Genomic DNA, 222,555 nt, shown 5'->3' with positions numbered 1-222,555 from the left:
GACAGGAAGGATTCGAAACCTGCAGGACCAGAGATTCTCAGAGGACTGGGATAAATATGTGAACTATCTGAAAAGCAATTGTAATCAACAGTTGTAGGATTACAAGAAGTTTTGCAAGGAGGAATCTATGAAATATCGCAAGGGAGATTATGAAGAGAGTTCTTAGTTAAGAAAATTAAAAGTAATAGTGAAATTAAGAAATGTAAATTAAGTGGAAAAGATCGGGAAATTTTCAGATGTGATTGATGGAAGTCAAAAATTGTATAAGATATGAAAATGCGTTAAATGATTGCTGAAAATTATATGTTAAAAATTATATATATATATATATATATATGCAGGTTTTGGTGTCTTCGGGTGTCTTCCCGTGTAAGAGTTGGGGTGTACACCCGAAGACACCAAAACCTGCATTCCTGTACCCGTGAAAATCTACGAAAGCAAATATATATATATATATATATATATATATATATATATATATATATATATATATGCTTTCGTAGATTTTCACGGGTACAGGAATGTAGGTTTTGGTGTCTTCGGGTGTCTTCCCGTGTAAGAGTTGGGGTGTCTAGGCGACGTTTCGACGAGGTCTCACTCGTCATCTTCAGGCTGGTGCTTTCGGCTTCTTGTTACTAGAACAAATATATATATTTGCTTTCGTAGATTTTCACGGGTACAGGAATGCAGGTTTTGGTGTCTTCGGGTGTCTTCCCGTGTAAGAGTTGGGGTGTCTAGGCGACGTTTCGACGAGGTCTCACTCGTCAAGATATCCCTCAAGTAATTAATGAACAAAAGAAGAAAAGGCACACTAACCTGGGAACTTCCTCTCTGCCCAGAACGTCAGAGGCTATACACCACACCCCCTCAACAGTATAGGAACTCAAACACTGAGATCCTGCTCTGTTCTAGTAACAAGAAGCCGAAAGCACCAGCCTGAAGATGACGAGTGAGACCTCGTCGAAACGTCGCCTAGACACCCCAACTCTTACACGGGAAGACACCCGAAGACACCAAAACCTGCATATATATATATATATATATATGCAGGTTTTGGTGTCTTCGGGTATCTTCCCGTGTAAGAGTTGGGGTGTCTAGGCGACGTTTCGACGAGGTCTCACTCGTCATCTTCAGGCTGGTGCTTTCGGCTTCTTGTTACTGGAACAGAGCAGGATCTCAGTGTTTGAGTTCCTATAAATACTGTTGAGGGGGTGTGGTGTATAGCCTCCAACGTTCTGGGCAGAGAGGAAGTTCCCAGGTTATTGTGCCTTTTCTTCTTTTGTTCATTAATTACTTGAGGGATATCTTGAGTGATTTCTTGAGTGATATTCTGAGTACCACTTAGGAGGGTCATTAGGTGTGGATTAGTTGCTAAAGCTTTCGTGTCTTGACCTCTTGAGCTAGTGAAGAGTTTTTCTGAGAAGATGGCTGTACTGCACTTAGTTGTGCTCTGGCTTGGCTTCGTGTATAGGGGCGAGCTGTGGTTTTGTGCCCTGTGCCAGCCAGATCTGTGTAGGGATTGCAGGGGGGTGCAGCATCCGGAGGTGCCACTTTGGTTTGGCTACTGGATGGTGTCTGTAATTTATCTGTGGAGAGGGTCTGGGTTTGGGTCTGGTGTGGTTGATTGGAGATGGCGTTCTGTGTGCCTCTGGTTCTGGTGTCGGTTTTTGTGGGGAGGGCTAATTTCCAGATGTCTGGCAGGCGGGACGTGTCGTCACGCTTGTTCATGTTGTGAGGGTGTTTCTCTATCTCGATGGCTTCCATGATTATTCTCTTGTGGTGATGTTCCATGTTAAAGAGCAATTTGGAATCTGCAAAATTAATTTCGTGTCCTGTTTCTTTCATGTGTTGGTAAAGAGAGGAAGTTTTTTCTTCTTTTTTGACGGCATTCTTGTGTTCTGCGATACGTGCATTTATTCGTCTGTTTGTTTGTCCAATGTACGTGGCTGGGCAGACTTTGCAGGGTATTTCATAGACCCCTTGGTTTTCTAACTGGATTTTATCTTTTGGGTTTCTGAGGATATTGGCTATTTTTTGGTTGGTGCAAAAGGCTGTTTTGATATTGTGTTTATGGAGGATTTTGCTAATTTTATCTGTAGTGCCCTTGATATAAGGAAGGAGGGCCATGCCATTGTTTTCTTCTGTGTCTTGGTTTTTGGGGGGTGTTTCTTTTTGGATTAGCTTCGTAACCCTGTTTTGCTGGTATCCGTTGGCGATTAACACATTTGAGAGATTCTGTAACTCAGTTGTCAAGTGGTCTTTGTCAGCCAGGCGTTTGGTTCTGGAGATGAGAGTCTTGGCTACGGAGTTTATTTGTGCAGGGTGGTGGTGTGATTGTGCATGTAAGTAGCGGTTGGTGTGTGTTTTTTTCCGGTAGATAGTGTGTCCTAGGGAGCCATCAGGTTTTTTGTAGATTAGGACGTCAAGGAAGGGAAGTTGGTTGTTGGCTTCTATTTCCATAGTGAATTGTATTTTGGGGTGTAGGCTGTTGAGATGTGTGAGGAAGCTATCTAGTTTTTCCTTCCCGTGTGGCCAAATTACAAAGGTGTCGTCAACATATCTGAGCCAAAGTTTGGGTTTGTGTTCTGACTTGTCTAAAGCATTGGTTTCAAAGTGTTCCATGTACAGATTTGCGATGACCGGTGAGAGGGGTGATCCCATAGGTGCTCCTTCTATCTGTTTGTATCTTTGTCCATTGTGGATGAAGTACGTGTTGGTTAGGCAGTGGTTGGTCAGGTCCAGGATGTATTCGGGGGGATTGTATTTGTTTTGAATGGCTGTCAAGGCTTCATTAATGGGCACTTGTGTGAAGAGAGATACAACATCGAAGCTCACAAGTAGGTCATCGGGATGTAGGTTTTGCTTCTTTATTGTTTCTATGAACTGGAAGGAGTTTGTAACGTGTGAAGCGATAGATTCTGCATAGGGCTGAAGTTGCTTAGCGAGAAATTTAGCGAGATTTTGTAGAGGTGAGCCTATGGAGCTGACTATTGGTCTGAGTGGTGTTCCTTCTTTGTGTATCTTGGGGAGACCGTAGAGTTTGGGGCATCTGGATGATTTTTCTCTGGGGATGATTCTTAGCTGGATTTCTTCACTGATAGGAGAGGCTTTTATTTTGGATTTGGTGGTTTTTTCCAGATAGGTGGTGGGATCTGTTTTTATAGGTTGGTAGGTGGGGTCTTGGAGTAGATTTGATAGTTTTGCTTGGTAGTCCGATGTGTTCATCACAACAGTGGCATTACCTTTGTCTGCTGGGAGAATGATTATGTTGTTGTCTTTCCTCAGGTTGGTGAGTGCTTTCTGTTCTTCTTTGTGTAAATTGCTTCTGGGTGGTTTGCTGGAGCAGAGGATGTTGGTGACTTCGAGTCTGATTTTATTGGCTTCATCTGGGTTGATTTTGGTTAGGCTAGCTTCGACTCCGCATATGATGTTTTCCGTGGGGATGCGTCTCGGGGCGACTGCGAAGTTGAAACCTTTGGAGAGTACTTTGGTTTCAGTTGAGGTGAGGATCCTGTCTGATATGTTATGTACTGTTTGTTTCATGGGTTGTTGTGGAGGGTGGCTGGGCTTCTGGCGTTTCTCTAGTTTGTGGAGTTTGTTGGTGTGTGTGTCTGTCTTATGTGAGGACTCTGTTTCAGCTCTCCAAACGGCTAGTTGTTTGCATTTGTCCCAGAGTGCAGGGTGGATTTTGTTACAGAGTTTGAGGTCGCCTAGACACCCCAACTCTTACACGGGAAGATACCCGAAGACACCAAAACCTGCATTCCTGTACCCGTGAAAATCTACGAAAGCAAATATATATATATATATATATATATATATATATATATATATATGGAGTGGATAGAGGCAGTTGGTTTTGTTACGCAAATTTTATATATGTTGGAAGCCTCGCAGAGGGGCTGGGGCAACAAAGTCTGATGGGCGGGGTATAAATGATAAAAATTATTATTACTGTTATTGGAAGAGGACGTCCCTATTTTCATCAGAAAAGCGCTGGAGGCTTTGCGCTCCAGGGAAACATGAGCATCAACATCTGCTGCCACTAAGGATCTTGCTGCCTGTGTAATGATTACTAAATGCATGGGGGGACACCTTTTGATGTCCCCAAAGGTAAAGCCCTTAAAACATTACCTCCAACTTTTCTCCAGTGAAAATAGGGGCATTTTATTCCATCATCATCATTTTACTGGGTTCCCCCAGCCACTTTGTGCAGCATCCAACATATATAAACACATAATAAAACATTAAACATTAAAAGAACAACACCTTCCCTATACAGGATTGCCTTCAGATGGCTTGGGGGGGTGTCATATAACTCCATACCCCCCAGCATTTCTCTGATGAAAATAGGGACGTCCTATTCCATTTTTTTTTGTTTTTGTTTTAATACCCTGCCCACCAGACTATGTTGCCCCTGCCACTCTGGGCAGCTTCCAACATACATAAGAAACACAATAAAAGGAAGAGCTGTTTTGACAGCAGAGCAGGGTCCCTTAGAAAAGTTGGTGGAGGTTTTTAAACAGGTTGGGTGGCCATCTGTCATGGATTCTTTGGCTGAGATTCCTGCATTGTAGGGACGTTGGGCTAGATGACCCTCAGGGTCCCTTCCAACTCGACAATTCTATGATTAAACATTAAAAAACTTCCCTATACAGGGCTGCTTTCAGATGTCTTCTAAAGGTTGTATTGCAGACCCTGCACGTGTCCCTATTTTCCAGGGGTGGTCCCAGATTTTCAGAAGCTGTCCCAGTTTCTGATTTGATCCTGGAATGCCCCGCTTTTCCTAAAGATGTCCCTATTATCGGAGAAATGTTGGAGAGTATGGTAAGACATCCCTATTTTCATTGGAGAAATGTTGGGATGTCCCTATTCTCATTGGAAAGATGTTGGAGGATATGGTATAGTTGTATAGATAAGGATCAGTGACCCTCTAGCTGGTCACTAGGGTCCTACAGCCCTCCCACCTCCTTCCCAATGCTAGGGTGGTGTTGACTAAGCTTCGTGGAGGAAGAGAGAGGACTCTAGGATCCCAGGACCCTGACAGAGTCTTTGTGTCTCCTTCCCAAAGCCCAGGGCCTTGCTTACCCAGCTTGGGAAAGGAAGCATGAGGGATGTTGTTGAGGGCCACCACAAATGGCCTCAAGGGCCGCATGTGGCCCTTGGGATGGACCACCTTGCTCTAACCACTGTACCAGACTGGCACCTCACTACATCCAGTATGTTAAATTAGCAGGAATTGCTTGAGTTAATATGATGGGAGGTAAGACAACATACTTATGATTCCTAGATGCCAAGTCACAAAGAGATGATGGTATCATCAACTCAAGGTCGTCTTGACCACTTCAGGCATTTGCTGTCTTAAGACGGTGCTTTACAAAACTCTGATTCCATGAAGTTGTTTCTACATCATTCTTCCCTGCAGGGGAATCTCATATCTGCCGCAAACCCCTGAGCATTGCACCAGGTTCTGGGTATGGTTGTAGGCAATAGGTCACACGGGACACCAGCCAAACCAGTGGTGGGCTGATAATACGCCCTCAAACACTCACCCTGCGGCTTCATGTGGCGGAAGAAGACCAGTAGTGATGGGAAGTAGTCCTTTCAGGAGATTTGTTTACTATTACAGGTTTTCAGCTTGCAAGAATCCGTGGTTTCCCACACCAGTTTGAAAAACACTACCTTGTTTGAAATTACACACATTCTGCCTTTCCTGGTAAAACTTTTGTGCAATCCTTCCTTCCTGACTTCAACACCCGTTACTTCATTTGCTTCTGATTTACTAGCAGCTGCCCTTCTGGGAGCACAGGTAAAAGGCCAAGGACCCCTGGACGGTTAAGTCCAGTCAAAGGCGACTATGGGGTTGCGGCGCTCCTCTAGCTTTCAGGCCAAGAGAGCTGGCGTTTGTCCACAGACAGCTTTCTGGGTCATGTGGCCAGCATGACCAAACTGCTACTGGCACAACGGGACACCGTGATGGAAGCCAGAGCGCACAGAAACGCTGTTGACCTTACAGTCATAGTGGTACCTATTGATCTACTTGCACTGGTATGCTTTCAGACTGCTAGGTTGACAGGAGCTGGGACAGAACAATGGGAGCTCACCACTTCACAGGGATTCGAACTGGCGACCTTCCAGTCAGCAAGCCCAAGAGGCTCGGTGGTTTAGACCACAGCGCCACCCGCTCCCTTGGAAGGACAGGTACTTAGGACAGGTCCCTATAATGCAACCTTTCACTGAACAACCGCTGTAAGTTTTACACCTTGCAACGCTGCCTTCAGAATGAAACTGATGGTGTGTTTGTGTATATGGCCAGCAGGAAGCTTGGTATCTAGGGGGTGGCACCCCCTATCGCACTCATGAGAGGCTCTTCATACATTCGGTAACAACTTATGCCGAAGTTTTAGAACTCATAGCTGAATATGTTCTTATGAACTCCTATGTGATTCCAGAAGAGGTATTGTTGGGATAAACTCAGCTCAACTGATTCCAGTTTTAAGTATTCTCGTTCGTTCCCACTTCCAGTGGATTCTGCCTAGCAAAGCCTTGTCACTGCTGAGTAAAGTCTCTTATTCTTAAGTTCATGTTGAATTTTCCCCATTGCTAATAATTCTGCATAAAGAAGAAACAGTAAAACTCTCTTACGTGCATGTGTGTGCTCTCACACACCAGCCTTTAAATTTCCACTGAAAAGCAAAGCAATTCACACCAAGCAACCTTGTTGCAGCATCACTTTTAATCCCTTTCCCTGCTGTTGGGGTCTCTGGGGGTCGCCTTTGCAGTTAACTACTAAATCGCCATGTCGTTATATTTTCTTAATAAAAACCAACTGTTGAAAAGTTATTGTCTCATCGCTTGCTCTCTCAAGCAATGAGCACTCTCACGTCACAATGCATAATTACGCTGCGCTCCTGTGTATATTCGTAGCAGTGCTAGTTTCTGAGCCAGCTGCACCAGACAGACAACAGCCTGCCCTCTGGCAAAAAAGTGGGAAACCCTCAGTATGTTTGAGCTATATTCTTCCCAGTCAAGCCTATGGAGGTGAGGGCCTAAGGGAGTTCCTAGTTGATGTGCATCAGCAGGACTCCCCCTACTGGTGATTAACCCTTCCCAGACTTCAAGCGAACAGGCTGAATCCAGATAGTTGGTTAGGACCAATGCCTAAGCCCATACCGCTCATCACCTGTAACCAATAAAGTTGTGGCCATATTTAGCCCATTAACCTTAAATATCTGTGTCATGTGTCTTTATTTCCACTGGGGGGAGGCGGGAACTCACCAGGCAAGGGCATATTCCCTGACGTAACTGGTGTGTGTGTGTGTAGGGGCATTTGTCTCGTGTAAGCATGATAACGGCAATCTGAAGGACTTTAGTTAGAAATTCCCTACTGTCTCTTCTCTTGTTTCCAACTCTATCCTGTTTTCAAACTCTTCCTTTGCTTATCAGTGATATGTGTCGTCTTCTGAAGGTTGGGTTAGAGGCCATGGGGGGGGGGGAATCCCAATATCCTCCACTCACTATAAGGACTATTCAGGATCTAGTCCCTGCCCACTCATTCACAATTGCAAAAGACTGGCAAATAGTTCAGTAAGAGATTTTATAAGCAACATTGTACCTGGGTGAAGGGTACGTGATAAACTTGACCGTTCCCTGTGGCTGTCTGTGCTACAAGGGCTAATTCAGAACTCCTGCAAATGCACTGCAGAACATGAGACAAAGAATGTGGAGGTATTGCAAGAATGGGTAAAAGTAATGCTTTGTATTCACAGTGGTGGAGTACCATCACCTCTCTCTTTTTGCTGCCTATTACACTTTTATCAAAATATGAGTCCTGGCACCTCATTTTAACCCCTGAAAAAGAGCACCAAGTAAAAGGATGCTTTTTCCTTTTAATTTTCAACTCAGCATCAAGTCTGAAAGTCATCTTCTTCCACACACAATTTTCCCCTTTGTTTTCATCTTTGGGGCTCTCAAGTTTTTTGTTTTTTTTATAAATAATTTTTATTAACCGGCCAATCAAATCAAATTAAATCACATCACATAAGTTCCGAATTACAAAGCCGAATTTTAAATTTTGTTGGGGGGACCCATATTTCAAGATCCGAAGGGGGATTCTGATCATCTTGCTACTGCATTAATGTCCAAATCAGACCAAATCAGTTCAAACAGAGTTCATAATTCTATCCAGTCTTATCTTGCTGTTTCCACATCACATCTTGTTCATATATTTTCTCTTTTTTCTTTATGATCTCTTCTGATAGTCTCCTTAAGCCGATAAACACCAATATTAATCCTGTGTGAATTTTTCCATTCTTCCAATCCTCAAATCGAGATGGTTTTCATATATCATCACCTTCATAGATAACATTGCTCTTTCCATCATTATCTCGCAAAACTGTCGCTCTTGAGTCCCTCTGAGGAGTTTCACCCACAGTATAAAAGCAGCTCTATTTCTCTATTTCTCCTCCCAGACTCAAAACCTCCGACAGAACTTCCCAATATGGCGACGGCAATTTTAACTGCGTCATTCCAGAGCTCTTGTACATTCAACGCTCTTCTTAAAACATGCTTTGGTTCGAAAGTTTATCTCCACACAGTCTTAAATCCACAGCTTAAGTCCTTAAAACGACATTTATGACTCGTGAGGGGAGGGGATTCTTATTTAATCACATAAGGAAAGAAAGGAAAGTTTCCCCCCTCCCCCATCAGTCATTTGCCATACCACATCTTGGCGTATCTTCTCATGATTTATTCTTGTCTTGTTTTATCAGAGATCTCTTCTGTTAGCAGTCTTTTACTCCCCCTTCTTCGTTGAAATATGTGCAATTAGCTACATCCAAATTGTTTCTTTTGAAGTTCTTGCAGCTAGTGGCGCGGATCAGGGACGGCGTCCAGGAGTGCTGGAATCCCACAGGAGGGCTTTGTGCCTAGTGCTCCCACCCCCACAAATTCGGGGGTGGTGTAGGGCACAGCAGGCAAGGGCAGTCCCCCCCCCCATCCTGGGGGGGGGGTAAGGAGGCTAATTACCCCCATCATAGCCTCCAAATTACCTCGTGTGGGTCGGAGAGATGTTATTGTCAGCCATCTTCCGATGCGCCCCCTAGTGGCCCCTGGGGCTCTCAAGTTTTCAGTCGGAAGTTTTTGTCTTAAGAGGGAGGGATAGGGCCAAGGGATAAATGTAGAGGCTGTAAAAGTGGCAGCTATTTGCTATATAAGGGACGCGGGTAGCGCTGTGGGTTAAACCACAGAGCCTAGGACTTGCCGAATCCCCACAACAGGGTGTGCTCCTGTTTCTCAGTCCCTGCTCTTGCCAACCTAGCAGTTCGAAAGCACATCAAAGTGCAAGTAGATAAATAGGTACCACTCTAGCAGGAAGGTAAACGGGGTTTCCGTGTGCTGCTCTTGTTTGCCAGAAGCGGCTTAGTCATGCTAGTCACATGACCCGGAAGCTGTACGCCGGCTCTCTTGGCCAATAAAGCGAGATGAGCGCTGCAACCCCAGAGTCGGCCACGACTGGACCTAATGGTCAGGGGTCCCTTTACCTTTACTATTTGATATATACAATTATTTTGCATGCTTAAGATATTATTCTACCCTGCCTCAGCTGAGGAATTTTTGAGGTAGCTTGATAGATAGAAGCAAAATGTAAGACAATAATAAATATCCACACAAATCTGAAAAGCAGTGCTGAACAGCAAACAAAGGTCCAAATTCAACTACCTGGTTCTGTTATTGGACTCTTGCTAGCACAACAGGGGCTTCCTCCTTCCACCCCCACAGCTCCCCCAAATTCCAGGACAGCATGCAGGGGAAGGAAAGGGGGGGCGTTGTTCCATTGGGCACTGAGTGCTGTGTTGAATTCCACCCCCTCCCCACCAAAAAAAAAAAAATCTGCTAAGACTCAGAGATAAGTCTCATTGGACTCAAAGGGTCTAACTTCCATCTAAGTGTGTATAAGATTGAAATCTAAAAAGCAGAAGGCAGTGAAACACTGAATAAAAATGCCTGGGAAAATAAAATGTACCTGACACATGACCCTCATAATCAAAGTTCCTGGGTGTAAGGACTGTGTTCTATAACCGTGGTGCCACCACAGAAAATCTGTGCATATTAACAATGAATAAGAGAGCAAGAGAGATGAGGAACAGGACTGCCTAATAATGTGATATTTCCTGACACTGACATCGTGGCTAAGTGGAAGTCTTTGTGGTAATTGCAAAAATTGGGCTATATTTGATATTTGTGTGGTGGGAGAGTGGGTGTTTTGCATCAATGCAAAGCTGCTGTCCTTGCTGCAAAGATTTTCCTGTTGTTCCAGAGTGTATGCACAGACAAGAATGTGGGCAATGGAGGCAGACAGACTGCGTAACAAATGATAACATGGATTAAAGAGTAAGCAATCATCCAGTGATCTTCTGGCAGACTGGGGGGGGGGGGGCTTTCCAGTTACTGATCACTACATTTTTCTACAATAGATTTGTAAGTTATACAAAGCTGATATTTTTTTGAGGGTGGCATTCAACTACATTTTACCCAGAGTAGACCCATTAACATTAATGGTCATGGCTAAATTAGGCCCATTAATTTAAATAGTGCTCCTCTGAGTAAAAAATTATTGGCATGCCACCCTTAAGAGTCAAACTGGATGTGACATGGGAAATTCATAATCAGGAACTCCTGTACTATTTATAAAGTAAAATGCAGCCATTAGGTAGGTTTGGCAAAGCAAAGGTTTGAATGTGGAGGATTCTAGTTCAATCCCCGGTTTCTCCAAGGCTAGGAAAATCTCTACTCTAGTCGGTGAAGACAAAAATGAACTACTTGGATCTGTGAGCTGACATAGCAAATGGCATGTTCCTATGATTATATAATATTTAATGTAATCAGTCATTTATTTCACACCTTTGTTATTGGCTTTCTTAATTACACTTGAGCAGTGCTTCCTTTTAGCATCGCATACGATTTCGCTCTTCTGATTGTCGAGTGTTAATATTGCTATGCAATTTCCACCATAAATTACTGGTGATCATCAGTTTATAACTGTCTAACCATGTTTATTACTGGGGACATTTCCAAAGACATTTCCAAATCCTGGAGATTGGTGTTTGACTTCTTCTCGTGGTCTGCAGAGAAAGAAACCATGAGCAATGGGTCACGCTTTATGGTAAGCCAGAATTCTGAGTGGTGATACAATAGACATTTTTACATCTCTGAAGAGCTGTCACATGGATGATGGAGCAAGCTTGTTTTCTGCTGCTCCAGAGAGTGGGACCTGAACCAATGGATTCAGATAAGAGACACAGACTAAACATTAGGAAGAACTTTCTGATGGTAAGAGCTGTTGATAGTGGAATGGACTACATTGGAAGGTAGTGGACTCTCCTTCTGTTAAGTTGTGGGTGAACACATCAGACGACACAGCGATTCTTCAGACAGCTCTTGTTTATTCACAGGCCAGAACAGAACCGGGCTGGAGGGTCCAGCCAACCTGCGTATATAGAGCTCAACTGCAAAGCAACAGTAACAACTTTCTGTAACTATCCAATCACTGAACGTCACTTTCAATTCCTTATTTGCATATGTGGACCTGAGTGAAAACTATCTACAGTACCCTCCTGCTGGTCCAGGGTGAGAACTTCAGTACATAACACCTTCATCGGAGGCTTTTAAACAGAAGCTCGATGTTCATCTGCAAGGGATTCTTTGGCCGTGATTCCTGGATTTCAGGGGGCTGGACTAGATGACCCTAGGTGCCCCAACTCTAGAATTCTATGATTCTATATTATTCTATGAATTGTAGTTTCTTTCCTCCTGCTTGCGTTTAGGATTGAGCTATAAGCCATACATTCCAGCCAAGGCACATCAAAACTCTGTGGTAGTAAGTCTGGGTTGGTTTTTTGCTTTTCACTTGAAAGGCATCGTGTTATGAACAGTGCATACATTGTTCATTCTGGATGAGATAATGGAATTCCTTCACTTTGGAAACTTAACCAAAGTCCAAGGATGAACAGCTTTCGGTAGTACAGTAATCCTTTCTTTGTTTTGCTTTGCTTATAGTGATTAGGTTTGCTTCCAGGTGACCTGTTTATAGAGCATTGATCCTGATTTGTTTCTGGGGGTATCAAGCAAATGTTAGACCACACTTACCAGTGCATTTTCTCATCACTTTCCTTATGGGGAAAAAGGCTAATTTTGGAGGGGAGGCTAATGGCGCAACCTGAATTTCCTGGGACGTGACCGAATAGCAATGGTCTGGAAGCACTTGAGGTTAATTTGGTGCAGGAGAGGTAAACAGCTGGACGCCCGTAGCTGATGGCTTCCTCCCAGAAAGGTGTTGCATTTGTGCAAGAATCAAACACTTGCATGGAGGGATGTTTAATTCAGCTCCATCTCAAATTCAGCAGCTGTTTGTCATCACCCGTTTTGTGCTGGGTGTGGCATGCAATGCATTGCACGTCTCTCCCGATGTTGAAAAATCCAGTTCTGTTTAAGAAACAACAATGGACAGAGGTGAGAACTTAAAAGGGGCTGCTTGTTCGAGTGTACAGTGCCTTCTGGGATGAGAATGGGTTGTGTTCCAGATGGCCATAAAATAAGTTACCAGTAGCTGAAACAGTACCCAAATGAGAGACATCCAGCCACTTATTTGACAGATTATGCTGCATAAGGCCAGTACATTATTGTTTTTTATACATCATCATCATCATTTTGTTGCTGCTGCTTTGTTCTGTGTCCAATATTTTATTTTGTTAGTTTAGCTTAATTGTTGTTGTAATGTGCCATGTATGAAAACCACCATGAGGGGGTTCCTGCCATTGCCACTCCTAGTTTGTTTTCAACCAGAGCCAGGGCTTTTTCGGCTGTGGCTCCGATCTGGTGGAAGGCTCTGTCACAAGAGACTAGGGCCCTGCGGGACTTGACATCTTTCTGCAGGGCCTTCAAGACAGAGCTGTTCCATCAGGCCTTTGGCCAAGGCACAGCCTGACCCCCTCCTTTGGTAATTCTTCACAGAACTCTAGTCCAATGGTTGCCATCAATTTGATTTGAACTGATTTTTTTTAAAAATGATATTTATTAAGGTTTCAAAGAGATTTGAACTGATTTTATAATGAATTGATTTTAGAATGCTGTATTATTTTACTGTTGTTAGCTGCTCTGAGCCTGGCTTCAGCTGGGGAGGGTGGGATATAAATAAATTTTATTAATTATTATATATTTGTAGAGACTTGCAGCAGTCTCAGAAAGCTCCATCTGCAATTAGATAATAGCAATGACTGTTCCTGTTACCACCCGCCTGATTCCTGTTTTCTCACAATACTATAGTATGCCAAGGGGTGGCCAATGTGCTCCCTCCAGATGCTGTGGCGGACCAGAGCAGACATCATCCCTTTTTGATTCTGAAACCATTGAGCATTGATGATGACCATTACAACCTGTCTGGCAGAATAGTCCAACCACAGGCAACACCACTAGCTTATGGGGAATATTTCAATGACTTTACTGTCCAATCACAATGTCCTCTCCTGCAGAGATTGTGGGTGGGTGGGCAGCACACTAGACATTGGCAGGGATGTTTTCTTAGTGTGTGGGGGGGGGGCAGAAATCTTGCCTGGATCTCAGCTGCACTGCAAGTGCACAGAAAGGCGACCATCTAGTGCCTTTTATTCTATTCCATCATTGTAAGGTTTTATTGGTCCCAAATATTGTGGGTTGTGTAATTTCCATGTTTTGGAGTTCTTAGGCTATCGCTTTCCAAAAGCAAAAGCACTCAAAACTCGGCACATGATCAGAGGTGTGGAAGTTTTTCTTGATTTATTTTTATATTTTATAATTTGTATCCATAATTTGCATCCATGCATGAGCGGAATAGTGGCAGACAATATGCTCACACACACACACACCCATCAGCCACTCCCCATCCTAATGCAGAATAAAATAATGATTCTTCTGGTAGTCATTCAAGTTTCCTTCCAGGTAGAGAATTCCCCCAGCTGGAAGCTGGAAAATTTAGTTGCTTCCTGGTGTTCTGATCTTTCTTGATGTACTTACAAGGCAGCTTGTATGGGAGAGCACATCCGGCGGTCGAAAACAGCACCACCAAGTGTCGCTTTTGGAAAATGCACCAATGATTTCAATAAAACCATCAATAAAAGGAAATACTGTATGTAAACAGCCCTTGAAAAACAGGATACTGTATTGTAAAACAAATGCGAAAGTTACAAAATAATCCTTTTTTTTCTGACTGACCTGCCCAAAAAAGGAAATCTAGCTTCACCAAAAGAGGAAAAAGGAATCTGGGTATGTGTCACGGCAAAAAATCAGACATATTTCAAGTTTGGGTGAAATTATTTTCCATCCCTACTTTCATATGATATAAACTTTAAATGTTCAGTGACTTAGAATATTTGTCCCCCCCCGAATATTATGGTTTTTCTCAAGGCAAAGTCAAGAAAGACTTCAGAAATAGCCTGCCCTTTATTGCTTCTGATATGCCATACCCTCCAACATTTCTCTGATGAAAGAAGGGAACATCCCATTCCATAAGGGTAATTTTACTATTTACACCCCACACATCTTACTGGGTTGCTTCAGCCACTCTGGGCAGCTTCCAACACATATAAATAACATAATAAAACATTAAACCTAAAAAAACCCCACACAACCCTTACCTATACAGGATTGCCTTCAGACGGCTCAGGGGTCGGATAACTCCATACCCTCCAACATTTCTCCAATGAAAATAGGGACATCCTAAGGAAAAGCGGGACATTCCGGGATCAAATCAGAAACCAGGATGGCTTCTCTAAATCAGGGATGTCCCTGGACAACAGGAAACAAACAATGTTCGAGGACAAATTTACAAGTTTTTTTGTTATTGCATTCCCTCATCGCATCTCTCTTCCTTTGAGTTTGAGGGCCTCTTCTTCCTGTTTGCGTGCACCCAGAGCTTTGTGTCAGTACTCCTGCTGCTGTTTGTCTCCATTTTGGATCGAGCGGTATCCTTGCCTCATGTAAACGGGGATTTATTGTCCACAGGTGGTTCATTTGAGTAGAATTGCTTGTCATAGTGTCACAGAGGGGACAGCCACACTATACATTTGAAGCACCATAGCATTCATGGCTTCCTGCAAAGAATCCCGGAAACTGTGGTTTGTTATGGGTGTTGAGTTCTAATCCCCTCACAGAGCCACAATTCTCAGAGTGGTTTAGCAATAAATCCTTCTTCGCAGGAAATTCTTGGAATGGTAGCTCTGTGAAGCAAAAGGGGGGGGGGTCCTCCTGAGAACTCTCAGCAAGCTTAAAAAGCTACAGTTCCCATGATTTTGTTGAAGTGGCATCACAGTGCAGAAGTGGTCTATTGGCCTTGGTTCTCTTCTGCTTTCTAAATTTCATTTTCACTCCAAACGTTTCTGCTACAGGCCTATGTGCTTAAGTGGGACCATATGCTTTTAGGCACTGGATTTTCGATCACAATGCTCTAACCCAGGTACAGGCAACCTCAGCCCTCCAGATGCTTTGGGACTACAATTCCCATCATCCCTGACCACTGGTCCTGTTAGCTCGGAATCATGGGAGTTGTAGTCCCAAAACATCTGGAGGGTCGAGGTTGTCTATGCCTGCTCGAACCAAGACAAAGCATCCATTGTTGATGTTAATTTTTCAATCTGGTTCCCAACAAAATCAAGACCAATCATTCTGAGCATAGCTGGATGGAAGATACCTTGGAATCTCAATTAAAGAATGGAAATGTAATACTTGGTTGTAACCAGATTTTATGCACCATCTCATGTTCTGTCCTTTGTATTTGGAGCCTAGGGCTGGCGGCAGAATTGTCATCTATTCTACTGCTGTATCTGGACCTATCGCCTCAGAAAGTGGTAATTGAACTTCCAACAGATAGCTAAATTCGCACTGCCAGCTAAGAAGTTCTGTTCTACTAATACTAAGAATTATAATGTACTAAACATTTTAATCCAATGTTTCATTACCACCTGGAGAATGGTACACATGGTCGCTAATGGTCATTCTGTGATTTAATTAATGTGAAATTCTGTAAATTATACATTCTATATGTTGTAAAGGCCTTTAGTTATGCACTGGTTAGTTTTGTCTGGAAATGCTGACATGATTATTCAAGACATTTCAGAAGTGCTGTTTTATGTTTTAGCATCGTGTAGATATTTATTTATTTATTTTTCTTTAGAACTTTAAAAGCTGCAGTATAGATAGCTATAAATGAAAGAAACAACAAAATGGAGTGGGGAAAGAAATTAAGTTTGCAATCTGGTAAAAAGCCAACATGATGTGTCTGGGTCTTTCTTTCTGTGATATGTCAGCAAGCAGATCTAGAAAACCAAGCTTTTATTCCAGGCTGCTTTGACAGCTTACTATTTAATAATGGAAGTTCGTCTGTTGGTCCAAGTGGGCACTGTTTGCCTTTGAAATGAGTTTGCCAGAGTTCTCATTAAATGCTCAATTTTGTTTGTATATTTCCTATTCTTATAGATTGGATCACCATTTTAAGGGCAAGCACACAACGATTTTGTTTATTCACATCCACTTTGCCCTTTTAAGTTGTGGTGACTTGTTTGGACAGCATTCCTAAGCCTTGCAAAGCAATTCTCGGAATCCATATTGTGTCACCAGAAATATTTATTAGACATTTTCAAAACCTTTCCTGGAAACAGCAATTGACAATTGGTTCAAGGAGCACATAAATCTTGAAGGTTCATGTCACGCAGAGTTGGGGGTGGGGAGAATTCTGTACATGGCAAAAAAACCCACAAACATTTAACTATAGAGGAATCCTTAACAAAGTACCAAACCTAATTTCACTTGCAAATAAATATAATAATAATAATAATAATAATAATAATAATAATAATAATAATAATAATAATAATAATATATTATTATTATTTATACCCCGCCCATCTGGCGGTTCCCAACAGAATATTAAAAACACCAAACATTAAAAACTTCCCATACAGGGCTGCCTTCAGATGTCTTCTAAAAGTCAGATAGTTGCTTATTTCCTTGACATCTGATGGGAGGGCCTTCCACAGGGCGGGTGCCACTACTGAGATGCCCTCTGCCTCGGTTCCCTGTAACCTCACTTCTCTCAGGGAGGGAACTGCCAGAAGACCCTCAGAGTTGGACCTCAGTGTCTGGGCTGAACAATGGGGGTGGAGACACTCCTTCAGGTATACTGGGCCGAGGCCATTTAGGGTTTTAAAGGTTAGCACCAACACGTTGAAATGCACTCGGAAATGTACTGGAGCCCATGGTCTTGACGGCCACTCCCAGTACATGTGACTAGCTGCCACATTCTGGATTAGTTGTAGTTTCTGAGTCACCTTCACAGGTAGCCCCACATAGAGTGCATTGCATTAGTCCAAGCAGGAGATAACCAGAGCATGCACCACTCTGGAGAGACAGGGTCTCAGCCTGCGTACCAGATGGAGTGGGTAGACAAAGTGAAGCAAGGTCTTTTTTAAAAAAAACCCAAGGCTTTGAATTTTCTAGTGCAAAGTGTGATTTTGTATCCAGTAGAAAATTCAGGGCTTCTAACCAGTAGAAAATTCAGGGCTTTCTGTAGTCAGGGGTGGAAATCTCAGGCTTTGGGGGCAGAATGTGTCTCTCTAAGCCACTCTCTAAGCTGGCTGGCAGTGATTATACAAGGTTTGAGATGTTCCAAGACATTTACAATCCTACCAGAAGATACCAAGAATTGAATCTGGGACTTTCTATAAGAAAAGCAGGTGCACTACCAATGAGCTGGTAATTTTTTTCAGCCAGCACACATGACAATTAATCCTGAGTATTGATCATGGGAGTTGTAGGCCAAAAACATCTGTAGGGCCAAGCCTGAGGAAGCATGGCCCAGACCTTGGCCTACTACCATAAAAAAGTAATCCCTAAAAGCACCTTGGGAAATAACTGACAAAGATCAGACCAGAGACAAACACCAGCTGGCTCCCTATCTCCGCGGAAATCCGACATCATTAGATATGAACAGACTCAATCCTCACTCACAAATCAAGCAAAAGCAGCTCTTTCCTTGAAAGACACACCCAACCCATCCCAGAGCCTTAAAATTGTCTCCTGGAATGTTAACGGCTGGGCGACAAAGCAAATGGATCCTGAAGCAATGAATTTCATCTCTTCTTTCGACATTGTGTGCCTCCAAGAGACCTGGTCCCAACAAAGTATCGCTCTCCCTAACTATTGCTCCTTTAGCTCCTGTGCTCGAAAACTAACCAACAGGGGTCGCCCCCAAGTTGGCCTCGCCTGTCTTATTTCAACCAGCCTATCTCTCACTACTTGCGAGGAAATTAAATCTTCCCCTTACTTTCTCACTATAAAGATCCATCTCCCAAAGACCAAAAGCCCATGGTTGATAACTACAGTATATCTGCCCCCAGCAATTAACGATTTCGACCGCAATGAAAGGTGGTCTGAACTTTCGTCTTGGCTCCATGATCTTCAAACAACTAACCCAGGACTTCCTCAAATCCTCTTAGGCGACTTTAATGCAAGAATAGGTCCCAATGACGATGATATAGTATCCCCCGCAGCACTCCTGGACAACCCCCTGCAGCCCCCTTGGGGAAACAGATGCTCTCTTGATCCTATAACAAATGCATCGGGGAGACTGATGGCCCAATTGGCCATGGAAAACGATCTCTGCATCGCGAATGGTAACATTACTCCCCTGTCCTCGCAGCAATTAACGTGTATCACTTCCCGGGGAAGTAGTGTTGTCGACTACATTTTACTGACGCCGGAGCTATTTTCAATTTCTACAAAAATGGAAGTGGCTGAATATTTTGGTGGTGACCACCTTCCATTGACTCTATTGTTAAACCTAATAGAGCCATTTTCAGTCCCCTCAAACTATAGAACCATGGTACAAAGCCACCCTGTATACAAAACAAAGAAATGGACAAGCCTCAGCTCCTCTCTTGCCCTGGACATACAAAAATCAATTGATATGTCTGCAGCTCTCTCTGATCCAATCCTGCCTGCTGATCAATACCGGAAATTACTTGATGCTTTCTCAGCAACTTACATAACCACCACCTCGCCTACTCACCAACGCCTTTTCTCTGAATCGCCTTGGTTTGACAAGGAATGCAAAGCCCTAAGAAGGCGAATTAGGAAAATGGTCAGAATCATCAAATTTTCCAACGACCCCCAAACCCGTGCAAAGCTCATAGAGATTAAAAGGACATACAGAAATATGATCCATTGCAAGAAGCAGCAGCACATCTTTAAAGCTTGGTCCACTCTTCGTTCGGCTGTAGAGAGGCATGACTCCCGCTCCTTCTGGCGCTTAGTTAGACCTTCGGCACCATTCAATCCAGCTACCCAGATTTCCCCTGATGAATGGATTGCCTATTATTTAACCAGTTTCGCTTCTCCAAATCATCTTACAGATCTCCTTCAGTCCCCGTCGGACCTCGGTTTCTGTTCTCTTAGTTCCACTTCCTCAATAAACTTTACCTCAACTCGCATTTACAACATCATAATGTCAATGCGAAGAAATAAAGCCCCCGGCCCAGACATGGTCCCGTTGGACCTCTTCCTGACTGATCCTCTTTGGTGGAGCGAACATCTGACTCCTGTATTCACCGCTATCTCCTCTGCCCTAGACATCCCCGACTCCTGGAGAGAAGCTATAATAGTTCCGATCTTCAAAGGTGGTCAGCCAAACATCCCAAGGAACTATCGCCCCATCAGTTTATTATCCATCCCGGGGAAAATATTTGCCGCTGTTTTACTGGAGGAACTTCTCTCATGGGTCCAGGAGAGGAACATTCTACCGCTAGAACAGATCGGTTTCCGAAAGTCAGCGTCAACCATGGACCACTGTCTAACTCTCTATCACCTTGCCAGTAAATACACTGCTCCAAGGCAAGGCCACCTATTTGCCGCTTTCATGGATCTGGAGGCCGCCTTTGATTCCATTCCTAGGCAGAGATTATGGTCCAAACTTGCCCACCTGGGAATTGATCCGCACCTCCTCTCCCTAATTATTTCCCTTTATTCAAACACCACAGCTCGCGTCCGAAGTGGTCCCAACGGCTCCCTCACTACTCCATTTCCAACGGCCAAGGGCGTCCGACAAGGTTGTCTCTTGGCCCCTTTACTATTTAATCTTTATCTTCATGATGCAATTTTCACTCTGAAGCTAGCATCTAAGTATCCTCCTCATTTAGCAGGCCACCCCGTTGCCTCCCTTTTCTATGCTGATGATGCCGTCATCTTATCCAGAACAGCTGCGGACCTAGCAAATGCAGTTAATGCATTTATCGCCTATTGTAAGGCGGAAGCTCTCAATATTAATTATAAAAAATCGAAAGTCCTCCACTTCACTCGTTCCCGCAAACTCAAGTTGGAGCCGCTTAAGATCACAGGTGGCTATTTAGAAAAGGTAAAAGCCTTTAAATATCTAGGCCTAATATTCACTTATAATCTCTCCTGGTCCACCCATCTACAATCTGCCTTTCTCACTGCAACCACGACCTCTAACGCCATTGTCCGATTTTACCACCAGAAGGGCGGCAAACACCTTCCAGCAGCAATTCAAATATTTAATGCCAAAGTTGTCCCTAAATTATTATATGGATGCGACGTATGGACCACAGCAATATCAGGTAACCTGGATCGCCCACTTCATATGTTTCTGAGATCTCTTTCCGGCATCCCGAGATGTGTCTCAGGTGCAGCCTTACGACTCAAGTTCGCCCAGCCCTCAATTGTTAAACGAGCATGGAGTCGAGCCACTTCCTACAGCCTCCACCTATTAGCATCGGATGCCCGAATTAGAGGTGGTTTTTCCAATCTGATCCCAAGAGATATTCATAACTCCCCTTGGAAAACTACAATTAACCTCAAATTCCGCTCTCTTCTCAATCTGAATTGTAAAACTGTTTTTAACTTAGAGTGTATCAGCCCGGCGGCCCTACCTCTAATTAAAAAGAAACTACAGCAACTTGACTTCTCTAACACAGCCTCCTATGCAAGAGGACCGTGTTCAGGCCTAGCCCTAGCTATTCCACCCCCTGAAGGGATCCCTCTATACTGCTTCACAATTCCTTCGGAGGCTAAGCGAAGGGCCTTTACCTGTGCCCGTCTCAACTGCTTTCCTACAGCAGTTCTCTCGGGTCGTTATTCCAGAGTTCCCATCGCAAATAGAACATGCACCTGTAATGACACGTCCCTAGAGACTATGGAACATGTAATGCTCTTCTGTCCCAACTGGACAGATGAAAGATCTCGGTTTTTAACTCCCCTCGTGAATAAGTTCCATCTCCCAATCCAGCCTTGGATAGTGTCCCTCTTTTTGCAGGATTCTGATTGTTGGATTACCGAGATGACAGCTAACTTCCTGCTTAGTGTGATGAAGAGGAAAGTGGCACTAACTTCTTCCTTAACACCACAGCTGCAGGCGACACACCGCACAATCGAACGAAATTCCAAGTAGCCTTATTGTACAAGGACAATCGAGTTAGGACAAATCTGAGGAGCCGAAGGACCCTTTAACGGTCCTCCTCCAGCCTCAGCAGTTCCCCCCCCCCTTTCTCTAAGTAATCGCCCAGGACGATATCTACCTTTACCTCCCCACCCCCATTTTATGCTGTTATTTTAATGTATATCATGCTATGGCCACATGGCTAATGCAATATATAAATAAATATCTAAAAAATATCTTAGTTGTATGCTATTGGAACATTTTTGGAGTTTGGTGCTATTTACATCCATTTCCCTGCTGTTTTTGACCTTTATATTGATTTTATGCTATTTTTGGTGGGGTTGCTTTTTTCTAATTTGTGCTGATTTTGTATGCTGGCAATATTGTTAGTCCACTGATACAAGTTTTAAGCTTATTATTGTTTGTATTTTTTTATGGTTTTCAGTGCTTTGTAAACCACTGAGAAGACTGATTGATAGGCACTATAAAATGTGATAAATGTGTCAAAATGTATTTATTTTAATATAACTTGAACATAGTAATAAAATTATTACATAGTAATAAAATTAACAAAGGTGAAAGGAACTGGCTAGCAGCTAGCAGCAGATGTCAAGAGTTAACTCTAGCCTTCACTGAAGTCAATAAGCAAATCTCCCACTTGATATCATTACTGTTTAGATTTCACCTTAGGAAAGGCAGGTGTCTGCTGGGAATTGTAAAGAAGAATGCAATCAATGTTGTTTATCCACAAAATACTGTGTAAGTGCAGGTTTCAGAAAGCAGCCAAGTATATGCTTACATTCCACTGAAATCAAGCTGAGACTTCTCCCTACCATTTGGCTGCTCTACATGTAGAGCAGGACTTCTATTATTTAAGGAAACACAGAAAATAGGCCATCTGATTCACTACTGTATTTTTTAAAAATTGACAATTCAGTGAAAGTGATCAACATTTTCCCAGACCTGCAAAGCTGTAACACTCTTTAACTTAAAAGATCAGTGATAGTCTGATTTAGAACTCTCTTATAATCCTGAGTATTTTATTATCATAAAGGTATCTGCTTTCAGTATTAGTGGAGAACATGGAATGCCTGTGCCATCTTACAATATACAAAGCTGTATGGCCTTAATGTATATAGCATGGTCCATTTTGACCATTTATTTGTTCACATAGGATGCTGCATATGCCTGCTGTTGCTGGATTCAATCCCTGAATAGTTAGTGGCAGAAACATTTCCTAGCAAGCTTTTTAGACTAAACAGGAAACAGCTGCCATCAACAGGTGTTCCTTATAATCTCTGCAGAGTGTTGCTGTTGCTGTTTTAAAAAAGAATAAGCAAAGATACTCTTCCCATTCAGAACCAATCACCACCCAGCTCAGTTATTTTGCACAGAAGAGCAAATCAACTTAATTAATTTCTCTCAATTCTTAGCAAATCCATAGCTGTAAAAGAATGCCCAGCTCTTCTAGGTAATGTAGCCTCTAAGGTCCTGATCCACAGAGTGGCTGGGGAAACCCAGCAAGATGGGAGGGACAATAATAGTAGTAATAATAATAATAATAATAATAATAATAATAATAATAATAATAATAATAAACATTATTTCGGACAAAAATGAATTGAATTAGGCTTGTAGACTGTAAACGTTCATATAGCAGGCATGTCATGCTGCAATTGGTAGGAGCCTTTCCTACTCAGATGAATTGAACACACACACATGTTGTTAAAAACAAAATAAAAATCTGTTTATTTGCCTCTACTGTGCTGGATCCATACCAGAACCGGGAAGCTGCTTTATCCTATTTTCTTATTCAGCAACACTGTCTGGAATATACCATTAATTCTCAGAGGAAGGGAAGGCAGTGGTATGCAAACAACAGAGCAAACCAAAATTATAGCTTTAAGAATAAAAACCAATCAGACTCCTAGAAAAAAAACAATCCCCAAATTAGTCTACTTTATCGTAACTGCAACATCTGTGTGTGCATGTTTAAATTATATTTATTGGGGAATGTGCACTGAAAACAAGATTTAGTTTGAATCCCACTTAAGTGCTGCAGAAAGCTGACCTACATGGGGAAATGCACAAATGATTATGCCATTGCTGTTTTTTGTACACTTTGACAGAAAATTTGCAAGTATAGTAGGCCTTTCTGGGTCGATGCCAAATTTCATACATACAAACAGGTGTTTTCATGCAAATAGCCTTAACATTTTGAGTTTTCAAAAAGGAGTTGTTAATAACATCATATTTTGGGGGTCTCTTACATTTCTTTGAATGAAAATGGTGCCCATAATGTTAAATAACCCACAAAACGTTTGGCAGATTGGTGCAGGATTAAAGAGTTGCAATGAGTGGAAAACAGGTTTGAAGTTTTGTTTTCGTTTCCTGCTCATTTGACAGTGCCTGATAAATTCCTTCTACATCCCTCCCAAAAACACTGTGACTGGAGTAACAAAGGAGAGTTAAAGTTGAGGTTATTCCGTGGTTGGAATCCAGAACTGTCAATCACAAAATGCAACCTGTCTTCTTGCTTCTGTCACCTGACATTGTACTTATAAGAGAGAGCATCGGGATGTTTCAGTTTTCTCAGGCATAACAAGCTGTGTGCACACTCCTTTTTGTTCTGTGCCCAGTGCGCTCCTACTACTGATTGGGCAAGTAGTGTACACATGACATTAGTTGTCCACCTATCCTGTTGTTTCTAATGAATTACTGCTCTTTGATGCATTTCCCCCCAAAAACTTGCTTCGAACCAAATTGAAACAGCTGGCTTTTAAGCCAGTCATGCGTGTATAGAAACATTCCTGAAGCTTCAAAAAGAGCCCTGTTTGGCGTGTGGGCTGCTTTGGAGAACACTGATTTGGGTTGGGAGATGTAGAGGGAAGGCTTGTTTGAAGCCTCAGTATCAGCCAAGGTCATTTCAGATCTGCTGAGTAACGGCGCAAAGACTGCAATTAAAATGTGCACTTAGACTATTCTATGGCCTCCTGAAGGGTCTAGCAGAGTGTTTGTTGAAAGCCTGCCTACAACCCTTCAGAAATAATGAGAACTGTGCAACCAGACTCTGCAAAAAGAGTTTGGCTAAGGCCTACGTAAGGTTACACTTTTGTTTAAATTTGCTGATTTAATGATTCCTACGAGAGAGGTGCACAAAGCAGAGCAATTCTGGTTTTGTTTATCTGGACTATGCATTTCCCAGAGTCAGGAGCCTGGGATCCTGGGGGCAGAGCCTCCCCCCCCCTCCCCAATATTTTGGGGTAGGGGCCGCACCCCCCACCTAATGTCCCAAAAGCACAGAGGTGAAGCACAAAGCCAAGAGTGGCTTGGCTTCAATAGTCGGCTCCTTCTCTTCCTGCTTTTGCTGCAGAGAGGAAGGAGGATCAAAGCAGCATTACTAAATGTGTTTGTTGGTTATACAATAGAAAGACCAAGTTTTATTGTTGAGAGCTCAGGCTGAAAACACATGTGAGTTAGCCTGACTTTCCCATAAACTCGTGCCTCCAATTCAAGACGCCGAATGTTCCTATGAGTTCCAAATGAATGAATTCCCCACCACCACCTCAAAATGCATTAACTGGTATACACCTGCAACTTAAAATAACACTTCATTCATCTCATGAAGTCAGTTCTAGCCCAAGAAAGCTTAAAAAGGTAAAGGGACCCCTGACCATTAGGTCCAGTCATGACCGACTCTGGGGTTGCGGCGCTTATCTCGCTTTATTGGCTGAGGGAGCCGGTGTACAGCTTCCAGGTCATGTGGCCAGCATGACTAAGTCACTTCTGGCGAACCAGAGCAGCACACGGAAATAGGTACCGATGGAGCGGTACCTATTTATCTACTTGCACTTTGACATGCTTTCGAACTGCTAGGTTGGCAGGAACAGGGACTGAGCAACGGGAGCTCACCCCGTGACAGGGATTTGAACTGCCGACCTTCTGATCGGCAAGTCCTAGGCTCTGTGGTTTAACCCACAGCACCACCCGCGTCCTTCAAGAAAGCTTATGTCATAACAAATTTAAGGTGCCAGAAGACTTTTTCTTGCTTTTAACTGGTACAAGTTACTACTGCATCTTACCTGCAGGGGTCATGCCATGACCAGGGTTGCCTTGTTATTCATACATTTGAAAGTTTAAATGCAGCTGTTCACAGGATCAAACAAGGTCTAGTAATAGCGTCACTGGGGGATAGGAGGAGAACCACCCTTCAAAAAACTAAATGAAGACAGCTGGGCCTGCTATTTGTGTGACTGAACTGCATTCTTCCAGGCATTTCCAGAAATGTGCATTTGACACTGTACACTCCTGATTTTTGTAATGCCAAGCACTGCACGAATTAAAACCTCTTGACTCATCTAGTATTTTTTAATTAGAGTGAGTATTTGCATCTTGGGGACTGCAGTTTGTTAAGGGTGCTGAACTCACACAGCCATAATTCCCAGCACTGTTATCTAACTACAGTTCCCAGGACTTTTCGTAGTTACATCCTCAATATACATTTAAACCTCCCCCAAATAATAAGGGGGGAGTGTACAGTGGTACCTCGGGTTACAAACGCTTCAGGTTACAGACGCTTCAGGTTACAGACTCTACTATCCCAGAAATAGTACCTCAGGTTAAGAACTTTGCTTCAGGATGAGAACAGAAATCGCATGACAATAGCGCAGCAGCAGGAGGAGGCCCCATTAGCTAAAGTGGTACCTCAGGTTAAGAACAGTTTCAGGTTAAGAACAGACCTCCGGAACGAATTAAGTTCTTAACCAGAGGTACCACTGTAGTTTGTTTAGAGCAGGGGTAGTCAACCTTTTTATATCTACTGCCTACTAATGCATCTTTCTCGATGGTAGAATTTCCTTACCGCCCACCAGTGCTCGATGGAAGGATGATTCAGCTTGTGCCATAGAACCCTCTGCCGCCCACCTAAAATCCTGAAATGCCCACTACTGGGTGGTAGGGACCAGGTTGACAACCCCTGGTTTAGAGTGAGCAGAATTTTACCCATGTGAGGTGTAAACAACAGTTCCCAAGGTTTTTTTGGGGGGGGGAAGGACCCATGAACGTTAAACGTATGGTCTTGATATTACCTTGTATCATCATCATCATCACTTTTAATTTGTATATTGTCTTTCTATTTCACAGTCCCCCAAGCTGAAGAAGCAAAGAATGCACACCTTATGACAATCCCATGCAATGCAAAAATGTGATAATAAAACATAAATTTAAAATAAGCTATTTATACCAAATTACGTAATATTCAACTATCCGTTAGAATAGTAAAGAATATCAGTATATAAAAAATTAAACAGAAATCCACTCTTAACAATTATAATAATTTCTAAACTATAATCAATAACGGCAAGTCACAGTGCATAAAATAATACATGTATCAATACCTTTGTTGTTGCTGTTTTAAAAAATACCTTCATCCCGAGTTCCCAAAAACATTTCTATGCCTTTTAGGGCACGGTAGTCTGCAGCCTTTGATGACCTTCAAAAGCTTTGTCATTTCATCTCTGGTTTTAACAGATTGTCAATGCTTACCACACCTGAGGGAATTCTTTATTTGTCTGTAAACATCCCTTTGTCCCAGAGGATATCCCTGCTGTTTAGCGTGCTTGAAATTAGAGGCAAGCCTGGAGTTTATATCGCCACGATAGCATTCAGCTTACAAAGACATAGAACTTTTACTGCTCTGCTGGGTTTTATATTACTTTGGACCAGTACTAGTGTTAACGTTTGATCACCACAAGGCCTCTTCCCTAAAGTGCAAATACACAGCGCTAATGGATTTAACTCCAGAAAAGTTCCGTGGATAGCACAGAGTGTTTTTGTTTGTTTGTTTGTTTCTGTATACTGCCTTCAAAGGATATCTGTCCTAAAAGGCAGGGTAGAAATCTTCAAACAAAGAAACAAAGAAACAAATAGGAATAAGAGAACATGCCAAAATAGGTCACAAACCTGAACTGCAATGACACATCAGTTCAAAAACACCATGTAACAATTTCCTGCATTTTAGATGAAATATAGATACTGTTACACCCTCCCCACTTCTCTGAGCAGCAAGAAGTTCGAGGGTTGCAACACTTGTTTTCTTTTGAAAGGAAGTCACTGGAGGTTTATTGGCATGTATGGAAAATTCGCATTTATTTACAACTATCCAGGCTGAGTATGGGCTGAGGTTATACCTTGAGCAATCAAATGGATAGCTGAAATCCACTGCTCCCCCAAAAGTTTTCCAAGGTTGACAGACAGCCCAGCAGTACGGCTGTTTTCAGGGCCCAAATTCAGCTCCTTGTGTATCCTTCAGTACCCTGATGACCTGATTTGTTTGCAGAGCAATGAGACAAAGTTGGCTACTTAGGAACATTGATTCCAAATTGTTTGCGGGGAGGTTAGATGACATTGTGTCCAAGCAAGTGTTATCCCACACTTTCCACTGCATTTCCCCATCATGTTCCATATCACAAACAGTCTGATTGGAGGACATAAGATGGCTAGAAGAAGAAAAAGTAGATTGTTTAGTGCAGGTGATTCCCTGCTTCCACCCCAGAGCTCATCCTTCCTCTGTTGCTAATCCATGACCTCAGGCAGGGAAGTAGGAGGAACTTCCTGCACTGGCCATTTATTCTTTCCTTCCTGTCATTCACCTTGCATTTCCAGTCAAATCTTTCCTCTCGGCTTCCTGGCCTTTGTATCCTGCACTTCTAATACGATACGATACAATACAATACAATAATCTTTATTGTCATTGTCCCATACAGAACAACGAAATTGAAAAATCTACATCAGACATTCAAAAACCAACACACCTGCTATCCCAACTATCCCAGCCTGGTTAACCCCTAAAAACTCTGATTCCCCCATAATTGAATGCAGTATACTCACATAGAGACTACCTTACACTGCGTATACAACCAAAATCGCATTTGGATAGAAACTGTTTCTCAGGCGGCTAGTCCTAGTCCTTATAAGAAGCTGAAAGAGATCATTTCTGGGATGCGCACTATCCTGCACTATCTCTGCAGCTTTCTTATGACACCTGGAAGCGTAGATTTGATCCAAGGTGGGAAGGGTGCACCCAATTATTCTCTCCGCAGTCTTTACAACCCTGGACAGCATTGTTTTTCCCCTGACCACGCAGCTCCCAAACCACACACACACTGACCATAAGTTAATACACTCTCAACAGTACAATGGTAAAATGCCATCAACAGGTCCTTTGAGAGATTATTTTTCCGGAGGATTCTCAGAAAATACAGGGTTGGACTAAGGCATGTAATCTGGATCATGCTCAGTGTGGCAAACTTTTAGTTTAGTGAGATATATATATATATATATATATTTGCTTTCGTAGATTTTCACGGGTACAGGAATGTAGGTTTTGGTGTCTTCGGGTGTCTTCCCGTGTAAGAGTTGGGGTGTCTAGGCGACGTTTCGACGAGGTCTCACTCGTCATCTTCAGGCTGGTGCTTTCGGCTTCTTGTTACTAGAACAGAGCTCTCTAGTAACAAGAAGCCGAAAGCACCAGCCTGAAGATGACGAGTGAGACCTCGTCGAAACGTCGCCTAGACACCCCAACTCTTACACGGGAAGACACCCGAAGACACCAAAACCTACATATATATATATATATATATGCTTTCGTAGATTTGGCTTTGGCTCAGATATGTAAACTTTGGCTCAGATATGTTGACGACACCTTTGTAATTTGGCCACACGGGAAGGAAAAACTAGATAGCTTCCTCACACATCTCAACAGCCTACACCCCAAAATACAATTCACTATGGAAATAGAAGCCAACAACCAACTTCCCTTCCTTGACGTCCTAATCTACAAAAAACCTGATGGCTCCCTAGGACACACTATCTACCAGAAAAAAACACACACCAACCGCTACTTACATGCACAATCACACCACCACCCTGCACAAATAAACTCCGTAGCCAAGACTCTCATCTCCAGAACCAAACGCCTGGCTGACAAAGACCACTTGACAACTGAGTTACAGAATCTCTCAAATGTGTTAATCGCCAACGGATACCAGCAAAACAGGGTTACGAAGCTAATCCAAAAAGAAACACCCCCCAAAAACCAAGACACAGAAGAAAACAATGGCATGGCCCTCCTTCCTTATATCAAGGGCACTACAGATAAAATTAGCAAAATCCTCCATAAACACAATATCAAAACAGCCTTTTGCACCAACCAAAAAATAGCCAATATCCTCAGAAACCCAAAAGATAAAATCCAGTTAGAAAACCAAGGGGTCTATGAAATACCCTGCAAAGTCTGCCCAGCCACGTACATTGGACAAACAAACAGACGAATAAATGCACGTATCGCAGAACACAAGAATGCCGTCAAAAAAGAAGAAAAAACTTCCTCTCTTTACCAACACATGAAAGAAACAGGACACGAAATTAATTTTGCAGATTCCAAATTGCTCTTTAACATGGAACATCACCACAAGAGAATAATCATGGAAGCCATCGAGATAGAGAAACACCCTCACAACATGAACAAGCGTGACGACACGTCCCGCCTGCCAGACATCTGGAAATTAGCCCTCCCCACAAAAACCGACACCAGAACCAGAGGCACACAGAACGCCATCTCCAATCAACCACACCAGACCCAAACCCAGACCCTCTCCACAGATAAATTACAGACACCATCCAGTAGCCAAACCATAGTGGCACCTCCGGATGCTGCACCCCCCTGCAATCCCTACACAGATCTGGCTGGCACAGGGCACAAAACCACAGCTCGCCCCTATACACGAAGCCAAGCCAGAGCACAACTAAGTGCAGTACAGCCATCTTCTCAGAAAAACTCTTTACAAGGTCAAGAGGTCAAGACACGAAAGCTTTAGCAACTAATCCACACCTAATGACCCTCCTAAGTGGTACTCAGAATATCACTCAAGTAATCACTCAAGATATCCCTCAAGTAATTAATGAACAAAAGAAGAAAAGGCACATTAACCTAGGAACTTCCTCTCTGCCCAGAACGTTGGAGGCTACACACCACACCCCCTCAACAGTATTTATAGGAACTCAAACACTGAGATCCTGCTCTGTTCTAGTAACAAGAAGCCGAAAGCACCAGCCTGAAGATGACGAGTGAGACCTCGTCGAAACGTCGCCTAGACACCCCAACTCTTACACGGGAAGACACCCGAAGACACCAAAACCTACATATATATATATATATATATAAGCTGTGTCAGTGGAGGCTAGGGATAGATGAAGGTGTCCATTTCAGTTCTAGTTAGTTGCATCTTTGCTGCTTACTGGGAAGTAGAGCAGGAGAGGTGATATGGCATTGAGGTTGACGTGGTGCTACTGCACTAGCAGCAGTGTGGGTTGGCTCTGCTGATGCAACTGCACTGCACTAACCTTACCGCCATCTCACTTCTCTACTGCCCATATAATATCAAGCGAGATGGGAGCTGGTGGCGCTGTGGTCTAAACCACTGAGCCTCTTGGGCTTGCCGATCACAAGGTCAGCAGTTCGAATTCCTGCAACGGGATGAGCTCCCGTTGCTCTGTCCCAGCTCCTGCCAACCTAGCAGTTTGAAAGCACACCAGTGCAAGTAGATAAATAGGTACAGCTGTGGCGGGAAGATAAATGACGTTTCCGTGCGCTCTGGCACTCGTCATGGTGTTCCATTGCACCCGAAGTGGTTTAGTCATACTGGCCACATGACCTGGAAATCTGTCTGTGGACAAACGCTGGCTCCCTTGGCCTGAAAAGGGAGATGAGCGTAGCACCCCATATTTAAGTTTGACTGGACTTAACCATCCAGGGGTCCATCACCTTTACCAGCTAGATGCCTCCAGGAAAGGCTGAAGATAGGGAGGCTGTTATTGGTCCTGTAATCTCCGTTTCAGAGGTTTGTGGCCTCTGAATGTGTAAAATTTAGTTATCATGGTAAAAGCCATTAATACAAAGCTCTCCTCCCTGAATGCACCTAATCTTCCTTTAAAGCCGTCTAAACTAGTGTCCATCACTATGTCTTATAGCAGCAAATTATTCTTGAGCTGTGATAACCCTTTTTGATGCTCTTGATGGAATCATTTTGCAGGGCATCAATTTCTAGTTTTATGATAAGTTATACTGTTGTCTCACAACAAGCCAAGATATGGCGATCTATAATTGCATAACCAAGATTTTCCTAGTGTGCATTTGTTCTTGGAAACAAAAATCATATTCCAATTTGATTTCAATCACACACACACCCGAATGCCACCAGCATCAAATTTTCCCTGGCTCTGTCGCCTTATATAAGCCTATGCTTACTGCTAGAAAATCGCTTCTCGGCCTTTTGGCTAAGATCAAGTGTAGAAAATGCCTGGCAAAGCTGATATCAGCCTTTTTAATATCTAGCAGTGCATGAGTCCCCACGGAGAAGGATAGTTCAGAGCTTTGGCCAAGTCTGATTATCTGAAACTACAGAACACAGCCTGGAATTACTTTAGATCCCGCAGGCTTTCAGATTTATTTTTTTAAAAAAATTGTCTTTCAAGGAGCATAAAGGTTTGCAACTAATTAAAGTGCCTCTTGCAATCTCCTAGGAAGTTCATTGGCTGTCATTCTACCTACTTAACTCCTAATAACAAACCTCTTACAAGAGATGAGCTCCACATTGTTTTAAAAAACCTCCAGCTCTTATAAACCAACCAAACATGCTCTTTTGTTTCTTATTTTACTGACCTAGTAGAGCTAACCAACCCCAAATGCCCTAACATCTGCTGTAAGCATAGCAACGGCATAAAACGCAAACACAAAAAGGATAATGTTGGCGTGATTTAATGCAAAGCCTTGCTCCATGCAGCTCAGACACAAAAATGAAGTATTACATAGTTAGGTGTTTTTATTTTTTATTTTGTTTGCGTAGGCAAAACAGATGTCACATGGCACTAATCAGCTGCACTTCTTTCCTGTACTTGTCATGTGGTCTCATTGATCAAAGAGATGAGCTAGATATACATATTCCCCCCCCACACACACCCTGACCTACTAAATTTTCTCTGCCAAACAGAAGATGGTGGCCTGATTTGTGCATCACATTAAACCATAGTTTAAAACAAACTATGGTTTAATGTACTGGTGCAGCGCAGCTCAAAAGCTCCCATGGCTTTCCTCTTTTGCTTTTGCTGTCGTGCCACAGATAATACAAACCAGAGTCTGGCTTGTTATGTTGTCCAAACCAAGGCTTGTAGTTGTTTCCCCCACTCAAACCATGAGCAGAAACCAAGTTTTGTTCTTGCTTTGCCATTTTGGATGGAGAAAACAAACCACGAGCCCGGTCTGAGACAACATGGCAAGCTAAGCTTTGACTTGCTTCATCTGCAGCATGGCAGTAGTGAGGGAGGAGTGTGCTAGGAATTTTGAGGAGGGTGCACCGGCATGCTGCTCATTCACATTAAACCATAGTTTGATTTAAGAGAGCACATGTTTTGTGAAACATATCTCAGGTTCAATTTCCTGCCAACTTCAGGTATGGTTGGGAAACCTGGCTAAAACCCTGGTGAGTCTCTGGTGAGAGGGAGAAACCAATGGTCTGAGTTAAACACCACACTTATTTTTCTTCTGAAAGGGGGATGCATGAATGTTGCTAACCAGTAGCATGCACTGGAAGTCTAATACAGATGCAAGAAGTTGGAAAAATTATTAGAAGCTCTGATACAGACCCAACATTAGAACTACAAAAGGATGAGTAACTGAATCCATGTTCTTATTTTTGTCTTAGTTAACCGAGTTCAACTTGAAAGTCAATAAAGGTAAAGGGACCCCTGACCACTAGGTCCAGTTGTGACCGACTCTGGGGTTGCGGAGCTCATCTTGTTTTATTGGCCGAGCGAGCCGGCGTACAGCTTCTGGGTCATGTGGCCAGCATGACTAAGCTGCTTCTGGCGAACCAGAGCAGCGCACGGAAACGCCGTTCACCTTCCCACCGGAGCAGTACCTATTTATCTACTTGCACTTTGACGTGCTTTTGAACTGCTAGGTTGGCAGGAGCAGGGACCGAGCAACAGGAGCTCACCCCGTCGCAGGGATTCGAACCACCGACCTTCTGCTCGACAAGTCCTAGGCTCTGTGGTTTAACCCACAGCACCACCTGCGTCCCCTTGAAAGTCAATAGTCCTATGCTAAAATCAAAATCAAAATCAGACTTTAAAATCTGAACCATCAATTCACATTAAGGTAAATTTATTTTGACCATGTTAGGATAAACAGAAAGTCTCTCATTAGGTTGTGCCTTGACATAATATGATGAAGCGTGACAAGCCCCACAGCGGATAGAAAAGCCCATTGGGTCTAAAGCGCTGAGATAAATATCTGTTGGGAACTGTTTTCTTGTTTACATATTTCTCTGATTTAGTTTCTGCTGCTGCAGGGGAACTAGCCTTGATGTTGTTTTCCAGAACATTTTAAAGTAGGAAATCCAAAATGCTACCATTCTAGTAGACAGTGCTCTTTTTCTAGAAAAAAAAAGAGGTGAACATCACCATGAACATCACCCTTGTTCTCTTGGAAGGGCAATGGCGCCCAGCTGAAAGGTGCCGGAAAAGAGTTCTGGCTGGAGGGGGAAAGTCCTGCACATGAGCATGCTGACACATACGGACAACCACCTCTGTGGGCAATGAATGTGTGAGGGGTGGAGTGTTGGGCTCATGCTCACTAGCTAATGAAGAGAAAACTCCCCACTCCCATGTGTGCCCTTTGTTGTCCCCAAATCTGTTCCAGTGCATTTAGGAGGCCTGTGTGGGGAAGAGACGGGTGTTCTGCTGTGCAAGGAGACTGGTGGAACACGTTGACTGCAACCCAAAATTATGACCAAACCTAGGCAGCTGAAGGAAAGCAGTGGTCAAACTGCAGTAAAATTTAAAGCACCTTTAGCATTGAAGACTTGCCCTTGAAAACGAAAGCTCTGGGTAAGTGGGAATGCTGAGTTAGAAGAGTTACAAATGCATCCCCACCAATAGTTAAATCATAAGCACACACAGGAGGCTATTTTGCTGCACACTGCCGACTGGTCTAAGCATAAATTTGTCTGGATGAAAGGGAAAAGTCTTCAGAAGAACCTGGAAGATTTGGATCGATGGAAGGGATTTGACTGAGAAGTGTCTGCTTTATCTCTGCGTGAACTTCCAAGTCCCTTTAGGCAATGAGGACTTGCATCAAATCAGCATGCGCTAAAGAGTATCCGTGCATTCAGCAGCTGCGCCATCTGTGTCAGTAGGGTTTGCATTATGCTGTTCCGTATTATCACGGACAATGTGCAACAGGAGCCAGGCCAAGATTTCAGCTCGCAACAGAATTCACAGCTAGGGGATGGCTTCTCAACCCATCCATCTGGAATGCTTTAAAGGGCACTTAGAACTAAAATAACTCCATTGTGTATATTCATTTATTTGTCCATTCATACAAAGCAACACTGGCAAAAGATACAACTTTGATTTTATTTTATTTTATAATCTGGGCAGTTGATTTTAACCCACTATTTGCTTTGATAATAATTAAAATGAATATAATTTGTCAAATAGCTATCTTTTTAAAAGGATATTCAGTGAAAATATTTCTGACACAACACATCCAGAAGGCATTACACATTGCTCCTGGCAGGTGTAAGTTGCCCACAACTTCCATAATGACTCACTTCAATACACAAGCCTGGGAGCACTTCTTCTTGGTATTGGTTGCTAGCATCACATTCTCCCCAATGTTTTTGGAGAGGTGAGCCACTGCCATAGCTGCCTCACCAATAAGCTTGTCCAGCTCAGCATCAATGGAAAGGTTATGGTGGTGCCCAGGTAAACAAAAATGTCAACCACCTCAAGCATGTGGTCACCAATCCTGATGCACAGAGTGTCCTGAACCAATATGTTGACCTTTGTCTGGCTGGTGGTGAGGCTGAACTCCATGTAGGCTTGGGCAAAATGGCTGGCGAGTCTCTGTAGAGGTTTCTCAGAGTGTGCTGTCAAGGTTGCGTTGTCCTCAAACAACGTCTTGTGGATAAGAACCCAACAGACTTTTGTCTTGGCATGGAGACATGCTAGGTTGAACAGACCCCCCGTTGTTCCTTAAATGAAAGCACCCACAATCTTCAGTCAAACTGGAAGCATTTGAGAACAACAGGGAGAAGAACATGCCAAAGAGAGTTGGGGCAAGAACACACCCGTTCCATTGTTCTTTATAGGGGAGGTGTCCCAGAATGAACCGTCAGGGACTGGGCAGAGGAGGAAAGGTGGAGACTGCCTCCCCATCCTGAACCTTCCAGGGAGGAGGAAGAGAAAGACAGCATAGATTTACAACAGGGGCTTGCGGGAGGTCACAGCTCAGAGGCAGATGAGAGGAAAAGTTGGGGAATAGTGGGAGAGGGGGAGCAGGCAGAATCAGAGCAGCAGCTGGCTGACACATTGTCATTAGAAAGCATTCCAGACCCACTATCTCCCAGATCCTGGCGAGCCTTAAAAGGGGGAGAGCAAAGAGCTCAAAGACAGAGGGTACGTAGCAGAAGTGATGAATGAGGAAGTGGGAGGGCTGGAGGGTGGGGTGGAGATTCACTCAGGACAACGCCATTATCCAAGAGGCTGGGTTCTATAGCCTCTCTCTGTAAATATTGAAATAGGTGTCTTTATATTTTGCTGGGCAACCAGCTGGGAACAGCCGACAGCATCCTGACACAGTGCCACATATGTTCTCGTGGAAGGACACGACCATCTTGCGGAGCTTAGGGAGACATCCTATCTTGTTGAGTAGTGTGCAGAATCATTTTTAGCTGACAAGGTCAAAGGCCTCCATCAGGTCTATGAAGGCGATGAGCAAAGGGTGCCTCTGCTCTCAGCATTTCTCCTGCAGCTGGTGCAGTGGGAAAATCATGTTGACTGTTGACCTCTGAGCTCTGAGCTCTGTAGCCACATTGTGACTCACGATAGGCCCTGTCAGTGAGTGTCTGTGATCTGTTGGTCCAAAGACTGTCTTCACGCCTTTGTACATTTTGCTAGTGCTGCCCATGTCGGGAGCGAGTTGAATGCTCTGCTCCAGCTTTAGCCGATAGTTATTGGCACACTATCTGGAAATTTGCTGGGCATCTCTCCTTGCCTTTCTCAGTGCAGCAAGTGACTTCTCACACGGCACACACTTGCAGTTCACAAGAGCCTCATGCTTTGCAGCAGTAGAAGTCTCTGTGTCTTTAACACCAGCCACAAACTGGTCAGGGACCTGCTGCTCTCCTTTGCCAAAAGAGGACAGAGCTGTAATGTTGGCCGTCTCTGGGATTTCGTTCCGCCTTACTTCTACGTTGTCTCTAGGGCAGTTCAGTTCTGCTTGTTTTTTGTAGCTGAATATAAGGTCACTGACCACAGCTCAATTCATTTCCAGTATATGTGCATTGAAATAACAGAATCATAGTAGAAATCATAGAATTGTAGAGCTTAAATTGACATTTCCAGCTCAGTTTTAACCTTGGCGATGGAACACCCTTGGGGTATTTTGCAAGGTTTTAGAAGACACACCATTCAATCATGAAAATGAGTTCTTGGAAGTAAATCCCTCCGAGTCTAGTTCAACCCCCGTAATTTTTACAGCCTAATTCTTTGTGGAGGATTGACTACTGATTCCAGTGGGTTAAGTGTCTCTTAACCTTGTGCAGAATTTGACTGTTAATTTGTTTGTAGCCCTTGTACGTCGGGGGGGATGCTTTTATAACAAACCCCCCCCTGTAGTGGTGGGTGGTGCTGCCTGCTTAGTCTGTGGGCAACAGCTTTTTGGGGGAGCATTTTCTCTCCCTGCATGGTACAATTTTGTTCACTCCCTTGGGTTTCTTTTTACAATATGAAAGCTTACACAGTTTGCTCTTCTGCTTCTAGGCCTTCTGGGGACTGCTGCTGAGCATAGCATTTAGCAAGAAATGTAAAATGAAATGAAATAAGTGGCTACTGCGATAAAGGCAGACGTTGTACTTAGGGGGGTTCTGCAATTGCTTTTAGAGGCAGCCTCTCTTTGACACTTTCTTTGCACTTGGTATCCTGCAATCTTCTAGCCCCAAAGTCACACACACACACTCCATCATTATCTGTTATTCACCATTATCTATTATTCATAATCCCTATTTCATTATGATTCCCAGGGACCAATTTACAAACAGAACATACGTCTCTCCCATGTGCTGTCCAGGAGAACTGGCACAATTTTTTTTGAAAACTTCTGCTACTGTGGTGAGCTTGATCAGGGTTGCCAATACCTGGGGGCTCCCTTGCCACCCACAGCTTTCATGAGTGGAAGATGCCAGTGAATATGCCTAATACTGCCTTTCGGCCACTGGGCCAGGACTGTGGCAACAGCAATTCTACCCAACTGCTACACCTTTGATCCTTTGCCAGTGTGATTAATTAGACAGAGTGCTGGACTTTTTTTTTAAAAAAAAACAGACTTAGCCAAGAGTCTTCACTTCAAAAAGCTTGTTGGAAAAAGGAAAATCTTCAAGAAGGGCTAAAAGGACAATAGATATGTACCAGCCCACTCATGAGATAAGGTGAGGCAACCGTCCCAAACAGCAGAAGTCACAGAGGCTGCATATCCCAATGTAGATATTTATTCCCCCCTTTGATGTAGAGCTTCACTCACCTCTTTTTTCTCTGGTGGAGAAGAGGGCACCATTTTATGGTTTGCCTCAGGTGCCAAAATGCCTTGGGCTGGCCCTGCCATGAGGGCGTTCCACCACACTAATGTACCCTCCAATATTTCTCCGATAAAAATAGGGACATCTTACTCCATACCCTCCAACATTTCTCTGATGAAAACAGAGGTGTGACTCAGTGCCATGAACACCTCCCTCATTCTCTAAGTATGGCAAAAGCCCTGAGGATGTCCGATTCCATACCCTCCAATATTTCTCCGATAAAAATAGGGACATCTTACTCCATACCCTCCAATATTTCTCTGATGAAAATAGGGCCGTCCTAAGGAAAAGCAGGACATTCTGGGGTAAAATCAGAAACTGAGACAGTTTCTGTAAATTCAGAACTGTCCCTGGAAAATAGGGACACTTGAAGGTTCTACACTATCTTGCCGATCACAATAATCAAATGGGGTATGTAAGGTGTGAGACCATCTAAAGCACTCAACAACAACAACAACAACAACAACAACATTAAATTGTACATGAAACAAGGTCTCGGTGCTTTTAAATGAAAAAAAGTATCTTTGTACATAAGATCTGAGCTTCCCATTTAGGATTAACATTCCCGTTCCTCTTCAACTTTGCTGATAAGCTTTTTACAAAAGACACATAATCACTCTGTAGGCCTGCAGACATTCAGAAACAAGTTAACTTGCTTCCAGTTGAATGGATCCAAACATCAGCATGGTTGTAATGTAGAAAAATTAATATGTTAATAGCTTCATGCTGATTAGTGTGCTGGAGGCACAGAACTAATGTGCTAGCTCAAGCTGCCTCATCTGAGCTTTTATGTCATAACGGTTCAATATCTGATATCCGTCCAAGAAAGCCCTCATATCTTACAGTGTTGTATGGATATCCTCCAGTATCCAGCTGCTTTATAATTAATCTTTTTAAAAGGCCAAAATAGCTGAAAGTAAAACAAATTGAGGGGGAGCAAGAGTTGGAGAAAAAACAACCTATGTTTTTCTCCAACTCTTGCTCCCCCTCAAGTCATCTTTAGTGTATTTACTGGGTGGGGGTGGGGTGGGCAATTAATCTCCCCTAATTTAAAAAGTGGGACATTTTACCTTTCTTGTAATCAGGGATAGGGAATCTGAGGATAACAGCATGGCCAGTTAACTTCCTGAGAACTTCACATCGTGACAAGTGCACACACAGAAGTTTTTAAAGAACTTTTGAACGTTTTATGGCAAAACGGATTAAAAATGTATTTCCTAATAACTAGCCCCAGGCCGAATCCTGTCATGATTGTTCATCTTTTTCACACTCGTAAGGGTCCAGCAGAATACCCTCCAACATTTCTCCGATGAAAATAGGGACATCCTAAGGGGACGACAGAGGACGAGATGGTTGGGCAGTGTTCTTGAAGCTACGAACATGAGTTTGACCAAGCTGTGGGAGGCAGTGGGAGACAGGAGTGCCTGGCGTGCTCTGGTCCATGGGGTCACGAAGAGTCAGACATGACTAAACGTCTAAACAACAACAAAGGAAAAGCAGGAGATTCTGGGATCAAATCAGAAACTGGGATGGCTTCTCAAAATCCGAGACTGTCCCTGAAAATTAGGGAGACTTGGAGCATCTGTAGTAGGCACCAGGCTACAAATTGGTTAGAGGGGTTTTTTTTTTGGGGGGGGGATAGTTTTCAGTTTGATGAGCTGAGTTAGCATGGTTCAAAGCTGGCAAGGGATCGAGTTTGGTAAATAAGATCAGGAAGGCCAGCAATAGTAACATAATCTAAGGATGACAAGCACGGTGGATGGCTTACACACCAGTCAGGAAGCCAGAAAAAACTTTTTTGTCTCCCACTGCGCCACCCGCATCCCAGGTTCCACAAGAATTATGCTGTGTTGGGACATGTCCTGGAACACGTGAGTACTGACTGTGGTCCTTGAATAATTCTGCCTCATGCCACTTTCTTTCACGGCCAGTTCATAGCCTTACTGTGCACCCTGGGCTGCAGATTGCATTAACCCATGGGTAGGCAAACTAAGGCCTAGGGGCTGGATCCGGCCCAATTGCCTTCTAAATCCAGCTTGCGGACGGTCCAAGAACCAGCGTGTTTTTACATGAGTAGAATGTGTCCTTTTATTTAAAATGCATCACTGGGTTATTTGTGGGGCCTGCCTGGTGTTTTTACATGAGTAGAATGTGTCCTTTTTACATGAGTAGAATGTGTTCATCTCCCCCCTAAATATAGTCTGGCGCCCCACAGGGTCTGAGGGACAGTGGACTGGCTCCCTGCTGAAAAAGTTTGCTGAGCCCTGTGGATTAACCAAGCCCAACTAAGCAAGAAACCCCACAGATAAGTATAGGAGAATGGATTTGTCAATTTCGTAATTCTTCCCACTCTTTTTTCCAGGATGGGATCAACATGATTTCGCCCTCATTTATCTTCACATACTTAAATTTTATCACCACACTTCATAAGATTATTCAAAAAGATCTGTGTACTAAAACATTTTCTTTTGAGAAACATAATCAAACACTACTACATTATTTCTTATTGCAATTTAAAGCAACTTTAGCAGTTTTGTGTTTTATGCTTTTTGTACTTTCTACAAGACATACGATTTTGAAAACTGAAGCTAGCCACTTTTGGCACCTGTTTGTACGTGCAAGTTGCTAGTTTTCCCTAGGGCACAAAACAATCTGTCACTGGCACTGCCTTTACAATGTCCACATGAGATAGAGATGATGACTTGGTCAAAACCATTTTATGGCCAAGCAGGGATTTGAATCCAGCTATGCTTAGAATGAGAGGAAGCCAAATACTTTTAGCCACCGCGCAACAAAATATCCCGAGAGATCAATGATGGGGTGGAGGCAGAGATGGTGCCTGGAGAAAAGAGCGATACATTTTAGCACCTACTTTTGACTCACCTTTCTAAAAGGCCAGTGTGTCATTTCTAAAAAGTGGAGTACGACCTCAAAGGACAGGAATGTGCACAAGGCACTCATAATTACTTTCTAGAAACATGACCTAAATCACTCACCAAACTCTATATACTATGTATTTTAACAGCTTGTGTCAAGGGCTGATTTTTGGCTACCCGATTGGTAGGTTTAATCTGGCCAATGGGGAGCTGTCTAAACAGACCAAGGGACCTATATATCCCTATGCACGTGACCCAGAGCTTCCTCTTTGGGCTCGTGCATTCGGAACACCTGCCCACCCCTCCCTATATTTAGGGCATTTGTGACTGACCTTGCTATGCCATCATGTGTCGTCTATCGTTGGGACAGGGGCACGGCAGGAATTTTCCCCACTTGGCTGATTGGCTGTTGCCATTTGGGTTCCGCATGCTGCGTAGCAAATCGTCACAACTTGTAAGGTTGCGGATAGGCACTGTTTCAGGTGATAGGGATGAGAGAATGGTCTCGCCATCCCTATGTGAAGGGTATTCCATTAAAGGAATCCAGGGACTCAACTTGGTTTTGTTCAACCCCCAAGAGGGGGTTGTGCCCGTGCCTGAGTCCACGGGAGCATCTGGGGAGTGGACATAGTCCATTCCTGGGCTTTCTACCTAACTCAGGTGTTCACTCTTTTTTTAAAAAAAATAATTTTTATTAACTGGCCAATCACATCAAATTAAATCACATCATATAAATTCCAAATTACAAAGCCAAATTTTTAAATTTTGTTGGGGGAACCCATACTTCAAGATCCAAAGGGGGATTCAGATCATCTTCTTATTACTGCGTTAATGTCCAAATCAATCCCAATCAGTCCAAACAAAGTTCATAATTCTATCCAGTCTTATCTTGGTGTTTCCACATCATATCTTATTCATATAATTTCTCTTTTTCCTTTACGATCTCTTCTGTTGGTCTCCTTAAGCCAATAGCAAGTATAATAATCCTGTGTGGATTTCCCGTTCCTCCACTAAGTCCAGATGGTTTCCATATATCTCCATCGTAGATAACATCGCTCTTTCCATCGTAAATTTTGGCATTTGTCGCTCTTAAGTCCCACCGAGGAGTTGATCCACGATATGTAAACAACTCTATTTCTCTCTTTCTCCTCCCAGACCCAAGAGCTCCAACAATGCCTCTCAGGTGTTCACTCTTGGCTGACCTATGATAGAGCTCTGGGTCAACGCTACCTGCAAGGGTGCAGGTAGCTAATCGAACCAGAGCCTATGCAACCACTCACTTTCTGTAATCAATAAAGTTGTGGCCTAAATTCTGCCAAAAACCAAATGTGAGTCAAGTGTGACTTTATTTAGGGGGGAGGACTCTGGGTCTGAACACGCAAATGCGAAACCCTGACACAGATTAAGGTGGTCTGCAAAAGATTTTCTGTTCCACTCCCAAGACAGATGGTTATGCACACTGGGCTGGATTGTCCTGGCTATCTGAGATATAGATAAGGGAGGATTCTGACTCAGAGAGCAATGCAACCTCCACATCCTTATATCATTGGCGGGGTTTGGATAAGGCACAGTTGTCCCCCTGCGCAACTCCCTTGGCAGGCTGCTTGCTGGCAGTATTGTCACCAGCAGAGGGCAGCAAAAAGTCCCCAAACAGGAAATTCCGAGAGGGGGGTCTGAAGATTTGCAACTTACAGACTTTGCTTCTGAAAGCCGCTCCATTTAAGTTTTTGAAGTGTGCCCTTAAAATGTGCAGGTGGGGTAAAAAGAACTGATCTGCAAAAACTTCAAACAGGTACATTTGCTGGGGCGAACCAGTTTCCTCTTTTGTCTAATATATGAAACGGCCTCGATCTGCGTATCAGAATTCATCTGCACGCCAACATCTGGCAATGTTTAATAAAACAACAGCAGCAACAACATACTTTTATAGCACAAATTCACAGCAGGCATCTTTCTGAATATTGACTTCCCAGAATAAATATTGCCTTTTTGGGGTGGGGGTGAGGGGGGAAAGGATTCAACGTTTTATCTTTGTGTATTGTTTTTGCATCCTGCAAAAACCTTTATTGATCTGAAAGCTGTTACAACAGCCTCTGGAAAGACTAGGAAGCCAGCAAGATGTTTTAGAGTAAAACATGAGTAAGTGGATAAGTAATGTCACAATTTAGTCAAAAGTGAGGATGTTTGAATCACAGTGATTTCAACAGAATACATTTAAGAACATGCCTGATTTCCACACAGCCCCCTCTCCAAGACACTCTAAATGTTCCCTCTGTGTTTATCGCCTAGAAGTAAAGCAATTCAGTGGCAAAGGCTAGTTCCGTCCAAGCTATTACAGGGCAATGTGTGGTCACAGCTGACCCGCATTTTCTTGGCTGGTCTCCATGGTAACTTATTGTTGAAATCACATAGCATCTGTTATGCCCCCCTGCAAGTGGCAACCTGCGAAGTAGAGCAGGGAGGAGGACACGGGCAGAAATGCTAACTTTTTCTTCTTTAATTGAAAAGTTTCATCTTTACAAAACGGGGCTAGAAATAGATTTGTGCAACTTAAAAGGTATTAACAACATGTATCTTACAGCTCTAAGTACTGCTCACTGAAGTAAACTAACAATGGACTTTAAAAGTGTATGGGTTGTATCCAGAGCACAGCCCACTGAAAATAATAGACATGGTCTAATACTCTCGAGTATTACTAACTATCCATTTATATACTGCTTCACTGGCAAAGCGGCTTCTAAGCAGAGACTAATTTGCTCCATAAAACCCCTATTATTTCCTGGCTTGGTATCCAATTCACAAGCTCATAAATCCATTCCCAACATTTCCTAATGACAGCTTCTCAGCCAGATGTTAGATTTCCCATTGTATAAGCAACATGTTTATACAGTTTCTGCAACAAAACACTTATTTTTACTGATTCCAACTATCTCCAGATTTCCTTTAACAAATCTTTCTTACTTGCCAATTGTTTCCATTTAAACAATAATAGCACACCCTCTACATTGATCAGGATTGTAACCACAGCATATGGGAGAGGATTTTAATCCTTTCCCCCTGCACAGCCGTGTCCCTTAAGTTGTTTGCCATGGACTGGGAAAAGCCACCTGGTGGGAGAAGGGATTTTTTTCATTTTGTATTAAAAAAAACCCCTTCTCAGGTCCTAATTCCAGTTGTTCTCCAACACGGATGTTATTTTTTAAACTAGACGTGTTAAATGTATGTATTTAACATACATCAGTTTCCTAGACACTCCTCTCCATGGAAACTCTTTGGAATTCAAAGTAATCTCACTTTTCCACCCTGTTTTAGGTACAATTTAGTTAGGCTTGTGAGGGGCATTTAATACAGTGTTGCACGTCATCCCAATCTCTGAATGGTGTGAGATTCCAGGGGTTCAAGGCAGTTACCCAGGGTTCGTGTTTCCTTTGGAAAATGAGGCACAACGGAGACTGTAGTGTCTTTATAAGATATGGTTTATCTACAGATATATACAACCTGAGCCTACGATGGAGGGGTTCACAATATCAACACTGCAAAAGGGTCTTCTCTGTTGCCACAACAAAAATCACCCATGGTTCTCACTCTCTGCCTTTCCAGCCTGAAGTTTTTTGCATCCAGTTTCTAGCTCAGATAACTCATCTCTCAGCTCTGACATTTTGTCTTTCTAACTAACAGACAGTTGGGAAAGGGAGGCCCACCTGTTTTCTATCTCCTTTGTTTCACTTAATGGCTCATACTTAGGCTATTCCAGCAATTGAATCCGAGCTGCATCCAGGAATTAGAAGGGGGCCCAGACATCCTGCCTACTTCCTCCCCCCCTGCCCCACACAAACTGCTCTGGCACCCAAAAACTCGTAACAATACTTTCACTCTGGTTTATTCTATATTTAGGGACAGGGGTTATTTGCTTTTGTGCATTTTATTTTGTTTTGTTTTGTTTATCATCGGTTTTCCAGGATGGAGAAAACTATACATTAAATTCAGAAACAATGGCAAAGGCTTCAGCAAATCAAGCAAAATATATGCAAATTTGCAGTGAGCAACTAACAACTCTATGGTCAGAATGGGAAAAAATTCAGCGGGATTGACTGTTTGGATGAGCCAAGCTCTCCAGAAATAGCTTTCTTTGCATATTAATCACACTGTACACAAGTCTCCTGTTTCTCATCTGAAAAACAAATCTGGACGGGAGATTTTAAAATTAAGAGGGGGAGGGAAAACAAAAACTCCCAAACAAAGGCGTAGGCCAGAATACAAAGAAAAGCATGACGATGCTTTAGATGTCTCTAAAGCAGCCCATTGCCACATAGCAAACTACTTTTGAAATCGCTCTGTTGGAGAGACTCTGGATCAAATCTAATAATCTGCAGGAAATCCAAATCACCCATGAACCCTGCAGACCACAGTGGATTTTCCCCAGTACCAGCATCCAGCCACTTTCAAACTCACTCCCTTCCCCTCAGCCAGTATTCCCCCTCTAGGCTGCATGGGATGCAATTTCCATGACTGGGGACTCAGCTACATTAGTCAAAAAACAGCGTTTAGAATGCGTTATAAACATGCAACACCAGATGGTGCTGGAGAGTAAAAAAAGAGTTCTACGCGATTTTCCATAGTGCTTTTTTCTTTTTTTGTTATAAATATTTAATTTCTTACTTATTTATAGTGTTTCCCCCCCTTTGTGTAGATCCACTCTGGCGATGACCATCCCTGGGAGCTTTTCCTTTCACATCAGAATCATGCTCACTTCAGGCTGACATATAGCTGCAAGGTGGAATAAGGTCAGTTCCGTTCCCAGTGCTGATCAGCTGTGGGGAGGAAGTGGTTTGCAACAGGATCTGCTGCCAATCATGTACCTTCACCCCACTTCCCCAGTGATTGCAGAAGCCAAAGAGTATACTGATGGGCAGTGCGAGAGGCATACACTGGGACCACTGAGATTTCCCTGCCTAGGTGAGTCTCCACAGCTTCTCTGTGTTGTGCAGCAGAGAAGCAGGTCCACACATACATAATGCTGCTTGCCCCAGAACTGGAAGCCCATAGATGCAAAAGCCAGTACCTAAGACACAGGTGCATGAAGCTTGTGTGCATTTTTAATGCTAAGTATCGGCAGTGCAGTGGGGACGTGGGTGGCACTGTGGGTTAAACCACAAAGCCTAGGACTTGCCGATCAGAAGGTCGGCGGTTCGAATCCCCGCAACGGGGTGAGCTCCCGTTACTCGGTCCCTGCTCCTGCCAACCTAGCAGTTCGAAAGCACGTCAAAGTGCAAGTAGATAAATAGGTACCACTCTGGCGGGAAGGTAAACAGTGTTTCTGTGCGCTGCTCTGGTTCACCAGAAGCGGCTTAGTCATGCTGGCCATATGACCCGGAAGCTGTACGCCGGCTTCCTCGGCCAATAAAGCGAAATGAGCGCCGCAACCCCAGAGTCAGAAATGATTGGACCTAATGGTCAGGGGTCCCTTTACCTTTACCGGCAGTGCACTTCACCCTGGCTTTTGGCACCTGAGGTGTGTGTTTCTAGGACCCACTTTATTTTTATGATTGTTGCTTTAAATTGTTTTTAATATTGTGTTTTAATGCTGTCCCCCACCCTGGGAATCTTAGGGCAAAGAGCGAGGAATTAACAAACAAATGAATAATGACTCTGCTGGTGACTTGAAGTAGCAGAGCACATTCACCTTTCTTCCAGATACAGAACTATGTTTGTTTTCACAGGCGCAGGAAAGTCATCCAATAAAATACATTTTGCATCTCTCATTCTCTGTGACAACAACTAACAGCACTAAAATCCAAGCATTAATCGCCAATAAATGGTTATTGATCACGTTGCCATTTAGTAGAGACACACTTGTCATTTCCTTTGTATGGTGTAGGCTGCAATTGAATGTGCATTTCTGGTTCTGTTTAGAAATAAAAGTGCCTCAAATTAAAAGCTAATATCCTTGGGCAATTGATCTTTTCTCCAATTTTCTCTTTCTTATTTTAAAAATTGCTTTGGCCTTTCTTCTATTACTTTTTGACATTTATATTGTGGCAGCTACTGGCTCACCCTCTTCCCAAGAATGCTGTTTCTCGATAGAAAGATAGATGTGTACAGAATTTCTAAATAATTCCAATTTCAATGTCAGCCAAGGATGTAAGGAGTATGACACCTTCACCAGAAGCACCAACTGATGCTGAAAATCAAGGGTGTAATGCTGCTATAACTGAAAGGTGCTTTTTACACATACAGGAGTTGCAGTATGGGTCAAACCTAGCCAAAGACCATCGGTCACAACATTTTTAAGATGACAAGTGCCTCAAGCACTTTTTCTGCTTTAGGTTAAATAGGTATGGCAGGCAACTGAAACAAATAATACAAATTTAAAGAGTACCTGCTTTCTTGGGTCATATCCTATATTAGTCATACTCTTGAGTACGACTCACTGAAATAAACCTAAGTAACTTGTCCATTTATTTTTCATGGGTCTGCTTTGAGTATGTTGTAGCTGGATTATCACTCTTAAAATTTAAATAAAATTATATGGGCTTGTAGTCTGTTTCGTCCTTACCCATACTTGGGTGGAATCTACACACATATTTAAAAAACGCTGTGAAAATGCTTTTTCAGAAAAAGTTTTGAAAAATACGTTGAATTTGGCATAGCTCACTTTCGCCATCTATTGTCACATTTGTATATTGCACTGTACAACACATCTAAAACGTTTTATTTGCAGCTGTGTAGCTGAGTCCTTGGTTCAATAATTTAGCTTTTGTGCCTATTATCATTTAAAGCTAGAAAAGTACTAAACATAGAACAGCACTGAGGTTGGCAGCATGCGGGTAAATAAAATGTACTCCTAGGTATTGAAGGTTGGTGGTTTGAGCCCACCCAGGGACAGCTGCGGGCAGGATTCCTGCACCGCAGGGGGCTGGACTAGATGACCCTTGGGACCCCTCCCAACTCTACAGTTCTATGATTTGTCGCGACCTTACGGTATGCAGCCAGGAGCATGGGGTAAATAGCGCCAGGAGCGCGGCGAAGCAACGCCCGCCCCGCACCTAGTCCCCCATCCTCTCCCCCAAGGCCGGGAAGGGAGAGAGAGCATGTAGGAATGATCGCTGGGTTGTGGAGCACACTCCCCCCCCCCACAGATAAAGCCACAGCTGTCTGCACATCTTGCCCTCTATCTAACCTTTTGCTCCCTTAGTGGTCTGCCGTGCCCTGTCTGTGACCTTTGTCTCCTTCGTCATACATTGTGCAAGAGGAAAAATGACACGGTGGAAACAAGTGCCAGGTAGCTTTGTACAACCCCATGAGCTTGGGATTGGAAGATGTGTGAAGGTCACAGTCCAAAATGTATCTGACCGGAAGCTTATATTAGGGCCAATATGAATATAAGCCGCACCCAATCTGGACACTATAATCCAACAATGACATTGCATACACAGATTAAGTGGTAGGAGCATGTGACTACTGACTAGCTGAAGCTAGTCTGGTCTGTTCAGTGCCTAGGAGGGGTGACCACCTGGGAAAACATGCCTTGCCAGCCAAAATGGAAGAAAGGAAGCATATAAATGTGAGAAAAGAAACAAAAGAAGCAAACCTCATTCCAGACCATACTATCACAACAGATATGATAGCTGGCAGAGGGAAGAGAAGACGAATTTGTCCAGCAATAAAAATATTGTAGCTAAATGTTTTGGGGGACCAGGAATTCCTCAAAACACAATGTGATGCCTGGGGTAAGAACACTAATATTCTCTGAGTGAACATTTATATCTCTATTCATATAATACATTTAAATAGCAAGACCCACAGAGTGCTGTACGTATATGCTTACCAAGCCTCCAAACTGATCACCAAATTGCAATCTGGCACCTTCAACTGTTGTGCTTAGCTTCATCCTCAAAACACAAATCCTGAAACCAGATGCAATTACAGTAAACTGAGCTGCAGTTTTAATGTTGACCTGTAATGCTTTCCTGCGGGACTTGCAAAACAACATTGCCAGAGAAAAACAGCTGTTATGCTTTATTTTTTTTGCAAAAGGGATGTTATGTATTCCTGAAAACATTCCTCATTACTTAAACATTGAGCAATTAGCCTATTCTACTCTAAGGGTCTTTCTGCACTTGCCATTTATGGTAGAATAGTTGCTGGGTCCCCCACTCTACCCCACCCCAGTTTTACGGCATGTTACCATACAATGTCAACATCAGTCAGCTAGCATGCCAGAATAATATATACTCAAAAACATCAAACTTTTGTGCAAGATCCAGACTGGATCCTCAGTATTTTCATTTGTGTGGCATGTGAACAAGCATCATCCCATTTTGTTTGCGGAAGGGTTGAGGGTTGGTGTGTGTGTGTGTGTGTGTGTGTGTGGTTTGGGAGAACTCAGTATCATGACACTTCCCTCTGATGAGTGTGAGCTGTTGGAGACAGAGATGATGACATTGGGTCAAAGTACTGCCCATGACATCAATCATTAGCTGCAGACAAAGTCTCATCACAGTAGCCAGGTTTGCCATAGCTTAGACAGTCATGTAGTTCCTCTTCTAACCTCCCACAAGATCAGTATTCTAGAATAGGCATTAAACACCACCACCAGGGAATACTGGGGTGACTATAGAGTCAAGGAATTTTTCTCTGTTTCGGCATAACCCACCATTACTGTGGAAAGGAAAACTCACTCTAGTGACATGTGATAATAGGTAAAAGGTAAAGGTAAAGGACCCCTGGACAGTAGAGTCAAAGGCGACTATGGGGTTGTGGCACTCCTCTAGTTTTCAGGCCGAGGGAGCCGGCGTTTGTTCACAGACAGCTTTCTGGGTCATGTGGCCAGCATGACTAAACCACTACAGGTGCACGGAGGAATGTGACGAATGCCAGAGTGCATGGAAATGCAGTTTACCTTCCCACTGCAGCAATACCTATTTATCTACTTGGACTTTTTGGCGTGCTTTCGAACTGCTAAGCTGGCAGGAGCTGGGACTGAGCAACAGGAGCTCACCCTGTTGTGGGGATTCGAACCGCCAACCTTCTGATTGGCATGTCCAAGAGGCTCAGTGGTTTAGACCCAAGCACCACCCACGTCCGACATGCGGTAATAGCAACATGTGCGCAGCCAACATTAAAAATGCTGGATAAGACACAACTATACCACTACAAATGGTAAGCATGGCCCTAAACATATAAGCAATGTTATATTGAAAACATTTGAAAATGACACACTGAGATATTCAAAACTTCGGCCATTATGAAAATGTATATATCTCAAGTGAAAGCAGCTCACTTATTTGGGAAAGAGCCCCAGTGAACTCAGTGGAATTTCCTACCAAGTAAGCAACATTCACTGGGGCTGAGTTGCTTATTTATGTATGCTGGTGCTCTTGCAAAATGGTCACTGGAAGAATTGGTCATGAGCACAGAATGCTGTTGGGAGCATACGATACTTCCATGTGAATGGTGTGTAAGGCGTAGTTCAGCTCTAAGCCCACAAGCCTCATGTGAGATAGAGTACAAAACAATTTGGGACATGAGAGGTGACCAGATAACAATCTTATAAAGATTAGAAGATGGTATCCCAGAAAGCATATTTAAATTTCTCTGCCTGCAGGGGCCAATATTTTACATTCCAATTCTATACATGAGAAGTGCCCACACTGCTGAACAATGTGACTGCCTTCACCATTTAGAGAAGCCTTGCACCAAACTTTTTTGCTGAAATTGTACTTTCACACTAGACTTTATAAGGTAGGACCACCATTCTTCATTTACTTGTATTCCACACAAGCTTTCCACTACAAGGACATTTTGACCCAAACTCTTGCATAAGCAACAAGAAAGGAAGATATATATACAGCAGCGTAGCTAGCTGCTCAGGTGCTTGGTGTGGGGGCGTGTCCTGCAGCAGGGGGCGGGGCGATCTGCCCATGGAGGCGGAGCAAGCCTCTCCGACGCTTGGAGCCTCTCTGACGCCTCCCCCTCAGCTGCAGGGTGGCTGAGGGAGAGGCAGTAGGCAGACGCAAGTCCCACACTGCCGTTTCAGGCAGGGCCTTCTCGGTAGTGGCACCCTCCCTGTGGAACGCCCTCCCACCAGATGTCAAAGAGAACAACAACTACCAGACTTTTAGAAGACATCTGAAGGCAGCCCTATTTAGGGAAGCTTTTAATGTTTGATGTATTACAGTATTTTAATATTTTTTTTGGAAGCCGCCCAGAGTGGCTGGGGAAGCCCAGCCAGATGGACGGGGTATAAATAGTAAATTATTATTATTATTATTATTATTATTATTATTATTATTATTATTATTATTATTGAACCAGCAGGCGCCTAAGCCACCATGTCACTCCTAAAAAGTTTTGTGAGCCCATTTTTTTTTTAAAAAAACTCCTTTTGTCACATACCCCGTTATGACACCCAGGACAGACTGCACCCCCTTCCTCTGCCACTGTATATATGGAGCTGCACCTCAAGAACTGGCAGAATACTCCAGTCTGGGAGATATAAAAGAGAATGTGTAATGGTTACCTTTTTCTATCTCTTAATCATCAGAGATGCAGGTTCTTCTGGCAAATAACCACATATGGTTAGAAGAAAAGAAAGTCCTACTACCTTGTCATCCCTAAGTGCCTCCTGACCTGATCCTGCATTAATGTATTCACATGCACACACAAAATAGGACAGGGGAGTCTCAGAGGATAGGCTTAAAAGAAGAAGAAGAAAGAACACTACCAGTCTGTGTTTCTAAGAATGGATTGTCTTTTGCTGTCCAGACCCCAGAGGACATTCTCAGTCACTACTTCACCAGGGATTAACAATGGACAAGTTTGCAATGCATGCAAGCAGCCTTTATATAAACTTAAGAATGTCCCTGACTAAGATCTCTCTTTTTCCATAGAGTGCTTTGCTTTGTTTTTGGTAAAAGTTTTTGTTATTGTTGTTTCATTCTATAATGTATATAAAGCAGAGAGAACAATTAGAGTAGCAGACAAAAATTAGAATGCTGCACATGATTTAAAATAACAAAGTCCAAGTAAAGATTATGTAAACTTTATCAAATCATCAAGCATAGCTCCATAGTTGCCAGGCTTGTGGCAAAGAGTTGTCTTGAAAATAATCTCAAATTATGTATTTGTTACTCCATTACAGCTATATTTCATAGCGAGTAGTACCCAACATTCAATGGTCTGTTTTCCACTGAGTTGCAATTACTGTTTGTGCTGCCAAGATCATATATAACCAATTCTTTTGATAACATAGTTACATTGGCATCATCAAAAATTTTCAGCAACGTTAATTTTGGGCACCAAACAACAGCTTCTTTAGTAATATTCATCCTTTCTGTCAAAATTAAATCCCCAAAACCTTGCGGAAACTAACATTCCCACCATAAATGATATTTACCAAGTTTAGTGCTCGGTTTTGTTGCACTATGGCCCTATGAGCGCAAGAAAACGTTGTTGATGTGCCTGTGCCCCAAAATCCTTGTTCTGGTCAGTGGCAGAGAAAAGCATAGGGGTAGGTCATTTAGGTTTGTGGGATCTCCTTTGCTTCCCACCAGAACCCTGAGGTCCACTAACTTGAACCAGGTGCAAAGGAAGAAAAACAAAGGAATCGTCGAACAGGGTACCTCTGGGAACCTATGCAAACCTAGGGACTTGTTTTCATTGCATGAATTCCTATTTTGTCACAGGAACCTTTTCCTCATCATTCCTGAGTCATAAAAAGCCCTATTCCACTCATGTGCAAGTTGTACAAGCAAGCAAGGATAGGCTCACGAAGCTTTGCCCTGTCCAACTCCTGCTTAGCTCAGAGATCTAACTCAGGAGATCCACCAAAGGATCCTCATCTTCTGCTCACCTCTAATCTACATCTTACTTCCTCTCAAGCCTCCACTCACCCAGGCTTTCCCCCCCCTCTTCCTCCTACATTTCCTTTTCCTAGCTGGCTGTTCCTCCTCAGTGGATTACTGGTGCAAAAGAGAGCCAGCCTTCTAGAGATGCTACAAGATAAAAAGAAATCCGCTTTCTGTAAGTCATCGCAGGCGGGTATTTACACTGAGTAGGAGACCGGGCCACAGCTGTACTAGTTCTGCCATTGTTAAGTGCTGTGACAAGGGAGGGAATCAATTTACAATCAGGATTACACAGTTAAGCTGCAGTCTTTGATTTCTTCTGCTCCTAGAAATAAACTGACTAATCTGCGGCGTTTGCCTTTCTTCCCTGATCCCAGCTGCTCAGAACCACCCTACACATTTATTCACCTCGACTAGAAGCCAACAGCACTTTTGCAAGCTCCCCTTACCTACATTAATTTGGGATCACTGCATTTTGTTTATGGATGCCTGTTACGGGGAGTCTGGAGGCGTCAACTGTGTTCCCCAAAGGGCTTATTTAACAGACACCACACACCTCTAATAATAGGTACCACCTCTCTGCATAACCAACCTCAGTGGGCTGTCAAGAGAATAAAATGATGGTAGTTGTTAGAACCATGTATGCCGCACTCCCTTGAGGAACAGATGGGATATAAATAGAGTAAAGCAGTGGCGTAGCGTGGGTTGTCAGCACCCGGGGCAAGGCAAGTAATTTGCGCCCCCTAACCCGTGGATTTGCGCCCCCTAACCCTAACCCCCAGATGTTGCGCCCGGTGCGGCCGCCCCCCCCCTGCACCCCCCACGCTACGCCACTGGCTCCATGTGCCCTGGGGGGTCTCTTTTCTATGGTTCTATTAGGCCGCTCAGTTGAGAAGTGTAGGCCGAAGGAGCTAATCATCCTTGCAGAGTTGGAAAGGGACCACAGGGCTCATTTAGTCCAACCCCATCTTTTGCCCAACAGGGGACTCAAACCCAGGACCAAGGTTAAGAGTTGTATTCTCCAGCCTGAGCACCCCAAGGAGCAAGAGTGATGGGGCTGTAGGGAGAAGGGGCAAGTGCCCCACAGGAAGTGGCCCAGGAAACATGATAGATGGCTGGTTTGCAATCCAGGGGCAAAGGGAGGGGTGGACACTGCAGCCTCCAGACCTCTCCCCCTCCCCCAAGGAGAGGAAGGTAATGAGACCCTTTATAAAATACTTTGTTTATCCTTGACACTTTTGAAACTCCCACACACATAGAGATATTATTATTATTATTATTATTATTATTATTATTATTATTATTATTATTATTTATTATTATTATTTATACCCCACCCATCTGGCAGTTTATTCAGTATGATGATGCAATGTAGGGAATAGGTTTTTTCCCTTTAAAATACGTTGTTTGTCAGTTAAAAATGATTCTTCACAAACAAACCTTTATTTTGGAAACATAACAAGAACTGACCACTCTCTTTTATACTGTCACTTTAAAAACAAACAAGCAAAAAAACCAACCCCTGTCTCTCCCTGCCTACTTTCAAATTGGCAAAACCAAAGGGGGATTATGAAAGTTGTGCTTGCAGAAAGGTTACAACGTTTTTAGAAGGGGGAAGGGGCAGAATGGGTGGGAGGCTGGGAGCAAAAGGCCGTTCAAGCTACAGCTTTGCAGCTACAGATTGTGGTGATCCCTCGTTTTAGGCGGCTTTATAGATCCTAGAGGTGGAGAGTTGGAAGGGACCCTAAGGGTCATCTAGTCCGACCCCCTGCAATGCAGGAATCTCAGCTAAAGCATTCTTTAAAAAGGGGCTAGACATGTTGGCAGAGGACCAGAGGCAGGGGGCCTCTGGGAGACCAGTTGCTGCCCCCCGGGGGCGTGTCCCGCTTACGGCCTCAGTCGTGGGGAGCTGCTGCCTGGCAGAAGGGCGGAAGGTTTGCTTCCAAGTTGAGGCGCGGAGAGAGCTCCCACCTCCGGCCTATTCCTCCCGCGCCCGGGCGCGCGCCTCCCATGCCGCTGACCCTCCCCGCCAGCCGGGGCTTGCCACCTGCTCCCGCGGCCCTTCCCCCTTTGCAGACAGGTTTCTCGTGCCTTCCTTGTCAAAACAACCCTGCCAGGTAGGCCACCACCGCCGGCCCAGGTTGATCGTGCCAGGGCCCACAGGGCTGGGCTGGTGGGACCGAGCGGGGGCGTTGCGCAGCCCGTCTGGCTAAGCCCGTGGAGATCACCTGCCTTCTCCCCTCGCCCCGCTCCCAGTTTCTGGCGCGGCGCTTCCCCTTTGCACCGGCGCTGCTGCTGAGTCACAAGGGAGCCCCAGAATAGCTCGGGCTGCGACTTGACACCCGGGCACGCAGCGCAGGGCGCGGCGAGGCCCGGCGGCGCGTCGGGGTGCAGAGGCTGCCCGTGCCGGCCAGGCGTCGGTGGCGGCGTCGGCGCTGCTGCAGCGGCTGCTCCTCCTGCAAGCAGTGAGTGGAGCGCAGCCGCAGCGGCGGCGGGGCGCGTGCGCGCGCTAGGGCGCAAGGCTGGCGGTGGCTGCAGGGAGCCCGGCGGAGGAAGGAACTTGTCCCTTCCCTCTGGACTCGCGCCCCCCCAGATGTTGCACCCGGTGCGGCCGGCACCCTTGGCACCCCCCACACTACGCCACTGGAGTAAAGGCACCTGAATCTTGCCCGCACCAAGCCAAAGTCTTTGGCACCCACTTTCTAAAATGAAACCGTGCATCTGATAGATCTGGGCCACACACCCAGGACCCATTAGAGCAGAGAGTTCTTAAGCATGCTGTGTCAGAACTAAATCCCACTGAAAGAGGACTGGAACCTTATTCTCAACCTGAAAAATGGGACCCCGCTTCGGCGCCTGCCTTTCTCCTTTATCCCACCCTCTCTCTCCTCTTCTTTCACTCCCTGCCCCCTTATTCCTTTTAAATGAACCTCAACCTTAAAAATAAGAACATGAAGATGATGGTGCTAGGGCAACCCACCTGACGCAGGACATGGGCTGTGTACACACCATACATTTAAAGCATATTTCCCTGACCCTCAAGAATCCTGGGAACTTGTAGTTTACCCCTCACACAGCAGCAGTTCCAAGCACCCTTAACAGCTACAGCTCCCAGGATTCTCTGGGTGTAAAGAAGTGATTTCTGGTGTGTAAGCAACCAGGGCTCACTTGTGGCTAAAACAACTTGGCATTGGGAGTCCAGTGGGCTACACAGCTTTGCTGGGAACTACCTGCCTTTTTAAGGTGCCAGACAGAGATTTTGAGAGGAGAGATATTTGACCAGTCACTAGCTGGTTCTTGGCAGTACAGTGGTACCTCTGGTTACGTACTTAATTCATTCTGGAGGTCCGTTCTTAACCTGAAACTGTGCTTAACCTAAAGCACCACTTTAGCTAATGGTGCCTCCTGCTGCCACTGCACAATTTCTGTTCTCATCCTGAAGCAAAGTTCTTAACCTGAGGTACTATTTCTTGGTTAGCGGAGTCTGTAACCTGAAGTGTATGTAACCTGAAGTGTATGTAACCCAAGGTACCACTGTATCTTCTCACCATTTGGATGTTTTTGTCGATTTTATTTGCATACGTTGAACACCATCTTAATTTTTTGAAAATAAAAACGCATATTAAAGATACATAAATGAAGCAAGCTTTTAAATCAAGAGGTTACAGCAACATAACAGCAGCCCCAAAGCCCATCTAATCCGTCAAAGCGCAACATTTCCTCCAAAGAATCTGGAGAAACGTAGCTAACTTATCATAGAGCTAGAATTCCCATTCCCTTTAAACTACAGTTCCGCAGGATGCTTTGGGAGAAACAATGTGTTTTCTATAGATCTCAAGTACACGCAGCCCGGCAGCGCGCAAAGCAGCCCCTGACCTCAGCAGCTCTCTCCCCATACCTCCGGCCGCGCAGGTAGGACAAACCGCCGCCCCCCGCCCGCACCTGCGCAAAGTCCCGCTCGCATACTTTCTAGAGCTCCCCTGAGCTCCCCAAAGATTCCCGCGCGGAGTCAGAGCGCGGCCCCTGTTGCGCCAGCGAGCTCGCCTCCAACCAGCATCCCTTCGCCAGAAAGAGGCGGACGGGCAGCGCCGAGAAGACCCCGCCTCCCGTCGCTTCCCCGCCCAAAAAATCAGGGCTGAGGGAAGCGCGCGGGCGGACTTGAGGGGGCGGAGGGCGCCGGTAGAGCTGGAAGTTGTGGCTAGCGGGAAGCGAAGGAAGGGAAAACGGCTCGCCAAGCGCCAAAATCCCTTACCTCAGCGAGCCCGAGCGCGGAGGGAAGCCCGGACTCACCGAAGCAGCAGCAGGTGAGCGAGAAGCGGCGCGCGTCCTCTCCGAGCGGCCGCTCCGTCCGGGCGCTGTGGGCGAGAGCCCTGGAGGCGCGCTTCCCGCGGAGCTCCGCCGCGGAGCGGGTGGGACACGACTCACCCCCGGGCGGGACGCGCCGCGCCACAGTTCCTTCTCGACCGTCGGCTTGGTTTCTTTCGAGTGAGGGGTGAGACGTGGGAAGCTTTCGCGTGTCTCCCTTAAAGGGGGTCCCGGGTGGGAAAGGCTGCCGGGGTTTCCTCGCGTGCTGATTGCGATTCCCTTGGCGCGTCGCGCAGACGGGAGGTGCCAATAAAATATGAGGGGGGGGGGCACAGGTAAGACCCGCTCCACATAAATGATTACAAGACGGGGCATACCATATGAGTGGCAATGCGCATCAACGGGGGGCGGGGGGGAGCCTCCATATATATATATATATATATATATATATATATATATATATATACACACACAACATATATATATGTTGCTTTTTAATATATATATATATATATAAAATAGTTGCTGCCCCGGCTACTTTCCCACTTCATGTCTGCATCATAGGAGCCAACGTCTAGGGACTTGAGGGGTCTTACACTCCCCCAATATATATATATGGAGACAAGGATAATAATTCCAATAACTAACACACACACACACACATATATAAGCAGACATGTAGTGGGAAAGCGGCCGGGGCAGCAACTCTTTATATAAATATAATTTTCATTTTATATACATTACAACAATTATTTTGCCAACTTTAAACATTTTCAATTTTCTACTCCCATCCCCCACTTTTTGCAGTTCCTTACATTTTCATCCTTTCCTGCATACTCCAAATTACCTAAACTTATTCTTTTATTCGTCTGTTCTGATATATATGTTTTTAAAGCTGCAGGTTTTTACAGTTATCCTGCCAATGTCTTGAACTGTTTACAGTTTGTAAATACTCAACAAACCCATTCCTTTCTAAAAAGTTTATTGTCTTGATTTCTTATTATTCTGGTAAGTCTCGCCATTTCTTCATACTCCATTAGATTCTGCATCGAGTCTTCTTTTGTTGGGACCTCTTCATCCCTCCACTTTTGGGCAGATAACATTCTTGCAGCTGTAGTTGCATACATAAATAAGTTTCTATACTGTTTCGGTAGTTCTAATCATATAATTCCCAAGAGAAAAACTTCTGGGGTTTTTTTACGAATGTTATCTTAAACATCTTTTTCAATTCATTATATATCATTTCCCAGTAGGCTTTAACGTTATTGCAACACCACCACATGTGAAAAAGGTGCCTTCTTTTTCTTTAAGTTTCCAACACTTATTTGACTTTGATTTATACATTTTTGCCAATCTACTGGGTGTTAAATACCATCTATATTGCATTTTCATATAATTTTCTCTTAAACTATAACATGCTGTAAATTTTATATCCGTATTTTATAATCATTCCCATGCTCCCATTTTCTATATTATGACCAACATCTATTGCCCAGTGTAGCATTGAAGATTTCATTTGTTCATCCTTTGTCTCCCATTCCAATAACATCTTGTACATTTTAGACATCACTTTAACATTACAATTTAACAGGTCTCTAATTGTGATAGTTGTTACCCAAACCCCTGATTCATATCCTTTTAAAATATTTCATTCAAATGATGATATTGTCACCATGTTGTTAACATTCCTGGTAGTTCCTTAAACACTTTTAATTTAAATTCTCCACCCTGCTCTCTTAATAAATTTCTATGTCGACCAACTTTCCGTAATATTTTTCCTTTTCTGTGGCTTCTAAGGTGAAAGCCAAAGTGGTATTTTAGTTTCCAATACATTTTTATATTTGTCCCATATTCTATACAATTTTTTCTTAATTATACGGTTTGTAAAACCTTTATGTACTTTCACCTTTTCATACCACAAATAAGTGTGCCAATCAAAAATATTATTGTGACCTTCTAAATCTAAAATATGCGGATTCTTCAATAGCAACCATTCCTTCAACCAATACAGACAAGATGCTTCATAATATAATCTCATATCCAGCAGGGAGAAACCTCTATCTTTCGTGTTTGTCAGTATTTTATATTTTATTCTCAATTTTTCCCTTGCCAGATATATTCAGAAATATCTTTTTGCCATTTGTTGAAGCAATCTTGGTAATACATTCTTGGTAATACATTCATCTTTATGGTTAACACTCTGCCCAGCAACGAAAGTTTCATTCTACCCCATATTTGCAAATTTCTTTTAATGTCCTCCCAGGTTTTCAAATAGTTATCTTTATATAGATATATTCTTCGCTGTTAACCATACACCTAAATACTTAACCTTCTTGTCAGTCTTTAGACCTGATATATTTTGTAATGTATTTTTACTCTCATCGTTCATGGTGTGTTTTTTTACCAGGAGCTTGGTTTTATCTTTGTTAATGTTAAGACCTGCACTTTCTCCAATTTTTAAAAATCTCTTCTGATACTTTTGGAATTGACGCTGTTGGTTCTTCTACACAGATAGCAGCAACTCAGGATGCGGAGAGGGTGTGTGTGTGTGTGTGTGTGTGTTCACGCAAAAGGCATTCATACTCTGGAGCTGCTGATGAGAGCTAAAGTCCCTTGAAATGCTTCAGAGCATCCTGCTGGTCTTGGGGAGGATTAGGCGACAGAGTCTCTCTGAAGCAAATGCTCAAATCAAAGAAGGAAGGGAGGGGAGGGGGGAGCAACAGGGACACTTCCCTCATAATTACAAATGAACCCGTTAGGTATCCAGTCCACTCATTAGCGTTGCTTAGGGTTGCAAAGTTTATTTCTGCAAGCTCGAGCTTCCGGATTGCTGCTGTTCTCAGGTGGTCTCGAATCCCAGCCAGCAAATACACCATTCTAGTTGATTCTGGGTTGCCTTGTGCAACGAAGTCATTCTTTGTTGCCTTGTTGCGTGACAAACCTGCTGCCCCCCCCCCCGAAAATTCAGACTTGGTGCTGTAAGGAAAGTGAGAGAGAAATGCAGCTGAAAATACAGGATTGCGCTTGGCATTGGCGCCAGGTGATCTGACCTCCCCACAAATGAATCAACATGAATGCTCAAAATGAAGAGGTTCTCTGGACCTGTTGGTACCTGGTGCTACTAGCTTGATTTTAGTTCACAAGAGTGTAGAGTAACTGTGTATTCTAAGAGCAGAAGGTGTGAGTGAGGTCTAAGAGGTGGGGGGGAAAAGACTTTTTTGGGGGAGAGACTTCTTTTTAAAGCTTTTTTTTAATGGATATTGGATTAAAACTGTGGGGTGTGGGGACTTTTTCCTGTTTCTCATCAGTTTAATAACCAGGAACCCACAAAAATAACACAATTTCTAAGCAGAAACAACTTTGGGAACTGGCAATTTTGAACAAAGAAGTGGCATGCGGGCAGGCAGAAGAATTTAGCCTGCAACCCTGAATTCACGTCCCTGGGAATAATCCTGTTGAATTATTTCTGAGTGGGAATGGTTAGGCTGTTTCTCCCACCCCAAAGCTGCTGTTTGCAGAAATGAGTGGCTATCAGGGATTTGTTAAACACAATCACGTAGTTAGGTCTTTAGCTCGCTTGGGAATCTCAAGGAACAGATTTGCTATAAATTCAGACTTGCTCCATTTATATGCACATGTGTGTAAGGAGCTTAAGGCTAAACATTTCTTTTAAGAAAGACAATTAACTTGGTGAAGAGCCCCCGATATAAAGGAAAATGTTACGCCAGAGGTCACCCTAAATCATAAATATTTTTTCTTTCATCATTTTTGTTCATTTGACCTTAATTTGTGTACTTCACTTTGCTATTTGCAATTCTGTGCTGTTCTTAACTTGACAGATGTCACCCCTCTTTGACCTGGAACATTTAGATGTTCAGATTTAACCTGCTTTCCTGTTGTTAAAGTTTGCAGTATACAGGGCATAGCTAGGATTTGGGATCTTACGACACCTAGAAATTCTGTTCAGATCTTGTTAATCATTCCCTTTTTAAATTGGACAGGTGCAACCAAAACAACCATCCTTCCCAGGCACACTTTCAAAATTGTTACTCTCTTGCAGGTTTAGCAAGCCCCTTTACTAAATTTAGCAACCCCTTTTTTCATGCATTCATGGAAATGTCCAGATAACCATTTTGAAATTAAAATACTTAACTTGCACCTTAAAATTTGCATTTTATTTACTGCTAGATAACTCAGTATAAATAAATATGTTTAACTGAAATCGGATAGAATATGATTGATAGGTGAAATTTGCTGAAATGTGTGTGTGGAGATAGCATATCATGATGCAAACTGAAGTTTGACATAGATTTTAAGCTGCTTCTGTGTCTCTCTATTGCTTTTGTGGCATCCACACAATGTCCTTATCCAAGTGGTAGGCTGCACTTTCTCCCGGATAAATTTGGGGTTTCTTGAGCTACAGATAATCCAATAAGGGAGGAAAATCCAACATAAAATGTCATGTTACCACCTGACTATGGATGCAGTGGAACACATTGTATCGCTGGGTCATTTATTTCTTTTTACATGGGTGGTGACCTATCGCTGGGTTCCTTCTATCAACCTGCCTCCCCAACTTCTATTTTGTTTCCATCGATCTATAGGAGGAATATGCAGCCTGCCTTTTCCCACTGGTTATTGCTGAAGGCAAGTTCTGGTGTTTTTCTTTTTAAAACAGCTCTCTTGCGTGAAACAGCTGTGATAAAAAAATAAAATAAAACTTGCCATTGCAGGTATAGGAGGCAGAAATTGAAAAAGGGGGAAGAAAAAAGGAAGTGGCAGCTTTTCATGTGAGTGGCTTCAAATCCTTACCTGGCTAGGAGTGGTGCACATTTTTTTTTAATACTGCCATTTTGTGCAGTGAAATAAAAATAAGATGTGCATACATGCCCACAATGGACCTAAGGTTTCCTGGCTTGGAATGTCACACATGCACATTTTTTATTTTATTTTTTACTGCAAACCAGGTATATAAAAAACCTTGGATTTCAGAAATGCATCTTTTATAAAACAAAACCCACAAATACCTGCATGCATGTCCGCATGAAGTTTTGGGTTTGGGGAACTTATGGTGGATGGGGACCTCCTAATTGAGGAGAGGGGACAACAACAGACATAGAGACCTATTTATGCAATAAGACTCTAGTGTAGACACAGGTCGTAGGTCAGGCTTCCTCCAACTTGGCCCTCCAGATGTTTTGAGACTACAGTTCCCATCATCCCTCACCACTGGTCCTGCTAGCTAGGGATCATGGGAGTTGTAGGCCAAAAAACATCTGGAGGGCCGAGTTGGAGGAAGCTTTTTCTAGTATTGTTCCAGATGCAACTCTACTTAAGATACAGATGTTACATATTTCACTGATGACACACCATTTAATTTTAGTAGTGTGTTCAGTATTCATTACATAGAAGCAGAGCCCCTCCTTTCTTAAATGACCAGAAGACATTATTTTTAAAAGCAATGTTCAGTTTTAGTTTTGCATAATTCTATACTAGTCCATTTTGATTGTGGAAACCTTGCATTGTTTGTCAGGTTAGAGCAGAGGCAGAGAACCATACGGTGTAAGCCAGCTAACGGTTTCACATACTACTGTGCAGCAACCATGGATGCTCTGTGCACCCCACTATTGTGCCGGTGTTTCCTAATTGACGGGGGGTGGGGGAGAAATCATGGCATTTCCTAAATGTAGATAGCAGCTATGCACTACTAAATACACTGCAAAGCACTAGGAAAATAGTAACACCATCTAAGCAAACTTCTCAGAAAGTGCAGTTTGTAAGACTGCTCTCCTAAGCTGCCTTCAGCATAACCTGCTTTAATGTTCCATTTCCATTTTATTGTAATATGTTGTGTACATGAAATGAAAAATGTGCTATTAGAGAGGAACAGGAGACAAAACCTTGCCTTAGAAGCACTCATTTATAAAATGTCAAACATTTTACTCCATTCTCTTCAGTAATCTGTTCTTAAGTAGTACAAAAAAGAGAACTCTCTGAACTCTCTCATCTCAGTGTTATTTAAGAACAAGATGATTTATTTAGAACAAGAGTGGGAGTTGTTAATTATATGTTTGTGAAGTTATTGCTTTACAAATTGCTTTTGTTTCCACTCTCTGTGTTGACTACTAAGCAATTACAATTTAATCAAAGAACTTAAGGGATTGGACTTGAAGCAAGTATGTTCTACTTCAGTCTCATTGATATTTGTGTGATTTGAAAAGCTAGCTGTGACGAACTTTTCCTATTGATCGCAATGGAAACTAAGTGTTACTAACTCACTCCAGCCCTGACCTAGCTGCCAGCCTGCCCTGCTCCTGCATTGTCCGGGTAATTGGCAAGAATGCCAGCATTTGGAAAGTGGTACTGCCCCGCAGGTTGGCCATTCATGAGTTGGAGTCTAATGACATGTAGAGAGCCATAGCTTCTCCATTTGTATTTAGAGGCATAGCAAAAACTCATTGTAGTACAGTCGTACCTTGGATCCCGAACGCCTTGGTACTCAGACATTTTGGCTCCCGAATGCAACAAACCCGGAAGTGGTTGTTCCGGTTTGCGAACATACTTTTGGAACCCAAACATCCGACAGGGCTTCTGCAGCTTCTGATTGGCTGCAGGAAGAAGCCGTGATTTGGTTTTCAAACATTTTGGAAGTCGAACAGACTTCCAGAACAGATTCTTTTCGACTTCCAAGATACAACTGTACTGTGTTTGTGTGTGACTATGCCCTAATAAAAGGGACATGGCTGGCACTGTGGGTTAAACCACAGAGCCTAGGGCTTGCCGATCAGAAGGTCAACGGTTCGAATCCCCGCAACGGGGTGAGCTCCCGTTGCTCGGTCCCTGTTCCTTCCAACCTAGCAGTTTGAAATCACAAGTGCAAGTAGATAAATAGGTACCGCTCTGGCGGGAAGCTAAACGGCGTTTCCGTTCACTGCTCTGGTTCACCAGAAGTGGCTTAGTCATGCTGGCCACATGATCCGGAAGCTGTCTGCGGACAAACGCCGGCTCTCTTGGCCAATAAAGCGAGATGAGCGCCGCAACCCCAGAGTCGGTCACGACTGGACCTAATGGTCAGGGGTTCCTTTTATGCCCTGATAAACCACAGCTGTAGAATCCTAGTAACTCTCAAACACCCAGGAAAAGGTCAAAGAGTAATAACATGGGGAAATTATGTAATGACTGTACATTATGTAATGCCTTTCTTTAAAATTATTGCCTTGATTGCAACACTTACATATTTTCCTCTCTTTGTGTACAGGATGCCAGAAGTAGCATGAGAGAAGCTTCATAGTAGAGCGTTATGAAAATATATTATGGAGCTGGGATGAAGAAAAGGCATAACCACAGCTCTGCCATTCTGAAAAAAGTATTATCTTTGGGCTATCATGGACACCTTGAAATGATTCATATCTTCTATTTTGCACAGATAATAGGTTGGGGCAGAGAGGAACAGTGTAGTGTGTCTCTAAGTGAGCAACGCAACATCTACATTAGATTGACAGATTAAATAAAGCCCCCAAACTTGGTAATGGAAAGATGGCGGCCTTCAGAAGCTGGTAGATCTGGAAATAAGGTTCTTCAATATTATCTCACTTACTATGATGTCAGAAATTAATGCCAGCTTGACAGTCAACCTCAGCACATCTACAGATGAGCCAAGAACTGGCCTCTCTAGAACAGGTCACACCATTGTGGCAGTTTTTCTTGGGTTCATATTGCTTTTTGGCTTCTTGAATAACTTGATCGTCCTCATTCTCTTCTGCAAGTTCAAAACCCTGCGCAACCCTGTGAACATGCTGCTGCTGAACATCAGTGCCAGCGATATGTTGGTGTGCATCTCGGGTACCACATTCAGTTTCGTATCCAACATCTATGGCAAGTGGATTGGAGGGGAGCATGGCTGCCGGTGGTACGGCTTTGTCAATTCCTGTTTCGGTAAGAGTTTGGAAGCTTACGTTTCACTGCTTTGGTAACCCATTCAAAGCTGTCAACGTTTCCCTTTTTTAAAGGGAAATTCCCTTATTCTGAATAGGATTCCTCGCAAGAAAAGGGAAAAGTTGGCAGCTAGGAACCCATTTCTACAAGAAGATTATTCGTAAATAAATCCTGGGTGGTATTCAACCAAGTATTACTCAGAACAGACCCATTGAAATGAATGGACCCAATTCAGTCATGTTCATTAATTTCAGTAGTAAAACTTAGATGAATGCAAACCATTATTCTCTCCTAGGCTGGTTAGATGTTTGTAGCTCAATCCACATTTTTATTCTAAGCTCTGAATCACACATCTTTATTGGGCATAATTGTCCTGATCATAATCTTAGGGTTGAATTATGTGTTCCATAGCACAGGTGGTTTGGGGAAAGATTATTCCCATTCTGGGGTTTCAGATAGTTTTGCTTTTTTTGGTGCTGCTGGAGTTGCAAGGAAGGTTTCATGGACACGTGAAGATTTAAGCACTTGCATTCTGCTTACTGCTTGTCATTGGCAAATAAAACACACACAATTTTGTTTCGTCCTGAAATATGTCGGCTTGGTGACTGTTGAACCAATGAAGCAGGTGTCTGGTTGCAAGTAGCCAATGGCAGGATGGTTTTTCTCTCGCTGATTATCACACGCTTATTGAATCCCCACTTCAGGGTGAGCTCCCGTTGCTTGGTCCTTGCTCCTGCCAACCTAGCAGTTCGAAAGCACGTCAAAGTGCAAGTAGATAAATAGATACTGCTCCGGCGGGAAGGTAAACGGCGTTTCCGTGTGCTGCTCTGTTTCTCCAGAGGCAGCTTAGTCATGCTGGCCACATGACCTGGAAGCTGTCTGCGGACAAACACTGGCTCCCTCGGCCAATAAAGCGAGATGAGCGCCGCAACCCCAGAGTCGGCCACGACTGGACCTAATGGTCAGGGGTCGCTTTACCTTTACCTTTTATCATGTGGTGAAGCAATGGTTTCTCCACAGCTTTAGCAGCCACATAAGGAAGATCCACATAAGGAAGAATATGACTGTGTGGTAGTAATAAGATTGCATGGGCTACAAGAGTGCATTGGCTACCCCCAACATCTGCACATGATGCACATAGATTTTTGCTACACACATGCAGATATTCTGTGAAAGGGCTCTGTCTGCATACTGATACATGTCCCATGGAGGACCTTTGTGTGCATATATCAGTAGACACATGGAATCCATCAGTAGTGGGGGACTGGCAGTTTTGCTTGTTGGCGCACGCAGGGTGGTCTACCCTGCATAGTCCCCTCATGCATTATTCCAACAGCAATCTCCCCAACAGCAACAGCTTTATTGCTAAGATCAATCTATAATAGCAGCATAACTGACTGCTTTTGTACAGGTACAGCAACAGCTATGGTTAGAACAGCAAGATAATAGATCCTTATTATAGTCTCCCTTCCCTGCTGTTCAGGAAGTAGCAAGGAGCCTCTTCGTAAGAAATTATGGGTTCCCCTCTGACTTATGAACTGATTTTGTCCTGCTAGTCGCAGCTGCTTCCATAATCTTCCATTAAGTTAACAGTCCTTCTTACACCAAAAGGGAAGACTTCTATGGAGACAGACGCTTGCTTCATTGGTTAGGAGGCAGGTTTCCCAGTCCACCTTCTGGCCCAATGCCCTTGCACAATAAAGCAGTTAATAAAACAAAAAAGATTCACCTCATCTGACTTTGGTTGGAAGCAGAATCCACCGGGTCAGACATGTCCTGTAAAATGTGTGAACAGGGTGATTAAGTTCTTTTACACAAGTTACTGAAGAGTATGTATCGCATTCCCACCCGCTTTGCACATATAACTCATGAATGAACAAAGAAAATGAAGAATGTTGAATTGCCTCTCTTCCATTCTTGGTATCCCTCCTCTTTCAACAATGGTGGTAACCTGGTAGCCCCCTCAGATGTTGCTGGACCGTAGCTCCCACTAGCCCTTGTCAGCATGGCTAATGACCAGGGATGATGAGGACTGCAATCCAGCTACACTGGGAAGGCCATCCTGTCTTAATGTGTAATCTAAAGTCGACCTCTTGGAGCACATGCCCATTAGACTTTCTTTAATCCACTGCCATCAAACAATAACCTCTTGCAATTTGGTCTGTACTAATTTGTACTTGCTATCTAGAAATGTAGGCATTTTATGCCTGGTTCCTCTTTTCTGCCCACTTCCACTGATGCTAGGAAAGACACTCAACACACCTGTCTTTGTAGATCAAAGCATGACACACTTGTCAATTCAGCTTCAAGAGGAAGAATGTAATTTGAGAAAATTCTCAGCCACGTAATTCCAAATTACCTGGCATTCTTCTGCCTGATATTCTTCATCTTGAACAAACTATATCATACCTGTCAGATGAATGAAAGTGTGGTTCATACTGAATGTTATAGGGTGTTTGTTTTCTTTGTGGGCATAAATTATTGTGAGAGAAGAGAGAGATCTGTGAAAGAAGCAGTTGCTACTAGTGAGGTTTAACTCCTCCCCTGCTACCTTGAGCTGTGATATGATGCCCATTTACCTAGGAGGATCAAACCCTATTGAAATGAATGAGGCTTACTTTTCAGCAAACAGAAATAGGACTGCTGTTGCATAGTATATAGATAGGTTCTATTCCTATGGCTTCCATACTTGCCCTCTCTCTGCATGCTGCTTTTAACATTCCTGTCACATAAGTACAGGGGTGAAGGACAATAGCACAGTGGCAGGTCATGTTATTTGCATGCAGAAGTGTTCAGGTATATTCTACAGTCTCGGATATTTCTAGGTAGGGTTAGGAAACACTCCTGTCTGAAACCCTGCATTGCTGCTTTTACATGTGCAAATGACAGAGGCTTATCAGCGGGTCCACACCTCTTAACTACCCCCAGCACACACTTGGGTCTGGCTGTTTCCCAGTTCTAATTAAATCCTATTAAGCCCAAGCATTTAGCACTCACAGATCTATAACAGTCTCTTCACTTGGAAGCAAAGTTCCTCGGCTTTCAGTGGGGCTTTCCTCTCTCTTAGTAAAGGTGCTTGGGATTGCAACCCCAGTTGTAAAGCTGCATGGGGATTCATACCCAGCTGCTTTGTATGTCACTCCCACCTCTTTTGCACTTATGTAACAAAACAAAAGACCAAATGAATGGGAGCCCTTTTTCCTGTCCTCCTGCTAGGTTGCTTGATCACACTCTCCTGCTCTCTGTGTGGCCTACAAGCAGTACTTTTTCTTTCGTGGAAAAGAAAAGAAAAGAAAAGGAAAGGAGATGCCAGTATTCTTATACAGTGGTACCTTGGAAGTCGAACGGAATCCGTTCCGGAAGTCCGTTCGACTTCCAAAACATTCAGGAAGCCACGGAAGCCGCGTTGGACATTCGGGTTCCAAAGAACATTCGCAAACCGGAACGCTGACTTCTGGGTTCGCGGTGTCCGGGAGCCAAAACGTTCGACTCGCAAGGTGTTTGGGATCCAAGGTACGACTGTATTTATATTAAGTGTCATGCGTTCTAGAACAAAATGGCTGCTATGGGCAGCAAAGAAGAAGAAGAAGAAGAAGAAGAAGAAGAAGAAGAAGAAGAAGAAGAAGAAGAAGAAGGCGGCGCTGGTATTCTGTATTGGGTTACACAAATCTTATGTAGCCTGAGAAGGTGTGGCTGCTGTAACAGTTATTTGAAGCTGTGGATGGTCCCTTTAATCAGGGGCATCATGTTCCACTTTGCTGCTTGAGGTGGGACAGGAAGTGCTACCCTGCCACTGCTCTGCTGCCGCACTGCCTCCACAACTCTGCCCTCACCCCTGCACAGTGGCGGTATTAAGTGGCGACAACAGCAGGTTCTGGAGAGATCCACAAAGCCTTGTACTGTATTCATTAATGTCAAAAAGAAATAAGACAATATGGAATTATTGTTTCTCAGCCTTCAATATTGACCTGAATTATAAAACCGAAATAGTTTTCTTGTTTTTATTTATTCATTTATTATCCAGATAACATTGGGAAGTGTCACTGTTGCCTGAAATATATAATTTGTGTCCCTGTGAAATGCATAGTCCTAAGTAGCCTTGAGTCAGCATTCATGATAGCATTTCTGGACAGCTGAACCTTTAAAATTTTTTTATCTTAGTTTTAGTGTGTTTGGCCTTATATAAATGAAAAATCCTTAAAATGGTACAGAAGAACACAGCATCCCGTGATAAATAAAAGGGGGCATAACTAGAGAGAAGTTGCTTGGCTATTTTTAGAGGAGGTTTTAATAAACGGAAAACAGATCCAAACCTAGGCAGTGTTGGTTCTGTGCAGAATAATTGAAAAGAATCTACTTGGATGTTTGCATTTACTGTATATTCTGCAGAATCTCCTTTGGATAAGACATCTGTTACAATTAATGTTCTAAAGCAAATCTCAACTTTTAACAAGTAGCAGACCTTCTGTAGTTATTAAGGCAATTTGTAAGAACATGAAGACCATAATTACCAATTGAATGATCGCAAAATTAATTCTAGATAAATAAGTTTCAAGGACAAACACACTCTTTAGCTGTAACCAGGGCTTTGACCTTCAGTTGGATAGTTTTAATTTTAGAGTCTTTGGATCTGGCCTATTTAACCAGGCATTGTGATTAATAACACTTTCATAACTGGAGTTGATGAAGAGCCTTGTTCCTATCCCTTTCAGCTCCAGATATACGTTCCTTTAAATAGTAGGTAACCTTGATTTTGGTGGAATCAATCTGCCCTTTTAGTGTGTTATCACCTTAAAGTCTAAATTTGCCTTAGTTTTAAAATAAAAATCCAAGTACTTTATCAGAGTCCTATCAAGAATGCAGAAGTAATTCAGGAATTTAAAAAAAGGACAAAACGGGAGGGACTAACCAGAATAAATGAAAAACACAATAAGCGTTTAGAACTGATGGTATATTTTTATGAGAGACATATGCTGGTTTTATAGTCATGTCCCCTTTCTTGCTATTGGGTGTGTGTGTGAATTTTGCCCCCTTTACCCTATAAAAATGTTTGTGCTCAAGCGTTTAATGGGGAAAGTCAGGAAAGGAATCTGTGACCTTCTAAATATAAGGCACGTCCATGTTTATTACCGTATTTTTCCGTGTATAAGACTAGGTTTTTTAACCAAAAAAATAGGTTTAGAATTGGAGCTCCTCTTATACATGGGTAGCGCTGAGGGTTTTTTTTTCTTCTTAATTTGGAGTCCCCCAAAATAAGGGGCGTCTTATACATGGGGGTGTCTTAGAGATGGGAAAGTATGGTAAGTTCTGGCCCTCCTGCAAAGCTGTGGTCTTTTCTGTAATAGCCAAAATCTCTATGGAGGCACATGGGTGCTAACTCGCCCCCCCCCCCAACAATGTGGCACCAGGTAAAAACATTTTTATTCTCCAGGACATAGGGATAACTAATCATATTGTTACTCAATTTGGGCTTCAGGGTGCATGTTTTGTAATTGTTGTGTTGATATTGTCCAAGCATGTTAGGGATGGTAGGGAAATGTCACTTGAGGTTATTGATGTCATGGACTCCTGACTGGATAGTAGCTGGTGTCACTGATGACAAATAATCGCCTTACACACAAACAACCCAGTGGCAGTGCAGGAATTACTTCCATGGACAGTCTTAACCTCTCGTGTGAACTGGATATTGCATGTAACACCACTCTGACAAGCCACTGAAATTCCCTTCAAAATCTCTCTATATAATAAAAATGAAAGAATGTCATCATGCAACTCCCTTGAAAGGGGGGGCTAATCCCTGGATTTCCATGAAGTCAGGGTGAGGCAGGGAAGCAAAAGTGAAGTCAAGTTGTACAACGGCAGTGGCCAGGGCACAGGAGCAAGAAAGGAGAAACACTGAGGGGGGAAAGTGGTTTGATTAAAACGACAGCAGAGGTTTGAGTAAAGTACAGTCATACTTCATGTTACGTTTGCTTCATGTTACGTTCTTTCAGGATACGTCCTGCGGTGACCCGGAAGTACTGGAAAGGGTTACTTCCGGGTTTTGCCGCTCGCGCATGCGCAGACGCACAAAGTGCCGTCACGCACATGCGCAGAAGCAGCAGTTCGCAACCTGCCTATGGACAGACGCACCACTGCGGGTTGCACTCTTTTCATGTTGCGAATGTGCCTCCGGAATGGATCTGGTTTGCAACCAGAGGTACCACTGTAGAGATGAAGAGACGTTGAAGTTTTGTTTTCAAAAGAGTTTTAACAAGTTTTAACTTTCTCCCCCGCTTTACTCAAACTTCTGCCATCATTTTAAAATGGCTACTTCCCCCCTTTCTATGTTTACGTAGACTTATTTTGATCTTTTAAAGACCTTCAGCTCACAATTAAGCTATTAGTATGCTACCATGTGCATTGTGAGATACATTACACTTAGTTGAAATCAAAGGTTAGCGATTAGTAGCATTTAAGAAGCTTTCATTTCCCAGGTAATTTAAGTCACTTGTTGGCAAAGTGACTGTTCTTGTCCTTCTCCTGTCACTTACATGTGTCCAGTTATCAGCGTAACCTAAAAGATCTTTTATGCCTGGCAAGTTTTCTCATTAAAAAGGGGGTGGGGGAAGGGGGAAAAACACTTATTTAAGATGGGTGAAGTTGATAGCTGGTGGGAGTTTGCTCACACATGTTTATACTTCAGTGACTTATTAATGAAATAAAACGTAAAAGCCTTACCCTCCACAGGGAAGTTTTATGGGGAAAGCATAACTTTTTAAAATTTAAAACTATAGCTTCAAATGTAATGCTTGAACTCCCAATATTTAACAAAGCAGGTTATAAACAATGACAGGGCTTTGTCCTCAAGCATATTTAGAAACCCTTAAGGCCTCTAGTTTGTTGTTATCTATTATCATATACCCAGGAGGTAAAATGAGTTCAAATGTTTACTCCAGGATTCTAAATTGGAATACTTGGAATGTGTTGCTAATGAACTTGTGCATGGAAAAGGAGCAGAAAATGATTGGTGCTCTTTAGACAATACACATTTCAAAAAGGAACTTCCTACTCTTTATGTCCTGGTCTAGCTACACCACTTAACCATAGCTGTCAAGTGTCCCTTATTTGGCGGGAAACTCCCTTATCACAGCGCCGTGTCCCGCTGCTGTCCCTTATTGATGATGTCCCTTAAATTTCCCGGGTTTCAAAGGAAGCAGCTTCTCTCCCTCCCTGCCAGCCAGGGAGGAGGGAGGCTCCAACTGTGTTGCTTGGCTGCCTGGCCCACCCCCCTCCGGCCTCCTCTCACCAGCCTCGGCCCCCGGGAGCCCCTCCCCGCCGGGACTGAGGAGCCTTGAGAGGAGAGCGAGGGCAACAATAGAGAAAGCAGTTCAGAGAGAGGAGGTGGAGGTGGAGGGGTGGGCAGTTGTTCCAAGGGCTAACCATTGAGGGGGAAAGTGGAGGAAGGACCGCAAGTGCTTCTCCCATAGATTTGTACTGGTACTAGCATAGATGGTCTGATTTGCAGGTTTACTTCGGTCACGATTCCCCCCCCCCTCCTGCCCCGCCTGATGGAACCGAGAGCTACAGATGGAGCATGAGAGAAAAGATACAGAACTGCAGCAGCATCTTCGTAGCTTGGACTTTGTTTTGTGCGAAAAGTGGTTGCTGCTTGTAGTTATTTAATTGCAGTGTTTCATCAGCTGGTGTCTTGAGCAGCAACCTCTGGAAACGAAGGGCTAAAAACCGGCGGTGCTCTCCAAAATTATCAGGTCCTTTTTAACTTCGTATTTCAGCTGGTTGACTAAAATCCCTTATTTTCGAGGCTGCTGGTCCCTTATTTTCAAATCTGTAAGTTGACAGCTATGCACTTAACTCTGCCATAGGTGTGTCCCTGGTTCTAATCTTTCACATTTAAATATTTTTCTAAGAACCGATTTGCAGGCCATTCAACCAGTGGTGACAGTACAGTAGAAACTTGTTTTGCTAATGGTAGAATCGTGTCCAGCTGAGTTGTTTCAAGTGGAACTGAGGCTGCCCATGGTCTTAAAACTGTGGGAATGGTGCATCCAAAATACTATTCAAAGGTTAATGCTGTAGCCTAGAATCTTGTGGTGTCATATATATACTGAGGCAGTATATGTGTGCGTGCGTGAGTTTTAATTGTGAGAACAGCAAGTGCTTAGTGTTATGCTGCTACCTGCCTCAGAGCGAGTCTGTAAATATCAGTCCAGTCTCAGATGCAAATTCATGGAAATATGTTTCAGTAACGTAAGTGTCACCTGCCTCTCTTATACATTCAGTCTGACGAGAGCAAGTACAGCAATGAAAAGTCATATGTCATTGTGGCGATCACACAGGGTCCCCGGACGTTTGACGATCTATTGATCCCTGTGCCACCACTGTGATTGCTTTCCCGCTGCCACCAACCCGTTTCTCTCGGGTACACCCAGAGTCCAGACAGTTGTTAACATTAAATCAAATAAGCAAGTTTATTTTATAAGCCTTAACAAGTTTATGGTTTCAGATAATTTTTCTTGTCAGTTTCTTATCCTTAGTTTCTATACCGGCCTATACCTTCCTAATAACTCCTAACTGATTATCCCAACTGTCTATCTGACGACTCCTATCAGTTTCTCTCACTCTCTCACAACACAACTCGATCAACCCACAGACTTATCCTCCCTCTTCCTTCTCCAACTCCCAACTGACCTCCAGACAACTCCAACTCTAACTCTAACTCCTCCCCTTGGGTTCCCACTGGCCAATCACTTCACACCCATTTAACCCTTTCCTTAGGACCCAGCATGATGTCACCTAGGAGGGCAAATGCCACAGTCATCTTAAATTTTAAAAGCAAGCGTAGCGTGGTTTTTGTAGGAGAAAAGAGAACTATTAAAAAAGGGTCAAACGACCCGGGGCAACCTCCACACAACTTTGCAAAGTATAATTACCACGTTTGTGTGAGGGGGAGTCCATGGAGTTGGAGGTGTCAGTTGGCTGTGATGATTTTACTTGCTAATTTGCTAATGTAGCATCACTCCCATCTGCTCGGATATGGATTCCTCATGCTGTTTAGGAAACAGCAGTGCAGTGTAGACAAAGCCCTGAGCTGTCAGGGCTGGAAGTTAAACCGAAGCAAAAAAAGGAATTGAAATCATAAGTCACATACTCTGTAGTGTACTCCAAGGCTGGAGGTGGTGAACCACTTTCGACTAGAGGACCAGATCCCCACGTGGAGAGCCCTTCTGTGGCCCACTTTAGTAGGTGTGCAGCTGTGGGCCCCTGTCAAGCACATCATATGAATGAATAAATATTTGCGCCAGCCATCGGCCATAGCAATAAAACAACAATACGATATACAAAGAATAGAAATAAAAAGTGAATTACCGGTATATAAAATTATAAAAGTGAATTATATAAAATTATAAAAGTGAATGATATAAAATACATTTTAGGGTTTTGAATCAATAGTCAAATAGTAAATCTTATTCTAATTGCCCCAACTTGTAACCTTTGCTTGCTGTCACCTGCTCATCTTGATCTGCCAAGAGAAAGGACACTGTGGCAGTGGCTGGATGACCTGGAATGGACATTAAGAGGGGTGATGACCTTATTCCTCAAGTCTGTATAAAGAGTGCACATCATATGTCATCAGGCATTGCCCATCAAAGGAAGATTCTTGCTTTGCAATTGTTGGGTTATAACTCCTGTCTTCCTTGGCCATTGCCTATGTTGACTGGAGCTGATGGGAGCTGGACTTAACGACACCCAGAGGGTCACAGTTTCTCCATCCTCATAGAGTCTGCATTTAGTTACTGCACTGGTGGTGGTGGTGGTAGTAGTAGTAGTAGTAGTAGTAGTAGTAATAATAATAATAATAATAATAATAATAATAATAATAATAGACTAGCCTCTCTTCTATGTGTATTGTTGCACCTGGCATTGTTCTGAGGACTGCTGGGATGCAGAAACATTTAGTGGTGGTTCTTCCATTTTTTAAAATATAAAATCCAGCTGTTATCCGGATCTGACTATTTCCATCTTGGAAATAGTCACTATTGAATTGAAGCCACATTCTTTTTTTCTCTGTAAGCACAATCCTCTAAATTTCTTGGCATACTTAGTGAAATACTTTTCCTTTGATAAGCATTTTTTTTCTTTTTCTCTTCCCCTAAGTGGACGTGTCTTGGCTGTTTACATTGGTATTTTCCTAAACATCAAAGGGGACAAATCTTATGTAGAGGTGGCAATGCCTTTGTAATTGGGGCATCATTAAACGATTTCAGGTCAATAAACAACAGCATTTATTGATTTGCAGACAACACTACAATTACGCACTTGTATAATCCATAGCAAACCCTGCTAGTTTCCAAATGCTTCTTGTCTGCCTGTTATAAAAAAAACAGCAACTTCTCATTATATACCAGAGGACAACCCCAACTCACCCATGTACACATCAGCTGTGTGTAAATGTCAATGTTGCTGTCATTGTATATGCATTTCAGTGCAAACAAGCAAACAAACTTTGTTTCAATTTAGTGGATTAAAAATTAGCTTCTGGTAAATTTGTAGCCTGCTTTGGCCATTGTACTTATTCTTATGGTGGGAGCCCCAAGTCCATATCTTTCAATCTATCCCTGTGTCCAGGACACAGACAAAGCATGAACTTGGCAGCCCACATGATAACATCTGTTGCTGGAACACACCACAAAGGGGAAACTGTTTGAATTCTCTGCCATGTAAAAATAAAAGGAGCATTCCTATACATACTTGTCAAAGAAGGGGAAACAGGGCAGAACATGTACCTTAACAGTAGTTCACAGCTTTCTTAATTCTACATTCAAATATTTGATCCTTCACTGCAATCTGTAGGGGACAGCCTTGCAAATGATAGATCACTTGGAGCTTCTGATTGTGGACAGCACCCTTCAGAGCCCAGCTCTCCCTCTCTCAAACTGGAAACGTTGCAGGTCCCATTGCTACATCTGTTGCTCCTCCCAAGCATCTTTTGTGCCCCATTTTGGCAACTGAACAGCTTGCTGCTACCCCTTTGTTGGATCTGTCCCAGAAACCTCCCATTGCTGACCCCAGTCTTCCATTATAAGATAAAGGGGGGTGAGGCCATCTTGCCAAACACTTTCTGAGTTTACTTGTAGACATATCTGCTCTATATGCCAAACTTCAGAAGGTTAAAGTGTCTAGATGCTAGCCTAAGTCAGAATGTTTTTGGGCCAAGGCCTGGTTTGGATAATAATAATAATAATACAGTTAATAATAATAGTAGTAGCAATAATAATAATAATAATAATAATAATAATAATAATAATAATAATAATTTATTTGTGCCCCGCCCACCTGGTTGGGTTTCCCCAGCCACTCTGGGCGGCTTCCAACAAAGACCAAAAAGACACTAAGATTAACCACTATGGCAGTCCCTTTTTCTTTGCAGAAACCCTATCTTACAGATATCAAATCACAGGCTTGGAGAGGAACCCAACGATGGCATCTAGACAAGCCCCCCTCCTTTCATGACTCATGGAAGTGAAACCCAGTAATAAGATACAAGATATAAGATAAGATCATATGCTCACACAATACTTTTCTGCCATTAAGAAAGTAGACTTCTAACCCCAATAATATAGACTAGAACTCAAGCTGTTCCACTCATACCTGTAGGAGGAAACCATCTGGGTTGGGCGGATTGTATGATTACTTCCCACACTAGCACAAGCCATCACCCAGGAAAGGAAGATATAGGCATAGGATCCACATCTTCTGTAGTCTGTATCCTCCTGAGAATATCAGTCACACTGAAATGGTTGACTCAGGGCCATGGTCATCAGAGGATAGCATAGTCATCTGCTTACTTAGGCCCGCATTCTTAATGCTCCCAGAAGCTTCCTGGCACCACCGCATGATTGCCAGCTGCCCGCTTCTGTCATTTTTCTTCCTAACCCCCAGGGGATGAGTGAGCAAATGATGACCATGAAAAGCTGAGTGCAGCTTCCATTGGTTCTTTCTCACTTGCCTGCCAGCACTCTCACTGGCAGTCCAGCTGGCAGGGATATTGTCCTGTGTCCTGATGAAAACTTGGGAAATTGCTTTAAAGCAGTCATCATGACTTTACAAAAAATCTATTCAGATACAGTTGTCTTTACCAAAGGGAATGTATTTCCATTGAGACAGAGGCAGGAGTTTTGAATATTTTCTTTGAATAATTATGAGATTGCCAAAAGCTTTAAAAGCAGATCTATACTATACTATACTATACTATACTATACTATACTATACTATACTATACTTTATTTACTGTACTGTACTGTACTATTTGGTTCCAGCATCTGTATGTCCTTTGGTGATGAGGAAGTGACCATAAAGATCAATGGAGACCAGGAAGTCAAGTTCCCTAATCAGCTTGGGGTGAATTTTGCAAAATTATTCTCAGTGGAGGGAGACATCGCTGTAATAAATGTCAAGTTTGAAGTTCAGTCATGCCTTTTTTGTGTGTCTATAGAAGGGAAAACGGAAAATAAAATGTGTTACTTGACCTTGTTTGCCTTGCCAGCTTCTTCCTATTGAGGGGAAATTATTGGTTTGTTTTTGTTCTTATTATGTATTTTTGTGTTTTCTATATTGTAATTTTATGCTACGAACTGCCCTGAAAGGCGGTATACAAATTTAACTAATAATAATAATAATAATAATAATTCCCCTTGACATTCTAATCATGCAGAAAATGGTATTTCGCTTTCTGCCCTTTAAGTCTTTACGTCATATGAAATAACACAAAGTGATTCTCTTAATTATTTTTGTCCCCACTTCTTTCTCGTTGCAGGCATTGTGTCTTTGATCTCGTTGGCCATTCTGTCTTATGAACGTTACAGCACCCTCACCAGTAAACGTGGCTCTGACTACCAAAAGGCTCTGTTAGGAGTTGGGGGCTCCTGGCTCTATTCTCTGGTCTGGACTGTGCCCCCTCTCATTGGCTGGAGCAGCTACGGGCTCGAGCGGGCAGGCACCAGCTGTTCCGTCCGATGGACCTCTGAAACACCAGAGTCAGTGTCGTACATCATCTGCCTCTTCATATTCTGCTTAGTCATCCCCGTAATAGTGATGATATACTGCTACGCCCGCCTCTTTTATGATGTCAAACAGGTAAGTGCGTCACAGGCGTTATATGATATCTCTGAGGAAGGTTGCGTTTCGGATACGTGCCCTCTAATATACATACGTCAAAAAATGAATGGAAGGCTTTCAAAGATGGTAGATTTCTCTCATTTCATATTCGAAGGCCCTAATCCTCTGCACACTTACTTGAGAGTAAGTCCCCTATACTTAGTGGCATCTCTGTTTATTACAGTTCTATCCTATCCTCCTTTGAGAGCAATTGTCTCCTATCTAGGAAGCTTTCAGGGCCATAGCTACTTTCCCTCAGTAGCAGAGCTGCATGTCTTCATAAATTGTTTTCTAGGAACATAGGGCAAAAAGATTAATGCATTCTAGGGTTTGGGCAAGATGGCCCTCGTTGTCCCTTCCAACTCTACAATTCTGTGATTCTATGAAGCTGTTTTACATCAGGTGAGCCTCTTGGTCCATCCACCTCAGTACTGTCTACGTTGACTGACAGTTACTATGGGATAGACACATAATATTCCCAGCCTTCCCTGGAGATTCCAGGGATTGCCTCCATCTGAATCCAAAGCAGATCCTTTATCTCCTGCTCCTTCAGGGTAAACATTTTGTTGGTTTCTTTAAAATATTTATATCCCGGGCTTGAAGGTAAACTCATGCAGTTTGGTTCTGAGTGCAGATGAAGAAAAGACTTGGCTCCAGGAGAACACCTAGGCTGTTCCTCTGACCAGACAGGGTAACAATAGCATCTTCTATGACAGGTAAACTCACCAAGTCCAGACCATCAAACCTTTCCATCAATGAATAGGGGTTATCTGTCTTGGACACTGATGAACTGACTGAAAATGGTTTAGGTGGAATAATGAATTGAACTGGTAATTATCCATTGCTCTCCATTAATAAGATGGTTTTACCTAATTTGTAAATGGATGAACCAACTTCAGCATCATTAAGGGTTGTCTGCAGGATTGATTAGCTTTAATGAACCAGGCGCCTTTTGATTGTCCTCACGGATCTGACGAGTTGACAGTATTTGTGATTAATTTGTTATTTAGGATTGCACTGCTAATTACTACAGTGTCTACTGAGAAGTAACTCCTTCACTTCAATGGAACCAAACGGGGTTAGGATTGCAGCCTAATTTATTCTACCTTGATTAATGAGATTTATGATGTTCTTGAACTCCAACTCCCATCAACTCCAGCCGACAAACCCAGTAGGGAGGGATGATGGATGCTGTAGTCAAGCAACGTCTGGAGGGGCACCATGGCAGCTACTCCTGCATTTTATAATTTCTGCAAAAACATATACAGCAGTTAAACTTTGCTTATGCTCTGCTCTTTCCCAGGCTCCATCACATGTTAGGTGTTGGCTGGATATTGTGATGTTGCTTTAGAATTAGAACTTGGAGAACTCTCACGCAAAGGACAAAATTTGGAAGGGTTATGCATGTATTGATTGTCTGGAGAAGTCTTCAGTTTTTACTTATTCTTCAGTATGGTAGACATCTCCTGGCTTTCAGTGATGTTTTTCTCATTTGAAGCCCCGAGAGTCCAATTTTAGTCAGGTTCTAAGTACTTGAGTAAGCAGGGTTGGCCTTTGCATGAGATTTTTGAAATTAGGGCTATGAGTAATGCTAGATGATATATTTGATTTCAGGAGCTAACTCCTGGAGGATTCCTGTCAGAGCAAAAGCTATTACCTGAATACCTTCAAGAATTAAATATTTGCCCAGTAGGAACCTACAGTATTCACAAAGCGCTCTAACATTTCAAAGACAAGATTGTAGGACATTAGGATCTACTATAATCAGACTGATTATTCTGGATTGTTTATTGCTAAGTCATATGGTGTTTATTTCAAGGGAAATCATAAACTTTGTAAAACTGCCTTTAAAAAGGGCAAAACTAGAATTAAAACATGTGTATAGCCTTTATAACGGATGTGTGTATTTTGTACACAACTATTTGCACCATGTTCCATATGGCGATAGCCAAAATAACAGATTTCAGTGGAGCTACTCAGTACATCTTAATTTGAAATCACTCACAGTATCTTGTGAGAATGTGGCACAGAATTCTTAACAACGGAGTTTAATTGTTAATTAAGGCTGTACTCCCAACCTCATTTACCGGGGAGTAAGCCCTGTTGAATTCAACAGGATTAGGATTTACTTATGAGTAGGCTTGGTTAGAATTGTGGAGTTAGCCATTTCAAAATTCCATATTCATTAAAAAAAACCTTTTACTTTTGTTAGAAGTCTCTCGTGTATACTGTGCACTTAAAAAAATATCTGGATGTGTACAACAATAAGGAAATCCATTTCTTATTGTATACTGTATTTGGCTGAATGCAAAGAGAGGTTGTCTTCTCTAGGGGTTGTTTCTTACTAAAGGAAAGGGGACTTTCTGTCTGGTGCCACTCTTCACAGTAGAATGCACAAATAACACATTAATGTTCCATGTACTAGGAAATGACATCTCCTCTGGCTTTATACTTCTGTCTGTGTACTATATGCCATTGACCCAAGCCATAAACTCCTGCTGATGCTTCCAGTATGATACTTCCTTGTATCTGTTAGCCACAATTTATGTAAAGAGCTAAAGGGGCAGAACAATAATTCCACAGGAAAATTACCCACAGAACAGTAAGCAAAGAAATTTGTTCGAACTTTCTAATGTTTGAGTGGCAGCAATATTGGAACTTGCGCTTAAATGCAGATGAGGATTCCTCACCTCAAAGCCCTTGATCCCTTAACTTCTCAATGTTTCATGTCATCTTAGGAACCCTTACCTGTTACCACACACAAATTGCTTGTTAATATAAAGACATTTCCTTTAAATGGAAATATTCTCTTTTGGATATACAGGTGAAACTCGGAAAAATAGAATATCGTGGAAAAGTTCATTTATTTCAGTAATTCAACTTAAAAGGTGAAACTAATATATGAGATAGACTCATGACATGCAAAGCGAGATATGTCAAGCCTTTATTTGTTATAATTGTGATGATCATGGCATACAGCTGATGAAAACCCCAAATTAACAATATCAGAAAATTAGAATATTAAATGAAATCAGCAAACCAAGGATTGTAAATGGACCAATATTGGACTTCTGAGAAGTAGAAGCATGCATATGTACTCAGTCCTTGGTTTGGGCCCCTTTTGCATCAATTACTGCCTCAGTGCGGTGTGGCATGGATGCTATCAGCCTGTGGCACTGCTGAGGTGTTATGGAAAACCAGGAAGCTTCAATAGCAGCCTTCAGCTCTTCTGCATTGCTCAGTCTCATGTCTCTCATCTGTCTCTTGGCAATGCCCCATGGATTCTCTATGGGGTTCAGGTCAGGTGAGTTTGCTGGCCAATCAAGCACAGTAATCCCATGGGCATTGAACCAGGTTTTGGTACTTTTGGCAGTGTGGGCAGGTGCCAAAGTCCTGCTGGAAAATGAAGTCAGCATCCCCATAAAACTCGTCTGCGGAAGGAAGCATGAAGTGCTCCAAAATCTCCTGGTAGACAGTCGTGTTGACCCTGGACTTAATGGTGTTGGTCCATTGTGCTCCATTGAGTCCAGGGTCAACACAACCGTCTACCAGGAGATTTTGGGGCACTTCATGCTTCCTTCCGCAGATGAGCTTTATGAGGATGCTGACTTCATTTTCCAGTTTCACCTTTTAAGTTGAATTACTGAAATAAATGAACTTTTCCACGATATTCTAATTTTCCGAGTTTCACCTGTAGTCTAACAGCTGCTGTACGGAGAGATGGGGGGGAAAGCTGGTGGTTGTCTCATGCTGGCTATGTTTTTACCTGGAATATTTCATCTCTGCTTTCTAAAGCTATTGTGATAGTACCTGCTGCTTCAGGTCTCAGAGGCTATCTGAGCTGAATCCTGATGGCTTCCTTGTGTTCCTCACTTTTATCTCCCTTAGAGACCTGTTGCAGTTGTTTCACCTGTCAAAAAGAATCTAGGGATGTCTTGCTGGAGGCACATGCTTAGGCGCATCAGAGAAAGCCTCTCTTTTCCTTAGAGGGAGTAGCTGAATACAGACACAGAAGGAAGCACCGTAGGATTGCATCTGTTTAAAGGAGCTTGTATAATCTTACTTGGCAACCAGTTGTTGCTGGGATGGGAGACCCGGAAGGAACTTCATTGTTTCTTGAGCTTTGGTTGGATGAATGCGTTGTGACAGGATCCCCAACCCTGGGACATCCTGATAGTTTATGTCTCTCTGGGGATAAATGCATCTATTTTGGTTTGTGGGTAAATGGATTTTTTTTTATTTTGCTTCAGGGCAAATGCAGAATTCTGGGTGGGCCCAGAGGGAATTGTGCCTCTGTAATGAACTCTTCTTGCAAGCTTTATTTGTAAGGGGGCCCAGCTATGTTGCTTGTAGCTTGCCCGCTTTCGCTGTGAGCACTCAAACACTGAATTCAGGCCAAGTTTGAAGACTTGTTTACTCTGTGCCTCTCACTCTATAGTGCCCAATAGTGCCTCAGACACAACAAGAACCTTACATATATAACAGACTTGGGTGCCAAGTTAGAATGGCTGTGTCGCTAAAATAAGACTGCTCAGAAACAAGAGGGAGCATACTTGCAGTAAACCGTAGGGTTTACAGTGTTGTCAGAACCCTAGGATTTACAGAAGTATTACAATAGTTGGGGGAGACTTCACGAGGCAACCCGCCCCCCCCATCCAATGATGATAGGAATTTTTTAATGTCTGGTGTTTTATTGTATTTTAATATTTTGTTGGAAGCCGCCCAGAGTGGCTAGGGAAACCCAGCAAGATGGGTGGGGTATAAATAAATCATCATCATCATCATCATCATCATCATCATTACTCAGTGGCCATGGAATGCTGAGTTTCTTTGAGTGAGGAAGGCACAAATAATCAAGAGACAGAGGGAAAGTGGGACTAGAATATCCTGAAAGGGGAAATGGCTAGATAGATCATTGAACAAGAGTACATTCTGCAACGTTTTGTCGCAGTCCCCACTTGTTCATGCTTTCCTTAACAAGGCTCAGGCCAATTCTGAAAGTCACGCACCGACAAAAGTTCTTGTAAGTAAGCTGATTCTGTGATGTTCCAAAATGCTTTGTCGTCTGATGGATGCTGGTAAGCACGACCCCAGAAGGCCCAACGTGAGGAGAGTAGGTGTGATGTGAAAGTGCTTGCCTTGCGATAATTACGAGTCAACAGTGTGAGCCCATTCAGGGTGACTGGTCTGGGTCTCTCCCCTCATCAGTAGCTGCTTTCACCTTCTCAGAATCCACAGATGGTGGAACGGATAGTCAGAAACAGTTGCTTTATACATCTCAGGTTCAATCCCCAACATCTCCCAGTAGGTCTGGGAGAGACTCCCTGTCTGATACCCTGGAGAGTTGCTGCAGTCAGTGTAGAGCAGGCATGTCCAAACTTGGCCCTCCAGATGTTTTGGGATTACAGTTCCCATCATCCCTGACCACTTGTCCTGTTAGCTAGGGATGGTGGGAGTTGTAGTCCCAAAACATCTAGAGGGCAAAGTTTGGCCATGCCTGGTATAGACAGTACAGAAACAGATGGAACAGTGAGTCAGCCTAGGTGTTAGGCAGCTTTTTAAGGTAAATATTAATATATGGTTTGGGGAGTGGGCATTCAGGCAGCAGTTTCCTGTTTGCAGTATGAAATGTTAACATCCATTGTACTGGGCAAATGAACATACCGTATTTTTTGCTCTATAAGACTCACTTTTTCCCTCCTAAAAAGTAAGGGGAAATGTGTGTGCGTCTTATGGAGCGAATGCAGGCTGCGCAGCTATCCCAGAAGCCAGAACAGCAAGAGGGATTGCTACTTTCACTGCGCAGCGATCCCTCTTGCTGTTCTGGCTTCTGAGATTCAGAATATTATTATTTTTTTGTTTTCCTCCTCCAAAAACTAGGTGCGTCTTGTGGTCTGGTGCGTCTTATAGGGTGAAAAATACGGTACTTGCTTGAGTTGGTACCAGTTTTTTTTTTTATAAAAAAGAAAAATAGGTACCAGTATGCAGTCCCTCTACTTAGACATTGCATCTTATTTATTAAAGACATTTCAAAGAGTAACCTCTATAATTCAGGTCAGGGATAGTCAATTTCTGTACATCAGGGTTGTTGTTCAGGCACTGATCTGTGAGCTCTGCGCACACTTGTCAGGCTCTAGAATGTTGCTACCAATTGACAATATCGACTTAGAAGTTACATAACACTAATTAGGAGCTGTATGAGATAGTAGTACAATATGATTCACACGTGATGATTGATTGGTTCTTCAGCAGCTGTTTTCAAGGACATTTACGTACAGAACTCCTAGAGAGGGACCATATTAACAACTTTTAAAGAATATTTTATTTTCCTTTCAAATTAAACTGAGCAATTAACACACACACATAACCATTTAGTAGTGCCCTGGGGATCTATTTGGCAGCCAAGTCTGACCATCCATTGCTCAGATTCTAAAGCGTTCCAAGGCGAAGAGCAGCTGATTCAAAGGAATTCCATGCCAAAGTGTGCTCCAAAACAGAAAATGATGCTGCAGTCCTACGCACAGTTGCTTAGGAGTAATCCCCATTTAATTCAATGGGATTAGCTTCCAAGTAGGCATGCTTAAGATTTGCCCTGTAAGCTTATTAATTAAAAGCAATCTGGAGTACCAGGTATTTTGCGGATGCCATGTGACATCCAATTTTATTTTAACTTTGGATTTGTTTCAGGGGTGAGGCAGTGGAGGTGCTTAAAACCAGGGTCTGGGAGCAGTTAACGGCCAATAAATTGCAAGAAAAGCCCGCCTGAGGCACCTGTCTTGTTCTGCATAATGATAAGTGTGGTCCTGCTTGAAAGAACAAGGGTCTGACTGTTATGTATTCAGTGGTCTGTGTTTGCCTGAGCTTGAGTCTGGACTAAGGATTCTGAGCCCCTGTGTTCTGATTCGATTCATGATATCCAATCACAGAACATTTCCGGATTTGGGCCTCTGCCATTGGCCCTTAAACTCTGAGTCATGATTCGCAGCTTGGAAGTTTAGACAGCCAATCATGTTGGGAGTGGCCCAGGCCTTCAGAAATGTATATAAGCAGTTGCTTTGCCCCTGTTGTTTAGTTCTGTTTGTTCAATAAAGGTTCTTGCTGTTATCACTGTGTCTTGCCTCGTGGGAACCCACCTACTGACCATTTAAATTGACTTGCTATACTTTGGATATTTTGGACGGCTTACTAATAAGGCACTATGTAATTTTTACCAGGTTGGAAAAATACGGAAGACTTCTGCCCGTAAAAGAGAATTCCACGTCCTCTTCATGGTGATCACGACCATCATCTGTTACCTGATTTGCTGGATGCCCTATGGAGTTATAGCTCTCCTTGCGACATTCGGTAGACCAGGCTTGGTGTCCCCAGTAGCAAGCGTCATACCATCTATTCTGGCAAAGAGCAGCACCGTCTGCAATCCAATCATCTACATACTTATGAACAAACAGGTGAGCATTACAGTTAAGGCAAGCTGTCTTATGTAAACGGAAAACGACTTCTGTGCTCCCAAAGTAATATTCCTTTGTTTGAGGACTACTTAGACTAAGAGTTATTAGCATCTGAAGCAGAAAATCCAAAATGGAGGACTTTCCCCCCAAGGTAAGGTAAATAATTTCCACCTTTGCTGGTGCTCAACAATTTGCTGTTTTATTCGGTGGCTGCCTCGCTCTGCCTAATGGGATCGACTTTTGAGTAGTTATGCATAGGATTGCACAGTTAATAGATTAAAACTCACAGGACAACCAAGATTACTTTAGTTGGGCGATAAGCTCAATAGTTATTTTGACTAGTAATTAATAGCAGTTTGGGGGTAGAGTTTTGGGGGTGGAATGAGGGCGTGGGCTGGCCCCCTTGTGCTAAAATTATGGTTTTAACAGGGGTGGGGTTTTAACTTGGGTGAGTATTGTTTTATTTTGGAGGTGATGTTCTTTGTTTTTAAATATTATATCTTAATATGTATTTTGTATTTGTGATCTGGGATACTGTTTAGGGGCTTTTGTTGGGGAATGTATTTACAGTGGAACTTCGGTTTTCGAGCATCTCGGAAGCCGAACAATTTGGAACCTGAACACCGAAAACCCAGAAGTAATTGTTTCCATTTTCGAACATGCCTTGGAAGTCAAATGGCTTCCAAGGTGTGTTTTTCATTTTTTCCCATTGACTTTGCAGCCAGCCCATTGATCCTCGGTTTTCGAATGTTTCGAGAGTCGAACGATCTTCTGGAATGGATTACGTTCGAAAGCCAAGGTTCCACTGTATTAGTTTGTATACGTTAGTATTGTTAACTGTTTTAGTTGTTTTCATAATCAATTTTGTACTTTCAACATTGTAACTTTTATGTTGTGAACCACCCTAAGACCTAATAACGATTCATTGCCTTTAGAATAGGCAACCTGATGAATTTCTTTAAAGTGAGATAGAGAACATTTGTTTTGTTTTGTTATTGCTTTCCTAGATTAATTGGCACAAAAGTGTTAGGGATGGAATCTTACGGTGGGACTCTACCTTGATAAGCACGTGTCATGGGCGAGAATGGCAATCTCAGTATCATCCTGTGTGTCCTGGCAATTCTGGGGGAAATTGTAGTAGCAACCTGCTCAAGTGCACTGTTTCCCTCACTGAGCAAGGGACAATTTCTTGGCCCTTGAGAAGAAGGGTTGTGATGAGGTGATGTAGCTACGAGAAGCAACTCACCAGGTGTGGTGGTGGTGCTATGTTAGCTTCCCTGAAGGTGGGGTTCTGTTCCTCACTGGTAGGGAGATGGGCGAGGTGGTGGGAGTTCTGTGCAGTGCAAACCTCCCCTTTTCCTGCTCCAGAGCTACTGATGGAGTTTCTAAGATAACTCCCACAGGCCAACGCTGCGGCTTCTCCCACTAATATATTAAGATATCGCAACACTGTCAGAGTTGTGCGTCAGGCTTGTAATGTATGCTGTGCTCATCTCTCTGAATCACCTCTTTTCACACCACAGGAGTTTCCACAATAGGAAATTCGTCTTTGTCATCATAAGTGCTTGTACTGACTTTCGGAAACTTGGAAAAATGCCTCTTCGCAGACCCATGCTTGTTGTTTTCCCTGAACATCATGGAAGTCTCTTGTGTCATTCTCCCTGCCCAAGAGCAAAAGCATTGAATTCACCATTTGCAGATTAGGGATACATTGTGATGTTAAATAATATACCTTCAGAAAATTAGGTACATGTCAGCATGTCACATGCTTAAATAGGCAAGATCTAACTTGCCAGTGGAAAAGTGTCATCCTTGAATGGTGCCCTCTTGTGACTCTTTGTAGAAATATTCTTTGGTTCTCGTGGGAATGCCTCTTAAAAGCATTTTCTTGTTTGGCTCTAGGATCTTTGAGGAAACTTAGGATTCGTCCAAGTGAGTTTCTTTCTAGATCTATTTCCGTATTTGTGGTGAGACTGGGCTCACCCAGCAATGTTACAGTACAACAGACCATGTCCTCAGCTCCAGCCCACTGCTGAGACCTTGAAGCCACACCTGTGAACTGTTGCCTCAGTACAATGGCTCACAGGAGTGGGCTGTTAGCTATTTCTATCACACTGTTCCTACAGAATTCAGTTAAGTTATATTTAAATCTATATACTGGAAAGATCTAATGAACATCATTTTGCAGGGTACTGTTTTGTTCATTACGTTATGTATTTTTGTGTTTTTATGCTATGAATCCTCATATGAAGGGCATTATACAAATTGAATAAATAATAAGAATTTTAAAAATAGCTACCTCACTTCTGGTTCTAAAACGTTAGGATTTCAACACAGCATGTTAGGATTTTACAAACATTAGAGCATATTTTTACTCAAGACATCTTACTGCTAATGTAAAAAGGATATAAAATAACAATAGCAACCTGTAGTCTTATTCAAGATGGCAAGATGTAGAGAAATTATCCAATCATCATAATTCTTTTTAAAAATACGAACAGTTCGCTGAAAAGATGTGGCAGTTCTGAGGAGAACGGTGGTAGAAACCTGCTGAAAGGTACTATATTCTCCTCATTTCCTCTCTCCCTTTCATTTGGTTTGCAAGTATATTTTGAAAATGGGATGTAGACTTCCAGGAGCTGTTGGTAAGAATAATTCTTCTGTCAGAGTCAAGGAAAAGAATGCTTCACTACCTCATATATTATTTAAAGCAGTAGCCACTGGGATCTCATCTCTTTTTCATTATTATGTAATATTTACATATCTTTGGAGTCTGCACAATAAGTTCACACTAACGAGCCGAGACAACCTTCCACCAAGAGGAATACAATAAAAAGACTAGTAAGAGCTAGAGGGGGAAAGGAAGAGTGAGAGATACAACGAAAAAGGTTGCATAATTCATCCTTTCATCCTTTTTATGCTGAGGTCTGTCTGTTTTTGCTATTTATTTTGCATTTTTGTGGCTCTTTTTTGTTTTGTTTTTGTGACTGCATGGAACCCAGTTCAGCTACTGATTGATTGTGTGACTGCAGTACATTGTTTATTGCTTTCATTTTATGGATCAGTGGTCTCGCTAGATAGTAAAATTCATGTTAAATTGCTGTTTAAGGGCTTGTTTTTGAAAGTCTGGAACGAATTAATCCGTTTTGCATTACTTTCTATGGGAAAGTGCGCCTTGGTTTTGGAACGCTTTGGTTTTGGAACGGACTTCCAGAACGGATTAAGTTTGAGAACCAAGGTACCACTTTATATATAAGGGTGCAATATGTATTTCTGTACAACTACAGAGGAAAAATACATTTTCTCCACTCCATTCAGGCAGCTAACTGCAAGGTGTAGGGCTCTCATGCTGGACTATGCTCTCTGAAACCATTTGGATCCATTAAGTGGCGGGAAAGACCATTTGAATTTGTTCCCGCTCCCTGTGGAGGAGAAGGGTCACGAAGAAGTCTAGTTGCACCAGGAAGTGATCTGACCACAGCACTTCTTTTGTTCTACTGGAACTTTGTCTCAGGTCACCCATGTCTGCAGAGGTAAACACCAAATCTAAGGCATGTCTACGACTATGATGAGTAGGGCCAGATTTAAGAAACAATGAAAATACAATTTGAAAATCCACACGGCACAGCACAGCACGTTACAATTGCTATAACCAGACAAAAAAGAATGATAATAATTTAAGTTGTGCGTCAAGATCCTCAGCACTTTTCAAGTGATCTATGGGGGGGGGGGGAAACATTTGGCAACCACTGCCCTGGATTGAAAGGATGATTGATTCATAATGAGCTATAATAGAAGTTTCAATTAATCTGACCGTGACAATTTTTATAAAACTACCAAGGCTGTAAAATGTGATGGCTTTAATAGTCTGTGGAATTAATTTTTTAAAAGTTTGGCATTTCATATTTAAATGCTGCTATTCTCAATTGATGCCTGTCATTGTAATTTAAAATTATATTCTGTATTTTTGTTATTTTTCGTTTTGTATATAGTGTGACAGCCTGTGGCTAAGTCACTATTTAATAACCCAATTAGCTGCTTCCCACAGCCTACAGGCTTTATGACTCTTTTCTAGCACACTTATAATTTTATTCCTTTTCCATCTCCAAGACGTGTAAAACTGATTCTGAAAGCACAGTAATTGACATTAAAACACACAGATGTGTGTAATAGTTATGCAAGAACACACACAGGATGGCTGTACTTGTTACATCCTTCCTACACAAACTGTTCTTTCAACATTATCATTCAAGGAGATTTACATTCTAACCCTTCAAGATGAATCCCAAGGTAATGGCAGGACTAAAAGTGCGTGAAGTCTTAAAAAACTTTTAGGAGTCTTTGCCTGTTTATCTTCCAAATTTGTGCTGACGTGAGAACAGACTACCTTTCCCCCATGCAAACATTACCTCTGAAGCAGCTTACTATCATTCCCAAAACAACAATAAATAGTCCTGCCTACTCCCTCCTCACCCACAACTCAGGGAAATCCATCATCAAAAGAAAGGAACAAGGAAAACATTGTTTTGTGTATACTAACTCATATTTAGTATATTCAGAATTAGAAATAACTGCTATAATTTAAATAGGAATACCACACTCTGATCATAGTGAAGAAAACTGTGGCCAGGTGATGTATCCCTGCTCAGTGTGCTATACTGATGCTACAAATAAATATATTATAATAATAAATGTTCATGGGGAACAGTTCTCAAGGTCCCTGCCCTCCTCTAGTTCTCTCCCACCCTCTCTCTTACACACGGAATCGTAGAATTAGAGTGTTGGAATGAACCTTACTTTCCCTTATAGAAACAGTATTCTAAACTTGTTTATCAAACGCTGACATTAATAAATGCATTTCCAATTGAAGCTGGATGTTGAAATGATGACTTGAAGATTGGCCCGTGGGCATATGTCATTCTGTATCCATCAATCATAATTCGCTTGGCTAAATAATTCTGACATAGTATTGTTGGATAAGGAGCTAGGTGAAGTGTTCCCTTTCAAGCTGTATGTTAGAAGTCCTTGGGTCTGCCAACAATTACTTAGGGACATTTTTCAAGGAAACTTTGCCTTAGTTAGGAGGACCGTCCGCCCTGGGGTAAGCTGCTTTTTCTTAGAGCACAGAAGTTAAGTTTAAAGTGAGCTTGTCACAATGTTTGATCTGATTGATCATATTTCTATGGCACTTTTGATTCAAACGAATCTCAAAGCAGCTTACAAACAATAAATAATACAAAACGATAAAACGTAACAGAGCGTCACAAATGCAGCATAATGTCTGTTGCATGCGTAATGAAAACATTCGGAATCCACTTTATTATCAAATTAACTGCTGGTATAATGGCTATAAATGTATCTGGAGATTTGCAAGCCACCCTGAGTGTTCCTACGCATCAAAGGTCAATATATAAATTATGGAAACAAACACAATTATTTATTTTATAGCTCACTTCTGAAGCTACCCTTGATTATATAGAAAAATGTTTGGATGTCACAAGAAGGCCCTGGCACTCATGTCTAGCCCCAGTCTGGGAGCAGACCCAGTTTTAACCATCGGGCAGCTGCCTAGGGTGGCAGAATTTTAGGGGCAGCAAAATTAGAAGGCCAGTAGAATTTGAAAGGCGGCAAATGATAACCGTGTTGGTGGAAGGAAGAGCCAGCAGCTGCCATTCCCAGTAGTCTTCATTCTTGGGAATGTGGAACCACTGCATCCACATTATCCTTAGGGGGAAACACCTTTCAAGCGAGTTTTGTTGGGGGAATAGAGGGAGGGCACAGTGCTCTCCTCAGAGAGGCCTTTTGAGGTCCCAAATATCAGAGAGACTGCCTTCTTCCCATCAGACTAGCTCAAGTGCTCAGATTGGGGCCCTTTTGGTAGTGTCTCTACCCTCAGAGGCATGGGGGAGGGTGGCGGTCCAGGAAAGGGCATTCCATGGCAACCCCTGAGCTGTGGAACTCCATCTCCACAGAGGTGTATCTGGCTTCTGAAGGAAGGTGCTGAAGAGGCACCTATTTGGGTATATACTGTTAGGACCCGCCTTATTTTTTATGGGTACAAGTTGTTCTGTTATTGTTAACGTTGTGTTTTTATGATGGGACCTTCGGGTGAAGGGCAGGCAACAAATCAATAAAGTGTTGGCTGAATTGTTGGAAGCAGAAGTGTGGAAACATTTGGCTTAGATGCAGTCCAGAAACACCCTTCATAGCTTCTCTCTTAAAAGCAGTGAATGGAGAACCTGTGAACTTCCAGATGTTCTTGGACTTCAACTCCTGTTTTTGCCAGCCAGCATTAATGGTGGGTCAGGGATGGTGGGTGGGATTGTCCCAAGAGCATCTTGAGGGCTACAGGGTTCCCACCACTATCTCAATCACATGGCGTTGACTTAAAATTGTACATTCATGAATTACTGCTTCTGACATTCATACATAGACGGAATTATAAGTTCACAAACAGAAATGATAAATCAGCAGTTGACTAATAGCGATTTGTTGGGCATCAGATTTGTTGATGAAACCCACATGCAAGTGTGCAGTCTGCAAAGCTGGACTATTAGGACCTTGTACAATCACAAAGTTGACTATGGATTCAGCTTAGGTATTCTAATTGGGTTCAGCCTAGGTATTCTTAATGTTTGATGACAAACGAATGGATTGAAGACCTTTTGCAGAGCCATTCAGATCTCAGAAAAAGTGACTGGGGCTACAGGTTGTACGACTGGCATTTAAAAAGCTTGTGCCCCTTCAAATTAACCTTTGTACTACAGCTCCTACTGCAAAGAGTACTGTAGAACAACCAGTCAGTTGCATGTACTCAGAAATAAAATGTAGACATTTACATTTAGCGCAACATGAAAAGTAGAAGCTATGGCCTTTATCTTTTTAAAGACCATGTAAAAATTATTGGGGGGTGGGGTGGGGAATGGCTTTCCTTGTAATTTTAAGCATGTGTGTGTTATCCATTCTGAATAGCTTAGTGGAATGATCATGTCCATGTATTATTTAAGGCCATGGAAGTAGAGATTATAAGATGTTAAGAGCTGTGAAGGCAGAGTGAGTGAGAAGATGCTCATCCAATAAGCCTAGATCATTTAGGTCTCTACTGAGGGAAATGGTGTTCTTTTACCCATTTGGACTTTACTTCTACTCCAGACAGGTCTTTTTGAGGAGCACAAGATCTGGTACACTTTATCCATGCCTTTTGAGCACACCAGGTAGCTGTAAAGTCTTGTGATGCCAACAGTCTTAGGAAACCTTTAAGGCTAGCTTGTGGAAGCCTTCTTAAACACAGAGCTTCCCTTGCGAGGTCTGTGCATTAGTAGTTTTTTAAAAATTCAGTATGCCTTAGCAGTTACAGATCTTTTTGCTCACACTTCTCCCCCCCCCCCCCCGTTCTGTAACTTGTGGCAGGAGGGAATCAAATTAGGTCTCAGGGATAGGTCACTTCTCACAAGGCTATTCATCAAAAGTAGCTTGGAGACTAAGCTTATTTTTGGAATGTATATGTATTTATTGTACTTAATATCCCACCTTGTTCTCCAAGGAGCTCAAGGTGGCGTACATGGTTCCCCCCCTCATTTAATCCCCACGACAACCCTGTGAGGTAGGATAGCCTAAGAAGCAATAACTGGGCAAAGGTCACCCAGTGAGTTTCATGGGGATTTGAACCCTGGTCTCCCAGTTCCTAGTCCAACACTCTAAGCATTACACCACACTGCCTTTATATACTTTATATACCAGGTGCTACATGTGCAGTTAAGGGGACGCGGGTGGTGCTGTGGGTTAAACCACAGAGCCTAGGACTTGCCAATCAGATGGTCGGCGGTTCGAATCCCCGCGACAGGGTGAGCTCCAGTTGCTCGGTCCCTGCTCCTGCCAACCAGCAGTTCAAAAGCACAAAGTGCAAGTAGATAAATAGGTACCACTCCAGCGGGAAGGTAAACAGAGTTTCCGTGCGCTGCTCTGGTTTGCCAGAAGCGGCTTAGTCATGCTAGCCACATGACCCAGAAGCTGTCTGCGGACAAACGCTGGCTCCCTCGGCCAATAAAGCGAGATGAGCGCCGCAACCCCAGAGTCGGTCACGACTGGACCTTTACCTACATGTGCAGTTAGTTCCTTAATGGCATCATTTGTTTTGTAACATACACATTTTAATCCCCTCATGTTAAATAATGAGAGACTGATGCATCCGATCAAATAAAAAAACAAACAAACTTTATTTACAAGAAAAATCTGTACACTGTGCATACATAAAAATATATAAAACCAAAATAGAAAATACAAAAGTGTTAAAATGTATACAAACACTGTTTTTAAAAATGCGACTCCTGGAAAATCTCAAGCTTTCGTTTCTTGAAGAGTGCACATTCACTTAAAAAATTATCATACAAAATAATTCTCAAGGCTATTTAAAAAGTACACAGTCTTCTATTTGAGTAGCTCGGCGACTACAGCTTTAGAAAATGAGATGATATGTGTGAATATAAGGCATGTACACAGCTGGCCATGTAACAACAGAGGTTCGAATTATGTTGCCATGTTACAGAGTGGAAACCTGCGATATAAAAATGCATTTTATTTTTATTTAATTTACTCAGTTCATACACCACCTTTCATCAAAAAGCTCTCGGGGTGGTTATTTAAATAAACTTTCAATAGACATGAGGTACTTATATAAACAGTTAATCCAGATGTTCTCTTTGCACAGAAAGCTGCAGTTTTATGGAGGCAAATGTCTCTATATGAGATTTTAAAATTTGTTGAAATGTGCCTGTAATTTCACGCCATTTTCAGTATTTTATCTTCAAATTGCAAAGTATAAGGAAGGGAGGGAAAGAGGTTGGTTACTTTTTAAAAATAAATAAATAAATACAATCATCACCATCATTTATTTTTATATTCCATCCTTCCTTCCATAGGTGCACTTGATCTTTACTCCAATTTTGCATGCCATGTAAGCAGCTGAACTTTCAAAAAAATTAAGAAGAAAACGTGGAAAGCCCAGTCATAACCTTGTCTGTCTTCAATTTCAGCACATGTAAAACTACCCTAGTATGGTTTGTGTGAGAGAAAGAAAGAAAGAAAGAAGGGGAACTTGTTAAGAAAATTATGCATCGCAATCTGTCCAAGACAAGGCACTCTGAAATTAATGAAGTCAGAGTTCAATTTAGGGATAGAAAAGTCTTGTTGAACAAAATCAAAAGAACAACTCCTAGCTAGACTTTTTTTTCAAGTACTAAGAATTATTTAGCGCAATATTTTCAAAAACCTCCATTTATATTTAATGATCCACTTTAGAAAGGGTGATTTTTAACAAGTGTGGAGCATTTTGCAGCTTTCATTACTAACACTTCAAATATTTTTGCATGATGAGCGTAACACCCATAAATGTTTTCTCTGACTTAGGGATGAGAGCTCACACCGCCACAGGGCCTACTCGGCGGCAGTAGGGTGTCACAATTTAAGTATTTTGTCTGGCGTGGGGGGTGGGCAGAGCTGTTGTGGCCATACCCTAACCAAGCCTACTCAGAAGTAAGTCCTAGTGAATTCAATAGGGCTTACTCCAAGATAAGTGGGGTTAGGATTGCTATTTACGCAATTCAGTGGAAACTAGGCACTTCCCATATCCCAACTAGCCATGCGATTGCCACAAGGCTAATTGACAGAACTATCCTATATCTACTTGAAAGTAAGCCTCGCTGAGTTTAATGGGGCTTAATTCCCAGGTGCCATGTGAGGGTTGCAGTCTTATATGCACCTGTAGGGAGCAAGATCCATTTGAACACAGTGGAACTTACCTTTGAGCAAAAGAATATGTGCAGGGGGGAAATTGGCCTGCAAAACAATCTGGATTCTGTGCAGAGAAAAGCTGGATACTGTGACTTGTGTGTCAGCTAATTAAACAAGGGTGCATGATTTTCTTAATTTCCATATTTTTAATCTGATTCTGCAGGGAAGAAAACTGGGTACTTGAAGCCTTGCCCTAGGCTTCTATAATATATATTTTTAAGCACTGCCGCTGACTTCTCTGAGTTTGGGATGGTGGGATATTTTTGCCAGCCACACAGGCTACAAAGCACCTCTTTAAAAAAATAAATAAATGGTAAAAGTCACTGGAAGCTGGATTTTGTGCCCAGTGCCACATTCAGTGCTTTTGAACTCAACACGAGTAACTCTGGTAGCAAGCGGAGGGGAAAAACTGAGAAGGTGAAGCAAGTACCTGGCCATGCCTCCAAGTCACACATGGAAGAAACAACAAGAGATGAACGTTTTGTTTTTGCTAGCAAAACAAAGATTGGCTCAACAGTTCATAGATCGATTTCCCTGTAACAAACATGAGAACACCTCAAAGTGACCCTCTGGAGGCGTTATGCATAAAAAATTAAGAGAGCACCACGTTAGAAAGTTCACAGTGGAAAGTGTAGATCATGACAGATAATAATAACAGAAAACAAGTATGCTTTACCCAAGGTGTTGAGTGCAACTTTTCAACTGTACAGCCATCAGTGCAGAGAAAGTGTGAAGCTTTCAACATATTTATGCCAATCAAAACTAACTTCTCCCAGCAACCCTTGCTTTTTGTTTTTTTAAACTGGTAAAAAGAAGAATAAGCAAAGGCTTAAACAGACTTCATACTTTTTTAAAGTGAGATTTCTCACTGACTTCAAGTAGGAGTTGCAGACATTTACTGAACATTTATAATTCTGATATAGATTAAAAATGCACTGTTATATATATATCTATATATATATATAATAAGGTGGCCTAAAAACATACAAAATTCTATTTAACATCTAATACACATTCATTTACTGTCTTAAACTGAACAGTCTGAACTTTCAATCAGCTATCACTTCCTAATGCTTGCTTTCTTTCTTTCACTTGCAACTTTTAAAAAATAAAATCAGAAGTTCCCCTCCTGTTTCTTCCTCTTCCCCTCTCATCTCCCTTCAACATTGAAGTAAAATGCATTAATCTTCATCTGTGGAATTTTGCAAAGTGAACACTTATCAGAAGATGAACCGATAATAATATTTTTAAAGTTTCCAATTCAAACCCTGCTGAAGTCAGTGGAATAAACAACTACAGTTTCGATTGCGGAGGTGGTTGAGTTAGGAGAACTTAAATGGCGAGAGCGAAAACCAGACTTTGTTGGAAGGTTGACTCAGGATCTGTGGTGGCATCCCTGGGTTTGTACTAGACCTCAGTTTGGAGACAAGCAGCGCTTCTAAGTTACATTTAAGAAGGTACCACATGGCCACCACTAATTTAAGGTTCTTGAAGGAATGTGCAAGCAGTTGAAGCCTTAGATAAAACTTGATTAAAATGGCACTATTCAGAAAAGTATCCAGTATAGGGGTGCCAACTTGAATATAATACTGGGGCCCCTAGGCAAGCCCCACCCCACATAATGGATCACATTACATGGCACACCCACATCATATGAATGGCAATGCCCATCAACTTTGGGTGGGGCCCAGCCCCCTCCGATGTGGCGAAGAGACCTCGGCCCCTAGGAATTGACTCCTATGATCCAGTATTTGGTGTGTGTTGCTGTGTTAGCAATAATGAGATTAGCTTCCACTGAAACAAATAGGATGTTAAGCTAAGCCATGGTTAAAATTATGCTGAACCCAACACAATTATTTGTTTAAATTGAATTATGCCTCAGGCAGGTGGTCATTGTTAAGAATACAGCAGAAACATATGCATACAAGCACGGATGCAAACTCTCTTCTCTCTCAACCCAGCTGCGTAAAATTTTTTTTTAAGAGCCTAAGCAATGAGATATGTGCACTATATTTTCCTTTACTGGGATACTTCTGATTGAGCAAACACAACAGGGATGGGGAACGTGTATCTCTAGATGTTGTTGGACGGTAGCTCCCATCAGCCCCACCCAACATGGCCAACAGGAAGGAAGGAAGGAAGCTGCACTACCAACACCTGGGGGGCTATCCTTGCACGATGACAAGGTGAAAGATTATAGAACGTCTCTGTTGGTGCTCAGCAGACTTTTGCAAGAGAGAGTTTGCATTTGACAGGAGTCTTACGTAGGCCTGAAGGGAGCGACCTGATCCATCCTCCTTTTAATTAAATTATGGAACTCATCACTTTTTTTTTAATGGGGGGGGGATAAGATGTGGAAGATGAACACCACCTTCAGAAACAAGATTAGACAGGCAGATAAGTGACACACAGGCAGGTTGACACAGCAGCCCAATGGATGCTCTGTGTTTGGAGATATTGTCAATGTCAAGAGGCTGGGGACAAGCGACAGAGGAAGCCCACTGCCTTTATGCCTTTCTTGCAAACCTCCCCAGAGGCATCTAATTGACCACTGCTGGAACCAGAGTGCAAGATGAGACGGGCCTTCAAGCTTGATCCAGCTAAATTGTCTTTACATTCTTAAGACCTAGAAGTAGAATCAGGATCTTGCTTTCTATTGCTAGAAACTTGTGGGTGGGGGTGAAAGGGAATGTTGCAAATGCAGAAGCATTGCTTGAATATTTCTGGGCCAGAATTTTGACTCTCTGCTCTTAACAGCAAGAACCTACAGGGTTTGGCATCTCACTGCATCTTTGGCTCACAAGGTAACCTGATGAATTCCCTCTTCTCTTCTTACTACTTTCTGACAACCCCAAAGCTCCTCTCTTCTGTTCACTCGCTTCCCCCTGACTTGGCTTGCTAATAAATACTGCAGTGGTAGTGAACATTCAGAAGACTACAAGCCCTGCTGCCCTCTGCCCCAACCTTTCTTCCTGACACTTTTCCCTGAATAGCGCTGCAACTGGGCTCTGGGGCAGCGAAAGAAAACTAAAATGGAAAAGGCTGCTGAAGATCCCTAGTCTAACATCCTGTCAGGGACTGGGCAGAGAAGGAAGAACGGTGGAGACCGCCTTCCCATCCTGAACCTTCCAGGGAGGAGGAAGAGGAAGATAGTATAAATTTTCAACGGGGGGTTTGTGGGAGGTCACAGCTCAGAGGCAGATGAGGGGAAAAGCTGAGAAATAATGGGAGACCTGGATGACATGTCACTAGAAAGCATTCCAGACCCACCATCTCCCAGAACCCAGCGAGTCTTAAAAGTAGGAGAGCAAAGAGCTCGAAGACAGAGGGCACTTAGTGACACCTGTAGAGAAGATGATGATGATGATGAATGAGGAAGTGGAAGAGATTGGGGTGTGTGAAGATTCACTTGGGACAACACCATTATCCAAGAGGCTGGGTTCTATAGCCTCTCTCTGTAAAGTTTGGAATAAAAAAGGACTGTAAGACATTTTTCCTTGTCTTTATACTTTCCTGGGCAACCACTGCCGGGAGCCAGTGACAGCATCCTGACACATCCACACAGGTGGTAGAGGAAACAAAGCATTAGAAAGCAACTGCTTTCTAAAGATAAGCTGTGTTGTTTGCTTGTGGGTTGTGATTGTCACACAACAACCTACTCCCTTGATGGCTCATCTGCAGGTAAGACTTTTCATCCTGACTACAGTAGCTGTCATGAGGGGGTTTGGAGGGAGTTGTTATGGCATGATGAATGAGAATCAGCCTGCAGGCCTGCGTACATGAATGTGTGGCAATTCAGCCCCACATAAAAGGTCAAAAAATATATTTGTTCTAATATGGACACTGGTGCCAGCACGTTGGCACGGAAACAATTTTCAATATGCTATTTTCTGAAACAGCCAGGTGGTGGTCTTCTACTCAACCTTTCCTGTGCATGCTACCAATTTATGTATTTGACCAAATATGTCTTAACACATGTTAAAAGAGTCCAGCACCAGTGTTTTAAGGTTAGGGTTCCAAGCTCAGCCACCAGAACAGTTTAAATAAAACGAAAACATGGCCCATTGTATTCAGTAAACATCTGGCACTTTTTATAAGAGGGAAGAGAGGAAAATCTTAAAAGATGCTGTGAAAAATATAGCCGAAGTTTGCTTTTATTTGATTGTAAGGACTTCTTCACTAGGTTAGGCTTCGTGTTTAATCTGCCTTGTCTAAAGGACTGCAATTGGGCACATGTGGTATAACTGCTTGATGATTTCTGGCATATATCCTCACAGTATGTTACCTTCACCATAGTTTGCATCTCTCAAAAAGCAAGCCTTTTTTTAAAACAAAAACAAAAACCCCAAAACCTATTTTCAAAGCAATAATAAATACTCAGGCCTCAGAAGCAAGGACTTCCCCCAAGCCTGCTACTTAATTACAGTTTATAGACTCAAGACTAGATTGGTCTAAGATCCGGGTTTTTTTCAAGTATTTCTTTGTTGTTTATTAGTACGACAGCAGCACCTTATTGCACTTTGTTCTAGAAATATCCTTTCTTAGTGTTGTATAGGAATCACTTCCATCCAGGGCATTTCACTGACCTGAACCCTGGCAAAATCACTTTTCCTTTCCGGTACAGATCTTCCTGGAAGCCTCTGTTCATCCTCTGCACCAGCAGTTTCTCATAAAGCAGCGGGTGGTAAGCCCCCAAGGTACAAGCCGCATCATAGTAGAGTTCATGGTAGTGGCAGAGATCGGTCTGCCGGACTGAAGGAATGTATTCGTATACATGGACTTCGCTGCACATGGACATCATGATGAGAATCCCTGAAAACAGAGAAAACATTTAGGGTATTTGAAAATGCCAGGATAAGTTTCCAAACTTAGGTTTCTTTTTAATTATTGCGCATGCAAAAATCAAGTTCAGTTCTGTTTGCTAAATTGCTGATCATCTCTGGCATGCGGTGGTGCTGAATCAATATATTTTCTTTGGACAAAGGGCTGTTGAGTGGGTTCTGCCTGCCACCTGGTGACCAAGAACATGAAATGCACCACTAGTTGCAAGAAAACAGGAGTTGATCCATTGCCATTGACCTCAGCCAAATTCCTCTTCCCTTTCTCATAGCTCCTCTGTTCTTGTGAGTTTTTCCTGCTGCCCTCGTGAATTAATTCCAGCCTTCATTTTTCTCTCCTCCTTCTGTTAAAAATAAATAAATAAATGGTGAAGGGGTAGAAGCGCTGTTGTTTCTCCTTTCAAGCTGCCTCTATTCCTTGTTTTCTTCCCCTTTATTTTGCTACTGCTTTCCCTCCCTCCTGTTGTAGAGTTGGAAGGAGCCTCGAGAGTCATCAAGCGGAATCTCAGCTTGTGAATTAGGGAATACATTTGGGTGCTACTGTGCCACGTGTTTTGATAGCCTTTCGTAGGGCTTCTGCCTCAATGGACAAAGATGTTCCCGGCCGGCCCTACTTACTCTTTGGTTGGGCAAGCCCTGAGCTCCCACCACCCACCAGTTTCTGCTAAACTTCACAAGTCCTCCAGGGAGCCAGATAAGCCCCCTCCCCTATGGCCTTTAACCCCCAGTCTTCTCTTAAGACCCGCATGTGAGGGGGACTCCAAGCTAAAGAAGTGGAAAGCAGCAGCCGTGGCCTTTCCTGAGGTTCAGGACTCGCCTCTCTTGCCTGCAACAGCACTGTGGTCCTCTGGCATTGCACAACCAAGCCTGTCAGTGACTTGTATGACATCCTGTCTGCTGCAGGGCCAATTTGCCCAAGATGAGGAGCAGCTCTCAGAGGGTGATTTGCAGGTTAGAGCCAACGTGGCAAAATGCTAACCAATGCTATCGTGTCTGGCTGTATTATGTTTAACTTGGCCTTCCTTCCTACTGAAGTCAAGGAGGCTCCATTCTGCCCAGTGGGGTCAGCATTAGGCCTGGGCAATATATTGATATACCGTATTGGCCTGGATATAAGCCGCACCTTTTTTCCGAATTCCGACCGTGAAAAGTTAAAGTGCAGCTTATATTCATGACCTTACAAAAAGAATCCCGTATGCAGCCAGGAGTGTGGGGTAAACAGCGCCAGGAGCGCAGCACAGTGATGCCCGCCCCACACGTAGCCCCCCATCCTCTCCCCCAAGGCCAAGAAGGGGGAAAGCGAGGAAGGGAGTGGCATATTCAGGTATTGTCTTTTTTCTTTCTCCTCCAATACTTTTAAATGTGCGGCTTATATTCAGGTGTGGCTTATATTTGAGCCAATAAAGTACATTGCCCAGGACCAATTTGAGGGCCATTGTGCTCTGGCCCTCAAACTGAGGGAGGAACGAGCTGTGAGGCGCCGGAGCTGATGCAGCACGTTCTTCAAGGGCTCCAAAGTTAAAAAGTTTGGGAAAGGTTGGATTGCAATGTAAACAGCAGAATCTGAATCTTCACTTAACTTTTTTAATGCACGAATCTTTAGCCTAATTTGTAACCTGAAAATTGCAGTTTAGCAAAATGAAACTGGTTGGGTTTTTTTGTTTTTTGTTTTCCAGTTCTACAAATGCTTTCTGATGCTTTTCCACTGCCAACCTGCTTCAGCGGCTGACGGAGAAACCACCTGCCAGTCAAAGGTCACAGTCATCCAACTGAACCAGAAAGCAGGCGGTGGAACCACTAGGCAAGCACTTCCCCAAATGGACGAGAAAATGGACCGCCTTCTGAGCCCAGAGTCAAGCCCAGAGCATGTTTCAGACAGCCCGCCACAGATGTCCAAGGAAAATTCATTCTTGTGAACGAGTGCAAGCTGTTGCCTAATCCATCTATATCATATATGTTACAGTTTTATTGCCAGCTTGCTTTGTTTTCCCCTAAGGAATCCGCTGTGCATTAAGCAGGAACAAAACTTGTTGCTATTAACTGTTTCTAACTCTGAATCAAGTAGGAATTATGTGATTATAGCACCAAAAAGAAAGAAAGAAAGAAAGAAAGAAAGAAAGACTGGTGCTCTAGATATGCAAGGGAATAATGTATTATTGCTGCTTGAAGTTAACGGTAGATGCCTCAATGCCCATTCTGTTGAGGTTAGCTCCCTCCACCTCAGCTTCACAAAAATCTCATTCTAGATCTTTGTAACCTGATAAGCACTGACCGCTAGAATAGTTTTCAAATGTGTACTAAGTCACAGTATTAACTGGTTTTTTAAAGAGTAGTAAATATGCGCTAGCTCACACATCTGCTGGTTCATACCGAGGCTGGTAATAAGCTTTAAATATTCCGATTCACTTTCACAACACAAAATGTAGATCTCCCTTCTCAAGGAAGCACAGTGATTTAGTATCAGTCAGATTTGGAGGGGGCAGGGATATAAATAATATCATCATTGTTATTAAATGATGATGGGACAACAACTTCATTTTAGCAAATATATGCGCACCAAGAGATAGCTCAAGTCAGTTGAGCATGAGACTCTTAATCACAGAGTTGTGGGTTCGAGCCCCATGTTGGACAAGAGATTCCTGCATAGGGTCGGACTAGACGATCCCCACAGTCCCGTCGAAATCTACATGTGAAGAGGGCACATGTAACTTACATATTTATGGTTTTAACTTTTGAAAAAAACATATTGCCCCCAGGTTAGAAATCTACAGCTGTAACAGGAAACTTCATTTTCATTACTGTTTGAGTTATCCCTACCCAGTATGTGCTTGCTACTGCTTTTGTAAAGCACACTCCCATGCCTAAGATGTCAACACAGACAACACTATCCTCAACCCTTGCTCACCATTAGGTACCTGATGTGAATCTGTTTCCCACTTTCCCCTGCCTAATAGTATTTCCCTGCCCTATGTATTTCTTAAAGGGGAAATAATGAAGGCACAAATGCAGACAATTCCAACAAGAAAGAAAAGTGGGAGGTGTCTAAAGAAACAGGTGCAGCTGCCTAAGGAGCTTACAGATGAGGTGAGATTTAAGGAGGGCATGTATTAAGAAACGAAAGAAAGTGAAATCATGAAGGAAGAGTATAGACATGTAGCCAACAGTTGCAGGGGGAATGTCCAAGGTGGGGCAAAGCCCAGAAAGAAGTTCAGGCTTGGGAAAAAAGTTAAAAATATAAAGATTTCTTCAGCTGTGTTCGAAGCAAGAGGAGGAACATGCAAGTACAGTGGTACCTCTGGTTAAGAACTTAATTTGTTCCGGAGTTCCGTTCTTAACCTGAAACTGTTCTTAACCTGAGGTACCACTTTAGCTAATGGGGCCTCCCACTGCCGCACGATTTCTGTTCTCATCCTGAAGCAAAATTCTTAACCCGAGGTACTACTGCTGGGTTAGCGGAGTCTGTAACCTGAAGCGTTTGTAGTGTCCAACCTGGCAATAGCAGAACGAAAGACGCAAGAAGGAAGCTGCAGCCCCAAATAGGAAAAGAGGTTGTAAGGGAACACCTAGTTACTTAAATCTCCAGGGCCCATTGAGCTACACCCAAGGAGCTTGTGAATGTAATCTCAGAGCCTTCGTCTATAATCTTTGAGAATTCTTTGAGAACAGGTGAGGTCCCTGCAGACTGGAGGAGGACAAATGTAGTCCCCATCTTCAAAAAGGGCAAAGGAAGAAGCTTCAATAAACTCCTGAGTGGTCAGTTGGGCATGTTTTATAGAATCATAAAACTGTAGAGTTGGAAATGACCACAAAGCTAATCTAGTCCAACCCCTTGCAATGCAGAAATCTTTTGCCCAATGTGGGGCTTATACCTGTGACCCTGAGATTTAAGAGTTTCATGGTCTACTGAACTATCCCAGCGGTTTAGCCTGGAAAAGAGGAGACTGAGAGGCGATTATGATAACCATCTTCAAATATCTTTGGGCTGTCACATGGAAGACAGAGTGAGCTTGTTTTCTCATGCTTAGGAAAAGAAGGACCCGAAGTTCAAGTTACAAGAAAGGAGATTCTGACTCAACACCAGGAAAAACTTTCTAACTGCAAGAACTGTTCAACAGTGGAATGGACTCCCTTGAAAGCTGGTGGACTCTCCTTCCATTGTAGACTCTCATACATAGCAATGACAATCCATGCACCATGACACAGAATTATCTTCTACATCAATGTAGGATTTGTCAGCCAAAAACAGTGCAATGTTCAGCTACCTATGTCACAAGCTCTTATCGCACAGCTATGTATTTAGGAAATTTTAAACAATGGTTTGAAATTAGCTCAATAGCAGAAGATCAAACTCTTGGGATTTTGGGGTTTGTGTTGAAGTTCTTTTATCAGAATTAAATAAATGTTTAAGTTCGTTGTATGAATAGTAAATATAAATGGATATTAACGATTCTAAAAAAAAGGAAGAAATTTAATTTGTCCTTGGCAATTTTAATCACTCAAGAGCTTTTCAACTTCCAGCATGTATCTTTGTGCAATGCAATTACACTATGTAATTAGCAAGATAATTAAAAAGTCATTTCCAGAAGATTGGAAGTACACAAGAATGTAATTTCATTTACCTTATTGTACCAACTGTTTAGTATGAAAGAAATAATATATTTTGAAAACTGATTGGGATTCAGCTCAGCTTCTAGTTTAGCAAAAACTCGATTTTGAGAACATTTTGAATGCTGCATATTCCAGAAACTAAGCACTAACAATTCCTGCAACTTTCATTCAAAACTATGTAGTAGCCATAAAACTTCAAGATACATATGTACAAATGATCACAACAATATCTACAAAACCGTAAGTGTTTTGATTCCCACGTGGCAAAACTGACCAGAGAAGTTCCACAACGTGGAATCCTTTCACATTCTCTTCATTGGAGAAAAACTAATCTTTATGCACACCCACTGACATGAATCACAGCTGCTTTTTCCATTGAAATTAAAAAAAAAAACCTGTAGACCTACATCTGTAAACGTTGGCAATATAATCACAAAAATTACCAATCGTTTCAAAATATCTACTGGTTCCCAGTCCAAGACTAGCATGTTTTATTTATAAGTTAAAAAAAGAAGTAAAAATAAGACCACACTAATTTGCCATTTTGCAGCAGATCTTTTGTGCAAAAATGATGTTCTAAACATGCTATCACAGACTTGTAGAGTTGAAATGGACCCCAAGGGTAGTCTAGTTCAGTCCAGTCCCCTGCAATGCAGGAATCCCAACTAAATCATCCATGACAGATGGCCATCCAACCTCTGCTTTAAAACTTCCAAGGAAGAAGAGTGCACTACTTCTTGTAGTCTGTTCCACTGTTGAACAGCTCCTACTGTTGGCAAGTTCTTCCTGAGGTTTAGTTGTAACCTTGTAACTTGGATCCATTGGTTCCAGTAGTTTACACCCGGGTTTTCTTTTCCCCCTTGTTTTGAAGATGGGGACAACATTTGCCTGCCTCCAGTCTTCAGGGACCTCACCTGTTCTCCAAGAATTCTCAGAGATTATAGAAAGAGGCTCTGAGCTTACATTAGCAAGCGCCTTCAGCACCCTTGGGTGCAGCTCATCAAGCCCCGAAGATTCAAATTCATTTAAAGTGGCTTGGTGTTCCCTAACCACCTCTTTTGCTATGTTAGGCTGCAGCTCACTCCTTGAATTGTTCTGTTATCACCAGGTTGGGCACTGCTTTCCTTTTGGGTGAAGACAGAGGCAAAGTACGTGTTGAGCAATTCTGCCTTCTCCCTGTCACCCAATAGCATTACTCTGTCTTCTCCATACTGTCCCCTTATCTGAGCCAGGGGTTCTTCATGCACACAGTGAAACATCCTTGGAGCACATAGCTCATTTCCTAATTCCTAGAAGAGAAAGTAGCCCTGAAAGTTTTCAGATCTTGATATTTTCTAAGCTTATTTGAGAAGAGCGTTTTTGTGGGTGCGTATGTGTGTGTGTGCACGCACACACACTAATAAAAGTTTGTTAGCATCATCTGTATCTTGGTTCCCACCACTGATTCAAACACTATTCCATCTAAGTCCATTATGTGCGCAAACGTTTACATTATGCCACCTGACTACAGCTATGTTTTAGGCATGGCTTGTGATTCTCAAGCCTACACCTGCTTCTGGTGCTTAAATCTATTTTCATATCTATGTGGGGTTTTCTCTCTGTGTGCTTGTGTGTGTACACACAGCAGTCTTACATAGCTATTTCATAATAGTAGTGCTTGTTCCATCATGTCAGTTCTTGCACAAACAGGGAGCAGATATAGTGCTACCAAGAAGCTCTGTTGTATTTCTGTTATGTCATGTTACCTCTGGAACCCTTTAACAGGAATTCAATAAAATATTTTGTGGTTAGTTCACACATATTTTGCTTTCCTAAAGCCAAATTGCTTCCCAATCCTTCTTAGTCGTAACACTTCTAGCAGGTGTTGGGGCAAGCATTATGTTAATTTCTGAGCACTGAGATTGGGTCTGATAAGCTACTAGCAGGTTATAAATCAAGCAGAGATGTTAATATGTCATGCTTGGCGGAAATACCTGCCTGGCAGATGTTTGTGCAGATGTGAGAAGGATCCTGAGTGGCCTTTGGAGAAATGTCATTGCAGTACAGATGCAGATTCTCCTATTTTCAAACTGAGCTCATCTTTACTTTAAAATGCATGCTGCAGTGATAACTTATGGCAAAGCTAGAAAACTGAAAGAGTGAAAGCATTGAAACATTCGTTAGTTAGAGGACTACCAACAGATGGATTGACTAGCAGAAGAAGAAGAAGAAGAAGAAGAAGAAGAAGAAGAAGGAGAAGAGTTTGGATTTGATATCCCGCCTTTCACTCCCTTTAAGGAGTCTCAAAGTGGCTAACATTCTCCTTTCCCTCCCCCCCCCCCACAACAAACACTCTGTGAGGTGAGTGGGGCTGAGAGACTTCAAAGAAGTGTGACTGGCCCAAGGTCACCCAGCAGGTGTATGTGGAGGAGCGGAGAGGCGAACCCAGTTACCCAGATAACGAGACTACCGCTCTTAACCACTACACCACACTGGCTCTCACTAGCACACAATCAAGTGACATGAAAGCCAGCTCACACATGTATGTTCACCACTTACTTGATCGTAATATCAAGTCAATGTGAGGGTATTTGTGTGATAATGAATTGCACATATAAAGTAGCTTTCTTTACCAATTAGCCGTCACAGAGAGAACATCTCTCTCTCTTGTATCGGCTGCCAAAACCAATACTTCTAAAAGTTATGAGAGATCAAAAGGTGAACACGCAAACAGAATTTAGTCCTAAATTTCAAACAGAGGAAAAAGCAGCTGCCAAAGCTTATTTTGAGTTTGCACTTCCATTAGCAACCATTTAACATAAGGCTCAAACACAGATGGGATGGGAAGGATGGGAAAACATCGACCTATTTCAAACACATTTCACACACACACAAAAACCACTTCGTTTTTGTGAACTACCTTTGAAAGCTTTATGCTACAGGGTAGCATACAAATGCCAGAAATAAAAATACAATAAGATGTACACTTGAGCAAATCTGGACCAATGACCACGGGAGTAAAATGGAGAAGGGAACAGGGTATGGACTGTGTTGCTGCAAAATGAGTCGTCCTCATCAGTGCTTAAAAAAATTAGATGGGGAAGCGTAAGCGTTTTGGAGTGTTTCACACAGTAAGACTTTGCGAATGAGCTCCATGTCTTTATGAAAGCGCCTCTGTGCGGTATGTAACTTGGGCATCTGGTGATACATTAGTCCTCCTCTGGCTCTACACACTTCAAACACTCTGGACGTGTGGACAAACAAGTAAAGAGTACACAGAGGCATATGGTTCTTCATTCCTACTTGTCACCTCCTAGCCATCTGAAAAGCTTCTCCTCAAAACCTACCCCTGTTTTATAATAAGAGATGTGGCCAGCTCCCACAATCCCAATGTTTCTGGCATTGGCAGCTATGACCTGCTTTCACTTTTCCAGGATGTGGGTATTAGCATTTCTGGTCCTGACTAGAGATAAGCACAGTGTCCATTTAGCGTCACATGCCTTGCAATTCAAACTGAGTTTTGCTATCTAGACGACGGATGTGAATGGGCCTGAGCTATCCAGTGAATTAGGACATGGGCTGAACTTTTATTTTTATTTCATCCACAAGAAACAAAGAGCCTTTTAGCTCATTTGAAAATAGGTCAGTTTTAACATCCTTCCGTGTGTGTGTGTGTGTGTGTGTGTGTTATTGAAAATAAAGGTCTGTCACATTATGACAAGTCCTCATTCATTCATTTATGCCGAAATTTGCCACCAAGAATATTCGTTCATAAATGTAAGGTTTTAGTATTGCAAATAACCCAGCAGGATCTTCTCTAATTTACAACCCTTGGCATTCACAACATCAGTTATTCCAGTCCGCCAGCATTAGCTTGAGTCAGCAATCTTCTGTGAGATTTGGTGATGTATAGTCACACTGAAAAATTCATCCCTGAAACATTTATGCTGACTGATAGCATCAGATGCTGATGCATGACTCTGCCCTTGACACTCATCTCTCAAATAAACAGTTATACAATTTCCACTTTCAAGCGCATTACATGGTTACCTGGTTATTGATGTGGTGTATGTTTCATATTCAGTGGTGACACAAGCATCAAATGTTTGCTTTCAGTTTTTACCTTTATTTTTCATTAAGTGTGATTCCTGCGTCTATCTCCTTTTTATACTCAACTCTCCATCCAGCTAGGGATCTGCATCAGGGGCAGATACAACTGTTGTACGCTCGCTTCTCCTATCCGAAACAGCTGCCGCAGTTAAGATATTCCAAATATTACCACTCAACTGTGTCGGATGAGTCACTGGGGGAGCAGCTAGGTTTAGTTCCTCTGTGCTTAACAGCGTTATCTGATTGGAGCTACTTGTGCACTGCTCTACCGTGTAGATTTGGATCAGGGCCAGAGAGTTGTAAAAAGAATCTGCAGTTCAGAGCCAAGAGCTAGGAAAAGCAGGTGTGTAAAAGCCATTATGTGTCCTTATCATAGGTTTGCTTTTTGTTCCTCTGAATATGGCTTGTATATTCAAAGTGTCCTGTTGGGCTTTTGTTGCACCTATCACTGTGGTGTCCCTGATGTCGGATGAGGTCACAAGTCACAATTTCACCTTGCTGTGCCAACACATTCCATTCATACCCCCAATTAAACGCAACTGAACCCGAGCAAGTCCTAGCCATACATGCACGATTTAGGATAATGCACAGTTCCTTCTGATCAGTGTTTCACATTCTGAACACACGAGACATTTTCAAGGCATCGGTACAGTACAGGTCATAAAATGAAGACTGTTTTGTAACTCCAGCTCCACAAAGAACCTGCTGCTGGAATATTGGTTATAGTAGTAGACTTTGACCTGGTTAATCCATTCTGTGTCTACTGCTTATATAAATTTTGGAGTATACTTTAGTAATAAATGGTTTTAGACAAAGCTTTGTTTCTCCCAAGTCCTGCAGATACACAATCCTGGAAAGTTCATAAGACATGTGCATTTAATAGTATATATGGTACTTATTTGTTAAACAGCATGCCTTCTTCCATCCATCTCCAAATTAAATTTCATTACCACCACAGTCAAGTGGCACATGCTAAACTTCAGCATATACTCTACAGACGCAGCTAATGAAGAAATCTACCAATAAACACACCTACCAATGAAACCTGAAGAAGGAGGGTTGGGTTGTATCTTTTCCTTGGTGTTCTCCTGAATGATATCCCAGAGCTGCCATATAAATTTGGGGTGGAGAATGTAAAATGGCTGTTTAGGATTCCTCCTGCGATGCAGTGCATAGGGAGTAAACAAGTTGTAGTCTGGCTGCTTAAACCACTGGTGGGAGAAAACAAAAAACAAACAAAAAACCAGACATTTTCTAGGGAGTGCTAAACACATACCAACCTGCATCTAAAGCATCACATTTGTCAGCTCCCTGTGGATATAAAAACACACCTTCAAGGCATAGAAGAAAGTGGATATGGATTTCTGCAGCTCTTACTAGCATGTGTTAGGGAGCCCTGATGTCGCAGACAGTTTAGATAGAGCAGCGGAACTGATACAGTTTTCAATGCCTGCTAATCAATCCCAACAAATATCTGGGCGTGCTCTACAATTGACTTTTAGATGACAAAGAACTGGGCTTTGCCACTAACGTAGGTGCAGCCAATCTGCATTCCTCCAGATGTTGCTGAACTCTGATTCCCATCAGCCCTTGTTAGCATATCCAGGAGCTGGGGATGATGGGAGTTGCAGTTCAAGAACACCCACAAGGCCCTAAGTTACCAGCCTCTTCTCTGGGAAGAATTCGAGCTCAGCAGACAAAACTCCAAATCTTATGTGAAGCTTTCCCATGGTAAACAAGCTGGGAGAACCATCAGGCAGCTCTCGGAATGAGAACGTTCTGTTATAAGGTGAAACCTAGCCAATGTGTGTCCCTGCTATGCGACGGCAGGTGAAAGGGAGTTAACTCTCTAGGGTGGTTTTACACCAGTCGTGGGCAGGACTGTACCATGCTTAGTCCATGCGCTGGGTACAGGTCTTTCTGCTGGATGTCACAAGAGCTATGCTGGGCACATTGGATTGTGCAAATTAATTGAAACAAAGCATGTTTTCTATCTTACTCGTAATCCTGTACTCAAAACAAACATGAAAAGTCAGTTGATCATTATGGTGTCAGAAGCCTGCAGCCAACAGAAGGAATGATGCGCTTGCCACAATATATTGAGGTTCTATGAAAGAGAGTTATTCCAGAGCTGGAAAAGAGGTATCCTGATGGTACTGGGATATTGCAGGAGGACATAGCCCCCTGTCACACATCGAAAGTGGTGAAGAAATTCATGCCAGAACTGCAAATACAGGTACATGATTGGCCAGGGAATTCCCTGGATGTAAATCCCATTGAGAATTTGTGGGCCATATGCAAACGTCGCCTCCGTGCTGCAGACTGTTTGACTATGGAGAAGCTCATTCAGGCGCTGATTCAAGTGTGGTACAGGGATCCGAAAATCCACAGTGACTGTTCGAAACTAGTAGACTCCATGTCAAACCGTGTTCAAATGCTGCTTAAAAATAACAGAGGTCATATTGGTTACTATGCGAGTTTTGTACATGTAGATGTGAGTTTTGTACAATAAACTACACTGTTTGTTTCAATTAATTTGCACAAGGGTGCAGTAGGCTTGCAGGCAGTGGGATGATACGTACAGGAATTGTGCTGCAGCATTTTACTCCCAGCTAGGACAGGACCCCCCTTTTGCTTTCCATAAATCTATGTGCAGGCCCCACACCCCACCTGCTCAAGAAGGAAAACAAAAGCCCAAGTGCAACACAGTTACTCCAGATTTCCTTGCATGTTTACAACTCCCGCAAGTTGTTTGCATTATTTAAACTCCTGCAAACTTAAATTTTCATAAGGTATGCCGGTGGCAGCACTTGAGCTACAGAAATGAATTTTGGCAGAGAGAAGAGAAGGAAAATAATCACAGGTGGCCAGGCACTTAGATCAGGATGACTGAGTTAACAAGCACCAGGTGATGTGGGGACAGGGAGGTGGGAGGACTTGAAGGTGCTACAAGGAAGGAAGGTTGTGCAAGGCCATAGTAACAGGAAAAACTTGCAGACACTGGTCACGTAGCTCAAGTGGTAGATCATGTTTTGCATGCCAAAGGCCACCAACACCTCCAGTTAGGCCAAGGAATGTCTCCTGCCTGAAACCGGACAGATGCGACCGGTCAGTGCAGGATCTGCTGAGCTAGATAGACCAGTGATCTGACTCGGTATAATAATAATGATTTTATTAATTATATCCTGCCCATCTGGCTGGGTTTCCCTAGCCACCCTGGGCAGCTATAAGGCAGTTTCCTGTATTCTGTGCAGTAAGACGGTTCCCTCAAGAGATGACATACAGTGGTGCCCCGCAAGACGAATGCCTCGCAAGACGAAAAACTCACTAGACGAAAGGGTTTTGCGGTTTTTGAGCTGCTTCGCAAGACGAATTTCCCTATGGGCTTGCTTCGCAAGACGAAAATGTTTTGCAAGTTTGTTTCCTTTTTCTTAACACCGTTAATACAGGTGCGACTTGACTTCGAGGAGCAACTCATAGAACGCGGTGTGGTAGCCTTTTTTGAGGTTTTTGGTGATTTTTGAAGCTTTTCCAAAACTTTTCCGACACCGTGCTTCGCAAGATGAAAAATTCACTAGACGAAAAAACTCGCGGAACGAATTAATTTCGTCTTGCGAGGCACCACTGTATTCATAATAAAGCTGGCAAATTTTTTAATTCCACAATAAATTTTAAACACACACACTCTCTCTGTGTGGGTGTGGGTGGGTGTGTTACTCTCTGCTCCCCTATAAACGGCAGAAATTATAGCAATACATTCTGCTGCTCCCATTTATATCAACCGGCATATTATATCCAAAAAGCTGTGGAGAAGAATAAAATGGGCAGCAGGAGAGTTGGATGGAAATGGTGAGAGAGGGATTGACAGGCAGGGAGCGTCTGTTGTGAAGAGACAGTTAAGGGAGCCGATTAAAAAGGAGCAGGAATTATCTGCTAGTCAAGATTGCAGGTGGAAAAAGAAGGCAGATAGGTTGAGCCCGTTTATTAGGTTATTTCCCATTCTTTACTGCTTGTTCCATAGTTAAGCTCCTAAAACGACAACACAAGCTCGTTCAAATACTTAATGTGCTCTGATTAGGGTGGATTTCATGGAAACGTATCTCTCATCTAGACATGGGGTAGGAATTTGGTTTGCTTCAGTTCGGAAGCAAAACCATTTTTAGATTTATTGTGCTGGCCCAAGTCAGTGAGAGCAGCGCTAAACAGTAGCACAGAAGTCTCTCCTCTGTAGTACTTCCTAGTTTTAGGCTTCCTGCGATGGGAAATCTGTGACCTGGGAACACTCTCACAGTTTGGAAAAGGGCATTGTTGAACCTAGTTGCTTTTAAATGAGGAGGTTGCAGCGGGTGCTGAACTCATCCTGGCTGCTGACTTACCACAGTCAGATCTGCAGAATAGGGTGCAGGATCCCAAGCGACTAGGGTAACATCTTTATATAAGGGGTTGTCAGTGAACTGGTGCTTAGGATTGGTAAGAATCTGCAAAATACAAAACACACACAAACAGACGTATTTTAAACATTTCCAAATGATTATGAAACATCCTCATAAGATCAAGTGATGGCATTACCTCTCAACATACTACCCCCCATTAAAAAAAACCCTCAGCCTTTTTTGAGGGAGGGGGAGTTTGGGGTATAACTTGGGGAAAGTTCTGATGACTGGACAGAGGAGCCTAGAGGGCCACAATCAGCCCTGGGTCTAAAATTCTCCATCCCTGCAGTGTAGGGTTGCCATATTTTGAAGAGCAAAAAAAGAGGATGCGACGACGGCACTCATTTTAAATACCCCTACGATATGTAGGCTATCGAAGCTGAGATATATTGCTGAGGGGGCCAGGAGAAGAGGAAAGCAATTTCAGTCCAGGTGGTTTTTGTTAAATTTGCCCAAATGTCTCTGCCTATATTTTCGTGATGACATAGAGTGGTAGGCATGGAACATGTGTTCTGCTGTGCACATCATGCACCCACCCCACGTAAAAGAATTATTGGATTGACGGACTGTGAGACACAGGTTGTTATTATCCTCAATTCAAAGATAAGGAAACGAAAAATCAAAATACAGTACTTGTCCTTACAAATAAACCTTCATTTTGAAAAGTAAACATACAATGTGTCCACCACAAGAGGGCACTGCATATCTATCTATAACACACACACACACACACACACACACACACACACACACACACACACACACACAGTGCTACCTCAGTTTTCGAGCATCTCGGAAGCTGAACATTTCGGTTTTTGAACGCTGAAAAACCGGATGTAATTGCCCCGGAAGTTGAACGGCGTCCGCTGAGGTTTTTTTCAATTTTCTCCATTGACTTTGCAGTAAGCCCTTTGCGCCTCGCTTGTCGAACATTTCGGAAGTCGAACGGTCTTCCGGAACAGATTACGTTCGACAACCGAGGTAAACAAGGTGTGTGTGTGTGTGTGTGTATGTGTGTGTTCCCTTCAGTATAGTCATGCAACTTTGCCAAACACTGCATCTATATTGTTTCCACCTCCCACGCCTTGCTTATTTGTTGTTGTTTTGCGCTATCAACCACCTCAGTTGAATATGTTATCACCATAACTGTGCAACATTACCGCAGTTCTTTTGTAGATTGTAGACTGTTTCAGCTTATATTAATGTTGCATTTTTAGGTAGCTGTGACCTGCCCTGGGAAGGGCGAGTAAGAAGCCTAATAAATTAAAACCACAAATCCAAACACACCAGCAACCACCTGAATAAAAAGCTTGTGGGCCACTGGTACCCCATGGACCACAGTTTGGGAACCCCCTGGAGGCAGGGAAGAGGGACAGAAGATATAGGAGCTATAGCACCTAATCCATCACCTCTCTCCTCCCCTTGGTATGTAATCTTTAGGAAGCACTGCTGGACACGTTAACAGTTCCCAGCAATGATGAAAGCTGTTATTTAAAATCAAAGCAGAATTCCCCAGGATTTCTGGTTTAGTTCTAGGAGGATTTGCGACATACGGGAAACAATACAAGTATGCAGATGCTCAAGTGCCTTACTTGGGAATTAATGATGCGCATGGTTGTTTTATTTCCGACATCTTTCTCATATCCGTTTGTTGGAGCAGAGTTGAATCGCAAGACGGCATCATGGGAGTCTATAAAGTCAGAGGAAAGGACATTCAGGTGAGTAACCGACATGTCATCGTGTAGTACAATCATTTGCATGTTTACTTAGAAGTAAGCATCGACCCCTTCCTGCTGGGCTCCAAGAACCACTGTAGTCAGCACACTTGAAGGGAGCAAGTGAGGGAATAAAATGAGTAGCATCAGTGACAAGAAACCCAGGCTCTTCGCAAGCAAGCTGTGAGCAACTTCTGCTGAGAAGTGATTTCCTGTGTGGTATCTTGGCACTTGGACAAGGAATGAATGTGTGAAGAACGCAGTAGATGAAGGAGTCAAAATATGCTTGGTTGTTGTTGTTTTTTTGAGAGAGAGAGGTTTGCTGTTATTTACACTGGGATGAAATCCCCTCTCCCCTAAGCCACTTTCCATAAAATATTCTCATGAAAACTGAGGGGTAGGGGCAAGTTTCTGCTGCTTTTGTGGTGGTGATTTTTTAAAAGAATGGATTTGAAAGTTTAAGTGCAGTGCTGGCCACAACAAGCAGGTTGGCACAGCACAAGAAGCCTACAGCAAGGATTTCTCTAATTTTTTCTGGAGAATCCTGAGCCTGTACAGAAGGCAGAGGATTTCCATCTTTGGACCAATTTTTACTGGGGTTCTGTTTTACCCTAGATTTGCTGTTTTCCAAATGTCCATTCCAATCTTGCTGGACGCCCAGGGGTCGTTTCATCTCCCCACACTTTTTGTGTGTTTTGTTTGACCCTGTTGGAAAGATCCTTAGACACACCACTCTGGATTGGGAGCTATGGGGAAACGCTGTGGTGTTCTGGAATCAAATTAGATGGGAGTTAAAATAAGGAAGGGGTCTAGAAATCAGTATGTTTGAAATCGCTTTATTACTAATTGCTTAATTAGTACTTGCTTTGTCAATCACTCCACATTCTTTTTTCTTATTTGAATTGCCTGGTACTTTCTTCTATTTTGAATTGCTGTGTTTTGCAAATTGCTTTGAGCACATCAATTGCTTCCCATTCATTACATATCAATAAAGTGTTTAATTTCTTTCATTCACAGTCTGAGTCTGTGGTCCTTCTCACTGGCTATGCTTCTCCCTCGCCCACCTACTGAGTTGCAGAAGTGCAAGCTGGAACCCTAGATGAAGAGCAGCTTCTGGCTGCATTCATTGGTGCTGATTTCTTAAGAGATTTTTTTTTTTTTTTTACAAGTGCAATCTCTGGGTGGAATTCTATGTAAGTCCCACTGAAACAAAATGGACCTAGTGCTGACTAGACATGCAAAGTCTTGCACTCTAAATAATAGTATCTGAAGATAAGCGATGAATGCAAACAGAATATTGCTCTGCTACAACAATGGGGGGGGGGGGACTCTTGACTGCAGGCCATTTTAGACAAACTCACCTGCCCTACACCTGATGTCAGGTGTGGGCCAGGTAAAAGAGGTTTTGGCAGACACCGACCATCAAGTTTATGGTTGGGTCTTCAAAAGCCCTGTGCATAGTGATTCACAAGACCCAACCATCAGCTGATTGCTGTCATTTTGCAGGCTGTGACTTTGCCTGCTGTTTGCTTTCAAACCTTGTGGGCAAAAACATGTCACCTAATGTTACTGCAACATCATGTGATTGGTGGGTGCTGCAGTCCCACTCAACTGTCAAACTTGGCCCTAGGATGTGGGAGATAACAATGTATTCTGTTGGTCAGGCCCACTTCCTTGCCCTTCGTCTACTGTGACACATAACAGTGCCATGCTTGCAAGGACAATAAATGGTAATATCTACTTCCAATTTGGTCTCCAGCAGCGTTCGATACCGGCCACTTGTGCGGGTGGCGCTGTGGGTTAAACCACAGAGCCTAGGACTTGCCGATCAGAAGGTCGGTGGTTCGAATCCCCACAACGGGGTGAGCTCCTGTTGCTCGGTCCCAGCTCCTGCCCACCTAGCAGTTCAAAAGCACACCAAACTGCAAGTAGATAAATAGGTACCGCTCCGGCAGGAAGGTAACCGGTGTTTCCGTGCGCTGCTCTGGTTTGCCAGAAGCGGCTTAGTCATGCTGGCCACATGACCCGGAAGCTGTACGCCAGCTCCCTCGGCCAATAAAGTGAGATGAGCATCGCAACCCCAGAGTCGGTCACAACTGGATCTAATGGTCAGGGGTCCCTTTACCTTTACCGGCCACTTGCAACCAAGTGAAGATGCCTAGGTGCCACGATGGCACCTGACGTCTCCGCCATCTGGAAGTGCATGCTTGGGGATCCGTGGATCTTGCCTGTTTTCACACACTAGCAACACATCCTGTAGAATTCTATCTGATCAGAACAAATTTCGGGAACCAAAAAGTTATATTGAAAAATACGACTTTTCAGCCGTCTGGTCCTAAAATGGCAACTAGGCATTCTGTTTAGGCGACTGTAACCCTGGTTTAAGGAGCCATTTGGTACATAGCTTATATATCTGAATTTCTAATGCTGGTCACTTTTCTTCCTTTAGCACATTTGCAATTTGATAACTTCTACTTTAGAAGCAATGTTGTTAGAAAATTCTAAGCTCTGAATAACCACAACAAATCCAAAGTTTCCTGCAGACCAAGTGCTAGCAGATGCTACACCTACAGTTTAAAAAACCCACAACCCTGTATAAAATGGCATTACTCTTAACTTTAGTATTACATTCCGTTTCAGATTTATGATACGGACATTTGAGAAACAGTCCTGGAAAACCACCTCAGGTTACAAGAACACCATGTCCTAGAATTGTATCGTAAAAAAACCACGATGCTATTCTGCTTAAAACAGCTCACTATAAAAGCATCTGGACTCTCAGAAAAGGTATTCAAGTCTGCTGCCTATATCCCTTTTTGTAAAAACCACATTTTCAACGCTCAGAAGTAAAACCTAAATATCACATTTCTAGCACAAAAACTGAAGGGGGAGCCCAAAGTCTACTGGTACAAGACTTGTCATGTCTTGGTTTGCTCTGCCCTGCTAGTTAACCAGGCTGTGTTTCTTTGAAGACCTCAAGGACCCATCATCAGTTGACCCCTGCCCACTTTCAGCCCATATATTTTTTTAAAAAAATACTGCTTCAGGTTACAATCCTTGGCTCCCGGACCTATGATCACGCTTCCTGAGAGTGTCGCACTGCAGAACAGTCACTATCAACCAGAGAAGGAAGTATTAAAGCAGGACTTAATTCTTACCAAGTGGCATTGCCTGACTTTTATCTTCTTTCCACTGATAAGAGTCTGGCCACTACTACAGGAATAGTTTGCATTCTGTTTTTCGACCTCCAAGTGCAGGGTGGGGGAATCCATTTTCAGATTTTTGGGTTTTTTTTAATGACATTCAGGTTTCTAGGTAGTGTGAAAATACAGAGGTACCTCCGGTTGTGGACAGGATCCGTTCCGGAGCTCCGGTCAGATCCCGAGGTTTTCGCAACCAGAGGTGCCTGTTCTGCACATGCGCATGGCGTAGTAGAGCGCTTCTGCGCATGCGGCGAAACCCGGAAAAATACTTCTGGGTTTGCCGCGTGCGTATCCCAAAGGATACATAACCAGAGGTGCTCGTAAGTAGAGGTACCACTGCACTCCCAATAATTCCAGATCATCCTGGTGTTTCCCACTGCCAGCAGTCTAGATGCCCTAGATACTCTGGGGGTTTACACCTACGACCCTTCCTGCACAATGCACAACAACTTCATAGTTAACTGACAGGTTTCAATCAAAGGTGAGGCACTTTTGCAGCCTGAGGGCCCCATTTCCTTCTGGAAAATCTTCCAAGGGCCAGATGACGGGTGGGTGGAGCCAAAGCTGAAAGTGGGTGGAGCAACAAATGCAAATGCTAACTTTGTACAGTAAGGTAAAGTTAAAGGGACCCCTGATTATTAGGTCCAGTCGTGACCGACTCTGGGGTTGCAGAGCTCATCTCGCTTTATTGGCCGAGGGAGCCGGCGTACAGCTTCCAGGTCATGTGGCCAGAATGACTAAGCAGCTTCTGGCTAACCAGAGCAGTGCACGGAAACACCGGTTACCTTCCTGCCGGAGCGGTACCTATTTATCTACTTGCAGTTTGGTGTGCTTTCGAACTGCTAGGTTGGCAGGAGCAGGGACCGAGCAACGGGAGCTCACCCCGCCACGGGGATTCGAACCGCGGACCTTCTGATCGGCAAGTGCTGTGTTCTGTGGTTTAACCCACACATACTCTGTACAGTAGGCTAGCTCAAATCCCCCTCTGCATTCTCCATTTAGACCAGCAGGAGGCTTTATCAGAGTTCAATGCCAGGGAAAGAACACCCTCAGGTGTGAAGCAGAGTGTCTTATTTCAGACTGAGTGAAACAGATGATTCAATAAATAAGGACATAAGAAGAATTAAAGGAAGCTTGTGTGCAGATGGGACGAGAAGAGCTGGTCTCCCCCCACCCCACCCCTTTTTGCTGCTCTCTATCCCCAATGGCTAGGGAAGGGGAAAGAGGTGGCAGTGACAGCAGCTCACTCCCCAAAGTAGGAAGTCCTCAGGAATCATCACCAGGGTCAGGAAAGGAAGGGAAAGAGTGGCAAGTCTATGAAAGAAATAGAAGAGTGGCAAGAGGGAGCTGGGGTGGAAGAAACAGGTGCTGTGTGCCTTGTGATTCCCTCAGAGGAATTACAGCCAAACACTATAACCCGAAACTGCTGAGGTGAATGTGCAAGAAAAATGTGCTTTGAACTCTTGAAATATACCACGTAAATGCTACATCACATTATTATTATTATTACTACTACTACTACTACTACTACTACTACTACTACTACTACTTCTACTGCTGTGATCATCAACAACCTGGAGGCACATAAACGAAGCAATAAGAGAGGGTACTGAGTGACACATTAAGTCTCTGGAATTTTTAAAATGCATCTTGACGTGGGGGTGGGGAGGTTGACAATAACCACGGATATTTCTTTTGTCGAAAGAACGAGGCTCTTCTAGAACAGAACAAGAAAGCAGAACAAAAGTCATGCTGCCATGAGGTGAACATGACAGCACGCATTCTCATAATGCCTTATAAATTGTTGGCAGAGTCATGACGGCTTCACATTTACACCCGTTTAGCTTATGGCAAATGCGGAAGGGCAGTCGTTGTGGAGTATCTCACTGCAATAGGCTCTCCCTCCCTCCAGAATCCCCCTAGCAACAGATCCAGGCTCCTACATGAAGAGAAGGGAAGTCCATTGTTAATATACGCATCTGTGTTAAGAGAACGGGGCTGGGGCAGAATGTCTCTGATCCGTGGGATTCTGTGCAGTAAGACACAAGAACGAGCCCAGGATAAACACTTTGTATCACGCTCTTTTATTCTGGGTTAAATCAATCAATCAAGACTAGGCATCATCCTGGGGCGCCATACCTCTCAATCATTAGCATGGCTACGTATGACTCACTGTTCCATATGCAAGCTTGCAATGAAAAGGTGGGAAGGGGGAATCTGTCATTTACTCTGGTTGTGCATGCAAATAAGCGTTTAAAATGTAACAAGGTTGCCTCCAGATTGTCAATATTTTGCAGGAGGGATTCAGCTGGAAAATTTAATTTGTGCAATTAAAGTGCTCCGGCACTCCAAAAAACAACAACACATTTTTTAAACAAACAACAACAGTAAACTGGCTTTTTGCTGTTGGGAACACGACGGGGAGAATTATTAAAAAGAGTGGAATAAATGACCAATTGATGGGAATACTCATAACCTCTTTGCATGCAAATCTGAATAAATTATCAAGAAAGAGCAGGCGTTGCTTAACCTTTGAAAAAGCTTTGTGCAAGCAAATGATGAATACTCGACAAGAAGGTCACCTAGAGGAACATTATTTTCTTAGTAAGCAAAACTAGGTCAACTAGGGAGAGGGAGAGGTGACTTAGAAGTACTGTGGGTGGGCAACTGGAGAGTTCCACAACTACAATGTACGGGCACACTGAGTGACCACTAAAACTGGGTATATGGGAGACAAAAATGTTACTTCTTATGGCGTCAAAAGGTCACTGATTCGGAGGCATCTCGGCCTTTTCGCAAGGTAAAGGTCAACATGCCTTCCAAAAACCCTTAAAACAAACAAACAAAACAGCTTCTTCGATACTGCACTCGCAGTTTGGTAGAAACACAAACTAGAAAAGGGAAATATTTTGCTTCATTATTTGTGAGGCAAAGGCAGGGGAGAGAACCCATGGAGTTCTCACACCTCGTAGGTTTTCAAACTAGTGGGATTATCTTTTGAAACTGGAAGCTACCCTGACTGGAAGCTACCAGGACAGCTTTGGCACATGTTCTGAGCAGGAAGCCTATTAAAGTAGTTGGATAATGAGAGTAGTTCTATTTCATCATTTAATGGGTAACCTATCTGGATATGAAAATATGAATGGCTCTAGAGGATTAACCCAGAGTTCATTTTAAAGAATCTGTGGGAAGAACATTGTTTTGGTGTTCAGGAACTGAAGTGACAAAACATTTCTTCCCTTTTCCTCCTTAGCCTTTACTAGGGATTAGGGAGGATTCTAGCTCACTCCACAATTTGGAGCAAACCTCCACAGTCGACATCTAACAGATCACCCTCAGGACAGAACACAGGTGTGTTGATTAGGGGTGCATTCAGATATTGCGTTTATTACGTGAGTTTTCCTGACTATTATGCTAGCTCTCCTGTTACATTTTCTAACCTTCATTTCACACAGCAGTGTCTGTTGCATAGGGACATGAATGGCGCAGTGGTCTAAACCACTGAGCCTCTGAAAGCTTGCTGATTGCAAGGTTGGCGGTTCGAATCCGCGCAACAGGGTAAGCTCCCGTTGTTTGGCCCTGCCAACCTAGCAGTTCTAAAGAATTCAACTGGACTTAACCATCCAGGGGTCCTTTACCTTCTTTATGGAACTGCGGCTTTTTGACCAATATACTGCAGCGTCACACTCGATTTAAATCACACCAGTGAGCTTGGCTTCATCTTTATTTGATGACCCCTGGGATTTAGTATGATGGGTGTGTGAGAGAAAAAACTTATCTCTATCCACACTCTCAGCATAACTTTTTATATCTCTATCAGTCCACCCTTACCACTTCTAAACTAAAAAGTCTCAAATATTGTAAAGGTTTCATATGGGGAAAGGTTCTACCAATGAGATGGAAAGGGACATTTCTAGATAAAAAATAAACTAAAAATCTGTGGAAATTTTTCCATTTCTTAAAGTAACGATGAATAGATGCTAACTGCAAATAAATCATTAGGCAAGTTTGGCAGTTTTGATTTTGTCTATTGAATACAAGTAAAATAAAAGTGCTAAATTAGATTATTCTGCAGGGCATCAGAACATTTCCTTATGCAAATTACTCTTTACATACGCAAAATTTCTAAAAACCAACATCACTAGTTGCTCAAACCCTTGATCAATTGGGTTGCCCTTCTCTGTACTTTTCCTAGCTCTACAATATGCTTTTGAGGTGTGGCAACCAGAACCGTATGAAGCTTTCCAAGTGCGGCCATGCCACAGATTTATCTAACAGCATTATGATGGGGCAGATTAAGTTTGGCAGTTTTGATTTTGTCTATTGAATACAAGTAAAATAAAAGTGCTAAATTAGATTATTCTGCAGGGCATCAGAACATTTCCTTATGCAAATTACTCTTTACATACGCAAAATTTCTAAAAACCAACATCACTAGTTGCTCAAACCCTTGATCAATTGGGTTGCCCTTCTCTGTACTTTTCCTAGCTCTACAATATGCTTTTGAGGTGTGGCAACCAGAACCGTATGAAGCTTTCCAAGTGCGGCCATGCCACAGATTTATCTAACAGCATTATGATGGGGCAGATTAATTTTTAATGCCTTTCCCAATCTCTAACATGAAAATTTACTCTTTTCACAGATGCCACACACATCAACACAGACATTTTCAGTGAGTTATCCATTGCAACCCAAAAGTCTCGTTCCTGGACAGTCAACACCAGTTCAGATCCCATGTGCATAAATTAAAAAACACACCAGCTAAAAGCAACTAAAGTTTCTGCCTGCAAGCACTAGGTGGCCCTAATTCTATCTAGGTATATATATAGTATGATCAGCACAGCAGATTTATAATTTCTTGCATTATTTTACACTTGCTCACAATGAACCCTGTTTGTCGTTTTATTTTAATGCCTGCTCCCTCCTAATACTGTGCAAACTTGGCCACCTCACTGCTCAACCCTAACTCCATGTCATTTTGGAACAAGTTAAAGAGCACATCCTTGGGAAAGTCCCATTTCTTATACCCCTCCAGTGCGAGAATTGCCCATTTAGTCCTACTCTCTGCTTCCTCTTCCAGTTACTGATCCATAAGAGAACATGTCTTCTTATCCCACGACTGCTAAGCTCACTCAGGAGCCTTTGGTGAAGGATTTTATTAACATCTTCTTGAAACGCCAAGCACACAATCTAGTTAATTTACAGAATACCCTGCCATAAGATGCTCTGATGGTCACTAGCTCAGGTGATTTGAAAAGGTTGGTGGTCAAATTAATGGGGGGTTAAGTCCATCATAGGGATGCAGGTGATGCTGTGGGTTAAACCACAGAGCCTAGGGCTTGCCGATCAGAAGGTCGGCGGTTTGAATCCCCACGACTGGGTAAGCTCCCGTTGCTCGGTCCCTGCTCCTGCCAACCTAGCAGTTCAAAAGCATGTCAAAGTGCAAGTAGATAAATAGTACCACTCTGACGGGAAGGTAAATGGCGTTTCTGTGCGCTGCTCTGGTTCGCCAGAAGCAGATTAGTCATGCTGGCCACATGACCCAGAAGCTGTACGCCGGCTCCCTCGGCTAATAAAGCGAGATGAGCACTGCAACCCCAGAGTCAGCCACGACTGGACCTAATGGTCAGGGTTCCCTTTACCTTTAAGTCCATCATTGGCTACAAATCATGCTGGCTATATGTGGCTCCCAGCTTCAAAGACAGTATGCCTCTGCACACCAGTTTCTGGGGAATGAGTGTAAGAGGGCTATTGGGCTCCTGGCCTACTTGTGAGGTTCCTAAGAGACATCTATTGGCCAACAAGGGGAACAAGCTGATAGGCCTTGATCTGACCTATCAGGGTTCTCTTTCTTTCTATGTTATTATGGACAGTCCTGGTCCACATGTACATGGTTTTGCACATTTTGTCAAGATCCTTCCACTCACCTATTTCATCCCCTAGAGAAGAGTTCAGTATGGAACCAGCGGACATGACGACAGCACAGCTACCAAACCCACGTGGGTACAGCTTGCTCAGAGAAACTTTGGGGACCCGCCTTTCCCATCCCAGGATAGAAAAGGGAGCTTCTTTGCCATCGATGGTCCTGACGTCCACACGTGCCTTGAGCTCACAGAGGAGCTGCTCTGAAGTCAACTTGAGGTTTCGCTTCCCTTTGAAGTGCACCCTATGCTTATTAGTATCCAGGTAACCTTTCCTTGCTTTCTGTAGGCGAGGGAGAAGCATCTTAGAGGAGACGTTCCCTTTCCAAAGCCTGTAGAGGAAAGATTTCGACATTGTGGAATATACTCCATCCCATTCATTAGACTCTTCAAACATCTGGCCTCTCCTGTGTCTTGCATGTCTTTTCTTTTTCTTCTTTTGAGGGAGCCAATTATCCTGCAAGGCATTGCTCTTCTGATCCGCCCCCTCTGCTGAGACTAATCTCCCTATTCTCTGAATACTGCTCTGTGACCGACGCTGACCAGCAGCAAATAAATAATCACCAGCCCTTTGATAGAAAGCACTTTTTGATTTTCTTCCTAATTGGGGAGGGAAAAATTCCTCTTCACTTTCAAAGCCATCGTCTAGGTCAGCCCATTTTTTAATGCTCCCAGTCCCCGATTTGAGTGAACCCGAGACGTCTTTGCCGAGAAGCAGCTCGTTCTCATCAGCTGTATCAGAGAAGGACGGGTCGTGCATGGCTCCCATGATAGCTCTCTGCTTGCCTTGAATGGGCAAAAGCCTTTTAGTCTCAGTGTAGGAGAAGGAGCTTGGAACTGCTTCAGCCGTGTTGCTATCTGTGAAATAGATGAAGATAACCAGGAACAGGAGACCCCACGCGAATATTCCAAACAGCATGAGTTGTTTCCATTGCTTCAAGTTAGGTTTCATGGCAACTCTGTGCCTATTCTGCCGTATGCTAAAGGCCCAGTGAAGGAGCATCAAACCTGGAATAAGAAGATTCAGTATTAGCAAAGAACGTCTCTCAACGTAGGACAGAAACAAACAACTCAAAGGTCAATGATAATGTGTCGAAAACTATGCAACGTAGGAACACTTACTGGTAGGTAAATTGTTTTCCTCAACAACAGATATCACACCTAGGATATTTATGGCATAATGTCAATTTTTCAGGGCAACACAGCATAATGTTCCTCTTTAAGCACATTTTGCATGCTGCTCTGCAAACCACAGCCAGATCAACTCAAGCTGAACTAAAATTTATATTGGCAAGTGACAATCAGCTTCAAACTTTCAAACAAGTGTACACACACATACACACACACACACACACACACACACACACACACACACACACATTTATGGAACTGAAGGACCCGTGCAAATCTTTACTATTCCACATGAGACATGTGTCCACAGTGCTCTGCAAGTTTAAGACATTCTATCACAGTGGGTTTTTGACTCATTTGTAGAAGTTATACAAATAGCAGAATTCAAGGGCTACAACAGGTCTGTAGAAAATCTAATTTAGTCTCATCAAGACAGAATACTGTGTATCTCAGAACAGTTAACATATTTAGCACAGTCACCATGCAGGTTCTTTTCTGAATTTCAGATTGAAGGCAAGAGCAGGTTAATAGGTACAGCTATGAATAAAAAAATTCCCTGGTTCAAATTTTAGTCCAGAATTTCAGTCACCAAGGTAGCTTCATGCAAGCCATTGTCTCAATTTGCAATTTAGGGATAAAACGATCCTACGTCTCAGGGATGTTGAAAGTGTTATGCCAAAGAAGCACATAACTTAAAGAAAAGAATATAAATGTCAACTATTATTAGGAGTTGGGTTTTTTATGACAATTCTGGTATCCTAAATAAGTGGCAGTGTGGCAGTCATGCTTCCTTAAGACTCCCAAGAATTGACTGCGTGATTCTCAGCCTGCATTAAAACAAAGGATATTCTCTAGTGAAAATACTGTGCTGCTGAAGCTTTCATCCTCCTTTGATCCTATTCAAGTGGCTGACTGCAGCCCCTGTGTCACAACTCCCATTGTTTTGCAACAGAAGGCACTTTTAATGTCTCTAAACTAGGCCTCCTATTTATTACAGGAGGGGAGCTGAGTGGAAGAAGAGTCTTTATCCTTTTCAAACTTTCCTCTCTTTCAGGACTTTGTATTGTCAAGGTTCTCCATTGCTAAGAAAAAGCATATAAAGACACACAGCTATGAGGTCAGGACGGTTCAAGTTGATGTTCTACGTTAGGCACTGTTATGTTAAATAGGCCCTTTTCTTCCCTCAAGAGAAAGGGAGGAAGGATATTGCAGCTTTTCAATTGGAAGTTCGTCTCAGGGTTAGCAGGGGTTGTGAATTCTGTGGCCAGACATTCCCATGGTGTTGGGAATTCAAACTTGATGGGAAAACTCTGCAACCTAGGTGGAAAAAGTTCTTGTGGTATGAGGAATTAAAGAACCTTTCCAGCATAAAGCAAAGGAAGATTCTCTTCAAAGCGCAGACACACAGACACACTGCATTGCAGCTGTTATGTGGCTTTTAATACTTCCTCATCATATAATTAGAACCCTTTCTTTGAACTAGAGACTGCCAGGAGTTACTCTCTGCCACTGCTTTTTGAGAACGCAACTGATCTTAGAAGCAAAATAAAATTTACATGATACAATTACACCTGGACATCCCTGCATAAGTTAAGAGAGGAAGAGGTGTATTTCACCTGTGAGTTCAGGCAGAGATGAGAGATTGTTAAAAAGGTGTTATTCTGTGACATTGAGGCACATGCCTGGGCACACATTTTGGCGCTGTACCATGCAGAAGGCAATTGCCTCCAGTGCAAAATAGAGGATTTAAGTAAATTTTCTGCCTTCCTTATGAGCGCATATTCATGCAACAGCTGATCTGTGTTTGCCCATCTCATGTAGGTGTGCAGATCATCTAAAAGCAACTGATTTGAGAAAGCTGATAAAAAATAGAAAACTGAAAGAACAGAAGGGAAAGCAGACAGAAATTATGAAACAAGCTAGAAATCAACACGATATACGCTTCAGGTTTGCACAAACTGAGTGTTACAAAAGGTCACCTCTCCGTTTCGGTGCCATATAAAGGAATAATTCGCAGCCAATATTCATGCGCAAGCAGCATATTTCACTCTGAGTTTTCTAATACATTGCTAGCACTATGCAGTTCGATACTGCCATTTGTATTGAACCCCATGGTACTGCTTTGTTTTTGTTTTTGTTATTATTTGACATAGCATTAATTTTTCTTTCGAAATAACTTTTAGCAAATGGTTATAAAAAAGCATCCAGTTATGAACCAGGATCTGGTTTATAAAAGCACAATCCAAAAAGTACCAGTCATTTCCCCTCAAACCTAACATAGCAGAAACCTCAAAGCAAACCCAAAACAAATCCCTCAAGCCAGTGGAGGGTGCTCCATTGGGGTGAATGGGGTGCTCCCCCAACAATCTCAGCCAGCCCGCACCTAGCTGCTTTCATGCTTAAAACTAGCCCATGGGGTGATTCTGCCCGTCAGCTTCCTCCTCTCCAGTCTCAGGGGGAATGGGTACAAAACTATGATTTCTAAAATCCCTGTTCACATGTAAGTGTTCATCACTTGCAGTCTGCATCATCCGGTAATGATCTACATGTATCAGAAACCACAGAGAGGTTTCATATCATCGCAGACTCCCCCCCCCCCAAGTAGGGCCAGTTCACAGCCTGTGAGTCAGTGTGAGTAATTGGAGGATGAGAGAGGGACACAGCAATTCTAACCCGTCTGGGAGCAGAGTGGTGAGTCCACTGTTACATCTGAAGCCCTGCCAGTTATAACAGGTGGCACAGAAGGTGGGCTTTATTTTATCAGGCCCTTTGGGGGGAATCCCTGGGGCTATGGATCTAGCAGATCCAAAGCCAGCAGAAACCCACCACACCCCACTTCACGGATTTCCACAGGTGGGATCTCCCCACATGGCTTGGCAAAGCCTCAACAGCGGAGAAGGAGCCTTCCCACCAGGTTGACAGTGATTCTGTCAATTACTAATCCCCTATAGCACTCTGAACAGGAGGTTAGGACTGCAAGTGCTCAACATGCATCTGTGATTCAGCCCTTCTTCAGGGAGCAACACCATGTGAGCGTGAGAGTTCTGCTAGCTGAGGAGATGAGCTAAATTTTCAAATAAAAAACTATGAGACCAATCCACCAGAAAGTTATGCTGCAACGAATAGGAGTGATGCAAATGTATCATTGTGGTACAAGAGGTTCAAGTGAATTCCTTTCCAAGTAAGCCGTTCTCTAGCAAGAACTGTTCCATCAACATGAAATCTTGAAAGTGCGCGAGTTATTATTATCAGCATGGAATCCTGGCTCCTGAAATCCAAATGCTGAATTTTGCGACCAACAATCATCACTAGGATTCCACTGAAAGTTGCATTGATCAAATGTCTCTGGATATTTGCCAAATTTTGGAGTCCGAAGCAGACCACCAACCAACCACAAAACAAACAATCTCCTGTTTTAAAAACCAAAAGACACAATACAATCATATTAGGATACAATAGCTATAAGAATCAGCCATGGATGTAAATTATGGTATATATACGCCATTGGGGCTTCTTCCTCCTGATACTGGCATTAAAGCCATCTGTGTGCCTTTAAAACACTTGGCCATCTGCCCTAAAGCTGCCATAGGTAATTATGCCTGCAGGAGAGGAACTATCGTCTAATCCTTTACCCCAACTTCTGTACCCCAACTTCTGTATAGAAAAGAAAATCCTCTATCACACAACCCACCAGGTATTTGTCCACATGTATTTGAAATGTTAACAGTAGTGTTATTAAGCACTCCGTGGTTGAAAGGCAACACAAGTGAATTGGCACAGCGAGACTATTAATTTGGGAGTACAAGCAAGAAACTGTTAAGCCATTTTCTGATCTCCTATGGAACTGATTTCTCTCAGCCTACTTCATTCAATTTAGAGGAGCAGATGAATTGAAAAACTGCCGCTCAAAGCAGCACGTTCCTCTGCTCTGACATCATGTGTAACTGTGCATGACTGCAGGAGTATTCTATGGTATATTACAACCAGAAATGGCTGCTGGGAGAAGGAGTTATTGGTAATGAATGAACCATTCAACATCAGAAACGGCCTATAGCAGCGTTTTTACGAACTGCATTAATCACACCTGCACAAATGAGTGTGCATAGCTTGGGATGGATTTTGTGTTTGACTCCAGACACCGTATTTAAAGAAACATAATAAACAGCAAAAATGAGGAGTTTTAAAACATTTTGACAGGATAAATAAATCTGTGGTCTCAGAAAGTTATGTGCACCTCTGTGACTGGGTGCAAGACGTGGCCATTAGAAATAAGATATTATAGCCCCTTACAAAGTTTCACACTCCATATGCAATAACTCATTTTATATCTGCTCTCAGCATGATTAGAATAAAGGTTTCTTTTCTTTGCTATACAAATATTTGCTCTTGCTACATTACTCTGCATCAACAGAGGTAACCGCAGCTGAGAGCAACAAACGAAATTGCTTTCCAAGACAAAATTTCTAAGGTTTCCAGGCACGAGAGCGCTGGAAATCATCATTCCAAAAGTTACATACCAGCAGTTACAAAGTTTTAGTCATTAATTCTAACAAATTCTGCTAAGTCTTCTAAATGGAAGATAAAAAATTTTGCTTACAGAGTACTACTGTGGTGCAGTGATGGAGAGTTGGGTTAGGATATGGAACACACATCTGCCATATATACAGCACTCATTGGGCAAGTTATTGTCAACCTCTACTTCCCATCTGTAAAATGGGAATACAGTGGTACCTCGCAAGACGAATGCCTCTCAAGACGAAAGAGTTTTTGGTTTTTTGAGTTGCTTCGCAAGACGAATTTCCCAATGGGCTTGCTTCGCAAGACGAAAACGTCTTGCGAGTTTGTTTCCTTTTTCTTAAAACCGTTAATACCCAGGGTGCATTGCTTGAAGAGGTGCTTTGCAAGACGAAAAACTCGCAAGACGAAAAAACTCGCAGAACGAATTAATTTCGTCTTGCGAGGCACCACTGTAGGAATATAAGAAGCTGCAGTATAGCAAGTCAGGCCATTGCTCTATCCAGTTCGCTACTGTCTACAACAGAGCTTTCCAAACTGTGTGCCGCGACACATTGGTGTGTCGGCTTCAGTGTGTAGTTGTGTCGCGCAAACACTCCCCACGCTCCTCCTGGGGCTGGAAAAAAGAAGTTAGTTCAGGCACAGGCAAACTCCAGCCCTCCAGATGTTTGGGACTACAATTCCCATCATCTCTAGCTAACAGGACCAGTGGTCAGGGATGATGGGAATTGTAGTCCCAAACATCTGGAGGGCCAGAGTTTGCCTATGTCTGGGTTAGTATGTCCGGTTTGCTAGTAAAACTGAATTACTGTGTCACTAAATGATGCATGTCTAAAACGTGTGTCACCAACATGAAAAGTTTGGAAAGCTGTGGTCTACACTGACCAGTGGAAACAGCTCTCCAGGGTTCATTAACAGCCCTATGTGAAGATGGCAGGGATTGAACTTGCATATATTCCAGGGGCCCCTTTTTAAGTGGGACATTCTGGATTGACAGAAGGCACCCCAGCTTCTGATCCCCATTTCAGACGTCCCATGTTGGATCCCATGCTCTGGCTGTGCCAAACCACCAGACCAAAAGACGTGTGTTTTTGGGTTCCATGCTGTGGCGCAAGTTTGTTCGCTCACAACAGAGCATGGGTCAAAAAAACGGAAGTGAAACTTACCTTGACCTGTCCATCTTCTTCCTTAACCTATTAATATTAACCTGTTAATGTTGATTCAACTCTGTATGCCCTGAATTCACAGTATTTTAAACAGTCAAGTACTGCTGTTTCTTAAGTCTGCACTAACAAAGGTTGGTTGAAAACTTAATTTTGAACACAGGGCAACCCTGGGATTTCTCCCCCTCTGCCCTCCCAAAAAACCCCAGGGAACTGCTCATAGCTTCTGTGCATGTACAGAGTGTCCTCACTTCCCCACTAAGGCTCAAGGAACAAAGATTCAGGGTCGTGTGGCCAAAGACACCTCATTTTTTCCCCTTATAGAAATCTAAGCATCATTCCTAGCACACATACTAGGTAGTTAGCCCCGCTGAACACAGTGGGACGTGCAGTCAAAGAAACATACAGAGGACTGCACTGTTAGTGCTGGTGTTCTCTAGAATAAAACTGCTAAGTACACATAAATTGTACCAAATATTTTAAATATCAGCCCAGTTCCTTTTCTCTTTGTACCTTTTAGTCCTTCTCCTGTTCAACAGGTTGCTGGTGGCTCATAATGCAATATAAGATTAATCAGATACTTGCTTTGGAGTTAATTCTGGAAAATATTATTTCAAAGTTTAATATTCTCTTCTAATCCTCTTTGCCTTACTCGCATTAGTGTGCCTTCAGACAAATATTGTAATAAAAGCTTTAGTATCTCAATTGCAATAATACAGGATTTAGAATAGTCGCTAATATCTAATAGTGATGCTTATGTCACACAGTCTGTTGTGTTAATGTTTCAGACCTTGCACTCTTGTGAACTTTCAGATGACTAAGTAAATAATAATATATCACTGAAAACAGATGCTTACTACTGTAGCTTTGATTTTATATATATTGTGCTTTTGGTGGGGCTGCTGCAACTGCATAGCTCCACAAAGAGAAACCATATCGGACCCTAGTCATTCAAAAGAACACACACACAAAAACACACACCACAAGACAATCAGGAGGTCATGAGCCCATTGCTGTTGGTCCTAGACACTGCACATGCAATTGCGCGACAGCCACCAGACATATAATCAGCAACTCTGATTTGAATTCTTATTTAAACTTTTACTGCCACCTCTGATCTATGAAGAAGTTTGCCAAAACTAAAGATAAATATCAGTTTCATTGCTTGGTGATGCATAAAGTTTTATGAAAAAACCTGAAATTCTTAGACTTTTAACACTGTTTTCTTTTGTATAACTTAATAAACAAAAAACAACATATAATAAGGCTAAATTGCTGATGACAAGCCAACGAACACCAGCTGGGATATTTTATTTGGCCTTCTCAAGGAAAATAAAGTAGTATTAATGCATACATTTTCTCTTTTCTGGCACAGTTTCACACATGGCTGAGAGATTTTAGTACTTTAAGCCAGCATCTGATCAAGAAGGCTTTCTTCTGCATGTGATGCAGTTGTATATGTAGCCTAACACAAGCCACTGGGATTTAGTCGTGGCTCCTACCTGGTTAGAATTCTTTGCAAACATGCGGCATGTCTATAAATCATGAGCATAGAAATGGCGCAAAGAAGAGGCCCACTTAAATCATAACAATTCCTCCCTCATTTTCACAATGTTTTTAGTCAAGAGTTGTTCTAGCAGACATTTCTCTGGAAACATACCTTTTTTCAGTCTTTTTCTTTCAGAACCCTGTGCAAAAGAGGCAATTTTCTTTGCAGGACCTTTAGTCTTCATTATGCACACCTACACATGGTTCTACAAGGAGCAAAAGAGGATGCTGAACAAAGGCTAGGGAAAGCAAACGATTAAGGCTACTTTAAGCAAAAGATCCGTAGTGGGGTTGGTGGGAAAGGGAAATAATCTACAAACTTTAACTTGAATTGCATACTTTCAAAAACGAAGCTGGATGGTAACTTTATCTCTGCCTTCCATATCCCCCAAACACAAGTCCCGATTATGAACTTAGCCTTGTATTTTATTACTGTTCTATCCAAACAGAACAGTTTAAAACTTACTTCTCTTGCTTTGTCCTCCCAGTAATTCTATACAAGGTAGACTTAAAACAGAAATACAGCAACACCCAAAACTAAGCAAGTGAGCTTCAACATGGCCATAAAGGAATTTGAATCTCCCATTACTATTGCTAACATACTGCATGCTGCTCTTATGTCAGAGTCTTCCTATACCATGCAGAGGCCTTGAGAACAGCAGCTTTATATATAATATATATATAATGGGTTTGTGATGGTAAAACTTGTTAACAATGTTGCTTGCAAAAATACACGACAAAACAACTTCACTTCTGGTAGCATTTTCTTCGCCGCCACCAATTTGTTTACTATTATAGTATAAAAAGTCTGTCTCCAATGCAATCAATGCAACATTTAACAGTCTTCAAATTTCTAATGCTTCATCTTCAGGTTTTTTATGTTAAAAAGCACCTTCAATTCAAATAAGTAATTTTGGCTTGAGCTCTCCATGCCTGAGTCTAAGAATTTCTTGGGATGGGATACAAATCCTGACATGTAAGGGTTCAGAAAGACAGCAATTCAGTTACTAGAAATGATGATATTAGGGCTGGTGCCTAGGTCAGTGTTTCCCAACCTTTTTTGGGCAAAGGCACACTTGTTTCATGAAAAAAATCTCGAGGCACACCACCATTACAGCCCCGTGACGTCAGCGCGCAGCATCACGCCGGGAGGGACATGAATTGCTAGCAAATTACATAATCACCTCCTTGAGGGCTGGCTCATCTTCTCCGAAGGCAGAACCCCATTAATTAACAGCACAGACTCACACCATAGCCAAGACGAGGGGGGAAAACCTCAGTCATGCACAGTCATGCACATGTGGGGGCTAAATGAGGATGAAGACCGGGCAGAGAGCAGGGTTCAAATCACCCCACCTGGCCAGGACAATCCCTGGGTGCTCCCTTGGGCCACTCGCCTGACCCACCTCGCAGGGCTGTTGTTGCGAGGATAACACGGGGAGAACCACGCGCGCCCCCAGGAGCTCCTTGGAGGAGAAAGCGGGCGATGAATGCAATGCACGAAATATATGAGAGGCGACCAGGTTTTGCAGGTGAGGGGCCCCCGCCAGCCTCCGCTTCCAACACCCGGCGCAACGACGCCAAAGTTTCCCCCCGGGCTCGGCTCGGGGAGCAGCGCTGCTCCCCCCCCGGCTCCCCTTCGCCCTCCCGGCTCTCTCTGCCGCCCACTGGGGACCCCTCTCACCTGCCAAGTCCGGAGCGCCGGTGGAAGTTGCATGCATGCATGCAGGGCACCGCGTTGCCATTGCATTGCACTGCACTCCATGCAACGCCTGCACGCATGCATTGCCTTGCACGCCCGCCAAGGGGTCTCCCCGCGGTCCGATGCGTCCCCTCCGGCGCGGATGCAGCATTGCAAAAATAAAAAAACCCCGACGCAGCCCTACCTGGGGGGCAGCCTCCGCCTCCGCCGCTCCGCCTCCGCGGGGATCCCCGGGCTCCATCCTGCCGCCCGATCTCCGCGGGGGCGCAGGCAGGCTGCGCAGGGTCTGCGCGGAAGAGCCCCTGCCCGCCCGGCCGCCGCCGCCGCGCTCATTCCATGAGAGGAGAAGAGCGCTTCAAACAAAACGCCCGGCCCGCCAGGCCACGCTGGGAAACGTAGTTTGCACACCCCGCGCGGGCGCGGAGCCCAAGGGCGAGGGGACTACGGATCCCGGCAGCCCCCGCGCCGGGGACGGAGGGGGAGAGGCCGGGTGCAGGGATGGAGGGACGGGTGGGGGAGCGAGTGAGTAAGTGGCAGCCGCCAAGCCTTGGCCGAGAGCCAGGAAGGGCCTCCCCGGAGGAGGAGGAGGAGGAGGGAGGCGCAGAGCGGGAGGGAGGGAGGGAACCCCAGGGGTCATCTAGTGATGGCGCCCCAATCGAAAATTTGACTTTTAAAAAAAAAATCTTTCAAATTTTTTAATTTTTCCCACGGCACACCAGGCAACATCTCGCGGCACACTAGTGTGCCGTGGAACAGTGGTTGGGAAACACTGGCCTAGGTGATTACTTTCTTCCCCCGCCCCCTTTCCTAAAATGAAGGGATGCCAGTTAAACCTCAAGGAGCTAAGCTGCAAAAGGTAGCTCTGTCTGCAGGTGGGGCTGTGTTATTGTACGTCACCTCCAGGCCACCAACCTAGTGGTGTTTGTAAGAGGATCTCAGTACAGTGGTACCTCGGGTTACATACGCTTCAGGTTACAGACTCCGCTAACCCAGAAACAGTGCTTCAGGTTAAGAACTTTGCTTCAGGATAAGAACAAAAATCGGGCTCCAGTGGCGGGCGGCAGCAGGAGGCCCCATTAGCTAAAGTGGTGCTTCAGGTTAAGAACAGTTTCAGGTTAAGAACGGACCTCTGGAATGAATTAAGTACTTAACCCGAGGTACCACCGTATAACCACTTTAAGGCTCAGCTCTGACGTATAAGCTGAGATACGGTCCACGTAGGCCATCCTTGCACTGCATCTCTCCACTCAGTATGCTACGACAAACCAGGGTTTTTAAAAAATTATCTATAGTTTCCTTGCATTGGAAACTATAGATAATAACTGGAAACTATGGTTACCAAGTTTGGAACAAGCCAGAATCCTAACCTAACTTTAAACAGTGATTTAAGATACTGGTTTTTTCAGACTTCTGGGCATGCTAGGGAGAAAAGATTATTTAGCCCAGATATGTATGCCTGATCCAGGCCCATGGCTGACATACCTTTCCTCTTCAAAAAATAAGGGGGGGAGTAGCACAAGCATAGTATTATTTAAGAGGAGGGCAGGCAGAAATATGGGGAAGAAAAATGAAAGAAAAAAGTGACGCAGGGATAAGAACATTCAGGAAGGAGCATAATGGGGAAGAGGTGATGTTACAATAAGCACATAGACTTTGCTGGTTGGCATTTGAAGAGACTACAGCTAATTTCATATAACATTTCATACTGAAAGGAGCTTCATCATCTCTATTGTGTTTGGAGTGCTGATGCTACTGCTTATTTTATATAGCAATTCAACTGGAAAGGTGCTTTACCATCTACTCTGCATTTGCCCTCTCAACAAGCTTTTGAGGTGGATCGTCATTATTCCCAATTTATAACAGTTGATATCTTAAGTCGAGAACAAGAGGAATTACCTAATGACACATAACAGGGGAGGCAAGGAGCCCGCCTTTACAAGCAAATGAACATCCCAGCCTCCGTCGCTAGACTAGTTTATACTATTCCAAAGAATTAAACTTAACAAAACACCTATCAGACACGGGGTTGAGCAATGGGGCAGCTGTCACAGGGGAGCCCGGAGATGTTCCAGGAAACCAGAGCTCCAGGATGCAGACACACTTCATATTTAAAGTATTACTCCTCAAAATATTCCATCAACAGTGTCTCTGAAAAATTTTACACATCACTTGGGAAGACAGGTGAACTAATGCCAGTGTACCAGAAGAAGCAAAGACGACCAGTGTTGAAGCAATGTTTCTTCAACATCAGCTTTGTTGAACTGGTCATGCACAGATGCCTGATTATCGCCTTCCAAAGCAACTACTCTATTCCGAACTTAAAAATGGAAAGCGTAATGCTGATGGTCAACAAAAGAGGTTTAAAGACTCTCTCAAGGCAAATCTAAAAAAATGTAGTATAAATGCTGACAAGTGGGAAACAGTGGCCTGCGAGCGCTCCAATTGGGGAACAGCCTTTACCAAAGGTGTCATGGGCTTTGAAGACACTTGAACTCAGGAAGAAAGGGAGAAACGTGCTAAGAGGAAGGCACGCTTGGCAAACTCTCACCGTGGTCAGCTCCCGTCCGGAAACCAATGTCCCCACTGTCGAAGGATGTGCGGATCCAGAATTGGCCCCCACTGTCACTTACGGACTCACTGTTAAAACCGTGTTTATGGAAAACAATCTTATTTGGCTACAAGTGATCACCAATGAAGCAGCATCAGAAAATGGTTAAGAGTCTTTCTAACTTCACTGTGAGAAGGAAAACATGCAGTATTCTGTTCCTGCTGATATTAAATCGTTATGCAGTTTTCCCTCAGCTACTTAAATAAAAATGGACTGGGTTACCAATTGTGATTCAAATAATTTTTATTAGGTAAAATACATTTCAGCCAGATATTTAAGCACCAAGTTAGAATCCATAGCTACTTGGCCACAGATGAAACTTACTTCCAAGCTAACATTTTTATGACTCGAAGAATGATTAAAACTACTGAACGGGAAAAAGGGAGAGAGATTGATTTAAAACTATTATAAGCGTCGTTTTTCATTTCTCTCTTTCGTATTGTGGTACAGTATTCGAAAAGTGTTGGCTATAAAGAGCTGAGGTCCTGATTAAGCACCAAGAAAATGTTCGTAACAGAATCTTTTAAAAAGTAACAATTCTGCTTTCTGGTTTAATGTTTACAAGTCAATTCAAAGATTTATTAACTGTGCTATCAGTGACATAGATTTTTTAGAAGTTCCCGATTACATAAGAAGGGCTAACTGTTATGAATTTATGCAGTATTTAAACACCACATTATTACAATTCACAACGGAAAATGTTTTTCCATGTTGTCTACTTTTAAGCTCCTTAAAAAAAAATGTCTCAAGCAACATACTTTTATGTTTGGAGGGGATGGATCATACATAAGCAAAAACTTTTCAGAAGACTTTCTGAAGTTTATTGCTTGAGACAGATGTGCATGTCGAACCATTAAGTGCTCGTGTCATAGACTCCTGAGCTCATACTTTGAAATTTCTGAAATGAGCAATGATTGATTACTGTTAAAAAAGGGGGGTAATGCACAGGAAATACTCGAGCTCCAGCCTGCAGATACAGTAAATGTCACTGTTCCCATACTGATATGGAATTACATGAAGTATAATGACATATTTTCAAACAAAACATGCCTAAGGGTATGCTTTTCTGAGAACAGCATTTTTCATCAGCATGCAATACAGTTTCCATTCCAGAATTCTCAGGCATCAGCACGGCAGATACACCCACCAGACAGTCGCTGCTTTAATCTCCCATGCTCAATTCCTGACGCTACAGTACTATCAGTGCAAATGAGTATCCTAGATCCCCTGGTCTGATTCTATTCAGTTTAATTTCCGGGTGGGTTGGGGATTAATTGGCAGCTGGCTGCACTAACCTTTGCACATGATGCTCAAAGTAAACAAAATCAGATGAGGCTGAATGTATAGTACGTTTTGTACAAGCTCACAGATTTGAAACCCTTTTGTCAATCGAATGTATCCACCTACACAGTAAATTGACTCCTCCAGACATTCCATAGCATGAGGGGTTGAACCACAGGGAGTAACAACACAGACCTGTATGTGTCTACTCAACAATGGTCCTTACTCCCAAATTAATGGGCACAGGACTGCAGCCTAGACAGTCTGCAATTAGCACTGAGCTTCCCAGCTCCAATATGCCAAGCCACTGTGCAAGCAACAGAAATCGTGGATACAGAACACTATTGATTGGAACAGTAGAAACCTCTGAGGGTTAGATCAGGCCCCCAAACTGAGAGTTAGCCATCCATATTTAATAGAAATAGAAGAGCAAATTGCACACTTACATGCACCAAAAAACAACCTTTTGTTTGCTAGGCTTGGTGTGGATCAAAGCACTTAGAGGATGATGAAATACCCCAGCTTTTACAGAAAGGGGAGACACTAATCATGTTGCAATTCTCTTCCTGCCCCCCAGTTCTTTTAGGCATGATACGTTATTATTTGTTTGGTGGCTACCCTGTGATTCTAGATGACCACAAGGGCCATCGAGTCCAACCCCCTGCCAAGCAGGAAACACCATCAGAGCACTCCTGACATATGGTTGTCAAGCCTCTGCTTAAAGACCTGCAAAGAAGGAGACTCCACCACACTCCTTGGCAGCAAATTCCACTGTCGAACAGCTCTTACTGTCAGGAAGTTCTTCCTAATGTTTAGGTGGAATCTTCTTTCTTGTAGTTTGGATCCATTGCTCCGTGTCCGCTTCTCTGGAGCAGAAAACAAACTTTCTCCCTCCTCTATGTGACATCCTTTTATATATTTGAACATGGCTATCATATCACCCCTTAACCTCCTCTTCTCCAGGCTAAACATGCCCAGCTCCCTTAGCTGTTCCTCATAAGGCATCGTTTCCAGGCCTTTGACCATTTTGGTTGCCCTCCTCTGGACATGTTCCAGTTTGTCAGTGTCCTTCTTGAATTGTGGTGCCCAGAACTGGACACAGTACTCCAGGTGAGGTCTGACCAGAGCAGAATACAGTGGCACTATTACTTCCCTTGATTTGGATGCTATACTCCTATTGATGCAGCCCAGAATTGCATTGGCTTTTTAAGCTGCCGCTAAAAAAGTCATCCCCAACCCCACATTAATTCTGGAACAGACTCAGAGGAGTTTTCCCATCACTACCCAAGTGAGAACTGCTGAAATTCAAGCTCCTGCAAATAACAGAAAAAGGTGTTCACAGTAGTAGTGCACCCGCTTTTAATTCATAAGGTCGCATTTCCAAGTAGGGCTAGGAAGAACCTGTGTCTGAAACACTTCACATGCTCAAAAGTACACTCTCCTTTAATTTCTACTTCATGCACTCCAGGACTAAATTATGCCATCCAAATAGTTTCTAGCGTTAATGCACTTTCTTAAACTCTGGCTTCAAATTGCATTATCTTTTTATTTCTTTTTTTAAAAAAGGATGTTGCGGGGGGGGGGGGGGAGTCACAGCAGTTGTCAAGGTCTTTAAGCCAATCAGTCATGAAGTGTTATTTGTTTGCGTGTTTTGAAGGTATTTCAAATGTCTCGCTTACTTTACACTCGCTGTATTATTTTCTTCCTCTTGTCTCTCAGCCAGAGAGATTAAAAAAGAAAAGAAAAGTGAACAAGTCTTTTGATTAGAAAAGTATTGCATTTCAAAGAGAAGGGGGTGGAGGAAGACATGATTACAAGCTCTATTTGGCAGACAAGAATCAGAAACCGAGTGTCAATGTCTGCTTTGAAGGAACCAGCCAGCGTAGGTGACAAATGTGCAATTGTGGAGCACCAAGGGGAGTGTACTAAAGAGGCATCGTGCATGATCTATCCCAGGAGTAGTAGTGCTAAATTTATTACATTTCAGAGCACAATTCAAAGTGTTGGTGCTGACCTTTAAAGCCCTAAAACAGCCTCGGCTCTGTATACCTAAAGGAGTGTCTCCACGCCCATTGTTCAGCCCAGATACGGATGTCCAGCTCTGAGGGCCTTCTGGCAGTTCCCTCCCTGAGAGAAGTGAGGTTACAGGGAACCAAGCAGAGGGCCTTCTCGGTAGTGGCTCCTGCCATGTGGAACGCCCTCCCATCAGATGTCAAGGAAATAAACAACTGTCTGACTTTTTGAAGACATCTGAAGGTAGCCCTGTTTAGGGAAGTTTTTAATGTTTGACGTTTTATTGTGCTTTTAATATTCTGTTGGGAGTCACCCAGAATGGATGGGGAAACCCAGCCAGATGGGCAGGGTATAAATAATAAATAATTATTATTATAACTAGGCAAGAGGACCTACTCGGCAGTGGCGCCTTCCCTGTGGAGCGCCCTCCCATCAGATGTCAAGGAGATAATGAACGACACAACTTTTAGAAGACATCTGAAGGCAGCACTGTATTGGGAAGTTTTTAATGTTTGATATTTTATTACGTTTTTATATGTCTTGGAAGCCGCCCAGAGTGGCTGGGGCAACTCAGTTAGATGGGCGGGGTATAAATAAAATAGTAATAATAATAATAATAATAATAATAATAATAATAATAATAATAATAATAAATTACATCAAATACTTGTTGCTGTTAGGAAAAACCTCTTTAACTATTTTTGTTTTTATAACGAATACTGCAGGGGGTAACTAGCTTAGTGCCCACCAACTGCGGACTCCCAACTCACATCATTGCTAGTCAGTATGGTGAACAGGGATAAATGGAGTTTTGGCTTATCAAAAGCAAGTGACAGGAATTAGATAGGACCAGAACAGCTGACAGAAGCCCCAGATTATTAACATTGGCCTGGCTCCAAAGGGTAGTTATTGCAGAGAACGCGCATTTTAACTACCTGGCGTGATACAGGAAGTGGAATCTCCCCACATTTCTCTATTTTGAGAAATTATTTACCTGTCTACCTTGTTTGTAGCTCAGAAAGTTGATGAAGGAAGTAGGCCGTTTCCCACTTTTTCTGAAGGCAAAGCATTATCGTCTTCTTCTCCTTTTTAATTCTGGCAACGTAATCCTATGCATGTCTATTCAGAAGTAAGCTTCATTGAGTTCATGCCAGATAAGTGAATATAGAATTGCAGTCTCAGTCTCTTAACTCCAGAAATACTACCTACTTAGAGCTGCTTCGTACCATATATTGTAAGAATATAGCTGTGTTTTCGATATCCCCTTTCCAACATTTGCAACATCTTTAGTCTGTTGCATTTTGAACAGTCCCCTCCTACTTTACTCCAGTAGCTTTCAAAGTGGTACAGAAATGGGTTCTGTGGAAGCTTATCAAGGATTCCTCAATGAGATCACAATGGTTTCCTTGAAAGGCAGCTGGCCCACTGACTTCAATTACAGAGGGGACACAGGTGGTGCTGTGGTCTAAACCGCAGAGCCTATTGAGCTTGCCAATCGTAAGGTCCGCAGTTTGAATCCGCCTGGCGGGGTGAGCTCCCATTCCTTTGTCCCAGCTCCTGCCAAGCTAGCAGTTTGAAAGCATACCAGCGCGAGTAGATAAATAGGTACCACTGCGGCAGAAAGGTAAACAGCGTTTCCCTCACAGTGTTCCGTTGCACCAGAAGTGATTTAGCCATGCTGGCCACATGACCCAGAAAGATGCCTGTGGACAAACACCAGCTCCCTTGGCCTGAAAAGTGAGATGAGCACCGCACCCCATAGTTACCTTTGACTGGACTTAACTGTCCAGGGGTCCTTTACCTTTTTACCTTCAATTATGACGTGATGGCTACATCTAAAGCACTTTATATGCGGGATACAGAGCACTGGCAAGGCACTACTGAGCTGCCCAGAATCTTATTATAAACCGAATGTATGTTCTAGACCAATCCCAAGAACTCACAGTTATGTGGAAGACAAGTTCACATGCAGAGTGTGTCCTGGAATATAGAGAGTCTGAAAAGGCAAGTCCATCTGCTAACATTCCCAAGATTATTGCTGCAAGACTTTCTTCAGGTTTCCTCCGCTGTCACAGTGATGGTGAGTGGCAATAAGCCATCAGACCTTCTTATGATGTCATGATAAACTCATGATAAACTTTCCAGGTAAACTCACTTGGTACCTACTGGGAGAGTCATCCTACCCATCCACCCAGACTTCAAGTTGGAGCTTTATCTCTCATGTTGTCACAACGTTGTCACTGCTGCTTTAGTTTTTTATATGTCTATTTCCCCCCTCTGCATATTATTATTATTATTATTAGTAGTAGTAGTAGTAAAAAGGTAAAGGTAAAGGTACCCCTGCCCGTACGGGCCAGTCTTGCCAGACTCTAGGGTTGTGTGCCCATCTCACTCAAGAGGCCGGGGGCCAGCGCTGTCCAAAGACACTTCCGGGTCACGTGGCCAGCGTGACATCGCTGCTCTGGCGAACCAGAGCCGCACACGGAAACACCGTTTACCTTCCCGCTTGTAAGCGGTCCCTATTTATCTACTTGCACCCGGGGGTGCTTTCGAACTGCTAGGTTGGCAGGCGCTGGGACCGAATGACAGGAGCGCACCCCGCCGCAGGGATTCGAACCGCCGACCTTTCGATCGGCAAGCCCTAGGTGCTGAGGCTTTTACCCACAGCGCCACCTGCGTCCCAGTAGTAGTAGTAGTAGTAGTAGTAAATAAGCCATCCAATAAAAAAATATATCTGAAGGATAGGATAGAAACTCCTAAAACAAGTAAATAAAATTATCCAAACAAATAAAAAATAAATTATTTAAAAATCCTCTGTAGTAGAAAAATCATAAATGATTTCTGGTGGGGTGGGGTGGGGGAAGAAACGTTACTAAAAGCCCAACGCATACATATTTTCAGCAGAGCAAACGTCACATAATGCCAACTTACAGGCATCACCTTTTCCTATAATAGAGTTTGAGGGTTTGTTCACTTATCGAATCTGAGACATACTAGATTGGGCATTCTGAAGATAAATGAGTCCTCCTCCCTGCCCCCCCCCATGAGGTGTTCTACTGTTCTTGGATATATTCCTAATTTCCTTTGGCTTGTTGTAATTTCAAAATGGCTTGGCTTGGAAAATTAAAACTTACTTTCATGTTATCTTGGCAAAAGCTAGTGCCTCTGACTAATTTGAGGGTGCTCGTTAATTGAAATTGAATTACGTGCGGAATATCAGTCCCAACACATTGCCAACACCACTTGTTGACATTTTTGCACAGTGGAAAACTAGCGCCAGTGTGGTAAAAGCTGCTTGTACAACTTAACAGTTCCATGAGTATTTAGGATTGTAGTTCTCAGGCCATTTAGACTGAGCTCTTACGCCTCCTTTCTCCCCTCAGTAATACTTTACAGACATATTACAAGCTCAGTAACTTCACTTCCGCCAAATACTCACAATTCGAAAATCTGCAACACCCCCATGCTTAAGAGGCAGGAGAAAAACTCCGCTCTGGAGAAGTGGGATCTTACAATGATCGGAGCCAAATGAATAAACTTGAGCCATCAGCTTGTAATATTAAAAAATTCTGGGAAGCACTAGTTAGTCTTGAAATAATGAAGTAGCCCCTGGAGTTTTAGTGGACTTTAGTTTTCCATTCCTCCCTCCCAGGTTAAAAAAACAACCCCATAACCAGCAGTTTAGCAATACTGTACTTTTTTTGTAATCAGGTGTCTCTCTTCTCCATAAATAGGGGTTTTACAAAAAGAACCTCTGCAGGCGCCCCCCCCCCCCGGGAGCTTAGAATTTGCTTGTAGTAAAGTTATCTGAGTTTGAGAAAGCCAAAGTAACACAATTTGTGTCGTGCGGTGGAATCTTGGCCAGCTGCCACACCTTTCCTGCAGACCACATTTTTCTTGCCCAATACCTCCTTTCCTACAATTTCCCTGCTGCTCTGCCCCTTTTTGGTTTTCCCATTCTAGTTCCAAATGTGTCTATCTGCTACCAGCTGCCAAACTAAACCCACGTTACTCAAGGCAGGCTGAATAAGTGGCGTTCTTGACACTAACCCCTTGCTCTTAAAGAATCGTAAAACAACCACTAAACAAAGAAACCTTGCGCCTGCCCCCATGCAAGAATGAAGCAAAATCAAATGGCCAAATTTAAAAAATTGTGAAGAGTCTGGGACAGAAGAAGTCTGTCCCAAATCAGAAACCCTTTCACAGAATCACAGAATCGTAGGGTTGGAAGGAACCCCAAGGGAAATCTATTCCAAATCCCTGCAATGCAGGAATCTCAACACACGGTCCCCCGTCCAATCTGAAACCATGCCGGACCAAGTTTCTAATAGTTTAAGACTCCTCAACACCAACACCACCAATTTTAAACTGAAGACACGCTTCATTCTTGAGAGAATGTTCCATTCCATCGTGAAGCAATCAACTCATGAAGGCTTGATCTTTTTAGAGTATGAAGGAACAAAGAGTTACCTCAGCAGAGTTCATCCCTGCAATTCCGTGTTTCTATCCTTATTGGCGAGAAAAGCAAACCCACAGCTGCAGCTTGTGCAAAGATTAAAGGCCCAGCCTCCTCTTGTGGTCTAGTGGCATGGCACTAAGGAGAACCTCTGTTCAGGGTTCCATCCATCCCATCCAATAAAGTATGTTCCACTCCTCTCCTCCTCCCAATCTGCTTTCAGTTTGCCACTCTATATTCCTTAGGCATTGGAACAATCTCAGGCCTCAATGGGTTAAGTTGTGGGTGAACATATCAGATGACACAGAGATTCTTCAAACAGCTCTTGTTTATTCACAGGCCAGAACAGAACTGATCTGAACTGAAGGGTTCAGCCAGCCAGCTGATATAGAGCTCCAGAACAACATAACTGTAACAACTTTCTGTAACTATCCAATCACTGAACGTCACTTTCGATCCCTTATTTGCATATGTGGGCCTGAACTATCTACAGTATCCCCCGCTGGCCCAGGGTGAGAACTTCAGTACATTACACCTTGCTTTTCTATTTTTTATTTTTTGGTTCTGCAAACCTTGATTTCTCCTTGATCATGCTGATATTCTTACTCCTTTTTCTCATTGCTATGTTTTGGCTATAATCCCCTTGGCTCTCTGTATCTGTGTTTGCTACTATTATTCCCCCCCCCCCCTTTTAAAAAAAATCTTTATTTATTCAGTACTCAAACTTCCATTCCATATCGACAATGGTAACAACAACAGACAGAGAAAACATAATACAGATAAGCTCCCTCAAAACACTGGAAATACATAATTAACACTCAAAGGTATTCCAGACAAGCCAGAAATTTATTCCATCTTAACATAAAAGTATTGTGTCTACAATTATATTCCTTAAACCTTACATAATGCATATTTATTATTTTTTTGCCATTACCCAAGTTTTCTATCAGAAAGAACTAGTTAGGCGTGCGTGTCCCAAAAATGTTGCACTGAGTTAGTGCTCCTGTTCAGGCTTCCCTGTGCCTTCTGGTTTTCATCCCCAAACCCTTCTCAACAGATCCGTATCATTCTGTAGCCACGCTCACCAGCTGATTAGGGTTTCCCCCATCCTTATGGAATTTTTCTAAATGCTTTTTTGTGGGTAGGAGACAGCGACTTCTGCAAACTTTGAAGCTTCCACACGTCTGCTGATACCTCCCCTTTTGTGCATAGATGGTACTCCTCTCACCACATCAGACTAGGTAGTCAAAAAATGAGTTCACTATGGTTTTAGGATGTTAAAACATAAATTCTTTGATATTTGAAATGGCTATACTGAAATTACTGAGTGAGAGTAGCAATTATTGTTAACACAATGGGAGGAATTCAAGGTCATGCTATTATGATTGTTCTGTCAGGTGAAAGCGTTTCTGCTTGCTTGATGTAACAATCTCCCCGTCTCCAACGTGTGCACTGCTCTGCGGGTTTTCCTGATCCTCCAGAGCGGATTTGGGGAACACACAGGTGGGCAGGAGGGGAAGCCCTGTTGTGCTAGTGGGAATCATTGAGCTGGCTCCAACTAAGCCAGTGGGTTAGCTGAACCCAACCCACAGATTCATTTAGATACTGAAGTTCCCAGTAAAAGCTCAAGACAGCTGTTAGTGCCATGCCATACGTGTACAATTCTATATGTAAGTAGTAAGATGTGACTTATGTCCAGTTCACATTGGCAGTACCGTTCAACAAGACAGACACTTGGAATTCCTTCTGTGCTTCCTTGAGGCAAGGCAAAGCAATTTGCCTCAGGCGGCAGACCTGACCCTCCCCACCACCACTGCACCATTACCAGCTTTGCACTTGCCACTGCTGCCACAGTGGCCTTGCCCTCACCCTTGCCAATGCATCAAGGCGACAGTGCGGGTGTAGCCACAGGCAAAGTTGCAGAAGTGGGGCCGGCAGAAGCGTGGGTGTTGACAGTGCGGTCAGGGAGGGGGCCCAGATCTTCCAGGAGGAGTTAACTGGGGTTTGTGCCTACAGTGGCAGAACATCCCGGGCCACCCCTGATATTAGCTCATGGGTGCATAAATTGTAGCTCTCCAAATGTTGCTAGACTTGTTGTTGTTTAATCGTGTCCGACTCTTCGTGACCCCATGGACCAGAGCACGCCAGGCACTCCAGTCTTCCACTGCCTCCCACAGTTTGGTCAAACTCATGCTGGTAGCTTCGAGAACACTGTCCAACAATCTCGTGCTCTGTCGTCCCCTTCTCCTTGTGCCCTCCATCTTTCCCAACATCAGGGTCTTTTCCAGGGAGTCTTCTCTTCTCATGAGGTGGCCAAAGTACTGGAGCCTCAGCTTCACGACCTGTCCTTCCAGTGAGCACTCAGGGCTGATTTCCTTAAGAATGGATAGGTTTGATCTTCTTGCAGTCCATGGGACTCTCAAGAGTCTCCTCCAGCACCATAATTCAAAAGCACCACTTCTTCGGTGATCAGCCTTCTTTATGGTCCAGCTCTCACTTCCATTGCTAGACTAGAATTCCCATAATCCCTGACCACTGGAGCTGATGGGAGATTGAAGTCCAACTACATCTGGCCACCTGTTCTCTTCCTCCATGCGACTTCTTTGATCTATGTTGGTCATCAGTTATGGAATCATAGAATCATATGGTTGGAAAGGACCCTGAGGACCATTTGTTCATCCCCCTGTAATGCAGGAATCTCACCTAAAGCATCCATGACAGATGGCCATCCAACTTCTGCTCAAAAACCTCCAATGAAGGAGAGTCTACAGTCTCCCAAGGGAGTCCATTCCATTGTCGAACAGCTCTTACTGTCAGAAAGTTCTTCCTGATATTTAGTCGGAATCTCCTTTCTTGTAACTTGAACCCACTGGTTCACGTTCTACCCTCCAGAGCAGGAAAAAAACAAGCTTTCTCTATCTTCCATGTGACAGCCTGTTAGATCTTTAAAGATGGCTATCATATCTCCTCTCAGTCTCTTCTTCTCCAGGCTAAACGTACTCCACTCCCTCAACCATTCCTCATAAGGCTTGGTTCCCAGACCTTTGATTATCTTGGTCATCCTCCTCTGCACAAGTCTCAGCTTGTCAAAATCCTTCTTAAACTGTGGTGTCCAGAACTGGACACAGTACTCCAGGTGTGATCTGACCAAGGCAGAATAGAGCAGGACTACTACTTCCGCAAAGGTCAGGACTTAAGCCTTATTGCATGCTGCTGTAACTTAAGAGGGGAGAAATGGCTTGTGACAAAATGGCAAGTAAAATTCTTAACCTTCTATGTGATAGAAAAAGATGGTGTTTAGGACCAGCCCAAGGCAGGGTCCAAGTGTGTCAAAATTTCAAGTAGCAACCTCCAAGCTCAATAGCTACACGAAAAAATGAAAGCAAAGAAACGTACCATTGCCCAATTGTTAACAGAGACTCTCCATTCAAGGTAGAGGATCTTACACCAGAATTCCAAGCCAAGTCCCAATGAAATTAATCGTTATTGACTGCATGGCAACAGTGCTTGGATGCGACCATCAAAAAGGGATTACCACATACTCTGATTCTATTAATTCTAGCCTATTCCCCACCTCCACCAGGGAGCATACGATATGAAGGGGAATTACTTTATTGAAAATATGTAGTTTCTCTTTTTATTTGTGGTTATTGTGGGTGATTAACATTGTGAGTGATTTAGAATTTGCATGCAGTATCAGCTGATAGAAAATCCAAGGCTCCATTTTAACTTGGATTTACGCCTCGGTTTCTGCAAATATGTATCTATAGCGAAAAAATGGCTCGACCACAAAGGAGCCTGTTCTTTTCAAATGCATGCATGCATGACTGCCACACTGATGGAAGTTACAAGAGTGCATCAAAAGGAGAATAAGCTTCCAAGTGTCTGCAATTACTCGCTGCATCTTCAAAAATCAATACGCTATTATAGCTGACCACACTCAAGAAATCCTTACATTTAAATAACATTAAAGTTATGCCTCAAACCTACAAAACCCATAAAATTCAGATTATTTACTCAAGAGAATAGTCTGTACAAAGCCTTTTCCTCATCTCTTGGCTTAGCTAATCATGCATTTGTCAGAGATGTTTTATTTGCAGGGCTTAAATACTGTGTATGTATTTCTGCATTTAAAGTACGCCACTACAGTGTGTCTGGGAATAGAACAATTTGCTTATCTCGGAGTTCAGCCCTCCATGTCAATAGCTCAGAATCAAATTTCCTTATGTTCTTACCTATCCCATAGCTCCTGGGAGAACAATGTTTCTATAGCCCTCTAAGAGGCACTATCCAGAATTAAAGCAATTTTCAATTATCCAGTTATCCCATCATTTGGTTGCTTCTGTAACAAGGGCATAGGAATTCATTGCAGATAGTCACTAGGGGGTTCTCCCACTCTGAAGGATGCCTGGAAGCCAGGACTTCTTCATTTTGTCCTAGCCACTTTGCTATAGCTTACACTGGTGTAGCAAGCTGCATTCCTATGCATTCCCAAGCAGCAATGATAAAAGCACAAGAACAGTGTTGGGAAAAGAGGCAATACAGCAACAGAGATGGCTACTCCCATGCGCCATGCAGAGACTGTAACCCAGGCATGTAACCCGGGGGAGGAAGAGGAGTGCAGGGGTAGCGCACTGCTGGGGGCAGTGCGATCCTGGTGGGGTGACGTCGCAGCTGCCCCCTCGCCCGCGCTGGGCACCACGCCCCCAGGACCTGTGCCACACCCCTGCGGGTGGCGTGTCACACCCCGGGACACGCACCAGCCCCGCTGCCACCTGCTCTCCGCCCCCTGGTGCCAGAGCATGAAGCTCTGCCACTGGGTGAACCCTAAGCACCTCTTCCAGCACAGTTGCAAATTCTTAGTAATTTAATGGTTAGAAAGGGTTAGAAAGTCCACACCTGATGCAATAACACTAGGAAACAAAATTTTTGTTGCATTGACATCTGCAGTTGTTCTAACCTAATTTTGCCGTGCTGATTTCATACCTGAAGTTGGTTTTGTTCTAGTTTTTTTGCAATTCATGTTTTTCACTTTTCACCATAATCTTTGTTTTTCACAATGCAAGAATTCAGTATTTTATTAAACACATAGCCAAAGTAGTACAATAAATGTTAAGTGACTTATATAGCATTGAAAATGACATGTTCAGTTGGAGGTATGCAAAAAAATGTATACACAATATACTGGGGAACAAAATTTTATTCATTTTCTGTTGCATGGCATCTTTCAACTGTTCTTATATGTTCTTTCAATGCTGATTTCAAATCTAAAATCAATTTTCGTTTATGTGCTATAGTTATCTTTCAATTTATTGACTTTTGCTGATACAGTATGTCATATTTACACTGGGGCTAAGTGGACACTGACACGTTGATCTACCCTAACCACATGGTAATTATTGTTTTGCAAACTTAATTTTTCTTTATTTTTATAGTTTTGTAACCTAAATATTCAGAGTTTTCAGATCGAACTATGGCTGCTCTAGGCAGGGGTTCAAATTCTCAGATATACCCAAGACACAGGTACCAAAAGAGCAACTCTTCTGCCAATGAATTAGACATGGTTGAAGGGGAAATGGTCAATCTGGTCCATAAAAAGTCCAGCAGTTCCATAGCTCAGTTCTGCAGCTATAATGAAATCTGTATGAAGAAAACATGGGCAAGAAGCCCTCCAGAGAAACTCCCTCCTGCATAGCTAAACATTCCAAGCAAGCCATGCAAATAACACTGCATGCACAACGCCTATGTTGGTATTTATGCATTTGCCACTGAGAGGGGAAAGGGCCACAAGGAAGAAGCTACAACAGTAAGTGCATAAGCAGGAAGTAGCTCCAAGACCTAACGAACGGAAAAGAGCAGAAAAATGAGAAGGGCGAACTTGAATCTCACACCAAAGAAATGGACAGGCAACCACAAACTAAAGCCCTTCTGTGGAGACAGTGCCTGGTGAGCAACAATAATTACAGATAGAAAGGGGGTGAGTCAGCAAGAGTAGAAACCACAACTCCCATTCCCCTCAGTTAATCATTTTTAACCACACAGCCACAGAAAGAAGAGCTCATGATTTTGGGGGGGGGGGGCTTGATAGTCTCCCATGACTATCATGCCCCTGACCACAAAGCCTGCTACTCAAGGAGGTCTACGGAGAGCTGTAGATCAGTGGAACAGAACAGACTCAGTAGGCAGGGGGCTGACTTGGCCACAGAACATGGGAAGAAAGAGCTGATGGGGGACACACATACACAGCTGGGACCTCACACAGCTGTCTGCCTTAATTGGGCCCCAAGGTACACGTCATCCAATCCAGCCACACATTCCACATTGGTTGAAGACCAGCAGATACCAGCCCTTTCCCCACAAGAGCTTGTTATCCATTTCCTCTCCGTCCACTTCACGCAACCGGCTGACAATACACCATAACCACTGGGGATGGAGAAGGGTCAGGAGGGCAGTGAGATGGAAGAGCATTCCTTGCTGCTGGACCAGCCACTGTACTGTAGGCAAGCCACAACCCTCAGTTCATTGAGCCCTCCTCCCATTGTGTACCATCCTGAAGACGGCGGAGGTAACAATCAGAATGGTTTAGGGACCCTATTTGCCAGCTAACTCCTGATGAGTCATTCCTTTAGTGGGGCAGCTACTGTGCTCTGGATCTTATTGCCCCGATGCAGGTACCCACACCATATTGTTTTATATGCCTGATGAAAACCATTGCATTTCAGCAAACCTATTGAGAAGCATGACTTAGTTATCTGCGTCTAGGAAAGAGGGGACTGAGAGGAGATATGACTGCCATCTTCAAATATCTAATGGAGTGGAAACAAACTTGTTTTCTCCTGCTCTGGAGGGTAGGACCTGAACCACCTGACATCCTTATAAAGCACTGGAAGAAGCACTTTGATTCCAGGCTGCTTCCTCCAGTCCCCTTGACTGCACAAGTGCAGCCAGTCCCCAATGATTGGCTTGGCTTTGGCTGTGCAGCGGCCTCTTCAAGCACCAACGACCAACCATTCATTGGTGCCTGCAGAGAGCTCTTTGCTGCGCTTTGAAAACCTGACAATCAGCTGATTCAGAGTGTCTTCAAAGTTTCCATAGGGGCAGCCAAACCAACCAACCAGCAGTCCCAGCAAACCCCATTTGTCCCAGGTGTGACTTTACCTGCCACACACTTGATGTCATATATGACGTCAGGTGCAGGCCAGGTGGGTGTGGTTTGGCCACAATGGCTTGCAGAGCCGCCCTCATCTTTAATAATGATTTGTGTGTGTGTATTTGTTTCCAATTCATTTGTGGATTTTACTCACGTCTTCTTTATGATTTTGTTTGTACACTTCTTGGAGATTCTCTTTTTGATCAAATGGTTTATAAGCGCTCTAAATAAATAAAATAAATGTGAAGACAAGACACAGAAGAAACAGTCATGGCTTTTTTATTAAACTGTATCACAACATGGAGAGTTAGGGCAGCAGGGTTCCTGTACCTGCGACAGTTGCACAACAGACAGCTCATTCCATCATCATCTTGGGTCCATGCTGCATTTGCTAAATTACTGTGTACCATGCACTCTAGAAAGGTACCAGAGCAACCTCCCAGAGGAGCAACTGGCCTTCCACTGGGCACTGGACTAGAAGAGAGGAACATCCTTTCCTCTGCTTATGTTGGATGCTTGCCTGGTTGCCTGTGGAGAGACGTGAGAAACATGTACATGATAATGCATAATGGGTAACAGCTGTAACCAAATGACCAGGGGTTCATTAGGGGCCCATGAGTGAGGTCTCAAGAAAGGGAGACACCTGCAGACTAGCTCTGACTTCCACTGATGTCTGCATTTGCAGACTCGTTTGCTGGGGGAGGACAAAGTAGTCATTAAGATAATACTCACACATCCTGTACACACTGGAGCACTCTCCATGTTGTTTGTTCGTTCTGCTGCAGATGCCCAAGCTTTCATCCTGCAAGAAAGGATACCTTATGAATGGTCTACAAGAGGAATGGGTAGGATGGAACATGTGGTGTTTCCCCAGCTCAAAATGGCTGCACTCCCCACTGCTTTCACCAATGGCAGCAGTAGGCTTATAGCTAACAGAAGCAGCCCTTAGTGCATACTTACTCTTTGCACTTTGTGCTGGATACACTGCTCCAATGTCAGGGATGATGGGAGTTGGAGGCCAACATCATCTTGGGGAGGGGGCACAGGTTCCCCATCTCTGCAGCAGGCTATATGTCAATGATAGGGTTGGTATCCTAGGAGCTTGGCACTAGAATTGAAATGAATGCTTGGAAATCACAAACACAGAACCAGGGTTTTTTTATAATATGGTTTTGACAGGTAGGTGTTACAAGACCTGCTCTGGACACAAGACCCAGCAGAATCAATATACTCTATACTGCCTACCTAGCAATGAAAGCAATGAGCATAAGAGAACAGGAACAAAGAATTACTTTAGCACCTAAGTATTAAGAAAAAATATTATTACTGTCATGGTGGTGTTTGAAATGTTAGCATTGTTTGTATTCTCACATCTATATTGCAATATCCTGCAGAAGTGGCAAAAAAACCCACATTTACCATACTGCAAAGGTTTAAGTGGTTTGTACCATGCTAAAGGAACGATTGCTATCCTAGGAGCCTGTCAGCCAATTAAAGGTCTGCCAGAATTCCCTGTATATTCCCACCATCAGAGAATTAATGAGTGGCTACTGGACACAGGGACTGGTAGTACCCAAACTGTGAGTTTGCCTGTTAACACTGTACTATTTTTAGGTGCCAGGTAAAGTCTGTCCTATTTGGCCTGTGCTTTTAACAATACTTAGCACACAATTCATTTTGTTTCACGGCGGTCTTTTAAAATGGCGTTTTATTTCTTGTATTCACGTTAACGTTTAATTAGTGGGGGGTTTTGTATATATAGTTTATTTATATGCTGACAAACATACAGAAAACAGCACAGAGACATACAATATATTACACACAAAATACAAATAATAAATAAAAATAAAAATAGAAAAAGAACAAATAAGAAAAAAGAATGTATCTCAAAAAATAAAGATATGTATTAACCTAAATTTGACTCCATTTTCTTTGTTGACTTCCTTCATCCTCTACGCGGGTCTAATATCAACCATAGTAATCTTCTTTTTTAACTTACTTTCCATTTTGATTGCCTTTATTCTAACTGTACATCAGTTTAAAGGTAAAGGGACCCCTGACCATTAGGTCCAGTCGTGGCCAACTCTGGGGTTGCGAAGCTTTATTGGCCGAGGGAGCTGGCATACAGCTTCCGGGTCATGTGGCCAGCATGACTAAGCCGCTTCTGGCAAACCAGAGCAGCGCACGGAAACGCCGTTCACCTTCCTGTCGGAGCGGTACCTATTTATCTACTTGCACTTTGACGTGCTTTTGAATTGCTAGGTTGGCAGGAGCAGGGACCGAGCAACGGGAGCTCACCCCGTCGCGGGGATTCGAACTGCTGACCTTCTGATCGGCAAGTTCTAGGCTCTGTGGTTTAACCCACAGCGCCACCCGCGTCCCACATACAGAAGTTAATTAAAACAAGTCCAAGAAGTAATATGCAGGCATTGCTTCTTCAGATAATCACTATATTTTCCCCAGTCTTTCTGAAGTTTTTGTTTGCTGTGGCCCCTGATTGTGTCTGTCAGCCTGGCTAGTTCAATGTAACTGAATAATTTATCTTGCCATTCTTGTTTAGATGGAATTGTTTCTTTTTTTCCATTTTTTTTGCAATCAGGATACTAGCTGCCGCCACAGCATACAAGAATAGATTCTTGTCTTCTCTGGGTATATCTGTATCAGTTATTCCCAGCAAGAAGTATTCTGTTTCCCCCCCAAAATTATATCTAAAGATTTTCTTCATTTCTTCAAAAACAAAGTCCCAGAAGCCCTTAACTTTTTCACATTGCCACCTCATGTGTATAAGCATGCCTTCTGATCGGTTGCACCTCCAACATAAGTTGGATTTAGTTTTATACATTTTACAGATTTTTGTAGGTGTCAAATATCACCTAAATAACATCTTTATCATATTTTCTTTTATAGCTTCACATGCTGTGAACTTCCAGTTTCCCCTCCAAAGTTTTTCCCATTGTGTTATCTGAATGTTTTTACCCAAGTCTATGGCCCATTTTATCATTACTTCTTTAATTTGTTTGTCTTTAACCCCCCACTCTAACAATAATCTGTACATTTTAGAAATTACTTTTACTTTGCTTTGTAATAAATTTTTGTCCAATGGTGAGACTTCTATTGCAAATCCTTTATTTCTTTTGTCTTCATTAAATTTACTGGTGATATTGATACTGATTACTGGTAGCTGGTGATATTGAATCCACCCTGTTAGGTGGGGTTCCTTTAATTTTAGTTTATTATTATTCTCTTCTAGCAAATCCCTATATCTGGCCCAATTTGTTCCCATGTTTTTCTTCTTAATCATTAATGATTCTATGGGTGACAGCCACCAGGGTACTTTGGGTTCTAAAAGTTCTTTGTATTTCTCCCAAGTTTTGTATAATGATTTTCTTATGACCTGATTAAGGAAACCTCTATGCACCTTCACTTTCTCATACCCTAGGTAAGCGTGCCTTCCAAAACGATTATCAAACCCCTCCAAATCCAATAGGTCACCATTTTCTAATGTTTGCCATTCTCTCAACCACAAGAATCACGCTGCATCATAGTATTGTTTTAAGTCAGGTAATGACAAACCTGTGTTTTTGCTATCTTTTAGTAATTTATATTTAATTTTTGATGTTTTATATTTCCAAATAAATTTGGTTAGATTTCCCCCCTGCTGTTTAAAGCATCCTACCCCACCAATTATTGGTATCATTTGAAATAAGAATATCATCCTGGGCAGGATGCTCATTTTAACCATAGATATTCTACCTAGTAATGATAATTTTAATTAAATTAGAAGATGTGCTACCAGAACCAATGAAAATTATACTAAATGGTATATTGAAAGAAGGGAAAATACCAAAGTCCTGGGAAGAAGCGTATATCATGCTGATACCCAAACAAGGAACGGATAGAACATCAGTAAAAAACTACAGACCTATATCTCTATTAAACAATGATTATAAAATATTTGCGAGCATTTTGGCTGATAGGTTAAAAAAAAGTACTAAATGAAGTAATAAACAGAGATCAATCAGAATATCAGAATTTGGAAAGGTCGCAGGATTCAAATTAAATAAAAGTAAGACCAACATGCTAGCAAAAAACATATCAACACAGGAAAGAGATTATTTACAGGAAACATCAGGTCTGGCAATAGTGAACAAAACAAAGTACCTGGGTATCTGATTAACAAATAGGAATAGTAATCTCTTTAAGGATAATTACATCAAGGTTTGAAGGTTTGGAAAGATATGGAGATCTGGAACTTTTAATTAGTTTTTGCCATTTGATGGCTTTAAAATTGAATCTGTAAATCTTCTCGGAAGCCACTCTTAGCAGAAAGGTGGGATACAGATGTTTTTGGGGCAGATAAAACTGTAACAGTGCAGCTCAGTTTCTAAGAGTAAATAAACTCTCCCGTGTCTTATTGCACTTTGGGCCTGGATTCTTTGCGAGGGGACAAGACCCCTAACCATGAAATTCACCTTGAAGGTTTACTGTAAAAACTCTTGTTCGTGGCATGGGAAGAGCATCTTTGTCTATGACATCCTGAGAAACTATATATATACATACATACATACATAGAGAGAGAGAGAGAGAGAGAGAGAGAGATTCAGGGGGGTTGGGGGGTATGGGATGTTAGGGGAGGGTAGTACCCTTGGTGGGGGACACGCCATGGTGTAATTTGTCCACCTTTAGTCCTCATCCTCCACTCAGCTCTCATCTGTGGCTCCTAGAAGCTGTCAGCATGACACAGTAGCTACACGTCGGGAATGGCTCCAACTGGCCGGCTGAACCAGGTGAGGGTAGCCGATGGGTCTCAACCCTTGGTGAGTTAGGAACCCTTGGTGAGTTAGGAACTTCCCCCGCTCATGAAGACATGATTGAGCAGATGAGACCAATAGTGGGTCCAATGGTCAAGAAGGTAGTTTTATGGACATGCTGTAGTGAGGAGCAGATGGGGGCTAGTCTATCCAGAAGGTAACCCATCTAGGAAGCAAATCTCTGATCCATTCTTTCTCTGGGAAAAGAAAAAGCTGAGGAGTGAACCCTACACAAATCTGGATTAGAGTCCCTAAAGTGGTTGGATAGAACCTTGTACGCCTCCTTCCAGCAAAATGCATTGCTCTGCTTTTCTTTGGACCACATCAGTGAGGCTTGGGGGGGGGGGCTCTCGTCACCTGGACAGCCCACCACACAATATCCACAGAAATGCCTGTACTCTGGAACTCCCTGCTTATTGATGTTAGGCAGGCAACCTCACTTCACCATTTAAGATGCTTGCTGGAAACCTTTCTCTTTCAGCTGGCCTATCCAGACACAACAATCTGCCGCTTTAAAATTTTGTTCAACATTTCCCCCGTTTATTGTTTTTAAATGCTTTTAAGTTTTTTCAAATGTATCCATATGTTTTTTGTTTTTGTTTTTTTCGTTACATCACTTTTTATTGCAAATATGTACACTGGGCACCTTTGGGAGGAACGCAGAATGCAAGTTAAACAAACAAACAATAAAAACTAAGTATCAAAAACTAAAATAAAAAATAAAACACCCAGCTTTACAATGGGACAAAGATCCATATATTCAAGAACTCTTGAGTTTATCGGCATCTTTGTGCACAAACAGACATATTACACAAACCCAAACCTACAGCACACATCACAATATACTGATATATCACGAGGAAGTAAGAATGGAGCTCTGTAGAGGCATTGGCTGGCTTCACAGTTTTTCCTGCAATATGATTTTTGCATAGCACACATACACAAACACACCATGATTTGCAATATATTGCCCGGTCAAAAATTATGAAATTGGTATCACGATATGGACTTCAAACCTTTTTTGGACGATATATCGATGTATCGCCCAGCTCTAGAAGTAATATGTGGCAGTGTGAAGGTGCAGACTGAGTGACAACATTGGGCGTGGGGTCCAAATATCACCCTCTCCCCCATTTTTAAAATTTTTTTTTGAGAGGGTGATTTAGTTTTGTACACCCTCAAAATTTTGCTGATTACAGCCTGTTTATTTTGTTCCATACAGCTTGACACATGTCACTACCAACTAGGGGTGCTTTTATCTGCAGAGTACCATATTGGGTATTTTTTCTTACCATGAATGTAAAATCTGAAGCCCCACTGATTTCAGCAGAACTTACTCCCACGTAAATGTGCATAGGACTGCTGCAATAGTCATAGCTGAGTGCGGCAAAGGGAGAGAGAGAAAGAATAAAGACATCTGACTTTTTAGCAAACATGATTTCAAATAAACGTATCTGAGCCTGAAGATAGGAACCTCACTTGATTATTTTGAGAAACCCACTATAGTTATAAATAACTCAAGTTCCAGGAAACCATGCTGTAGCTCCTAAATATGTAATATAGTGTATAATTAACTACAAAATATTTGTTTAAATAACAGAGCTTCAAAAATTACATCCAGTGGCATTTATCTTTATTTTCTTTTAAGCAGTGCAAAAGAAACTCCCTCTCCCACACACTTTAATTGTATGTACCAAAACTGAAACAATTAAGGATGAGAAAGGTTTAAAGTTTATGGTGCATTATGTACAAGCTTGCTCCTAAACAAATAAATGCTCATTTTAGGGGCTGAATATAATTATTGTAGCTCAATAGCATATATAGACTGCCATGCTGATCTTTGATAATTAAACCAGACAAAGATCAAATGATACCTAACAAGCCATTTACAAAACAAATTAACCAAGTTGTGGAACACTATTTTAACATTTTGTGGAAAGACAAGCAGAAGGTACCACATTGTGTGTTTTAATTCCTTCTCAGCAATCCCTTCTCTGCCATTCTTCTCATGCATGTTAAAAATGTGCAGTGAATTTTACACTGACTTACAAAAGCAAAACCTGTTGAAAGTACCAACAGTGGTTTTTATTTTCTTTACCGTTTTTTTCAACAAAGCAATTGGAAAGTGATTGTAACTATCTATGTCAACGCTCACTGGATCAAAGACCTTTGACGGAGGCGTTAGCATATATATTTTTTGAGCAAAGAATCTATTGACATCACCATTCATGGTCAAGTCCCTTCCCCTCACTGTTTCTTGCAGATTCGATGATGTCTTTGGGAAAGTGTTCGACACATGCATAGCATAACGTTAACCACAGATACATGCTTGAGGTGAACTACTGCAAAAGAACAGATTTTCCCTGGCATTGCTCCCAATTTGTGACATGAAAGAAGTCCCTGTTCTTCAAAATCTGTGTAGCAGGGAACAGTTTTAGCAGGTGTGCTTCATCTCTGTGACACAGTCACACCTTCCAAATTACACCCTGCCATTCAGTTAGTAAACAACACCTTTTGGAAACTGGAATCCACAACTCTACTTATCTGTCAGGTGCTAGCCTTGAAACCTAGTCTTCCAAGAGCTTTGATATCTGCCTACCTTTCCTTATGGATGCATACCTATGTCAGTATCCTACAGGGACAAGTTTTTAAAGTAATAGGAAGCCTCTCTCCCTGCGACCAAGAGGAAGCATAGGAAAGGAATGCCTAGTAATTAGCTGCACCACCTAGCAAACACAGAACTACACCTTAGCCTCATAAAGGATGAGGTCTGTGTGTTCCGAGTTCATTTATCTCACTGCCGAATCATGAGGGAGGCTTCTGGGTAATGCTAAAGTCCAAAAATTGCCAATAAGGATGTAATATTTGGGGAAATGTTTTCTAAGGAAGATAAGGAGGGCTGCCAAGCACTTGTCAGAAAGTGCCTCTAATTTGAAAAAAAGTGTTTTGGATATCTTTTAACATAGCAGTAATAAACACAGAACTGCTTTCTGACGTTTCTGAAATACATTGTTGACAAACATACCCAAGGCTCAAGAACTACCAGACCAAGAGACAACCAGTACCACTCAGCACAGAAAAGCAGCCATGCAGGTATTTGAAAATGGTGCAATCTTTGCCTTAAATCTGAGGTATAGTATTCAGAAATACGGGGATTAGCAGAGTTCTTGTCCCCTGCAGCAATTTTAGCACCATCTATAATGTGGCCGGGGACGCGGGTGGCGCTGCGGGTAAAACCTCAGCGCCTAGGACTTGCCGATCGTCAGGTCGGCGGTTCGAATCCCCGCGGCGGGGTGCACTCCCGTTGCTCGGTCCCAGCGCCTGCCAACCTGGCAGTTCGAAAGCACCCCCAGGCGCAAGTAGATAAATAGGGACCGCTTACTAGCCGGAAGGTAAACGGCGTTTCCGTGTGCTGCGCTGGCTCGCCAGATGCAGCTTGTCATGCTGGCCACGTGACCCGGAAGTGTCTTCGGACAGCGCTGGCCCCCGGCCTCTTAAGCGAGATGGGCGCGCAACCCCAGAGTCGGACACGACTGGCCCGTACGGGCAGGGGTACCTTTACCTTTACTATAATATGTTCAACTATATCAATGCATGGAAAATGCTGTTCTATAAGATAACTTTCATTAGCAAGTGCACAATGACCCAGTTCCCACCTAACACCAAGTCAAGCTATGACTTAGCGTGAATGAGCAAACATGCAGATGCTCAGAGTGAAAATCACAGACACTGCACTCCTCGCCTGGTCCTGCTGTCACTACATTTAATACACCTAAGGTCCTAAGCCATGGTTTGGCTTTTCATTATGCATGAACCGAGGCTCATGGTTTGCCTCACTTCAGACCAGTGGCGTAGCGTGGGTTGTCAGCACCCGGGGCAAGGCAAGTAATTTGCGCCCCCTAACCCGTGGATTTGCGCCCCCTAACTCTAACCCCCAGATGTTGCGCCCGGTGCGGCCGGCCCCCCTTGCACCCCCCACGCTACGCCACTGCTTCAGACAAATCAGAAGCTGCAATCAAGGTTTATTTTTGGTTTACCATTTGCAGTTGCTCTGAAGCAAGACAAAACCATGAGCCTGGGTTCAGACATAATGCTAAGCCAAACCATGGCTAAGGCCTGGGTATCAGGGAAGGCAGATTTTCTCTGAGAATCCACACATTCTCTTGTTTGCTCTAAGCCATTGTTAGGCTTAGTGTTATGTGTGAACTGGACCAGTGTGTACTCTTAATGAAAAGCAAAGCTCAGATCTTATTCCACACCTGCAGAAACAAGTCAACAAAGAAGGCTAAACCAATATCCACATGCTGTCCCAGCACTGCTTCAGTTCAGACCCAGAGGCAGTGAAACGGTTTGAAGTCTAAACCACCATATCATGAAACCCTGTTAAATTACCGAAACTCGTTGCTAAAATAAAATATAAAACCTTGGTTCTTCAAATGATTTCAGGTACACTTTACCACCATGAGAAGGGACAACAGCATTACTACAGAAAGGGTGTGTGGCACAGACTCCTTAATAGAACTATAACGATTAAGTAAAGGTAAAGGTTAAGGGACTCCTGACCATTAGGTCCAGTCGCGGACGACTCTGGGGTTGCGGCGCTCATCTCGCTTTATTGGCCGAGGGAGCCGGCGTACAGCTTCCAGGTCAGGTGGCCAGCATGACTAAGCCGCTTCTGGCAAACCAGAGCAGCGCACGGAAACACCGTTTACCTTCCCGCCAGAGCAGTACCTATTTATCTACTTGGACTCTGATGTGTTCAAACTGCTAGGTTGGCAGGAGCTGGGACCGAGGAACGGGAGCTCACCCTGTTGCAGGGATTCGAACCGCCGACCTTCTGATTGGCAAGTCCTAGGCTCTGTGGTTTAACCCACAGTGCCACCCGCGTCCCTACAACGATTAAGTAGTATCCACCTAAAGAAAATGGGTTTAGGTTTCTTTACTTAAATCAAAACCTCCCATGTTCCTTTTTACTATTGATGCTGTCCATGCCAATTCCATTGAACAAGTTTCCCGTTCTCCCTTCTGCCAAGTTCAGCAAGTAAGTTCTCGTCATCCCTTTCCAACCAGAGGTCAGTTCCACTGGTCAGTGGAATCAATCAAGCTGTTCACAAAGACCTGTTGTTTCTGCATATACAGTGGTGCCTCGCAAGACGAAATTAATTCGTTCCACAAGTTTTTTCTTCTTGCGAGTTTTTCGTCTTGCGAAGCACGGTTTCCCATAGGAATGCATTGAAAATCAATTAATGCGTTCCTATGGAAACCGCTTACCAGGCTGGCGGTGCGGAGAAGGGCTTTTCTCCCCACCGCAAGCCTTCAGGACAGGTACGGGAACAGAGGGGAAGGGGCGCAGCGCTTCTCCTCTGTTCCCGGGGCTTGCGGTGGGAGGAGGGTTTTTCCTCCCCACCGCCAACATTCAGAACAGCATTCTGAATGTTGGCGGTGGGAGGAAAACCCTCCTCCCACCGCAAGTCTTCAGGACAGCCATCCGAAGGCTGGCGTGGGGAGAAGGGCTTTCCGCCCCACCGCCAGCCTTCGGAGGAGCCTTCCGAAGGCTGGCGCGGGGAGAAGGGCTTTCCGCCCCACCGCCAGCCTTCGGAGGAGCCTTCCGAAGGCTGGCGCGGGGAGAAGGGCTTTCCGCCCCACCGCCAGCCTTCGGAGGAGGTCCGAGGACAGTGGGGAAGAAGCGCTGCGCTTCCCCGCTGTCCCGGAGATTTCCCTATGGGCTTTCGTCTTGCGAAGGAAGCCTATAGGGAAATTCGTTTTGCGAAGCGCCTCCAAAACGGAAAACCCTTTCGTCTAGCGGGTTTTCCGTCTTGCGAGGCGTTCGTCTTGCGGGGCACCACTGTACCTCTCACCCCAGGAAAAGATTGCCACAGACGTTATTTGCTCTAAAATATGTTTAGTAGTTTAGTGTAACATCACACCTCCACGTAGATCCTTGTGACCCATCTACAAACATGGATGTTCTCTGAAACCACAGTTCATGCATTAGAACAAATGATATAAACACTGAGTGTCTCATACTGTAACTAAGAGTTCTAGTTTCACTCATGTACAGTGGTACCTCGGGTTAAGTACTTAATTCGTTCCGGAGGTCCGTTCTTAACCTGAAACTGTTCTTAACCTGAAGCACCACTTTAGATAATGGGGCCTCCTGCTGCCGCCGCGCCACCGGAGCACGATTTCTGTTCTCATCCTGAAGCAAAGTTCTTAACCCGAGGTACTATTTCTGGGTTAGCGGAGTCTGTAACCTGAAGCGTACGTGACCTGAAGCATATGCAACCCGAGGTACCACTGTACACTCAATGCTTGCTTACTCTTGTAAGCATGTGAATGGACATGAATCTGTGATTCACACATGCCAGCCATCACAATGTTACAGTCAACAAGTCAACATGCACTGAAAATCTTTGCAAAGAAGAAAAACCTTGTATATTGGGTTCGTGTGCCAGTGTACTTAGTACATGTTAACTAAAAATTAAGTATTGATCCCTCAGAATGAGGAGGCAGAGGGCAGCTCCTTGTTGAAGTCATCCACACTTGAAAGGTTATATAAAGTTTAGGTTCAAAACACTGCTCCTACAGGAGTATGCCTTGCACTATATGCATATACAAATGCATCGTGTACACTTCCAGAAGCAACATGCATCCATGCAAATGCATAAAGATGCCATTACAGTGGTGCCTCGCAAGACGAAATTAATTCGTTCCGCGAGTTTTTTCGTCTAGCGAATTTTTCGTCTTGCGAAGCACGGTGTCGGAAAAGTTTTGGAAAAGCTTCAAAAATCGCCAAAAAACTCAAAAAAGGCTACCACACCGCGTTCTATGAGTTGCTCCTCGAAGGCAAGTCGCAACTGTATTAATGGTGTTAAGAAAAAGGAAACAATCTTGCGAAGCAAGCCCATAGGGAAATTCGTCCTGCGAAGCAGCTCAAAAACCACAAAACCCTTTCGTCTAGCGAGTTTTTCGTCTTGCGAGGCATTCGTCTTGCGGGGCACCACTGTATTACTGGTAAACAACATTCACAAAATGGAAGTACATATATGATGCCAATCGTTTTGATGTGCAACCTGACCTTGATAGTATCTCAACAATGCTATAGGCTCCAATACTATATTTATTGTATTCATGATACTGATAAGGAATCTCACAGGTCTTCTACCTCAAATTCACATAAATTCTGAAACATAAGATTCGACAGTTCACACATCTTATAAATTTGCTTTCCATATAGAGTGGTACCTCGGGTTAAGTACTTAATTTGTTCCGGAGGTCCGTTCTTAACCTGAAACTGTTCTTAACTTGAAGCACCACTTTAGCTAATGGGGCCTCCTGCTGCTGCAGCGCTGCCGGAGCACGATTTCTGTTCTCATCCTGAAGCAAAGTTCTTAACCCGAGGTACTATTTCTGGGTTAGCAGAGTCTGTAACCTGAAGCTTATGTAACCTGAAGCGTATGTAACCCGAGGTACCACTGTACGTGGAACTACTGGGAGAAATGCAAATATCATAAACTCTGTATGATCAAAAGATTCATAGGGCTTTCTCCTACAAAGACCTCCTATCTCGAAGCTCTGACCCAAATTTTTATACCAAAATTATACAGTTGCTCCCACCAACCATCTTTAATATAGACCAGGACTACCTACTGTACATCTTTAGAACATAGTGTAACATTTAAGACTTGGAACACCCAGTTTCAAATCCATACTGAGCCATCCAGTGGGTGACTTGGACCTGTTGTTTCTCAGCCTAGCCTACCTCCCAGGGTTGCTGTGAGAATAAAAGGAAGGGAGGACCATTTACATTGCGCCTTGAGCTCCCGAGAGGAAAGGTAGGATAGAAATGTAGATGCACCCAAGTGCATTTACAGCTCATATCTCGTCTGTGCATCCAAATACTGTGCAGAATGACTTCCATTCCTAACTTCCATTGCAATATGACTATGCTACACAATGAAATCTTACTATTCATGCATGCATCACAGTTTCCCTTAGTTGTGCGGTTTATGAGCTCTGAGGGGAAAACCTCTTGCAAAGTAGTCCACACATTCACAGCATGTGATTTTTCTACAGGTTCTTTAACTCAGCCCCAATCATGGCAAATCTTCTCTGAAGATTCAAAGCACTTCTGCTGAGTACTAGCTATTTCCATGTCCAATTTCAACTTTAAACTCCCAGGCATTTTAGTGAAGTGATTGGCATTTTCTTGAAAAAGAAAAAGAGTTCAGTTCTAAAATTAGAATACACTTTCCCCCATCACTTGAAATGATTCCTCAAAAATTATCTGAGCTATTTTCTTCAACTATTAAAAAGCAACAGTGCAATGGTTCTTCTTGGAAGAAATCCTGGTTTAATTTTAATTTTAACACAGAGATACCCCCCAAAGAGTTGACTGAGCCTTAAAACCCGAGTAGTTTCACTTGCACTGAAACCCATTAATTTCAGGGAAGCTTATTTCCATATAATGTATTCTCAACAGAACTACTCTCATCAATAGAAACTGCTTCAAAGTCAAAGTGTTTAGGATTGAAGTGCAAATGCTTGAAATCAGAAACTATGGCTGGAAGTAAATATCACTGAATTCAATGGGGCTTACTTTTGAGTAAACATGTCTAGATGGACATTCAATGTACGTACATACAGAGATAGTTAAGCTGCACACTCATTCAGTAATTCACATGCAATATTCAACCAGTGCACAGTCTATGTACATATCAGCCAAACTGCAAATGAACAAACATTTGTACATGTGTAGAGACAGTATGTCCCTGTGTTCAGTGAAACATGTGAACAGTCATGTAACCTGCGACCTCAGTGCAATCATAAGCATGTAAGTAACAAGGCTCGCAATCTAAATCGTTTCTGCCCTTGTAATTCGACTATACCATTCTAAAACACATAAACACTTTATGGAAACACAAAACATCTGATTGAAGGAAAAGCTGGTATTAGAACATATTGTTGTTGTTATTATTATTATAACAACAACAACAACTGTAAATCATATTGTTAAATGCAAATATTTCCCACCATGGTGATTGCAATAAATATTTCCAGTTGCACAGAAAAACAAACAAAAGACGCACAACAAAATGTTTGTGTGACCATATACTTCTGTCTTAAAATTCAGTACAGTTGCTAAACTACCCAAAGGTCAGCCAGAGAAAACAATGAGAGCTAATAGAAAAGTCCTGGAAAGCCATTAAAAAAAAGAAAAAAGACCTCATTTAAATTCTTGGAAAGCACTGCTTCTCTAAACATATCTATTCAACTCTTTGAACAGCCAAGTCTCACTAAATAAATAAATAAATAAATAACCACACTGCCTACTGTAAGCCGCAGAAGTCTGTCTGGGGAAAAAAAGAGACTGGGCTCCACTAAACATTAGCAAAAATAAATAAATAAAATAGTTTAGGAACTGGTCTCAACGAAGACGACGACAACAACAACAACACACACACACCCTCCTCAAATTGCATTTATACGAGAGGGATTAGGAGTCGAACCAATCTCGGCTCCCTCCTGTTCTCATGTTCAAGATCACTGAAGCTCTGGGAGATTTGCAGGACAATTTAGCCCGTTCCTTGAATGAGGCTTGCGTTTCCCTGCACACAAAAGCGCCGGGTTATTAAAAGAGAGAGAGAGAGAGAGAGAGAGAGAGAGAGAGAGAGAGAGAAAGAAACGGCCGCACTTCTCTTCGGAGAGCCAGAGGGCAAAATACTTCTGATCTCCCACGCACTTTGCAAGCTGCCACAATCTCGGTGTGAGAGAAAAGAGTGTGTGTGCTCGCTGCGCCGGGGGCCACTTCGCTCGCTCCGGTGCTGCTGTTGCCAAGCCCAGGCGGCGATGTTCCATTGAGGGGGGAATAAAGGCAGCATCTCCCTCATTAGCGGGGGGGGGGGGTAAAAAAAGAACGCCTTTCCCTTTGGCGAAGAATTCTCGCGTGCACATATAGAGATACACACACACACACACACACACACACACGGAAGGGAGGGGTGTGCAGAAAGAAAACCCAGCAACGTACCACATTCTAGGAATTCCTCAAAGACCCAGCAGCAACCGAAGCTTCGCTTTAGACAGCAGATCTCTCCTCCTTCGCTGCTCCTCGAGGGAAACTGGCGGGGGGGGGGGGGAGTCGGGTCCCTTTAATGCACGCGCCAACCAGCTTCTCTCCCCCCCCCCCATACACACGCAGGCAGCCCCCTCCCCCAGCTCCTCCTGCTGCCTGCCAGCCGCCCAACTGTCAACTCCTCCTATCTCCCACGCCCTCCCCACTTCAATGGCACTGCATTATTAGTCCGTCCCCCCCCCCAAAAAAAAACAACAGCTCCCTTGTCTGGGCGACTCCCGCTTTTGACCCCGGCTCTCCCCCCCCCCGCCGCCTTCTCCCCTCCTTGCACATGGCCGTGAAGGTTGCACGCTGTGTGGCTCCACCGCGCGCGCGCGCGCTCCTGCCTGCCTCTCCTTCCCTGGGCAAAGAGCAGCGCCTCTCTCTCCCTCGACTCCTTTGGAAAATATTGTGTTGGTTGTTGCTGTTTGTTGTGACTGGGTCGACTTCACTTCGCCGCCTCCCGGGACGGCGGGTGTTTGTGTGTATGTGGGCGGCAGGGTGAGAAAAGCGCGCGCTTCCCTCGCCGCTCCTTACCGTGAGTGGGGAGCGCAGAAGAAGGCTGGGTGGTTGGCCGCTGCCGCCGGGTCAGTTCATTACCATTGCCTCCCCTACCTCGGGAGAAGGAGGCGACGGCGGCAGTGGGTCAAGTTAAAGACCCGGGAAGCTCAGCCGCTGCTGCCGGCTGGCCGCTGCAAGCCTCGGTCGCCGCCGGCGCCGAGCGGTGGTGGACATACTGAACCAAACCCGGCGCCGTTGCCGCGTCTTGCTGCTGCTGCTGCTGCTGCCGGTGTCTCTGTGTGGCTGCTGAGGGGTGGGAACTGCCGCAGCTGCTGCTGCTGCTTCCGCCGGCTCCTAGTCCCGGGCTGTGGGCGGGAGGGAAGCGGTGAGGGACGGGAGAGGAGGGGAGGGGTGGGTGGTGGCGCGCGCGGCCCCTGCTCATTGTTCGAGGGAAAGGGCGGCCGAGGAGACTTGGACGCACGCGGGCAACCCCTTTGCGCACAGGGAGAGAGAGCGAGCGCGCGCCCGGGTGGGGCTGCTCGCTCGAAACCGGGGGATGCTGCCGGTGGTCTCTTGGGGGGGGGGTGTGGGGTGTGTGCGCGCGCGCGCACTCGCTGCTACTGCTCGCTCTGTCTCTCCCTCTCCCGCGCCGCACCCATATGGTCTCCCGCGCCCAAGGCTAGCGAGCAGCTTCTCCCTCAAAAGTCTTCTGCAAGTTGGGGCTGAGGGGGACGGACCCCAATATGCCCAAGTGGGACGGGAGAGACCAAACTGACGCGCGCAGCTGCGGCTGGGGCAGCCGCCTTTCCTTACGGGAACGTCGCTTGGGCTCCTTGTGAGATGCCTCCCCCCCCCCCACTCCTCAATATTTTTTTGCCGCCAGAGGCACAGCGGCAAATGGTTGCCCACCCTCCGCAAGCCATGGCCGACTAAGTCATTTTGGAGCCATAGGCAAAGAACCCTTCAAGTGCCTCTCCCTGGAGTTTCTCTCTGTGTGTGTAAAGGTAAAGGGGCCCCTGACCATTAGGTCCAGTCCTGACCGACTCTGGGGTTGCGGTGCTCATCTCGCTTTATTGGCTGAGGGAGCCGGCGTACAGCTTCCGGGTCATGTGGCCAGCATGACTAAGCCGCTTCTGGCGAACCAGAGCAGCGCACGGAAACGCCGTTTACCTTCCTGACAGAGCGGTACCTATTTATCTACTTGCACTTAGACGTGCTTTTGAACTGCTAGGTTGGCAGGAGCAGGGACTGAGCAACGGGAGCTCACCCTGTCGTGGGGATTCGAACCGCCGACCTTCTGATCGGCAGTTCTAGACTCTGTGGTTTAACCCACAGCGCCACCCGCATCCCTTGTGTGTGTGTACACACACATATATATCCAGTGCTTTTTTCTGGGGGGGGGGGGACACAGGGGTATGCATACCCCTAAACATTTTGTGAATCTTTGTACTTTTGTCCAATTACTGTATTTCCTTTTCCCAATTTGAACTATAAAATGGTGGTTTTCTTGAGTCAAAATGAGAGTACCCCTAAACATTTTTTAAAGAAAAAAAGCACTGTATATATACATATACATATACATATACATATACATATACATATACAGTGGTACCTCAGGTTACATACGCGTCAGGTTACATACGCTGCAGGCTACAGACTCCGCTAACCCAGAAATAGTATCTCAGGTTAAGAACTTTGCTTCAGGATGAGAACAGAAATCGTGGTCCAGCGACGCAGCAGCAGCAGGAGGCCCCATTAGCTAAAGTGGTGCTTCAGGTTAAGAACAGTTTCAGGTTAAGAACGGACCTCCGGAATGAATTAAGTACTTAACCCAAGGTACCACTGTACACACACACACACAGAGAGAAGAGAGTTAAACTGAATAGCTAATGATTTCCTGGGTTTCAGGACACCACAAATTAGACACCTGAGGCAGCTTTATAGCAGGACTGGCCCTGTCCAGACGTTTTGAATGCTAATGGCTAATAAAAGAACATTTTCAGGGGTTTTTTAATGGGGGGAGGCTTAATACAGTGGTACCTCGGGTTACATACGCTTCAGGTTACAGACTCCGCTAACCCAGAAATAGTGCTTCAGGTTAAGAACTTTGCTTCAGGATAAGAACAGAAATTGTGCTCCGGCGGCACGGCAGCAGCAGGAGGCGCCATTAACAAAAGTGGTGCTTCAGGTTAAGAACAGTTTCAGGTTAAGAATGCACCTCCGGAATGAATTAAGTACTTAACCCGAGGTACCACTGTAATAGCAAAAGGGTCGTGAAGATGTTGCAAAGGGGCCGTTGGTTACAGGTTTTGATTTTTTTTTTTTAATTACTGGGTTTTCCATGGAAAGAGGGAATCCAGATTAATTGGAAGAGGGAGAATGCAGGCTGGCATGTTGATGGCAATGGCATTGCGTGGGCGCTGTGAAAAACGTGCCCATGTGAGCAGCAGCATTGATCCCACAATAAACACCTACCAGGAAGCACTCATAATCGGCAAGGAAAAGGGGGAGAAGAATGTCATTATTTCTGTGCCTAGTTACAGCCTCTGTCTGTTGATCTGAAAGTCTAAATCTGGACCCTAATAAAGCCTTAAGAATTGCACAGGTGCCTGAAGGCATTTGGTACACATATCTTTATAGTTATCCACATATTATTATCGTCCCCTACAAATTATGATATTTTTGCAAGCACCTTTAACTAGTACTTTTTCTCTTTTACTTTTTCCAGCCATGACTTAACCTTGCCTGTGTGTTTACAATTAGATGCCAGTGCTCTTTCACTGAACTTCTATTAAAAAGTGTACCATATATAGACTTAGTACTTTAAAAATGATATGTATTCCTTTCATGTCCGTGATTGTATTTTTGTTTTCTTTTGTGTTTACTCTTTTTCTTTTGTCAAAGTTGTATACTTGTTGAACATCATCATCAACAACTGTACTGGCAGCATAGTTTCTCTCCTTGTGTGTAGCTGAGTAGACTCTGTTCAGACTTTCATATCAATCCACTCTGGATTATTGACAAATTCAGAACACCTGAGCAAGGCTCATGGAAAGTGTAGACATTTGAAAACATGCTAGGGTTGTGGTTTGGGATGTGACTTCATACTGACTGACATGTTTTCACAACTGTTTTTTCTTCCTACTTTACATTGCCACAGTACATGTTGGCAAACACCAGTGTGTTTGCAGCAAAGAACATGCAACTTCAGCATAGAATGTGCATGGATCTTAAGACATACCTTGGATCTGTGTGCCCAAATAGTGTGTTCTGAGGATGTTGTGATATAAATATAAGTCAAATGTGGATCCCTGCATCATTCAGATTGGAATTAAATGGTAATCTGAAGGTTCAGTATGCACCCATTCTGCAACTTCCAGAGATTGTGTAGCTGTATTAGTTTGTTGCGGAAATAATTGCAAGAGTCCTCTGCGCCTTAACGTCTGACAGGTGTTGGTCATGTCATGAAAACTGGACTTCTTATTTGGATGCTTCTTAATTCAGGTGCCCAAAGCCCAACCCCTCCTAAAGTCTGAAATTCAGCTCAGCAGAAGGAATGATTATGTGAAGAAGTAAGAAGCAGGCAAGTTATTTCCATTCTGCTTTCCTGTTTATCCTCCCAGAAGGGATGTCACAGGGTGTGAGGAATATACTGTCTGGAGCTAAGAAAATTCTTACCTCTTTTTAAACCAGGATCTTCCCATACACATTAGCCATCTTACTATATGTTCAGGAGCTGAACCAGGGCACAAAAAGAAAGAAAGAAAGAAAGAAAGAAAGAAAGAAAGAAAGAGCCCTTATTTACTAAGCCCTTGCTTTGAAATTATCAAAGGTGACAGAGACAGCACTTGCTGTCTGCAGTACTTCACTTGGAATAACTGTACTGTATGATCAAATCATCAACATGCATGCCTAAAATCACTGTTAGACACTTGCATGATCACCACACATAAGCATTTGCTTTTTATTTTGCCTATTGGTCTTCCTTTCTGCACGGCCAGTTGGTTCTTTCCAATGGGTTCTCTGCAATGAATAGGAGATAGGTAAAGGTAAAGGGCCCCCTTACCATTAGGTCCAGTTGTGGATGACTCTGGGGTTGCAGCGCTCATCTCACTTCACTGGCCAAGGAAGCTGGCGTCATGTGGCCAGCATGACTAAGCCGTTTCTGGCGAACCAGAGCAGCGCACGGAAACGCCATTTACCTTCCTGCTGGAGTGGTACCTATTTATCTACTTGCACTTTGACATGCTTTTGAACTGCTAGGTTGGCAGGAGCAGGGACCGAGCAACGGGAGCTTACCCTGTCGTGGGGATTCGAACTGCTGACCTTCTGATCGGCAAGCCCTAGGCTCTGTGGTTTAGACCACAGCGCCACCTGAGTCCCAATGAATAGGAGAGGTTGGGTCCAAATGCAGACTGATCTCTGTATTAGAATTTGTGTGTTTGCACTATTGCTTCCTGAACCCTTTGAGTGCAGACTTAGTAGACTTCAGCAGCAACATCTTCAAAATGTGACAAACTGAAGTACTTGTATGGCTACAGGTGTTATGTGTCTATACATTTCTCTGTGCAAGTATTTATATAGACGAATGAGTATGTTGCCAGGTGGATATTGCAGTCACTGCATTCTAGTCCATATCTTTATTTGTGCAATTTATTTTTTCCCTTTCACTCCCGACTTCTCCACTTCCTCTTTTGTGTGTTTGTAACACAGAAAGATCTTTCACCTTCAGGCTCTCGAGAGCGCTGCATCTCAGAAGTACTAAAGAAAGGACTGCACTGCAAGCCAGACTATTAGAAATGAGACCAACTCTAAACAGGTTGCTTTGTTGGTATGATTACTTTTTCTTCTTCTCTTTTCGCTACATCTCTAAACGGGAAAGTTATCAGGAAGCAATTGCTGTTAACGTAGAAGATACGTCCTCAGAAAGCCTCTGGTAAGATAATTCTCCGCATTAGCATCCTGTGAATATTTGCTAAATCTAACAAGACATTGACTGGAGGATGGGAAAAGAAGCTTTTCTACACATATATTTAACTCCCCAGTTCCCAGTGCTAAAAATGCAATATGCAGTAAGGCTCTGTTGCCCTTGATCTGGAGAAATCAGCAGTGATTATAAACACCAAAGCAGCTACGTCTGAAAAAAAAAAAAAAAAAGGAAAGGAAAGAAAAAAGGCAGCGAGTTGCTTTTGCGATCTTCACATAATTGCAGCAGGTCAAGAAAACTGCCCTTCGTTTACCCCATTCTCGTTTATCCCAGAGCTCAGTGTGTTTTTAGCAGTGCTTCCCAGACATATAATTGTACTAGTCTATCCAATGTCTATACTAGTCTTGTACGAAATTCATCAAGTGGAGCAGAAATCAAACCACTGGGCCAAAGTCAGATTGGAGGATTTGCTGTACTGTAATTATAGGGGAGCACCTGTGTGGAGGGCATGTTTATTCTGCTTGATATTCTGGAGACAGTTAAAATTCTACTCAGCTGAGATATCTTTCTGCTGCTTTTACCAAATGCCACTTAGTGCATGTCACCAGAAGAAAACTCTTTATTTGCCCAGGAAATATCCAGATGCAAATTAACAACATTGTGTGGGAGTCCATTCTATTATTATGGCATAGGAAGCATTTGTATTCGGTTTAGGATTCCAGACTGTCACCATTTTCAGGTGAGATTCAACCACATACTGACAAATTCAGGTTGCAGAACTAAACTGGTTTTGTGCTGTTGTCCAACCAAATTGTGTGTACCCCCACAAAAAACCCCACCCACTTCAGACTTTTTGTGAGAAGTGACAGGAAAATGAACTAGAAATTGTGGGATACTGTTTGATGCAACATCATCTAACTTCCCCAAAATGCATGATAGCCAACATTTATCTAACCTCCCTACATTCAACAAATAAATCAGGATGAATGCTTAATAAACAGGTCAACTGGAAGTGACCTTAACCATGCATAACAGACTGTTTATATATGAAAAGAAATCTAATTATATGACATTTCATTGAAATGTGAAGAAAGATGGCACTCTGATCCTACACATTTTTTGTTTGCACGTATTTTTAACAACATAGCATATTGTTATGAGTTTGAGGCGAGTCTGGACTCCCCTTCTAAGTCCTGGAGCCCCCTTATAATTCCAGGGTGCCAGACACTGAATTTAGAATGTTAAAAAAAGCAGGGGGCAGGCTGGTAATAGCCCACTAAAGATGAGTTTTCAGAAAGACAAAGGGAGTTTTAGAGTTGGATGGAGAGTTGTTGTTTTCAGAATTGCAGTTGGCATGTGAGAAATAGTTGTGGTAGGTTAAATGCAGCAGCCATGCGCCTAAAAGACCAGGTCTGCAGCCTGGGAGTCATTTTGGATTCACAGCTGTCCATGGAGGTGCAGGTCAATTCTGCGTCCAGGGCAGCTGTTTACCAGCTCCATCTGGTATGCAGGCTGAGACCCTATCTGCCTGCGGACTGCCTCGCCAGAGTGGGGCATACCCTGGTTAGCTCCTGCTTGGACTACTGCAGTGCGCTCTACGTGGGGCTACCTTTGAAGGTGACTCAGAAACTACAACTAATCCAGAATGCAGCAGCTAGACTGGTGACTGGGAGTGGCCGCCGGGACCATATAACACCGGTCCTAAAGGATCTTCACTGGCTCGCAGTACAATTTCCGAGCACAATTAAAAGTGTTGGTGCTGGCCTTTAAAGCCCTAAATGGCCATGGCCCAGTATACCTGAAGGAGCATCTCCACCCCCATCACTCTGAGGGTCTTCTGCTGGTTCCTACACTGTGAGAAGCAAAGTTACAGGGAACCAGGCAGGGGCCTTCTTGGTAGTGGTGCCCTCCCTGTGGAACACCCTCCCTTCAGATGTCAAGGAGATAAAGAATTACACAACTTTTAGAAAACATCTGAAGGTAGCCCTGTATCGGGAGGTTTTTAATGTTTGATGCTTTTATTGTGTTTTTAAATTTGCTGTAAGCCGCCCAGAGTGGCTGGGGAAACCCAGCCAGATGGGTGGGGTATAAACAATAAAATATTATTATTATTATTATTATTACTACTACTACTACTACTACTACTAGCAAGCTGGAGCAGAAGGCCAGAGGGTCATGGTTGATTTCTGCTGGCATCCAAGACTGAGGCCATGGGAAAAGCAAGAATCTCATGAGGTGTATTATTGTGAACCCCTCCAGCATAGGCTCAGGTTGTATAAATGTGTAAATAAACCATATATCATAAAGACACCACCGTCTCTACTGTGCCTCATTTCCAAAAGGAAACATTAACCTGGAACCCCTGGAATCTTGCTGTGCTCAGGGATTGGGGTGGAAGCTACACCTACAGAACTGCTAAGCGTTTAGAAGCTGGCAAAGCGAAATTTTAGAACAGGGATGCAATTACTGGATTACAACTTCAGGACATGTTTTGTGCTTTTAGGAAACTAATTCATTTTACAAGCTTTATGGGGTGGATAATGAAATGCCCAACAAATGGTAGAAGCATGTATATGGGCAACAGCCATACTTAATTTCCATTCCCTTCTTGCTTTTCTACATTTCTAGGTCTTGAGTTTTTGTCCTTGTCTACTGCCCCATCTGCACCCTTCCCTCAAACCTCTACCTGCTTGAAATGTGCTCTAGAAATGGGAAGTCTTAAGCATAATAAGCCAATGGTGTTGGTTGTTGTGGCGTTTGCCCTCCTAGGTGTGTGACATCATACTGGGTTCATAAGGAAAGGGTTAACTAATTGTAAAATGACTAACCAATGGGAACCCAAGGGGAGGAGTTAGAGTTAGAGTTAGGGTGGTTGAGAAGTCAATCTGGTGTTGGAGAAGAGACAGAGAGGATAAGTCTGTGGGTTGGGCTAGTCTGATGTGAGAGAGTGAGAGAATCTGTTAAGAGGAGTCAAACAGTTGAGATAATCAGTCAGAAGGTATTAGGAAGGTTTAGGCTGGTAAAGAAACTAAAGTTAAGATACTGACAGGAATATTATCTGAGAAACCATAAACTTGTTAATGTTTATAAAATAAACTTGTTTATTTGGTTCAATTTTAACAACTGTCTGGATTCAGTGTGTACCCGAGAGTAACGGGTTGGTGGCAGCGGGGAACAAGCACAGTGGTGGCACAGGGATCAATAGACCGTTAAGCGTCCGGAGACCCTGTGTGATCACCACAGGGTTTTTTTGTATTTGCTACCAGACATAGAAACATGTGTCCCTTTCACCCCCAAATCCTTCACTGCCACTCAGTTGTGTTTTCAGAGAGAGCTGGACCGGTTACTGTTGCTCAAATCAGATTGCCCACTTATTTCTTTTTTGCAATTTGCTTCAAGCCATTTGAATTTAGCGTCACATGAGTGCCAAACAGATATTATAGGTGATGCTGGCAATACATGACTGGATCTTCCAGCTTCCTTTTTTAACTCCAGAGCTGTCTGGGACTGCTAATTTGATCAAGCAACAATTTAACCTTTTCCCTTACTATTTATTACTGTTGCCCAATGGTCGTTTGTTTTCCCCTGTCCCCAAAACCTATTAGCTTCTCGGAGGTAAAGAGACAGTAGTAATGTGTATTGTACTCGACCTTTCCCCACAGTAGGGCTCACAGCAGCTATGGGGGGCGATTTGAATAGGAAAATGGCATGATGGAAATATGTTCACCCCTCCCTCCCCCCACACATCAACACCGCTTCCTGATTAAATCTGTAGCCTCAGACAGCTGCTTTGAAGTGAAAAAGAAAAAGATGTTGTGAGATCCAATCCCATGGCTGCACTTGGCACACATTAAAAGAGACCTGATTTGACGCAACTCCAGAAAAAATGCATTATGAGATCTGCAGTTGGGAGGTATTCAAGAGAAAGCTGGCCATTTAAAAGTGGTCTCTTTGAATTTGAGAGGTATTTTAAGCTTGCAGATCTTCAGTTTAATTAATTATTTTCAATGTCCACTGAGAGGAACCAATTAACTTTTGGAAACAAAAGAAACTGCAATGTGTATCTGTATAAAATCAGTAAGTGTGGGAGGAAATTAAATATAAGGAAAATAAAATAAATGCACATTTGGCACAGCCAAGGTTTTAAATGTGTTTAATTCGGCATGAGAGATTGACCGGAGCTCAAGGTCAAGTTTGGGTTTGGGATGCCTCGGTGTTGTGGCCCTCCAGATGTTGTGGGACTCCAACTCCCATCAGCCCCAGGAGTCAAGGATGATGGAAGTTGTAGCCCAACAACATCTGGAGGGCCACAGCTTCCACATTCCTTGTTAGGGTTTGCACTAGGAAATCTATGCTGAGTCTTGAACGCAACTACTAATACTTACCCTCAGCACCCCATCTGTGCTATTGGGAGAACAATACTGGCCTGTCTTAAAGATTATTTTGAGGCTCAACACTTTGAGATCTTAGGAAAATCACTGTATGTGGGTCCCATTATATTAAAACCCGTCTATTCAGGAGTAAGGGATGCGGGTGGCGCTGTGGGTTAAACCACAGAGCCTAGGGCTTGCCGATCAGAAGGTCGGTGGTTTGAATCCCCATGACGGGGTGAGCTCCCATTGCTCGGTTCCTGCTCCTGCCAACCTTGCAGTTTGAAAGCACATCAAACTGCAAGTAGATAAATTGGTACCGCTCCGGTGGGAAGGTAAACGGCGTTTCCGTGCGCTGCTCTGGTTCGCCAGAAGCGGCTTAGTCATGCTGGCCACATGACCCGGAAGCTGTACGCCGGCTCCCTCAGTCAATAAAGCGAGATGAGTGCCGCAACCCCAGAGTCAGCCACGACCTAATGGACTGGACCTAATGGTCAGAGGTCCCTTTACCTTTATTCAGGAGTATCCTTGCTAAAGCCATAGAAGCTTCTTGAGACCAAATGGATTTTAACTCTTTAACATTTACCAAACTGACCTGGAATACCTAACCTTGCTGCAGGAGATACATTGGAAATAAGTATAGAAATCCTTAACATGAAGGGTGCCACTCCAGAAGTGACTCAGAGAATGGTCTTGAGCGGCGCATAAAGGTCAACTGCTGATGCTGAATTGGTCCCACGCTGAATTGTGAATCAGCAACATGAGCAGAGGTGCCAATTTGAATAAAATATTGAGGGGGGAACCCCCCGGTAAACTCAGCCCCAAATAATTAATCACATGATGCGGTGCACATACCCTATTTGAAAGCCAGTGCCTATCTACTTTGTGGGAGGCCCTCAAATATTTTATAGAGGAGGCTGAAGACCCCTCGGCCCCTTGAAGTTGGCTCCTATGAACATGAGACATGGGGCGTTGCCAAATTGGTCTATAGCCAGTTAGTATAAAGAGGTATGTTTGACTTCCCCACGCAGCCTTCTTCCCTGTATGTAATCCCACCTGTGTATGCTGATTCCTGGATGATGCAAGACTGCAATTGGAACACAGCCCTACTTAAATTGCAGCTTGACTCCTGAGTGTTTCATGTGGGGCTTCCATATATTGCAACATCTTACGTCAGAGAGGGGAAACATTTCAGTCTGAGGGCCACATTCCCTTACAGGCAACCTTCTGGGGCCCACATGGCAATGGTGGGCATGGCCAGAGACAAAAGTAGGCAGGGCAACAGATGTAAATTTTCACTTTCTACTGTAGGATAGTTTCTACACCCTCACCCTTTATATTCTCCATCTAGGCTATATTCTCTGCAGAGGCTGCCGTATGGTTTGCAGAATCTGCTGCGATGAATAGAAGATATTTCCAGACAATGGTTATTAGCACTTCTGTTCTACATTTGCCTGCTAGTAAACTTTATAAATAGTATTCTCTTCACATTTATGTATTTATTTCCAATATTCACAGATCGCTTTTCACCAGAGTTGGCCACAAAATGTTTTACACAACGATCAGTAGACCAACAAAAGAACACGGGGTTTAAAACAAATGAAATCCTCAGGTAAAAAGTTATTAACAGGTATAATACATTAAAAGCCTTATGGAATAGAAAAAGTCTTTGTCAAGCAGCAGCAGTTCAGCTGGGATGGGGCCTGACTGACCACACATCAAAGTGTGTTGTATGGCTCCTGCTGTCATAAATGCAACCTGAAGCAAAGAAGAAAGGCACAGAGACTAAGGGAATGGTACCAGTTTTCAAAAATATTTATTGATTTCAATTATTGAAGAGCTCTCAGCCGTACAACACAAGGTTATCATCTCTGTACCCATCACTGTGCCTTTACGGCCTAGGAAAATGGGCACAGCTATCTTGGAACATGCAGTTTAAACTCCCAAGGAATGTTACATTTCCTGTAACCTGATGTTTTGCTTAAAACAAGGTCCTGTTCATAGCTATCAGCCACTGGAACTTGCTGAACTCTGGCCACATTGCAGATCCGCCTCCCCAAAGATTCGTTCATCCTTCTCTCATCCGTATGAGTTATAATGGATTACACTAAAAATAGTTACATTAGCCAGAACAACAGTATACAGGAGTATATTCACAAAACCCTCAGACTCATTTTGCAAAATAATATCTGATTTAATATGGTGTGCTACACTGCCATAATCGCTCTGTGCTGACTGGTCCTTTCCCCCCAAATCCATTACAGTTATCCAGAAACATTTGTGGTTGGCGCCTGGCTATCATATTGTGAATTGCCAAGCCCCTTGTGTTAGCCACTAGAAATATATACCAGAAGCTTGATAAAGTGTCATGGGGGAAATTTATCTTTGTGCAGTAGGCTCGTTCCTTCACACACAACACTCAATCCTTCCAGACAAGCAGGGTTCGGGGACACATTTCAGCCAGGCAAAAATAGTCACAGTACAAAGCAAAGCTTGTGAGTGGTGTGGCCTGGGCAGAGTGAGTATGGCCTGAGGAACAGAAAGAGAAGCCTGCGAGATTCTCCACCCATTCTAAATGTTAGGGCTCCGGGATGGATTGGGGCAGGCGCACCAACTCCTAGGGGCCAAGGCAGTTCCTCCAAGCCCCCTCAATATCCAGAGGGCGTTTGGCTTTGCCGCCTGGTGTTGCACATGCGATGTCAGGTCGTTGTATGACGTTGCGCATGGGCAACACCTCAGTCCCCTTAAGAAGATGGCACCTGAAGATCGGTCATTGCAAAGATAGACACTACTTTTGATAGCATTAGGGACGCAGGTGGCTCTGTGGATTAAATCACAGAGCCTAGGACTTGCCAATCAGAAGGTCAGTGGTTCGAATCCCCGCAATGGGGTGAGCTCCCGTTGCTCGGTCCCTGCTCCTGCCAATCTAGCAGTTTGAAAGGACATTAAAGTGCAAGTAGATAAATAGGTACCGCTCCGGCGGGAAGGTAAACGGTGTTTCCGTGCGCTGCTCTGGTTCGCCAGAAGTGGCTTAGTCATGCTGGCCACATGACCTGGATGCTGTACGCCGGCTCCCTCGGCCAGTAAAGCGAGATGAGCGCTGCAACCTCAGAGTCGGTCACGACTGGACCTAATGGCCAGGGGTCCCTTTACCTTTACCTTGATAGCATTACCCTCTGGCATAAAAGGAGTGAATTGCCGGTTTATGCTACTGGTCGTGTCACTATTGCACTGACTCAATAAAAGATGGAGTGGGCGGTTTGTCCCGTTTTGTTCCCTGCCATGATTTGTTTTCTTGTTTCTTGTTTCTTTTTCAAGCAGCCTGCCAACCAACGGCACGTGTTCCAAAGCACGGGAGTGAACGCTAGTCTATGCTGCCCACCTTCAATGTGATATCCTGTCACCATCATCACTTCGCCTGAGGTGTGGATGGGTTTTCATGTTTCCGTGGGGACAATCTTTCTTCGCGTTGACACTTTTGAAAATCACGTGAGACGTGTTGCTTGAGGGTGGGAACACTGCTATGTAGAGACACAGTCTTGCCTGAGAGATTCAAATTCCATTTTCCAGAAGGCAGCCTGCTGCTGAGTTATTAGCATCATTTATTATTTTCATTGTGTTTATTGATAATTTATTTATATCTACCCCACCTTTTCCCCTGACAGGGACTCAAGGAGGCTTACAGATAAAAATAAGAACAGCTAAAAACCTAGAAGAAGAAGAAGAAGAAGAAGAAGAAGAAGAAGAAGAAGAAGAAGACGACGACAATGAAACATTGATAGAATTAAAACAATATACCATATGTACTTTTTTTTTTAAAAAAAAAACCCTATTAAAACCATGCAAATAATTTCCATAAAAGCAGCACAACGCCAGTACTTTCATTAAAAGCAGTCAGTTCCCGAAAGCTTATTGGAATAAGAAAGTCCTCACCTGGTGGCAGAAGGACAAGGGGAGAGCCCGTCTAACTTCTCCAGGGAGTGATTTCCAAAATCTGGGAACTGCCACTGAGAAGGCACATAGACACTGACGCTGATTTTAAGTGAGTGTAGAGTCCCACCCGCTTCCTCCCATTTCTTTTCCACTAGCATAGTCACCTTTCCACAATAATCAGTCCTGTGCCTTTCACTGCAACCCAATGTACAGAAATTTCACCGTGTGAGGCATGCTAAGTTAGGGTCCATGCATGGTGTTAGCTGTACAGTAAAACCTGAATGTCATGTGATTGCACAACCCGATGTTCCTGTTGCCGGCAGACAAATAACCAGCAACAAATAGATAGACTCCTGAACTTGTTGCTTCAGTCAAGGTGCTGGATGGCTGATAGCAACTGGCTTGATCACAGGAATCAGATTTATCATGATGAGTCTCTGCCTCTGGAGTTCCAGGCTCCCAAAGAGCTGACTGGTGCTGTCATAGAAACATAGAATTGTAGAGTTGGAAGGGACCCAAGCAGTCATCTAGTCCAACCCCTTGCGAAGCTGGAATCTCAACTAAAGCATCCATGACAGAGAGAGATCCAACCTCTGCTTGAAAGTCTTCAGTGAAGGAGAGTCCACAATCTCCCAAGGAAATCCGTTCCACAAAAGCCATTTGTTCAGGGAATGGAAGCACAAATGGCTGTGCTTCCATTAGGTGCTGAACGTGAGTTTCAGCCAAGTAAGCAACTTTTCTGCACCTAGGTCACATCAAGGAAGTGATTCAGTTAAATGTGTTGTAAACTTCGTACAGGGAAATCCCGTTAGCAAAAGACAGGACTCCACAGCGCCATCTGGTGTCACAGTGTTATAACGTAAATAAAACGCTTTATCTTTACGAATGTAGCTGAGTCCCCAGACTAATAACAGGGTCTTCTTCCTGCTACCACCCAAATGCTGTCAATAGGTAATATAATATACTTTAAGTACATGTAATAGTGATATAATAAATGCATTATGTAGTTTTGGTATGTAGTTTTAATTGATAATAAAGTCTTCATTGATAATCATGAGTTCTAATTCACTAGATAGGCAAACCATAGTGAATCAGCATTCATGGTTATTAATAGCAATATCTATCCAATTAACTTTACTGAACTATTAAGGAACAACTTATGACCTCAGAAAATTGCAATCATCATAGCATCTATAAACATTATTTGCAAGTCCTAAAATTAAGAGCAGAAATTATCAAGCACTCATCTAACTCTAACCAAATGGCCTTTGTTACAACAGTATTCAATCATCTAAGGCTCAAACAAATAACCTTCTTGAATTGCCTTTCCCGTTTCTTTCATTTTTGGGAACCTATCATCTAAAGAGATTTGCCATGCAACCTACCTTTCTGCTGAGAGCATAAGGCAGGCATAGGCAAACCTGGCCCTCCAGCTGTTTTGGGACTACAACTCCCATGATCCCTAGCTAACAGGACCAGTGGTCAGGGATGATGGGAATTGTAGTCCCAAAACATCTGGAGGGCCGAGTTTGCCTATGCTTGGCATAAGACATTGTAGTATGCCTTATGGCTGCAGATAGAAGTTAAAAAGCACAGGGGACAACATTGCGCCTTGTGATACACCATAGTGCAAGGAACCAAAACACAGTCTTCTAATGCTACTCTATGGACACAAGATGGTAGGTATATAACAGAAGAACTGTAAAATAGTGCCCCAAATACCTATCTCACAGAGGCAGTCCAGGTAGATAAAGGCCTTTTGTATGCAGCTACTACCAGTCTTGACTTGGGACCTAGCCTTGTGCAGATAGGCTGGTGCTGGTGTCCATCTTGACTATGTCAATCACACACACCCTCTCGCCACAGAAGTTTGTCACTGTCGATATCTGTTCATTGCTGCATGCATGATCCCAACCCACAATGGGAATAACACATAAAGTTTGTGGCTATAGATGGAGAGGCTCATTGCTTCATTTTCCGGCCTCTAGATCTGGGCTATCGGCCATGTTAATTTAGAGTAACTGTTTAAGATGACAATATTGTACTGTTAATTAACTCCAGCAATTGGAGGTTTTGCAATATATATATATATATATATATATATATATATATATATATATATATATATATATATATATGCTTTCGTAGATTTTCACGGGTACAGGAATGCAGGTTTTGGTGTCTTCGGGTGTCTTCCCGTGTAAGAGTTGGGGTGTCTAGGCGACGTTTCGACGAGGTCTCACTCGTCATCTTCAGGCTGGTGCTTTCGGCTTCTTGTTACTGGAACAGAGCAGGATCTCAGTGTTTGAGTTCCTATAAATACTGTTGAGGGGGTGTGGTGTATAGCCTCCAACGTTCTGGGCAGAGAGGAAGTTCCCAGGTTAGTGTGTCTTTTCTTCTTTTGTTCATTAATTACTTGAGGGATATCTTGAGTGATTTCTTGAGTGATATTCTGAGTACCACTTAGGAGGGTCATTAGGTGTGGATTAGTTGCTAAAGCTTTCGTGTCTTGACCTCTTGACCTTGTGAAGAGTTTTTTCTGAGAAGATGGCTGTACTGCACTTAGTTGTGCTCTGGCTTGGCTTCGTGTATAGGGGCGAGCTGTGGTTTTGTGCCCTGTGCCAGCCAGATCTGTGTAGGGATTGCAGGGGGGTGCAGCATCCGGAGGTGCCACTATGGTTTGGCTACTGGATGGTGTCTGTAATTTATCTGTGGAGAGGGTCTGGGTTTGGGTCTGGTGTGGTTGATTGGAGATGGCGTTCTGTGTGCCTCTGGTTCTGGTGTCGGTTTTTGTGGGGAGGGCTATTTTCCAGATGTCTGGCAGGCGGGACGTATCGTCACGCTTGTTCATGTTGTGAGGGTGTTTCTCTATCTCGATGGCTTCCATGATTATTCTCTTGTGGTGGTGTTCCATGTTAAAGAGCAATTTGGAATCTGAAAAATTAATTTCGTGTCCTGTTTCTTTCATGTGTTGGTAAAGAGAGGAAGTTTTTTCTTCTTTTTTGACGGCATTCTTGTGTTCTGCGATACGTGCATTTATTCGTCTGTTTGTTTGTCCAATGTACGTGGCTGGGCAGACTTTGCAGGGTATTTCATAGACCCCTTGGTTTTCTAACTGGATTTTATCTTTGGGGTTTCTGAGGATATTGGCTATTTTTTGGTTGGTGCAAAAGGCTGTTTTGATATTGTGTTTATGGAGGATTTTGCTAATTTTATCTGTAGTGCCCTTGATATAAGGAAGGAGGGCCATGCCATTGTTTTCTTCTGTGTCTTGCTTTTTGGGGGGTGTTTCTTTTTGGATTAGCTTCGTAACCCTGTTTTGCTGGTATCCGTTGGCGATTAACACATTTGAAAGATTCTGTAACTCAGTTGTCAAGTGGTCTTTGTCAGCCAGGCGTTTGGTTCTGGAGATGAGAGTCTTGGCTACGGAGTTTATTTGTGCAGGGTGGTGGTGTGATTGTGCATGTAAGTAGCGGTTGGTGTGTGTTTTTTTCCGGTAGATAGTGTGTCCTAGGGAGCCATCAGGTTTTTTGTAGATAGGGGGGGAGTTGTTATTATTATTATTATTATTATTATTATTATTATTATTATTATTATTATTATTATTATTTATTACGCATACGTAGTTTTGAATAAATAACATGAAACAAAGCAATGTGAAATTCAAATGAAAAAAGAGACTATGTTCTTAAAAAAGGGGGGATTTAATAATAGACTCCTAAATGTAATAAAGCAAAATGTGAATCAAAAATATGACCGTAAAGAAAAAGAAAGAGTTCAATTGTTGCAAGAAACCACCGTACATAAATGAAACAAAGATCACAAATCCCCTCTTAAGTACTTTATCCACTTAACATATTTACTGCATTTTGCTGACAAAGGGAAGAAATTTGTGTAGGATCAGTACGATTCAAAACACCAAATTACACCCCACCCACCCTGGATTGTGCATTATGAAATAAGCTTTCAAAAAGGAGCTTACGTTTCCTCAAAAAGTTATAGAAGATTTTGGCACGTCTTGTAAAAGAAAGCAGCAGCCTGATTTTCCATATGTATCTCAGACAAATGCAACCTGAAAGCAAGTTCTCTTAATAACAAAAAAGGATCAATAATTGCCAAGTCACTACGGTAAAGAGAGAGAGATCTAAGGCAGGCCTGTGGGGAGGAGGTTGTTGGGAAAAACAAAGATTTTAATCAGAGGAGAGGATCAGCAAAGATCAGAAGAGTTGCTGGAAAATAGATATTACAAAGGGGACAAGAATTTACATGCAAATATTGAAGTTTCAGAGAGACACCATGTCTTTTGTAGCTATAAAAATCTAATTTATGTTGCCTTTCTTTTTGATATCTACACCATGTTGCTGCTACTTTGGGCTCCTCCAGACAACCTGTTTATCCAGCATTCATCCTGCTCTGCTTGCACACGGTGGTTAAACTATTCCCTGTCTTTATAGAGCATTTGTTCTGATTTGTTTCCTGAGTGGGTATTTAACAAGGAGCATTCATCCTGCATCTATCCTCATTTGCTTTCAGGGTGCTTACATGCCTTCCCATTAACGATTCATTCATCCCACACTTTCTAGCGGATTTTCTGCCACCTTTCTAACTGCAAAAAGCCCACTTTTTAAAAGAGCACTTTTATGCACTTTAACATTCCGGTAAGCCCTTTATCGGGGTGAGCTCCCGTTGCTCGGTCCCTGCTCCTGCCAACCTAGCAGTTCGAAAGCACATAAAAGTGCAAGTAGACCACTCCGGCGGGAAAGTAAACGGCGTTTCCGTGCACTGCTCTGGTTCACCAGAAGCGGCTTAAGTCATGCTGGCCACATGACCCGGAAGCTGTACGCCGGCTCCCTCGGCCAATAAAGCGAGATGAGTGCCGCAACCCCAGAGTCAGCCACGACTGGACCTAATGGTCAGGGGTCCCTTTACCTTTACCTTTTAAGCCCTTTAATGCCTCCCACAAAATAGTGATGACAACAATCACTACTATTACTATTATATGGTCACTGTCGCCAGGGGCGACAGGGGTGGGGGTGGGCTGCCCCAGGTGTCACCACTGAGGGGGGGGTGACAAAATGCTGGGCGGCACTCACAGTGGGGCCTGCAATGTGCCCGAGCCACGTGTCTGTCCTGGGAGTGATGTGGTGACTTGGGTGCCCGCAGGCTCCGCGCTACCCCCAACAGTCCACCCGCTGCCTCCCCCTTAGCTGTAGGGAGGGAGGAGGCAGGCAGACTCCTCGGGGGCCCCACAGAGCGTCCTGCCCCGGCTGGCACCACCGCATAGGCGGCTGGCCCTGCCCCTGGGTGCAGGGCACGCGTGCTGCCCCATGTGCCCGATTGGCTTGCTCCACCACTGACTGTCGCAACCCTACATTTAAGTAAATTTGGGTCCTCGCCTGAGGTGTTCCCCTCCTCAAGTCATGCTCCACATTGTCAGATTTTATTTTGCAAAATGAATCTGAAGGTTTTGTGAATATTCTCATGAATACGGTTTGTCTTACTAATATTACTATTCTGTGGAGTAGCGAAATCTGTTTTACAAGGTAAAATTAACAGATGGATGCAAGCTGATGGCAGAGACACACAAGGCACTCCAATTAACTGGAGTAAATATGATTGGGAAACTTGGAACATAATGGATTGGATCCAGACTTGCTCATGCTTAGACTCATTGAAATCAAAGGGCTTTAAGTTTGTCCACTGATATACTTGTCACTTGCAGACTCCATTTAATCAGCATCACACCACATGTTAAGATAATTACTGTGTGCAGCAATAATCACTTCAATTTCTGGACAAAGTAGGTGCAGATAAAACTGTTGGTGCTTCACAGGAATGCTGGACCTGTAATTGTATCTGGAAGTACATTTGCTTACAAAGGATTAATATCCTGTTCTTAGGGAAAGGGTGTAAATCAATTTCCCTTTTTAATATCCTGATATGTGGGAAAGTTTTATCTCTGAAGGAAGCATTTCCTCTGCCCTTTAAACTTGTCGTGATGAAATATGCTTGCTAGCAGGAAGATAGTGCAAGATCCATATGTCCTAGTAAGTTGAAAGCATGAAGAGCACACCAAGACCACAATATCTGAACAAAAGGAAATTGAGCAGCAATTGTTTAGACATAATTTTGTGGGGTGGGGAGTCATAATCTGGCTACATCAGTGGTGTTGCAACGAGGGGGTGGGCAGTACGACCCGGGTGCCATGTCTGGGGGTGTGTGACAAGAAGGCACCCCGTGGGGTCTTGTGGTGATGCGAGTAGCCATCGCACCACCAAATGTGTAGGATCCTCTGTTCGCAGCTGCAGCCACGAGCAGAGAATCCCAGCACCGTACGTACAGTGCTGGAGCATCGCCGCTGGCAAACTGCTATGTACGGCGCATGTGCTGTGTCGCTACATACGGCACATGCGCTGTACATAGCGATGCCGCACATGCACCACACATAGCAGTTTGCCACCCTGGGTGTCACAAAGCCTTCGTTCACCCTGGGCTACATTACAGTCTAATTTGTGGTGATACAGAGACAAATATTATACAGTCATACCCCGGAAGTCAAACAGAATCCGTTCTGAAAGTCCGTTCTACTTCCCAAACGTTCTACTTCAAAAGCGCGGCTTCCGATTGGCCCCCCGTCAGACATTTGGCTTCCCAAAGAATGTTCGAAAACCGAAACACTCACTAATAATAATAATAATAATAATAATAATAATAATAATAATAATAAATTTTATTTATACCCCGCCCTCCCCAGCCAAGGCTGGGCTCAGGGCAGCTAACAACCAATAGTAAAAACGAGTTGAATGAATACAACTTAAAAACAAGATTAAAATACAACATTAAAACAATTAAAACACAGCCTCATCACAGGAGGAGAAAGGAAAAGACAAAAGAAAGAGGGGGAGGGAATCAAATTGACTCCAAGCCAAAGGCCAGGCTTCGATTATTCGGGAGCCGGAACGTTCGACTCCCAAGGTGTTTGGGAGCCGACGTATGGCTGTAATACAAGGTGTGTGGGGAGAGGTGTATACCATAGTTATGCAACTTTTTTTAAAAAAAATGATATTTATTACTTTTTCAACATTTTCAACACAACACTACAAACAAACAAAAAAAGAGAAAAAACAATACAAATACAATACAAAAACGCTACATGAACTAACAAAACAAAACAAAAACCAACAAAAATAATTTAAAAACACCTCAAACATTTTCAATATCTTATATTTCACTCACTTATTTCCAGCGACCTCCTCACACCTCCCTTTTTGTATTCCACTTCTATTAATTGTTTCAGCAATTCCTTTCCATCTTACTCTGTTTTCTATCCTATAATTATCTTAACACATTCTTACCTTATTTTTCCTTTAATTTTCTATTAATCTATTTATACTTAATTCCTTATAACATTTCTACTAAAGCCATATAACTTCATTCCAACATTTTTCTAACGTTCCTTAATTTTACAATATTTCTATAAATAGTCTTTAGACTTTTTCCAATCTTCTTCCACCGACTCTTCTCCCTGGTCTCGGATCTTGCGAGTCATTTCCGCCAATTCCATATAGTCCATCAACTTCGTCTGCCATTGTCCAACACTTCAGTGTTTTCAAGAAGCAGCCCTTCTCTCAACCAGCAAAAAGCAGATAGTTCACAACGAAATTTAAAGGTCTGGCAGGGCAGGTCCACCTCCTTCTTTGGCATCCATCAATATCTTAAGTTTTACTCGAGGCTTCCTGCCCTGCCAAACAACTCTAAAAACATCCCTCTGCCACCTCCTGAAACAATCCATCCCATCCAAAGCTTGCAATGTTTGAAACAAAAGCAACATCCCCAGCAACACAGCAGCCCTCATCCCCACCACAGTAACTCGGCCCAACAGTAACAACTTCTGATTTGTCCATATTTCCAAATCCCCCTTCTCTTCAATCCAACATCCTTCACAGTTATCCTTAAACAGATTCACATTTTTGGCGGTCATACTAACCCCCAAATACCTCTCTTTCTCAACCGATGTTAGTCCTGTCACCTCCTGAAACTCTGTCAAGCTTTCCTTTTCCAGTTCAGATAGGGCTCTGGTCCTCAAATTCATCTGTTCTTCTTTAAGTTCAATCATAACGAATGTCAGCTTATGTTCATCAGTTTGTATGGATGGGACTCTCCTCTCCAGTTGAAATGCTTTAAATTCAGCAGCAAGGGTTTTTTCCCTGACTTCATTTTTTTTTTTTTATAAAAATTTTTATTGCGTTTCTTTCCATAGGTTAACAGCTTTGTTTACATAGCAACATGCAAGAAACATTTTTTATATATGAAGAAAAGTAAAGAAAAAGAAAAAAAAGTTAAGAAACTTTCATAACGTCCTTCAACAGTTCACTTTTGGACCTCCTCGCATCCTCTCGGCATTGCATTCATTATTCTAGCCAGTTCAGCAATTTGTTATCTTGTTTCCCATCTTATTATACCTTTAAATTTATTATGTTACCAATTTCAAAAATTTGTAATTTAGTTTTAACACTCTTAATAAACATAATATTTTGTTTCTAATTTGTCTCGTTTTTTTTCCCATCAATACTTACTTTATCATTTACTTAAGTAAATTGCAGAAGCATAACGTTTCTTAATCGTGCGCAATCTTAACATTCAAACAACTTATAATATTTTTGCAAATAGTCCTTAAATTTTTTCCAGTCCTCCTCCATTGTTTCTTCGCTCAGATCTCGAATTCTGCCAGTCATTTCTGCCAACTCCATGTAGTCCATCAGCTGCGTCTGCCAGTCCTCCAGTGTGGGTAAATCTGGTGTCTTCCAGAACTTTGCGATAAGAATCCTAGCTGCTGTGGTTGCATACATAAACAAGGTTCTATCCTTCTTTGGCACCTTCCGGTCCACCATGCCCAGAAGAAAGGCCTCTGGTTTCTTAGAAAAGGTATATCTGAATACCTTTTTCAGCTCATTATGTATCATTTCCCAAAAGGCCTTTACTTTCGGGCAGGTCCACCAGAGGTGAAAGAATGTCCCTTCTGCCTCCTTACATTTCCAACACTTATTATCAGAAAGATGATATATTTTAGCCAACTTGACTGGGGTCATGTACCACCGGTATACCATTTTCATAATGTTCTCTTTCAAGGCACTGCATGCCGTGAATTTCATACCGGTGTTCCATAACCTTTCCCAGTCCTCAGACATAATGTTGTGTCCTACATCCTGTGCCCATTTTATCATAGCAGATTTAACGGTTTTTTCCCTGACTTCATCTGCAGTTTGCTGTATCAGAGTAGATTCCTGTGTCCTGGGTAGTTTCTGAGTTGGTATTCACCTTTTGTCCCAAGTTATTTAAACTTTCTACGATTAAGTCAATTTCAATATTTGCAGCATCCATTTTCACATTTATCACATCTGTTTTCTTGTGAAGTTGTTCCAGTGAATCATTTATTTTCAATAATGCAGCCACTAAGGCCTCTTCTGTTGACATCCCGTCTGTTTTTTCCTTTCCGTTTGCCATAACACTTAAGAGATTCAAGGTCAATTCCAAAGTCTCACACTTTTTTATCTTGCAGCTGGAAAATTCCCCTAGCCCAGCTCCTGTAAAGTAACCAATTTCAAAAGCTTCCACTAAGGGAAAACAGTTTCTATTTGTATCGGTCAGTATGTCCTCTTTTAAACACAGTTTCAATAATCCAAAGTTAGTTTCAATTTTCAGTTACTTTCCTCCTTTTTTTGAAAACAACCGGAGACAGTAGAAACAATGTATTCTCTTGTTCAGCTACCTGTCAATGAACGCTCTAAACGCGGTCAATGGACGTTCCAAAAAACATCAATCCTGCTAGCAGCCCGTTTCCAGGGTCAGAGCGGCGGTATTTTAACTCTCATAACTCTCTCCTACAGCCATATTCAGTCCACCACTTCCCCCCCTCTTCTCCTGTCTCCAAAAAAAGGGGGGGTTAGTTCTTTACCGATGGAAATTTAGTTTTTTACAAAAGGCTTTCCAAGACTTTAGCTTGCAGCCTCCTTGCTTCAGTTTATCTACAAAAGGGGGAGGCGGACTTCCTGTATTGAACCTCCCCGTTTTGATGCCAGATTAGACGTCTAAAAATCCAATTCTTCCCAATTCAGTAATTACTTTAGAGTCAAATTGTCCACAGGAAAAAGACAGTGCTCTCCGACAACAGCTATGCGGCTTCGCTCCGTGGAAGAAGCAGACGATTTGAAGCACCGCGCCACTCACCCCACATCGCTCCGGATCCCCGAAACCAGGTTTCCCTGTGAGTAGGGGAGGCGCAAAAGGTGCCCGCCGAATCCCACACTCACAGGCTTCTCCCGCCTGTGATTTTTACGGGTCTCCGCCTTCGCCGTGGCGGTACAGACCCAAATTCCCACGGGGCAAATTCCTCCCGATCAGAGGAATTCAGCCATTGCCGGAGGCACCAACCTGGAAGCTCCCATAGTTATGCAACTTTTTCGGCCCTTGGGCACATCTGCAAACCAGCGAAAGCATTGTGAGCACCACACGCTCATGCACCAAAACCAGCCACACAACAACCTATTATGTTGGTTACAACAGAAGGCTTCTTTCAAGTCTAATTTCCGCAGGGGAGGGGGTACCTATGTGGGCACCAGGGAAGGCCTGTGTGGGCACATATGTGCCCATGGTTGCCAGCTGGAGACCCCTGCTTCAAGGCACCTATAAAGTGCTCAGCCCACTAAAATGCAATTAATTTGTGGTAACTGTGTTCATACAAAACATACACAGGATGGCAACAGGATAGATCTCCCAGAACGGTACTCCCTGTGGACCACTTGGAAATAGTTGAAGATCTTGGAGGACCACTTGATAGTTTCTCTGTTGTAGCAATTTCAAACGACTGTGCCAGAGGCTGTATGGTTTTTAATTGTATTTTTAGAGACAAGCCGTAGACTACCTGAATGAAGCTCATGGACCACAACCACAGCCTGAGAGCTTAGTATAATCAACTGAGGTGGAAACTCCGTAGTAGGGATGGGAAAAGAAGCTGCTTTCATGAAGATGGAGGAGCAATTGATTCTAAACAGAATCCAGCAATTCTAACCTAATCAAGATTTGTCCACATTGCACTGACTATTCTATAAATATCCACTTATACTGGATTATTATTATTGCTTTATAAGCGAAGCCTAATTATATGCAATTTCATATGCAATTTTGAAAACAACAACAAAATTATATGCCTGATATGCATAAGAGCTTCATTCCCTATGTGGAATCATGTTTCAGCAGCATAGTATTATACCGTATTTCAATGAGTCACTATTTTCAACCAGTTATATGCATTGTTTCTTTTCTATTCTTTTCTTTTGAATTTTATGTATGCATTTTTCAGATTATGTTTTACATACATTCACCATTTTGCCATAGTCTTATCCATAGTCTTATTCCCAACCTATCCTTCACTGACATCCTATATCACATTCTTTATTTTGCTACATCTCCTTTATTTTACCATCCTTTTTCATCCCTTCCCATCACTTGCCTTGTCTACTGCTGATCATAGGCTCATCTTACTTGCCAGTTTACCTTAATGTCATCTTTCTTTAAATATTCTTCAAAGGCATTCCCACTTGCTTCTTTTTAAAAAAAAATCAATATTCCTTATTTTGGCCGTCAAACTCGCTAACTCTATTAATTTATGCGTTGTTTCTATGTATCTGACTGCTTTAGGAAACCTGTATATTCATATACTGTTTTGCTTATAGTCTATGCAGTAATTGCTCTTATTTTTAGTGACTCTGGGAAAAAAACTTTCTTCCCATGAGATCAAAGAGCAAAATAGGAATTTGGTGGTGGTGGTGGGGAATCCATGTGCATAGTAAATCCAGCACTGAGATTTTAATAAATTAATATCCCTACTCCTTAACTCTCGATTTTTATTTGTTAATTTCAATTCCCGCCCCCAACATTAGCATCATTTGAGTTACTCCAGATTAGTGGCTGAAACACAAATTTGCTTTCAAGTACGGGTTATTAAGTTCTTAAAGCTCTACTTTCTATTCCAGACTCAGGAATATCTTTCATGCATACACAGAATCTTATTTTTAAAATATCAGTCACTGGCCATAGCAATATAACAAAACACACTGTACTGAGGATAGAGCTAAATGCTTAACTATACAAAGTACGTTCTAGGGGTTTACGTCTATCAAGATTGGGGCTCCTTTCTCCAAACATCTGTGCATAAGCAACACACATCAATTCCCAATATAGGATTGCCCAACAGTGCAAATCTATCCAAGTCTATTTGGAAGTAAGTCACATTGAGTTCGTCATTGTGAAGCAACTGTCATGCAGAATTCGAGCCTCAAAACTGGCTGAATACCCTTCTGAGCGATGAATATTGGTCAAAACATTTTACATAAAATATTTTACAAACATTAATTTTGCCCTGCGCTTTACATGAAATTGTGTATAATAGAACTCATTACGGATGAGCTATGGTCTCAATTTCTCTTGTTGAAAAGGTTAACTGATAAAAAAAAATATCACATTTTCCAAATGCATGCCAAAAGAAGGCCAAAAGAAAGCTTCTGTAAAATAATCAAGCGAGAGAAAGTGACATGATTTTGTATAACATTTTCTACCACATTAAACAGTATGCATCAGTCAGAAAAGGAAACGTGCCGTGGCTATACAGGCCAATAATTCAAGAATGTTGATATTTTCATACATGTGCTAACATGTGTCATATATTCCTCCCTAACCATTTCTGAAAGGCTGTCATCTACCTAGATATTGTTAGGCTGGCTGTCACATTTCTGCCTGCCTGCACACAACATTGCTGTTTTAAGGGGGGGGGTTGTTGTTTGTTTTTATTGAGGGAGGGAAGATATGTCTGAGAGGAGAGGGGGCAGTAAAACCATTCCTCAAGAAACTCTCTAGATTTGGAAAATCTAAGCAACTACTAGCCAGGTGCCAGCTTCCCCCACTTGGCCAACATTCTTGAGTACAGTGGTACCTCAGGTTAAGTACTTAATTCATTCCGGAGGTCCGTTCTTAACCTGAACCTGTTCTTAACCTGAAGCACCACTTTAGCTAATGGGGCCTCCTGTTGCCACCGAGCCGCCGGAGCACAATTTCTTTTCTCATCCTGAAGCAAAGTTCTTAACCTGAAGCACTATTTCTGGCTTAGTGGAGTCTGTAACCTGAAGCGTATGTAACCTGAAGCTTATGTAACCCGAGGTACCACTGTATTCAACCTTAGATTGGTGATGACTCATTCATACAAGACCATAGAGAACTCCCATAGCACCTGATATCATGCTGCCCAAAAAATTAACTCACACATTCACCTGCCAGTCATGAAATCAACTGGCCTTGCTTGTCTGTAAAAATCTTAATTCGTATTCCTGTTCATTGATATTGAGCCCTCTCAACACCAACACACACACACACACACACACACACACACACACACACACACACACAGTGAATAGTTCTGAGAACCCATTAAAAACACCAATTTTCTAAAAGAAAACCACTACATTTTGAGGCGGTAACCATAATGTTTAGAAATGTGAAAACCTCTCATTTATGTTCCTGAAATTAACTCCCCCCTGTGAATATTCATTGAATAGCAACAATTGTTACAAGTGGGGGGAGCTGAGAAGCGGAGTCCCTCAGAATTAAACATTCTGTGGAGATTGAATTTTTCCCATTGCAATCTGTAAATGAACTATTGGCTATGCCATATATCAACTGTCAGAAGGTGGGTAGAATTCAGGTCCATGCTAGTCTCTTACTCTTTGAAGCACCTATTTCTATAAGGAAATAATTTTATATCCAAGACTGTCAACCCTTTGCCATCTCTTACAAACCTTCCTCTAGTTCCTGTTACTTTTCTGCTCCCAAGAGATGCAGTTGACTGGCCAGGAATTCAAACTCTTGTGCTGGGCCAAGTTAATTAATTAAATCCTGCAGTTGCTTTTTCCTGCATGGATAGCTAATATAAGAGATGTGAGGAGTCATATTGGGACTATGGCATAAGTGGCTGTGTGACTGTACCCCTTGATAATATGCATACTTGCTTCTTTTCCCCATTATGTTTCTTATTTAATCATTTAGAATACCTGGAAGTCATGTGTGGCTCTGAAATCACAATCTGGTGCACAGAAGGACAACATATAGCTGAAGATTACACTGATCAGGAACTTGTAGCTCTGTTGTTGTGTAAATTACATTTTGTGTAAAATTCCTTGTCAGATTAAAGAAAAGTGACGTCTTCACAGAACAGAAAGAACGTGATACTGAACGCTACTAGTAAATCAGGAATCATTCTGTCATTCTGCTTTCTAAAAATCATAATTCTATTCATAATTATTTATATAATTCCATTCCTGTGCTTAATAGTTTACAGAATAATTGTGTTTGCTTCAAATGGTAAAAAATCAACACGGAGAAGGAAGCAGAGGAAGATAAGGGTAATCAAGGAATGCCCATATTTACTCAAAAAGTCTTTTACGGTGTTTCATTTCCAGTTGTCCATTGTTTGTGTTTAAGTCAAGTGTTGATATTTGTTTTGTGTCCAGCTTTTACCAGTCAATAAAGTGTTGACTTATCCCTCATGTTTTCACATGTACGGTATATATATCCCAACAAGAATACCATGGGAGTTGTACGGGTTGCATGTAACCAATACAGCTTTAACTTTGCCATTTACCATGTACAACTCCCATGTACAACCATGTACAACCAACCCGTACAACTCCCATGGTATTCTTGTTGGGATATATATCTTCGCCCCATGTGCCTGAAACCTGCATTTTCCTTAAAAAACTATGTCAGCTTTCTCTGAGCAAAAGAGAGATAATAAATGCCACTTCAAAGTTATTTCATTAAAAACATTAATATTCATTGACTACTTAGGCCTGAAAGACAAATAAACGTCTATTGTTTGTCCCTTCTTGTGTTGTTTAAATATCACTCCAAGATAATTTATCATTGATCATTTGTTTACCACAAAGCAACACCTCTGCACAGTGTTGATTAATGTAAAATCTGACACCTCCAAATAACTGTTAATTAATCTATTTCCACTGGCTGAATTTGACTCTAGAACTAACTTGTAAACTGGAACCTTTACAGGACTGGTTATTTCATGCAACTTTTATTTAGTAAACACCCAGAAGGAAGGAGATCAGCAGGTGATGAAATTAGCTCTGGATTTTGGCAGTACAAACCTAAATATCAATTTGTTGTTACAACACACATGCAGCAGGAAATACCCCATGGTGGTTCCAGGCTAGGCAGACCTTGGAGTAATTGCTTGTTTTTAAAATATCCCACAACAGACTATGAAACCCTTTTAGCTGTGTGTATGAGATAAACAAGAGATTGCCAACATGGTGCCCTCCAGCTGGTTCTGGACTACAATTCCCAACAACCCCAGCCAGCATGGCTAATAATGATAGGAGCTGTGGTCCAGAAACATCTGGAGGGCATAAGGTATTTATGATGCACAGAAACTAATTGACAGGAGCGAGCCAGCAGTAAATCACACCAAGCAAGTTAGAGTTAACTCTTTATTAGCAAAAAACAGGATCTGCACAGGAGTGTGAAGTCCAATGAGCTCAGCAACTCTTCTTCGGTAGGTCTTGCCCCCATGAAGCAGTTGCTGAGACTCTGCACAGCTGCCTAAGTCCTCTCCTCTCCAGCTATTTCCCCAAGCAATCTGAGACTGTGCCTGCATGAAACTAACTTCTCTGTCCTCTTCATGCCTCTCCTGGTTCTGAGAGACCAGTGGGTCTCTGCTTGTCGCAGCAGGAGGGGAAGACACCCTTGCCTCTTCAGCAGCCAGACTCATCCCTGCCTCTTGGCCTCCCTCCTCTCCTGCTTCAGCTTCTGTGTCACAAAGCCCTATTATCTCTTCAGCTTCCAAGACCTTCTTGAAGTCTTTTCCCTCTTCTCCCTCTGACCACTCATTGTCATCTCACCAGCAATCCCCTGGCTCTGAAGAGCCTTCTTCCCCTGGGGTAGGCTCTTCCCACCATTCCTCCACGTCCAACGAGTCTGTGACACTCATTATGGCCAAAATCAGCAAAATCTGTGGTCTTAAGTATGCAGGAAATAAATTTAGAAATGCAAGATCTGCTCTCCTTTGTAAAAGCGAAACACATGACTGGAAGCAGAATTTGAACTTCGGCTCATTAGGAGATTGTTGTTATTCTGTTTGAGCTCTTCCAGTCAACCTATTTATTGAGTATTCATCCTGATTTGTTGCCCAGCATGCACAGAGGTTGTAAGATGCTGCTGTTTATTCTGAATTGTCTGCATGGAAGGTGATATGACTTTGCCCTATGTTGCTCTTAACCTACACATCCCAGTGTGTTTTCCTGTAACTTCTATTTCCACAAAAGTTGTGTGTGAGGTGGTGGGGCTTGGAAGCAGGTTTCTTGCACAAGAACACATGAGCACTGAATCCATTTTATTGTGCAATCTGAATTTGCTAGTGTACGACTGACTCATACCCGCAAAACAATGACAATCTGGAAGCAGCCTCCAAGAGCATATCCGGCTCAGCAGAAAATGGCTTCCCTTTTAGCACACGGAGAATTGCACAATGCTCTGTTTGCTGCCTGTACTGTAAGCAACATATTATTATTAACAACAGCAACAACAATTAAAATATGATTCCCCTCGTATATGTTTCACAACTCAGTTTTCTACAGTGATTCTATAAATCTGGCTCGCTGTACAATGTAAAAGCAAAGTCAAGTTAATTTCACACTCCATGTACCTCTGCTTGATTAGGGTAATTAGATCTTTGGCTAGTAATAAGACTCTGCATGTGGCCGCAAACTAGAAATCCCTGGGTTGCCACCACTGATTGCAGAGGAAATGAATTCACACTTTCTGAGCAACATGGAAGGGCGGAATGAATATATATATAAATTATGGACATCACCATACATTTTGAACCCTACAAGCAGCATCTAGGAAATCAAAATAAATCAGGGCCGCTTCAGAAAAGGAGTATGATCCTTATAAAAACAAATTTATATTTTAACATAAGATGGTGTCCCCCTCCCATTCCATGTAGTTTGACACTTGCAACAGGGTTGCTACTTAAACTAAGCTAGTTTAGGCTAGTTTAAAGGCTGCAGGCAGGCTGTGTGGCACACTCAGCTCCATCCTCCAGCATCTTACTGCTGCTCTCCTCCCACAGGGTTTGCCCTCTGAGACGGCTGCCTCATTCTGTCAAATGGTAGGGCTGGACTTGCTGTTTCACTCTGCTGAAGCTAATGCAGTACATTTCTACTGAAACTCAGACAGGACATCTGTGCATGGCAAGGACAGGTACAGCCTCAGGATCTGAGCCAATGCCCTTTTATTGGGAAAGCAATCAGCAATTAAACACACTAAACCCTGGGCAGAAACATTTATTGCCTTTCAGAGTTTACAGGATATTTTGGAGCCTTCAGCAGTGCATGTGGAGATCTCTCTCTCTCTCTCTCTCTCTCTCTCTCTCTCTCTCTCTCTCTCTCTCTCTCTCACACACACACACACACACACACAATCACATATGTTAAAAAGTTGTTAAAGTCCAAGCTGCACTATATTATTTTCCCTTGAGCTTACACTTGTGACTTTAAGACTGCCCAGGCCTGCTTAGTTTTGGCAAGTTGGTAGCCTTGCAAGCCTTCAGTCCATACCCAGTGGCTATTGAAGTGTAGATGGGTTCCCACGTGGCAAGACACAGTAATAACAGCAAGAACCTTTATTGAACTAACAGAACTGGATAACAGGGGCAAAGCAACTGCTTATATACATTTCTGAAGGCCTGGGGGCCACTCCTACTCCCAACGTGATTGGCTGTCTAAACTTCCAAGCTGCGAATCATGACTCAGAGTTTAAGGGCCAATGGCAGAGGCCCAAATCCTGAAATGTTCTGTGATTGGATATCATGTATTGAATCAGAACACAGGGGCTCAGAATCCTTAGTCCAGACTCAAGCTCAGGCAAACACAGACCACTGAATACATAACAGCTATGGAGCATTTTTGGTGAATCACTTATGCCGTACTAGTTCCTGTACTGCCAGGGTCGGTAGTTGGAGATGGAAGCTGCATTGCAGACATTTCAATCCAAGCTACAGATTCCGGAGACCAGAATCTTCATGACCCTGAGTCAGGTGATCCAGGAGAACTAATCCTGTGCCTCGGTCTCTTATATAATGCCAAGACCTGTGACATTAGTCAACATTGACAACGTTGCTAAAATATCTCATTGGCTTCTGTTTTCCAGCCTGAATCCATACTTCCTGCCTGTTGTTTCTTTCTTTGCCAATGGCCTTCCTGGTTTCCTGCTTTGTTGTATCCAGTCTGGACCACAGTTGTTATCTCTGCCCTGTTTATGTTGCTTGTGTTCACCTGCAGCCTAGCCAGACTCCCTTGGCACCAAATGAATGACATCTTGCCATTTGTAACTCGTGGCACTAGTTGTGAGGGACCCTGCAAGCCACATCTTTTAAAATGTTTCAATCAGGCCTGTCTACTGAACATGTATAGATAAAGATTGGATAACTAGAAATGAATGGATTTTATCTACTGCAGTATGGGGTAGGGGTGGGAGTGGACGGAATCCGCTGGACTATTGTGAATACTTTACATAAATGGCCTTGTGAAAGGTTGCCTAATATGCACCTGCCTGGTATTCTAAATAACTGAGTCAATGAGGAGAAGTGAGAAAACTGTCAATTTCACAACACTGAGCTCCCTAAGAGCGATTAATGTTATAATTAATGCTAGTTGACATTTTACCCTCCTTCACGCATCCGTGTGTGGCTTTCTCTTTCGTTCTCCTTTGGCATTTGAATCAGATAAAAAGACAAGTCAACTGCTGCTGAATGATATTGCTGCCATCTTTTGTTAAGAGAACTCTCAGCCCAGGAGGTGGGTTAAGGACTGTAATAGGAGTCGCTCTGGTCTTGCTTTCAGTAGTAAATGGCACTGTGGGGCTGTAACCTAACCTCCCTCCTATCGAGTCACTGCTGCATACTGGGAGAGGGAGGGACGAGGCGGTGACAGCGAGGTCAGCATGGTGCAAACATGATGGCAGAGGTACTGGATTGTCTCTGCCAGTGCATGTGCACTGCATCAATCTTGCCACTGCCTCTCACCCTTCGAACCCTTCCTCCTGGTATGCGGCAGCAACTCAGCCAGAGGGAGGGTGGCTAAGTGGTGCAGCTCTACTGCACCATCTGCTTCTGCTAGCTTTATTACCATTCATGCTTTTCTGGCCACAGCCAGTGGACAAAAGTTATGCAAAATACTGAAGAACTGTCACCACTGTCATCACCATCAAGCACCTAAAATTACTAGGTGCTTCAAAAGACAATCTCTGACTGCCGACTCACAATCAAAGCTGTAGAGCCTTGAGGGGTGGCTTGAAATGAGGGAAGGAAAAATTTATAGGGATGCTTGCTATTGTGGCAGGAAAGAAACAGGGAACTGACTATGAGCATTTCTCTGGTGTGGTGGTTGAGACCATTTATCCCTTTGCAAATACGGTGGTACCTCAGGTTACATGCGCTTCAGGTTACATACAGACTCCGCTAACCCAGAAATAGTACCTCGTTAAGAACTTTGCTTCAGGATGAGAACAGAAATCATGTTCTAGCGGCGAGGCAGCTGCGGGAGGCCCCATTAGCTAAAGTGGTGCTTCGGGTTAAGAATGGACCTCCGGAACAAATTAAGTACTTAACCCGAGGTACCACTGTATGATATTCCAGTTCCCCATATTTATAAGTATTTGCATGTACCAATTATTTTATAGCTGGTGCCTTGAGACAGTGAAGGAGGAAGAATCACAGCAAACATTCAGATTTATTTTAAAAAAAACTTTTAATGGCCTGCCCCCAATCAGGTAGCTCATTTTGTGTGTCTTGGAAGGGAAGAAAATCCTGAGCCATTTAATTTATTATGATTGGACCTTTTAGTATTGTTCTACTAGTATAGTACCAAGGAGGGAAAGGTGAGCCTGTGGGGTTATCTGCTCCAGGTGACAAAATAACTTGATCATCCCTGTCTACCAAGCACCTTGACTGTGGGGTTGGTGAATTTGCTCCTTTGCCTCTTTGGCTGGTCCTGATTAATGAATGGATTTCTGAGGATTTCTGCTACTTGGGTGTGAGACTGATTGCAGCAAACTAGAGAAGTCAGTTCAGAGTTTGTGGGGGGATGGACTGAGAATAAATAATGCCCAAGGTATCAAATCTTTGTTAAACTCACGGAGAAATCACTTTGTGCTATTCTCCTGATCTAGACTGTACACTTAATACTGCTATTTGTTCCACAGAGTAAAACATACCTGGCTCAGCACCAAATTTAGGCCTCTTGTAGCCCAAATTTAAGGGAAAGGAAAAATGTTGGTAGATCCAGTCATGGATTTCCTACATCTGATTTAGTTTTCAAATTCTTTAGTATCTGAGTCCACTAGCAAAGCTCCCTAGGTGATATTAAAACAGGATGGGGAACCTTTGTTGCACTCCTGTTCCCATCATCCTGAGTCAATGGTCATGGATGATGGGAGTTGTGGTCCAACAATATCTGGAAGGTCATTGATATCCTAGGTTTGTCATATTTCAAAAAGTGAAAATCCAGACAGAAAAGTTGTTGAGCTCCCCTTCCACCTGCCACTGCTTTTGACTGCTGAAATTCGGATATGTCTGGGAAATTCTGGACATCTGGTATCCCTAAGATATCCCATCTCTGCTTTAGAACCACCAATTGACTAGCGCTAAGATGGCGCCCAATGCAAATGCATCTGCTGTGGTTCTTAAGTAACTACTAAAGAGAGCTGAATAATCCCAAAGACATTTGTGCTTCCCTGCGGGAAGCAGGATTCTAATACCATTTCCCCCCTTTTCAATCAAATATTAAGACGTGTGGTTGAGGAAGAGGCAAGCCATTAGGTTGGTGCACTCTTTTATTATTATGAATGCTGGCAAACAATGCTGTGTCTGTAATTACACCACCTCTTGCTTCCAATTAATTTTACAGCTCTGCATTCCGGGAAACAAAAAATGCCCTAACAAAACCAATACCACAAAATTGCTTCAGACCACAGGATTTCAGTACATTGCAACTTTTCTTTGAGGGACATTGTTACACTCCTGTACTTTTCTTTACAACATAAGCAATGCAATCCTAACAGGTCAATTGAATTCCATTGGGGTTTACTCCCAAGTGTGAGCTAGGATTGCAGCCTTAGTTATACATTTAGTAACTCAGACTGCTTCCCCACATAGCAATATCTGTGTGGGATTCCTAAAACATATACACAGCTCTCTTTACTCCTTAGAATGGGGAACGTGTTTAAAACTTAATATTCTCTAACCTTGACTGAATTGGAAACACGTATTTAGTTAGTTCTTTTGAGTATTTAGTATTTTACTGTACTGCCATATTTCATTTCCATTTATAAAATACTGTTTGATCCTCAAAGAAGCAGATAATAGAATAAATATAGAAATTGTTTAATTAATAAGTAAAACAACAAAGCAAATACAAAATGTAGAAAATGACATGTGCACACTGGAGATCAAACTTTTGCAGGAATAGGACTTTAGCCCTTTTGTGTTTGGCTTTTGGTTGTAAAATATAGGTTGTAAAATAGTCGCCTTTTTTGGTTTTAAAGGCTGTTGTGCATAGGAGGGTCAACTGTTCACAGGAAGGTTAAAAGTACAAGGGGATGTTTTGCTTAGGAAGGTGTGCACAGGAAGGTTAAACAGTTCCTACCAGGAACCTGGCAATTAAGGGGAAATAGAAACTTAACCTCTCCTCCTGACTAGCAGAAAAGGTTGGGCGGGGAGTAAAAATACTGTACTCAAGTCAAGCTAGAAAAATAAGGCAGTTAGTTAGAGGGTCGTAGAGCCAGAAACTTGATGAGCTGTATTTGAAGAGCTTCAAGAAGGGGGAAAGGGCTGAAACACTTCAAGAGAGCTGTTAGTGTGACAGTGTGTAGGAAGAAGGAAGAAGGATATGACCATGAAGGGACACATAAGGGGAAGCAATGTAAAATAGGTGTAACTGGATACATTTATTTTTGTCTCCTTTTCGTTTCCTCTCAAGGTTAACTATTCTTGCTATTCACCCCATGCCTATGTACTGTGCCACCCATTATTGGGAATAGGTGGCACCAGTCAATTACATAAGATTAAAGTGCTATTTAGTGGAGGGAGCCAGTGAAAAATCTAGACATCTACTTTGTGGTGGTGGTAAAGTCTACAAGAAGTGAGTTTGGCTGCTTTGCTTGTCTCCCTTCTCTCTCTTGTCAGGCTTCAGCCCAAGCAGTGAGAAAACCACTTAAAATGTCTGGCAAATATTTTTTTTTTTTTAAATTACATTTCCTTTCTAAAAGGAGCAAAAGAGTGCATCTGACGGTTTTCAGTGGGAGGGCCACCGCTGGAGAAGAACAACTTCTAACTGTGATAAAGATCTTCTAGGAGTCTCTACTGCTTCATTGAAACCAACAAATCTCCATGATTAGGTTTCCTAAACTTGATATAAGTTTGGGGCCTGTTCTTCTGCTCATTTTTCATCAGATACAGTCCTTGTGTAGCATATGTACCACCCCAATTTTACAAGGTGATTTACATTTCTCTGCAGCAACCTCCTCATGTGAAAACAGAAGGAACTTAGCACATCAGAGAGAAAAAGAGCCCGCTCCCCCCGCTTCATGCATTGCTCACATGAAGGATGTCCCACCAATGGATCATGTTGGGCACAACAATGAGCTCTGCCACTGACTTCCATGTGTTGACTGTGGACATTTGCAACAGGAAGCCCAATGCACATAGACCTCTCCTTACTCAGGATTCCATGCATTCTGGAACCCCAAACTTGCACTATGTTGGAAATGAGTCCAGCAGCACTGGCATCACAGCTGCTTTGACTCTTGGAGTCTCCTTCAGATGTCCAAGGGTTCTTCTCACTGACTCAATAGGTTTAACTCCCTCTCGCCCCATGATATATCCCCACATCACTACATGGGGACTGAACTACATCAAAACAAACGACTGCAGTAACCCAGACATGGAATCGTTTCCCCACCTCCAACTGCAGCGAAGGTAAAAGTCTGGGTCAATACATCTTTCATCAGTGCCATTTTGATCTGAGTTGTTAAATGTTGAACTCTTCCGGCTTTGAATTAGCATTTGGGTGGAGAGATGTACAAACTACCTTTGTCCTTCATCTGCTGCCTTTATCCGTCTTCTACATGAAAAGTCCCCTTTCATCTCTTTCCCTCTTGGATAGCCAGGGCTTGTGGAGCAGGTGTTTGCCATTATCTGAAGTCTCTGCTCTGCTCAGGAAGGATGAAGCATCTCTTTTGAAAGCTATCAGTGGATGCCATATTGTTGTACAATATGCCCCTTTCTTAGCCTCGGTCTGCACACGCCTGGCTGTATTACAATGTCGTGTTTCATACCGTTAATGAAACTGTGCTTGAATCTATATCTGCTCCAGGAACCAACTGTGCACAAGATGGGATTCAGACAGAGAGCCAAGAGCAGGAACCATTTTGCTAGGCTTGTGATGAGAAAGACAGAGAGCAGGAGATAAACCGACGCAAGTAAATAGAGCACTTTGAAGCTGCCTGTTGGAGTCCTATACCATAGTTCTCACCAATGTAACAAAAGAAATCTGCTGTACACTGGCAATTGCCACTTCTAAACAAATACTGGGAGGGCTATGAATGATGGTTGGCAAGGTTCTTTGAGCTGGGGGAGTGCCCAAGAAAGCCATTCACAAATTGTATCTGGTTTTACCTACTCCGTTTGCAAGTCTGAGGTTACTCTTTTGTTGTGTGCTTGTATCTTTCCTCCTGTAGGTAGGAAAGCAGCCAAGGAAGTGGATTTCGAGCAGGGAAATGGCTGGCAAGGAAACATCTCAGCACCTTCTTGCCACCCACCAATTCCCCATCTAAGATGACAGCTTCCTGAAGCTGCTTTTAATATAGAAATGCCATTTAGGAATTCTAGGTGCCGAAATCCCAAGGGATAAGACTGTTTATGTATGCGACCACAGCTGCGCAGATGTTATTGGCCCAGAAATGGAAAGAAGATAAAAGTCCCTACCAGAGAAGAATGGCAGATCAAGATGATGGATTATGCCGAAAAGGCCAAAATGACCGGAAGAATCAGGAAGACCAAAATTTTAATAAGGAATGGGGAAATTTTATAACTTATCTTGGAAACCATTGCAAACAAGTGGAATATCACTTGTAGTTTAATGGTGAATTTAGACACAATGGAGAAGTAAAAATTTTTGGATTATCATAAAAGATGCAGAAGGAAATGATTAACAATAGGATCCACAAAGGGGAAAAGGAAAGTCCAAGAGATTCCTTGGAATTTTCTTTTTATGCTGTAAGTTGGACGTGTGACTGTAAAATTGTAATTTGAAAAACCAAATATATATATATATATCTATATTTTAAAAAATAATATAGAAATAAGCGGGGGTGGGGGTGGATGGGCAGGGCGAGTGGTGTCAATACTTGGAATGCCATGTATCTAAAGTTAGCCCTAGGGCTATGTGATCTAATTGTACAGGCAGCTCATTTTTGATCATGGCATTTCTAACCAATGCCTATATGCTTTTAAACACACGAGATCAAGTATTGTATTTTGAAGCAATGGACTGGAATTGGCAAAAACTGGAGCTCAGGCATTGGTTTTCCTATGTGTGCCCTCACCAGTCTTCAGATCAGATCTGGATGTCCATCAGAACCCAGGTCGATATGAAAGAGATACCTTTTGGGTTTGGCCATGTGTACTTCCTGAAGCTTTTCATCACTCCCTTATAAACTTACTGAGGGGTGGGGTATTGGGGATCACCTATAACAGCTGACCTCAGGCTTCAAGCCATGACTGAAGTTCTGAGCATGCACAGTGGCCAACATGAACCACCAGACATGACTTCCTCGAGATTTGTCATGGATGCTGCTCTGCATATTTGCAGTAGCATCCAGGGCCAAGTCTGATGCCCACCTACACCAACTGGCTTTCTTCACGTGAATGAGATTATTTCTGTCACTTCTTCTTTCTGATAAGTAGCACAGAACAGCTAAGAAGGTCTTGTTTATGAAAGAGAAGGTGCCAGGAAGCCTCTAGACATCTTTTTGCTTCTCTGACCATTGGCCATGTTGGCTGAGGCTGATGAGAGATGGAGTCCAACAACAACTGGATGGCCACAGACCATCTCTGGCCTAGAGGCTGCTTCTCCAATTCAGAATGAGCCGTGTATTAATTTTAATAATCGGATACACATCCGTCAAATTAATCTGATGTAATAAAACTCCTTACAATCTGCCATCACAAATCTTTTCCTCTTCTGCATTTTCTTATCCTTCTCCAAACCTCATGCATAGCTCAGTTTACAATAAAAGTAGAATGTTTTCTTTGGTGGTTATATGCCAGTATTATGATGATGATGATGATGATGATGATGATGATGATGATGATGTCTGAAACTCTTCATAAATCGGGATTGTAAACCTTTTCTACTAACCTTTGCTTACAACTGTCTGGATGAACACTGGAGGAACAGCTTCACAGTTAATGTAAAACTTTTTGAGCCATATTCTCATTCATACAAATGAGTCCCACTGATGAACCTGTTTATTTTATTGATTAGCAAGGCAAAAATTTGTTTGCAAACTAGTCAGTACAGTCATACCTTGGAAGTTGAACGGAATCCATTCCGGAAGTCTGTTTGACTTCCAAAATGTTGGGAAACCCAAGTGTGGCTTCTGATTTGCTGCAGGAGGTTCCTGTAGCCAATCAGAAGCTGCAGAAACCCCATCGGAAGTTTGGCTTCCAAAAATAGTTTGCAAACCGGAACAGTCACTTCTGGGTTTGTAGCGTTCGGGAGCCAAAATGTCTGAGAACTAAGCTGTTCCAAAACCATTCTCCTGATCATATACCTGCCATTCTCACTGTCTTGGCCCCTGTCACAGGCTCAGAGGAGGAGGAGCTAACTAAGGCATAGGCAAACTCCGGCCCTCCCGATGTTTGGGACTACAGTTCCCATCATCCCTGACCACTGGTCCTGATAGCTAGGGATGATGGGAATTGTAGTCCCAAAACATCTGGAGGGCCAGAGTTTGCCCATGCCTGAGCTAACTGAACCTGTTGTCGTGGTGCTGATGGCTAGGTTCCTGTCATTGAAACTGATCTTGCTGTTTAGGAGCCAGATGAGTTGGAAACTGATGAGCAGGAGCCTGCACAACAGTGCAAGAGAAGGCCACTGAGAGGAAAAGATGTGCCCATCTGCAGGCCAGGGGTGTTGCCTCCACACTGCAGGAAAGGTGGCCAAGCTTAGGAGGGGTGGACTGGAGGCAGAAGCTTAAAAGGCTTTGTCTTTGTCAGAGCAAGGTCACACCCACACAATGCAATTAAAGCACTATTTTAGCTCTTTAACAGCAATGGCTTCCCACAAAGAATCCTGGACACTGCGGTTTACCCCTCACAGAGCTGCAGTTCCCAGCATCCTTAACAAACTAGGATTTGCAGAGGGGAAGCCATGTCCTTCGAACGTATGGTGGGGATGCGACCTAAGCTGCTCACTAGGAGCTGTCCTTAGTGCTGCACCAGTTTCCCTGCCTTGCCTGCTGTGTCTGCTTTGCTCCCTTGTCTTCCTTATTGTCATGCCTTGTGGCTGCCACCTATGGATATCCCAGAACACCTGCACATCTTCAGGGACACCTGCACATCTTCAGAGAGCCTTCTGCCACTTTTGGAGACCAGAAGCGCTTTCCATAGCACAATCAGACAGAACTAGTACACAAAGAAAGGCAGGTGCTCGATGCCGAAGAGAGCAGGCCATGTGCCACAATGGCCACGGAGATGTTCTCAGTCCCAATACCAGGACTGGCAGTTCTTGTTCACTGCAGGCGTCTGCCCCTGGTGGTTCCTAGGGGTTGGCAATGATGGTTCTCCCAAAGTGCCCCTTGCCATTGCCTCTTCCCATCATGGCAGCCATCCATCATGACCCACATGCTCCTCCACTGTTTAGGTGATGCGCTCCTCCCCCCCCCCATTGTCATTGCCTCTGCTGGTCTCCAATGTCCCTCCTCTTGTGTGATTCCTGCATCCAGTCTACCCGCTCTTCTCCCTCTGACCACTGATTGCCATCCCACCACCAATCCCCTGGCTCTGAGCCTTCTTCCCCTTGAGGGCTTCCTCAGCTGGTACCTCCCACCACACCTTTATATCCAGCCAGTCGATGACACTGGGTTGTCCTCGTCCTGCCAGCCCTGGTTCCCCTTCCACTCCACAAACACTAGAGGAGTCACCACTTCTGATCTTCAATGGCTGGATTTCACCTCCAGCGGTGCATCATCTCTTTAAAGGAAGCAGCCTTTCCACCTTGTTTTGCCAATGGCTTCCCTCCTGTTTCTTCTTCTTTTCTGAAAATGTGATTTCCCACCGTAGCCATCAGATGGACTTGGATTCCCAGCGACAACCAAATGACAGCTGTGCATTTACTACGATGGCAGCGGTGGCGATCACCATCACAACCCCCACCGCCGAGCACAAAGGCTTTTAAGTACATAGTCATGCCCGTCTTTTCTCTTGACTGAATTTCAGTTCCTTGGGCTATTCTATGAAATAGACGAGGAGAAAAAAACCCCCAATCTCACTAATGCAATATGCAGATTGTGATTGCGTTCTTAGTGATTCCCGCGAACGGGCCTTTTCCCACTGATTTCAGAAGAGTCAGGATTGCAGCTGCAGTCATTACTGATGAAGAACTTAGCCGTTTGGGTGATAAGTGCTCCTATTAGCAGATATTACTTGTCTTATTCCTTCAAATCCTTCCTCCTGGACTTTATATCAGTTCAAATTAAAATGAAATTACTTCTAAAGGAACGTTATGCCTGCTGTTAGGTTTCCCTGCTTCCCCCCACTTCTAAATGATGGCAGAGTTCCCCCTAAGGATTGTAATGTTGCCTCAGGCAACTGGGTTGCAATGCCAAGAAGTAACTGAGGCACCCTTCAAAGCATAAGCTGTAAAAGGGGATGCATTGCCCAGAGTGAGTTGAGATGACTGGAAACGGAGTGTGACAGGAATGCTGAAGTCTGCAGAGGCACTCGCCACTCTCTGAAAGCCTAGCGAAATCTCACACAGAAGATTGCTGCTAAGGTGTCAGAAATGTATCTCATTTGCCTGTTCATATAGCCAGGGTTGTCCCCCTCGCTCCCCAGCACATACTGTATACATTCCTGGTTGCAACAGGACATATTTTTACTTTCAATGTGTTTATTTTGTTTTAAATACAGTGGTACCTCGGGTTACAGATGCTTCAGGTTACAGACGCTTCAGGTTACAGACTCTGCTAACCCAGAAATAGTACCTCGGGTTAAGAACTTTGCTTCAGGATGAAAACAGAAATTGTGCTCCGGTGGTGCGGCGGCAGCAGCGGGAGGCCCCATTAGCTAAAGTGGTGCTTTAGGTTAAGAACAGTTTCAGGTTAAGAACGGACCTCCGGAACAAATTAAGTTCTTAACCCGAGGTACCACTGTATTCCTACTTGGCTTTTCAATGAAGGATGTCCAAAGTGGCTTCCAGAATTTAAAAAAATGTTTATTCATGATATAGCTATAATAATAATAATAATAATAATAATAATAATAATAATAATAATAATAATAATAATAATAATAATAATAATAATAATAATAATTTATTATTTATACCCCGCCCATCTGGCTGGGCCTCCCCAGCCACTCTGGGCGGCTTCCATAAAAACCAAAAATACAGTAAAATGTCACACGTTAAAAACTTCCCTGAACAGGGCTGCCTTAAGATGTCTCCTGAATGTCAGCACCAACACTTTGAATTGTGCTCGGAAACGTACTGGGAGCCAATGCAGGTCTTTCAAGACCGGTGTTATATGGTCTCGGCGGCCGCTCCCAGTCACCAGTCTAGCTGCCGCATTCTGGATTAGTTGTAGTTTCCGCGTCACCTTCAAAGGTAGCCCCACGTAGAGCGCATTGCAGTAGTCCAAGCGGGAGATAACCAGAGCATGCACCACTCTGGCGAGACAGTCCGCAGGCAGATAGGGTCTCAGCCTACGTACCAGATGGAGCTGGTAAACAGCTGCCCTGGACACAGATTTGACCTGTGCCTCCATGGACAGCTGTGAGACCAAAATGACTCCCAGGCTGCGCACCTGGTCCTTCAGGGGCACAGTTACCCCATTCAGGACCAGGGAATCCTCCACACCTGCCCGCCTCCTGTCCCCCAAAAACAGTACTTCTGTCTTGTCAGGATTCAACCTCAATCTGTTAGCCGCCATCCATCCTCCAACCGCCTCCAGACACTCACACAGGACCTTCACCGCCTTCACTGGTTCTGATTTAAAAGAGAGGTAGAGCTGGGTGTCATCCGCATACTGATGAACACCCAGCCCAAACCTCCTGATGATCTCTCCCAGCGGCTTCATATAGATGTTAAAAAGCATGGGGGAGAGGACAGAACCCTGAGGCACCCCACAAGTGAGGGCCCAAGGGTCTGAACACTCATCCCCCACACCACTTTCTGACCACGGCCCAGGAGGAAGGAGCGGAACCACTGTATAACAGTGCCCCCAGCTCCCAGCCCCCAAGACAGTCCAGAAGGATGCTATGGTCGATGGTATCAAACGCCGCTGAGAGATCCAGCAGAACTAGGAAACAGCTCTCACCTTTGTCCCTAGCCCGCCGGAGATCATCAACCAGTGCGACCAAGGCAGTTTCAGTCCCATGATGAGGCCTGAATCCCGACTGATAAATTAACATGTGCCATTAAGGTAAGATGGGAAGAATATGCAGGAGAAATTATTTTGAGGAGGGATGGAGGGCATCTGTAGAATTTGTACTGTTAAAACGGAAAGGGGTCAAACCATCGCAAGATGTGTTGAAATTTTCGGAGATGGGATAGTTACAATTGAATGGTCTTGGGGGTGGGGTGCACATTTTTATTCTTATTTATTTATGATTATTACTTTGTCAAAAAAAATAAAAAATAAAGGGGAAAATGTTTATCCATTCAAAAGCTTGTTAAAGAACATGAAGCCAGAAGCCCCATGCAAGTGAGATTTGTTCAGTTTTTCAGAGGGAAATTGCCAGTGCAAATCCCTACAAAGTGTAAGAAACACAGAGTTCCCATCTTTTCCTGTCTCATATTTCCCTGGGCTCGCTCTTGACCACTGTTAGGAATCAAACGTCATATCCAGAGACAGCGATGTGTCCAAGTTTATGGGTAATTCCAAAATATTCAGTATGGTGGACTTCAAAGTGGACTTCAAAGAGTTCCCAGATGACCATCTCTCACATGTATTCCAAACTGGGGGACTGGGCAGCAAACTATCAAGCGAAGTTCAATGTAAGTAACTGCAAAGTGATACACTAATAACAATGATAATAATTCTCCTAACTTAACATATGCCATGCATGAGATAATAAACTGAGGTGACTAATTAGGAAAGGGATTCTGGGATTGTTTCTGATGGTTCACTGAGAATGCCGACTCATTGCACAGCAGCTGTGGGGTAAATGCAACTTATGTGCTGGGGATTTATTAGGAAAGAGATTGTGTAACTCCCTTAAATAAATTAATACAGCCAGTTCTGGGATATTCGACACAGGTTTAGTTTCTCCCTCTCAAAACTGCAGTGGTGCCATCTGAATCAAAGGAATTGAAACGTCTGTTTGCTGTACCACATCAGAGACACGCACAATTGCTCTCAGATGCTATTCATTGGTTTAAATAAAAAGAAAGAGGAAGTTTGCATTTGTTCTTGCTTTTAGAGTGGCTCTCTCCCCAGTTTAGCAATCTATTTCCTCCCTGCTTATGCTACTTAATGCACCTTCTCCCTTTGTCAGATTTGGAAGAGTTGAACATGTGAGAGACATTGACAGATGCTGGATGTTCTTTGCAGCGAAGGATTCCCAAGATATATGCTTTTTCATCCACCTCTGGTTCCCTTTCCAAACAGAGCAGATCACTTTCAGAGGACAAAATTATTTCTGCCCACTTTCTGCGGGAAAGGAACATGCCAGGCTTGGCTGCTGCTAAAAGATTTATCTCTCTATTCCCCAATGCAATATGGGAATGTTTGAAAGACACTTACGAGGGCATATTCTTCTTTGGGTCTCTGTGTTACAGAATACAGCCAGAATTCTACACTCTTGATGAGTTGCATGGCTGCAGCATAAAATCCTAACTAAAGTAAAGGTAAAGGGACCCCTGACTGTTAGGTCCAGTTGTGACCGACTCTGGGGTTGTGGCGCTCATCTCGCTTTACTGGCCGAGGGAGCCGACGTACAGCTTCCGGGTCATGTGGCCAGCATGACTAAGCCGCTTCTGGTGAACCAGAGCAGCGGACAGAAACGCTGTTTACCTTCCCGCTGGAGCACTTTGACGTGCTTTCAAACTGCTAGGTTGGCGACTTCCGGTCGGCGCCAGCGCTAATGGCGGTCCTCTTTCCGAGCTCCGGAGGAGGACTGCTCTGCGAGTTCGGGTCTGACCCGCTACGGCAAGCGGGGGACCCCTAAAATCACAGGCGCGGAAGCCTGTGAACAAGGAGATTCGGTGGGCACCAGAAGCGCCCCCCCTTTACCGCAGAAAGAGCCTTTTTAAAGGCTCCGGAACGACATCGGGGGAGCGCGGTGCTGAGAATCGCTACCCAGCCCGCAGGGTGAAGCCGCGTCGCCATTAGCGGAGAGCGCCGATTCCTTCCTGTAAATTTTGGACTGAAAAAAACCCGTGAGTAAGATTGAACGTCTACTTGAAATTAAATCCATATTTGAAATTCGGCTGAAAACGGGGAAGGAGAAAATTAAGGAAGTCTGCCTTCCCCCGACTGCATGACAGTTAAAGCAACGAAACTTTAAAGCTGCATCCGCAAGAGACTTTGTTTTTGACTACCTAAATCTGACATTTGGACTTTAGACCTCCCCTCTAGCTAGCAGGGCGGAGGGGAGGAAAAAGAGACATTTAGAACTGCATGATTTACTTAAAAGAAAAAGTCTTCTGCTGCCTCAATAACCTGAAAAGGACTGCTAAATAAGACAATAGGGCACCGAACTGACTTTAAACTTTTGTGAAAGTTACATGGTGGAAGTTTTGCTTGATACAAAGTTCTTGGAGTTTGTTGTTACAGTATATTAGAGCAGGCTGAGACAGTATCTATTGGGAAAGTGTTGCAATTCACATTTACAAGCCTCCTGATATACTTGCTTTAAATCTTCTCTGTCTCTGTACTTGGACATTTTGATTTGCTCCCCCTAGAGGGTAAAGTGAAGGTTGTTACAGCCCAGGACAGTGGAATTTTTTCATCGGAAGACGGTTCCCGTGGGAAACGACCTTGGGACATGAGTGCTCCACCAGAAGAGATAACTACAAGAGCTAAGGCAAAACAACAACAACAACACCAGCAACAGCAACAAAAGAAGAGAGGCTCGATTACAGGCGTAACTCCTACAGGAACAACAGGACAAGAAAAAGTGACAGCTGTTTCCATGGATGCGGTAACACAAGCTTTACTTAAGATAAACCAATCCTTGGAGACTCTAACAAAGCAGAGTTCAGAAAACACACAGAAATTAACAGAATTAACAGCAAGACTCGACTTGAACACAGAATCTATAAACAAGCTTGTTCAGGAAAATTCTGCAACACGTAAAATTGCAGAAGAAGCTAGAACCATAGCTGGAGAGACTCAAGAGAACTTAGAACCGATTGCTAAAAAGGTGCATGAACATGATGCAACTCTGGCTTTGTGGGAATTACAGAGAAAAGAGAGAAACTTGAAATTGAGATTAATTCCAGAGAACGAAGGGGACAATCTCGTGGAGTTCCTAACACAAGAGTTTGCTGACTGCTGGGAAGATTTGGAGGAGGACGAATTTAAAATTACAACAGCGTTTAGACTGGGTAAAAGACAGAACAGAAAGACTCCGAGGGACTGTTTGATTACCCTTAGATCCAAGGAAGAAAGAGATAAAATACTAAGACTACACTTTGAAAAGGCCTTGCAAATTGAAAACTCACCTATACAGATTTTTAAAGATATCCCTAAATATATCTTGGATCTGAGAGCTTCTTATAAGGATTTGACTTATCTGCTAAAGAAGAACACCATCCTCTTCAGGTGGGAATTCCCACAGGGATTGTCTTTCGATTACAAGGGAAAGAAGGTGAAAATAAAAACGATACAAGATAAAGAGAGATTTTTGGAAAGAAACCGAGAGGACTTACAGAAGGGAACTGTGGACCCAATTGCAGAACAGAGGAGAGCAATAGACATTTTGAACCTATTGTTTGGACACAACCCACCACCATCAGAGGAAGAGCAGCAACTTGGAGCTGTTGGAGGAGTACTAGAAAAATAACAAGATGGCCCTGCAATTCCTCAGTTGGAATTGTAATGGGCTCAACATGCCTTTGAGGAGACGACAAGTTTTTCATATTTTGAACAGAGAACAACTGGATTTGATATGTTTACAAGAAACTCACATAACCAGAGCCCACAGGAGATTACTTATAAATAAAAGACTAGGACAAGAATTTATTTCATCGGACAAAGTCAAAAAAAGAGGAGTTGTGATCTATGTAAAAGAGAAGTGGGTTCCAAAAATGATGTTTAAAGATGAACAAGGAAGATATTTGGCAGTTGAGATACAAGTACAAGGAGAAAAATTTCTGATAGTTGGAATTTATGCACCTAATGAAGGCAAGGCAGAATTCTTCAAGAAACTTCATGAAATTTTGACGGATTATCTGGATTACAATATGATAATTATGGGAGACATGAATGGTGTGGTCTCCACAAACATGGATAAGGCACAAAGATTGACAGTCACCAAGGAAGGGAGACTCCCGAAGACCTTTTTTGAAATGACTGAAAATATGAACTTAATAGACATATGGAGAACAAGGAACCCTCTTGAGAGAGAGGGAACCTTCTTCTCCCAAGCAATGATGACCTGGACCAGAATCGATCAAATTTGGATTACTAGTGGGATGGCTCCTAAGATTAAGAAGGTAGAAATCTGCCCAAAAACCTGCTCCGACCATAACGCCTTGAAGATGGAAATGAAACTTACAACAACTGGTCAATTTAGATGGAGAATGAATGACAGCCTCTTTCAAGATAAGGAGATCCACATGAAGGCCCAAAAAACTTTAAAGGACTATTTTGAAATAAATTTAAAGGCCGATGTGGAAAAAAGAGTGATCTGGGACGCAAGTAAAGCTGTGATGCGAGGTTTCTTGATTCAACAAAACTCAATAAAGAAGAGGAAACAAAACGAGAAAAAGGAAAAGATCTTGGAAAAGATAAAGGAAGGAGAGAAAAAATTAAGAGCAAAGCCAAAGTCCCAGGAGATTTTGAGAGAGATTAAGTTATATCAAATACAATATATGGAATTGATGAATCAAGAGATTGAATGGAAGATAAAGCAAATGAAACAAAAGACATTTGAATCGGCAGACAAATGTGGTAAACTTCTGGCATGGCAATTGAAGAAAAGGCAGAAACTAAATACAGTTACAAGCCTAGAAGTGGATGGAAAGAATATATCTAAACCTAATGAGATTAGAAATTGCTTTTTGAGTTATTTTAAAAAACTTTATGCGCAAGGACTACAAAATGAAGAAGATATAGATAAATTCCTTGATAAATATGGATTACAAAAAAATCTCTCAACAAAGTAAGATGGATCTGAACCAGAGAATAACAGAACAAGAGATAGAGGGTGCCATTCAGAGTATGCAATTGGGCAAGTCTCCAGGGCCAGATGGACTGACTTCCAGATATTACAAATCTTTGAAGGAGTGGTTGATCCAACCGTTAAAGGAAGTCTGTAACGAGATCTTAGAGGGAAAAAAGGCACCTGAATCGTGGAAAGAAGCGTATATTTCACTCATACCAAAGACAGAGACTGAAAAGACTCAATTGAAGAACTACCGCCCAATATCATTACTTAATGTGGATTACAAAATTTTTGCAGACATTTTGGCAGAAAGATTTAAAAAAGTGTTGATGGAGAAGATTCATAAGGACCAAGCAGGCTTTCTCCCAAAAAGGCACCTATCAGACAATGTAAGGAATATAATAGACATTTTGGAATCGCTAGAGGTGAAAATAAATACTAAAGCGGTGCTGATCTTTGTGGACGCGGAGAAAGCCTTTGACAATATTTCTTGGAGTTTTATGAAAAAGAATCTTCATGGGATGGGGGTAGGCCAAGGATTTGAGAATGGTATGGGTGCGATATACTCTGAACAAAAAGCCAAGTTGATTGTAAACAATGTGATAACTGAGGAGCTTAAAATAGAAAAAGGAACACGACAGGGATGCCCAATTTCCCCATTGCTTTTTATTTCTGTCCTGGAGGTGTTGCTGAATATGATTAGAAATGACCAGCAGGTTAAAGGTGTACAGGTCGGAGTTAAACATTATAAGTTAAGGGCATTTGCAGATGACTTAGTATTGACCCTACAAGAGCCAAACACTAGTACGAAAAGGGTGTTGGAGATAATTCAACAATTTGGCCAGGTAGCTGGATTCAAACTGAACAAACAAAAAATGAAAGTTTTAGAAAAAAATTTAACAGTCATGGAGAAGGAGAAATTTCAAGAAGAGACAGGTTTGACAGTGGTCAAGAAGGTGAAATACCTAGGGGTTTATTTGACATCTAAAAATTTGAATTTGTATAAGGACAACTATGAAAAATGCTGGTTAGAAATTAAAAAAGATCTAGAAATATGGTCAAATTTGAAATTGTCAATGTTAGGCCGAATTGCAGTTATTAAGATGAATGTATTGCCTAGAATGTTATTTTTGTTTCAAACCTTACAGATTCTTGACAAGATGGACTGTTTTAAGAGGTGGCAGAAAGATATCTCGAAATTTGTCTGGCAGGGCAAAAAGCCCAGAATTAAATTTAAGATATTGACAGATGCCAAAGAAAGAGGGGGATTTGCCCTGCCGGATTTAAAATTGTACTATGAAGCAGCTGCATTTTGCTGGCTGAAAGACTGGATGCTCCTCGAGAACACAGACATGCTGGATCTGGAAGGGTTTAATAATGCATTTGGTTGGCATGCATATTTATGGTATGACAAAATCAAGGTGCATAGGGCCTTCAAAAACCATATTGTCAGAAAAGCATTGTTTAATGTCTGGATAAGATACAAAGATTTGTTGGAAAACAAAACCCCTAGATGGTTGTCACCCTTGGAGGCTAAGGCATTGAAGAAACTCAATATGGAGGCCGGATGGCCAAAGTATTGGGAAATTTTGGAACAGGATGGAGATAAATTGAAATTACAGAGTCATGAGAAACTGAAACCTAAATTACAAGACTGGCTTCAATATTTCCAAATAATGGAGGTTTTTAAACAGGACAGGAAAATTGGCTTTCAGGTGGAAAAATCAAAATTAGAGACTGAACTGTTAGAACCCAATACTAAGAATTTGTCAAGAATGTATAACCTGCTGCTGAAATGGAATACACAAGATGAAACAGTTAAATCGGCTATGATTAAGTGGGCACAGGACATTGGCCACAATATTATGTTTGCTGACTGGGAATGGTTGTGGAACACCGGTATTAAATTCACGGCATGTAATGCCTTAAAGGAAAACATTATGAAAATGATATACAGGTGGTACATGACCCCAGTCAAGCTAGCAAAAATCTATCATTTGCCTGATAATAAGTGTTGGAAATGTAAAGAAACTGAAGGTACTTTCTATCACCTTTGGTGGACATGCCCGAAGATTAAGGCTTTCTGGGAAATGATATATAATGAAATGAAAAAGGTACTTAAATGTACTTTCTCTAAAAAACCAGAGGCATTTCTCTTGGGCATTGTCGGCCAACTGGTGCCAAAGAAGGACAGAACTTTTTTTATGTACGCAACGACAGCAGCAAGAATACTCATCGCAAAGTATTGGAAGACACAAGATCTACCCACCCTGGAAGAATGGCAGATGAAGGTGATGGACTACATGACATTGGCTGAGATGACTGGCAGAATCCGTGATCAGGGAAAAGAGACGGCGGAAGAAGAATGGAAGAAATTTAAAACTTATCTCAAAGACTACTATAAACTTGATGAATGCTAGAATGTCGAGGTTTTCAGAAAAAAAGGGTTACAGCGATATAAAGAAAAGATTAAGAAGATAGAGGTGGGAAAGAAATATTTAGAAGTTGCTAAAAATTATGGACATTGGGATGCAGAAAGGGGGGGTATGGGGGAGTCCGGGAAAAGAGGTTTATGAAAAAATGTTATGAAACTATACGTGTTTGTATGTCTTTTTATGTGTTTGTTTGTTTTAAAATTTTTTGTAAAACCAATAAAAAATTTTTATAAAAAAAACACAAACTGCTAGGTTGGCAGGAGCAGGGACCGAGCAACGGGAGCTCACCCCGTTGCAGGGATTCGAACCGCTGACCTCCTGATCAGCAAGCCCTAGGCTCTGTGGTTTAACCCACAGCGCCACCCGCATCCCTAAAATCCTAACTAGAAGCTACTTAATATAGAATTGTAGGTTACAGGAATTATGGATGCTATAGAAATGTCTTGCACTGAGTGTCATTTTGATCCACAAGTATTTTCCCCTCCCCCCCTCTCCTTTTTTTTAAAAAAACATTGTACAGAGTCAAGTTCTGAGGAGTGTGACGTTAACATATGAGAGTGCTGGAGGTGAAATAGTTAAACAGGTTACCCAATCAGAACCCAGGGGGTGGAGTCAGAGGGACTATAAAACCAGCTCTGGGAGGGGCAAAGGGAAGAGTTCGTTGGGAGTTGGGTGGTTGGTTGGAGCGGGAGTGAATTGGGATAGAGTCTGTTGGGAGGTTGAGTTAGTGTAGAGAAATAAGCTGAGTCAGGAACAGTTAGGAGCTAGAAAGACAAGTAAATATCTGAGAGGTGGTTTACTGAATGAGAGCAGGTAGTGGAAGTTATAGGTCTGGAATGGCACCCCATGATTGTAATTGACCAATACCGTTTATGAAACCACACACTTGTTAAACTGCAATAAATAAACAGAAGTTTATGTTCCAATTTAACCCTGACTGGACTCTGTATTGTACCAGGTAGGGCCTGGGTGGTGGCAGCGAGAAATAAAGTGATGGCACAGGGATCAATAGACGGTGAAACGTCTGGGAACCCTGTGTGATCACCACAAGGAGCAACAGACCTGCCAAGTGTCCATATTTTCCAAGGACAGTCCTGGATTTACAGAAACTGTCCCGGTTACTGATTTATTCCTGGAATTTCTCACTTTTCCTTGGGATGTCCCTATTTTCATCAGAGAAATGTTGGCAGGTATGGCGTTATGTGACTCCCAAGCCAAGGAGATACCGGTAAGTAACTATACAACCTTTAGAAGACATTTGAAGGCAGCTCTGTGTAGGGAAGTTGTTTTTCTTTAAAAAAAAGTTTAATATTTTATTGTGTTTTTATATATGTTGGAAGCTGCCCAGAGTGGCTGGGGCAACCCAGTCAGACAGGCAGGGTATAAATAATAAAATGATGATGATAATCATGGAATGGGACATTTCTATTTTCATCAGAGAAATGTTGGGTGGTATGGAGCAATGATTCTCTCCTGGGTAACCTTTTAGACCAGGCACAGGCAAACTCAGCTGTTTTGGGACCACAACTCCTATCATCCCTAGCTAACAGGACCAGCGGTCAGGGATGATGGGAGTTGGAGCCCCAAAACATCTGGAGGGCCGAGTTTGCCTATGCCTGTTTTAGACTAATAGCATCAACAGGCCTTGAAGCCTATGTAGGAGAATCACTTGCGTCTCTATCTATGAGATGCCTGTCCATACCTTTCCTCTGTTGGCCTGAAAAGCCTGCTGCCCTATGCTGTCATTGGAACATAAGAAAAGCCTTGCTAGACCAGGCCAAAGGCCTATCTAGTCCGGAATCCTGTTCTCACAGCAGGCAACCAGATTCCCATAAGCAGGACCTGACTGCAACAGTGCTCTTGCCTACGCAGGTTCCTCAGTAACTGTCATTCAGAGGCTTATTGCCTTCAGCAGTGCTGAAGGGGTAGCCTTGCCCCCTCCCTCCATACACATCCTTCTGACCAATGAATAAGGAATGCATGCCTTATTCCCACAGCTCTTCTGGAACAAAGTAGCACATCTGCAAGCGTGCACCAAAAGATTTTAGTTTAGATTGTGTGGTGTCGGATTGGAGCAGCGGTGCTTTAAACATTGATGACAGTTTGGGCACAACGCTGCATTTAAAAGGGACGGGAATGTGTTTAAAAGCCAGGTCTTAAAACAATGTGGCATTTGGTACCATTGCATTCTAACAGGTTTTTGAAACTGTTTTTTTTGGGGTGGGGGTGGGGGTGGCACGGAGAGAATCCTGGAAGCTCTGTTATCACAGGAGACCTGGGCACATTATAAAAAAAACCCTGTCTGTCATTTGGGTGTTGCTATAGCAACAACCTAGTTCCAGCTGGAAGGAACTGGTTCACTTGTGTGCTTGCATTCCGTGTGCTCACAAGCTTGTTTTCTCCCTCTGCAGGGCAGTAAACAGACGTGTGTAATCTAGGCTGTACAGTAACACCTAAACAACATGGAGGCCACACTCTTGAAAGTGTTTTCTTATTTTGAAGTGTCTCGTTTCCCGATTCTCACATGTATTATGGAGTCTCTGCTAGCGGATAACTTGTAATTATTTCAGATGCTTCTGCATTTGAATCGAGCTCAGATGCGGGAAAGCAATTTCACAGCATTTTAACCAATTAGGCTTTCTCTTAGGATTTCTAAATAAATAGATTATTTCCATGGTATTCGTGGGGTCTCCTGCTGTTTGCGGAAGAATGTGTGCAGACAAGTCTTCAAGTCTTCTTACAAATGGCCTCCAGATGGTACGTGGATGGCATTTCCCCCCCTCTGAAGTTCAGAGACGCTAATGAGGATGCCTGCGGAATGTCTCTGAAGATGCCCCCAGAGTATCTTCCCCATTGCTCTGTTCGAATTCAGGCGAAGGAAAGACCGGATGCAATGGGGATGCCATTCAGATCTCTTCATTAGGTCTACAGTGTCATTTTGGGAGCAAAGGTGATGGAAAATGCAGGAGCTGGTATAGAGGATAAAGGAGGCAGGAAATGAAACTGGTGCATTTGTGTGTCATGGGGGCGAGGGATACAAGGATACTTTACACGTGACTGTATATATATATAATTTGTTCTTATTAAAGATTTTTGGGGGGTTACCAAAGTACATACAGCACCTCTTCTTTCAGTTCATAGAGCCCTTTCTACAGACCAGTTATAGTCAACGTGATACACTGTTGTCAAATACAGAATAAGATTGGGGGAGAAGAGAGTTGGGGAGAGAGAAGGAGTGGTGGTAAACTTTCATTCTTTTACAAAGTGTAAAAAGGTAAAGGTAAAGGACCCCTAACAGTTAAGTCCAGTCGCGAATGACTCTGGGGTTGTGGCGCTCATCTCGCTTTACTGGCCGAGGGAGCCAACGTTTGTCCACAGATAGTTTTTCCAGGTCATGTGGCCAGAATAACAAAGCCGCTTCTGGCGAAACCAGAGCATGGAAACACTGTTTACCTTCCCGCCAGAGCGGTACTTATTTATCTACAGTGGTACCTCGGGTTACATACGCTTCAGGTTACATACGCTTCAGGTTACAGACTCCGCTAACCCAGAAATAGTACCTCGGGTTTAGAACTTTGCTTCAGGATGAGAACAGAAATTGTGCTCTGGCAGCACGGCGGCAGGCCCCATTAGCTAAAGTGGTGCTTCAGGTTAAGAACAGTTTCAGGTTAAGAACGGACCTTTGGAACAAATTAAGTACTTAACCCGAGGTACCACTGTACTTCAACTTTGACGTGCTTTCGAACTGCTAGGTTGGCAGGAGCTGGGACCGAGCAACGGGAGCTCAGCCCGTTGCGGCGATACACAGTGTATGTGCAAGATTTTTGTGTCAGCATCATGTGGGTAGATTCACTTTCTATTCATTTATTAGTTTTCATTGGCAGTGAGAGAGATTGGGGGGCCCAGGGCCCTGGCTGGTTGCCTTCAATTGACTGCAGTGAGTTTTGTTTGTATATGAGAGAGGGGGGAGAGGTTGTTGGGTCAAGTTAGTCATATTGATTCATATACTGTTGGTGGGTTCCTGTCATTGTCTTGTTGGTCTGTGTATGTAGGAAAGAGGAGCCACCCCAGGATGAAGGCATCCTCTTTTGTTTGTCCCCATGCTTGTTTCGATTTATTGGTTAGCTCCTCTAGTAGGGCTGTTTCCCATACGGCTTGGTACCAGTGGTCCATGCTCCTTCCTAGACACTGGTCCCTCTCATCTCTAGTTGGATGCTCCTGACTGCTTGGGAGTAGGTGGCTTGTGAGTTCTTTGTGCTGCAAGTGTGTGTTATTGTCTTGGAAGATATTCAATACGGCCACTTCAGGGGTGGCACGCTCCTGTATATTTGTCACTTGATGGCTGCTGCTGCAATTGATATAGCGATGCGAACGTCTCCCTTGGTCCCTTTGAACCGCAAAGGTGAGCAAAAGTGGGGGAGGTTAACTTTTCACCTTCTGCTCTATGGGGCTGTTCCTACAATATGGCAGAATGAAACATGCATCTCAGGTCACTACAGTGGCAGGTTGCAAGCTCTCCCATCCCAATCTATCACCTGTGGGGCCTTCAATCCCTGCCTGCTCCACACACACACACCCCACTGGCCTGCTTGCAAGGAAGGGTGGTTAAAGTTAAAGCAGGATTTGCCACTGTCCAGCCCAGGCAGTTCCTAGGGGCACGTCGCCCGCAAGGCCTCCCTAAAGAAATGCAGGGAGGGAAGGACCCAAGATGGTGGAGCTTGCGACGGCTCCTTGCCAGAAATGCTTGACCTGAGGATGCCCACCTCAGGTAGTGTTGCCACATCTCAAAAAGTGACAGCCAGAACACAAAAGTTGTTGGACTT

The 222,555-nt window shown here is 43.1% G+C and overlaps 2 protein-coding genes and 1 long non-coding RNA gene across 15 annotated transcripts; 2 read left to right on the top strand and 1 right to left on the bottom strand.

Moving 5' to 3' along the window:
• Nucleotides 1-57,034: 57,034 nt before the first annotated feature.
• Nucleotides 57,035-103,845, top strand: LOC308589380 (parapinopsin-like). Its single transcript, XM_081198572.1, has 5 exons — nt 57,035-57,201; nt 64,461-65,137; nt 77,955-78,274; nt 85,510-85,743; nt 102,047-103,845. Exons 2-5 carry the CDS (start codon nt 64,801-64,803, stop codon nt 102,284-102,286), a joined length of 1,131 nt encoding a protein of 376 aa, XP_081054698.1. The 5' UTR covers nt 57,035-57,201; nt 64,461-64,800; the 3' UTR covers nt 102,287-103,845.
• Nucleotides 87,109-167,708, bottom strand: ST6GAL2 (ST6 beta-galactoside alpha-2,6-sialyltransferase 2). Of its 13 annotated transcripts, none has more exons than XM_081198415.1 (9): nt 167,369-167,708; nt 166,748-166,838; nt 132,809-132,902; nt 124,346-125,347; nt 115,093-115,190; nt 113,444-113,545; nt 110,104-110,278; nt 100,119-100,344; nt 87,284-87,404 (listed from the first exon to the last, which is right to left on the bottom strand). In XM_081198415.1, the coding sequence occupies exons 3-9, from the start codon at nt 132,879-132,881 to the stop codon at nt 87,299-87,301; spliced, it is 1,782 nt and encodes a 593-aa protein (XP_081054541.1). In that variant the 5' UTR covers nt 132,882-132,902; nt 166,748-166,838; nt 167,369-167,708; the 3' UTR covers nt 87,284-87,298. The 13 variants fall into 13 exon arrangements, with proteins under 13 accessions (XP_081054536.1, XP_081054547.1, XP_081054537.1 ...); XM_081198414.1 differs by lacking the exons at nt 166,748-166,838; nt 167,369-167,708 and adding exons at nt 141,295-141,419; nt 142,244-142,440; XM_081198410.1 differs by lacking the exons at nt 166,748-166,838; nt 167,369-167,708 and adding an exon at nt 131,662-131,746 and having other exon boundaries at nt 87,109-87,404; nt 132,809-132,908.
• Nucleotides 167,709-178,163: 10,455 nt separating this feature from the next.
• On the top strand, nt 178,164-180,362 carry LOC308589528. Its single transcript, XR_014009357.1, has 3 exons — nt 178,164-178,241; nt 179,951-180,052; nt 180,295-180,362. It is a non-coding gene; the product is annotated as an uncharacterized lncRNA (long non-coding RNA).
• The last annotated feature ends 42,193 nt before the right edge of the window (nt 180,363-222,555 follow it).

This window comes from Podarcis bocagei (genome assembly GCF_964188305.1).
Source record: "Podarcis bocagei genome assembly, chromosome: 6".
NCBI classification, from domain to species: domain Eukaryota; kingdom Metazoa; phylum Chordata; class Lepidosauria; order Squamata; family Lacertidae; genus Podarcis; species Podarcis bocagei.
The sequence above is the reverse complement of the archived record's forward strand: the minus strand, read 5'-3'. Positions and strand labels throughout refer to the sequence as shown.

What these genes read in the sequence shown, in the direction of transcription:
- ST6GAL2 (XM_081198415.1), bottom strand. Translation starts at nt 132,881, where the DNA reads ATGAAGACTAAAGGTCCTGCAAAGAAAATTGCCTCTTTTGCACAGGGT. An exon ending in ATTCTGCAGATCTGACTGTG is followed by an intron (nt 110,279 to 113,443) that starts GTAAGTCAGCAG and finishes TTCTCCCACCAG; the next exon opens with TGGTTTAAGCAGCCAGACTA. An exon ending in GTGATTTTGCCAGGGTTCAG is followed by an intron (nt 87,405 to 100,118) that starts GTCAGTGAAATG and finishes GCTCTTGGGCAG; the next exon opens with GGAGAATGACACAAGAGACT.
- LOC308589380 (XM_081198572.1), top strand. Translation starts at nt 64,801, where the DNA reads ATGATGTCAGAAATTAATGCCAGCTTGACAGTCAACCTCAGCACATCT. An exon ending in CTTTGTCAATTCCTGTTTCG is followed by an intron (nt 65,138 to 77,954) that starts GTAAGAGTTTGG and finishes TTCTCGTTGCAG; the next exon opens with GCATTGTGTCTTTGATCTCG. An exon ending in TCTTTTATGATGTCAAACAG is followed by an intron (nt 78,275 to 85,509) that starts GTAAGTGCGTCA and finishes AATTTTTACCAG; the next exon opens with GTTGGAAAAATACGGAAGAC.